At 34.0% G+C, this 279,925-nt stretch overlaps 32 protein-coding genes, 1 long non-coding RNA gene, 3 other non-coding genes and 1 pseudogene across 63 annotated transcripts; 19 read left to right on the top strand and 18 right to left on the bottom strand.

Annotated features, from left to right (window-relative positions):
* Window positions 1-16,754: 16,754 nt before the first annotated feature.
* LOC118054533 (probable pectate lyase 8) lies at window positions 16,755-21,659 on the top strand. Its single transcript, XM_035066170.2, has 7 exons — window positions 16,755-16,967; window positions 17,501-17,554; window positions 18,126-18,203; window positions 19,509-20,151; window positions 20,242-20,345; window positions 20,568-20,706; window positions 20,816-21,659. Exons 1-7 carry the CDS (start codon window positions 16,849-16,851, stop codon window positions 21,035-21,037), a joined length of 1,359 nt encoding a protein of 452 aa, XP_034922061.1. The 5' UTR covers window positions 16,755-16,848; the 3' UTR covers window positions 21,038-21,659.
* A 1,982-nt stretch (window positions 21,660-23,641) lies between these two features.
* On the bottom strand, window positions 23,642-27,123 carry LOC118054532 (inosine triphosphate pyrophosphatase). The gene is made up of 9 exons (XM_035066168.2): window positions 26,914-27,123; window positions 26,758-26,822; window positions 26,604-26,667; window positions 26,497-26,506; window positions 25,417-25,448; window positions 25,207-25,319; window positions 24,221-24,297; window positions 24,003-24,124; window positions 23,642-23,912 (listed from the first exon to the last, which is right to left on the bottom strand). Exons 1-9 carry the CDS (start codon window positions 27,053-27,055, stop codon window positions 23,893-23,895), a joined length of 645 nt encoding a protein of 214 aa, XP_034922059.1. The 5' UTR covers window positions 27,056-27,123; the 3' UTR covers window positions 23,642-23,892.
* Window positions 27,124-33,302: 6,179 nt separating this feature from the next.
* LOC118054531 (uncharacterized) lies at window positions 33,303-37,432 on the top strand. The gene is made up of 2 exons (XM_035066167.2): window positions 33,303-36,596; window positions 36,681-37,432. Exons 1-2 carry the CDS (start codon window positions 33,596-33,598, stop codon window positions 37,199-37,201), a joined length of 3,522 nt encoding a protein of 1,173 aa, XP_034922058.1. The 5' UTR covers window positions 33,303-33,595; the 3' UTR covers window positions 37,202-37,432.
* A 12,708-nt stretch (window positions 37,433-50,140) lies between these two features.
* LOC118054755 (U2 spliceosomal RNA) lies at window positions 50,141-50,336 on the top strand. The gene has a single exon (XR_004688546.1). It is a non-coding gene; the product is annotated as a U2 spliceosomal RNA (small nuclear RNA).
* Window positions 50,337-52,073: 1,737 nt separating this feature from the next.
* LOC118054529 (uncharacterized) lies at window positions 52,074-60,038 on the top strand. 3 transcript variants are annotated; one of them, XM_073407893.1, is made up of 8 exons: window positions 52,074-52,210; window positions 52,379-52,804; window positions 52,909-52,995; window positions 53,967-54,116; window positions 54,671-56,265; window positions 56,681-57,561; window positions 57,650-57,694; window positions 59,900-60,038. In XM_073407893.1, exons 2-7 carry the CDS (start codon window positions 52,592-52,594, stop codon window positions 57,688-57,690), a joined length of 2,967 nt encoding a protein of 988 aa, XP_073263994.1. In that variant the 5' UTR covers window positions 52,074-52,210; window positions 52,379-52,591; the 3' UTR covers window positions 57,691-57,694; window positions 59,900-60,038. The 3 variants fall into 3 exon arrangements, with proteins under 3 accessions (XP_073263994.1, XP_073263993.1, XP_073263992.1); XM_073407892.1 differs by having other exon boundaries at window positions 56,681-57,567; XM_073407891.1 differs by lacking the exon at window positions 59,900-60,038 and having other exon boundaries at window positions 56,681-57,567; window positions 57,650-58,649.
* LOC118054530 (S-protein homolog 21-like) lies at window positions 59,295-60,529 on the top strand. Its single transcript, XM_035066166.2, has one exon. The coding sequence runs from the start codon at window positions 59,869-59,871 to the stop codon at window positions 60,292-60,294; it is 426 nt and encodes a 141-aa protein (XP_034922057.1). The 5' UTR covers window positions 59,295-59,868; the 3' UTR covers window positions 60,295-60,529.
* A 7,581-nt stretch (window positions 60,530-68,110) lies between these two features.
* LOC140955443 (uncharacterized) lies at window positions 68,111-68,512 on the top strand. Its single transcript, XM_073408372.1, has one exon. The coding sequence runs from the start codon at window positions 68,111-68,113 to the stop codon at window positions 68,510-68,512; it is 402 nt and encodes a 133-aa protein (XP_073264473.1).
* A 918-nt stretch (window positions 68,513-69,430) lies between these two features.
* Window positions 69,431-74,676, bottom strand: LOC118054528 (uncharacterized). The gene is made up of 3 exons (XM_035066160.2): window positions 74,033-74,676; window positions 70,458-73,446; window positions 69,431-70,152 (listed from the first exon to the last, which is right to left on the bottom strand). Exons 2-3 carry the CDS (start codon window positions 73,390-73,392, stop codon window positions 69,767-69,769), a joined length of 3,321 nt encoding a protein of 1,106 aa, XP_034922051.1. The 5' UTR covers window positions 73,393-73,446; window positions 74,033-74,676; the 3' UTR covers window positions 69,431-69,766.
* Window positions 74,677-87,210: 12,534 nt separating this feature from the next.
* LOC118054527 (GATA transcription factor 1) lies at window positions 87,211-89,027 on the bottom strand. The gene is made up of 2 exons (XM_035066158.2): window positions 88,653-89,027; window positions 87,211-88,020 (listed from the first exon to the last, which is right to left on the bottom strand). Exons 1-2 carry the CDS (start codon window positions 88,842-88,844, stop codon window positions 87,436-87,438), a joined length of 777 nt encoding a protein of 258 aa, XP_034922049.1. The 5' UTR covers window positions 88,845-89,027; the 3' UTR covers window positions 87,211-87,435.
* Window positions 89,028-93,601: 4,574 nt separating this feature from the next.
* On the top strand, window positions 93,602-100,108 carry LOC118054525 (protein PAM71-homolog, chloroplastic). The gene is made up of 10 exons (XM_035066157.2): window positions 93,602-93,900; window positions 95,391-95,544; window positions 96,211-96,394; window positions 97,919-97,966; window positions 98,724-98,820; window positions 98,926-99,083; window positions 99,277-99,342; window positions 99,410-99,460; window positions 99,562-99,666; window positions 99,757-100,108. The coding sequence occupies exons 1-10, from the start codon at window positions 93,777-93,779 to the stop codon at window positions 99,820-99,822; spliced, it is 1,053 nt and encodes a 350-aa protein (XP_034922048.1). The 5' UTR covers window positions 93,602-93,776; the 3' UTR covers window positions 99,823-100,108.
* Window positions 100,109-104,257: 4,149 nt separating this feature from the next.
* LOC118054524 (hydroxyethylthiazole kinase) lies at window positions 104,258-106,070 on the top strand. Of its 2 annotated transcripts, none has more exons than XM_073408256.1 (3): window positions 104,258-104,915; window positions 105,115-105,531; window positions 105,688-106,070. In XM_073408256.1, the coding sequence occupies exons 1-2, from the start codon at window positions 104,463-104,465 to the stop codon at window positions 105,502-105,504; spliced, it is 843 nt and encodes a 280-aa protein (XP_073264357.1). In that variant the 5' UTR covers window positions 104,258-104,462; the 3' UTR covers window positions 105,505-105,531; window positions 105,688-106,070. The 2 variants fall into 2 exon arrangements, with proteins under 2 accessions (XP_073264357.1, XP_034922047.1); XM_035066156.2 differs by having other exon boundaries at window positions 104,259-104,915; window positions 105,651-106,070.
* A 162-nt stretch (window positions 106,071-106,232) lies between these two features.
* LOC118054523 (dirigent protein 16) lies at window positions 106,233-107,793 on the bottom strand. The gene has a single exon (XM_035066155.2). It carries the CDS (start codon window positions 107,072-107,074, stop codon window positions 106,316-106,318), a length of 759 nt encoding a protein of 252 aa, XP_034922046.1. The 5' UTR covers window positions 107,075-107,793; the 3' UTR covers window positions 106,233-106,315.
* A 1,362-nt stretch (window positions 107,794-109,155) lies between these two features.
* Window positions 109,156-116,641, bottom strand: LOC118054522 (uncharacterized). Of its 11 annotated transcripts, none has more exons than XM_073408250.1 (15): window positions 116,355-116,641; window positions 116,139-116,253; window positions 115,764-116,041; window positions 114,844-115,079; window positions 114,059-114,135; window positions 113,535-113,694; window positions 113,242-113,266; window positions 112,748-112,837; window positions 112,191-112,362; window positions 111,274-111,347; window positions 111,001-111,067; window positions 110,193-110,264; window positions 109,775-109,908; window positions 109,612-109,685; window positions 109,156-109,415 (listed from the first exon to the last, which is right to left on the bottom strand). In XM_073408250.1, exons 4-15 carry the CDS (start codon window positions 115,076-115,078, stop codon window positions 109,321-109,323), a joined length of 1,275 nt encoding a protein of 424 aa, XP_073264351.1. In that variant the 5' UTR covers window position 115,079; window positions 115,764-116,041; window positions 116,139-116,253; window positions 116,355-116,641; the 3' UTR covers window positions 109,156-109,320. The 11 variants fall into 11 exon arrangements, with proteins under 11 accessions (XP_073264351.1, XP_073264352.1, XP_073264354.1 ...); XM_073408251.1 differs by having other exon boundaries at window positions 115,764-115,940; XM_073408253.1 differs by having other exon boundaries at window positions 115,764-115,855.
* A 937-nt stretch (window positions 116,642-117,578) lies between these two features.
* Window positions 117,579-117,650, bottom strand: TRNAT-UGU (transfer RNA threonine (anticodon UGU)). The gene has a single exon. It is a non-coding gene; the product is annotated as a tRNA-Thr (tRNA).
* A 3,602-nt stretch (window positions 117,651-121,252) lies between these two features.
* On the top strand, window positions 121,253-125,522 carry LOC118054521 (PHD finger protein ING1). The gene is made up of 7 exons (XM_035066148.2): window positions 121,253-121,411; window positions 121,537-121,608; window positions 122,254-122,441; window positions 123,618-123,681; window positions 123,835-123,937; window positions 124,949-125,120; window positions 125,203-125,522. The coding sequence occupies exons 1-7, from the start codon at window positions 121,381-121,383 to the stop codon at window positions 125,311-125,313; spliced, it is 741 nt and encodes a 246-aa protein (XP_034922039.1). The 5' UTR covers window positions 121,253-121,380; the 3' UTR covers window positions 125,314-125,522.
* A 2,074-nt stretch (window positions 125,523-127,596) lies between these two features.
* On the bottom strand, window positions 127,597-132,389 carry LOC118054520 (chaperonin CPN60-2, mitochondrial). Its single transcript, XM_035066147.2, has 16 exons — window positions 132,129-132,389; window positions 131,843-131,867; window positions 131,582-131,713; window positions 131,042-131,201; window positions 130,553-130,824; window positions 130,255-130,359; window positions 130,026-130,112; window positions 129,759-129,929; window positions 129,605-129,673; window positions 129,315-129,392; window positions 129,136-129,231; window positions 128,870-128,969; window positions 128,684-128,787; window positions 128,375-128,480; window positions 128,194-128,272; window positions 127,597-128,059 (listed from the first exon to the last, which is right to left on the bottom strand). The coding sequence occupies exons 1-16, from the start codon at window positions 132,164-132,166 to the stop codon at window positions 127,957-127,959; spliced, it is 1,725 nt and encodes a 574-aa protein (XP_034922038.1). The 5' UTR covers window positions 132,167-132,389; the 3' UTR covers window positions 127,597-127,956.
* A 1,086-nt stretch (window positions 132,390-133,475) lies between these two features.
* Window positions 133,476-136,603, top strand: LOC118054519 (NADH dehydrogenase [ubiquinone] 1 alpha subcomplex subunit 13-A). The gene is made up of 3 exons (XM_035066146.2): window positions 133,476-133,792; window positions 136,016-136,087; window positions 136,187-136,603. The coding sequence occupies exons 1-3, from the start codon at window positions 133,578-133,580 to the stop codon at window positions 136,329-136,331; spliced, it is 432 nt and encodes a 143-aa protein (XP_034922037.1). The 5' UTR covers window positions 133,476-133,577; the 3' UTR covers window positions 136,332-136,603.
* Window positions 136,604-138,666: 2,063 nt separating this feature from the next.
* LOC118054516 (uncharacterized) lies at window positions 138,667-144,469 on the bottom strand. 5 transcript variants are annotated; one of them, XM_035066144.2, is made up of 8 exons: window positions 144,086-144,469; window positions 142,831-143,084; window positions 141,870-141,988; window positions 141,529-141,625; window positions 141,206-141,405; window positions 140,881-141,103; window positions 139,827-140,164; window positions 138,667-139,250 (listed from the first exon to the last, which is right to left on the bottom strand). In XM_035066144.2, the coding sequence occupies exons 2-8, from the start codon at window positions 142,985-142,987 to the stop codon at window positions 139,032-139,034; spliced, it is 1,353 nt and encodes a 450-aa protein (XP_034922035.1). In that variant the 5' UTR covers window positions 142,988-143,084; window positions 144,086-144,469; the 3' UTR covers window positions 138,667-139,031. The 5 variants fall into 5 exon arrangements, with proteins under 5 accessions (XP_034922035.1, XP_073264370.1, XP_034922034.1 ...); XM_073408269.1 differs by having other exon boundaries at window positions 140,881-141,405; window positions 142,834-143,084; XM_035066143.2 differs by having other exon boundaries at window positions 140,881-141,405; window positions 144,086-144,467.
* A 5,655-nt stretch (window positions 144,470-150,124) lies between these two features.
* LOC118054515 (cytochrome P450 78A4) lies at window positions 150,125-153,187 on the bottom strand. The gene is made up of 2 exons (XM_035066142.2): window positions 151,971-153,187; window positions 150,125-150,980 (listed from the first exon to the last, which is right to left on the bottom strand). Exons 1-2 carry the CDS (start codon window positions 152,919-152,921, stop codon window positions 150,369-150,371), a joined length of 1,563 nt encoding a protein of 520 aa, XP_034922033.1. The 5' UTR covers window positions 152,922-153,187; the 3' UTR covers window positions 150,125-150,368.
* Window positions 153,188-163,803: 10,616 nt separating this feature from the next.
* LOC118054514 (mitochondrial import receptor subunit TOM20) lies at window positions 163,804-167,321 on the bottom strand. Its single transcript, XM_035066141.2, has 6 exons — window positions 167,101-167,321; window positions 166,694-166,772; window positions 166,436-166,602; window positions 166,274-166,321; window positions 165,268-165,354; window positions 163,804-164,123 (listed from the first exon to the last, which is right to left on the bottom strand). Exons 1-6 carry the CDS (start codon window positions 167,197-167,199, stop codon window positions 164,001-164,003), a joined length of 603 nt encoding a protein of 200 aa, XP_034922032.1. The 5' UTR covers window positions 167,200-167,321; the 3' UTR covers window positions 163,804-164,000.
* A 4,246-nt stretch (window positions 167,322-171,567) lies between these two features.
* On the bottom strand, window positions 171,568-175,762 carry LOC118054513 (65-kDa microtubule-associated protein 8). Its single transcript, XM_035066140.2, has 11 exons — window positions 175,622-175,762; window positions 175,070-175,273; window positions 174,485-174,742; window positions 174,178-174,390; window positions 173,662-173,817; window positions 173,430-173,589; window positions 173,186-173,337; window positions 173,009-173,096; window positions 172,569-172,642; window positions 172,303-172,377; window positions 171,568-172,127 (listed from the first exon to the last, which is right to left on the bottom strand). The coding sequence occupies exons 1-11, from the start codon at window positions 175,697-175,699 to the stop codon at window positions 171,807-171,809; spliced, it is 1,779 nt and encodes a 592-aa protein (XP_034922031.1). The 5' UTR covers window positions 175,700-175,762; the 3' UTR covers window positions 171,568-171,806.
* A 1,349-nt stretch (window positions 175,763-177,111) lies between these two features.
* Window positions 177,112-177,214, top strand: LOC118054760 (U6 spliceosomal RNA). The gene has a single exon (XR_004688551.1). It is a non-coding gene; the product is annotated as a U6 spliceosomal RNA (small nuclear RNA).
* Window positions 177,215-180,192: 2,978 nt separating this feature from the next.
* Window positions 180,193-186,186, top strand: LOC118054512 (meiosis-specific protein ASY1). The gene is made up of 22 exons (XM_035066138.2): window positions 180,193-180,297; window positions 180,438-180,494; window positions 180,973-181,069; window positions 181,173-181,241; window positions 181,348-181,440; window positions 181,608-181,734; window positions 181,836-181,905; window positions 182,055-182,096; window positions 182,478-182,606; window positions 182,703-182,816; window positions 182,967-183,009; window positions 183,116-183,157; window positions 183,835-183,959; window positions 184,090-184,102; window positions 184,214-184,290; window positions 184,378-184,461; window positions 184,759-184,909; window positions 185,001-185,077; window positions 185,156-185,216; window positions 185,320-185,486; window positions 185,590-185,727; window positions 185,844-186,186. The coding sequence occupies exons 1-22, from the start codon at window positions 180,295-180,297 to the stop codon at window positions 185,895-185,897; spliced, it is 1,833 nt and encodes a 610-aa protein (XP_034922029.1). The 5' UTR covers window positions 180,193-180,294; the 3' UTR covers window positions 185,898-186,186.
* A 5,249-nt stretch (window positions 186,187-191,435) lies between these two features.
* On the top strand, window positions 191,436-192,506 carry LOC118054509 (REF/SRPP-like protein At1g67360). Its single transcript, XM_035066133.2, has 2 exons — window positions 191,436-191,755; window positions 191,838-192,506. The coding sequence occupies exons 1-2, from the start codon at window positions 191,510-191,512 to the stop codon at window positions 192,288-192,290; spliced, it is 699 nt and encodes a 232-aa protein (XP_034922024.1). The 5' UTR covers window positions 191,436-191,509; the 3' UTR covers window positions 192,291-192,506.
* A 693-nt stretch (window positions 192,507-193,199) lies between these two features.
* On the bottom strand, window positions 193,200-195,234 carry LOC118054511 (uncharacterized). Of its 3 annotated transcripts, none has more exons than XM_035066134.2 (3): window positions 195,119-195,234; window positions 194,590-194,902; window positions 193,200-193,420 (listed from the first exon to the last, which is right to left on the bottom strand). In XM_035066134.2, the coding sequence occupies exon 2, from the start codon at window positions 194,878-194,880 to the stop codon at window positions 194,605-194,607; it is 276 nt and encodes a 91-aa protein (XP_034922025.1). In that variant the 5' UTR covers window positions 194,881-194,902; window positions 195,119-195,234; the 3' UTR covers window positions 193,200-193,420; window positions 194,590-194,604. The 3 variants fall into 3 exon arrangements, with proteins under 3 accessions (XP_034922025.1, XP_034922026.1, XP_073264327.1); XM_035066135.2 differs by having other exon boundaries at window positions 194,590-194,898; window positions 195,119-195,227; XM_073408226.1 differs by having other exon boundaries at window positions 194,590-195,017; window positions 195,119-195,206.
* Window positions 195,235-201,885: 6,651 nt separating this feature from the next.
* LOC140955387 (two-component response regulator ARR22-like) lies at window positions 201,886-202,637 on the bottom strand. The gene is made up of 2 exons (XM_073408052.1): window positions 202,459-202,637; window positions 201,886-202,113 (listed from the first exon to the last, which is right to left on the bottom strand). The coding sequence occupies exons 1-2, from the start codon at window positions 202,600-202,602 to the stop codon at window positions 201,985-201,987; spliced, it is 273 nt and encodes a 90-aa protein (XP_073264153.1). The 5' UTR covers window positions 202,603-202,637; the 3' UTR covers window positions 201,886-201,984.
* Window positions 202,638-208,291: 5,654 nt separating this feature from the next.
* LOC118054567 (4-coumarate--CoA ligase-like 1) lies at window positions 208,292-209,945 on the top strand (annotated as a pseudogene).
* A 3,646-nt stretch (window positions 209,946-213,591) lies between these two features.
* LOC118054508 (squamosa promoter-binding-like protein 2) lies at window positions 213,592-220,578 on the top strand. 3 transcript variants are annotated; one of them, XM_035066129.2, is made up of 7 exons: window positions 213,592-213,812; window positions 215,131-215,262; window positions 215,439-216,195; window positions 216,401-216,540; window positions 217,278-217,532; window positions 219,418-219,804; window positions 220,226-220,578. In XM_035066129.2, exons 3-6 carry the CDS (start codon window positions 215,498-215,500, stop codon window positions 219,780-219,782), a joined length of 1,458 nt encoding a protein of 485 aa, XP_034922020.1. In that variant the 5' UTR covers window positions 213,592-213,812; window positions 215,131-215,262; window positions 215,439-215,497; the 3' UTR covers window positions 219,783-219,804; window positions 220,226-220,578. The 3 variants fall into 3 exon arrangements, with proteins under 3 accessions (XP_034922020.1, XP_073264075.1, XP_034922022.1); XM_073407974.1 differs by having other exon boundaries at window positions 214,982-215,262; XM_035066131.2 differs by lacking the exon at window positions 213,592-213,812 and having other exon boundaries at window positions 213,891-215,262; window positions 216,401-216,534.
* Window positions 220,579-221,412: 834 nt separating this feature from the next.
* LOC118054507 (ranBP2-type zinc finger protein At1g67325) lies at window positions 221,413-226,258 on the bottom strand. Of its 3 annotated transcripts, none has more exons than XM_035066127.2 (10): window positions 226,126-226,256; window positions 225,820-225,865; window positions 225,546-225,661; window positions 224,962-225,232; window positions 224,522-224,592; window positions 224,052-224,103; window positions 223,853-223,962; window positions 223,547-223,571; window positions 223,320-223,471; window positions 221,413-222,134 (listed from the first exon to the last, which is right to left on the bottom strand). In XM_035066127.2, the coding sequence occupies exons 1-10, from the start codon at window positions 226,132-226,134 to the stop codon at window positions 222,081-222,083; spliced, it is 906 nt and encodes a 301-aa protein (XP_034922018.1). In that variant the 5' UTR covers window positions 226,135-226,256; the 3' UTR covers window positions 221,413-222,080. The 3 variants fall into 3 exon arrangements, with proteins under 3 accessions (XP_034922018.1, XP_034922019.1, XP_073264076.1); XM_035066128.2 differs by lacking the exon at window positions 221,413-222,134 and adding an exon at window positions 222,728-223,077 and having other exon boundaries at window positions 226,126-226,254; XM_073407975.1 differs by lacking the exon at window positions 221,413-222,134 and having other exon boundaries at window positions 223,084-223,471; window positions 226,126-226,258.
* Window positions 226,259-229,321: 3,063 nt separating this feature from the next.
* Window positions 229,322-231,769, bottom strand: LOC118054506 (non-specific lipid transfer protein GPI-anchored 1). The gene is made up of 2 exons (XM_035066126.2): window positions 231,353-231,769; window positions 229,322-229,926 (listed from the first exon to the last, which is right to left on the bottom strand). Exons 1-2 carry the CDS (start codon window positions 231,699-231,701, stop codon window positions 229,697-229,699), a joined length of 579 nt encoding a protein of 192 aa, XP_034922017.1. The 5' UTR covers window positions 231,702-231,769; the 3' UTR covers window positions 229,322-229,696.
* A 6,526-nt stretch (window positions 231,770-238,295) lies between these two features.
* On the top strand, window positions 238,296-239,341 carry LOC118054505 (arabinogalactan O-methyltransferase 1). The gene has a single exon (XM_035066125.2). It carries the CDS (start codon window positions 238,514-238,516, stop codon window positions 239,339-239,341), a length of 828 nt encoding a protein of 275 aa, XP_034922016.1. The 5' UTR covers window positions 238,296-238,513.
* Window positions 239,342-249,993: 10,652 nt separating this feature from the next.
* On the bottom strand, window positions 249,994-253,587 carry LOC118054503 (uncharacterized). 4 transcript variants are annotated; one of them, XM_073407818.1, is made up of 6 exons: window positions 253,532-253,587; window positions 252,944-253,007; window positions 252,779-252,819; window positions 251,390-251,457; window positions 251,181-251,273; window positions 249,994-251,071 (listed from the first exon to the last, which is right to left on the bottom strand). In XM_073407818.1, the coding sequence occupies exons 2-6, from the start codon at window positions 252,967-252,969 to the stop codon at window positions 250,130-250,132; spliced, it is 1,170 nt and encodes a 389-aa protein (XP_073263919.1). In that variant the 5' UTR covers window positions 252,970-253,007; window positions 253,532-253,587; the 3' UTR covers window positions 249,994-250,129. The 4 variants fall into 4 exon arrangements, with proteins under 4 accessions (XP_073263919.1, XP_034922013.1, XP_073263920.1 ...); XM_035066122.2 differs by lacking the exon at window positions 253,532-253,587 and adding an exon at window positions 253,096-253,236; XM_073407819.1 differs by lacking the exon at window positions 253,532-253,587 and having other exon boundaries at window positions 251,181-251,263; window positions 252,944-252,959.
* LOC118054504 (uncharacterized) lies at window positions 253,236-257,101 on the bottom strand. Its single transcript, XM_035066123.2, has 5 exons — window positions 256,643-257,101; window positions 256,281-256,384; window positions 255,941-256,054; window positions 253,788-253,871; window positions 253,236-253,587 (listed from the first exon to the last, which is right to left on the bottom strand). Exons 1-5 carry the CDS (start codon window positions 256,917-256,919, stop codon window positions 253,531-253,533), a joined length of 636 nt encoding a protein of 211 aa, XP_034922014.1. The 5' UTR covers window positions 256,920-257,101; the 3' UTR covers window positions 253,236-253,530.
* A 183-nt stretch (window positions 257,102-257,284) lies between these two features.
* LOC118054502 (DNA N(6)-methyladenine demethylase ALKBH1A) lies at window positions 257,285-260,752 on the top strand. Its single transcript, XM_035066121.2, has 7 exons — window positions 257,285-257,494; window positions 257,586-257,737; window positions 257,917-258,275; window positions 259,087-259,225; window positions 259,558-259,624; window positions 259,718-259,839; window positions 260,247-260,752. Exons 1-7 carry the CDS (start codon window positions 257,394-257,396, stop codon window positions 260,378-260,380), a joined length of 1,074 nt encoding a protein of 357 aa, XP_034922012.1. The 5' UTR covers window positions 257,285-257,393; the 3' UTR covers window positions 260,381-260,752.
* Window positions 260,753-264,947: 4,195 nt separating this feature from the next.
* Window positions 264,948-265,649, top strand: LOC118054500 (uncharacterized). The gene has a single exon (XM_035066120.2). The coding sequence runs from the start codon at window positions 265,074-265,076 to the stop codon at window positions 265,362-265,364; it is 291 nt and encodes a 96-aa protein (XP_034922011.1). The 5' UTR covers window positions 264,948-265,073; the 3' UTR covers window positions 265,365-265,649.
* Window positions 265,650-267,176: 1,527 nt separating this feature from the next.
* Window positions 267,177-268,278, top strand: LOC140955430 (uncharacterized). Its single transcript, XR_012169472.1, has 2 exons — window positions 267,177-267,358; window positions 267,627-268,278. It is a non-coding gene; the product is annotated as an uncharacterized lncRNA (long non-coding RNA).
* A 2,234-nt stretch (window positions 268,279-270,512) lies between these two features.
* LOC118054499 (chlorophyll a-b binding protein 7, chloroplastic) lies at window positions 270,513-272,201 on the bottom strand. Of its 2 annotated transcripts, none has more exons than XM_073408340.1 (5): window positions 272,056-272,201; window positions 271,615-271,804; window positions 271,466-271,503; window positions 270,860-271,374; window positions 270,513-270,754 (listed from the first exon to the last, which is right to left on the bottom strand). In XM_073408340.1, exons 1-5 carry the CDS (start codon window positions 272,102-272,104, stop codon window positions 270,737-270,739), a joined length of 810 nt encoding a protein of 269 aa, XP_073264441.1. In that variant the 5' UTR covers window positions 272,105-272,201; the 3' UTR covers window positions 270,513-270,736. The 2 variants fall into 2 exon arrangements, with proteins under 2 accessions (XP_073264441.1, XP_034922010.1); XM_035066119.2 differs by having other exon boundaries at window positions 271,615-271,797; window positions 272,049-272,200.
* Between the last annotated feature and the right edge of the window lie 7,724 nt (window positions 272,202-279,925).

Raw genomic sequence — 279,925 nt, 5'->3', positions numbered from 1 at the left:
TTCTCTTTCTTGTACAAATTAATTAACCTCAACAAAAATCAATCAAATTTTTTAAGGTGATCCAATGGTAAAAAAAATACGATTGAAGATTCAATGGCCAAGAACAAAAAAGGAGATAAGGTGATGTAGCATAATAGAAAAATAAGAGAAGAAAAAAATAAAAGAAAGAATGGGTCATCAGGAAGACACCAAGACTCTATTTTTAACACCCCTAATACTATTAGAAAGATTTTGATGAAATGATTATAGCTACACTTTGAAAAAAACACAAAAGGAAGTCATAATTAACCCTAAATTAATTTCCAACAAACCCTTAACAAATTATTATCATGGTTGGTGTTTTTTTAGGGCTTGGTTAAAATCGTTTTATTGAGATTTTTTTAACGGTACTAGACATGTAAAAAATGAAGCTCCAGTTATTTTCTAATGACCCATTAATTTTTGGTAATTGGGACTTAAAATCTCATTTCTTGATCATTGGATATTCATAAAATTTTGAATTGATTCTTATGCATGTTAATTGAATTGAAAAAGACATAAAAAACTGTTATTTTAATAGTTGTGTTCAAATCATATTATTTTTTTAATATTTTTCTACGTATATTACTTTTCCAAAAATTTTACTTATCTGTGTTAGAATTCTAGAATACCCCTGGAATTGCTACTTTGAAACGAGTAAAATTATTCCTGCATAAAATGAAAAAGTGGACAAGTAATGGATTTATTACCTTGAAAGGTGAAAGGATAGGTTAGGCTTTACTAACCTCTCACCAAATTCATCATAAACATCATAGTTTTAAAATATATATAGACTCAGCGATTCAAATATTTGAGGTTTATATTAGATTGAAGAAAAAAAAAAACTGATAGGATTAAATACTGTATTGATTCACAATCCAACCCGAGCAAAATTTAGTTTATTAATTATTATTTTTATCAAAAACAACATCAATTTTATCATTTAAAAAAATTTCTTTGAAATTAACCCAAATTAATTTACGGTTAACCAAGAACCTAACCTTATCTGATCTGGATTAGATTTTAAAAAATATATATATATATATAAAAGAGGACGGCCCAGTGAAAAATTATCACGGTTTTGACATTTTGAATTTATATATATGTGAAGGGAGAGTATTTTAAAATGGATATCATCACAAAAGGAGCAATGAGTAGGCTGATCTTTAGCATAATGGCTGCTGAGACAAAATCAGTGATTAGATGTGAAGAATGTGTATGTAATCATAATCAATTATCTGTGTTATCAGAATTTCCAAGATTTAGGAAAAAAGGCAGATCAACACGAATTCCCTTCTTGTACACTAAAGATCACCAGGAATCAAGGTGGAGACAAAGGATGATTAACCCATGTGGCTGTGGGGTTAACCGAGAGGCAGTGTGGTTTGCTTTTACTGCCTTGGCTAGGCACGATCCCTTGTAAGGTAGGCAAATGACATCACACTCATGATCAGTTGGACACTAGCTAGATGAACAGCAGATTAATTCCATTTGAATCAGGGGAGCTTGTTTTGATTTTGACACTGCCTGGGAAAGCAAGAGCCCGTGAAGGATGTGAGGTTTGCAGAAAGAAAAAAAAAAAAAAAAAAAACACATTTGTTTTGTTTCAATAATTTGTCTTGATGGGAGATTACCTTAAAAAATCAACTTTGCATTTCAATAATTTAATTTAGGATCCAGTAATCTGTTGTGCATAATTAAAGACATTAACTGAATTCTTGCAGCGAATTGCGCCATATCCTTTCAAGCCCTTTCGAATTTACAAGCAAAATTACACAAAGTGTTGGATCTAATTTTCTATAAAAATATGTGTTTGATATTGTAATGGAGTGTATTTTTAAAAAATATTTTTTTACTCGAAAATATATAAGAATAGTTTTTTATATATTTTTTATATAGTACATTAAAATCTTCAAAAAATATTTAAAATAATTTTTATATATTTTTTTATACAAGATTGTCATAACTTTCATCGCATTGACTAGTCATTTCAATTAGATCCATAGAATCAGAATGCGTGAGCTGGACTTTATACTAAAATCCTCGCGAAACAGAGGGGCGTACCAAAAGCAATTGGAATTCATTTTATGGTGGGGATATTGAAGTTAATTGTAAGGGTGAAACCAACCATATATCAATTATTAAGGCTTAATTGAGTAGGTTACACACCTAACACTCCATGTATATAAACAACCACACATTTGTTTTCTTTTTTGTTATTCTTTTGAAAAAACTAAAGATAACAATATGCATAGAAAGGTTGTTAAGAATATTATTTTAACATAACATAAAAAATATAATATAAACTCAAATCATAAAATTATAAAATCTAAAATAAGATTTTTTGACAAATTATATAGATAATTTCAGCCAAGTATAAATAACAATATAACATAATTAAAAAAAATATTCAAACACCTTAAAATAAATAGTTTAAATAAAAGTTCATACATGGTTTAGCTTAACAAACCCCTAACAATACAATTATTTACATAGAAATTTATTAACTGACAATTATGAAATCTTCATATACTATAACTTTTACTTTTCATCGTTAGAATTAATTGTAAATCAAAGACACAACAAGACCAGTGTCTTATCTTTCCTATTAAGTGTTAAATTGATGGCTATATATATATATATATATAGACACACACACTACAATGAAGTTAAGAAATTATACACTATTAGACTTTAATGAATATTATCCAATATCATTTGTTATTTATCAACACGAAAACATTAATATGAAAAAAAAAGGACACAAAGGAAAGGAAAGCAACACGATAAGAAACAAGAATAATTAATTAGAATTATTATGAATTATCAGTGAATTTTAAAAAAACACATGATAACTGGCACTATATATGTATATAATGAAATTAGTAAGCATATAGATGTTTTCAAATAAGTCAATTATCAAATCATAAAGTGGCTAATTATAATAGAGAAAAACAAATTAGGTGCATAATTATTTGTATAATGTACTCTCTTTTTTTCCACTTCGTTGAGCTGGTTAGGAGAGGGTGGATTGCAGTGAGCGGGGAAAGGATAATCATCAGTGGTTAAGAGTTGGGTTTAGTTGTGATGTTGTGGTTGTTGATTTATTTGGCAATGCGATTTAACAACTTTTCCAAGAAACAAGAAATAAAAAAGAGAAAAAAAGGAGACCAAGAAAAAAAGAAGAAGAAGGTATTTTGAGAGAGATATATGAAAGTATCGGTAAAATCATGATTTTTTACGAGTTTATTAATTTTACATGAGTTGAGTCCAATCTTGTTATTTTTCAAGTTTTTAACCTAATTTTGCATGTTAGATAAATTTTGAATCATAAAATATTATATGATTTTAAAAGTTAACTCGTAATTTTAACAACTATATAAAGAAACTCACCTAATTCTGTTGAAGAATATTGAAAATCATAGTTATCAGACTTAGTTTGGGGTTTAACCTAAATAAGGACGTAAGTCTTTAGATAAGTGGATTAAATCTAAACAGATATTTTTTAATTAAAAATATAATATTATTTTGGATAAAATTTTAAAAAATAAAATAGTATTGTGTTGGATAAAAATATTTCAAAAAATCATTGTGGTTGACCTTCTGGTTTAGTCTCATCAGAATTTGGATAGGTGAATCGAAATATACTGACTAATTCAAATTCAAATCATCAATATCAAGATTAATCAAAAATTAAACCCGACTTGAACCAGTTTCTAGGTTAATAAGCTAATGGATCAATTCATAAAAGTCGGGAGGAGTTTAGTGGGGGGGGGGGGTGTTGTACTGAAAAGAAGAAGAAAGAAGAGGAAGAGGACGAGAAGAAAAGCACAGAAAATGAAGACAACCTCAAACACGCGCACCAGTAAAGTGTTCAAACGTGCGTACATTACTTGACAGGGAAATTTTGGGGACCAAGGAAATGGAGGCAGTGATCTAGAAGGCCAGAAACACCTCTTTTTTTATGCGATGCTGCTACATTTCCTGTAGGAGGTGGGGACTTTTACACCTTTTTGTTCTTGTAAATCACACAAATAAAGACTTTACCACCTTCATAATTACAATTTGGAATCCCCCTCTTTCTTATTCTATATATATCCCCACCTAACGGAAAATTAGTTGCAAGAAAGGAAGCCATTGCCCTTTTTTCCCCTGTCAACCACCCAACTCAAAAAGAAAAAAAGAAGAAGAAGAAGAAGAAGGGGAGAGAGGGAGAGAGAGAGAAGAAGAAGAGAGAGAAGAAGGAGAGAGAGAGAGAGAGTTTCTCTCCCTAGGTATGGATAAGACGTTTAGACAGCCATTGTTGTTCTAGAGAGAAGATTCCTCCGTTAGTATTGTTGCACCAAGGCCACCAACCAAACAGACCGGACACCAACGTGGCCGCCTCTGTCACATGCTCTTTATTATTACTTCAAGATTCTAAGTTAAAATAAAGAAACATGATGAAGGGTTCTGACGTGGCATAAAAAAACCCCGCAAATCACTCCGCAAGCAAAGATTAGAGACCCTCTCCTCCTTCTATAAAGTATAAGTATTAAATTTGGTACAATCTAACAAATTGACGCGAGGGTCAAATCTCAATTTAAAATTTTAAAAAAATATTTTTTAGATGAAGCACGAGTTGATATTATTTTTCTATAGAAAGATAAATAATGTTATTCTAATAAAAAAATGATTGGTTGAACATGATAATTTAATATAAGGAATAAAAAACGAAGAAATCTCTTTGCTGGATAGAAAGAACTGAGGAATAAAAGTTGAAAGTTGTCATCCAATCAAGAGGGAGGGGGGAGGATGTAATTGGATTGCGTTGGAGTATTGATTTGATTTTTGGGTACTGAGTTGAGTGGTGAGTGGGGCACGCGAGGGAGACATTTGCAATCCTGCATGCATGTGTGGTCGGTGATTGTGGTCGTTGCTTCATCATTTGTGTAAAAAATTATGGGTCCCTTTCACTTTCCTGGACTGCCTGGCTTCAATGCTTAAGAGTTGGGTGAATGAACTGAGTTATTCGGAATGTTTGTAAGAAAATGAGTTGGTGTTAATTAAATCGAACGGTTTTTTAAATTTGTTCAATAATATTGGTTAGCAAATAGAAAAACATCCGGTTGAGTTTGATTTTATTTTATTTTTATATTTTAAGAACAAAAACATTTATTTAAATCTAACTAGAATGAAAAAACTATACCGAATAAAAATAATTTATTACAAATTGAAAATTTATTAAATCAAAACCTATAAAAAATAGCTAGCACAAAAATTTATCAATTTAACAAATATAAAATTAAATTGAATCGATGAAATTTAATTTATTTTATTTAGTTTAGTTTAAAAAATTTAAAATGAAAAATGATTTAATTAAAATTTATTATTCAACCTTGATGTTGGTTTTTTTGTAAATATTATCACTTGCTGGCCATATTTCTACAACAATAAGTTTAGGGAAATGGGGAACAATACTTTAAGTTTGCTCAAATTTAAATGAAACCTTACCCAAATCACAATATATATGGATGAAATTAAAGAGGGAATGACTCATAAGAAATACAAATTAAAAATATTCATTGTTAATCTATGAGAACATTCTTTATTTTTTTATTACCCCAGATGATGGGCTGGAAAAAAAGAAAGAATTGGAGATTGAATGCACCAAGCCTCTGCTCGTCCATAATATTCAAACCGTGGTATGTTGCATGTACACATAGGTAAGGTGCACTTGTATATGTACGGATCATAATTGGCATTGGCCATGTATTTTATTCGTAGTGCTATATATATATATATATATATATATATATATATGGCTAATTTTGTGCTTTGCGTTAGTGCGTGGGTCGAACTGCGCTAAATGATCAATGATTTCTTGCTAGCTATATTAGCCATGGAGATTCCATAGATAACGTGTCTGCATGTTGCACTAAATTAAGAGCATGAATCTGCTTTTTAATAATGGTAAACGCAGCAATTATAATCACAAGTATATACAATGAAGAATTCAATTAAGATTTTTTATATATATAAAAAAACAATCTTACTCTTTGAGCAATTTGATCATTAACTAACGGTGAATATAAAAACGAATTCCCCTTCTAATTAATTCCCATGAATACTCGACCGATGTTTCTAATAATTGTTCATATTGATTAATTATAATTCAGTTGACAAAATTAGACAAAATTATTTGATTAAATACCTATATCTTATTCTAAATTCTTGAATCGAACCAGAAGTTGAATGAGTTTACTTGTTTAGAAAGATCAACTATATATATATAAGAATAAATACCTAAATATGAATAGATTTTTTCCCTTCATGTTTAATCAAATCAAATTATTATTTACAGGGACATTTTCCACTGATATTCAATTATCTGTCAATGTGCGAAAACTCCTGGAACGAATATTCTCATATTGGTCTAGCTGTGATGCGTTGCCGTATTCCATCCACGCTTGACATCCATGTAATATATATATATATATATATATCGATGTGAATTGTGAAAAGATTAAATGAAACTATGCAAATTAAATGCAAGCACCAAGAAAAACTCTACGATCAATTCATGTCCATGTCATGGCTTATAAATCCTCATAGGAAGAGTTTAATTAGTGACGATGACACATTGACAATTTGCGTGTGGAAAGCCAGTTTCAAGATACTTTTCCTTTGACTGAAGTTTCACCTTTTCAATGTCCATATTGTATTTGACACGAGTGCATTTATTTCACACCATCCTCCCTAGTCCCCAGCACTCCTTTGGAAAAATAATAATAATAATTCTTAGTCAAGCTGTGGACTAGCTAGTTATATGCATCCTTAAATTCTTTTTTTTTTTTTTTTATCTTATTGCAAAGAAAAGCCACGAATAGAGAAAATCTAGAAGGGAGATCACAAATCAAGGTTGAAGCGGCCTTTAGTAATGATTTTGGGAGCATTCTCGTCAAGAATTGTGGATGGTAAAATCCTCGACGATGACATCTTTTTATAAAGGTTTTTTCCATGGTCTTGAGATAATAAATTCAGACTTACTATTTAATTAATTAGTATATGGTTGTCTTTTATTAGATAAACTTGTTATGTCAATTTAACGCTAGTAGTTTATATAATTCATGCTTGAAAACAATTAATTAATGAACATTTTGAATGGCTGATTTAATACTTTTTTATCAGTGAAAAAGATTTAATTTATTAATCTAATGATAGATAATTTTTCTGTTTCGATTTAAAAACTTTATGATTTTTTAAGATAGATTCTGAATTTCTTAAACCAAAACTATAAAACCACCTTTTTTCTTACTGAAACGAAAAGGAAAAGGCAAGCGATGGAGTTCTAGGTTAAGTTATGGAAAAGCTAGGAATTATGACGTTGTTAATAAATTTCTAAATTTTAGGGAACCATGGATATTGAAATAAACGTATTCTTCTTTGTTTAAGCTTATAAATACTTACTTTTGTGCAAGCAAAGTTGTAAAAGAATAACTAAAAATTAACCAAATTGTAACAAAATCCCCCATGAACTTGAGAAAAAACAATACCTTAAAAAAAAATTATTTTTTCGTCTTAGTTTGTAATGTAAGGTGTTTTTTAATATTTTTAAAAAAAATTCATCAAAAATATTATAAATATTAAGATAATATAAGAATAAAAAAAATTATTAATTTAATATTTTTCAAATAAAATATATTTTTAAAATACATTAAAAAAACAAAAGGTATTGTCACTTGCAAACTACAAACAATTTTAGAATGCAGTGCTACTACTGTCGTTGGTCAAAGATTCAAAATGGGATTTCCTTAAGAAATTAACGTAAGAACATCTGATTTTGAATATATACTGTGTTTAAATATAATAATTATAGTATGAAAACAAAAATATATATTTTTAAAATATTTCTACCCAAATATCATCATAACAACAGCCCATATCAAATTCAATCAACTCCAGCAATAGGATGAACAAATCCATTCAACCGACACAACAATGGAACAATCAGAACTTTGACGGGTCAAAATTATCAATCTCATCTCAAACCACCACCACTGTCAAACTACTAATTGAAATTTGAAACAACCACTTCACCATTGCCACCACCAATGCAAACAACTAACGCCACAGTGACACTTGAGGGTCTAGCTCAAGCGGTTAACTGCAAGGCATGTCTTGTGACTGTCCCGAGTTCGATCCTCAAGAGTACCAGCCTGTCATCCCTGCGGTGCCTTACCTGCCCACTGGGCTTGCAGGATGTTCAGTGGGTCCAGGAATTAGTCGTGGTGCGCGTAAACTGGTCCGGACACCCCGGATTACCAAAAAAAAAAAAAACTAATGCCACAGTGACACAAACAACCACCACCATCGCTTTACCTTTTTCTGTGAACTATTCCCTAGATCATGACCTGTTCTATTCTCATGTCATAGGATGATAAGTTTTACTAGTCAATTTGGTTTGGCTTAATTTTTTTAATAGGATCATTTTTATTGGCAAAAAAATCAACAATATATATATATATATATGTTCCTTAATTGTTGATTTTTCTTCCTTTTTAATATGAGCTTGTGGTCCTGAAAATAATTTTTAATGCAAAATAAATAATCTGGCCCCGCATCTCCCTTAATGAGCTATATTATTGTTCTTTTTAATGTTAAGTTACTATCATAAATTGTTTTGTAGTTGGTATTATTAAATATCATTGAAGGTGTGTGTATATATATATATATATATATATGTATGATGGAGTTGATAATTTTTTTAAAAAATATCAACTCCATCATATGATTCATCTAATTCCATCCGAGAAAATTGTTCATAATAAATGGTGTTAACTGTCTGACTCTATCAAAGAAAATTTCTGGCTACGCCATCGATCGACAACAACATTCCTTAATAATTCAAGTTTTTGTTTTATTGTGATAAATAACATCTCAGTAACTTTATCAAGCGATCTCTTCTACTACAAGTTATTTCCCCCTTCTCATGCGTTCAAAAAAACTTAAACGGATGATCAATCCTCGAATCCAGTGAGATTAAGACCCCAACTTTATGAATCAAAATATATATTTTAGCTTCGACGAGGGCCAATGCATGCAGATTTGGAAAATCTTGGACCGTCAAAGGGACCATGACCCGTGCTGGCTCCTCTAAACCCGTCCCTGCATTAGCCTACAAGGAATAATTCGGTCTGTCCACCATGAAATTTGACCATATGATAGAGATACCGAACAAGTTCACTTCACGGATAAGCAAACTATCTGCAGACATGTTTAATATTTTCGACGAGACTTGGACCAAGCTATGAACACCTGACAAGCGGAATTGAAGCCTAAAACCTTTTTTTTTTTTTATGAACGGACGTCAAGACTTGGTGCCCGTGAGGATCCAAGATTGCCACCGGTGACCGACCACTTCACCCAGCTTATAATGATGCAATCACTCTCTGGCTCGCATCCGGGATTCTTGCTCAATCATAAGTTGTTGCTTTCCATTACAAAAACATTAATTGTAGCACATTTTGAGGTCTGGTCAAGAGACTCCCGGGTCTCTGCTGCGCCTCGCTTTGGACACAGATGCAAAGATAAAATCCATGTTTTTGCCTTGAATCCTTGGCCTACGAAATCTATAGCTTTTCCTTTTCATTATGTAAAAGATGCCATGGAGCAAAAAGTGATATATCCACCACATACGATGTCTTTCTTGCGTGTAAATCTACGTATGAAATTGGATTTAGCTCTGATGGGTATTGCGGGCTTTAATTATATATCTTTGATCAATTAAACCAATTAGGCAAGAAGGGACGGTGATTAAAGCAATAGGCTTGAAAATTCTAGGCATTGGTTAGGTGAAATTTCGTCTTAAATCTAGAGATTTGATAAAGCCTTTTGTCCAAATCCAACTAATAAATTCAACTATATAGTATGATAGTTGTTAGACTTTTGTGTCATTAAGTTAATCATTGTTATTAAAACGAAATCATTTCACTCTCTTCTTTTATATGTATATATAACACTCTTGATATTAACTCTAAATCAATCAAATTTATTCAAGTTAATATAATTTTTTACGACTTAAATTAAGACTTGATTCGAGTTAGGTGTTTTATCGCAAGTGACCCAGTATGTCATTGCATGTATGAATTACTAAGCTATGTTTTTCATAACTAATTTGCTTTGATAAAAAAATATAATAATAATCAGTGCTTGGAGATTAAAATGCTTTATAACAAGCTTGTCATAATAATTAACTTGAATTTTCGTTCGCTACCCAGACAATCCCCTCACTCAACAGTTGACGACAACCGTTTGATTGGGGGACAGATGGGTCCATGCAATGATTAAAGATTAGTTACGAGTTGATTATGGAATTTAACTTCAAGAACTCAAAAGTCAAAACAAATAATAACCCCGTTTTAACTCGTGGTAGATTGGTCCACATAATCGATGGTCCACATTCTGCTAAGTAGATCATAATGTTGTGTGTACCTTTTTGTACATGATGATCGATGGTCGAGCTGTAATAAAATCTTGTACAAGCGTGAGAGATAGCCATGATGGGAACCACTCGGATTGATGCATGACAACATGATCTTGCCCCCGTAAAGGTAATAGTGAAGGTCTCGAAAAAATTAAATGGAAAAACTGGCCTCAAGCATGTACGGAGTGCTAGAATATATAATTAAATTGCTGTAAAAAAAATTAAATAATTTCGGTGCCTCCTTGGATTTCTGGGCACGGATAATTTATTTTAATAAATCATCATCAATTAAGAGGAAAACTTGTTTAAATTCTTGTTTGAGTTACCCGCGCGCCTCAATATTACTTTTTAGATTATGCTTGGTTTATATTTTAAAATACAAGAAATTTATATATAAAGAATACAAATATATTTGGTTAAAATGATAAAAATAAATTTATTTTTTAAATTATTGCTTGATGAATTTTTATCATTTCTAAATAAAAAAACAGAAAAAAATATATTTATTTTATATCAATTATCTTTTTTTTTATTATTATTATTATTATTATTTGAAGTTAATGACTATATAAGTTTTTAGTGGCCTGAATCTTATGGCACCAAACTAGTAAGAGTGAAAAACAATTTTTAAACTTAATCAATTTAACTATATCTCTCGAAAATAGTAATTGAACTGGTAATTGAAAATTTTGTTAATATCTTGAAGTGTTAAAAATACAGCTATCCAACCATTTAAGTGGTAAAAGCTTGGGATCAAAGAGTTTTTTTCTTCTATGATCTTAGATTCGAGTCTTGTAGTTGCTAATATAATGATCACCGGAGACTTATATAGTCGTTAACTTCAAGGCTTATAGGATTAATCAAGGTACACGCAAGCTCACCGAACACTTAAATTAATTTAAAAAAGAAAGTAGCTATCCTGGGGAGTCCATTAGGCACTGGGCACTTCCTGAATTTAACATGGCTAGTTGATAGGATCATCAGTCCCTTCTGTCTCAATCCGCTTTTTTCTTTTTTTCCATCTTAAATATAAAGTAGCCAATCACTATCTATCAATTACAATATAAAATGTTAATATGAATCTAAACCATTTTTTTTAAAAAAAAAATTCAGAACCTGAGCCGAGAGAAGTAACTCTCAAAAAAGGCTACAGTCAAAAGCTGCCTACGTAATGACTATTGAGAGTCCAGACCAAATCTCTTGATTTATCAATTTTACTCTAAAAAGATTAGGTTATTCGTTTCATTTTTAATCTCCTTATATTATTGTAGATGTGATGTTTGTAAAATTTTATGTTTTTTTAATTTGATTCTTAAATTTTTTTTTTCTCGTGATTTAATTACAATTAAAAACTAATTCATCTTGATTTGTTATGAAAATATGGGATTAAAAGATTTTTTTTTTCTATTTTTAAAAAATTAAAGATTTTTTTATGGTTTTTTTATCTATTTTTTAATTTATATTTAAACTAGTATTTTTTTCTATCTTTCATTTTGTTCAAAAAGTCTCTTTTAAATGGAGATTATTTTTTTAGTTACGTATTTAAATTTTAAGTGTTTTTATATTCATCTATATATTTTTATTTTTTTTATAGATGAATTTTATTTCAAAAAAAAATATTTTCGAATAATATTTATAATATGTGCAGCCTTACATGATTTTTTTTTTATTATTCGATCAATTTAATTTATGTCTTTATTTCTATTATTGTTTGCTTAAATAAAAAAAAATTAATAAATAAATTTAGTAAACACAAGCAAGTGACATCATCTCTTTCGAATAAAAATATCTAACTTATGGCAAAGCAAGAATTATGTAACATGTAATTCTAAATGATATAGTTAAACTGATTAGATCCTGAGTTTGTTTCTCAGAAGTTATCAGTTTGAATGCTTCAAATCTTAAAGCAATTAAAAACTAATATGTTCGTTAATTTTAAAGTATCGGAAAATTACTTAAAGTACGCATAAGTTAGCTTAGATAGCCACAATAAAACAAAAAAACAAAATAAAACAAAAATCACATAACATGTCTAGTTTTGACTAAATTACATGATCACTTATAAATAAAAATCCATTTTCGTAAACCACGGACAGTACTTGAGGTCAACACGCATGATCTCTACATTCATCTTTATTCCTTCACCTTAATTTGAAAACAGAGGTCTACACGAAATGCGCAACATGGCATCGTCAGGGTCTCCGTCAAAGGTTGTAAAACTCACATGCACCCAAAATTAATATACCCAATTAATAATTAGATGTGACGCAATGGATTCGTATTCCAAGATTTCTCAATTTATCGAGATTTTGATTCAATTTGGAATTTTTTAAAATATTTTTTTATTAGAAAATATATTTCAATAATTTTTTTATTTTAAAAAAATATATTTGATATCAACACATTAAAAAAAAATTAAAAAACCAATAAATAAAAATAAATCTTCAATTTCTTTTTGAAAACCACCCTAAAAACAATAAGAACAAATAAAAAACGTGGAGACCCCTCCGGAGACTGGCTTTTGCTCTTCTAGTTTTGAAGCGGGTGATGAATTCGGTTGGTCAATGGAATGGGCTTTAAATGCCGCGATTGGCGCCTGAGAAAACATAATAGAGAGGAAAGGGAAATAAATAAATAAAGACACATTTTCTCGGAATATTTTATTTGTAAACACGCAATTGACTTTGCTTTTATCCAACCACCGCAAAATCAGCAGGAAACCGTGACAATCTCCCCGTTCTGTACGGACACCGTTGATGCCCTTGCTGATGTGGCATCTCCACGGTTAAATCGTCATCGTTATGACTTCCCACGGCAGGTAACTAAATATGGAGATGGAGAGAAAGGGGGATGGGAGCTTGGAAGAGAATTTCAAAATGCCTTTGGAAGCTATTCTAATGGTGTAAAATGGAGATTAGAGACACTGTAGGATAATTTTGTTTAGCTCTTGAAAGTGCTTTTTATATTATTTTGGTAGAAAATATTTTGCAAATTATATTCCAATTCCATCTGTTTTTTCTTTGTTTAGAGTATAGACAGTGTGGTCAAATTTGTTGATTTTGCAATTATAATATATGATATCCTGTGTGGACTTGCCTATGATATGCCAATATTAAGTTTGTATTTGGTATTTTATTTTTAATAATTATTTTTCAATTAAAAATATATTAAAATAATATTTTTTATGTATTTTTTATTTTTTATATTAGAGTATTAAAATTATTTAAAAATTATTAATTTAGTTTTTTAAAATTAAAAATACTTTGAAGAGCAATTCAATAATAAAACAAATATTAAATAAATATACTTCTTAGATTAGATAGAGAGAGAAGAAAAAAACAATTCTCATTCACGGGACAATATCTCATATTCTAACGAGAATTCATTGAATTTGAATCCATGTTATAAATGCTAATCGACATGAGATATCAATTTAATCCCCAGACTACAATGATTATTCTTGTTTTTGTTGTTGTTTTTATCTTTGCTAGATCTTTAATTATAAATTCTTAATTCACCTTTAGTGACAAAGCTGTTTAGTAGTCGTATGAAATTCATATTATTTTTCTTTCTGTTTTCCTTTTTTTTTAAAAAAAAAAACCAATGAATTCTTTAAAATATTTGTTTTGAATAATATGAAACTCATGAGATATACCAAACTATATATAAAAAAAATTCAAAACTCTTACCTTACTTTCTACTAGCTATTTGACTCATGCTTTGTCATGGGTTAGATAATTGTTTTCCTCAGGACGACAATATTTTTTACATGTTTTTTAATATAAATTTTTTTTTAATCACAAATAAAAAAGTTCAGGTGTGCATTTAATTAAATAAATTTATAACTATTCATACAACCAAAAATTCATAAAATTCAATTTCTAATCAGTCTTAACTTGATCAATTAAACTCATTTCCCAAGTTATAGACTTAATTGGGCTAAAGATTTTTTTTTTTCAATAATTTTTCTTTATAAAAAATAGACACATATAAAATTGAGAACCAGTCAAATACCAAGACAACTAGATAAAAATATTAAATCAAAACAAATCACATTGCTCAATTAATAATCAACAAGATATCACAATCAACCCAAAACCAAAATTATTTGTGTGTTTGGATCTTTCATATAAGACAAGTTCAAGGGAAAAAACCATATATGATAAACTTTCATCATAAAAAAAAATTCAGTAACATTAAATTAAACCTTTTTCATGGTGTTGATCGATGTAAATGATGATTGTTTTTTTTCATTGCTGGAATTCAATCACTTTCCCTATCTTCTCTCAAATAAGGGACCGAAAAGAAAGGAAAATAAAGTTTGGGACCCAGATTCACCTTGTTCTTAATCTTTGAAAATTGATGGGACCATATATTATAACTGGGAAAGCTTTGGGATTAAAATGTACATTTCTCACAAACTTTGTTAAAGCCGTTTATTTCCCTTGTGTTTTTCACCTTGATCCCCTCTCTTTTAATCTCACAACTTTTTAAGAAATTAACTCAAATTTGCCTCTAATTTGACAATTTAATGGTAAAAATTTTAAAAAAGTTTTAGAACAAAAAAATAATAATTGTGAAGCTATATAGTGAATTGCGATTGAAACTACAACGCGTGAAGGAACAATAATCCCCCTCGCACAGAGCAATAATCTGTTGTATCATGTGATGTAAAAGATTCTAGTAATTAATTGATTTTTAATGAGATAAAAAAAAATATCACATGGTTTTCACATGAATACCTAACTACTGTATTAACTTAAAGCAGCAAATGAATCCAATTAAGAATCCGTTGATACATTGGGAATATAATCAGGAAAAAAAAGAGGTCAGGGACTTATTTGAAATTATCTTCATAGATGGGGACTTTCTCAATGTTTGCACTTTGTTTTTATTAAGTCCAAGAAATAATTCCTATTTAATGCTTCACCCATTCAATCGATTTAAATTAACCATCCAGTATGTAGCCCAATAATAAAAACTCAAGATTAAAATATTTTTTTTTTATGATTTTATATTCAAATTCTATAGTTGTTAATATGATAGTTATTGAAGATTTATATGATCATTAATTTCAGGATCTATAAAATTAGTTGAGATATGTGCAAATTAACCTGAATATTTACATTAATAAATAAAAAATTACTTTAAAAAATACATATAAATTCAGCAACTATCATGTGTACTAGCACTTGATAACTTACGTAAATAATTTTTATTTACTATTAAGCATTGAGTTACTACCTTCCTGGAAATTTATGATAGTTTCTCTTATTAAAGAGGTTGTTGACATGACCCCAATAAATTCCAAGATGCCGAGAGTTAGTTTTTGAGCATGAAAAACCCATAAATACCCCTATACCTGTAAATATCAAAACAACTAAAATTGGAAGGTTAAAACATTGTGGTTTGAAGACTCAGTTTATTACACGTCGTTATAATGTAATGATTTTTTTTTTTTTAAAAAAAAACTTGTCTTTAAGGGTAATATAATATCTGCGCATTGTTCATTGGTCATTGTGAAATTAACCGGGGGCAACTAAGATTGTTTGTATGTTTGCATTGTTAAATTACACAAATACCCTTAGAAAGTAAAAAATAATCAATTATCATCCAAGGTCATTTATGTCTTTTTATTTGCATAGTAAAAAGACATGTATACCCTTAAAAGCACAAAATAATAAGCTATCACAGGGAACTATTTATGTCATTTATGGTCATTGTGAAATACTAACGCATATGAAGGTTAAATTTGTCAAGTTTCTAATATATTTGTCAAGTTTTTAATCATTATTTTAAACATTTTTATTATATTTAAAAAAATAAAAAAAATTTACATTTTTTATTTCAAATATTTTATAACATGTAAAAAAAAATAACAACACTTACATTTTTTTTTTTTGAAGTAGTCATTTGATTTTGATATGACTCGTAGCTGAAACAAATATAAACGTAAAAAAGAAGACAAATTCTCGTGTATGTGTGTGAGTGGCACGTGGGAGAATGGTTACCTGGTTAGAGGTTAAGAGGAAGAGCAGGGTGTTGTGTTGGGTTGGGTTAGGTTAAATGGAACCTAACAGCTAACCAATAACCAGCGGGCAATGTCAATCGTCAAAGCTCAAAAAGAAAAAGGAAAAAGGAAAACGTTATATGGGTTATATTAGCTAGTTAACGGCGTTAAATGTACTGTCTAGAGACTTTTATGTTGTAAGGTACTGTTGTTACTGCATGGGTGGGTCTATAAGAAGGCCGTTATGTTGGAGCTCTAAACTCCGACTCTATACTTTAGGTTCTTTTTTCTCTCCCTGCCCTTTACGTTTTCTTTTATTTCTCTCCATTCTCAAATCTTTCCACGCAGAGAGAGAATGACAATGGCGGTGCCTCAGAAATGGGTTTGTGTGTTTTCTGCTGTGATTGTATTGTTGTTCGTTGGTGTCGTGGCTACTTCAAGACCCGATGTTGTTGGGATCTCTGCTCTTACCAGGTAAACATGTAAACGCACAAAATGTATTTGTTTACGCATATGCGTCTCTCTCTTGTCAAGACACAGAATTAGCTGCTCAACTTCTCTGTCTCTGTGCTTGCTTTGTGTGCGTTTTGGGTTAACAGAAACAGAGCTTTCTCTGATTTGCATTTTTATTTTTTGTTCTCCCAGCTTCTGCCAATATTGAAATTATGTTCTGTTATGCAATGAGCTTCTTTTGAGGTTGTAATTGAAATATTTTTGACATCCTTGATTTTTTATTTTGGGTTGAAAATCTCATGATTGTTAGAAAACAAAGCTACAATCTATGGCGTTTTAATGAAAATCTGTAAAACCAAGATTTCGGGTCTCTGCTTGTTGATACAACTCCATTAATGCCCATTTTCACAAAACTAAGGGGAGTTGCATTCTCTTCATCAATGGAGCACACAAACTTAACAGAGAGATTGAAGGAGAAAAAAACAGAGAGAGACCGTACAATTCCACTATCTTTCCTAAAATGTTTACATTTTGGGTGTTTGTTGTATTCTCAGGAACGTAGAAGCAGAGAAGGAACAGAGCTCAAGCAACTCAACTATGGCGGCCAGGTATAACGTTAATTTTAACGGTTAATCTGAGCCGTTGTTTATATGTACTGTCTTTTTTTGGTCAGGTAGATGTCTCTTATTTATCCAAAGTAACCGTATGAATCTTGGCCGTTGAGATCATTAGATCTGGATCGTTTATTCTGTTATTTGCTGCTACTACTACCAACTTAGGATTCCTCGGTTAAGATTAACGAGAAACCCCAAGAGTTCTGCTTTCCAATACTACCCTCACACTTTTTCCCGAATTCCACGTTTGTTTTCACTGCTTACTCGAGGACAAAATAAGGGTAGTTTAGTCATAATAATATGTTCTCGCCCTCGAGTCGCCTCGACCCTGTGGTTTTACTTTACTGGAGAAACGCGTTTTAACGGTGTCACTTAGCAGTCAGTGACCGACGCCTTGAGCAATGCACACACTCCACTCTCCTCTCTGTACATATTACTTTCGTTGTGTGTCCCACATGTTGTCCACTCCCTTCCCGGGATTCACACCTTTCCACTACTCCTTAATTGGGTTTGGTTTATTTAACGTAATACTCGAAGGTTGTTGATTTTTGGGTGGTTGTTTTAGGTCTCAAGAAGAGGCTGATGCATTTAACGAGAAAGCAGTTGCTGCTGATCCTGAAGAAGTGGTTTCAATGGTTGAGATGTATGTCACTTTCTCTACCCTCTCGTTAATGTTTTAGGAGCGATTAATTAATAATTTTGCTATTGCCCTTTAATTACATTTCGACTTAGCTCTTGAAATCCATCTGAATCCACTACTAGAGCGAGGATTTGGTGCTTATGGTAGGTGTTTAGAAAATGCTACTCTCGTAATTACTTACTACCACTAGACCAGTTAATGTTTTTTAAAAAATAATAATAAAAAAAGAAATTTCCCATGATGCCTTATCTTTCTTGTGGGATTTGCACTTTAATAAAAGGGACAATGGGAATAGGTGGAATCAGCCTCCTTGCACGTTCCTCTCCTAAATCTGATATGCTGTTCATATTTTGACCTTTTTCACGTTGTTTCTCTCCACTACCTGCCAGCAACTGTAGTTGTTGTAGCAGTAGGGGCAGTGAATGAGTGAGATCTGTGTTTCAAGAATATCATTCTTTTGTATATTTTCTTTATTCATGTAAATTAAATTATACTTATACTTGAGAGGTACAGATTTTGATTTCTTAAGAACACAATGTATACTTAATATCTCTATCGGTCACTGTATTTTACTTAACATGGGACTGATTTAGAAACCTCCTTTTCACATAATTTAACCATTGATTTAGCCAATGGAATGATGTCTTAGTCGGATGCTTTTTTGTAGCTGTGATTTAATTGACCGTGACCTCCCAGTATGGATTTTATAAAATTATATATAAAAAAAGTATGGCTTTTATAAAGGGAGAGACCCGATTTTCTACTTTTTGTCATTTTTCCATTTTTTGTTGATAGGCCTTTTAAAATCTCAGCTGCAGATCAATTTATTTAATTGGGTTTTTTCCAAGTAGCTGAAGAAGGGTTTGTGAAATTTCGTGGAGTTGATTGCAGAGAGCATGTGGGTTCTTAATTCGCATTGTCTATCTGAGGTGACAGCTTCATTCATGTATGAAGCTGGACAAACACAACGTACATGTCATGTACACCAAGCCAAGATAATTCTATCCGTTAAAACTGAAAAGACCTGATGGTCCTCACAATATGACAAATTGTTTGTTTCCTGGTGCCATTAATCATATATGTCCGAGTGAGCTGTGGCCTTTTTTCCACCGACACAAAAGGCAGCAGATTTTAGTGTTGAAATGAAATCGGTAATAATTATCCGATGCAAAATAGTAATTAAAATGTTAATGATTAAAATTAGAAAATTATTTTGTGTAGCATTTTGGAAATGGGATTGAATTTTATGGTTGAGTAGCCTTGATGATATTAAAGTTGATACTGATAGCATTGAATTTGAGATTGCAGGAACATCCGCAACAGTACTGAAAGGAGGAGGTTGGGCTACTTCTCTTGTGGAACAGGCAATCCTATTGATGATTGCTGGCGGTGTGACCCCAACTGGCACAAGAACCGCAAGCGCCTTGCTGACTGTGGCATTGGTTTTGGCAGAAACGCCATTGGTGGCAGGGATGGTCGCTTCTATGTTGTTACTGATTCTAGCGACCATGACCCTGTGAACCCAAGGCCTGGAACTTTGCGCCATGCCGTGATCCAGGACGCTCCTCTATGGATCGTGTTCAAAAGGGACATGGTGATTCAATTGAAGCAGGAACTTATCATGAACAGCTTTAAGACCATAGATGGCCGTGGTGTCAACGTTCACATTGCTAATGGTGGGTGCATCACTATCCAATTTGTTACCAATGTGATCATTCATGGTCTCCACATTCATGACTGCAAGCCCACTGGCAACGCTATGGTGCGTAGCTCACCATCTCATTACGGATGGAGGACAATGGCTGATGGCGATGCCATCTCTATTTTTGGATCAAGTCATATCTGGGTGGATCACAATTCCCTCTCTAACTGCGCTGATGGCCTGGTTGATGCTGTAATGGGTTCTACTGCCATCACCGTCTCCAACAATCACTTCACCCACCATAATGAGGTCAGCTTGCTGATCCTTTTGGTGCTCTCAATGTTACTTATTTTTCTTGTTGATGGAAGCTAATATTGTTTTGCATTCCATTTAATACAGGTAATGCTCCTGGGCCACAGTGACTCTTATACCAGAGACAAGCAAATGCAAGTGACCATTGCTTACAACCATTTTGGAGAGGGACTGATCCAGAGAATGCCAAGGTAACATTTAATTATATCTTTCTTATTGAAAGGACTTTGGCTTCCATAAATTACCTCTTATTACTATAAACTTGCCCTGTAAAATTAACATGACGGGAATTAGACCCCAATAATTGACCAATAGTGATTATATAGAAATAGTTTCTTTAACTTGACCAAGGGAGAAAATTGCCCAATTCATGAAATTAAACCATCTTTTGCTTGAATTCATGAATTATGCAGGTGTAGACATGGGTACTTCCATGTAGTAAACAATGACTACACTCACTGGGAAATGTATGCCATCGGTGGCAGTGCAGAACCCACCATCAACAGCCAGGGCAACAGATATAATGCTCCAGCCAACCCTTTTGCAAAGGAGGTATTATACGACTACTTAACTCTTCTCATTCTCTGCCTCCTTGCTTTTATCTTTGCGGTGAAATGCACCTTGCATAGGCTGGTTATTGATGATTCATTGCTTTGACCAGGTGACAAAGAGGGTGGATACAGCTCCAGGCAATTGGAAAAACTGGAATTGGAGGTCAGAAGGAGACCTGTTGGCTAATGGAGCTTACTTCACTCCATCCGGGGCTGGAGCTTCAGCTAGCTATGCTCGCGCTTCAAGCTTGGGTGCCAAGTCTTCTTCCATGGTCGGAGCAATGACTGCTAATTCCGGTGTTCTTGGCTGCCGCAGGGGCCATCAGTGCTAGTCTTTTCAGTCAAATTTAAGTGGTCAAAAAGAGGCCACTCGGTTTTCTCTCTTTTTTTTCCTTTAATTTTTTCTTACAACTATATAGTCCTGCTACTTCTGCCTGTCACTCGTGTCTCAGCCATTGTTTCTGTCATATCTATCTGCATTCATCACATATATTGGCAAGTGTACAATTTTTACACATGTCATACCTATACCATCTCCATTCCAGTTTGTCTCTGTTATTTCTCAACCTCGGCCTGCTTTAGATGAAAACCAATACCTTATACCATTATCCAGAAGAGTAGGCGCAGAAGCGTTGTTCATTTTATTTCTTTCACCTCTTTCCTTCCATTTCTTTTGCCCTATCCAGTTTCACATCTCCTTTACTTCTAGCTACCAGTCATGCATCTATATCTACAGAGTCAGTCTTGGTCGATCTCCACATACTGTCTAGGCTTTTGAGTCTATAGGATTTGAATGATTTGTGATCTTTCTTTCTTTCTTTCCCTTTCCTTTTCTTATTTAATTTTATCTGTCTAGTGATACAAGCAAGAAGTACCATGGATTTCAAATCTGAGTCGATGGAAAAACTTTGTTACAGAGTGCAAAGAAATAGCAATGAAGTTCTTTACCTCTTACCTTTTTTTCTGCTTTTTCTTTGGCAATGGAAGCTTTGCGTATCTTTACTTTTTCTTGTGCAATTTACAAATGATCCCCTGTTTGTTCTTTCTATGGTAGAAATGATTTTATCATGTGAGCACCAGCTGCCTACACATGATATAAAGCTATTAACCAACTAATAACTAACATCATCGCCTGTCCAGTGGAATCCCTTGTGATTCATCGCTGGCCAGGGCCTCGAGGAGCGAGGACTTCTTACTTCAGTAAATATACCTTGAATCTAAATCAACAGAGCATCTATGATAATAAGATCACTCACGAGCTTGAAACCGTAATGTAAATGCTATAAATTTCCCTACTTCCAAATGGTAGATTGAATAAGCAAAACTTTAAGGTTGAACCACCACCAGAACGGCACATTCTGCCTTGCTGCTTTGGGTAGAATTTCAGAGCATATAGATTTTCTCAATAAAGCTAATTAAACCCCTTATAAATCATTTCAAGAAACAGTGACTGGTGATTTGACGCCTCCACTCACAATGGCGTAGTGAACTGTCCCCTTCCATGTCGTTCACAAGCATCACCACCACCATGGTTTTTGGGCAATAATGGAACTGTTGATTTATGCACAAGTCCCTCAACATGTGATGCTTCTTAGCCGATGGCTACAGAAGGAAGAGGATAACCTGAAGGAGAGATGGTTAACAGGTATGATTCACATGGAAAGATGATAAAAACGCATGGATTTGCTGTGAGTCAGGGTCCCATATGGCATGTGAGAAGTTCTGTACCTGTAAGAAATGGGGCCAAATTAATTTTTTAGCCAAGTCGTACATGTAACAACAATACATGGTTTTCATGTGAACGTTGGCTAGCGCTGTCATCTCAGACCCTTCTCCAGAGTTAGCCATTTACATTTAGCATCGTTCGTTGCTCTGCTTCATTAATTCCCCGTATGGCTTTATTTTTTTCACACTAAAATGTACAGATTCCACATTCCTTTCAAAATACAATGAAATGTTATGGACAAACTGGAAAATGACAAATTGTTGGAAACACAAACTAGTCCTTATAGGAAGTTTTCTAGGTGTCGAATGGATTCTACCAGAGAAATCATGAACAGAATTGTATGGGGGCATCTTTCTGCTTGTTCATTATTCTTGGGAATCCTAAGATTCTCGTAAGTTCAGAATCTTATGACAACAAATCTAGGAGATGAATACCAGAAAGGATAACAAGTTGTCCGTTTATGATTGTGGGGAAGACTATCTTTGTCAATTGTCATGATCGTCACCACAAAATCTAAAAGAAATCCCAAGAGTTAAGGCAGGCGAACTTCTCTATTATGAAAAAGATGATTGATGGCTACAACTTGGACGAGTAGGGTAAGAATAGTAGGATTGAATGCTGCTTGTCGCAGAGAAGCGCCCAGCAATTGAACCAAAACTGTTTCACAATTTTCTTAGACATAAACATAGACTTATAATCGCTACTACAACATTATAATAGACTACTTCTATTTATGATGGAACAATCACATGAAGTAGCGAAATGTGTGCAATGGATAAGTTGTTTGTGCCCTTTGTTTTTTGAAGCACACATAGAAGGATCCCAAACTCTGGATTTCACCTACATATGGTGCCTGACTTGTCTGGGCAGAAAAAGGTGGCATATGGTTCAAGGAATGGAAAATTTATCACCTGTTTTTGCAACATCTGGTACAAGCCGCTAGGCTGGTGATATCTGCTCACATAGAGAATCTCTGCTTAAAGAGGTGAAAGCTAAAGAGTTCAAACGCTAGCGCTCACAATTCAATGTCAAAGCTGAACTCGTCCAGGGTCTTAAAACACTGGTACAACAAACAAGATATTAACCTGGTAAGATCCAATTAACCAGACCAGGTTTCTAGTGCCTCGGTTGATCTGACCAGCCTTATCAAAAACATTGATCATAATTAAAAGGTAACAAACATGCAATAACATAATCAGCACACTTGCAATGAGAAATCAAAAGATTCATATTAACTATTAACCAGAGCATCCTTTCCTGGTAAAACAGATGATCATCCAAGAGAGTCAGAGGTCAAATTTCGCTTTTCAATTAAGGTTTTAACATTTGCTTTTCCACCTCAGTTCAGAGGGAAATCATTCATATATGTTAAAAAGATACTTTGACTTTTTCTACGCAGCAGAATAGGAGTACAGTTGTCTGAAATTCTTCTTCTTGACCCCCCTCTAAAAGAACCCTTCTCTATTCCTCGTCCTTTTTTCCTGACATAAGACAATCATGGAAATAAGCAAGTGTGGATCCTGCAGCACAAGTAAATCTTTTTTAACTGCCAAAAATCTACTATAGCTCACTCTTTTTAGAGTCATTTGTCTCGAAAATGTATCCAGCTTCAGCAAAGTGGGATTTGACCAAATCAAGAGCCCTGGAACGGTGAGAAATCTTGTTCTTTTCATCCTTTGGCATCTCTGCATAACTTTAAAAGAAGAAAATTAATATAATCTAGCTACCTCTTGGTTCAATTATTAAGCAAGACTGGGCCAAAACAGCAGGAATCAAAGCGGAAAATTACGTTTGCTCGTAGCCATCAGGTTGAAAGATTGGATCCCATCCAAAATCATTAGGTCCCCTCGCTGCAACTATCTTCCCCTAAAATATAAAGCCACGGATTGTATGTTATTAATTTTAAACTTTCAACTAGTCTTTGTCAGTTTTCCTGAGAAATAGTTGTATCTGAAATTATATATTTTTGGTTCATTAAAATAATTATGATTTCTCAACCTAAGCATACAGCAGAAAATCATTTTCCTGATTTGAGTTTAATAATCTTGACAGGAAAGGACAAAGCAATTAGTCAATGACTCCTAAATCCTATTTTATGGAATTTTCCTTAGTCATCTATTTGTCTGGATTGTAAATAAAAAGCATTATGCAGCTTCTTCCATGATTTTTTTATTCTTATGATAGACTATTGCATTATTCAACCAAGAACTTCAGCAAGATTATCATCCATCCAGAAGTATTCAGATGACTAAGAATGGGATGTAGGCCTTGACCAAGTGAGAAAAAAATGAAAAGAAAAGGGATAAAAAACTCAGGTAATTGGAGTAAATATAAGTAATCTAGATACATGTTCCCAATGCAATTAATCCTTCAACTCTTCGTAACATTTTTCAAGTGTTATGGAAAAGGTGGAGCCAGAAGTATCTGTTTTGATATTTGAAAATTTTGATTAACCGACCAGGAAATTATATGAAACAAGAGGGTCAAGGCAGCATGTGTGTGCTCTTTTTCTTGAAATAGCCACCAACAAAGTTATCTTATTCATTTTTAATAGACAGTTAAGTTACTGCTAAGAGAAAGATCGTAGTCAAAGTTCGGTCATAATTCCGTTCAAATTAAAATGGCACAGTGGCTTCCTAAATAACAAAGGCTAGAAATTATTTTGCATAAAAGATTCAGGAACAGTTATTTGCATTATAGATGCATTAAATCTTAAAAGAAAAGAGACTCAGGGTAGGAATATTTGTTACATTCTTGTAAGTTTTGACAATGTACCAGAGTTTTTCCAAGAAATGTAATCGGTTCAGCATCAGGCCCAAGAGCAAAAGAAAATGCACATAAAGCATAGGCTGATTTGTCCTCATATGCCATCAGCAAGTTGTTCAGACCTAGGAAAGGAGAAAAGACATAAGGTGTTTTGTACAAGAAACCAACAAAAATGACAACATAAAAACGATAGGAACAAAAGACTATGAAAAGAAAAACCTTCATGACCAATCTTTTGCAGAAACCACTTGCTGCGTGAATTGATAATCTTGTTAGATGATGGCAGAGAAAAACCACAAAACAAGATCATTACAGCTAAATTCTTGAAAATAATACCAAAAAACTACTAGATGAACGCATTATTGTCTGATGATACTGAACTGTCAACTCTTTTAAAAGTCGAGGTTGAGCTTGATAAAATTAATAATTTTTAATTTTCAAAGAAATAGAGGAGATAGGAACCTTGCCAATATCATTGCAAAGAAATACAAACAAAAATGGTAGACCTCATTAATCTTCCTTTGAAAAGAAGAAGAAAAAAGAAGGGAAGAGGTAGAATCATGCAAGATCTTCTAAGTCATCAGGCAAAAAAGGATTAAAAAAACGAAAGATGAGGTGCAAAAAGCATAAGGCAAGATGAGCATCAAACACCTTTATCTCCCTTGTCATTTAGATATTCTGGAGGAGTTAATGTGGCAAGGGCAATGCAGTATTAGGAAACAACGACCCCCTTCAGTTCTTTCTATTCTACCTCAATGAACAGAACAAGGTTAGAATTGCATATAAAATGACAAGATGGAACCTTTGTGTTCATGAACATTCTAAGCAGGTGAGGAGATGAGTTATATCTGTTGACAGAGTCGATTGTCATGTCAACACTGTTACCTCGGCCTATTTGCATGTTATTATGATGGATAAATCGTACTACTTTAGAAAAAGATTAAACAACTTAACAGAACATCTTTTGAGAAGAAAAGGTAACCGGGAGCTTAATCCAGGCGCTTGAGAAGATCCAAGAAATCTTAATCCTGAACTGTTAACCAGTGAAATATTCCTCGCGACTGTATTTTCTTTTCAAAATCACATTCCTTCTAATATTTTAAAGATGGGATGGTTCATGGCTCTGGTGAAGTGTTCTGAATACAGTCATGGTGATAATCATTCTAAAACTCATCTGATCGAGATTTATGAAAGTAGACAAAAAAGAAATGCAATCCGATATGTATTCCATAATTAGAAGGCCTGTCAAAAGAACGAAACTTCACCTTGATAATAGAAGAAAAAAATATCACAACTTACATGTATGGCCCTGCAAACAAATGCACAAAAAATCATAAACTGGAAAAAAAATCATACAGAAATAAATAAATACGAACAAGTTATCAAACAAACAAGATCATTAGTACCTGGAAGACCCTTTAAGGCATTGAAGCAAAGACAAGTATCCTCCACCAAAACAGGCCCTTTCATCTTCAATTTCCAATATAAATACAAACATTATATATTTATTTACACATAACAAAAAATAAATTGCACACACAGAGATAGTACATGTAGTACCTCTACGGCAGCTAAACGAGCTTTCTCTTTAGAGATTTCTTCAGGTTCTCCTTGCAGCTCGGGTACTGTAAACGCCAACAAAAAATCAACCCCAGAAGCATAAATTTTATATTTTCCACAGAGAGACAGGGATATGTATATAGAGAGAGATTGTACGGTCAAGTTTGAGAGATTGGAAAGGAACGGTCTGGCCCAAGATTGCACGGACTTCTTCAAGCTTCTTTGCGTTTCCGGTCACGAATGTCACCGGCCGTGACACCACCACCCCAGACGCTGCTTTTGCCGCCGCCAGTTCCATTGCTTTTCCGCAGTAAGAAACGACAGGGAGAAATGGATTCGTTAATTGAACAGAGAGGGAAACAAATAGGCCCAATAATCGAGTCCAAAGATGCTTAATGGACTAAGAACATAGCAAAAGGATCCACGAAGTTGCAGCGGTGCCGTAGCATGTATTACTGTAAAAAATAAAAAAAGAGGAGGAGGAGGAGGTCACAGAAATCAAGGTTCTAATCTATTCCAATAGGCCCAAGAGGCCTTCACAAACCCAAAAATAATAAACCAGGTCATTAAGTCAATTACGACACATTGACCCAGCCCAGGCCCACATGTAATATAAGGCCTTGGTGATACGCCGGACCTCGTCAAGTGTATTAACCAGAGAGAGTGAGTGTGACTGCGTGGGTGCTCTCTTTTGTCGCATCACCAGAAAATAGAAAACAAGAGAAAAATAAAATAAAAACCTAATCCAACGGTGACGTCTCAGACCAGATATAGAATGGTTTTAAGACCCGGCAGGTCAATCTATGAACCGGCCAATTTAGAGCCAAAACCAAATCAAGTTTAAGAAAAAATAGAGAAAGATAAAAACTCGAGTTGACCTGGTCAAAAACCCGTTCACAACCCATTAATTATTTAATTTTTTAACAAAAATAATATTATTTTATTTTATAAAAAAAATTGGAGGTCGACCTAGGATGACCTGGGCCTTGAGCCAGGCCAACCACCAGCATGAGTGCTCTCTTTGTAGCATGTTTTCTAGTTAGGCGTGATTATTTTTTGTTCGGTTTGATTTTTATTTATAAAAACAACTAAATTGAAATTTTGTAAAATACAAAAAATAAAACCTAAACCGGTTCAAACCTATCAAATTTGGTTTAGTTTTGGTGCGATTCGGTTTCAATTTCGGTTCGGTTATTTTTTATTAAAAACCAAAAACTATATTATTTTTTGTTTTTTTTTTAAATTTTCTAATGGACTTGATTTCAGTTTGGTTTGGTTTTTTTGGTTTATTTTTTATTTAATTTTTATTTTTTTTGGTTTGGTTAGGTTTTTTGGTTTCAGTTTTATAAAACCGAACCAAACCCAATATATTTTTTAATATTCTAATTATTTTTTTTTCGTGGTTCAGTTTTTTTTTTTTCTTCAGTTTTTTCAATTTAATTAATTTTTTAATTTTCTTACTCACCCTTGTTTCCAGCTATATTATTTATACCCATATCCAACCATTTTCCAAAGTTAACACTGGCCATCTGTGTCGGGCTAACTTGTGAGGTTTGTGACAGAAACAAAAACGTGTATAGATTCCCATTGGGGGATTTCCCGAGGCCACGACCCTTGAAACAGGGGGCTTGAAGCAGCGCCGTTTAGCTTTATTTTTTTGGCCCTTTATGGTCCTAAATAAAGTAAAGTAAACAATCCGAGGGGGCATCAAGGCTTACATGGAACAAAATAATTTGCTTTATCTATTTAATAACAATATACTATAATTCTACAGTATAGTTTATATCATATAATAATATAAGATTGTGAAACTGGATTTGGTTTTGGTCAGGCAATTAGTGGGCTACAGAATTTGGATTCCCTTCCTCACGTGATATGGCCTCAAAATCAGGGATGTGCTGATGTTAAAGCTAAAATCCCCAATCGACTCCCGTGCTCCAAGTTCATATCATGATTTTAAATTATTTTACTCACAAATAAGGTTGCCTTCTTCTTCTTCTTCCTCCTTTTTGTTTCCTTCCCCTTTCCCCTTCTTTTGATGATTGTGGGGTGTAAGATTGACCCACTTGTCGCTTGTTGGAGCTCCCTGGCCTCATGATGGCTAGCCCTTGCCTTGTTCTTGTGATCACAGTCAACATTTACATGGATCATGAACTTTTGGCTAAAAATTTTCAAATGTTTTTATTTTTATTTTTATTTTTATTAATATGAATATTCGGGTTAGTTTACATGTATTTTAATTAATTTTATAAGCTTTGAAGTTAACGGCCATTTAATTTTTCAGTGATCCTGAAATTTATAAAACTCGAACAGGTAATTTTTAAATAATAAATTTAAAACTTGATCAATTAAATTAAATTTATTATTCTCTTAATCCCCTACATCCATGTTTTTTTACGAGCTTAATCACTGAGATTAGTTCACTAAACAAGTCCCTCCTTGTTTATAAAACACGGACACGTCATGATTCATCTGTGTTATACGTACAAATCTGAACTCCCCACCCTCAAATTAACTATGAAAATTGTTTACAAATAGCCAATTAAACTACACATATAAAGTGGGTTCGTACACAACTTTTTTTTTTTTAAAAAAAAAAGAGGGTATCAAGTGGCTATATAGAGGATTGTTCTGACCATCAATTAAAATCATGTCTGTTGGTAGACTCTTGTGCTTGGAGCATCTTAAGGGGAAATGATATCTAGAAGACGTAAATTAATCAGTAATATGGTTTTTTAAATAGTATAAATATTATTTTTTATTTATTTGCACTTTAATAGGAAAAAAATATTTAAAAAAGTCAATTATATTTTAACATATTTGATATATGATTATTTTAGTAATTTAATATGACTTGGTTGACTTTGTAGTTATAAAAACAATTAGAACAATTCTCAATCAATTTAATATTAGAAGATAAAATTAAAAAAAAAAAATTAAAATAATAATAAAAAATTTAGTTAATCCGAATGAACTCTTCAAACATGAAACCATAATAATATTATAAAAAAAATAAACTAAAAAAGTATAAATTAAAAAAACTAGTGAAAAAAACACTAATACAATTAATATGTTTTATAAGATTTTAATTTTTTTTATAAGAAAAATGGTATTTTAACATTTTATTTAGTATTTCTCCTGAAATATGTGAATTAAGGACTGAAAAATTAATTTAATATTTTTTTGGCTTTTTATTTAGCGCATCCCTACCCTTAATTAAATTAACTATGAAAATTGTTTAAATGTAGCCGTTTAAGCTACGCATATATTAGGGGGTAGGTACACCAAAAAGAAAAAAAAAAGGAAAAAGGGTATCAAGTGGCAATAAATAAAAGAGGATTGTCTTGACTATCAATCAAAGTTGACTACACTGATTAGTTAAATATTTTTCAAGTCCCTCATTAAATTGAATATATTACTTTATTGGTGACTCGCAGTACTGAAGATGTCAGTGCAGCAGATTTTGATTTTTTTTATCAAGTATTTTTTATTTTAAAATAGTATTTTTTTTATTTTTTTAAAAAATATTATTAATATGAGACATAAAACAATTTAAAAATTAATTAAAAATTTAAAAGTTTCCAAAACAAATTTAAAACATAAAAATAAACTATTTCTCCTAGAAGTCTTTATTCTTGGTATGAACTCAATTTGGTTATTCCTTCTGGTTAGTGTTTGGAAATGATGTTATGCATGTGTTTTTAAATAAATTAATTTTTTGTTTTGTTAAAAATTAATATTTTTTTTTGTATGTTTTGTATTGTTTTGATACGATGATTTTAAAAATATTTTTTTAAAAAATAAAAAAAATATAATTTTAATATATTTCAACACAAAAAATATTTTAAAAAACAACTGGTATTATACTCCTAATCAAACTTAATTAGAATGAACCGTGAGTTTTTTTACAAGTACTCTAATAGATGAATATTTTGAATGAGGAAAATATAAAATAAGAAAAGTATATGGTAGTATATTAAAATTTCAAAACACAGAAATTAATAACATTGGATCTGATTGTGATCTCTACCTAATCTCTTTGTTCGAAGGATGCTCCTGCATATTAAATATATGTTTGTCAGGTCATTTATTTTTTTAAGCAAAAATATTGCAAACTATGTAGCTTCTCAATTAGAGCGTGACTGGAACAGTAAAATGCACATAAATCAAACTTAAAATAAGGTTAATATTTGTAAAATTGCTTAATTAATGTAGATTCCTTACTTACCCACGCTTACTGCGCATGATCTTACACTATTCAAGCTTGTAGAACAAGTGATCATCGTGCCACACTTTGTTACTTTCAGCACAAGTTAAAGATGACTGTTTGCATGTCCAAGGAAGCCATGAGATGTTATTTTAACAAGTTTTTATTTATTTATTTAATTTTTTTTTTATATTTTTAGATTGTTTTGATGCGCTAACATCAAAAATAAAATTTAAAAAATAAATAAAAATATTATTTGATGTGTTTTCAAGTAAAAAATACTTTGAAAAACAACCGTTACCGAAAGTGTGTTGAATATTAATTTTCAAAATGATTTTCATTTGAAAATACATCAGAATAATATATATTTTTTATTTTTTAAAATTTATTTTTGATATTGATATATTAAAATGATTTAAAAATATTATAAAAATACTAGAAAGAACCAAAACAAGAATGAAGGAAAAAGACAAGTGTTCTCATGTCTATCACAAGAGGATGCTAGGAAGAAAGTTTTCTCATCCTTCCCTACGTTGTTCTACACATTTCATGGCGCGCATAAACTTCCAATAAGCAGCACAAATTGATGGAGCTTCCATTAATTGCCATTAATAAAGAACTAAATGCACTTATTTTTTTTTTTTTGTCATCAAAACCAACACAGGAGCCGTGAGCTGGTTGCAATACTGTTAATTAATTTTATTTTTGTCAACTTAAGCTTGTTTGATAATATTATTATAGTCGCTTTTCAAATAATTTTTCATGTTAAAATATAAATGATATTTTTTTATTTTTTAAAAATTATTTTTAATATCATCATATCAAAATGATTTAAAAACACTAAAAATATATTAATTTAAAATTAATAAAAAAATAAAAAAAATTCAATTTTTTTTTAAAATATAAACAAACAGGCAAAGAATCGGATTATTTATATGTATATTTACTAGCCATCCATTATCAAGAATGCTGGAACGACACTATAATTGCTCCCTTTTCTTATTCTGCTGTATTCTATAGGGATTTAGTTGATGATTTAAGATGCCGATAGCCCCAGTTTATACGTGTTAGAGCGATCAGACGCAACTAGAAATATAATGCCACTTCCGGATATATAATATATATATATATATATATATAAAACCCACACGATTGCTCGAATGGCCATGTCCACGGTTCCAAGGTCACTTTCCATGTTTCAGGAAAGTGGATTGATGAGACATCCTCAGTAGCAAAGTATTTCTCACTGGGAGGACAGGTTTCTTTGTAACACCCTGTACTAAGCTTTATGTCTTGACGAGAATTCGAAATCAAAATATGTATTTAGCACACTCTCTATCCTCGAAGAAATTCTTGGCACTAGAGAACTAACTAATGTTAAGTGGTCCATAATGCATTATATATCTTATAATCTTGGTGGTGACAGAACTAAATACTTTATCAAGCCCCCCTGTTCAGCTGGTCGGGAACTTTTTGACAAACACTTGTTAGGTCAGAGGTGCTTTGGTAATTACCTTTCAATTAAGATATTCTAGCATGGATTGATCGATTTTATCTGGTAATTACCGTTCTTTAAGTATGTTTTCCGTTCAGACGAGAGGAGGTTCTTCAATCTCCATCGCTTCTAATCCCCCCGATCAAGAGGTGGTTAATTTTAAGTATTGAAAATCCGAGATTGATCCTTACTATTCAGAAGTTTTCTGTTCTGCCTGAAGCTTTCTTAACAGTTTTGATGTTGACCGTCCACCACCTTGAAACCGTTTGAAAACTCACATGATATTCAAAAATAGAGTTGGTCTGAAACCATCGGGAAAGTCCCAAGCTAAGAGACGTTGAAAGTTCTTGAACTCTGAAACTAAATTGAAAGCGTCTCTAGCAGTTGGTTTTCTTGGTGGTCATGAACTTGATATGTGAACTTGATATCAGACAATACGAAAAAAACAGGATTTTCTTGTTGAAAAGAATGCTAACTATTGCATCTTAATTTTACACATACGCAATGCATACACAATATGTGTGTATGTATACATTGTATTGTATATTTTCCTTTTATGACACTTCCAAGCGTGGCACCACACAACCTAACTACGTGTGTTATAGCAAGCCCATTGTCTGTTTCTCTTTTAAAGATCCCTAAAGAGATGGTGCTAACATGCACACACTTTCATTTCTTTACTACAGTTTCTAGGTGTTTATACTTAAGTGTAATGGAGTCTAAGAAACTAAACTAGAATAAAGCCAAACCTGTTTTTCTGCTGAACAATACAAATTAAACAATTCTCAGCAAATAAACAAAGAAAGATATTAAAAGTCATGTGCCCATGTGGTGCCTCTCTTCTCTGGGCGTGAGCTGTCCTAGCAAAATGCTTATTTATTTTTTTGTATGTCAGAAAGAGGGTGAGACATCAGTGGGATCCTACAGGTGAGGGTGTGTGGTGGAGGTGGAGGTGGCGCAGCAGTTTGTTGATCTCTAGGCATTGGTTTTTCACTTTGTTCAATGATATCTTAGAGGGTTGTTTTTTCTTTTGTTTACGGTTTTGTTTGTGCTTTGGTTTTGCATCACTAGGCAAAGGTGCTAAACACTATAGTACTTGTTTTGAGTTTGAGTTCGAAGCAAGAGAAAGAAAGATAATGTTTCAGAGAGAGAGAGAAGTAGAAGTAGCAAAACCCAATGATGCAAACCCGAGGAGAAAGTTTTGGAAATTGAGGCAAATGTCGATACCCAGCTCGAGGCAAAACCTCCTCTTCTCCTCTCCTCCTCCTCCTCCTACTTCATTATCTTTCTTTATCCTTAACACTATTCTCTCAGCTCTTCTTTTCGCTTCTGCTGCTGCAATACCAAATCATGAAGCCTCTATTCTCTTTTCTTGGCTACATTCCTCTCCTTCAATACCTTCTTCTTTATCTAATTGGAACAATCTTGATTCCACACCCTGCAAGTGGACCTCCATAACTTGCTCTCCACACGGTTTTGTCACTGAGATAAACATTCAGTCAGTTCCTCTTCAGATTCCTTTCTCATTGAACCTCTCTTCATTTCACTTTCTTAGTAAACTTGTCATTTCTTATGCTAATATCACTGGAACTATCCCAGTTGATATTGGTGACTGTCTCTCACTCAAGTTTATTGACCTTAGCTCTAATAGTCTTGTTGGAACCATACCTGCTAGTATTGGCAAGCTTCAAAATCTTGAGAACTTGACTTTGAACTCAAATCAGCTAACTGGAAAAATCCCAGTTGAGCTATGCAGCTGCTTTCGACTCAAGAATCTGCTTCTTTTCGATAATCGTCTTGCTGGATATATTCCACCTGAGCTAGGCAAGCTGTCCAGTCTTGAAGTCCTTAGAGCTGGAGGCAACAAAGACATCATCGGAAAAGTTCCTGATGAGCTTGCAGATTGCAGCAAATTGACTGTTTTGGGACTGGCTGATACAAGAATTTCAGGTTCTTTGCCTGTTTCATTGGGAAAGCTAAGCAAGCTGCAAACACTGTCCATTTATACGACAATGCTTTCTGGTGAGATTCCTCCTGATTTAGGTAACTGCACTGAGCTTGTAAACTTGTTTCTTTACGAAAATCATCTCTCTGGATCCATTCCTCCGGAGATTGGTAAACTTCATAAGCTTGAACAACTGTTGTTGTGGCAAAATAGTCTTATTGGAGCTATCCCCGAAGAGATTGGTAACTGTACTAGCTTGAAAATGATTGATCTTTCTTTGAATTCTCTTTCCGGGACTATACCTATTTCCATAGGAGGCCTTTTTCAGCTTGAAGAGTTTATGATTAGTGATAACAACGTGTCTGGTTCAATACCATCCGATCTTTCAAATGCTACCAACCTTTTGCAACTGCAACTTGACACAAATCAGATCTCAGGTTTGATCCCACCTGAACTTGGAATGTTGTCGAAGCTCACCGTGTTCTTTGCCTGGCAAAACCAGCTTGAAGGAAGCATTCCTTCAAGTTTGGCTAGCTGCAGTAGCCTCCAAGCACTAGACTTGTCCCACAATTCACTCACCGGTAGCATTCCTCCTGGCCTGTTTCAGCTTCAAAACCTCACAAAACTTCTCATGATATCCAATGACATTTCTGGTGCTTTACCACCAGAAATTGGTAGCTGTAGCTCTCTAGTGCGTTTAAGGCTTGGTAACAACAGGATTGCTGGTACCATTCCTAAAGAAATCGGAGGTCTTGGGATCTTGAACTTTCTTGATCTCTCCAGCAATCGCCTTTCTGGGCCAGTGCCTGATGAGATTGGAAGCTGCACAGAACTGCAAATGATAGACCTTAGCAACAACATCTTACAGGGTCCTCTGCCCATTTCATTGTCTTCTCTAACCGGCCTCCAGGTCCTGGATGTTTCAGCTAATCAATTTACTGGTCAGATACCAGCAAGTTTTGGTCGTCTCACATCACTGAACAAGCTCATGTTGAGTAGGAACTCATTCTCTGGATCAATACCTTTGTCTCTTGGCCTATCATCTAGTCTTCAATTGCTTGATCTCAGCAGCAATGGGCTCACTGGCGGCATCCCAATGGAACTGGGTCAAATTGAAACTCTTGAAATTGCCCTCAATCTCAGCTGCAATCGACTTACAGGACCAATCCCACCTCAGATATCTTCACTGACTATGCTCTCAATATTGGACCTTTCGCATAATAAGCTTGAGGGACATTTAAGTCCACTTGCAGAGCTTGACAACCTTGTTTCTCTCAACATATCTTACAATGCCTTCACCGGTTATCTCCCTGATAATAAGCTGTTTAGACAGTTATCTCCGACAGACTTGGTAGGTAACCAAGGATTATGTTCTTCAATCCGGGACTCGTGTTTCTTGAAGGATGCTGACAGGACAGGGCTACCAAGAAATGAGAATGACATAAGGCGATCACGAAAGCTTAAGCTAGCTCTTGCTTTGTTGATCACATTGACTGTAGCAATGGTGATTATGGGAGCAATTGCAATTATGCGGGCACGAAGAACAATCAGAGATGATGATGATTCTGAGCTGGGCGATTCATGGCCCTGGCAATTCACTCCATTCCAGAAATTGAATTTCTCGGTCGATCAAGTACTGAGATGCCTGGTGGATACCAACGTAATTGGGAAAGGATGTTCCGGGGTTGTTTATCGTGCTGATATGGACAACGGTGAAGTAATTGCAGTGAAGAAACTTTGGCCAAATACAATGGCTGCATCCAACGGATGCAATGATGAAAAATGTAGTGTCCGTGATTCCTTCTCGACAGAGGTGAAAACACTTGGTTCCATCAGGCACAAGAACATTGTTAGGTTCTTGGGTTGTTGTTGGAATCGAAATACACGATTGCTTATGTATGATTATATGCCTAATGGAAGCTTGGGTAGTCTCCTCCATGAAAAAACAGGAAATGCATTGGAATGGGAACTTAGATACCAAATTTTGCTGGGAGCAGCTCAAGGTCTTGCTTATTTGCATCATGATTGTGTCCCTCCAATTGTTCATAGGGATATCAAGGCTAACAACATCCTCGTTGGCCTTGAATTTGAGCCTTACATTGCTGATTTTGGCCTTGCCAAGCTTGTTGATGATGGTGACTTTGCCCGGTCATCCAATACAGTTGCTGGATCTTACGGATACATTGCTCCTGGTAAGTCCTCTTGCTACAGTTCAGTTCTCATATGTCCTTTTTGATATATACAATCCTGCACTAATATTTCTCGGTTGTACGCAGAGTATGGATACATGATGAAGATCACAGAAAAGAGTGATGTTTATAGCTATGGCGTGGTGGTATTAGAAGTCTTGACAGGAAAGCAACCGATTGATCCAACAATACCAGATGGACTCCATGTGGTGGATTGGGTGAGACAGAAGAGGGGAGGAATTGAAGTGTTAGATCCAAGCCTACTCTCTCGACCGGCGTCAGAAACTGAAGAAATGATGCAAGCATTAGGCATCGCCTTGCTGTGTGTAAATTCATCCCCTGATGAAAGGCCAAATATGAAAGACGTGGCTGCAATGCTTAAGGAGATCAAACATGAAAGAGAGGAGTATGCAAAGGTTGACGTGCTCCTTAAGGGATCACCGGCAACTGATAATCAAGAAAATAAGAAATCGAGTGGAGTCGTTCCAGCAACATCATCATCAAAGCCAGTAACGCAAAGTCTGTACCCAAAGAGCAAAAACTCAAGTTTCTCTGTTTCCTCGTTACTATACTCATCGTCTTCTAACTCCAAAACAGGTTTCAAGTGAGAAATTTGAATGGTCACAAAACTATGTAGAGGAGAAGCTTGTTTCTTATATGTTTCGTCAGTTTGAAACTCTTTGTTCTTTATAATGTAAAGATGGAAACGTCAATAGCATTCGTTATTACTACATGAAGTACAACGAATAGAGCCAATATAATAGCAGGCTTTAGCTTTTGGTACTGTAATGCTCCACAAGGGTCAGGTTGACACTGAATAACTTCTGCTTTCTTACAAATCTTAAGTCCCAATTTATAGATAGCATAGACAGTGATAGAATAAAGATCAATACAATTACAGGATAAGTGATCAGCTTCTTGGAAAACCAGATGGATAAACATTACATCATATCATTGGTGGGTTTAAGGCCATGTCTATTGGACCCCAGCACCAAGCTAGCATCTCTTCTTAGTTGCTCAGGTTTCTCCCAGGGGCCCTGCTGCTGGCTGAGCACAGAGTCGGGACTGCTTTCTGGTTCACTGGAGAGAGTATAGAAAGCTGAGTAGTGAGAAGAGAATTCAAATTAAGACATTTCTAGGATGGATAGAAAGGAATTATCAAGTGGAAATCTCACAAAAGATTGACTGACTCAAACATCAAGTCATTGGATTGACCATTAAACTCTAATGGGTTGGGTCTCTGATTCCCTTCATGACTAGGCACCCTGTCCGGGCATAAACGGGGTCTGGGTTTAATCTTTTTCTCATTTCCTAGTTGGGCAATTAACATCGAAGAATTAGATTCCAAATTCGCACACAGTCCATTTGTACCTTTCCAAAGATCTTAGACTGCTGAGCTACTTTAGCAAAGGCACAACTTTACGCCTGGAAAGGACTGCACTATCATCAGCAGAGAAGACTGTAGTTTGTGTCTTGCACTATCATATGCAACCACGTGGCCCAATGCATGGCCTCATAATTTCATCTTATGCACTATCATCAGCAGTGAAGACTCAGAAAAGGACGATGTACGCGCAAGGAACTGAAAGTACTCCTCTTCATCCTTATCCACCTCTGTTCTTCATTTGCTGCTCTTGCCTTAACCATACACGACCAAGCATAACTACATGTGACTGTGAAAGTTGATACTTGTGGTAAAGAGGGGCGCACAGGGCTGTAACACGTTTTTTAAGTTGTTGAACAAGCTTGACTCATCACGAAAGTGGCTCGAACCTTGTTTCTTGGTATTCTAGGTTGTGTGGCTCTTCATATTTTCTTGGTCTTCAGCAGGTTTCAAAAAATAGTTTCAAGTTCAAGCCCTTTTAAGATCTCTGACAGGAGCCCCATCGTAGCATGGCAGTAATCCCACTAAAAGTTTTTCTTTTCCTCCTGATCATGACCTTATATATGAAATTTAAGATGGTAGTACCATAACAGCGTGTCGTTTGACATGGACCCTGGCGAAGATCATGGAAATCAGATGCATTTCTGGCATAATTTTCTACAAGATGGTTAAAATCATCACTACACTCATCAAATATTAGTGTGACCGAGTCGCCGTCTTTTTAACGAGTTTCAGGCTTGCTGGAATTGGAAGGAAATGCCAAGTTTCCGGCCAAGGGAAGAAGTGCTCGAGAGTGACAGAAAGTGTAATGCTTAAGGGCTGGAATGACATATTGATGAAAATGATCCTCAGAAATGGGGGATTCAAAAAAGAAGAGTTGTTGGATAGGAAAAATATGCAAATACATAAGATCAAAAAAGGTTGAAGGTATTGACTTCTCAGAGACGGTGAGAGGCAGTGGGGAGACTTAGCAATGCTGAAGCGCGCGCGCCATCTTGTATATTGCCACATAATGTAACTCGTCTGTTCTATATATTGCAGGGTTACTTTGTCTTTCTATGGTGTTTCTAATGACAGATGGTAATAGCTCTCAACTCAATCACTTAATTGGGCATGGACGTCAGGTTAGACGATGCAGTGTCTGCCCGTTCACAGAATTCCTACCTAGGATCACTTAATTAGCCATGTCCTGGTGCCTCTAAACGTTGCCGGCCCATGCATGTTTATTGCAGCAACTTCAGTTCTAGGTATAATATGACATTGTTGATGATACAGCCATAGCTCACCTGGCCCTAATACATTTTGAAGCAGAAGCAGAGCATCTAAACCCAAGATCATGCACGGACGTCCCAAGAGGCGTTGCATCTAGCTTAAGGTCTTTAGTTTATTATAATGTCTACGTTAGTATTGCAGAGAAAATTAAATTAAGAAGGTAAAAAACAGAGAAAATCGAACATTTATCAACTTGCGAAAAGGCAAGTTACAAAAAGTTGAAGGAATTAAGAAACCAATAGAAATGAAAATATTAGTCTCTTCGTGTTCTTGATCATGACTGCAAGCATCAAGCTACTTGCCAACTAGTTTTTCCTTGATAATTGAAGCAGTCTTGTCTGTGATGACTTCCGCAGTTTCAGATACTTTTTTTGTCACCTCCTTGCTCATATTTGTCACCTGATCATCTCGCACAAAACAATAACAGATTTATTAATATTCTATAATTTATGCACAATTAATACGTTCTTTTGATTGAAGTTTATCTATCTATCTATCTATCTATCTATATATATATATATATATCCACATTTCTGTACAGAATGATGTTCATTAATACTGCTCTTACAGTTTCAGCAGCATTCTTCACTGATCTTGCACCATCTTTAACTGATTCTGCTGCCTCTGTTACACTCTGACATGCCTCTGCTGTCAGTTTATCCTTTTTGTCCTGTAGATCTTGTTAAGTTTTTTGGAGAAAAAAAGCGCTATATGCTCCGAATCTTTCATACAAGAGTTATAAAAATGAATGATCGATCAGATGTATTTTAACTAGTTAATCAAAAGCCTGGCCTGTTTGTTTAATTAGTAATTTTCAGTGAAAAAAGTGGATGGATTTCAGGATTTGAATTGGTTAGAGACCACACACATTGTCTTCTCTACGGGTTTAGTGGAACACGCCATTGTTGTACCAACGTATCGTAATCCAAGAATGTTATTGAATTGAAGAAAATTTGTACGGGAAAACTAATCTCTTTCTTACATGTTTTTAAGGTATAAAATATGAATGACCGTGAACAAAAAACTGAACAAAATTGTCCAGACACACAGGTACACACAAACATGTTTATATATGCCAGAAATTACAGGCAACTCACTTGCAGTGGTCTAGGAGTGGCAGTGACAAAAACACGATGGCTCGGGCTCCCAATGCTTGTCGTTTTCCCTCTGGCAGTAAGGAATTTGGAAAGCATCGAAGTAATATTCAGGGTTGACATCTTCTTGGTATGCTAAGTATGCTAAGCTAGTTTTTGATTGTTGTTCTCCTTTTCAAGTGAAAACCAGCAAGGTTAAATTACTTCACAGGTCCTAATGAACCACTTCCACTTGTCAGTCTCTGGATTGCTTCTCTGCCCTCTGGTCGGTTACCTCCATTGTGGGTTGTGGCGATCCATCTTTCGCGGGTCATTCTTTGTTTAATTTCCGGGAGAATTGGATCACATTCTGTGCACCTTTTTCTCCATGCTTCCCATAGCTTATCAATTCATCCTTAGAGGCTTAACCTGCATAGTAAGTGAGCTGAGGAGTGCCAGGTCAAATTGTTTGGACATCTCTCCTCCATGGCTCGGTCCATACCTTCTCATCATAACTTCGTTTGTGGGGGACTTGATGACAAGGGTTCAAAAAGAAAGATAAGAAAAAATATATAATGAGTAGTTGTAGTTAGGTAAGTGGGCTCTGTTTGACTATGGTCAAATTAAGCCCAATATTAAAGTTTGATTTGATCCAATTAAAACGAATTTTAATTGAATTTTTTCTAGTCAAAACTAGTTTAATATAAAATTTAGTTTAACCCAATCAAATCAAACCCAATTAAACCCACCTTGGGCTTGGTTGCACTCCTTTTGGATTGAGTGTGACCGAATGTAGCGTAATATGGGTTTGGCTAGATTATTTTGGAGTTTGGTTTCACCTAGTTTAATATGGGGTTAAGTTTGATTTAGTCAAACTTAACCTAATCAAGCTTATTTTTAACTCAATTAATTTTTTTTTTTTGGTTTGGTTTGACCATAATTAAATTGAGCCCGTAGACACGTTAATAGTGCTTAATTATTATTTTTTATGTTAAAAAATATTTTATTCCAGTCTACGTCATAGCAGTGGACACCAATATAGTAATTTTTCTAAGCCTCTTTATATTTTCTTACCTTTTTTATTTATATTTAGGAATAAAACACAGCAAAGGTTAGCAAGGTGAAAAAAATATAAGAGACGAATAATGAATTTTATTCCTTGAGAATGGCATTATAACCATCCTGTTTTATTCCTTGAGAATGGCATTACAGCAACTCTGTCTTGCCACTTGTAATAAAAGAGAAATCCATCACCGATTGCAACAACATTGTATGTAAACTGGTGGAAGACATTGGCCTCCTCTGTAACCAAGACGATTGCAGAAGGCATTACAGTCAGGATGGACTCCACATCTTTCTACGCAAACCGGCGCAGCCTCTCCTGCAAGTAAAGCATCAGTTAATCCTATCTATCTAAACTAAGAAGTGAATAAAAACATATATAACAACCCGGAAAATCATTGTTCCAGTGCACGCAGCCAACGAGGTTTTGCTCGAGTCTTGCAAAAGAGATTAAGTGTTTCGAAAGCTGTCTGTTTGATAGATTTATTTATTATAATTATATGTAATCTCTTGACCAATTACTGTTTGTGTGATCTAGAAAAGGATGTTAGTTCACTGTGTGAAGTTGTAAGAGGATTAATTACGAGACAGAAACAAAATCTTACAGGAACATATCACAGATAAGTAAACATAAGCAACAGCTTCAGTTTCTATATATATTTATGTGTGTGTGTGTGTGTGTACCTATTGCAAAGAGGAGAGCGATGACCATGATTGCGATGATCGATGTCTTGACAGAGGAATGTCTTACAGCCATCTTTGTTCACCTCTATGATTTTCTGCGATGGTAGTGTAGGTGAGTTTTTTTTATCAGTACACAGTACACCTTTTATATTTCTTGAGAGGTTCAGCAGGGTTTCCATATATTTATATCCCCTGCATTTATTACATTGGCATATTCACTGTTTCCAAATATAGCTTAATTTCTATATTATATGATTTAATTAGTCATACAATAGCAATCCTAGAAAAATTTCTACATTATATGACTGGTTCACATGTTAACACAACTGTTGACTATTACAAAAGAAAATATATATATATATATATATATATATATATATATATATATAATTAGTTATAAAATAGGAATTATAGAAGAATCTCTATTCCTAAAATATATATTTCCATTATTACGAATTATTATTTTTGAAAAAAAAAAAACTAATCGGCAGTATAATCCCATAATGTACTTTCTTTTTTATTCAACATCATGAAATTTTTTTCATTAATCACAAAATGGAAATTCTACAAAAGTCTCTATTCCGATAATATAGATTTCCATGGTTAGGAGATAGTATTTTTTGAAGGAAAAAAAACCTAATCGACAAATATATATATAATCTATAATTCAGATTTTTATCTATATAGTACTTATCTTTATACGATCCATTTAAATATATATATATATATATATATATATATATATATATATATGAAGGATAATCATTTCAGAATCTGTTAATCCGTACTCTGTCCCAGAGGACAAAAATATATGTATTTGGCACTGTTTAATGAGGCTCAACACCACAGACAAACCTGGCAATTCACTTGGATGACATGACACATGACTTTCTTAAATTTCACTACTTTTGATTCACCTAACTCTCTGGTTCTAATTTCAAAGAATTTCCCTTTTCGAGATTACGAGAGCTATGTCTCATTGTCATTTACTATAATCCCTTTATTATCCTCAACCGTTACCCACCCTTCAAATCCTTATAAAATCCACATCCATGCAACAACACTAGCTCAAGAATTGCTTCAGAAGTATATCAGAGAGAGAGAGAGAGAGAGAGGGCGATGGCTAGCTGGGCTGTGATTTTTGTGCTTGTTTTAGCATTTGTGCATGCAACTGCTGCACGTAATGTTCCAAGTGATGCTGATCTTGATAGCAATAATGTTGTCCCTAATGAAGAGCAAGTATTGCATGCTAGTGCACCAACTTCCGATTCACCTAGCAGCACCGGCCTTAAAGACAAAAAGAATTTCATCTATGGTGGTGTTGGTGGCTTTGCCGGAATGGGAGGTTACGCTGGTATCATTGGTGGTCTGCCAGTTATTGGTGGCCTTGGTGGAATTGGCAAATATGGAGGGGTTGGTGGAATAGGAGGTGTTGCTGGCCTTGGCACTGGTGGTCTTGGTGGTGTAGGAGGTGCAGCTGGTGGTGCTGGTGGTTCGACTCTACCATCCCCTTAAGTCAATAATTAGCTTAATGTTTTTGCTTGGTGTGGTGTTTTAGTGAACTATCTGAGACAGGTCGTTGTGTTGAGGGCGAGTTATTATCCTTGTCAAATAGTTGTTTCCTTGGACACATCTGATGTTGTATGTGTTGTTATCTTTATGTTTCAATGATAATTGCAGTTGTTGCCTTCGTGTTTTAGCAAGACCTCGTGTTTTAGCAGACATGATCATGTTTTCCTTATTTCAATTTTATTCTATTCCCAAACTAGTTCAAGAATATCCAAATACCCAAATCAAATATACTGTAAACAATGTATTGCCTTAAAATTTTCCTTATAAATTCATCATTTATTTGTGCAAGTAAGGGCATACACATAAAACAAAAACATTCAACTTCTCTATTGAATTTCCCTTTCATCTCTCCTATAACCAACCATCAAAAACATTCAAAAGCACTCTTAAATCACCTATAAAATACTAAAACACCCTTCCATTTCCCGACCTGGAACCACCATCACATCACATGTCCTTAAACAACTACTTGAATCGCCAACCCTAACCCCACAAACTGCCACCAAAACCCTAAACCTTCATTCGCTAGATCTATCAACGAGCATCTAAAATCTAACAACAACTATTAAAGAAATTATTTATGATGAAAACAAATACAAAGTTGGTTTACAAACATGAAAATATTATTTTTAATGTGTTTATTTGTTTCACATAAAGACAATACCTCCAAGATATAATTAAATCTAAATTAATGGGAAGAGAAGATAGAAGAAAAGAAAATATGTTTTTATATATATATATATATTCTTTGTGTAATAATTGGTTTTATTAGATTTGAAAAAAATTATAATGAAATATTATGTTTTTTAATATTATAACGGTTAATAAAATTATATGACTACTAATAAAATAATAATATTTTAAATTAAAGTTATTTAGTTTTATCTCAACTGTCACAAATATCAAAATTAATTATTAAAATTAAAAAAATAAATTAAAAAATAAATTAATCTGGTATATTATCCATATATAACAATCCTAGAAACCCACTAAAAAACCTATCTAAATAAATATTTTTACCTAGTAACAAACCAGCTCGACACGCCATCCAAATCATGTCATTTCCATACCCACGACTTAACAGCCACCACTGACATAACCGTTGTGAAAAAAGAGACGAGAAGATATATAAGAACACCACCACCTCCATTAACGAATAGATATATAAGATCTCCCTCGTTGGTTGACAGCGAACACCACCACCTCCGGTGGTGTCCATTGACGAATAGATATATAAGATCAAGCCACTCCCAATTTGTCCCAGCCAACTCCTTTCAATCCACCACCACCAACACATCGTCTACTTTCCAACTGATTTTTCAACAGCTTGCAAGGTGCGCCCCCCCCCCCCTCCCCTCTCTGTTATCATGTTTTCGTCCATTTATTGAATACGTTTATAACATTTGTATGTGTTTGAAGTGAATTTATCATGCTCGATTCATAATATCGCAGGAGTTAGTGACTGTCAAGGACTTTTACAGAGAAATAAAAGGGTGATTGATGCCTTGCAATAAGGCTGGGAGGTGGAATGCGTGCCATATTGTATTATCCAAGAGATGTAATATGGTTGGTATTGGTATATGAACTTGATCGCGGATTTATGTCTTATGCTTCGCTTGTTTGTTTATAATAACTTGTTCAATTCTTGCGTGCATGTGTTTTTTTGGATAATGATAGAGGATTTAGTTAAACGAACGCTGACCACAAAACAAAAAAAATATAAATTAAAGGAAAAGATAAGATAAAAGTACAACAACAAAAAAGTAAAGGATCCTTTCACTCCTATTACAAACACAAAAATATATAAAAGAAATTCTCATGACTCATAAAATGATGCAACAACAACCCCCAAAAAATCTTCACCTCCGTAATCAAGTATCAAAAAATTAATAATCTTAATAGATAAGTTAATTGGTTAAATTTTAAATTTATTTTTTAATTATCATAAGTTTGATAACTCTTAACACCATTAAAAACTTATACTGTTGTTAATTTTAAAATTTATAGAATTAATTGAGATACACATAAACTAATCCAAACATATATTAATCTAAAAAAAACCAAAAAATTAATGAATCAAAGCTACAAGATCCTCACTCTTTCATTGTTAGTACAAAGTAAAATACTCTTAGCCAGGGACGGAGCAAGAATGATATAATTATAGAGAAAGCCAAAACTCAAGATATATTTTATTATTAGAAATTTTATCTATTTAAATTAAAATATATTATATTATATTATATTTAAACATTAAAAATATAAAAATTTAAAATATTTTGTAGGGGCCCGAGCCCCTACCCGCCTCCTCCTAGTTCTGCCCCTGCTCTTAGCATTACAAACTAAATGTATGCATTGTTTGTTATTTATATATTTTGTTTTTTTAAGATATTATATTATTTGTTAATTAAATTTTAAATCAAAAACTTAGAATCGAAGGATAGATAAGGAAATAATTGATTTTAATTTTGGTGTAAAATATATAAAATTGAAGAATATAATTAAACATGTTCAAAATTCTAACACTAAAATGTAAGATCTTCAACGTAGTTTCGCGAATTGATGAAACACAGTTTAAAATCATATATAAGAGAGCCGAATCATACGTTCTCTCTCTAAAAGGATAAAATTTGCATGCAGTGTCAGCTTCTATTATTTACGTGTCAGATAAAATCAGAACTTGAATTTTGCATGTAAACCACCTGTACAGGCAGTGTCATGCAGCAGCTCAGATCAGTCTAATGTGCATTTATTGACAATAAATCCCGGACAGAAGAAGTATATATACATTAACTCCAAATTAAAGAAAAGCAAAAGTCAAAATGGTGGAGACAGGCATTGCCTTTGTCGCTGTCACTGGCCTGACTGTGTCTAGCTAGCTAGTCAAATGCTATGAAAGCAACTAATACAACCCTTTGAAAGCAGAATTCAGACAGTGTAAGATAATTAAGTCAGTAGCAATCATATATATAATTATTGTGTATTTATTCAAGGCACTGTCATCTACTACAAGATAAACATTACGAGAATTAATGTAGCTAGCATTGGCCACCACCAGCATCTCCTCCTCCTCCTCCTCCATAACTGCCATGCACCTCCAAAACCAAAACCACTGCCAAATCCACCCGACCCTCCTCCACCCTCCCATTTGGCCGCCACCTGCACATTGATCTTTTCAAAGTCCCCGCCATTATCATCACAATTGCAACCACTCGCATCATTGCTTCATGACAGCCACCATAACCAGGATCACAACCATCAACCCTACAATATAAAATGTACAGCACAGAGAGGACGATAAACAAATAATAGAATTGCTTCATATTTAATTTAGTTCTGATATAAAATATTTTTTGGTTATGCTTGAAATTCAAGTTCATTATATAGAAAGCAAGCCAAAGAGAAGGCGCATCAATCCTTTACGTGGCACATGTGTATCTCTGAAAAGTAATGTTACATGAATCCATCCCCGTGAGAACAACTTGTGAAAGACTTCGGTCCTTGTTACTGTTTTTACCTCAGGTCATCAGGGACATAAAATCCAAGGTAAATTTGCCCATACATTACCTTCCTGCAGTTTTCTACCAATTATATGCAGGCATCAGTAGGGGCATAATGAACATGCATACATACTCCCACGATGCCCTAACTTCTGCTTTCCAATCTGAAGCGAATTCGAGGAAAAACATTGCAATTGTCATACATGTAAATATAGAATCCACTAGCAAGAAGGACTCCAATACATGTGCAAACTGATGACTGTCAATGCATAACAGAGGGAAAAGGTAATATCATGATCATGTACTGCATAATGCAGGATTATGTCCTCTAAATCAACGGGAACTTTGCCAATAAAAAACCAGCTCATCACTTTTTTCAGACTGAGAGTTCCTATCCATGAACTTGCTAGCTAGTTTTCAAAAGGAAAACCAACTAGCCAGTACATGGATCAGAACTTGAGTCTAAAAAACTCTCTAAGAATAACTCTCTGCATCTCTGTGTAAAATCTCTCTCTACGATGGTCATGGCACTTGAGTGGTGAAAGCATGTGCGTTTTCCAGGAATGATGGCACAATGACCATGTAAGCACGTGGAATAACAAAGATCCTGGAGCTTCCACAAACTCAACAGCTTGGAGTAGAGGTACACTCCCTGATCTAATTTTGGTTTCCCTGCATGACTGAAAGTTGTGTTAGAATTTTTAAATAATGTAAGAAGCTGAAATGAGCGTTTAGGAAAACTTTGACGATTTTGACAGTTCAGAATTCTAATTAGCTGCGTATTTACGTAAAATGATAATTCTTTAATATAACCATCTCTGCCCCGATTGCATTTCATTGTTGCAATGGACAGGTACACCTCTGCCCTCATTAGCTGACCTTCGAGTTCCCAAACCTGAGTCCCTGGCACCAGCCATCTACCATCATAACTAAAAGAACACTAAAGCAATTGAAGATTGTTCTCGCATATATGGAAAGCGATAAAAATAAAACAGGACTAAAAATAAATGAAAACAAAATCAAGGACAAAAATGATGTGCTACAAGCAGCAAGTCATCGTTCAGTATCTTACTCAAAATTTCCACTACCTCTCTGGCTTTTCTCATGATTTTCCAGTGGCTCCAAGGCAATTTTCCCTTTGGGATCTATCCTCTTCTTTGCTAAAACTAGCACTCAGCAGACATATGCTCCTCGCTCCAAGTAAATGCAATTCTATTTAGTTATAGCGCAGCCACTTTCAAACATTTTGGCAAGGAAGACTGGACAGTCAGATGATCACCTTCAAACAAAAGGATTGTTGTACAAAAAGAAATGAAACGATGTCAATTTTTATTTACAAAACAACATATGAAATCAAAATGGCAATCAAAATTGTTTAGCTTTTCTCCCTAATAAAAGCAGCAAATGAAAAAAAGATTTGTGATGGATAGATCGAGGTTTGTACATGGCCAATTGCTCTTCTATTGTATCTGATACAGAAAACACATGATTCTAGATTGAAACCATCATCGTCCACATATGGCACTTCTTAGGCCTTTGTTTCATTTTGCAGTAAGTTTTCAGTACTGTACCGAAACCATTTTCATCTACTGGAAGTTCCTAAATCCAATGCCCACGGAATTTGTTAATATCTCAAGTTAAACTTGGCAAAATGGGGAAGATGAAACGTCACAATAAAAACTCATCTGCTGGATTGGAAACAGCTGCTAGTTTAATTTGATCCCATTACTCAAAATCACATCCTCATGACTCCAAAATGCAAAGAAGGAACTAAAACTCACACAGGAAAGCTAACTGTAAGAAAAGCATATTAGACTAACTTGTGCAAGCATTTATTCAACCTGCAAAAGCTTAACTTTGCTTGTCCAGCACTCCTGACACCAAGATAACTACCGGCATGATGACCGATTAGAAGGGGAAAAAAGGTTCATTTTAATGTAAAAAAGTATGAACAAAATCCCACAAAAAGAAAGGCTATTACGATAAACAATCATTAAGTAAAGTTTTAATACCATCAGAAGATTCAGAACTGCCCACTTTTATGTATCCATCAGGCAAGAACATTTACTAGAGATTTTCGTACCGTTGGTTTTGTATAATTGTCTCTGTGGCTCTTGTCATCCCATCATGTGCCCTAATATTTCAGAACTCACACCTTGGCGTGCAGTTTTATTTCCCTAAAATTCCTTTCAGATACAAACATTGCAAGTCTTCACAATTATCAATTCTTCTTAACTGGAATATTATCAAATAAGCTGTGTACTTGCTTCTGCTTGATTTGCTTCTTTTAGCTACTTCGGCTGATTTGTTATTGTGCATGCCCATATCTAATTCAAATGTGTCCTTGATCAATAGCATTGCATCCAACTTTAAAACAATTCCTTGGTAGTCACAATAACTTCAATAGTTCTTATCAGCAAGAGGGACCAAAATTTTTGTTTGAAGATTTATGCTTGCAGTTTTCTCATTCTACTGAAATGATAAATTCAACTTAACACTCCCATCCCATCACATCACTTTCTCAGCAATCAAGTATTCTATGACAAACTATCCAATTTAACGGCATGCGTTACCATAACACCAATTAGCTGTTTAATTACTGAGAAATCAAAGGAAAGTTAACTAGGAGGTACCTTCTCTTGATTATATGAGCATGACAATCGCAATTCAAACGTTTTCCTATAGCAGCTTTATTAGCTTAAACAAGACAGTCGTTTAACAGCTTTAGCCCATACATGACCAACATGGTCTTGATCTTGACAGCAATATCGCCACCTTCTAGCCAAAAACCAGTGATTCTGCTTCTTTTATCTGGAAGGCATCCAAAAGAGTGAAATTCTCTTTTTATTTGTGCAATTTGCAAGTGAGAAAAACTACCGGTTCTTGGTTTTCCTTACAAGTTACAAGCCATTTAATGCGTTTCGATAGTCCCACATCGGCTAAAGAGACTATGTAAGCGAGACGAGTCGTGTATATAAACGAAAGCTGAACCCTGAACAAATCATACCTTTCTCGGCCTTTTGGCTAAGATCAAGTGTAGTATCTGTTCTTATCAGTTTAATATCTGATACGTGGGCCATAGGTCCACACGATATTAAATTAATTTTTTTAGGGGGAGGGTCCATCACGGTAGCTTGCTACCGGGGCTCTCAGGCGTCGCTCTAGCGTTGCACTACTGCAGGAGCCTGGCGCGCCCCACCAAGTCCAGTTTAAATGTTGTCACTTGTTCTTGACAGGTCAGCGGTCAGACCACGCCGGTCGATCTTAAAGCCAATAGATAGAGGTTGGACAGCTACGTCAGATATATTACGCCTTGTTTCCTGTCCTTGTAATTCTCTTCGACAACGAGAAAATCGAACTCCTAACAGAGACCCAACATGTTCCTGGTCGGAAGACAAATAAACCACATTTTACTTCATGAGAACTCTGCGCACTGAATTCAATCTCCGGGTTTTGTAACCCGAGCTTGTGACCCAAGTGAGGGCTTCATGTTGATTGGACATTGTCTCTACTTGCGAGGTCGGTTCTGATAAGAGAAACATAAAAAAATAATGAAAATGTAATTTAAGAGAGAGACAAAATCTATTGTGGGTTGCGGTAGTTTTCTACGATGTATTTTGTTCTCTCTTCTTTTTTTTTTTGTCATTTTATTTTATTTTATTTTTGTCATTTTAACCCTCTAGTATTAACTTGGCATGAGATTTTGTGTTTTGTTTTGAATATATATATATATATATATATATATATATATATATATATAAAATATATATATATATTTTATGTTGAGTTGATACTTAATTTTAAAAAATAAAATTTAAATTTATTGATTTAAACCAAATAAAATTTTAAGAGTCTAGATTAAAATCAAAACAAAAATTCAACCTCTCTTTTTTTTTTTCTAAGAAATAACATATTTACCTCAACTTTTTACCTAGTCTTTGGTTGGACTCAACATATTTATTATTACTTATTAACATATATAATTTTCAATTTATTTTATTAAATATATATAACTTTTTAATTTGTAGTTGAAAAATTTCTTGGTGATTAACAACAATAAAACACCACAATTTGTTTTGTGTTGAGAAAAAATATACTCTATCCCATAGCCTAAAACAAGGAATCATATTAGTAAGATGAAAACAATAAAATAAGATCTTGTTTATTTTATGAAAAGTAATTTTCTGAAAATTACTTTAAAAATTTTATATGTTGGTTTGTCATTATAAAAATTAATTAACAAAAAAAACTTTTCAGTTAAAGAAAAATTTAACTTCCTGAATTTAAATAGAAAAGAAATTGTAAGATATTTAGAAATATTATATTATTTGCTGATTATATCAAATTTGATCCTCAAGCTTTTGATTACTATATATTTTATCTTGAATCTTTTTTTAAAAAAATTTTATCCCTTAAAATTTGATTTAATTTTATTTTTATATTAACCTTGTTTCTTATTTTTATGATTGTTATTTGCTTTTCTCTTATCATTTTTTAATTGAAAATTTTTATCTATCAAATTTGATCATTTTTTTTTATATTTACTTATTTTATTTAAAATAATTTATGAAATTATAATTATCATTATTTTAATTTCATCATCTTTAAATTATTTTATTTGTTAGATTTGATTTTTATTGTTTTAATTATTATTTATTTTATTTGAGATAATTTATGAAATATATATTTTTTAATTTCATTCTCGTTTAATTTTTTTTAAGATTTTTTTTATTATTTTAATAAACTTGAAAAAAATAAGTTATTTTCCAACTTATTTTTATAATATAAAAAAATGTTAGAAAATACTAATAGCTTGTATAGGGGGGGGGGGGGTGTTAACAATAAGATAAATAGCGCCAAAAAAACTGAAAAAAGGACCCAATTGTAAATTCAACTTCGACAAGCCCTTTTCCACTTCGATTTTTATCGAAGGCGGGGAAGCAAAAACAAAATAGCATCATTCCCACCCAAAAAAACCAAACTCAAACAGGGAAACAAAGAAAGCGAAAAATGGAGAGAAAAAGCTCCAGCAAAGAGTTGCAGAATCTTCTGCAAGCCATCAAATCTTCAGATGTAAGCTAGCTCCTTCACTTTCTTCATTTCTTGCCTTCTTATTGTTTTTTGTTGTTTGGTTACCAAAATCGAAATTAGATCTCTCAAAAACAGCAACGAAATGATTCGTCTCATTTATGATTTTGTGTATTTTGATAATCTGAGAGGTTTCGAATGCTAATAATACAGGTTGTTGAGAGCCGGATTGAACTAGTTAACAAGCTTCGGGATCTTGATTTCCTGGAGATATTCGATTTGACTTCTCTTCTTGAATTCTTCACAGTATCCCCCATTTTACTTATTTATATTTTGTTTACTTTTTATTTATTCGGAAAATGTATGTCACTGATGTAAAATAAAAAATTAGGGTTTGGAGATTAGTTTGGATTCCTATGATTTTGGATGCTTACGATAGATGTGCTGAATATCTTCGTTGTTAGATGTATTTTTTATTATTATTTTGCCTTAACAAGAAGCTGGACATTTTGGGAAGACTTTACTTGCTTGGATATATCTCAATGCATGTTAAACAAGACTATTTTGAGCGTGGCTGCGAAATATGTAGATTCAGATGTGTCTGGATGTTTAGTACAGTTTCTTGCTTTTGGGACGAAGGTAGAGTTTCACTTTAGCTTAATTCATTTTGTTGGTATTCTTGTTAGACATTCTGTTGAGTGGTATGTCTGTTCTTGACCTTATTGAGACCGTGTGTGCATTAGGCAAGTGGGTGGTGTGGAAAACATCTGAAGATGACTGCTATGTCAACTGAAGAATCTCAAGAAGAACATTCAAATTTATTCTTTCAGGTATGTACTAATCTCTGCAGCGCCATTGGGTGTAGATTGTTCTGTTTAGGATAGTATTCTTAGGTTTTTCTCGATGACTAGCATGTGGTTTCCCACTCTTGATCTGTGTTTTTCTTAGCAAAGAGGCTTCCTGGAACGAGCTGGATAGCTGACATGACCTTGATGGTCTTTGTTTATAGTTATAGAAACTAAAATAACACTGGCAGTCTTTAATTGTATGTTTTCTGAACTTTTAGAAACCAGTAGTGTGTTATTACTTAGTAAGGACAACTTTTGCAGAATACAATAATATTTGAATGCACTCAATCAGTTGCAGGTCTATGTAAATTTGTGAAACAATTTTAGTTTTCTCAAGGCTTAACTATGCTATATCATTAGCTATACATGGAATGACAATCTTGCATATTAAGTTGTGCATATCCCCAATGGGAATTTGTAAAGAGGAAAGTGAGTTGTTCGCTATAATGCCTGTCTCCTTGATAAAAGCTTTGGGCAAATTATTTAACTTGCATCAACCAACATCTTTTGAACTACTGGTTACCAAAATGAAAAAGGTCATGAACTTATGTTGGAGTTGCTGCAGAGCGGACAGCCATAGAAGTGCATATTTAGTATGTGAGAAAATTACTTATGCTGATCTGATGTGTCTAATAAGAAACTGGTCATAACTACTTCTTGAGTAATTCATATAGATTTTAGGTGCTTAATTTGTGTTGTATTAGTTAACTTTCCTTTTGTGCAATATATTTACAAGTTCTCCAATGATGAACATCCTCTCTTCTTGAAAATAATATTGGGCATCTATCTTGCCATGAACAGAAATGGAGTTTATGCTTTTGTAAATTATGGACCTTTTGAGCTGAAATGTGAATTTTTTATTAAGACCCCCGTGATTATTATCATATATTTTCTGAATAACATGTGGTAGCTTTTGCTTTTGTTTTTTGACTTCCTAAAGTTATCTTTTGCAGCTTCTTTTGGATTTATTTAGTCTCTCTGCTGCCAGTATGGTTGCTTTGAAAAGACACCCTGTTTTTGTTGACAATGCATCAGCAGCTGTTGTTGAGAGATTCATTTTGGAACAGCTAAATTTGATAAAAGACGTAGTATCAGAGATTAAGGTACCAGGTCTTTTATTTTCTTTTGTGCTTTTACATCATCGAATAGCTTGTGACCTTCATCAGGATGCTTGCTTGAAATACCTGTTGCCCATAACCTCATTAACAATTTTTACATGCAACAATTGTACTCGCAGTGAAAGTCAATGGTAGATTATCTGTTTTCAGGCTTACAGGAAATCATAATATTTAACATCTTCAATGATTCTGTCTTTTAGTGAAGATCTTTAGGGAAATCCTAAAACCGTGATCCATATCAGAGAGTCCTTTTCATCTCCTTCCCACTCTAATTTTTGCTTCTGAGTAAATTCCATCAGCATGGCCTTTGTGACATCCATAGCTGTCTACAACCATGAAACATAATTGTACTCTGAACCTTCGAGGCATTTAATTACATCTTTACAACCATAACGATCATACCACGGCTATCATCAGGTGGTCCATTTGAATTGCATTTTAGTTGAAATTTCGTTATCCTGTTTATGATATTAATTCATTGCTTAGAGGATTTAGTTAGTATCTCTTTCTAAGAATGTCCTGTTACCATTCTCAAGCAGAAGATCAACTCATTTGGCTCAGAAGCATTAAAGGCTGCACAGACTGTGATTGATACTGTAGTGAAACTATGCAAAGGATATTTTGATGCTGTGAATTGGGATCTTTGTGATGCAAGACCTGAGAAGGATGAAAACAATACAGATTCAGAGAGAGCCAATATAATGAATCATGTTACGAACATAACAAAATGCACAACAGAGAAATTGTGTGAACTGGGGATCCTTGCAGCAAATGATGGTGGAAGTCTAGTAACCATTCTCAATGTGTCATGGAAAGGTGTGATTACCTTGCTTCAGCAAGGCAAGAGGGTGTTAAGAGAGATCTTAAGCGTGCAGGATATTATTCTAACCCTAATTTCACTGGTGAATGAACCTCTCAGGTGTGCAGCCAGGGCTTGGTCTTCTTTATTGAAGGAAACCATTTCTTTAACTGAAGCCAGAAGGACATTTCTTCCATCTAAGTTTTACCTTACCAATGCAATGAAAATTTCTTCCCTCTATCCATGCCAAGCATATTTGGTGTACAAGGAGGTGACCCTCTGTGTCATAATGATCGCATCCTTTAGAATTTTACTGAGCTATGAAAAACATTTGAACACAGCTAGTGAAGTGTTGTCAGAACTTTTGGAGAAGACTTCAATAGATTTGCTGAATTCTTTACTCAATTCAGCTGAAGTGAAACAAGAGCTCAAGTTTGAACTTCTGGACTGGTTGTTCAGTGATGATTTCTGCTCAAATTCTATGCATGGAGATTCAAGTAGTTCTTATCACATGACTTCAATGGTTGAAATCTTTTCTGTGAGCTGTGAAGCTATGTCTGAAGCAAGATTATTGTTGCTTGGCAGGATTGCATTGTTTCATAATTTACTAAGATATTCTATGGATCTTGAAGATGACATAAAGATCAAGATCACTGGAAAACTCCGATGGTTTCTGGATATGTTAGTTGTTGAAGATGTATACTCCTTTGTTCTTGATTTGCAGATTCCTGTGCCATATGGTTCAGGGAAAACACTGGAATTGATTTGGCAACCTATGTTTTCAGCTCTTTTGCATGCACTAAAAACCTTCATGATTGTGGTGTCTTCAAGTTTTGCCTGGGCAGAATTTGAGGCTTTCCTGCTTGAAAATCTTTTCCATCCACATTTTCTTTGCTGGGAGATTGTAATGGAACTTTGGTGCTTCTTAGTGCGTTATGCTGAAATGGACGTGGTGAATGGCATCATTGATAAACTTTGCTCATTAATGAAGCTACTGGAATCTCCAGAATCAGTTCTTATTCCAGGTTCTCCTCTGAGGAAAGTGGCAAGGATAATCTGCTTGCTTGCTAAAAGTACACCTATGGCAGACCATGTTTACAGCTCTGTTGTTGGTGATGGAAGATCTCAATTGTCATCAGTTCTGTATGCAGCCTTGCTCTTGGAAGGGTTCCCTCTAAATTCACTATCAGATAACATCAGAAGTACTGCAAAACAGAAGATCATTACTGACTACTTTGGCTTCATAGGGAGTTTTGATGACAAAGTGTTGACTACTTGTAGTTCTGGTGCATTTGGGATTCCAGTTCATGCTCTATCTGCTTCCTTGCAGGCACAGTGAGTAACCATTTTCTTTTATTTACATACAACATATAAGCTGTTCTGATAAAATGGAAAGGAACTCTTTCATTTACATTTTGCAATCCTGACCAAACTATGAAGCTTATACATTGCCTCAAACATTTATAGCTCTCAAGTAGTTTTTCATAAATAGGATCAAAATCAGAGCTTCACCATCCCCTTTTTGCTGTTGCAGCGCTTCTCTCACTCTTATGTGATGATTGATTCCTTCTTTTATTTTCAAACCATTTTATCTTATTCTTAACATAGTCTTGCCAATGGTATCACCAAACTTTTCTGAATGATCCTCTAGTTTAAAATCATAAATGTGTGAGAGAAACCCTAAACAGATTAATCCTTATCCCCCTTTTTTTAATTAGTTAAAATAATGATGAAACTTTATGTTTTCTAGGCAGGTTAGCATATCTGATGTTGATGTGAAGACCCTGAAGTTTTTAGTTGCTATAATTCGTAACTTCAGAAACCCTGTCGAGAAAATAATGAAGGAACACTGTCATAAGCTTTTAAGTGAAATGTTGGGAATTGTTTCAAATATGAAGCATCTATACAAATCTGATGAGATGGAGGGAGTCCTATTGGAGCTTCAAAACCTGTTTGTCTCAGGGCCAGCAGCATCAAATACCCAATTGTATCAATGCAAACCATATCTTGCTCTTTTTATGGGAGGGCTTGGAGACATGGAGATGAGAGAGAGTGATAATTGTGCAAAAAGCTCTGCTGTGTGGGAGTTGTATCACATGCTATTCAGGGAGCAGCATTGGGCACTTGTCCATCTTGCAATTGCAGCATTTGGATATTTTGCTGCTCGTACTACTTGCAATCAGCTATGGAGATTTGTGCCACAAAATGCATCGCTTTCTTATGATCTGATGTCAGGGAATGAAGCAAGCGAGGAGAGGTTTATGTCTGAGTTGAAGGCATTTCTGGATAAGGAAGCATCTCTTCTTACCACTACACCTAGCATTGAGCAGTTTGAGTTGCTTGTGAAGGAAGGTATGATGCTGAAAGAAATGGTTCAGAAGATTTCAGGTATAGATGCTATGGAATGTCAAAGTATGGAGATTGATGTTGACAACGTATCAAACAAGAGAAGGAGACTCCCTGATGGAATCAGCAAGGGATTGGAATTACTCAAGAATGGTCTGAAGGTTATTGGTGATAGTATTTCTCAGTGGCAGGAAAATCACTGTGAATCCGCCGAACTTCATGACAAGTTTTCGAGCCACCTTTCTCGCCTTGAAGATGTCGTTGCTCACTTGACAGGCTTGGCTGGTAACGGTTAAGTTCCATTTTCTAGCTCTCTAGTGGAAAATTGTCTACAGAGGACGAAGGACCAAATTACTGACTTCTAATTGTACAGGTACTGCAGGAATGAATGTAAATAAAAGAATTAAGTACTGAGCAGGTATGTTTATTTGCCTCCTCTTCTGATTTGTTTTAGTACAAATTTTAAATTTAACGTGCTGTGAAAATGGCATCACTTCTCCCTCTCCAGTATAGCGTTTGAAAGAATTAACCCATGTAGCGGACCCATAATCACAGTAATTAGAAACTCCAAGTGCTATAAATTTAACAGAAACGAGTATTAATTCTTAATTATAGATTTGTCATTGCAATCATGTTTACTTGAGGAAACCTGATGGACAAGAAATGAAGACTTCTCTATGTAGTTTTTTTTTTTTCCCTAGAACTGGATTTTTTAGGTTTCACTTATTATTTAGTTATTCCTTGATTAATTACTGGAGTTTTTTTTACATGCAATAAATATGTTGGCAGCTTATGCTTTCCCATATGCTTGGAATATAGGCTGTCAGTAAATGCAGTGTTTAATCTGGCTCACTAAACCTGTTCAACAAAGATCTTATGGTTATAATGCTCAATCCTTTAGCGAGTGGAAGTAAATTACATTTGGTTACTAAAGGATTAAAAGAACAGTTTATCTTTATCTTTATCATTCTATATATATATATATATAGTAATAAAATGGGCCGTTAGCCCATTGTTTTTCATATTCTTGTAAAATCAAAGAGAATCAATTTTGTCCTTAGCTAGTGGCCTAGCTCATCCTACAACACTAGGCATGCTTTCCTAGGTCAGTGGGCTTGGCTTAGCTTTTCCTTGTTTCAGCACTGGGTTTCTGTGTGTCAATCTAATGGATATTTATAGCGCATCAGCTTTTGCGAAGCCATGGGTTAATCTAGGGGCAGTGGCCAAGCCGGTTTATTTATTTGGATGAAAGGAGGCAAATCTGTTTTAACTTTTAAGGGAAAAAAGAACCCGAAAAAGCTTCCTCTCTCGCGCAAACACAAATCACAAATATGTTATTAATTTTTGACTTGTTATTTCCATTACAAGTCATATTTTATTCAAACAAAAAAAATATTTTCTATACTGATTCTATTTCCAATTATACTTTTCAATTCAGTATAATGATTATTTTTTAAAAACTTAATTAACACCCTTTCCTTTATTTTTTTTATTTTTCTTTTTTCTTTTCATTATTTTTTATTTAAGTTTTAATTAATATCCCTTATTTAGTTTAGTTTTTTTAAAATAATATTTATTTATAATTGCACGATGCATCAAAGCTATTGTTGTAATTTATCTTTAGATTTTTCCTACTTGTACTTTATATAAATAAATTATATTTGCGTGATATATTTTTCTAAAAATTATTTATTTTTAGCAACCAAAATTAACTTTTAAGAATAAATAAAAATGTATAAAATAAAAAGACAATCAAGGTAAAATATTTGAAATTATTTACTCTTTGCTTCTACTAAAAAAGAATATCTTTCAACTTTAGTATGTAATTAATGTTAAGAATTTTTTTATTGGTTTATATATATTTTTAATTTATTTTATTGAGCATAAATAATATCTTTTTGTTTCTTAATTAAAAAAAATCATGATGTCCACAAAATGCATCCACAATAACAACACTTTAAAAAAAAAAGATTAATTTGAAATCCTATCTATAACACAGCACAAATTTTAGAAGTAAATTAGGAAGTCCACAAGGCAAATTACATTTCATGTTAAGAATAGAGAAGAGCTAAACGACCGAGCTTTTGAAATTATTTAAACCGATACAAAATTAAAGCTCAGCTCGGAACCTTGACTCTGTATTTGCTGTGCTTAGGGCGGTGCAGCCTAGATTATCCATATGCATATTTTATATGTAAAGGAATAAAAAGTACTAGGCCAAGGAACATATAGACATGTCCCAACAAATAAATAAATGTCATTTAACCTTAAAACCAATCATTATCATGGATTGGAAATGCATACTTTTTTAAATTATAGAAAAGTCTATAGATACCAAAAAAATATGTATTAGAAAAGGTAAACAAATCTCTATTCTGATACGAAGAGATTTCATCGACAATTAATCAGGCTTTCCAAATACAGCTCATATATGCTTTAAAACTATACCAAAGGTTTTCAACTTTAAATAGTAATCTCTTGAATCAGGAGGGAGGAGGATTGGAGTCAAGTCCTACCCTTATAATCGATCTAACAAATCTATCTGCCAGCCTATATTCAGTCTTCCAGATTTTCATCTCACAAGTCACAAAAATGAAGGCTCTCACTAACATTTTTCTTGTAGTTAGCCTGGCCATAGGCATCATTTTCATGTCAGTATATCAACCGGAATATTTCTATGGACTAGATTACGATGTTCGTGTCATCAACGGGTTCAAGAACAACTCATCGCTGCCGCTGGTCATATGGTGCTCATCAAACAATGACGATCTCGGCGGACGTGCCCTCCAGGAAGGTGATGATTTCAGTTGGAGCCTGAAGACCAACTTCTGGGGCACTACTCATTTCCTGTGCACCATGAAGTGGGATGCAATGAGGAGGAGATTTGATGCCTTTAAGGTTCCGAGGGATCTTCAGCGTTGCAGCCTTTTCAGGAAGTGCTCCTGGTCGGTGAGAGAGGATGGGTTCTATTTCAGCAATGATGAAGTGAACTGGAAGAAAGACTTCTCATGGTTATGATTATATGTTTTCGTTTTCTGGGCACCATGGCTTCTTTGCTGTTGCTAAAATCATTAATCATGTACTTTCGAGGATTTTCAAATCTAATGATGCAGTAGTTATCAGCATTTGGCAATATATATGCTAGCAATATTGCAGCAGTCCCCCCCCCCCTGTATTTTGTTACAAGTTCGGATATCCAAGAGATCGTCCCAGCTTGTAGTCATGTTTGCTGCAGGAGAGTATTATTAATTAATTAATTAATTAATAGAAGTTCTCAACTTTGTTTTTCAATAATTAAATTAGTGTTTGCCTGAGTAACAAGTTTTTCTTCGATCACTTGCAGTCTTGCACCCACGAGTTTATCTTCTGTATGCAACACTTAGATTTTGTTTGGAACGTGTTTGAAATGTACTTTTAAAAAGTTTTTTTTTTTTTTTATGTTTTTAGATTGTTATAAATTGTTAAATGTTAAAAATAATTTTTTTAAAAAAATATTATTTTAATATATTTTTAAAATAAAAAATATTTTAAAAAGTAACTATTACTATATTTCCAAACATCTTTTTAATGTTTGTTTAAATAATTTTTTTATTTCTAATATTATTACATTAGAATTATCATAAAACATTAAAAAATATCAATTTATTTTTTTAAAAAAAAACACATATAAAGATAATACTCTCGTACATATTAGAATGTTGTACCATTTTTTAAATTTAACTTGTTGAGATTGTGATGGAGATTGCGGTTCAAAATGCTTTTCGCTTAGAAATGTATCAAAATAATATATATTTTTTTTATTTTTTAAAATCAGCACATTAAAATAATTTAAAAATATTAAAAAATAATTTTTATAAAAATAAATAAAAATTTTAAAAAACATAATTTTAACCCATTTCTCAAATCCAAGCTCCTCCGTCCAAAGACAAGACAAAAGCACTTCTACTGCAAAAGACGGTAACTGGACTAAATTGATATTTGATTTTATTAATAACCGCTATACTTATAAATAAATATAAAGGATACCGGTAATGGAGTTTTTTTTTTTTCTTCTCTCTGTCTCCTTTCACGGTACATAAAAGGAATTGCAATAGAAGGATACCGTTTTTCATTCAACAACCTGTAAAGAGCACACTGTGTTGAGAATAATGATATAAATAAAAGAATCTAATTTCAATTCGGATAAGTTCTTGTTATTTTAATTTTTAGAGAATTGAATGAAAAATAATAACTAGGAAATATTTAATTATGTTAATGGTAAAAAAAAATTGAGCTTAAAACGAAACAATTTAAAGATTATTAACTATATTGGTTGAATTACTAGAATCAAGATTATAGAATGCATTCCAAACATGAACTAAACATGTTTAACATAAACATAAATTTGCATAATAATTATATAGTAAAAAAATCAAACTGAAGCTTTTTAAAAAAACATATACCTGAACAAATTATAAAAATAATATCCAAATTAGTTTGTTAAGAAAACTTGTTTATTGAAGCACTTGAAATTTAAATTAGATGAAAATTTATTGTTAATAATTAATTTTTTATCCTTAAAACTTTATTTCTTGTTTCTTAGTGCAAACGAAAAACTGATATCATGATTTCAACATAACTTTAATGATATGCATACTTAAACAAGATCCACAAATTCTATGAAATATCTATCAAATTCTCTCAACAATATAACTAAACCTAAACCTTATTTAAATCAAAATTATTCAAGTTAAGGAAGAAAATTGTTCATACTATTTATTCATGAACTAGATAATTAAAAAATGGGTTGAAAAATAATAATTCTATATGAGTTTAAAAATTATTTTATATTATAAAACATGTAATAAACACTTTTAAAATCAAATTAAATGTGAGGTCCACTCATATTAATTTTATAATTCAATATGAGTACTTTAACATATAATATCAACATGATTTGTCAAATCAACTAAAGGTGAATGATAACTTGTTCTCATAGAATCTTTGGATAATAAAAATTTCAAACTCAAAATAGTTTTGTGCACTGTACGGTGGCTTAAGTTTAATTAATGAAAAATATTTTTTTTTATTAAGTTTATATTTGATTAGTAATTTTTAGTCCTGAAATGTCTTGGTACATGAATAAATACATTAATTATGATAACATAAAAATGAATATATTTATAAAATTTTATTAATTATGAATATTCATGAATCATGAGTAATTAATATTTTGATTCTCAAACCAGCCAGTAAATAGAAATCTTCGGATGTCAGGAAAGACATTCCGAAATTTCTTGGTGGACTTTGTATATAAAGAAATGTGGAAATTTCAATTACTAAAGAAAGAAAATAAGAGAAAATTAATGCGGGACTTGATAACTTTCTATAGTTGAAAGTTTTTCGATATTATATATGCTCTCTCTACGCACAGAAGATATCGACTGCATGTATTTTGATAAATAATATCTTCACCCTGTCGAAAGAAATTTGCTCTCTCTTAATACATCATGGCCGCTGACTGGATCCACTTTCTTCTCTTCTTCAACTTTGCACTCTGTGTTTTGAGTGCGAGACCAGTTGAAGACGAGGCCGAGCAGATTCTACCAACCGTTCAGATCATCAATTCTTTGCCACCGCACTCACCACCGCTGAGTGTCAGCTGTTCTTCCAAGAACATCAAACTGGGTGCGCGCTCATTTTCTGTGGGTGAAACCTACGAATTTAAAGTAAAGGGAAAGGATGATGTATATTCCTGCGCAGCTCAATGGCAACGATACTTTGAATCGTGGCAAGGTTTTGAACGACCTAGAGATGAGAATCATGGAGCTGTGTATTCAAGGGCGGAGCTAGGAATTTTTTCTATCCTGGGCTATAATATAAATATACATAAATTATTTTTTTAAAATCAATTATTAACTTGTATATATAAATTTATCAAATTAATAATAAAGTTTCAATCCAAATACATAATACAAAATATAAATAAAATAAAGTCTAAAGTATATAAAATTGAAAATAAAAATAAAATACAATATCAAAGTTGCATCCTTCGATGTTTTGTAAAATTCATCTATGATCGAATCCGAATCAATATCTTCAACAAGCTCTCGTTCAAAGTAAATCATTATAGAATATGTTAAAAACTATTCTTTTATTTTATTGCGAAGCACAATTTTAACATGTTTTATAGCTAAAAATGCTCGCTCTGTAGTGGCAGTGCAGGCAAAGTCAAAACAAGACGAATCAACTTGTCAATCAAATGATAGTGTTGTGACTTATTTGTTTCAGCTAATCCTCGACATAATTAAGAAATGATAGACATTAGGGGTAAGCAAAAAAACCAAAAAACCGATTAAATCAAGAAAATATAAAAAAAAAATAACTGAAAAAACCGAACAATAAAAAAACTGATTAAACCGATTAAAATTTTGAAAAAATTGACTGGTTCGGTTTCGATTTTATAAGCTTAAAACCGAAAAAACTGAGCAAAACCGAAAAAATCGAGCCTACCGATTTGAATCGGTTTTTGTTCTAAAAAACCAAATCGAACCAAAATTGTTCGATTTAAACAAGTTTTGGTTCGGTTTAGGTTTTTTTCAAAAAAAGATTTTTTTGGTTTGGTTACTTTTTTTATAAAAACCGAACCAAACCGAAAATGATCACTCCTAGTAGATATATTCTGAAAGCTCTTATGAGGAATCACATCAATCTGATAATGCTCTAGCTAAAATCTTAAATAATACATTTCTTGTTCATTGAAATTTTCAGGATAAAATTTCTCAGCAAGCTTGGAAATAACATCAGCTTTAAATGATTTAAAGTTGTCCTTAAGTTCTAAAGTATAGCTAGGTATAATTTATATTTTTTTATTTGAATTATTTTATAGAATTGAAATTTTTTTTCAATTTCATATCCTTTTAATTTTTAAATTTATTAGATTTGATTCTTATTCTTTTAATTACTATTTATTTTATTTGAATTTTGTTTTTTGCGATTTTATCCTCCATTTTATATTGTTATGTTTTTAAACCTCGGCAAGTTTTAAAATTGATATATATATATATATATATTATTTCTTACTTTAACATGATCTGGGCTTCTTGGTTGAACCTGATTTTAGAATTTAACAAGTTGAGAATTTGGGACATTAACTTAAGTTTAGGTGATTTGTCTGAGTTTATTTTTTTAAGTTCATGTCTTTTTATTCTAGTTTCATCCTTCAACATTTAATTTTTTTTTTTTTTTTCAAGTGTGGGAAAAAACTCAAAAATTAAGTTGTTTTTTTTTTAAAAAGTTTACTGTGCAAGATAATTGAAATTTTTGTTAAAAATAATTTAGTGATCGGAAAAAAAAAATGATAGAACTCCATTTGCTTTTTGGTCTGTTAAAACCAAACTTGATGGATATTTTATTTCCTAGCTTTTGTTCTTGAAAATATGCTTCTTTATTAACTGTGGAATTTATTTTTTTTCCTACCTGGGCTACAGCCCTCCTCAGCCCTGTAAGTACCTCCGCCCCTGTGTGTATTGGTTGGTGAAGAAAGATGGGTTCTATCGTAGCTGGGATAAAGCCAGTTGGGTGCTGGAAGATCCATGGGAAACTGAGTGATTTCTTATGTTCGTGTTTGCTGTATTGTCGGAGCAAGTGCATTCATCTAGCACATTCAATTCTATCTAATAATAATAATAATAATAATAATAATAATAATAATATCAAGTAAAATGGTTGGTTCACCGAATCCGAAATATTATTTATATATTTATATAATTATAGACAATAAAAAATAGTTTAAATTATTAAATGATTAGGCTTTAGTTTATATTTTAATTTAACCTATATGAACTTTTAGTTAATATTTATTAATTAAGTTTTATTTATTGAGTTATTACTAGTTATTTTATAATAAATTTATTGCTATTGCTACTTGTATTATTTGATGTAACCGCACTGCACTGTGCATAGTATTTCGAATTGATTTTGAGTTGCAAGATAGGAAAGCACTGTCATTATGGATTTGGTTTTTTAATATCGTGAATTTTTTTAACTAAGAAATGGAAAGATATGTTTGTGTTTAATATAATAAATTTAAAAATTGTATTACTTGATAAATTAATTTTGAATGATAAATACATATTATTTTCGTTCTTATAAATGCATAATACAAATATAACTCCTCAATTTTAAATTTAGCAGGAAAAGAAATTATGTATAAATTACAATAAAATAAACTTTTGGAGGTACTACCCGAAAAATTTATTGCTATTTAAAAAAATAGTTAAACTAAATAATCTAAAAAATTAGAGAGAGGATATTAATTAAAAATCAAATTAAAAAACAAAAGTAAAAAAATCAAGGGTTGTTGGGCCTATAAGATGCCTTGATGTTTTTTTTTTCAGTATATCCAAAGATCAGAACCATGAGCAATCACTTTCATTGAACTACTATATCCAATAAAAATCAATTAGCGCTAAAATCAAGCTTTTTAATATTAAGGTCATTATATTATAAGACAACACTACAATTTCGGCGATAATATTATATGATTTACAGTATAAGATCTTGGGTACCCAAAAAACTTGGTATCATGATTCATTAGAATCTGCCATATCTACCGATTTAATGTTAAGTATGTAAAACAAATTACATAACCTGTATATCTGGAAAATAAATTAATAAGAATCTACTCAATCTAGACATTAATCTCTCTTACTTTTTTTATATTTATTTTTAAATAAAAAATTATATTTTAATTTTTTTTACTTTTGAGGTTTTAGTAAAATAGAAAAAACATAGTAAATATAGTTATTTTAGTCTCTACATTAAATAAATAAGGAGTGAATATTGAAAGGTTGGATAGATGTTTAAGAAGATATGCTTCCTCTTTTTTTTTTTTTTTCTTTAGTTCAAACCTTGAGATTAGTATCTAGAGAAATTCTCTGAATATAATAGACTGAAATGGGAATTTGCCTTTGAAATTATTAGGGAAAAGACTTAGGGCTTATTTGTTTGACTAAAAGTGGTTTATTGAAAACTAATTTCTATAGTTTTGAAACCCGGTCCGGCCTGGCGGGGCGACCCAGCCGACCCATGGCTGGAATCGGGCCGGGTTGAAGAAAAAATAGGGTAAGAAAAAACCTGGTCGACTCGGCAAGACTCGGTAAAAGACCCGGTTGTGACCCGATGACTTGTTTTTTTAACTAAAACGACATCGTTTTGATTTAAAAAAAAAATTGAATTTCATCCTCTAGAATTTGATTTTTATATTAACTTTGGTTCTTATTTTTATGATTGTTATTTGCTTTTATCTTATCGTTTTTTAATTGAAATTTTTTATTTATCAAATTTGGTCCTCATTCTTTTGATTGTTACTTATTTTATTTGAAATAATTTATGAAATTATAATTATTACTGTTATTTTAATTTCATCATCTTTTAATTTTTTTATTTGTTAAATTTGATCTCTATTATTTTGATTATTATTTATTTTATTTGAGATAATTTATGAAATTATATTTTTTTTCAATTTCATTCTCATTCAACTTTTTAATTTATAATATTTGTTCCTCATTATTTTAATAAACTTGAAAAAAATAAAACATTAATAAGTTATTTTCCAGCTTATTTTTCATGACATAACTAAACATTAAAAAGTATTTTTCAATTTATTTTCCATGACACTACCAAACATCGAAAAATAATTCACTTTCTTGGAATTCACTTTTCAAAATAAAACTATTTTCCAGCAAACAAATGGGATTTTAATAAACTTCCGAGAATATTCCTTCCTGCATAATAAAAAAGAAGTAATAAAAAGATGATGATAATAAAAAAAAAAATCAACCTTTCTTTTTATTTAAAAAAAAAAAAGTTTCAAGAGTAGCCCAAGTAACCAGAGAAAACTAACTATATCCTATTTTAAATGCATGCTTGTAACTATATTAGAGATTGTGATTTGTACATGAAAAAAATAAAAAATAAATATAACAAGAAAAGCTATTTTTTATGGGTGAAGTTTATGCACACTTAAGTTATACTTAACCTCAACCCTAACTCTGACTGCATTTCCATACACGCAATATAGCTGAGGCACAAAAACCCGCCCAGAGCAAACTCCACAACGCAGGACCTGGATCATAATTGCATATGCCTACCTTAAGAGATAATTGGTGTCTTTGCAACCCACCTCCCCAACAATCCCTGGATATTTAATTGGTGTTTCTTCGTCCCATAAGAGATTGCTCCACTTCTTCTTCGTTGGTGTTAGCCCGTTAGGTATAACTCTTTAGACTGTCATCATGGAATCATGGTTACGGTCCCTTTATCCATGAACACTTGAGTGATTCGAACCGCATGCCGGGAAAGTTTTGTCTGGGAGAATTAATATTTAATTATATAGGAATTATGATTTCAAAACGGTACTTATCCTTTAATCAACAACATACAGAGCCGCATAAAAAGAAAAGGAAATGTCTCTTTCCTTCCTTGATTCCCTTCTCATGTTGGGTGTGTTATAAAAAGAAATGGCGGAACTCAGTCTTTGTATTCTCTTGGCTCACTTCAACAATGCAGAGTCAATTGATATTGCTTTTGGTTAATGTAATTGAAAAAAAGAAAGATACACAAGATATAGAAATATGTTTGATTAGAAAGACAAGAAATGGAAATAAAATAAATATATTTTATGATGATATTTGAATGGATTTCTACTTTTTTAAAAAGAAATAAAAGATACGAAAGAAACATATCTTCTTTATTTATATTTGTCTATCTCGATTTAATAACTAAATCTTTAGTTCAAAGTTCTTATAAAAAGGATAGCAGACTAATCAGGCAGAGCACCACTCCTAACAAAATGACTTCTTGGATCAACTTTCTTCTCTTCCTTGTTCTCCAACTGTGCTTTTTGAGTGCTGCAACAACAAATGAGCATGATGACCATCCTTTACCCACTGTTCACGTTATCAATGCCTTGCCTAAAAGCTCAAAAGCAATGAATGTCAGCTGCTCATCCAACAATATTGATATCGGAGAGCAGTCACTTGTTAATGGTGAAGTCTACAAATGGAGGGTGTCACAGAGGAAGCTACACTACTGTGTAGCTATCTGGGAAAGATTTTTTGCATCCTGGCATGCATTTCAACCTCGTAGAGATGGGAATCATGAAACTCTGTTTTGGATGGTGGAAGAAGATGGGTTCTTTATTAGCTGGGATAAAGCCAAGTGGGTGAGAAAATACAGATGGGAAACTGAGTGATTTTTAGTTTCTATTCTCGTACCGAATGCATTTATATCCATAGATTACTTATGTTATTGTCGTTGAATTTGTTTGGAAAAGAAGCATGTACGTACAATATTATGAATATAATATTTGTATCACAGAGTTTTGCTTGTCAATGAGATAGCAGTTTGATAACAAATGGTTGTGTAGTTTTTAATTTCTTTTCTATTGATTAATAATTAATATCCATCGATTTAATGACTTGCCTGGTGACCCGGCAAACAATTGATGGTTCACTGCAAGGACAAAGGCAAGGACCTCGGAGTCCAATATCTGTCTCAGAAACGACAGTTCCACCTTAAAAGAGACGAGAACAGATGCAGCTGAAAGCATTTCATGTGGCCTGTCAGGGAGGATGGGTTCTATTCTAGCAACGGGAACAGCAATTGGAATCGGGCGTATCAGTGGTAATGGAAGTTTTCCAATTCAAGAAACAATCATAAATAACAAGGAAGACATTATTGCAATAATATTGCTTGCTTGGTTGATTGTTATTTTCTTTTTCTTTCATGGTTGCCCATTTTTGCTGTGTTATTTTCCATCTTTTCCTGTAAATCTACAGAGAAACCAAGTGATAATGATTGAATTCATAATCTCTTAATACCTATCAAGTAGCCATTACTATTTAAACTAAAAGTCCATTCAAATTACCCATTTCTCCATTGAACTTGGTTTACCAAGTCCACCTCTTCAATCTGGCTACAGGCATGCCCATATAAGAAATTTGGAAAGCAATGTCTAAAGAATCGCTTCTCGCATCCATATATGAAGGGACATTTAGTAAGATTTCACCATAGTAACCAACACCATCAGAAAGTTATGTTAACCTCGTAAATTATAATCAGAGGAGATAGAGAGTAACAGTAGCTACAATTCAGACTTTACAGCTATACATAGCTTAAAAAATTAAAATTAATGACAGAAGAAATAACAGGAACTGTATCCAGTGAGTACTCATGAAACTTTATCACATCAAGATCTGTAAAATACATGTATGGGGGGGGGGGTTGGTACTTCTATCTGTACAAAAGGTCGAGCCTATACTGATTGCAAGACAAAATACAGATTTTGAGAGTAACATCAATTACCCTCATGAGCCATAACGGAAAAGGTAAGGATCTTTTCTTATAAAAAAATGTACATGATGTAATCACTTGCTGTTGCAAATCATATCAGGAAGAATCAGCACCAAAAAACCATCTCAGTTAATAAAATCTGGGAAATGGTCACCTATTTTCGTGAAATATCATCTTTCCATGGAAAATCATAAGTCGAAGACAGAGTCAAATTACCTTCTCTCTCGTTAGACTCAATAAGCATCAACACAACTTCCCGCATCGATGGCCGATCAAAAGGTGACATACTCGTGCAAAGTAGAGCAATTTTCAATGCACTAATCATGTGAGCAACAGTGCTTTGGTCTTCAAGGTCCAATCGATCATCTAGTATCCCGGATGTCAATGAATGGTCCCGAACATAATGTCTCGCCCATGTCACAAGATCACCTCCTTGATCTAGTGGCTGTACAGGAGTTTTTCCAGTTAGCAACTCCAATAGAACAACTCCATAGCTATAAATGTCACATTTTTCAGTAACTTTCATTGTGTACGCATATTCTGCAGTGAATAAGAGGCAAGCCACGAATAAGTTAGAAGCTTATAATCTCTTCTCTAACATCCATTGAGTTTGACTATGCTAAGCAGATGGTGTGTGAATGTTAAGAACATATTATAACAGAAATGAAAGTTTTCTTCTCTTATAAACAAAGTTGACATCTACTACCTTTTTCATTTAGTTAAACTATATCAGCAGCAGAGAAATATCAAGAAAATAAATAACTTATACAACCTTAAGAAGAAATAAAACCATCATTAACAAAAGAAAGATAATTTTATTAAATCTGAATTGAGGAAGGGCTCACCAGGTGCAATATACCCATATGATCCTGCAACTGCTGACATGGATTTGGACTGGGGCATGTCAATCACTTTTGCCAAACCAAAATCACCAACATGGGCTTCAAAGTTATCATCTAGTAGAATATTATTTGACTTTATGTCACGGTGAATAATAATTGGTTTGCAGTCATGATGTAAATAAGCAAGACCTTCAGCAGCTCCAAGAGCAACCATGAATCGAGTTGACCATCCCAAGCTACAAGAGGGCCCATGAAGCAGTTCGCCCAAGCTCCCCCTAGCCAAGTACTCATAAAGAAGCAGATTGGAACCTTCGTGATAGCAGAAGCCATAAAGTTTCACAATATTTCGGTGCCTAATCTTTCCGAGAGTCAGAATCTCAGCCTGAAAACTGTTCTCAATGCTACTCCCCTCCCTATCAGAAGCAAGCTTTTTCACAGCAATGGTTTTCCCAGAACGCATAACTGCCTTGTAGACTGTTCCACAAGCTCCCCTTCCAACAGCATAACTGTCATGAAAATTGTTGGTGGCCTGAACCAGATCTTGGAAAGTGATTCCATCCTTTAGAGGGAAGTAGATATTTGATTCTGGAGATGGATTCTCCTTATCATGTACCGAAGAGGCTGTCGTAGTGGGATGTCTCATGAAATATAGTATCACTATAATCAGAATGAGAGAAACACCACCAACAACGGCGGCAACAATTGTGATGATCCTACCTCGAGGAGCATCCATATTTTTCTGTGGAACAGAACCAGAAGATGCATCTCCACTGCAGTAGCCAAGAGGCCCACCACAAAGCCCTTTGTTTCCAAGAAAGCTGCTGATGGCCATGTTCTGAAATAGTGATACGGAAGGCAAAGGCCCAGTGAGCTCATTGTACGAAAAGTTGCATCCCAGTAAACTCGACAGATTTTCAAATGTTTTGGGAATCTCGCCGGTCAAATGATTGTTATTGAGCAGGAGAAATTCCAGTAAATAAAGATTGCCAAGCTCTGGTGGTATGCTGCCAGTAAGGCTATTATAACTGAGATTCATTGCAATCTGCAAGCTTGAAAGCAAGCCCAATGAGGGAGGAATTTGACCAGAAAATGAGTTGCCACCCATCTGCAATTCAGTCAAATGGGAGAGATTTCCTAATGCCAGGGGTATATTCCCAGAAAATTTATTTTCTGAAAGCCTAAGAAGCTCCAATTGAAGAAGAGTTCCAAGCTCATCTGGTAAAGCATCAGAAAAACTGTTGTGGCTGAGATCAAGTCGTTGAAGCATCTTGCAGTTAACAACTTCGGGTGGAATCTTTCCAGTGAGCAAATTTGATGATGCATTAAAAGTCACAAGTTGAGACAGATTACCTAATTCCTTTGGCAACTCTGAAGTAAAGTAATTGTTTGCAATATGAAGTCTTTGCAACCTTTGGCAGTTCCCAATCTCTGGTGGAAGTGGACCAGTAAACATATTCTGGTTCAGTTCAATAGCAGAAAGGTTCACCAATTTGCACAACTCTGAAGGAAAGCCACCTGTAAACTTATTTCCAACAAGACGAAGTTGCACCAATGTTTGGCAGTTCAGGACCCCAGTCGGGATATTTCCATAAAGCCTGTTAGAATCCAGATTCAGCAAAATCAGATTAGAATGACGGCAAAGATGAGGAGGTATTCTTCCAGTCAGATCATTATCTGAAAAATCAACCACCCAGAGTTGGCTATAAAGTCCAAGCCCCTGAGGAATGCCACCACTCAGAGAGTTGTTAAAAAGCTGTAACTGAAGCATTTCAGTCAAATATTGAAACCCAAAAGGAATAGGACCAGTGAGGTGATTAATTGAGAGGTCAAGCTTAGTCAGGTTCCTCAAGATACTAAGCTCATTTGGTATGACACCAGTAAGTTGGTTCTGGAAGAGGTACAAAAGTCGTAGACCCTTTATCTTACTGAACTCAGTTGGGATCTTGCCAGTCAAAAAATTCTCTGAGAGATCGATTTCTGTTGCCATTGAAAGATTCCCAATTTCTCTTGGAATAGTTCCATTCAATTCATTCCAATAGAGGTACAGCTTCTTCAGAAACTTCAGGTTCCCAATTTCTATTGGTATTGGTCCAGCAAGGGCATTTGCATATAGAGCAAGTGTCTCAAGGTTTGTACAGTTCCCAAGCTCTTTTGGTAGTAACCCCGAGATCTGGTTCTCCCATAAAATCAACTCGGTTAAGTTCCCAAGCATCCCAAGCTCCTTTGGCAGCTCCCCTCCAATTTTATTTTGGGCAAGACCAAGCAATTTCAAGCTTTGACAACCACTTATTTCAGCAGGAATACTACCAGAAATTTGATTCTGCCCTGCCCGGATTGTTTTCAAATTCTTAAGATTCCTTATTGAACGAGGCAACGGGCCAGTCAACTTGTTGGTATAAGCCACAAGCTCAACCAATGAAGACAATCTGCCAAACTCCTCTGGAAGTGAACCAGATATCTGGTTGTTGCATATATTCAAACGTTCAAGAAAAGACAATCTACCCAGTTCAGCAGGAATTTCCCCACTCAACTGGTTGTTATTTAAATAAAAGTATTGCAACAGGGAACAATTTCCGATCGCTTTAGGTATATCTCCGGTGATTTCATTGTAAGAAAGATCAAAATATCTTAGGTTGACCAAACCACCAATACCGGGGCTCAGTGTCCCAGAAAGATTCATTGAGCTCAAATCAAGAGACCGGACCACAGGCTCATAATCTGAAGTGCAACTCACGCCAGTCCAGCTGCATGGTGTCTGATCAGTGGACTTCCAATTCTGCAGATGATTGAACTCGTCATGGAGGGTATTCTTCAGCTCTAGGAGGTGATGCCCATCAGAATTCAACCCCTCTGTGGTAAATATCAATAGGAAGGTAACAAGCAAAATTCCAGCAAGCCCCAATTCAAATACTCCACTTAATCTGAAATATGCTGACATATTGGTATCCCTCCACCTTATTGAAATTTCAGAATAATACCATCATTTAAACACCTGCCCATCAGGGGATACTTTAGAAATTTGGATCACAATTGTGAATTGTCAAAGAACCAAATCTATGACAAACATCAACCAAATAGTGGAACATTTAACAACTGGAAGAAGAATGGGAACTCTAAAACGATTGTGGTATTTTTTTTTTTTTTATAATGAGAAATTGTTTAACAAACCATTCTCCTGTTAAAAGGAACTCAACTGTAAGTATGATAGAGAAAAGTAATTACTACTAGAAAGAACACCAATCGTTTCAGTATTCAAAGAATTCAAGAGCTATGATACGTCACAAACTAAATATGAATTTGGTTTGTTGAATCTCTTAATGTGGAATTTTAGCTTGTAGGAATTTTTTGAGCCTGGAAATTCAATCACATACAATTCATAGAAATCCTAATCCCGGGACAAACATAGAAGCAACAGTACTCATTTAGAAGAAACAAGGCAACGACTCTAAATATAAGAAGCCAAATTACCAAAGAGAAAATTTCTGCAGGAATTCACATATCAGACAACCAGAGACGCCAATTTAAGCAAGCAAATCAACACACAGAATAAGCTAACAATTGAAGAACGAGAGATATACCTGTTAAAGCCAGATAACCAATCACTCGTCAGAGAAGAGATAGTAAGGCAACAACTGCACCAGTTCCCCGTAACTCCTTGAGACCATAAGGCTAAAAAAACCATGGAATACATGAATCAATAGAGAAAACCGCAGCCAACCCAGTTCAGCTTTCAGCATAAATGGTGGGGATCTTAGGATCAAAAGGCCTAGGATTTTGTAGCAAGAAAGATAAGTTTTTTTCTTCCTTCTCCCACTCTCTTTCTTATTTGCTTTTCAAAAAAAATAAACAAGCAAAAGGAAAAGGGAGAGATCTTTTATGGTTTTCTAATGAGATATTGAAACAAAAACAGTGAAAATTGTGTAGTCTTTATGTGAATTAAAAATGGTCGGGCCCGAGCTACGAATTGAAGCTCTAATGGCTGACAAGGCAAGCCTTCATTTCATCTCTCTCTCTCTCTCTCTCTAACCTATACATGGATGCAAAGGTTGTGCCTTTCACACTCACTCTCTCTCTCTGTCAGTATATGTAAGTAATGGGTGAGTCTGCTTGGCGTTATCGTTAGCTTCTCTCTCTGGGGAAGGGGGTGGAGGTGGAGGTGGAGGTGGAGGTGGGCTTTGCTGGCTAGCTTCTCTCTCTTTTTTAGTGCCTTCAACTGTTACTGACTTTTTGTTAGGCAACAAAAGTTCAAAGTTTTCGTGTCCAAATCCAACAAAAAAGTGGACTTTTTCTTGACCAGGAGGGTAGATTGGTGCTGCAGTCTCCAAATTCCACATTCTAATTCGTAAGAACTGAAAGGGAAATTGTGAAAACCCTGATTAGTAACCATTTTCGTAATACGATGGAAGATGTTTTCAAAATTAATCCGTAACTAAAAATATATTAAAATGATTTTTTTTCACATTTAATACTAGCATATTAAAATTATTAAAAAAATCTAAACATGTTAATTTAAGTTTTTTTATAAACAAAAACAGTTTGGAAAATATTTTAAAAAACAGGTTTTTCCACAATTTTTTATAATTCGATCTAAACTTGAGAAGCAACAATCTTCTAAACGAGTAGTAGAAAGGATGGCAACTGAAAGCAACTTTGTCCATCCAACAATTCCAAATTAAAGCTTGGTAAAGAATTTTTTGCGCTTGAATGAATATTGGAGCTTGATAGAACAAGGGATCTCCACAGTAGCAGCAGGAGCAAAACTCAGAGAAGGACAAAGGAAGGTTATTGAAGACGCCAAACCAGAGGACTTGAAAGCTCAGAATTTTAGAGATGGTGCATTGTCATACGCAGGAGCAAGTTGCTGATATAATGACTAAACCTTTAAAGCTTGATATGTTCCTGAAAATATGCCATTTATTGGGTGATTGTTTGGATTCTGGAGTTAACCGACTATCAAAGCATTCAGTTTAATAAAGGATGTTAAAGTATTGGTTAATTTGTTACCAATTTGTTTTTTTTTTTTTTTTTTTATAACTTAAAGTGTGCGGGTTACTTTATGCATACTACAACTAATTCTCGTGTCCACTAAATTCCCTGTAAACCTAATGAACAAGTAAAGTATCGTGAAGATAATAGGCATGTATAAAAAGAATTAAACTCGGGTACAGAGGAAGGGAACAAGTTCCTTACCCTATTAAGCCACGATCTGATATGCTATTTGCATTTATTATTGATAAGAAAGGTGATGTTTAGCTTGATCTATTCTCTAGTTATAAACCTTAGGATTGTTAAATATCAATCATTTTTAATTTTGTTTTACACAGATTTATTAACACCCTTGAATTTATTTTGATGATAAGGAAAAAAATTATTTCATTTTGGATGGAAACTTCATAAATGAAGGGATAAAAAGATATTTTAAGAAATTAATCTTGAAAATGATAAATTAATCTTGAAAGCTATATTCCACTCATTTTACCAGACAAAAAGATAAAGAGATGACGGGTCATGAAAGACTTTAATAAATCTAATGGTGTTGACGAAGTGTAAATTTGTTTAATTAAATCTATTTGTTGAGAAGTAAACCCTTTGAGATTTTATATAAAAATCTATTGAATTGATGATGTTAAATTCAAGTATTATGCTCAAATTTGTGGGTGTAGCAAATCTAGCATGCCTAGTGACAAAAATCTTTGAGCTCGATACTTTCAGGAAACATACATGAGGCCCATCTCATTGACCTAATAGCATATCATGCCTAATTATTAGGCTTGGCAACACCGGTTAGACCTATGTGGTGTCTTGCGTCATCTGTCAAACCCAACAATATATGGAACTAGCGTTGGAAACACCCAGTAACCTTTAGTTCTAAACAGTACTAGACCTAAACAACCTTTGGGTTTAGTAATTATTGGACTCAATATGTTTAGGACTTGACACATTACCAAACCTAGTCATATTTGAGTTTGATTATCATGAGTCGTAGCATGTCTTCACTAGAACATGTTATGCTCGATAAATTTTTTATCACCTAATCTGTCTCACTCCTTATCATTTTTGTCTGTTTTTCTTGATTAGGTATTTATTTGGAAAAACTTATAAAGGTGTACCTATAAAATCTTGGCCCATATTAGGTAATATACGTTTGATAACTCTTATCCATAAAAATCCTCCAAGCAATTCTTCTTTAAAAAAAAATCAACATGGCTGGTTTATAAATTATATTTTACAGTCAATAATCATGTCATAAAAAAAGAGAGAAAAAAAAAAACACTCCAGATATGCTTGTGAAAACTAAGATCATGCTCGTACATTAACTGGATTAAGATAGAGCACGTCATGAATGATGAGACTTGCGGGGCCCTCCAGAAGTATACAAATGTCCCACCAAACGCTTGGTAAGGAGTGGGGACCCACAAAATGGCCGAGACAGCTTCTGTAGCTGTCCATCCATCATGCCGTACATCCATATCAGACGATCCATCTTTGTGGCTTCTTGTCTGACAAGTAATCATGCAATCTTGAGAGGATAATCTGTGGGTCCTGAAATAACTCTATAAAAACACTGAATTGAAGCACATGCGAGGCCATCCATCACTTTGGATTTGCTTGTTGACTCCCATGGATTTTTCATTTTGTGTTCGGTTCTTCTCCACTGGCATAAACCCTAATCTGTTCCGGTAGGTTAACGACCTCTTGAGCGTTAGGAAGACAAGGAAAAAATGGCAGTCGTGGTTGTGGTGCAAAAATTCTACATAATCCGGCAGGATGAGCCTTCTTTCTTTGATTTTGCACGCTGATTAATCACTAGAAGTCGGTGTTGACCCGTGTTTTGAAGATATTCAGATATGATTCATTTATTTCTAAAGGTCTTATAACGTAATCCGTGAGACTAAAATATTTGATGATGTTTCGAATTTTATTATATGAAATATAAAGTAAGAAAGGTGTCATCTATTAGCAGAAATTGAATTAGTGGATGCTTAATCAGTATTAATTTTTTATTTTGTCTTTTTGGTAGATAATTATTTCTTCTCTGTCCAAACAATATTGGTTGCTTTTGCTTTTGAATTCATTTTAAAAAGGTGTTTATTTCAAGAAAAAAATCCAGTTAATAATTTTTTAAAATGTTTTATGATAATTTGAATTTGTTGGTGTTTTATTTTATTTTTTAAATATTTTTTTATATATATTTTAAAATTATTTTGATGTGCTAATATAAAAATATATATTTTAAAAAATATATATTTTAAACCATCACTATTATCACAATCTCAAATACATATATTTCCTACTAAAACTGCTTCTAGGCTTGTAATTGGCGTGAGAGTCTTTTAATATTTCCGAATTAATTTCCATGTTGATCTAGTTATGAGGATCTCAGATATAATAAATATAAAAAGCACTTGACTAATATATATTTTTGTTCTTACTGTTCATATATCCAAATTAAATTAATTTTCAATAAAACTAGATCTCTCACTAGTAATAATGTAACCTGTTAATTATCGAAACGGCTTTGCTAAGGAGGTCCAGTGTTCTTTACGGATGTTTAATTATCAATAATTAACGCACAATATTCTACTAATAAAATTATCCTACTGTGTGCAAAATTGAGAAATTGCGCATGCCACCATAATTGATCTCATGACCTTGCCCTAGTTAAATTATTGCAGTGTAGATTGTAAATTATTTATGCCCTTTCCAGGATTTCACATCCCTAATATGGGTCATGGTCCTTTTTAGGCTGCAAATATTTTAGGGCTACGTATGTATGATGCGATGGAGATTATTTTTTAAATTTTTTTTATTTAAAAATATGTTAAAATAATTTTTTTAATTTTTTTTTAAATTTTTATAACAAATAATTAACTCAAGATGGGTCCGGGTTAATGGTTTGCTTTACCCAAAAGCTTCCTCTCGGGTTTTATACAGAGGAAAAAAGAAGAGGATTCCTTTACGTCTTTTGAATTCATTGATTGTCTCTACACAAATAAATAATCATTTTCTATCTTTTCATTACACGTAATTAACTCACTCCCTTTTAATCTTTTTATTTATTTATTTTAAATGCGCCGGACGTGGTTTAATTTGTCCATTAAAAAACAACTTTGAGTGATTTCAATACTTTGAATTATTTCTTCTTAGTTAAAAGAAGCTTCTGTCATGGATGGAGTAGGTATTCTTTGTTTTTAAGTCTTTTTTTAAAATATATTTCCCATCCAATAAAATAATATTTTTTTTATGATTTTAATATGTTGATATTAAAAATAAAAAAAATCATTTTAATATATTTTTAAGTAAAAAATACTTTTAAAAATTATCTTATAATAAAATATCAAATACACACTATATCTATAAATGTATATTTCTTTTACTTTATTGTAAAATATAGTATTTGCAAACCAAATTTTTCATAAAAATACATATTTTTTTTAGTATGGAATGAATCAGACTAAGTCTCTCTTTAAAAACATAGAAATCCGCATTCCCAAATAAATAAATAAATAAATAAAACATTATCAAAATATTGATGTATTTCTTTTATGTAGATTGGAGTGAAGCAATATGCATATATGATGACAGTTGTATTTTAAAATATATATTTTTAAATATTAAAATAATTTTTTTAATTTTTTTTTAACTTCAGCACATTAAAATGATAAAAAATTATAAAAATAAATTAAAACAAAAAACAAATAAAAATTTTAAAAACACTTTTTAAATATAAAAAGAAACACAATCACAGTTATTTTAATTGACTCACGTTTTTTTGTTTACTTGGGTGCCTGTTAGATCTGCATAACAAGCGACTTGACTCCACCGTCAACACGCGCAAGCAAAACTTCAGCAACTTCTGTCTTCGTCTTCTTTTCTTAATTGTTTTCTCTCTTTATCACCAAATCCTAGTTGGCATCACGATCCCTCCCGTGAACCTTGATCCATGGAGAGGGATAAATACCATGAACCATGTTCTTAATAAATGGGTCTCTTACTTTTTTTTTATTTTGGAGCATCGGTCTCTCGCGTCCTTATGTTATAGAAAACTTTCAACTTGTGGCATGCTGTAGTAGTCTTTTAGCTAGGGTGGCAGTTGACCGAGTTGAGCTAGCTGGATCAATTGATTGCTACAGCCTACAGTTCAATTGGATCTTCTTTTTTTATAAATAAAAAAAAAATAATGCAATTTGACCCGTTTAATCAATTCAATTCCTTAAGCTTGATTACAATCAAATTAGCAGTGATAATTCCGACATGTCAATTTTCAAGAATTATACACCAGTTAACACACACACACACGCATGTATACGAACTCGATGACGATGACGATGACTCGTGGGTGCTCCACTCACCAGCATACGCATATTGCTCCTTTTTTTCAATTACAGATCAAGTATATCAAGACCGGCTCCCTTTCGACGTCTACATTTATCAGGCCATAAAATTCTGCAGAACACCGGCGCCGGCCCAGGTGTTTATCATAATGAGGGAGAGTTTTTCCATATGGTCATCAACATCGAATTCATTCGTAACGTCGAGTCTAAGTCTGGATACAGTTAGGTCGATATACTCATGTTTTCGTTTTGGATCTATCAGAGGAAAGTTTTCAGAAGGAAGCTGATGCTGCTTGCTTGTTTAATATGAGCCAAAAATGGATTTAATCTAACATTAATTCAAAGCTAATCCAAAGATACTATAATCATTTTAAAAAAACACCAATATTGTGCATGGATGCATTACACTGATGTCTCCTTCTAATTAACAACAGGGATGGTATTAGTTCGATAATTAAAACTCATAATACTCTAGGAATATCTCTATTTAGCACTGCAATACCTGCTTAAATTAATTAATTATATAAATAAACTGACAGTCACATATGATTTTACTGATTTGAGAAAATTAATGAAAACATATAAAAATCATTTCATATACATGTCAGTTTGTCAATGCATCTCAATTTAATTAGCTGATACGTTAAAAGATGGATTCTACCAGAAGGACAGAATATATCTTTCAAGCCAGATTTCCATTCGAACTGATAAGTTTACAAGGATGTTTTTTGCTCGTAGTTTTTGTCTGAATTCAAACAGTAAATAATAATGTAAACACAACTAGTTACTATGTAGAAACATCTTGAATATATTTTCTTAAGATTTAGGATTCTCCCTTCTATTCCAACTCTTCGTGGGGTCTAGACTCGCATATCTCAATTAATTCTACTTATTTTAAAATTAACGATCATGTAAGTTTTTAGTGATCCTGAAGTTTGTGAACATATAAGCTTCCAATGATCCTAAAGTTCGTGGAACTCGAAATAATAACCTTTAAAAAATAAATTTAGAATCTAATTAATTGAGCTATACCCCTTAATATTACATATTAAACATATTTGATTTGAAAGGTGGAGATATAGATTAAAAAAAAAATTCACATTAAAGACAGTTTTTAAATTATTCTCTGTCATTTAAAAAAAAGACGTTTTTTTTTTTCTGTCTTTCCTATATTAAAATAATAACTAAACGTAACTTTAATATAAAATTCAATTTTACTTGTAATTTTATCAATCAGTCTGCATGAAGTCCACTACATGCACGTGATGGTTGTTGGCACCGAGAACTCTAGGACGAACAAGAAGAAGAGCCAGCGCATATAATTAAGATTTACTCTTTATTATTTTATTACAAATCATCCTAAATCACCTAAGATCATACGCTTTGATTCTTGAACATTAAATCTAAACTAAACTTGTTCTCCCTCGCATGCTTAGATTTAACACTACACAACAATATTTCTTTTCTTACTTTAAATAATTTCATTGTTAATTGACGACGTCTGTATTCTCATTCACACAAATTTTCTATCAAAAATCACATCTTGTCTTTCTGCAAAATCATCTTTTAATTTATATCCTGGAATTTCCAACGAGCATTATACACTATATATCTACACAACAATCCCTTGAAGAAGGGGCCAAACAAGAGAAACAGTGGGCAGGAGAAATGAAGGCTTGGGCTCAAGAGAAAAAATTGGTATTTCTCATATTTGTATTAATTTATATAAAATTTATTCATCAATACAACACACAAAAGACCCATGTCTAAGTTCCTTGTTAAAAAAAATATTCAAATCCCAAATAAAAACCACTTCTCTTAATAAAAAGAAATTTATAAACTATCTAGCAGGTAGCCCAATAATAAAAGTTTGGAATAAAAAGATTTGTTCCTTTTATGATTTCATGTTCGAGCTATGTAGTTGCTAATATGATGGTTATTAGAGACTTGCATAATCGTTAATTTTAGAGCCCGTAAAATTAGTCGATATACATGCAAATTAACCCAAATACCCACTTTAATAATAATAATAATTTATATCAAGACACCTAAATATCATATTCCCCTGCACTTTTATTGGCCACAACAAGATCGTGACTTCAAATTGGGTCCTTAACTTGTGGTCTGTGGGACCTTTGCAACACACGTGAATTAGAAGAGGCCATATGGATTAGGCCTAACTTATTGAAAATAAAGCCCGTAGTGCATTTAATAAATAAAGATAGTTTTTTCTTGAATTTTGACACTTGACCAAAAACAAAATTAATAATAATAATATCTTTCCTTAGTATTTTTTACTAATAAAATATTATTAATTACTCCATATATATATCATAAAATTTCTTGTCTCGTAAAATAAACTGGGAGTCACTACTTTCATACAAAGTTAGGAAAAACATATTAGGTATGGACCGTGGTACTATCGTTAGGTATGGTGTGACAGCTTTCAATTAATTATTCTTAATTTGTTAGGTCTTTGTTAGGTTAATTATAGTTTTCTCAATTAATTCTTGGTTAGAAAGTCCTCGAGATATATTTCTCCCAGTTCTTTCTTTCTCGACCATTATTTTACGTTGCAACTTTGTATTTCTGCTCCAACTGTGAAGGTTCACAAGCCTTTCCTTATTGGTTGAAGTTTTGAGTTATTTTTTCTTGCCTTCTCGGTGGAATGTTTTTATTGTCCGTATGGAAACGTGGTTTTTAAAAAGATTTTGAATTTTTTTATTAAAATTAATTATTTTTTAAGTTTTTAAATAGTTTTGATATGCTAATATAAAAAATAATTTTAAAAAAATAAAAAAATTATTATTTCAATATATTTCTAAACGAAAAACACTTTGAATTAAAGTTTTGAGACTCGGGCCTGGGACTAGTCCGGGTCTAAGTAAAAACCCGCCTAGAAGTTGGCCTGGTGAAACCCGGTCAACCGGGGCAAACCCAGCCGAGACCCGACCTTTTTTATATATATAGCCATGAACGCTACAGGATTGTAGACAAATAGAACCTAATTTAAAAAAAAAAAAAAAAAGACAATTCCAATCCATAGCTTTTGTGCCCATAATACATCTCCACCCCAAACACGACATCCCCTTCAAGTCATCGAGCCTGGACAACCCCTACCTCAACACAACATATCAGATGTTAGTTTGATAGTTTGATGAGAAATGAAGTTGTTATGCATGTTTCTTTCACATTTACTACTCTTTTAAAGGCTTGTGATGCTAAAATGGATGTGGGTTTGGGGCGATAAATTTATGGGCAAACGATTTTGGTTGGGGGGTTTGGTGAGGATTTGCATGTTGGGAATTCTATGATTGATATGTATATAAAATGTGGGTCTATGAAATAAGGGTGAAAAGTGTTCGATGAAATGCCCAATAAAAATATGATTTATTGGACAGAGTTGATTTTTGTTTATGCAAAGAATGAGAACATGAAGAGTGCAAGAAAATTATTTGATAGGTTATTTGATTTTTAATTTTTTTTTTGTTGACTCGGGTCAACTTATCTAACCCGTGATCCAATTATTAAACCGAATTGATTATCAGATCGAGTTTTAAAACTATACTTTAAATTATAATTGCTTTGATAATCCCAACAGGTGATATATATATATATATAGGTGTTTAACTAATGGCTAGAAAGTGGGAACAAGAGGCGGTTTGGATTTGACACGAGAGTGTTATAAAAGGGATAGACTCTGGATTGCTATATATGAACAGTCATTCTTAATAGTTAAACCATGGGGGAAAAAAAAACTTGTAAACTCGAGGTCCGCTGGCAATTATACACTTGTTTATGTCTATAGGTTGGAGTATATAGTTATTCATATAAAATCACCGATGGCTCTTGCTCAAAACACGCTTAACTTCAAAGTTATAAAAAAGATTCTATAGATATATCTATAGCCAACTTTGATTTTTCATTTGAAGTTGTCAATTATTCTCATCGCATCTAGATTTAAATTTAATATTTATCAAATTATCCAACTATAGAAGTTGCTTGTAAATTAAAGATAGGGTTAGATTAGTTGAATTTATTTGACTTTTTAACCGTGTATTAAGGATATTTCATTTATATTATGGTTATGCACAGGAGAGTATAGACTGCAAAATTGAATGCATTAGCACTTCCAAAGTGGAAAACTATCATAGTCATGTGTGGTGTCCATCACAATACGCAAATTAATATATATAACTTTGAATAAACATATTAACTATTTTATTTTTAATTGTATGATAAATAATAAATACTACTATAGATATCCAAAACCCATTTGATAATTTAAAAATATCCAAAATTTTATATAATAAATAATAAATAGAATATAAATATTAAAAAATCCTACCCGCGAATACCCATTTCAATCCCTGCCTCCAAACCTGCCTTTCTTTGCAATTGTGTCCACAAGAATTGGTACTCTCTCACTTCCTCTCCTTATTATGGTCGTAGCTTTAAAACCCTCCATCTCAATCATCAATCATCAGTGCAAGCACAACCCATTTGCATTTTTCATCAATTATTGTGCTGAATCCAATGGTCAAATCTTGTGGATTTGAACTCATCTATCTCCATGAGAGAAATGGGTCGGTTATTGTTTTAGCCACCTTCGATGTCATGCTGTTGCAGATAAAGTTTCAAATTTGAAAACTCAGAGAGCCAAGAGAAGAGAAGACGAGAGTAAAAGAAAAGAGAGAGAAAAGAGAGGAAAAGGCAAAAAACTAGAAAGGTTTTTATCTTTTACAATTGACTCCGTCTGGTCTGAATTGAATCTAATCATATCACTCAAAAGATTTAAAATCTAAACAGATTGAATAAGAACTCAAATTAAAATTTTCATCAGTTCAACCAGAAACTCGATTCAATCTCCAAGTTTTGAATTTTCCGGATCTTGCCTTGCAGGGATAGATCATGTCACGTTACAACTTGTGATGGGAATCGACACTAGAGATTGGACAGGAGCACAACACTATAGGTGAATAGCGAACCCAACAAGAGTTCCTTGCTAACTTTGTTGAAAATTCATGGCGAAAGACCAGCATAAATAAATGGATGACAAGCACAGCGAAGGACAGGCCAACAAGTCTCCCATTTGTGGCAAATCATCCAATATTTGCTTTGTGAATTGCGACAGTTGTCTCCAATCAAATCAAAACTACTCCCAACTTCTACAGGCAGCAGCATCCTCCCACGTTGAGGAAAAAGGGGAACACTTTATACTGACGTTGGTGTGTGTCGAAGGCAAACCCCATCTGAAAAGGACCTGGCTTTCCTAGTTGGAAGGAAAGGAGCCCGAGTCACCTCACAAGGCCTGCGTTCATGGCAGGAAGCTTTGTGAATGGAAAAGATTCCTTTGATCACTTCATGCAAAAGAGAAGGGGCTGTGTCTACGAGGCATACGTGCCTGGTCTAAACTACAAGACGCGGAACTTCTTTCTTCCTTTTGATGTGTATATTACTCAACAAAACAAAGGATTAACGAATAAATAACAAACCTTGTAGTGCTTTTTTCCCCTTCTTACAGGTTACCAGAGAAAGGTCCTGTTGATTTCCCTCTGACACCTTAGCTCTCACTGTGAATTTGTCAATGAAACTGATATCTGCAGAGCATGATGCTAACAAGATACCCTGTAATATACAGGGATGAACTGATTGTTAAACCAAATGCAGTTATCTTCATCAGTCTGATGAGTGGAGTTTTGGGGACGAGCACATCTCATTATCAAACTCAATCCAACCTCTTCGGAATGGTTTGGTTGGAAATCCTCGGTGTCTTGGATTGGTTTTGGTCCAAAATTTTAGAATTGTCATTGATAGATAGATTCTAATTTCCAAGTAATAGTGTCATCAAAACCTTGCTCTTATGTTTTGTATTTCAGATGGAGTTTTCGACAAAAGTTTCTTTACCTCTGCGGTTTTCTGCGGTGGCTAGCTAGTGTCCATCATCAATCATTGTGTTAACCTTTTAGCACCAATTATTTTAGTCCTTTCTCACGATCACTACCCAAAACCAGCGCATTCATACAGTGCCCCCCATGTGGCATCGTCAATCCAACTACATGCCAAAGGTTCATTGTCCCCTCGTTAAATTATAGGTGCAGTCCCTCCCTTACCACACATGACGACATAAGTTAAGGAAGATTGGTGCTTAAGTCAAGTTCATTAATTAAACATTGACACTTAACTAGTCACCTTTGAGAGCAATTTGTTCGCTTAGCACTCTAAATCCAATATATTTTCAGCGACAAAATTGATGTACTCAATGCCATAACTACCGCAAACGTCTTAAACCAATCAAACCCATGTGAACATGCCCATTTGAATTATTGCCTTGCTAAAATCATTGAATCGGTGATTTTTATAACATTCCAAGTTGCCCTCATCTTTCACAAATTGTTAATCAAACAGGGATGGCAGATTTGATTGAACAATTGCCTTCATCACTTGTCAGAGGTTGGCCCAGACCACCCTTGCTTCTGCTCTCAAAAGAGACCATGGACCATCATCTGGCATTGCACATGCCATATCAAATATACTATTTATATAGATTTGAATCATCTTAATCAGGGAGGAAAAACAAGATTAGAGTCGTTTTCATTTTTATTTTGTTTTAATACTAAATCTAAATCTCATTCAATTATTCATCCTTGTCAGGTTGGAAGCATATCCCAACCCAGTTTATATGCAATCATAACAAGAAGAAGAAAAAAAAGGCATCCGTCAGTCTGCAAAGTTCTTGTATCCTGCTGTTAAGCCCTCGTATGATGTGTCCAAGTCTTTCAATAGACTAACGCCTAACATTTCCAGCCTTAAATGGCCATCAGAGCCATTTACTTGCAAACAAAAACTCCAAAGCAACGGCTTTTTATCAGACCAGCCATGAGCTTACAACGCATAGAATGCTTTCCATAACCTAGAAATCATAATATAAAACCCCATGAAGGAGACACGAACTAAAGCAGGGATCTGTTATTGCTTCTCCTCAACTGAAATCTGAAACTATGATAGATTCAGGGATCTCCAACCGCCTGAAAAGCACATTCTGTGGAGCTACTTCTTATTTAACAGTTATCTTAAACTGAAAATTTGCATACATGTGGCGATCTAAGTTAAGGAAACAATTAAAAACATCTGAACAAGAATTTCACAAGGAAGAACAAGACAACAAAATTTGCCATGTTGACAAACAAAACTTACAATACACCTGTCTGTGTTTAGGAAATCCATGGAGGGTTTTCTCTAAGCAGCCAATTTGGATTGTGTAACAGCTCATAAAATTGCCCTCATCCACCAGAAATTAGTTAGTTCAAAGTGATCAAGCACAACCTCAACCAAAAATTATAACCAAAACCAACCGAGCACACCGAATTAACCCCAAGCCTCGTCATCTCCTATCCAAGCAATGGAACAAAGAATTAAGATACGAGAAAAACCAAATATAGCACTACCTTGCTTTCTATTTCTAAAACACAACCAAGCACACTAAAAGTCAAAATTCCCCTAGTAAATTTCCTTCAAAACAAAGCATCATCACTAATCACCTATGCCCATTACATCAAATCCCCTACTCCCTAACTATGCTAGTAGTAAAATGACTCCAAAAAAGAAAAGGAAAAAAGAAAAAAAAAGTACTAATAACCACCACCCTACCCTTTATCCATTGGCTTCACAACAAGTGACCCCATCATCTGCTTCTGCCTCCTCATCTCCACAACCTTCCGATGTGAATTCGAGTGCAATTTGCTGGAGAATGTCGGACTATTCGCAGGCCGATACTCAGGCACCAACCTGCCAGACTTGTATCGCACCCCGCAAGCATTACACAACGTTTTAGGCCCATCTGGACCTGCCCGCCATTGCGGGGTCTTTTCAACACCACAATGCTGACATTTTCTCCCCATTTTTGCTACTGACACAGCTGGTTTTCTCCTTGTAGAATTTTCCCGGCTCCACCAGCGCTCTTGCTCACGGATTTCTCGAGGGCGCCTGTTGCGACGCTTGCTGCGAGCCTTGACAGGAACGCGAAGGCTACAGTAACTCATAATAATGCTACTATTACTGCTATTCCCACTGATGCTAGTGCTGCTAGTGGTACTGTTATCAAGAACGGAGACTGGGCTGTGGTGCTTGGGAATGCTGCCAGGCTCCTCGGAGAGAATGCCGAAGCAGGTTTCCACTGTTGGGAAAGCATCTTTATTTGATAACCATTCCAGTTCTTCCTCTGCAAATTCCTGAGATAACAAAAAAGGGAACAATTGCTCAGCAACTCAAAAGTCAAAACCTTCAATTTTTTTCTCAATGAGTCTGAGCTAACTCGAGGGTCAACACTCGAGAACTCAGAATAATGTTTGGACATAGTAGGGTAATTTAAAGGATGTCGGGGGCAGTATTGTCTTTTTAACATGAGCATGAAATCAAATCCTGGAAGCGACAAGGACAATTTATTGGGTCCAACTACACCCTCGTGAAAGACAGCTCACGACGATAAAGACTATACGTTCTTTGTATTAAATGTCCAAAACACCCCCCTTGAAACCGTCGTCCTCTTCGGAGGGGTTGTGACCATGTGGTCAAAATTGTCCTTTGCAAAAATTAAAAAATTCAATTTGTACCGTTATTCAAGGCCATCCAATTTGACTCAGCTGAGTCACCATCATGCCGAGTCAGTTAAACTCGGCCGCTAACCCCGGACAGAGTCCCCGAGTCGGCGAACAACACACTTAACCAGGCCGGGTCAGGCACAAAAAGGCCAAAAAAACACAGAGCCAAACCGAGTCAGGCCTGAAAGAGAGCAAATACCACCAAAGGCAGCGACTTCCGGACTTAAAAACCCATAAAAGGAACACCCAGATAAGAGACTTACATGTAACACACCATTTTCCAAAACGTTGAAAGAAGCCGAGGCAAGGGCATTAGGGTTAGGGGAAGGAAGTCCCTTTCTGGGTTTTTTGTTGTTGTTCTGGTGTTCTTCGTCATCATCTTCCTCTCCTACATCAGAACCGAAGTCCAAAAGGTCATCAACCATGAAACCAGCAGCCGTGTCTAGAGACTCCATTTCTTTGAAGAAGAAGAAGAAACCCACAAGGGTTGTTTATTTGTTGGTTTATTTTCTAGAGAGAGAGAGAGAGGTTTTGGTGTTTTGAAGGTAAGAGAGAGCATTTCACCTTTTTCTTTCGGCTATATTATCTCACGATGGACTCGAGGGTTTTTCCTCTTTCTTTCTTTTTTCTTTCTTTTTTTAGTGGGAACGAGGGGGTGTGGATTTTTTTGGTATTTACTATTTCCATTATTAATATAAATTTAGTTGATTTTATAACGTCTAGTGGGTAGGGCAGGTATCCCATGTAATACTGTTCATTCATGGGTGATAGATAAATTCTCCACGCCCGTTTTCTTCAACGGACCCTTTAAAAAGGAGCACTCCACTCCACCACTTCGCATAAAACGGCATGCTCCACTTTTTGTCTCGTGGATTTGTAGGTGTGATTGAGCTAATTTATACTCCCTAAATCAAACATCATGATTGGTGATTGGCATGATCTTTTCCTGGGTTTTCTTTTTATATGAATAGTAATTGAGAAAGATTTTAATCTTTAAACTTTCAAGGTGTTCTTGGGAATGTTTTCTTAATAGAGTGGATTTATGTTTTGATTTATTGATTTTTTTTAAATTAATGTGAGTATTTAAGCTACTTTGCATGTATCTTAATTAATCTCATAGACTCTAAAATTAACGATTATATAGATTTTCAATAATTTTGGTTTACAGATTTTTATTTTTTATGTAGATGAATTTTATATGATGTAAAAATGGAAAATTATCTATTCAAGGTATATCTAAATTCAATAATCATTATATTTACAGCAAAGGAAAACAAAAATAATGTCAACCGTGGTCTAATGTCCCTTACAATTTATATTCTCTCTATGCTTAGTTGTAAAGTAACTATTTTTGTATATTTAGTTTGATTGATAAATAAATTTTCTCCTTGTATTGTCATTTAGTATCTGAATTTTTTTTAAAATCATAAAAAGAAAATTTACTTCGATGGTGTCATTTTTTAACATGCACGATTTACTTAAGAAATAATAAGAGAGAATCGATATGCAAAAATTCCTCTGCAAACACTTTCACCAAGGAAAGAGTCATGGTTAATTTCTTAAGAAAAATATATTAATAGAATTAGTCCGTATATATATATATATGATTTAATGTCCATTAATAAAATAAATAGATAAAATATGCAATTATTTTAATGTCCATTGATAGTCAAAATAAAGGACCAGGCACACAAGTGAACAATTCATAGATCATTTGTTGTCATCACGATGATAAAGTTGGAAAGTACTATAATCTCCCTTAGGCCAGCATGACAACATTATTACCATCATCCTCCCTGTATTCTCCAGAATTTTAATTCTTTCCATGTTCGATTTTCAACGCGGTCATGAGCGCAAATAAGGTAAAGCAAGAGGGCGTTATGGTAATAAAAGATACGTTACGAAGAGATAAAATAGATACGATTTGTATTCAGTGGTAGTAGAAGAAAAATAAGGGGCGGGCCGCTTACGCAACGGGCAGCCCTAAAAACGGAACGGTCAACACAATGCGTGAAATGCATCCCTCCCAATAAGGTCCACCACCCACGTCACTAGACCAATAACATACTGACACGTAGATACGGGGAAATCCCCCAAGCTTTTGACCTCCCTGACACCGCACGTGGTGGCGATGATCTTGTGAGACCCGCACCAATCACCGGTATTTTAACCAGGTACCAGTAGTTGAATGGGGTGACTGGTCTAATTATAAAATAGCGTAGAAATTAAAAAAAAAAAAAAAAGTATTTCAGATTAAGTGTAATTGGTCCAATTTTGTGCCCTTTGATTGATTTATTTTTTCGGGGACCCTTCTGCATGTGCATAGAGGGGGTCCACCAACTGCACGTTACCCCTCTGGGATGATGGCTGGTGGGCAAGGGAGTAGTAGGGGGTGCTGGGTGCGTTGTCTTCTTCTTTCATGAACGTGAGAGTCACGTGCTATTGATGAGAATTATTGTAAAGCGATACCAAAAAGATTCAATGAATTGCCTTTGCCTCTCTCTCTCTCTCTTGTGTGTTTGTGTGTTTAGAATAAGAAAACTGAGATTATTAAAACCCATTGTGGCTTTAGTCTTATGATCCTTGCATGGTTAGGTTAGGTATTCTACGAACGTAGATCATCAGCTAGCATAGAATTATTAAAAGAATAATATAAATTATGTTTGGGGTGTATTTAATAAATTAAAATTTTAAACTCTAAATTTCTAGATTTTCTTTACCTCTTTTTTTTTTTAAAAAAAATAAAACAATATTAGAGTCTTATTTGTTAAACAGTGATGAATTTTAAATTTTATCATTTTTTTATCTAATAAAATTAAACATGAAATAATACGAGTCTATACTGATTTTAATCTCTAATAACTTTTACTTAAAATGACATGTTAAAAATAATATTGTTTTTAAATTTCACTTAACAACTTAAATTTTTAAATTAAAATGATTTCACAAATTTTATAAAAAATAAATTTCATGATTAAATATAATGTATCTGGTTTGATATTATAAATTATTATGTGAGTCTAATTCAATTGTATGAAATTATAGACCAAATTAATTAAGGTCTAACATTTCATTAAATTTGTTTTCTTTAATTTGACGATTAACATGTTATTAATTATTTTATTTCGTGACTATGATTGAGCTATAAAACGTTAAAAGATTCATATTTTAATATACAATCTATTAAATTGATAACCTATATAAACTTGATTATTTGTGATAACCTTACTAGTTGGTCATAATCTTAGATATAGAACTAGATTTATCCAGTAATTTTTGTATATATATCACCTGTTTTGAAGTGTAATTGCGATTATATTTTAAAATGTTTTTTATTTAAAAATATATTAAAATACTGTATTTTTTATTTTTTAATAATTATTTTTAATATCAGCGCATCAAAATAATTTAAAAAAATATAAAAAAATTATTTTAAAATAAAAAAATTATTTTTTTAATATTTTTAAAATATAAAAATAAACCGCACTATAATCAATAACAAGCACAAAAAGATCCCGTCAATGATCATGATTTCTTTTAAAAAAACGTTTTGCCACCAAATGACACTTGTTTGTTGACTATTGTTTTTAATTTAAAGAAAAGAAATATCTCGTGTATAGCTCGATATTAAAATCTCTATTCCAGCAATTTTAATAATATATATATTCTCCACTCCAACACAGCGCATCGAGAAAAACAACAAATATCTTTGAATGTTAGGCGTAAAATCTAAATCTAAAAAATCAAGGAATTAGGCAAGCTTTACTAATCACTGTCACCGAGACTAATCTCGTTAACTTTCATGCCTCGAAACCAAGATCATCCTGTAAGAAGGCATTAGATTGATAGCTGAAAAAACAAGCAGAAATCAAGATGGTAGGTCCATCTCGGCCTACCTTCATAACTGCTAGCATACAGCCAAATGGACCTGGACACCACACACAAGGCAAAAGATCTATAATTGTCGAGGCCCAGGCACCGTTTTCCTAAATTCCTCCTCCTCCTTCACATTGTAACGACACCGTACTATGCTGCAAGTTAAAATAAATAATACATGTTTTTTTTAAATATAGGAAGTAATTGCAAAAAATATCCAAAAAAAATATATTTATTTAATATCCTTATCTCTATCTCCATAGCTAAATAATTTTTTTTAATCTTTATTACTTCCTTTAGGAGCGGGTTGAATTTATATTTTTTTAAATTTTAAATTTTATTTTTAGATTGTTTTGATGTATTGATTTTAAAAAATAAAAATATAATTATCCTAATATATTTTTAAATAAAAAAATATTTTAAACCATAACCATTATAAAAATCTCAAACAGATCCTATATCGATCTTTCATGTTCTAAAACAGTAAATGTTATCGAAATGAATTGATTGAATTTCTCAACTATAGGTTATTGATCGAGTCTCTTGACTCTTGATGTTATCCTTTGGATCTTCACCTGTCTTCCTCTCCCCCAATCGGATCCCTGTGTTAAAATAATTGAAGAGAACATTACACAGTGCACGTGTTACTCACATGTTTCCTGGCGAACTCTAATTTCTCCGAGCCTATCGTGATAAAATATGCTATAGATCCATAATAGACGAAGCCCAGTCACGTGTGACTTGATTTATGCCTTTTCGTGCTAAGAAATTAATTAGTAATATATTATTAATTATTTATTGGAACTCACTTAAAAAAATATATTTAAAAAAGATAAATTTTAAGTAAAAATATTTTAAACATCATTAGATTTTCCTGTCTTCGTCATCCCGTATTCAAATTCAATTTTTTATCTTTGAGTTTGAGTATTATATCAAACCAGTTAAAATAATTTATTTTTTGAAAACACAACCACTTTAATGTAAAAAAATGAGCTTTTAAGATTATTTTTAAAAAATATTTTGATCCAAATTCATATACGAACAGGAGGGAAAAAATCACATTATACTTGATCTAACTGTCCACAATTTAAATTCATTATAGTCAACATATTTTATACAAATTAAAATTAATCAAAATTAAATTAGAGAATGGGCCTTCCTCCAGAAAAGACTGGACAAGAAGGCCCATGACTTTTAAACTCCTCAACAATTCTCCTTTCAAGAAAAAGAACAGAGAAGGGTCAAGGGAGAAAAAGCCCGGATATAGAACGTCGTCGTTCCTGAAAATAGTACCTTTTTATCTTATTGTACACGTGGCAGCCAGCAGCAACTCCACAGAGAAACGAAATAAGCAGACCACACTGATTGCACCGATAGAAGGAAAGGAAGTTGTTTCCCATTTGTAAATCAACCAGTCTTCATTCAAGAAGCAGTGAGTAGTTCATTCGTTCAAGACTATAGGAGCTGAAATGAATTTGTGAAATGGTTTTTTGAAGAGAAAGGCGTACAAGATGAAGGGGCTGACTCTTCCAAAAACACCGCTAACTTCAAGTAGCAGCAGCAGCGCAAGGCCTCCATTACTGCCTCTGGTTCCATGTTTTGCTGGGATTTCTAGAAAAGTCATTTCATCTTCATGTAAGTTCTTTTGTTTTGTTCACTTTGATTTCCTTTTGTGTTAAAAAAAATTATTCTTTGTCCAGAGGAAATGATAAAGCTACTTACTGACTGGTATTTCATTTCATTTTCATCTGTATGTTGAATTTCGTCTGCTGGCTGTGCTAAATGGTTAAGTTAGTATAGGTGGGAGACCGACCTCAGAGTGAAATTTGAGTTGAGCTTATCTGGGTTCAGAAACAAAAACTAGCTTAGTTCGAGTCAAGTTTTTGTTAGGATGAGGTGGAGAATTTGAGCTTATTTTGAGGATACTGGTTTATTCTGTTGTTATTATTGTTGGTTGTTTTTTTCTTCTTGCTGGGATTAAAAGGTGGAAGTATATATGGTGGAGCATAAAGGGTGTGGAGTTGCAATTGCCATCGATTATGATTTGACGTTTCTGTTCAAGTGAATGGATGAAAAAAATGTAATGAGTCCAAATATAGTGAGTGGCATTTTTGTGTTGTCAGAATATGGTACTCGTTCTAGTACAACACCAGCAGTAATCGCTTTTACAATCAATGTTTGAAAATCATTCCTGGGATTCTAGTAGGATTTCTTCTTGGTTAAAGTTTAGATATACACCATGCACTATAAACCTTAAATTTCCATGGCTGATTGATTGGATGGTGGGTGTCTTTTTAGGGATCACAGACGGGATTTCTTTTACTATTGTATGCTGTTTAGTTAGTTTAGACGAGTGTTCGTTGTATTCTAGCACTCCAGATAAAGTAAATAGGTTTTGGGTGAATGGAAAACTAATAAATTTTGGATGCTAAAATGATGAAATAGAAAAAACGAACAACACTTAAACTATTGCGTGGCATTTGGATGGTTTGTCTTTGGAGAGTAGTTACCATGCCGGGTAGCTGTACTGATCAGTTTGGGTATTGTTTAGGGATGTATTTGTAAATTTATTGAACTAGGATATCTGCTGGAAATTCATTATGAGCCCAACAATTTAGTGGCTTAAATCTATACACTTCCCTTTTCTTTCCATCTTAATTAAGCATTATGGAGACTAGAGAGGGCCTGAGCACAGAGGTATACCTAGTAACTTGGCCTGATGTGATCCTTAATTCTTTATTAAACCCTATTATAACATGAATGCGCTGCAATGTTTTGTCTCCTGTGCATGGTGTGCTATCAAGTAAGACTCTCCAACTTCAGCAGTCGGGCTGAAATAAAATTCAGGTATAATTATGGAGGCTATTGAGTGTCATCCCTTTGGGTTCTAAAGTAGTTCATGGATAGACTTTCTTTGTTGATATTTGTACTACTAAAAAATGACATGCATCTAGCAAATATATTTTTATATTTGTTGGTGTTTAACGAAGACATAAAGAAAAGGGAAGTACATAGATTTAATAATAAGATGCCTATAGTAAATATATTTATGTTCTGTGTATTTACATCATGTCTATTGTCAGTGGTCATGGTGTTCAATTAGTGGGTAACATGTTCTTTAATAGTAAGATGCAGAGAGATCTCAAAGTTGAACAGATTCGACACATTTAGAGCACAAGCATCCAATGTTACTATAGGATCTGGGGGCTATGAAGAGGAGGAACAGGACAACAAGAAAAGTTTTAGCGGTGGTCCACCTGGTGACAACTTACCTGAAATGTAAGTGATATGAAATACTGACTCTTATAAAACTACAATGTGGTAAACATTTGTGTCGTTTAAGCCTTTATGATGCACTATAATTCCTCTCTTTGATTCATCAAGTTCTATGGCACTGTGAGCTTCAAATAGACATGTATGGTGTGCGATTTCATATTTAGCAACATTTGTATGCATAATTGGAAGAAAAATCCTCATGTGTTTTTATTACTTTGTTACTCGTTCAGAAAGTGGAGCTGGCAGCCCTTTTCAGTTGAAGAATTTATCTAAATCTTATTTAAGTAGCTTTTCTTTCTGTACTGTATGATTCCAACCCCTCTTTCCCATTCGTTGGGAGCTAGAAGCAGCCTTTCACTGTCAGAATTATGAAAAAAAGATTTCTGCACCTCCTCTATTATCCTTTATGAAAATTACATGATGTGGACATCAATAAGGAATTATATCTTTTTGGGGAAGACTCCTTCGCTGTTTTGAGTATTCATTTGATTTCAAACCCAAACTTGTTTTTGGTCCAATAACCCTCAACATTGAAAAGAATTTTTCTAAATTTGTTTAACATTGATGATCTTAAACATCTAATCAGTACACCTGAACTCTAAATTGCCTGAGGCCTAGGATGGACAACGTTCAAGTCAGATGTCACTCATATTTGTTTCGTATTTGCAGTATAAAACCACCCAGCAAAATTCCTTATCCTCTATCTATAGCTATTGTGCTACTTGGATGTGCTTTGGTATTTTCACTTGTTGCTTTTGTGAGAGGTGGACCTTCATCAATTTTAGCAGCAATCGCAAAGTCAGGATTAGCTGCTGCATTCACATTAATATTTGTTTCTGAAATCGGGGACAAGGTAACCAGTTTACAGTTTTAACTTTTTTCTTGAATTTCCATCTACTTCTATGTCCTTGAAACTTTGTATGATATTGTTCTTTGATTTACTCAGTTCAGTTCTTATCTCTTTTATTGAAGTTCTGCATGCAACGCCTAGACAGCTTGACATTTTTCAATGTATCCATCTAACCTTTTGCTCTTAGCAGAAGTTTGTCAAAGAAGGTTCTTTCTTATTCAAATCTTTCTCTAAAGGAAGTAAGGAGAAGAAATACAAGAAAAAAAAATCTAGAGAACATGGAGGGTATAACAACTTCCCTGGGAAATGAAAACATGAAGTATGACCTAAAGCATACAATTCAATTGCTCAAATTTCTTGTCAACTGAAGAAAATTAATTACATTATTTTTTTTTTAATATACTGATGGCTTCAGTTGCTCACTTGTTCATGATTTTTGCTGACCAAATAACAACCACTACTATCTCAAGACTTTTTCCTCCATTATCTGCTCTTCTAACATTTGAGGAAAACATCTTACTACTGTTTATAATTCATTTGAGAATAAGTCAGCTATTTTGTGATTTTCACCACAAAATTAAAGTAACCAAACTTTTGGAGCTTCCCAAACTATAGATAGAGGAAATAATTTTTTATCATATCAGTTTTCCAAAATTAAGGGCAAAGGAAAGCCAACCGCAATTTGGTTGCAACTGCAGGCAAACTTGAACAAATGATAAATAAAGCGTACATGCTGGATGCTTTTTGGCAGTCAGGGCTGCTTTTAAAATTATGTAACAAATCTGTGCAACAATTACATTTGAATTCTCAAAAAAAAAAAAAAAAAATTGAAACTGATTGCCCAAAAATAAAAGAAGATACTTCACCCTTTGTTGAAATAATTGATGTTTAACCTTGCGCTTTTTCATGTTTGTGGCACTCCAAGCTTCCATGCCCTTTTGCATTTTCTGCGTTCCAGCAGCCAGGCTTGATAACTGTTATTCATGATGACCTCATTGGCTCCTGCTGGTGAGATAGATTTATTGGACTTGATCTTCTAGTCTCCTTGAGTAATGAGTATAACAGAAATATCCAGATACTGACAGGAAGTGTGAATATGTTGCTCTTAACTTGTTCTTTCTTTGCTCTCAGTGTTTTTTTATGGCTTCACACATAACAAATGAATGGTGGAAATCTTATTCTAAGGGAACCTTTTGTTTTTCTAATTTAATTGAGGGCATCATTCAAACATAAGCAGAATGGTGATCGGGAATAGCACAACCTGATGAGAAAGATTCATTTAGCTAATGTGTGAAAAATAAAGGCAGTACAGCCTAGGGTTGGGTCCGATTGGGATATGTTTTATGCATTTGAGGATTTCGTTTCTTACATGTGAACCCATTTGCTTGCTGCAGTCGAGTATTAGTTGCAAACAGAATGAAATTGTTGAAAGATCAATAGTCATCACTCAGTATGGTTACCACATTCTATCTTACTTGTACCTCCAAATTTCTGGAGCCTGAAATTAACTTTCTCTTGTATTGACAGACATTTTTTATTGCTGCACTCTTGGCCATGCAATATGAGAAAGGACTGGTATGTTTCTCACAAGCTTTCACCCCATTCTTACTTCAGCATTGCTTACTATTGAGTTATTAAACTTATTGATTATGTCATGTTCTTCAATGTTTGTTCTGATTCAATTTTCTTAAAGGAGGTCATAAATATGACAGTTTTATTCCCTAGCCCCGAATAAAAATCTGAAAACCCTGAGAAGTTGTCAACTTACTCCCAAAAAAAGAAGACAAATGTGATAGTAATAAGTGGCACTGATTGTCATTGCCATTCATTTCTAATCAGAAAATACTAGTGGTCACCCCTCCTTGAATTGCAGAAAGGTGACTGAAGAACTCATTTATTATAGATTTGACTTGGTACGTCACTGTTGTCACCAGAAAGCTTCTCATGGATGTGTTTTTGTGAGGCAGGGTGCCAAGGGACCGATTAAAAGCAATGAAATAGATCAATCCTAAACATATCTGAAACAATCACATTATAGTTTTCTTATTCAATCTAGTTATCTTTCAGTATCTTTTGGATTGGAGATCAGAGTCTTGTTGTTTATCTGTTGCCTTAATTTTGCTATGAATAAACACCATAATATTGAGTGTATTTCTATACAATTTCAACATGAAACGATGAATCTGAAGCACTTAGCAACCATCATTAAGTTAAGATTGGTGGTTGTTTGTTGCAGATGTGTATTATAGTATCTAGATATGATGATCTCATATCAATTAACGCTTACTTTTTTGGCTAAATTTTTCTTTCAATGCCTTGAATCATTTACCAGGTTCTTCTGGGGTCAATGGGTGCTCTTTCACTTATGACAATCTTGTCAGTTGTAATTGGACGAATCTTTCATTCAGTACCTGCTCAGTTCCAAACAAGTAAGCTGTAGTCTTGGTAACTGTCAACTAACTGACTTGCTTGTGTTCTTTATTAATGACTTTAGTGAAATAGAAACATCTCTTATCTTGTTAGCTTGTGAACAGCCCTGCCAATTGGAGAATATGCAGCAGTAACACTTCTCATGTTCTTCGGGCTAAAATCAATAAAAGATGCATGGGATCTTCCAACAAATGATGTTAAGAGTGGCAACGAAAGCAGTCCAGAACTTGATGAATACTCGGAAGCTGAGAAGCTTGTGAAGGTAATCTTGTAACCTGGAAGCCTGAGCTTTTGGGGAATATATTCAGTTCATTCTTTCTGAGCGAGTTGCAAAAGGAAAATGAATGGCGTATATTTGTCTGATGATTTTAGGAGACTTTGTTTTGTGTTGGAATTTGTTTCATTGGGTGTTTCCCAAAAATTCATGGCAGCAGATACTTTCTTAACGTCTACAGGTCTCAAAACTGCTCACAAATCCATTTGAGATTGTGTGGAAGTCATTCAGCCTTGTATTCTTTGCGGTAAGCATCCATACTTCCATCTTATGAAACAAAGTGTCCAATTTCACCATATCCTAACTGGTTCCAGGAATGGGGAGATCGCTCGATGCTCGCAACAATTGCTCTTGGAGCTGCGCAGGTGCAATTTCATGAACTGTTGATCATATGATGTAGTCTCTTCACAATCGAGAATCAATCACAGCATTTGCTTCTCCCCTTTCCCCTTTCCCCTTTCTGCAGTCTCCATGGGGCGTGGCAACAGGAGCCATTGCTGGACACCTGGTTGCAACATCCATTGCGATTCTAGGAGGAGCCTTTCTTGCAAACTACATTTCAGAAAAGCTGGTAAGAGCCACAACATGCATTTATAGGTTATCATAAAACATTTCTTCTGGTATTCTGTATTCTACGCAATTCACTCTGTCTTCAAACCAGGTTGGCTACTTGGGTGGAGTGCTGTTTCTTGTTTTTGCTGTTGCCACTTTTTTTGGCTTCTTCTAATGAGTTCATTGGAATCAAGAGAAACAGTTTTCAGGCAGTCATACTGCCTGTGGATGTTGGACAGCATTAGTTATTAGGGAAAATATAGCTGACGAAAAGGAGCAAAACATGTGCCACGCAGCTCTATGACAGAGATTCATACCAAGACCCCAACTTGGGTCAAGTGTAATTCATGTTGTAATACTTGAGAATTCAGTTGAAACTTGGAAGGGCGAATCTGTGTATTTTTCACTGGATGCAGAATTAAATCCTCACTCGTGAGTAAGAAACTGACACTTTCGCTATTGTTTTGTGACTCAAATTTACATGAAACGGTAGTATGCTCTATTTTGCTGGTTGGTCTTCACAAGCTAGTCCCACGATTCAAAAGTATCCGTACGTACCTCGTTACTGTTCCTCTTAGCATCTTACAACAAATGAACAAACGCCTCAAGTCATAGCATGTAAAGGAGAAAAGGCCAGCAGATTATTGCAAAACTATGCTCATGGATTCTGACTGTAGATGCGGCGTGGCTAGTTGTCATTTTTTTTTTTGGGATAAAAGATGATATAACTTCATTAAGATCTCTCATAGCCAGTAAGAAAATGGCTATACAGGGAGAGAGAGAAAAGGGTACTTTACAAACTAAATAGTAATCCTTGTCTGCTACAATTGCTCATAAAGAACTTATCATGTTCATGGAGAACATACTACTTCTTAGTGTGAAATCTGGCATATTACCATTACTCTTTTCTAAGGCGTTCATTCAGTAAAGAAATTTCCCTTTTTATTTTTGTCATCTCAAACACGAGCTTGGTGTTTCAGAAAAGCTTGAATTTTGTAAGCTTTTTCTTTAGATTTGTACCTCTAGTTACCGGGTCGGACTCAGATCGATGTCTCTGTTGAACACAGACTAAAGTGCGTCATTACTGTTGGTTTATGCTCTTGTTTACTTTCTCTTTCCTTTTTTACAATTTGTTTGGCTTTTCTGGTGATATACGGATTTGAAGTTTGAAATCTTTTATATTCATAGGGAAAATCAACAATATTTTCATATTCAACATTTCAGTTGCATTGTCTGATACATCTGACAGTATGAGAGTCTATTCAGAGAAACCACAAACCAACATTCAATCCAATTAACTTGTATTCTTAGTATTTCAAATGAACTGCGATCCTCAGTAATGTTTCTGCACCATCCGTGACTGCTTGACCTGATGGGATAAGTCCTCGTACTTCAGCAAACCCGATAGCGTTCTTAAACTTGCCCGTTCCTCCAGTCACCGAGGGGGTTTTAGTACTTTTTGCAACAACCACGAAAATTGCATCTTACGAGGCAAATGAGCGATCTTAAAGAAACAAGAAATCAGGAAACAATCAGATCTGATTTCTCCATATATTACAATTTATTAAAAACCAAGAAATCAGGAAACAATCAGATTGCACAGTCAACATTCGTGTAAAGAAAAAATAAAGAATCAAAACCCTAATTTACAATTCGAGCCCCTCGCACAAATAAAAAACCTAAATTTACAGTTTTCAAGAAGACATATATTGCATGAAAAACACGTACAAAGAGGGATACACACACAAATACATTAAAACCTAACAGGCCATCTTCGGTGTATAGATGATTGGTACTGTGCCATAACAAGCAACTGAACGATCAAAACAGCCACAAACCACGGTGACATTCTCTCGAAGGACAAGTAGGGTTTGGTCATCATTTGCTTCCCAAACAAGCCTTTGAATGAAGATAAACATTGTATGATAAACAGCATGGTTATAGGCGTGGCAGGAAGCACCCATTGGAACGTCATCCGATATTCTGGACCTTCAGCCTCAAAGGAATGCATAGATGTCACAAGAAGAAAGATCATGGCAAAGAGAAAGAGAAGAGCTTTGTATGGAAGAGGGTCTAGAGAAAGCATCTCCAGGGCACAAGAGAGCTTGCTCCTTCTATTTCTATATTGCATCGCTAGCTAGCTATTCGATCAATCAATGACTTTTGCTCGATCTTTTTCTTGTCTTGAAAGGATCAACCAAACTGAGCACTGGGCTGGTTATCTTTTTATGACGTTGAGAGAGATTAAAGATTTGCAAATGTGTCGGCAATTTACAGGGAAGTGAAGATTTGAGATTTCCCGGTTAGTATATCGGAGTAAATATTTGTATGAAACCCTATAATATCTCAGATTCCCTGAAGAATAACGGGTTTTAAATATCCGTGTCGTCTTTACGCTGCTCTTGATTTGAAAAATAACTGGGAGAAAGTGGGATTTTTCCCTATTAATCTGGATGGATTAACCAAAATAAAGCGGTTAGAGAGATCAATCGGTTTTGATTGAGAAGAGGAATTCTCTCTCTGATTTTCAGTTACACGATCAGAAGAGAAAATCTCTCTAACAAAAGCCAAGAGTTTAAATTATTCCCCCAAGAGAAGTGAAAAAAAGAAACAAAGAAAAAAGAGGCTCGATTAATATTTACATTTAAATTCACGTAATTTTAAACAAAACAATATTTTTCAAGTTTTTTGTTTTTTCCATGAATCTACAAGCCTCTAGCTATTTTCGGCCAAGATTTTTTATTTGTGATACTTGATCTTAATTGGATTTCTTTTGGAGAATGATAATTCTGGTGTGTAAATTCATTTATTTTTTATTTGAGTGTATAGATTTTTATTTTTTATTAAATTTAAATGTATAATTTTTTATTTTATTTTTTCTCTTTCTAATCAAGTGTTTCTATTAGATTTTATAAAATATATATTCATGCAGCCATTAAATTACCACGTTAGCATGTTAAAATGTCAACTGCATCTGCATAAATATTTCACTTTATTTCAAAAGGACTGTACATGATTATTATTATTATTATTATTATTATTATTATTATTTTGTTTGAGTGTGTATTTATTTATGTGAATTGTATTTTATTATGAATAATGATTATTAATTGGTTTTTAATGTATGTATATAGATTAATTATTTGGTTTGAGAAGCTCGAAAAGCAGCAATGATTATCTATAAAGACGTCGATGAGATGAGATATATTGTAGCCAACATCACGCTTAATTTATATCATGGCTGACTTCAAGAGATTGGGAGATTTAGTGTCTTAAAGCAGCATTAGCAGAAAATATAATTGTTTATTGTAGGAATGTTGGTAATGTTATCCCGTCCAAGAGCATCTCAACCTCGTCCACAAGTATCCTAAGTCTAACCACGAGTTATGATGATATTGATCATTCTTAAACCTACATGGATATTACAAACTTGATCTCGAGTTGGATGAGTTAAGGAAATTATTATATATAATCACATATTATTATATGTTATGATTATAAATAGATATATAATTAATTTAATTTTTAATAAAATATTATATAATTTTAATTGTCAATGCATATTTTTTATTTGTGATTGAATATATTATATGTTGCTTATGTAAATTGTATTTTAATAATAGAGAACTTGTTATTTGTGATTGATGACAAAATAGATTACTGTTGGACACCTCCATTAAAAGAATTGTATCTACTATATGTGAAAAATGTGTCAGGGATAGCATTTGCGACTCTATCAATTGTGTTGATTCCTAGGTAGAATAATCTGAAGTGAATCATCTGAATTCTTAACGTGATCCATTTCTTCTTGCTGTTTTTTTATTTTATTTCTCTTGTACATGCCCTTCAAGTTTAATGTTAAAAATTCAGAATTGTATTTGGAAAAAGAAAACGCCAAGCATCAGAATCATCACTTATCTAAACAAGATGTAACCATGAAAGAATCTCTTTTCTACTTCTCATAGAATCGGTAGTATAAGATATCAATTTGTTCGGTGTGTTTATCAAGTAGATTAATAGTGTCTGTAGGGAATTAGAGGAAAGACATGATCTTGTCACTCAGAAGCGGCTTATGAACACACAGTTATTTAGCATTTCCGTGGCACGTACCCTTTGGCGTGAAGAGAATATATATCAATTAGACTCGAACTTGAAAATCTTCTTTCCGCCTTAATCCGTCGACTGCCTGGTTGAATTTGAATCCACGACAGAAAAAGAACGAGGAATAACATGTTGACTGTTCTGATCACTCTTCAATAAATCGAAGACAGCTATATGTTGCTCTTCACGTTAAGAAATAGATGTCTAAAAGTTCGTATTGTAATAAAAGTTCAAGTTAACAAGGCTTGATCGATGATGGTAGAAATAACTAGAGAAAAATGAAGGAAAATTTGGAATCTTTGCCAACTTCATCTGGGCTACAAACATGCATGAACATTTATAGCTGAGAGGGGTCAAATTGAGGATTAGAAGTTGAGGGATCCAATGTCACATGACTTAAAATTCAAGGGGAGGTCGCACTTTTTTAGCCTGGGGCTGATTTGCAGAACATGTTATTCTTTGAGTATGATCTGTACTTTCTCCTACAAAAAGTGGATCCCACCCAATCTTTGGTACATATGCAAGACTGCAACAGCAGGCCACTGGTTACCTGAACCCTAACTCTGCCACCTGCAACTCCCTTCCTGTCTCCTCGGCCATCCAGGAAAAACCATAATCAGCAGAAGCAGCGACACCCCCAAAACAAATAATAATCCACATAGAAATATACAGCCTTTTTTGACGCACAGAGAGAAAGAAGCATAAAAGAAATCCATGGAGCCCAGCAACCTCAACGAAGAACAAGACCAGAACTCGTGGGCCCTTAATGCCTGGACCCTTCTCTCCAAACTCCGTGACCAATCTCCACTCATACAGTGCATCACCAATTTTGTTTCAATGGACCTGATGGCCAACACTCTCTTATCTGCTGGTGCATCACCAGCCATGATCCACTCAATAGAAGAAATTCAAGACTTCACTCCCCATATCCACGCGCTTTGTATTAACGTGGGCACGCTCTCTCCTGCCTGGTTACCGGCCATGAGGGAAGCTGCTCTGGTAGCTAATAAAGCAGGGAAGCCTTGGATTCTTGACCCTGTTGCTGCCGGAGCTTCTCGTTTCCGGTTGAAGGCTTGTTTGGAGCTTGTGGGGTTGAATCCCAGTGTTATTAGAGGAAATGGGTCCGAGATTATTGCTCTTTCTAAGGCTTCTTTAGGAGCCACTAAGGTATTGGATATTTCCTTACAGGTGAATTTATAAAAGACCAATTCAATTCAGCACCATTGTGAAAATTGCAAAACTTGAATTGCCTTGCTTGAAATTGTTTTTCCTTGGATGAATACAACATGGGAGTCTTCAATTTTGTGTCAATTTCTTTTGCGTTTTTATGTTAATTTCAACTTCATGATTGAGTTTCATTTTCAAGGGTGTAGATAGCTCTCATGAGTCAATGGATGCAATGGAAGCAGCAAAGTCCTTGGCTCAGTCAAGTGGGGCCATAGTTGCTGTCTCAGGTGCTGTTGATATCATTACAGATGGCCACCGGGTTGTTGGTGCTCATAATGGAGTCTCCATGATGCAAAAGATCACAGCAACAGGATGTGCTGTCACTGCCCTTATTGCTGCATTCATTGCTGTCGATCCAATGCATGCTTTGGAAGCCACAGCTTCAGCATTGTCCATATTTGGCATTGCTGGGGAGATGGGAATGGACATGGCCAAAGGTCCTGCTTCATTGAGAATGCACCTGATCGATTCCCTGTATAATCTTGATCAAGCTGCTGTATCTTCTCGCTTAAAGGTTACCAGTCTATGATGACACTGGTGGAGCGCTATAAAGATGGTATGTCAAAGAATAAAACAATCTATTTGAGATTTTGAGCTGTATTAGTGCTCATAGATTAGTGATACAATAACTGACCGACCTTTACAACTTTAACCGCAATAAATGTTTTCTATCAGGCAATGATCTGGTAACTGATCATTCACAGTTTTTTAGAAAAATGAGCTGCTGTCATCTTGTGTGGATTCTGAATTGCTGCCTGGGATGGTTTGTCCTCCTTCCATCCCTCGTGGGAAAGGGATGCTGTCATCCTTGTCTGCTACAATTGTTCATAAAGAACTTATCAAATTCATGGAGAACATACGCTGATTTGGTACTTCTTAGTGTGAAATCTGGCATATTACCATTACTCTTTTCTAAGGCGTTCATTCAGTAAAGAAATTTCCCTTTTTATTGTTGTCATCTCAAACACGAGCTTGGTGTTTCAGAAAAGCTTGAATTTTGTAAGCTTTTTCTTTAGATTTGTACCTCTAGTTACCGGGTCGGACTCAGATGTCTCTGTTGAGCACATACTAAAGTGCGTCATTACTGTTGGTTTATGTTCTTGTTTACTTTCTCTTTCCTTTTTTGCAATTTGTTTGGCTTTTCTGGTGATATACGGATTTGAAGTATGAAATCTTTTATATTCATAGGGAAAATCAACAATATTTTCATATTCAACATTTCAGTTGCATTGTCTAATACATCTGACAGTATGAGTGTATTAACCAAGAGAAACCACAAACCATGACCACATAAATTTTCACGCCAACAAACCAACATTTAATCCAATTAACTTGTATTCTTAGTATTTCAAATGGACAGCGATCCTCAGTAATGTTTCTGCACCATCCGTGACTGCTTGACCTGATGGGATAAGTCCTCGTACTTCAGCAAACCCAATAGCATTCTTAAACTTGCCCGTTCCTCCAGTCACCGACAAACGTGACATTGCGCTACCAATCCTGTATATGCCATAAAAGTTTAGGCTATCACCAAATTCTCCCCCTTCAAACATGGCTGTAAATGCCATCATCTGTGTGCTCCCATCTGCAGAACTAGCCACATAAACTCCTTGAGCTTTTCCCAGTTGTTGTGACCCTAACTCGGGGCTGTTGGTCAAAGTGTCATCGATGACAGTGATCGTTCCAAAGCCTAGTCCCAATCCGTCTGGTCCAATTTGGGTTTGGATCTGGCCATTTGTGTTCTGACCATTAGGATGTCCTGCAAAAGTCGTACCAGCCAAGCCAGTTCCTAGTGGAATGCCATTGAGACCATTAACTGTTGGAAGGGCACCATTGGAATTGGGGATGGCTACTGCACCTTTTGGAGGAACGAATCCTACTGGCCTTGCAAAGGGTACTTGGCCACTATATATGTTCCCTAGCAAACCAGTGATTGGCCTTGCTGTAGGGTTACTGCCCCCTAGAATGTCATGCATGTACAGCTCAAGAACAGGCTCTCCTCCAGCTGGTACTGGTTCGATGGCAGCCACATATATTGCTGTGTGTAGGGCAGCAATTAGCACTGCAATGAAAAAATATGGAGATGATATCTTGAACATCTTGTGATTTTTGTATATGAGATTCCTGGAAGTCTGTCAGATGTGGTAGATGGAGGACCTTGAAGGAGTATGCAACTGGTTTGTAGTTCTTGATGTTTAAATAGAAGGTTATGAAAAAACTGAGATAATAGCTGTGAGGCTTCAGAGATGTTGAAGTAGTTGGAGTGTGTTAGTTGTGGCCTTATGGGAAGTGGAAGTCATTCTGTTTTGGGTATATCTTCATTTTCTTTAGAAATATATCTAATACTCAGAAGTGGAGTCCGTACACAATAAGTTCTTCAACATTATGGATCACCAACAAAATCAACCGGTCAAATTACACCCATTTGAAATCATTAGTCTTTTCCCCTGGACTGATTTAGTTATAGGTAGATAAAGGTGACAAGTAGTTGGTGTTTTGCGAGTTTGTCCTAACTCTGAACTCTCTCCCTTTCAAGGCTCTCATTTAAGGGAAACCATACTGGCTGGCCTTCTATGCTAGTTTGGACCGTGTTTTTGCCAAAGATGAAAAAATTTGCTGCCCTGTTCCCAGATAACATCATGATATTTTAGTGTTTGTTTATATTGTCTGCAACTCTTGGCATTCATTTCAACTGCAACTGTATAGTGCTCTGTGAATTCTTTTCTGCATTGATCAAAATATTTTGCGAATTATGAGATTACCGAATCCTGTCGATAGGAAAGCTAAACTGTAAATTTGCAACCTATCTCTCTGAAAAATTCCATGCCCATGTTCGACTGTAAAATAGAATCTTCCCACACAATCTACGGTCCGCATTCAAAACTCTATGAGCCATTATCAGGTATTGTCTAACATGTTTGCATAAGATACAATCTTTGGAATTATGAGGTGCTGCCTTTTTAGAGTTTTCTGTCATGCTTCACTGTTTACATTGTGGAGTCGGTGCAAATAGGTGATAATTGTTCTGTTGATCCCTACTAAGATTAGATCTGGAGCGGGTGGTTGTTGAGAAATTTGCTCAAAACACGAGAGAAAAATATTATTATCTTGCAATTGTTATAGCTAACATTCCATTTCAGTGCTGTAATCTGTTTGTTTTAAAGCTCTTTTTCCTCCTGGGGCAATGTTGTAGAGTGATAAAAGGTATGAAAATAAGAGTTGATGAACCTTAGAATATTTGAATGGCTTGTCTCCAATTTTAACTGGCATGTTGGAAGGGAAGTTGATGAGCCTTAAAATTCTTGATCCAAATATAAAAATCTTATGGCATATGTTCTTTTTTATTTGGATTGTGCTGTGAATATTTGTTTTAGCTTTTCTCTTCCTTCAAAATTCATTTGGCAGAAATTCTTTATTAGTTGGATCGCACAAGAACATTTTTTTTTTCAGCTTTATTTTTTCTTTAAAATTCTTCCGGCACAGGTTTCCTCGTTAGCTGGATGTTTCATGAATATTCTTTAAATACAAATGGCATTCAGGGAGTAGTTGAAAAGCACTGTTATATGGGGATCCACCGGAGATCACATAATCAGAACCTTTCCAGATTGTGATGTTCTCCATTACCACTCCATCTCTATATGCTCACCAGCTAACTGACTGCTCAATAATCTGTCATGTTACTTCGAGCATGTGGCAAAAGCTGACAAAACCAAGACCTTTGGGGGCTTAGCTTGGATAGCGAGTGAGCATGCTCTTCCACTTTCAAATATTATCATCCAGAATTCGAATCTTAGAAATGGCTGCAAAGAATTTTATTTTATTTTATTTTATTTTTTGTGAAAGTATCAATTAGATGTGGGTAATAGGATAGGTTGCTTAAAACCCAATTTTTCAATGGAAGTGGAGCTTAATCTCACTGTTGGGGAAGAAAAAAAGGTCATTTGTTAGTATAATTAGAAGGTCAAATGTGAAATGGTCCAGGCAATTGACAATTTTAGCTGTCTCTACACAGTTCATCCTTAATCAACAAACATGAAGCCTGCATACGCTGACTCGGATTTCTTGCAGATTTCCATGCATACAATATTCAATGCCCGATTTGACTTTTGAGTCCTTGAGTTCCCAAAGACACGCACGAGATGAGGGAATGCTTATTGCGGGAAAGGAAATCAGGGTTAACTAGATGCAAAAAATGGTACATGATCCATTGATTTTGTGGTTTTTCGCGTTCTTTGGGTTTTGAGCTTAGGGCGCCATGAATCTGCCTATAAATAAATGATGAGAGAATAACAAGATAAACCTAAGTGCAAGGGAGATATGCTACAGTTTCAACTGCTGAACGAGATCACGGCAAGGCTACATTAACAACAGTCTGTCTAACTGAATCTTCATGATCCATGACTTTGGTCTGTCTTACAGTTGGGGAAATCAACTTCCATACTGCACAAGACAGAAAAAAGAACCAGGAAAAACAGAGATTATTCGGGGGGGAAATTATGATTCAAGACCTCTAAAGTTATGGTTCCATTCATGTGGGAACTTGGAAAATTTTAGAGTAGGACTCGACCGAGGGAATGATAAATTTCCATCACATAATCAATCTGAAGGAAAAACACCGGTGGATAGATTCACTTACTGTATATTGTTGCTGCAAACCACTCATTCACGATTTTCACCCATGTACTTGCCCAGCCAACATCAATGCTCCACCTTGAACGGTTAAAGTGATTTAGGTAAGAAATTCAGTTCATAAAAAATAATGTGATGACTGGAGGAGTTCAGAAATCTAGTTCCCTTACTTTCTTGCTGAGTTGTTGAGGTTCCAACTGATGAATAACATTCCGAAGTACATGGCCCCGAAAGCAAATACAAGGTGGAAAAACCCATAGTCATAAGAGATATCATCATCCTCTTGAACATTATCATTGCGGAACTGAAGAACATGTGAAGAGCAAACTATCTCTTGTCAAAATGACAGACACCAGAAGTAATTGTCAACCCCTTGCAGTCATAGCGCAGCATTATTTCATGTTATAGTTTTGCTCATGTACTGGTAAATTGCTAAGAAACTAACGAGGATAGGAATTGGTAAATGTTTTTTGATCCATCTCAACCAAATCAATTACTTTTACAGTGTGATTGGGGATTCACTGACTTGAAATGGAATTGAATGATCTAACTTTGCAGTGCTAACTTCAACAGAGGAAAGCAATTCACCTGAAATGATTGTGAATCAATTCCTGTGGAAAATGTGGCCATAACAATGGCACCAATTGCGAACAGGAAACTCTGGAAGAAAACAAAATAACACAAACATAAGTGGATCGAAAAATGGATACAAATAGCTAGGAGGACACAGGATCTTGAGATGCTGATGCAACAAATCAAAGATATGCAGTACAACACCAACAAAGATAGTAGTGCAAGTTATACATGCATGGTGCGTCTATATCTCTTAAAGAATAGATAAAGAATCAGTTATGAGTTTTCAAAGAATGATAATTGTCATACTCCAATCTAATTTAATTCAGGCCGGTGGTGCAATGTCTGCCCCGTCGTATTTTATGCATGCAAATGCAAATTTAAATGGTCTTGTTTACAGTTTGCACGTGAGCTTTTGTCTTCTGATAGAATTGACTGCAAGAGAACTTTGATTTTGAGGGAGGAGGCTGTATCACTATGATTATAGTGATGCTGAAAATGCCCAGACCAACATGTAAAGTTTCTACCACTATGCTATGGAGCGAAGAGGCCAAGACCCTCCTTTTACATATCTCCCTTTTTAGTGATACTAAATGACAAGGAGGTTATATTTAGTTGCCATGCTTAACAAATGATGCCTCAGTGGTGTCCATGATTATCAAGTTAATAGTTGGAGTTGGAACTATTATTTGCAAGTCCACAAAAACAGAGCTGCAGAATCAAGCAACATCAAGTAAAAGCCAAAACATGATTTAGCACAACTGTTCTGGAAACACCGAACAAGAGATATTGAAGAGAAAGCAGAGATATTGTTTGGTCTTACAAGTATGGTGGTCCAGTCACTATTTCCATTTACTTTTTGTTTGTTGCAATAGTCACTGGCGGGTTCACTGTAAAGCCAACGAGGTAATTGCAGAAATTAGTATCATGTTGCTGGAGAAAATCTTCAAGTTTTGAGTCAGTTAAAAACGTCAGAATTTCGAGTGTGAAAAGAAAAGCAACTAATTAAGATTTTTGAAGGCAAGATGTTTTGAGATTTAAAGGTAAGAACTTCAATCCGTTCCTTTATGGAACAACATTGGTGCCAATATCCTACCTTCTTATGGCAGACCAACAGAGGAAGACAAGGTATGAAGCCATAATCCCAGAAGACAAAAGGCCTCTATTGACCTGTACAAAATGAATCAGCAGATTTTCATATGTAAAACCTGAGCAGAAGACAACTTCTTGACCAGATTCCTGGTACAACACCAAGTCAAATAAAAAGAGAAGCTTATGTATCACAAAAAAAATTGCAGATTAGTAATTCTATAGCTATGATAGAAAACATTCCAAAGCACACGTATTCCAAATCTGAAGTATGTACTCCTTGATGTGAGTTCATTTGTAAAAGTGAGGATTGTTAAACAGATTAAACTAGCTGCCCCTCAATTATCTTTAACAAAGAATAAGAGTCGCAGCTTCTGGTGTCAGAAACGCTGCAGGAATGGAACATTTTATCCCGCAATACCTGGGGGAACTTGTCCGTACTTAGCAATGTAGATTTCTAATGTGCTTGCACCCATTAAATTTCTTAGCTTGGCCAATCCCAAGTGATGGATAAAGGAGATATCAGATTTTTTTTCTTTTTTTTTTCCTGATCGGACAAATTTGAACATCAATTGACTGTCCCTTTGACCATAACGAGGTTTTTGCACCTCAATCAGTTTTATCTCATATAACAGTTTGGAAAGTTTAAGATGTTGAGTAGTTTACACTGACACTCTTAATCAATGGGTGGACCTCGGTCAAACTTTATCTCATACAACAGTTTGGAAAATTTAAGAAGTTGGGTAGTTTACACTGGCACTCCTAATCAATGGGTGGTTTCTCATATCATCCATCTCTTAGTGGCAGACATGTTAGATTAATTCAAAGAACAGATAAGGTTACTTGATCATGGAAACTCGTATCTTTAAAATGATTACCCTGTGTCCAACGCATATAAATGTGCAGTCAGATAAAAGGACATACCTTTGAGTGTAAGGACATAGCCATCATCACTATAAGAAGAATGGCAGTCCATGAAATGAAGAATATGTTTAGGGAACATTCAACTTTCCGTCCATAGAAAGCGTACATCACCACAATTCCACAAACAGAAGCAAGATAGAAAATTGTTGACATGAACAATCCAAGGGAGCAACTGCCAAAAGACATTATCACAGAATTCTCATTTGCTTACATAAAAATGGGAACAAAGTTTCACGGTACCATGAAACATGAGAAAAAAATTCAAGTTCTGCATTACACATGCTTTAGGTCATAAGAAACTGAGAATCAGAAAACTGGGATTCGTTCAACTTATCCAGCCCATTAGCCATTGTTCAACTTTCAGGGTGTAAATCCAACACCCCACCTCCCTGTCTTTTAGATTCTTTTGCTCTGATACCATAAATCCCAATCGGGATTGGGGCATCCAGCAGCATTCCAATTCTAGATTCATGCTGTAGTCAAAATCCTTAAAAGGTCGATTGTAGATTTTTGTTTCCAAACCATAAAGGCATTTGTAGTGAATGAGAAACATATACCTTTGCTTCTCTTGTTCATCAGGCATCCAGTAATTATTCCACCAGGTGATGAACTCAATTACGCTTACAAGTTGAAGAACAAGAAAAATTCTGCAGCACAACAACAAAACACCAATTATTACTTGTAATGCGCATTCCAGGTAACAAATTAAAAGTAGTTTTAGCAATCCCAGTGGTAATTTAAATATAGAACCGGATGGCTCATCGGTTTGAAATAAAATATTCCCCTTACAGAAATCAAGACCTCGTATGTCCACAACAAGAAAATCAGCAAGTTCTTGTTAGCCGGCCACAAATTCAGATTTTTACTTTTGTTATTAGCAGGGAAAGGATGGATTGTTCTAGAGACAAGACAAACTAAAAGAAGCGGTACTTGTCTGTCTTAAATGGTACCACATTGTTTATTGTTAGTGAATGATGTGTAAAACTGGAAATTGTCATAGGATGAAATTCTATTTCTTGAGATTAGATTGAAGAAAAGATCAGAAGATTACCCAGCACCAACTCTAGCAAATTCTCCTGTAAGAAATAGCAATGAGCTTGTTAAACAATATTACATTTCCTGATGCTAAGCAAGTTGACAATATACGGAGGCAGTTCAAAATTTGTAAAGGAAGAGACAAAAATTCAGCTGCAGCACTATCCCAGCTGACAGAGATTAAAGGGGAAACTTCTTATAAGCAAGTTAGCTTTATTATCAATCATCTGATACAGTTTTAAACGTAAAATTTGCACAGAGTGGGCCTAAAATTTCAAGACTCAGAGAACTTTCTCTAGTTAGACATACCATATATTTGAATGTATTTTGAATGGAGGAAGAATGGTACTGCCATTGATACAATCAATAGAACAAGCTTCACTGCCCACCATCCTGAATGCCAACTACTGCGAGCTTCGTATAATTTTCTTGTTTTTATAGTGGTGAAAAACATAACAGAGAAAAATATCTGAGTTTGATGTCAAGGATGCTACATGAAAAATATAGAAACACCAGAATAGATATCAAAAATAGAAGACGGACTGTTTCTGTCTTTGTAGCTACCTGCATGTCCATTCCCATAAACATTGCATAAGAGATCTAAGAAGCAACATAAAGATTAAACTGTGCAAGGAAGGGTAAGGAAAGAAAGGCAAAATCTTCCTCCTAAATGAGGAGAAATAAAAAAAAATCTAAGTTTAGCCAACATTTCTGCATTATAGAACCAAGTAGCAATATTCTGGCAATTAAGCAATGATATATAATGATGTAAGGCATCGAACATGTGAGAATTCAGAACAATTAAAGTCATTGTTCTGTTAAAACAAAGATACAAAGCATCCTAAACTCACACGAAGAACGCCCAATGTATGACAGCAATCTTGTCCGTCAATTCCACAAGCTTTTATATCTGCAAAAGATATTAACAAGTAAAATAAAGATTCAAGTAATATTTCTTTCATTTCAGCACAGGTTCTGCAACAAATTCACATCTGCGGCAGAAGCCCAAAAACAAATTTATAGAAAAATACATGAAAATACCTTTAACTTGGACTTAATTTTGAGTAATAATGAAGTTAAACTAAGAATCAAAGAGCTAAAAGCTGCAATAGGTAATATAAAATATGGAGCACGGTGACAGCAGAATGCAGTATCTTATAAATGGCAGTAATCACTGGATATAATTCATGAAAGCATTGCTTTCATATATGCTAATTTTCTCTTTACATTAACTGATCCAGGGATGCATACTACATTCCTAAAGCTAACATGTGATAATTTTTGTTATCACGTAATCCTCCGAATATTCAAGTAAACTGAGAATGCAGCCTCAAAGTAACTAGTACCAAAAGAGAAACGGCAACCATAGGCCTTCGCCAGAAATCTTAACGGGGGAAACTATACAATGCTACTAGTCATTTGAAAGACATTATCAAAAGATTCAAGCTAGTGTGGACACTGACATAATATTATAGATACCAATTGAAGTGATAATATCAATGAATAAATGATGTATCGCAACTTTTGCATGATTTATGGCAATCTCAGGGACCAAAAATGATTCATTTAGAAGTAAAAGAATGCTACAAGTCATGGAAAGGGAAGATGATTGACTCACTATAGAAATGAGATAGAACCCTTTGCCCATAATCGCGAAAAAACCAAGCTTTAAGATTTATGATCAAGAAGATGATGCCGTATATATAACGAGCTTGCAGGGTCTTTTTCTTTTCTCTTGAATAATCAATCCTCTTTTGCTCTAATGGACTATTCACTCCCCCCTGGGGAACCCCGGAATTGCTTGGTCTTATATTCACTGCCCCTGCTTCAGCTGGTCTAGCATACGGGTCCATTCTGCAATTTCAAGTAATACAGTGTACAAGTTGATTAATTAATTCATCACGGGTGACTTTCAACACTTTCGATGCTAACATTGTTATGTTGCATCCAGATGAAACTAAAAACAAAGAGGAAATCCCAAGTTTCATTTTAAAAAAAAAAATAAACAAAATCAAGATTTCTTTGCGAATTCGACAAATTTCCTGCTTAAAAGACCTGGTATTCCACTAATATTGCACAAACAACCCAGAATGGCAGCTGAAGGTTTTAAAGATCCCTTGAAAAAAATGCAATTAAACTGGTACTAGAGAAGTACTGAAATGTATTACTTTGGAGCACTCAAACTCAAAGCTAGGACCTTGCTCCAACAGTGAGCCATATCAAAGCGACGCTATATATTCTATAGTAATACAATTAAATTTTGAATTGTGGATGGGAAATGGCTGATAACTTGATGTATTGATTGTGTTTTCTAGCTGACAACTAACTTATGCACAGAACCATGGAAACCAAAATGCAGGTACATAACACTGGAAAGTAATGAACTCGAAGAAAATTGAGATTCGGAAAACTTAGCAGATATACAGAAGTTGGCTTGTGAGCAACCCAGTAAATGATTAAGCAATGCTGGCCAGTAATAATGTGAGGAAAGAGAGCACAAACTAAGTGAGAATTCTGACATTCTGAAAAAAATCTAACCTTCCTTGGCACGGAGAATGCAGTTTGGGGTTCGTTGTTCATCGGCAGAACAAAAGTCACTGAAGCAGTTCCTCCTTCACTTCTTATACAAACTTACAAAAGGGAAAAAGGAAAAAAAGAAACATCTCCATAAGTCACTACTCTTCAGAAAAGTCCGTGTATTGGTTCACTTTTTATCTGCAAGAAAACCCAAAATTAACAGGTTTCTTGGGCTCATAGCCGTTGGATATTTGAACAGTTTGCCTGTGTCCATTTTCACGATGATGTCATGAGAGCCCCTAATCAAACATTATAGAAAGAATATTTATTTAATCACATGCATAGCATTGCACATTTGTTACATGGATTTCTCTTCAATATTTAAGGATAATTTACTCTATGTGATCATCTTTTTCCTTCTTGTCCTTTTTTGACTTTTCGAGGTTTGAAGAATCTTCAATGTCACTTTAACCTCAAGTAGTGTCCATACAGCTAAGAAGCGAGAAGAAACCTTGAAGAAACAAGGGCATGCATGTTAGGAAAATTGGAAAGAAACAACTAAGAAGGAGGGGCGACCTTTTTTTAATGATTTGGATGAAACTGAAAACTTACTTTTCACAGGGATTAATTCCTTGAAGAAAGGAGGTCACTGCTCGACAGACGTTACGTATAAGAAAGTCTCATAGTACCCAACGTAACAGAGACTTTCACCGGTTAATTGCAAGCTCACGTTAACGGGTGGCGTCCGGTTTCTTTTACCATCCCTACAAGTAAATCTCTCCTGTTATTATGATATTAGCCGATGTATTATGGAGGGTTAACTCAAGAAAATACCGGATTCCGTTCAAATTGGAAATAAGACGTAGATAATACGAAACCGACTACACAGGAACAAGACATTCGAGATTGTTTGAAAGAAACTTGAGGTCATTGACAAACAAGACATGGCCAAGGAAACTATGGCCCATCTCTGACAAAAAAATTTAAACGTCCCTCTCAGTCTAGCTAGCTCCAGCCGCGTGCCTTCTGGAGGGTCAGGGGAGGGGGCATTTAATACGCGCTTGTACGACTTCCGCGTACCGTTAAGGCTGGTGACACGGTGCTCGAAGCTATAAATGTTTCTTCAGCAGTGTTCGGCGTCGTAAGTATTAATCGTTTTTCAAATTATTTTTTATTTATAAATAATTTAAAAATCAGGTTTCTTCAAAATCACAATGTAACCACAAAAACATTGCCAAAAACACAAAAGAGGTGCTTTTAACCCACGAGAAAACTCCTTCTTGGGTGCGAGGAAATGAGATATAAATAATAACAGTGAAAGAAAGAAATTATAGACTTGCAGGGTTTCGTCAAGAGGAAGGTAGCTAGGTGAAAGATGACAAACCTCCTCAGATTCTTTAGCTTAGTGCTTGATTTGTTGTAGTCATGATCACAGATCGATCAGTGGACTCAAAAATAATTATTTGATTCTCTCTTTCTTTTTTTGCCCTACACTAGTTACTATTAAAATAACATGAAATTTCTCATTGTGATCATGTTCTTAAGTTTCATTTTTCTCTGCATCTCAACTCCCCCAGTGAATTTTATATATATATATATTGGTTTCGTACAAAGAAAGGTGGAGCCTATAATCGTTGAATGTCCTATTTTCCAGGTGATTATATATTATAATTTAGTATGACTTGGTAAAACTTGTAGAGGATGGAATGTGGGGAGATGTGGTTCGGAATAGATTGGCAAGAAGAGAGGAGAATGCTCTGATTAGCTTCTATTCTATCGAGTGGGTGAGAAGAACCTTCGCTCAAAAACAGAAACATGGGCTCCTGTTAGCAAAAATGCCCCCACGCAGGATCGAACTACGGACCTTCAGTTTACAAGACTGACGCTCTACCACTGAGCTATAGGGGCAATTCGAAATCCTTCTGGAGAAAAATAAATAAATAATATTTAACAACGAAGTTTCCTCCTTGCTTTAATAGGAACACCTTCTGTAGAGGAATGCACGAACAGCGGGAGCAGATGGGAAAAGGCCTTTGATTTTTCTATTTTTATACTTTTTTTTTTGTAGGAAAAGAAAGAAAAACTGCATTTGTAGAACACCGCTTGATATTTCTATTTTTATATGGAAAAATGATATTTGAAAAAATAATTAACGGATTCACGTTAATTAGAGGATCGAAGTCATTAAAGGACTCACTAATCTGACATCTTCGTCGTCGCTATTTTTATAGGTCTGGTGCTGCTTCAATGCTCAACATCTACTCCCGTTTAATCTGTATTTCTCCCCTAATCATCATGATTTGGTTCTATAAGAAGTTTCCTTATAAAAAAAATATTGAAAATGTCCTGGAAGTTCCGAGAAGAAGGGGGGGAAAAAACCTGCTGGGAACAGTGAAACCTGCACCATTTTTAGTTGGATTCGAATAGAGTCCTCTTGTGTTCCTTAAAACATGGCCTGTTAAGTGTGTCGGATCTTGGACTTTGAATTGGAATCAATAGCAAGGATTTTCATGTCATTTTCTTCATTTTAAAATTGAACTTACGTCGTTTTAGTTATTTATTTATTTAATGAATCTCAAACTAGATTGAAAAATATAGAAGATCCAGACTTATTTTCATTGCTTACTATGAGTCCGTTTGGCTAAGAGTTTGTGGCTGCGTTTAGCATGCAACAGTGACAACATAGTGTTTAGTTAAAAAATGAGCCGTGATTTTTATACGTGAGCCCTACCATTATCTGCATTAAAAACACGATTTTGCTGAAGCAGAATTTACATGCTTTTTGTCGCGTTTTTCCTCTCTGCACCATGCTTTTGCACATCACGCAATTTAATTGGCATGAACAGTGCAGCATGCTGCACTGTTGAAGCTAATTAATTTACATGGAGAGTGCAGCATGATGCATTGTTCGGGTTAATAGTGTAGCGTGCTGTATTATTTTGGTCGAATCGGTTTCGGTCCAAAACTTAAAATATATTAAAACAGGTTCGATCCAGTAAAATAAAAATTATTTTTTATTATTTTAATTGTATTTTATTCGAAAAATTAGTATTTAATATTATTCAATAAAACTACATAAATTAGACAAAGATCGCTTGATGACGTAGCATTTGCAGAATTGTAGATATTTTAATGGAATAATAAAAAATATTTTATATAAAATATTATTTATTTTATGATGTAATATCAATAATTAAATCTACAATATTTAAATTAAAAACTATCAATATTAATATATATATTTTTAAATTATTTTATAACCTCAATTTCAAAAGCATTCTTAACCAAACACATTAAACTATTTTTTGTTTAACCTCAATTTCAACCACAGTTTTAACCAAACACTTATTTTTTCAAATCAACCTCAACTAAAAGTACTTTTTATAAAACAACTTTTTTCAAACCACAACCACAACAGCTACCGTAATACCAAACACACTCTATAACAATCCCAGCTACTCGATGTACCATAGTTTTTTTATAAAACCCGTTAATCATTATTAATTTGAAAAGCAAATAACTCATTTTATATATGGTGAAATAACTAAAATACTATTAAAATTTTAAAAAAAAAAGAGTTAAAAGGTAATTACATGTTTTTTATAAGGGTTTTTGTATAATTATTAAGTCAAATGAGAGGAAATTTTGTATTCAACTAAGCATGGAAAATAATAAAAAAAAGCAAAACACATAGTGAAACCATCAATTTTTTTTTAATTTTATTATTCAATTCTAGTTTTTCATGTGTTTTTTTTTCATTTCTCATTCTTTTTAATTTTCATTTTCTTTCTTAATTTTTTTTACTGGTTTTCAATTTCATTCCTCAATTTAAATTTATGATATATTATGTTTTTCAATTCGGTCCTCGATTTTTTTATTTTTTATTTTTATTAAAGTTATTTTTATTTTTTGGTGTCACCCTTTAATTTAATTTAATTTTTATTTCAATTTTTACTCTTATTATTCTAATTGTTATGTTTTTGTTTTGAATCTTTTCGTGTAATATATTTCTTTCCGATCACATCATTTAATATTTGATTTATTGGGGATGTAGTTTCATGATTTTTTTCATGTATGTTGCTTCCATTATGATGATTCAAGTTATGAATTTGAAAGTTAATGCGAGTCAACATTCGATTTCATTGTTTGTTTTTTTTTTCAATTTCTTCGTTTGACATTAGATTTTTTTATAATTAGCATCGTGGTTTTATTTTATTTGTTTTCTATCAGGTTGTCATGTTCTAACAACTTGGGCTACAGATTTTTGTGGATTAACTCGGGTTGAATCGCCTTTTATTATCCAAGTTACATGTCTATCATGATATTTCAGGTTGACTCTGGCTATTTTTTATCATTTTTTAAATCTAATTTTGTACCTCTAATGAGATTTTTTTCGTGTTATGTTTTTTCTAAAGAAAATTTGGTCCATTTAATATCACTGCATTATTAAAATAAAACCAACTTATTAGGTTCAAATGAGTCTCTAACTCGAGTTGTTGTTTTTTCTTTTTTTTTTTTTTTCTTGAAAAAACCTAAGCCTATGACACCTAAACATCATTTTTCATGAAAGAGAAAAAATATAGATTCACGGCGCAACATGGGCCCATGTCTAAGTAACATATTATGTACCTTTTCCTCGTATCTTGAAAATGTAAAATGAATGCCTTATGAAACTCATGCTCTAACTCATAGTTATTAAACCTAACTCGGCTTAGTAAGTTTGATCTATTGACCTACTGATTTGAAACTTGACTTGGACTGGGTTTTTTTAAACCAAACAAGGAGCCAAACCAATCAAACTTTAATGATTTAACATATCAAAATGTGACGCAATTCACTTAGCTAGTCCATGACTTGCCAATTCAAAACCTGACTCGAGCAAGTTTTTTTTAAAACTAGGTAAATAATTAATTAGTCAAATTTAAATGACTCAACATACACACTTGAAATGATATTGATCTAGCTAAACCTGAGCAAGACCTGTTCATATAAACTTCAAGGATTTTATTTTCTAAATTTTCATATAAAACACCATTGTTTTAGTGTTTTTTTCTTAATATCTAAAAGACATCATTTCATTAAAAAATATACATACACATAACAATTTAGTTTTAACCTTGTTTTACTTTATTTTTTTGTATTAAAATGACATATTGAAAAAAAAAACATGTAATAAGAATAAAAATATCATTACAGATAGATCCAGATTAACTTGACTTAATAATTGACTCGTCTAACCTACAATTTAAGCCTTAGATACTGTTTGGCCGTGTATTTGATAACAAATTAATTTTTTTTATTTAAAATTATTAATTTTTATGTTTTTAAATTATTTTAATGTGTTACTTTTTTTAATAAAATAAAAATTAAAAATTAAAAACTAAAAAAATATTTAAATATATTTTTAATCGAAACACACTAAAAATAACCGGAAACACCATAACAAACAATACCGTAAACCAGGTCGGGCCTGATATCATAACCACGCGCCAACATACACGCGTCAACCGCAAATCCAGCCGCTTTGTAATTGGATGCTAAAATCCGAAATCTGTCTTAAAATTTCAATTTGTATTTAAAATCCAGGGCTTAAAGGCGGGATCCTTGAAAAATCAAAATCCCAGATACAAACCCTAAAATGTCCTCCTTCGTCGATGAATTTCAAGCCAGTAATCCCTTTCTCTCTCTCTATCTCTCTGAATTTAAGGTTATTGTTTCAGTTTCATAACTGTGATGCTTGATTGTTTTTTTTTTGAAGTTATGGCAGTAAACCCTAAAATGATTTGTTGTGCAGATCTGGAAGCGCTTCCCAATATTCTGCAAAAGAAGTACTCATTGTTGCGTGATCTGGACAAAAGTTTGCAGGGTATGCTTCGCGCTAAAAACAACCGTGCTTTGTTGTTTATTAAATCGCTGTTTCTGTCATATCTTCCATCGCTTGGTTTAAGTGTCGATTTAAGATTTGATAAGATACCCTAGATTGATTGAATTAATGAGAACTGCAATATCTATTTGGGGGTTTTGACTGCTTAGGGGGAGATTAGACTCGTAATTGAGGGAATTTACTCTCATGCTCGTTCTTTTCGTATGGCATTTTGAATCTGTAGGTTAAGGAAACCATAACTTGTAGAGAACTCTAATTATTTTGTTAATTTTACCTCCTAAAGGAAAAATATGTCGGATTTCGTTTTGTACTTAATCATAATAGGACTTGAGTGCCAGAAACTCCAAGATAATGGAAAATTCCCCAAAGATCAAAAGGTCACTAGCTTGGAAAAGCTGGCACCAGCTCAAACCAATATAACATGGGTGGCTGTATGGTTCCTTCTTGTTTAGCTGTGCTCTGTGATACTCTCTGTGTTTTCCCTTTTGCCATCTGTTCCCGCTGCCTCCCTTTCTTGGTTGCATGTTCAAACAGAAAAGTTAATCGATATTCTCTGTCTATAGTTAAACAATCCTTGTCTCCTTTAAAGCACACTTCTGAAGGGACAGTTTTAATGCACGTGAACAGAGATTCAACGCCAAAATGAACAACGATGTGAACAAGAAATAGAGGACATTAAGCGAGGAGTTAAGGCTGGAAACATTACACCAAATACTTCACTTATCAGATTCTCAGATGAGGCACTTGATGAGCAAAAGCATAGCATTAGGATTGCAGATGAAAAGATGGCATTGGCTGTCCAAGCATATGATTTGGTATGTTGAATCTCGTAACTCAGCTTTATATATCATCAATCCTTTCAGGGCATGTGTTTCATCATACCTGATTTATGTGATCAATTCTTGCTCTTTTTCTCATCTTATATTCGTAGTTGTTCATTCTCTTTACCATCTTCTGTTGGTGCAATGACCTTTTCTTGTTTCTGGGAATTACCTTACCACTCCATTTTTTTTCCAATTCCAATTAGAAAAGAAGAAGATATGTGCAGAGAACACAACATGCAGACAAATTGACTAGCCTTTAAATGTTCATGCAAAGCTTTCTGTATCTTTTGGTTGGAAAAACCTAGCATCCCAACATTCATAACCATCAGTTTCCCTAGCTTAGCTGCACTCAACAGTGGTAATACAAGTTCTTATTAGTTGACTATTTGTACCAAATAGTGAATAGATGTTATGAGATTTTTTTGAGTTTCAACTTAGTTTGCTGGAAGGGAAAATTGGAGATTAATGGTTCAGGGGTCAAAGCTCAATTGCAAGATTTGCTTGTAATAGAAGTATTTTCATTTGTCAAGTGTGGACACATTTTCTGCTTTCTGCCATCAGTGGTCCTCCATTTAGGATGACGAGCTTTCAACTTCAAAAGTCACAGGTTTAAATCTATTAACTACATAAACAGATCCAGTATCCTTACCCTCTAACTAAATATTAAGCCTTCTTTTATTTGGTTAAAGATTGAGTGAAGTGTTTTGTGTGAATGATACGTGATTACTGGACCAATGACAAATTTTCTGCCTTGAATAACTGTTCATGTCTTTTTGGAGAGGAATTCCTCTTAGATATAAAGAAAAGCCATGTAGTCCATTGATATGGTTGTGGAAATTGATTCAACTTACTTTGTTTTAATGAATAGATGTTATTTTGGATATAGTTGGTTTCCTTTTCCTGCCCTCCCATTGCTGTTGGAATGGGTATTTTAGCATTTATGCTGAAAAATGGTCCTATTGGTGTAATCATTAATGATTTGGATTATCTTCATGACACTCCCACCCCACTATGTGCTTGCGTGTAGTGCTTTTAGATAAAGCGTCACTGCCATCTGCGCTATTATAATCATACACCGTGATGCTTCTTGTACCCTTCTGTTTGTATGCAGTACTTCTAGACATAAAATTACCTTATTGACTGCATATTTTATAATTGTTGCCTCAGGTAGATGCACACATTCAACAACTTGATCAGTTTCTGAAGTTATGTGACGAAGACAATCGGCGTGGTAATTTTCACACATTTTCAGTCCCCAGGGTTTGTTTTATTCATACTTGATGATGAAAGGATCTACTGAAAGGTTTTGTTTTGTATTTCACAACCATTTTAGTATCTCCATCTTTACTAAATTTTTGTGATCATATGATATAATCTTTGATAGAAAGAGATACTGCTGCTGCTGCTCCAGCATTGCTTGCTTCAAGTCTTGATGGCGGTACAAAGTCTGGAAGGGGTAGTGAGAGTGGCAGAGGAGGGCGTAAAAAGTATCTCTCTTCTAATTATACTTGTTCATCGTTTCCTTATTTATCACTTTAAGCACATTAGTTGGTTTAGCTTCTCAACTTCATTTTAATTTCTCTTTGGAAGCTCTGTGTTGAAAACTGAAATGTCTTTGTTTTCAAGGATAGTGAGAGAAATCTTTATACTGAAAATCATGAGTCCCAGGATTAGGACTTCTTGCCTTGAAAATAGAAGACACTGATATATAAATAAATGTGAGATCAATGATTAGTTGATCTAATAGTAGTTGGTTTAGCTTCTCAACTTCATTTTACTTTCTCTTTGGAAGCGCTGTGTTGAAAACTGAAATGTCTTTGTTTTCAAGGATAGTGAGAGAAATCTTTATACTGAAAATCACGAGTCCCAGGATTAGGACTTCTTGCCTTGAAAATAGAAGACACTGATATATAAATAAATATGAGATCAATGATTAGGATATTTTGCCCCAAAAGTAGAAATCTTGCTTTGAAAATGAAATTGCTGACAAAGATGCAATTCCTTTCTGTTATGATGATGGGAAACATATTGGGAGCATCAACCCCATGTCAGCCAAGTGACAGGTTGTCTTGCAGGATACAGGTCTCTGTCAAAGAGCTTAAGAGAGCTCCGTCTGTGAGAAACTGCCTAAAGCTAGTATCACTAAACATGAATATAAAAAGGATAGGAATGATGTAAATTTGTTTAAATTCATGGCCTGGACTGAGATTCCATGGTTTATAATGACAATTTGGCATATCCAAAACAACAGTGATATATTTCATTTGTCATATATATCCATTCCAAAGCCTAAACTGTTATCACTGGTGCTGCTAGGAATTTGTTTTCTTTGTACTATAAAACAAATCACGAAACATTAAGAAACTTTTTTGGCTAAATCAGATTTCATAGTTTCTTAATTATCCCTTGTTAACTGCACATTTGTGAAATAGTTTGGCATTGATGTCGCTTGTGGAGGAAACAACATTTACAATTATTAAATCAAACTTTATATGCAGAACACGCCTTGTTGCCACAGAAGAAGCAACAGAGACAGAGGTGGCAGTGGCGACAACATTTGCAAATACTACAGGCATGCAACTAGATTTGCCAGTGGATCCGAATGAACCGACTTACTGTTTCTGCAATCAAGTCAGCTATGGGGACATGATTGCATGTGACAACCCTGATGTATGTAACCAGATTATTATTTATTTGCTTTTTTCGAGTCTTATCCCCAAAAATACCTAATCCTCCTTTTTTGAACATGCAGTGCAAGATAGAATGGTTCCATTTTGGCTGTGTTGGTTTGAAAGAAAAAGTAAAAGGAAAATGGTATTGCTCTGATTGTGCCCCTTTGAAAAATCGTCGCCGAGGTAGATAATGTGATGTGAGGTTCATGTATGTGTACATCCGTGGCATGAAATTTGAGATTTTATGGGCTGCCTATTACCTAAATTCTGCTTAGTACTTGTTTTATGAATCGTTTTGCTTTATGCATATGTACAACCATAACATGCAATTTGAGATTTTATAGCAATCTGTATTGTAAATAAATCCATCCGTGTATTAATTTTTTGAGATTGTTATGTTCTTGGATTTGCAATAAATTTTGTTATGTTACAAAAAGCATGCTAATTGGATCCTCGTTTAAATATATTATTATTATTATTATTATTGCTGGTGATAATTCTGATAGAACGGAAGAAAACTTTGGTGACTGATATCTCTCCTTACATAACATTAAGTCCAAATTAGCTTCTAATTTGTTAAATGGCAGTAAGCTCCAGAATATCAATACGGAGCATCGGTGGTCATAGTGGTCGAGATGAGGTTGAGATGGGTGTATTCCATTTGACTTGGGCTTGGGCTTGGGCTTCTGTTTGATGGAGGTTAAAGTAATAAAGATTTACCATGTACTTAACGTGAAGAAAACTGAATCACTCCTCTTTGTCTCACTCTTTTGGCTGTGATCGGATAAGGACTCGAGTCCTGGGTCCCCTGACTATCATGTTAGCTCTTCAGGTATACGAGTTTTAAAATTTGTTTTGTCTTGTTTTGTTTTAATGAAGTAAAAATTTAGCATTTTAAGAGTGAAAAAGAAAATTAATAGGCAAAAAATGAAATCCATAAAATTCTGTTTTATATATATGTTATTTAATTTCAATTTTAAATAAGATTCTATTTTTCTTAATTTTTATCTTTAAAAAAAAAAAAATTCCAAATGAATTAACTTCTTTCTTGTGTTTGTTTTTCCGGTAAAACCATGCTGGTAAAAAAGAATACTTAACACTTAGATGAATTTCTTTCTTTCAAAATGCCATCTGAAAATTAGCTGGTAAGAAGGGTAAGATTCATGTCATGTTTCCTGAACAACGTGAACTCACTCAACCGCGAGCTCGCGGCCACAAAATTGTTACCGGCAGCCTTTCGATTTGAACGAGAAGACACAAACATGACTTCTTTTTTTATATAGTTCTTGTTTTCTTATATTTCAGCTTTATTCTCCTCTAACCTCTCTTTCCCCAGATTAACTCCTTGCTCGCTTAAGTCATTGCTCCTCTTCTCTTTCCTTTTGCCTTGTTTACTTTTTCTTCATTTTCTTGCTCCATTTGAGACTTTGTTCTTGTTTCTTTTCTTGCTTTAATTTCTCTTGAAAAAACACGCATCAACGCCTGACAAAGATCAAACTCAAGTTGATCTTGAAATTGGGAAATCACTTGCACAAATGTGTCATTGTGGTGCAAACTTGGTTGATAAAGTTAGAGGGTGTTTAGGAGTGTGGTAGCGGTTGCTTTTCAATTAATTTTTCATGCCGAAAAGCATGCCAATAATGTTTTTTCATTTTTTAAAAATCATTTTTGACATCAGCACATCAAAACGATCTAAAAAGTACAAACCATACTCAATTTTAGCAAAAAAAAAAAAAATTGAATTTTTTCGAAAAGCCGGTTTGGCCGCAATGCCTAGAAATCGTGGCTACAAAAATTTACCAGGCAGTAATTGAACCGCTGAAGGGTTTAAAGATGGATATTCAGCAGTATGCTCCTACATGAACCTATCTTTATCACGAAACGAAGACAAAGATTGACCGTGTGAACGACTGGCTGAGTATGAAGATAACTGATCTTGAAATACAGTCTCTATTTCCAGTACAGCTGAGTCAATATATTGAAAACGGTGATGGAAAGAGGGGCTTCAATGAGTGAATTATGCAATTTTGAGAGAGAGAAACATACTGATCTTATTCAATTCAATCATATTTATATGTTGTACATAATGTTTACAATAACAGAAAGAGTAAAATAAGGGGTACGCACATGTAAATCATGTAAAAGCAAATCAATATTCATATATAAAATGCTGTACATAATGTTTATCATATAGTTTACCTCCGTTTTTATTTTTTGATTATTGAATTAAATCTCATATCTTGATCATTGAATTCTCATAAAATTTTATGTTGATTTTCTGTACATATTAATTAATGTATATTTTGATTTCTTGAGTAAACAATTGTTAATAACATTTACCATAGAACTAATATTCAAAATCACAGTTGTGTATAAAATTACGGTGATATTGAAACTATATTATTTTTCAAATACTTTTATTACCTGTGTAACTTTTACTATACTACGTTAAAATAGTAAAATAGCAAATCAGATTCAATTAGAAACCCTAATCAAATTGCAGATTATTCTAGGGTTCACGGAGAAGGAACAAATGCCTAGAACATGTAGAACAAATACTTCCTACATGCCGGGAAGGAACAAACAGGGCTATAATGACCAAGCTCTTGGTTGCCAAAGATAAGGACGTGCCAGCGGGGAAAAAGGGCCTTACATGCAAGTTTTCCCAAACAATAATCCATTATCCAATTATCAAAAACACTACCTACATGCCGAGACTCACTCACTATGATTAGATGATGCCTTTTGATCTTCGGAACAATGAATTGATAAATTGGGTACAAAGGGTCATATATTTATGTCAGGCAGGTCGGATCAGTCTCTAAAAATCAACCTCAGTAATCCATGCCCATGCCTGGACCCATTGCCGGAGCATCACTTTCATCCTTTGGAAGCTCAGTTATAACAGCCTCAGTTGTTGTCATCAACGAGGAGACACTGAAAGCGCAAAAAGAGGGTTAATAAGTGCTACATGGTAAGAAGATGCACAAGGTAATAATGAACCCAGCCCCTAAACCCTAAAAACAAGTTATGATTCGAAGAGGGCTATTCCGTGAAAAATGCCTTTTTACCTGGCGGCATCGACCAAAGCAGTTCTAATTACTTTCAGCGGGTCAATAATGCCAGCTTTCACCATATCAACATATTCATCTGGTAATACATGAACATACCGAAAAAATTAGTTAAAAAATCAGTTCCTTCAGTGGATAAAGTAAGCAAGCTTCATGATAACAACAATGATAAATCACTGACCTTTGGCAGCATCATACCCTAGATCAGGGTTGTCCTGCTCCAATAGCTTACCAACAACAACAGCTCCCTCGACTCCCGCATTAGTAGCAATTGTATGCACAGGGGTCTGACATTGATAGTTCAATTTTGGGATTCAGTGATAACATTATAAAAAGGACACCAAATTCACATGAATGTTGGATATTTGAAGCTTGGCTATGCACAAAATTATAAAGTGCATGAATCTTCAAACTTGCACCCAGATTCGAGCTTAAAGATTGAATATTCAGGCATGCTCATACACATGGACACACATGATGAAGGACAAACCTTCAGGGCGTTTTGAATAATTTGAACACCGATCTTCTGGTCAAAGTTGGCAGTTTGCAGCTTATCCAACTCTTTTGATGCATAAAGAAGTGCAGCACCACCTCCTGCCAAAGGAAGTAGCTTGAAGAGGTTGGTGATTTTAATTCAACCATGTACAACATGAGGGAAGATGGATGGAAATGTTACCTGGCACAATACCCTCTTCCACAGCAGCCTTTGTGGCATTTAGGGCATCTGTAACTCTATCTTTCTTCTCACCAACTTCAGCTTCACTAGCTCCTCCAATCTGCAATGACGGCAATATTTTCACTTAAGTGACCCCAATTTACAACTTTTAAGTATAGATATTTCTCCAATTGGAAGATGGGGGACTCAGCTAGAATAAATACCCATATTTGTATTTACAAGTCAATAGAAGAAAATATGCAAAGTGTGCAAGACAGTTCACAGACCTTCAGCACAGCAACACCACCAGAAAGCTTTGCCAGTCTTTCATGCAACTTCTCTTTGTCGTAGTCAGAAGTACTCGACTCTACTGCAGATCGGATCTGTAATTCCAGCAGTAGACAATAATCATGTTATTCATTCACATTGGAGAATAAACATAGTCCAGCAATGAAGCAAAACTGACCTGTTCACATCTTTCTTCAATGGACTTCTTGTCACCAGCACCATCAAGAATAACAGTGTCATCCTTTGATACCGTAACCTATAAGACAAAACCCAGCTCGTCAATCATCTAAATACAAAACTTTTTACAGGCACCCACCCTTGACCCATTCTAATTCTTTGAAGTCATGCCTTCACTACTGCCCCTAAGATCTAAATTGAAATCCACCAAACCCAATCTAGCCCACCCAGCACCCCCATGCACTGCTTGTGCCCAGTAAACTAACACCAGAGTCAACAATTTGAGCTCACCTTTTTGCAACTGCCAAGCATATCCAAATCCACCTTTTCAAGATTGAGGCCAAGCTCTTCAGTTATAACCTGCAAAACAGAAGAAAAGAACTTGTTCAATGAGACCGGAGAATAAGAAACAGAGAATTAAATGTATGTGCAGAGGCAAACTCACTTCGCCTCCTGTGAGGACAGCAAGATCCTGTAATGTAGCCTTCCTGTTCTCTCCAAAACCAGGGGCCTTAATGGCACAAACCTTGATTCCAGCACGAAGCTTATTTAAAATAAGTGTTGCCAGTGCCTCACTCTCCACATCTTCAGCAACAATCAGCAAGGGCCTTTGTCTCTGAACAAATACAGGAAAATCTAGTTAAGGAAATGAACAGCATTGTAGTTGTGCTCCAGCTTCCAATAAAAAGTGATTGGTAAACAGAATCTATACCTTTAAAGCCAACTCTAGTACTTTCACCACAGCATGCAAATTTGAGACTTTCTTGTCATGGATCAGAATGAGAGGGTCATCCAATTCCTGTTTGTGCACAGGTATAGAAAAGAAACAGGAAACTCAATGGCTGTAGAAGCTGTTATTTCATATTTTGTACTATGCATTCATGTGGACACAACCTAGGTCTCAAGACATGTCATGATTGGAATCAGAAGTGAAGGCTTACACATTTTTGGGTTTTCTGGTCCGTGATGAAATAAGGGGATATATAGCCCCTGTCAAGCTTCAATCCCTCAACAACTTCCAACTCATTAGATAATGTTTTCCCATCCTGAAACCAGAATAAGACCAAAACAATATTTTGGGGAAAAAAATTAAAACATGGGAGAATGACTAATTGAATTAGAAAAGAATGAGAAAAGTAGCAATCAGTATCCAGCTGCATGTGTCAAGAAAAACAGTACTCAATACACTTGACATCCTTTATAACAGGGGATGTATCACCAATCTAATGCACAACTTACTTGAATTGTTATAACTCCCTCTTTCCCAACCTTCTCCATGGCCTTTGCAATCAACTCACCAATTTCTCTCTCCCCATTTGCTGATATTGTACCAACTTGTGCAATTTCTTCGGATGTGCTGATCATTCTTGTTCTGCTTTTCAAATTGGTAACAACTGATTCCACAGCCATGCTGATACCACGTCTTAGGTCCATTGCATTCATTCCTGCTGCAACTGACTTGCACCCTTCAGCAAATATTGCTCGAGTGAGGACCGTTGCACAAGTGGTCCCTGCAAAGACATTGGAAAAGCTCTCATTGCCCAGTGAGACAGAAACATCAAAGAAGCAAAGCTGGGTGGTACCATATCGAGAAAAAAAAAAACATCAACACTGGATTTAGAGCCTGTAACATAAAATCCTAACCTAATGATCAGATGCTACTACAGCATCAAAATTCCAGTGGTTCAAAATATTTAGATAACAGCTCTCGAGGGGATGAAACCTTACCATCGCCTGCAGCATCATTCGTGGCATTTGCAACCTGCTTCACGAGGCTAGCACCAACATTCTTGACTTTATCCTTGAACTCAATGCTCTTTGCGACAGTCACACCATCCTTAGTCACTTTGGGGGCACCATAGCTTTGTTCAATAACCACATTGCGACCCTGCAAATAAAAAATCATCAGGGATAATATCATTAATTTACCGATTAACCCAGCAATTCCTTCAAAGAAAAGGTTAAGCAAAAAAAAACCAAGTTTCACCAAATGATGTCAAATGCATTAAGATCCATCATACTCAATCAGATGCTGCTACAGAGAAAAAAAACCCACACTTATCTAGGATATCATAGAGACAAGCCTTACTGTTGATGCAATATTCAAATTTCGAACACAATATGGTTTCAATTGATAACATGAATCTAATGAGACCATATTCAGCTACAGGAAATATTCAAATTTGACTTCTTTTCTTTATTGGAGATTTCATCCACGGGCATCAAACATGAATATAACATGATCAAACAGGCAATCAGTCACAATACCTTAGGGCCCATGGTGACTTTGACAGCATCAGCTAGCTCTTCAACACCCTTAAGCATCACAGCACGAGCCTCCACACCGAATCTTATGTCCTTGGCAGCATAGTTTCTGCTCCAACTCAACCTACTTCCAATCTGATATAAACACAGAAAATTCACTTCTTAGAGAGAGTCATTATAATTGCGCAGCAGCACAGACAGGATAAGATCGAGTAAAACGATGTAAAAACTTGAAACCAAACCAATAGAACCACCAGCACTCACTTGTTTTGTGGTGCTCCTGGCAATCCTGTAAAACCCACAAAAGGCAAAACACATCAATGCAAAGCCATAGAAATCACAAAATCACAAGGAAATCCAAATCCAGCTTTAAACAAAGTTTTTGATGGATTAGTTTTAGTCAATAAACTGCTACTGTGATCAATAACCAACACGTTCTATTTTTTCTCCTTTTGGGTTTTGACATTTTCTCGCCAACGAAACGTAAAGCGAGGAAGATAATGAAAATCCAGATGAGAATAAAGGAAATGAAGAAGAGGGAGGAAAGTACCGAGCCTTGGAAGCGAGGCTAGAAGTGAAGCGGTGCATAGTATCGCGAAGAAGAATTACGAGAGAAGAAACAGAGATAATTTGTGGGATTGTAGAGAAAGTTTGACGAAGTGGTAGAGACAGAGAGATCACGAATGGAGGCCGAGGAAGTGGAGAGCGAGTGCTTTTGTAGAGAAAGAGAAGGCTCTAGAAGCAGCTTCTGGTCATTGGCAGGGTTTAGGGTTTTGTGTTCATTTCACTGTTAAACGAGGTTTACCGTTGGGTTGGATCCGGCCTGCTTTTGGCAAAATGTTTGTCCCGTTTTCACCCTCTAGTCCGTTGCCAAATTACAAATGCTACCTTATCTTGTTCATACATCGAAAAGATTGGGTTTCCAGGGTGTGACCAAGCCCAGGTATTCCACCGGGATCCGCCCGATAGAGATTCGAATATAAGTTCTCTTCCCATAGGGGCCGGGCGAGGAACATGCAAGGGCAGAAGTGAAAACAAATGAAGGAAATTTGGCCACGAGTGTAATAAATAAACCTCTCACGAGGGCCTAATTGAAAGTATCTTAGAAATAAGAATGAAGATTGATTTTATAAATTTTGGGAAGGTCATTGCCCATTAAGTATTGTTTGTTTTTGCGTTTTAAAAGCGTTTTTTTAAAAAATTAATTTTTATTTTATTTTTTTCTTTGTTTCAAGTTATTATTTTTTGTGTGTTTTTAGATCATTTTGATGCGTTGATATAAAAAATAAATTTTAAAAAATAAAAAATTTACTTTGATATATTTTCAAATAAAAAATATTTTAAAAAGTAATCACAACTACAGTCTCATATTTATTAAACTCTTAATTTCAAGCCTTCCCATGTGCACTTAGTTATAAGATCCTAGCATGTTCATGTATACATTTATCATAAGAAAAATAGATAAATATTGAATTTAAATCTTGTTTATGTTATTTAAATAAAAATAAAAATCAAGATAACATTACAAAAAGCTATACCAAAAAATCACAAGAGTATTTTAATATAAACTCAAAAATTATTTTCATGATTCTATCTCTCCTTTTCAATTTTCCTCGTAGAATAATTATTAGTATTTATTCCTTAATCAATATAAAATTTATTTCATCCCCACGAAAACTATATTTCATACCACAAATATTTTTGCAATTATAGAATATGTAAATTACAATTCCTTATCATCAAAATAATTATTACTCCATTTATTAGCAAAAGAATTGGCAAAAAGAGCACTTGATAACCTAACCCGAGAAAGTGAAATTAGTCACAACTAATGGCCACGTGTCTATCCCTGACCGGATCCCCTAACATTCTCACACTACACCCGCGCGCACATAACAGCATTTCCCCCCAGCCTCTCCAGTCTCCACAATTCATCACGTCTTCCCCTTCCTAAAAATCACAAACAGAGAGAGAAGAAGAAGAGCAACAACAAGAGAAAATGACGGAGGCAGTGATAAGGAACAAGCCAGGAATGGCTAGCGTGAAGGATATGCCGATACTTCAAGACGGCCCTCCTCCTGGTGGCTTCGCTCCTGTCCGATTCGCTCGTAGGATCCCTAACAAGGGTCCTAGTGCTATGGCCATCTTTCTCGCTGCTTTTGGCGCCTTTTCTTATGGAATGTACCAAGTCGGCCAGGGCAACAAGGTCCGCAGGTGAAAAGGGTTCTTTTTATCTTTGAAGATTTTCGATTGTTTTATGGTCTTGGCATCTGTGTTTTTTTTTAATTAGAGTTAGAAATTCGAAGGAAATGGATTTTTTTCATGTCAATTGGATTGGATTTTTAAATTGAAGATGTTTAGGAACACTTAATATGGCTCTTTAAATTATCAAAATTTATGTTCATGTCTGTGATAATTTTTGGCAGCAGGACTTGTTTGGATTGTGAAATTAACACTAAAATGTGGCTGGTTATTGTGGTTCGTCAGAGTATTAATATTATGAGATTAAAATTTTGCTAGAGTTTTCCTATATTGATTGCGGTGTTGACTGGTCGCCACTGGGCTTTTGTTGTTTTTAAGGGTGAAAGGTAGAAATTGTGAAGTCTTGTGAGTGGACATAGTTTTTTGTAGCTAAATTTTGTATATTTCTGAAATGGACATTAGAAATGTTGAGATTTTAGGAGGGTTTCAAATGCGTGCTGCTGACTGGTAGAGAAGAGAGGTCCATTATTATAAGCACCAAGAGGTACCAAGGAACTGCCTAATTCATTGACTGCACTTCATATTTAAATTTAATAACCTTCGCTAGCAAAATGCTCTCCAGTATGCTACAAATGTATAGCTTTTACTTTTAACTAAAAAAATCCTTAGAAGAGTTGAGAGTAGATTATCCCCCCTGAAATACTCCTTTACAAAGTCTGCACCACAAGCATAGATATGTATGCATTTGCAAGTATAAAAGCCGCAACCTTTCCGGTCAATTATATATTGTTCAATATAGTTACTAGAGGAGACTTGAAGATCAATGAATGTGTTTTTTTAATGAAAAAGTGGGTTGCTGTAGTGAAGCTGGATTTGGTTTATTCAAATACAGGGTGCAGGAGAGGGGTTATCTTTGATTTTCAAGAAAGTGAACTTGGTTAGTAATTTAAATTTATTGGTGATTTGCTGGTCTTACTTGCTAATGTTTTTCATGAAATAAGCAATTTTGCATATCTGATATAACATGATGGAGATGTCTGTTATTTGAATCGGGAAAGAGCATGTTTGGGATTGGTTGAGTCAGCAGAAGGCAGGTTTTGTAGATGTTATGTTACCTTTTCAGAAACCATGGTTTTGAATTCTCAAGGCACTTACTCTTGGGGCAAACCATAATTTTGAAAACATTGAGGTTTGTGAATGACAGTGTAACAAAAATCTTTCAGTTTTGATGAGGAGATGCTGGTTTGTCATATTTTGAGTAAGTTGTTTGGTGTCATTGTCTTTTAGTATTAGTGAAAAAGTGAAGGATTGTTCCTGCGAAAGAGCTAGTGTGTTGTGTAGGCAGTCAGAGCTGTTAAAAGGTTACTGAAGATTCTTTGACATAGGCTTATAGTAAGTGTTTTCATTGTTATATTTACTATCCTTTTGAAGAATTGGCTGTTTGTATTCAGAATGGGGCTGCAGTGGAGACATTACCTGCAGATTATATTTTGTTCTTTGATGAGAATCAACCTAGGCAGACTATAAATTTGGAGGAAAGCATTTTTTGAATGGAGTGATTTTAGATTTCAAATTTTATGCGGTTTATCTCCCCGTGCTCTCCTTATTAAGGTGTAGAAAGGACTCCCTTTTTTGGGAAACCACACCTGGGTGATTTGATTGCCCATGAAATTCCTTGGAAGCTGTCATTTTTGCTGGTGTATATCCGAGGTGTCAGTGTCAGTGTTTATTTATCTGTTGAACTACATGTATGAATTACAAGGAAATAGTTTCACAGGAGAAGAAGGATGTTGAGGCCTCTTGAGTGCCAAATATAGAAAGTAAGCATCATTTTGATTCAACATATACTCCCTGCTTCTAGTTCCAAAGTAAAAGTACAATCACAGTTCATGTTATGCATATTGCCAATATACAAGCTTAAATCTTAATTTGAGCTGAGGATATGTGAGATATTGGCCATTGAGAAACTGGATTCTTGTACACTTGACCTTGAAGGTGTTTATATGTCTGTGCACCTCATATAAGAAACCTAGATTATTGTATGCTGTATGAGAGAAGTTTTTAAAATATCGCAAGTTTATACTGATACTGTACTTTTTTAGTGGTTCATGCAACTGTCTGCTTTATAGCCTTGTATGTAGTAATTGATGATATAGCTATACTGCCAAAGCAAGTTCCCTTATCAGGGTATGTCATCAACTGTAGATTTGTTCTTAAATCATTTGCATTCTGCAGAGCACTTAAGGAAGAGAAGTATGCTGCACGCAGGGCAATCCTGCCTCTGCTTCAAGCTGAAGAAGATGAAAGGTAGCAAACAGCTCTCTTCCTCCATCACTAGCTAATGTGTTTCCATCTCTTATTGTAAAATATTCAAGTTTTTTTTCCTCCCTGCTTGCTTTTATTTAGATTTGTCAAGGAGTGGAATAAGTATCTTGAATACGAGGCAGAAGTAATGAAGGATGTTCCTGGTTGGAAAGTTGGTCAAAGTGTCTATAATTCTGGAAAATGGATGCCCCCAGCAACTGGTGAGCTTCGTCCAGAGGTCTGGTGACACCGCTCTGTATCTTGTTATGGTGCATGTCTAGCTGTCAAGTGTCTTCCTGTTTTTTCTTCATCTAAGTGTCCTCTGTCACTTGGTGTTCATGGAATAAAAATTTAGCTTTCAATCTCCTGAGAGATGCACTGCAAATACTGCCTACAGTAATTATGTTTTCTTTCCTTTTCATTGTATCCTAATTACCTGAAAATTGGGAACATAAAGATTGAAGACCTTTAGCGCTGTTTTCCCATTCAATTTTATGGTAAATTCCAATCTATTGTTAATGGTGTGGAAGTGTAAGGGCACCGGAATCGGGGATACCGGGGTGATGATTCGTCAATCCGTTGATTGGTTTCTGTTTGATGTTGTTCTGTTTTGTGGTCTTTCAGGCTTTGTAAATAATAATGCTCTCTTTTTTTGTCTCACTAAATTGTGGAGAGGATTAACTAGGGTTGTTAGCAGTGTGGAACAATTTTAGCCTCTTATCGTTTTACTAATTTGAGTTACTTTGGATTCTAAAAAAAAACTGAGTTACTTAACTATTGCTATTAATCTCTTTGGCTAGTTGTCATAACCAACGAGGTATAATGCAGAAACAACAATTCGATGTTTGCTGCTGTATCTTGAAAAGACAAAAGGGATATACTTAAAAGGGTTTGACTCAGTGAGTTGAGATCACATGACTGAGGACCAGCTTCTCTGTTAGCTGCATCCTGGAAAATGGATCTCCTTTTGTTTTGGTGTCTCTTGCTGAATTTGAATCCAATCCTCGCTATTGCGTCGGGGATGCAAACTGCGCTTCTTTGGTCTTTTCTATTTTGGAGCTTTAATTTGTTGCAGGTTTATATTTCTGCTTGCCTAATCAGACCATATTGACAATGTTTGTAAGATAGTCTGAACTTCAATACTTGATTCATCAAGATAATGGGGAGGTTCCCATCAAGAAGTCATCTTTCAGTGTTAGATGTGTGGCATGAAGCACACAGGTCATGGATGAATGGTAGGGAGGGAGACCTCGCCTGAAGCAAATTTATCTCAACTAAACATAGTAACATGCTAACACGGGAATATAAAATCCCCACAAGCTTTGAAATGTCGAAGATGAAGTGTGATCGATTGGCCACTAATTTATGTGTCACGATAAATCTGTTAGTTGGAACATTTTATGTTTGCACCGCCGTTTATTAGAGCGTGGATTGGATATTTTTATTTTTTTATAAAAAAAAATATGTATTCAAGTTTTTTCAATATATTTTCATAATTTAAAAAAAAAAATATAAAAATAAATAAATAAATAAATCATTAATAATACCTAAAAAACTTGAAAAATTAAAAGATAGGTGTAAGTTAAGATATTTAATTTTGAAAGATCGGACATTCACCTTAAATTTATTTATTAAAATATTTTTTTATTTAAATAAAAGATAATAAATAAAAAACATATTAAATTGATTGAATAAAAAATAAAAAAATAATAATATTATACAAGGCTACACATATTAGAAATGTTATTTTTTTTTTAAAAAAAAAAATAAAGTTCGTCAATACAAAAAAAAATCACAAAAACTCTTCAAATTTAAATACATAGCTAAACAAATAATTATTATTTTAAAAAAATTCTAAATAAAATAAAAGAAAAAATATACTAATTTAAATATAAATTAACAACATTTAGACAAAAAAAATTAAAACAAATTATTATTTTATAAAAAATAAAATAAAAATCAAGTACCTACTAGGTCTAGTAGGTCTAGTAAGCCAGGCCAACTTACTAGTCCACTTTATCAAGACCCAGATGAGAGTCTGCCCTGACAAGTTTGCACATTTGGACCTATAAGATTATTTTTTTTTGCAACATGGGTTTTTTTTATTTGCGAGTTGGGGTGGACTAGTCACCTCAAATCATTTTTTTATAAACATATTTTTAACTTAAACTTATTTCAACTTATTTTTATCACAAGTTATTTATAAAAAATAATTTTGAATTATGACTCCAAATCAAAATTTACTTTTGATGCATCCTCTCAGTGGACAATTTAACATTTGATTGTAATCTCATTTGAAAAATATTTACTTTAATACTAAGTGAATGTTTAAGAAAAAAACAATTATAATTCAAAATGTTTTTTTCTTAAAAATATTTTAAAATAATATATATATATATATATATATATTTAAAATTATTTTTAAACACATCAAAACAATCTAAAAACATAAAAAAATAATTTTAAACAAATAAAAATATTTTTTTATAAAACAGTGTCCCGAACACCATCTAATATTATATAAGCTTGTAGGTTTTTCACACGCTTCTAGTTCCTCTAATAATCAAATGGGAATAACCACAGGAGATTATAGCTCTCAACTTATAATAAACTTGAAGGAACAAATTCCATCACCTTCAAAACTGATAAATGGGTGGACAAACTGTCTATGAAGTTTCTTATTTCCAAGTATTGCCTATGGTGCACTGGTCATGCTACTGGTTCCTTCTATGAAAAGTTTCTTACTCGTACACATGATTTACATCCATAAACAATTTCCTCCCGCTTTATGGTTAGGATCGCACTTCAATTTTAAATCTCACTGTCTTGCCAAGACATTCTCAACAAAAGAGAATGTGGTTTTCTTGACATTTTAATTCTGTAATAAATAAGACAAGGCGGAATTGTTTATACGTCCCATCTCGAATACCTCAAATTCACTTTGAAGCTACCTTTCAAAAGGATCTCCTCTATTTGAATTCAACGGAGGGTAAACAGCTGCAGCAATTTTCTGCCGAAGATTGTATTTCTTTGCAATTAGAGGCCTCACATCTTCAACCCCAACCAAGCTCTCCAAAAATGGAAGTAGTGAGAGCAATTCTTTATCTGAACGATCTTCAAACCAGCTCTCAATTGGTATACCATTGTCTACTTGGAAGCCAAATGCCTGAAATGAAAACCATCGGGCCTTGTCAGTAATTTAAGCTCCAACAATTTAAAAAAACCTGACCCCTCCTACAAGCCTCAGGTCATTCCGCCCTTTTTCCTTGCCTCAACTCTCTTCCTTACCTTCTGTCCTTCATCCTCTAAGCTAAAGTATTGCTTTTATCTTGAAAGATATACATGGGTTCTAAAGACAGCGGACACCCACATTCAATGGTTAGTTGTGTACAGTCCTCAGAGAGAATTTCAAGGTTTCAGACTGTAACTCAAATAGCGTTATTGATCAAACTATTGCATGAATTTTAATTTCAATGGCATCCCCAAAAAAATGCAAGTGTTTAGGCAAATTAACTACAAATTAGAAATGGTTTTCATACAGAGTAGATATCTTTAATCAATTTTGTGCCATGGATAGAATATAACGCCCGATGCCCCAAACAACCCCACCCCACAACCCCAAAATATTATTGAAAAAGGCAAAGACCAAGAAAACAGATGAAGTAACTGTATCACCAATTAAATTAGGACAAGTGCCAGGTAAATTAGAAAGCACCAAAAGATAAGAATTCTGCAACAGTACCTGGGGAGAGTTGTCAATTATAATAACACGGGCCAAATCACGACCAAGAACTGACAAATCCTTGAGGTAGTTACCGTCCACAAAAACACAGGATTCACGGAAAACACGATGTCGAAATATCCTCCTCTTTGGATCAAGCACATTTAGAAGCTGTTCTGCGTAGATACTTTGACTAGCTGTAAATATTATGATCTCAAAAAGACTAGAAACTCTCTCCATGAAATCTCTGAGGTAAGGACGGCACCGGACAAAGACTGTGTGCTCCTGGAGGTTGAAGTTGACAGGAAATGTGAAGTCCGCATCATTACAAGGTTCAAGGGCAGAGTGCACCAGAGTCTCTGAAATTAAAAAAGCAATCAACACTTTCAAAAACAGAAACAGATCGAATGCAGGTAGCTCAATCGCCAAATATGCATGTTGCAAAATATTAAATGCAAAACTGCCACTTCATGGAACTAGGCAGCATCAATTCCAATTTTTCTTCTGATTAAACAATCCTACCTTCCACCAATAAGTCAATATGAAAAAGACCAATGTTCACTTCATTATCACAATCAAAATTACACATAGCAAATGACCAGGTACATAGAAATCAAAAAATTACATTTCATTAGTCACTAGAAAGCTATAATAATAATAATAATAATTAAAAAAAAAACCTCAATTTTTTTCACACCACAATTAATGCAACCTGCAAATTAGAATTGCAAATGAAATAGTGCAGGGCATTCTTTTTTTAGAAACAAATAATAACATCAAGAAGCTGCAAAAAAGTTTCCAAGAAAAAACAAAAAAAATAAATGAAAGGTCTCTGCAAAATCCCCTCCATGGATGCAACAAAAAACAAAAGATTAAGAGACAAATTGCCCTGACATGATAAAATGGGTAGAATAACAACAAGCTTTTTGTGAAACAAATCATTCATTAATAAATACACATAAATCAAAAGAATAGAAAATCCAACACTAAAGTTGGAGACCACATACGACAGACATGTTTGATGGCAAAATCATGCACAAAATTAGCATAAAAAAACGTGTCTAAAATTGTGTACCATCCAGGTCCAAAACAAGGGTTGTAGGAGGACAACTCCGAGTCTGTTTAGGTAGCAACATAGGCCGAAAAGTGGGGACTACTGATGACAGCTCTGGCAGGTTCTTTATAAATAGATAAGGGTCAAAGTCATCAAAATCCTCATAATCCTCCTCCTCCTCCAAGCAAACATCAGTTGACATAGAATCTTGACCATGCTCATCAACACATTCCAGTTTTGAGTTCTTCAATGCAAGATATATAGTTGAAACATCAGAGGCAAGACCAACTCCATTTGAAGCTGCAATACTATAAGAATTCACAGTAGTTACATCAGTAGAGAGCACCTGATCACCACAGCGATCCCCATATGAGTTTTTGGCTGATATATTTTTCTCCAATTCCATGTCACTATGACATGTGTTGAGTGAAGTTAATGTGCTCTCATTGTGTTCTTCAAAAGAGGATTTAAAAGTTTCTTGTGTAACATGACCATCCAGCATATCAACCCGAGAGTCTCCAGTCCGAAACAGTTTTATGAAGTCGACTAAACAGGAGATTGCCAAAAAATAAAAGAGCATCACATGAGAGGGAAAAAATAATGGAACATCAATGAATATACATACACATATAATACCTTTAAAACAAAAATATCAATTTTGTCACCCACCTCCACCAGAAATTTCTCCTCCAGCAATTTTAGATATGTGAAAAGAAGGAGAAAATATAGTTTGCAACACACATTGAGCAGATCCTTCATCACAACCCTGCAATCCAAAATAGCAAATCATATAACAGAACCTTAATACTTTATCTATTGATTCTTTTTTGTTATTTTTTCACTCTTTTGATATACGCTTCAGAGAGCTATTATGTTAAACATGACTAATACAATTTGATGAGAAAATAATAGGAGCATGCCAAATTTTACACATTCATTGCCAGACTCATAAAATAATCTAAAGCAGATTGGTCAGAGTGGAGCATAGCACACAAAGTTGGTGCGGTTACCTTAGGATCCACCACATCACACTGGGTAGAAGCATTGGAAGCCTTTTGATGCACATTGTTGTATCTAGTATTCGAATTTGTTGCCGATATAGGCTCCTCATTTTTCTTTGGAAGAGTGCCTGATAAGAGTGTTGGGGATTGAATGCAAACAAAATTAACAAGCTTTAATGGTTCTTGCAATGGCAATAAACAAGAAATTCATTTCTTAATAACACAATGTGTGGTGCTGAGTTCTGTTATATTAGAATTCCCTCCTCGGAGCCTGACATTGAAGCAGCAACAGTAAGGATGAAACTTGATCCTATCAGGAACAGAATCAAGTACATTTAAAAAAAGTAAAGAAAAGAGCACTATTACATTTTCTTAAACAAATCACATCCTTTATCACAAAATTCAATATCCTTGAACCAGTAGAGGTCATTAGTTGAAGCAACAGGAAGTTGAAATGCTAAATTATGACAACAATACAAGCAACTAAGGAATTAAGCTTAATTCAGGTACCTAAATTCATGCAGGAATCTGCTAATATTGTGGTAAATCACATTTTGCTTCAACAGATCGAATTGCTTGACACTGGTTAGTACTGCACAGGTTTGATGTCAGGCACCAAGAACAGTGTTTTGTGTTGATTTTGAGTGTTAAGTTCAAAACAGGATTCAACATTTCTCCTTCTTTTAGATGAATGGTTTGCATCGGAGGACATCCTTCAGCAGTATACTTGGGTTCCTAGCTCTTCTCGATTTTTCTTTTAAACTAGACGAAGAAAATAAACATTTATACTGAAGGTTTCAAAGACAAAAACAAAATTGTACAATACTTGCTCCACTGAGCACTGACCCCCCAGAAAAAAATAAAAAAAATCCAACACTCAATTACAATCTACCCAAAAATAAGTTGACAGTGTATTCTGTGCAAGCATGCATGAACTGAAAATATATATATAAAAACAGTAACAACATACCACATTTCTGCTTTCTGGCTGAAGATGTAATTAACTCTGAAACTTTCTTTTCAGCAACTTGCAAATTTTCCAACAATTTCTTCTGAGCTCTTGAAATCCTGGGACTTGCAGGCTCTCTTGGAGCATTTCTTCCAGAAATTCTTTTCTTAGTTTGCATTTCCACAGGAAGATTATCGCAATCTTGAGTCTATTTCACCCTATGCAGCTCCGGCAGAAAATCCAGAAATTGGAGATACAGTTCTGATTGGAGCACCCTATACTCAGATCAATTGAATACTGTTTAGTTTTTCACATTGAAGTCAACCAGCTCTAACTTGCACAGTATGGTGAAAAAAGAAAACAGCGAAAAGAAAGATCAAAATGGATTTCCTTAAACATGAAAGAGTTGGTTTTTAACACCATATAAATGTCCTCCAATACAAGTCACAGACCACGTTATTGATGGTAAACTGGAAGACTCCCACCACACGAGAAAGAAAACAGTGCAGGCTTCTACACAAGGCATGGACTTTGTAATATATTGGCCGCAAAAACACATTGGCAACATATTGAAGCAAACATTCGAAATTAGAAAGACTGGTTAAAAGCATAATAGAAAGCCAACATATCCAAACATAGGTCACAGATTAAAGCAAAAACCCATAAAAGATACATTTTCCTAAGCTTCAGATTGCTTAGCAGCAATCAATAGGTACTAGCTCGACTACAACACCTGAAACCAATTGGGTTGGCTACAAAAGATTTAAAAGGACACGTGAACAAATCTTAAATGATTAGCTAATCTAAGAACTCCAAACCTTAGTTTGAAGTCAAAATTGGAACCTTAGAATCCCAGACTCTGAAAAAACAGCTAAAGATCACATTCATTATGCACTAAATCTTACACAGACAAGTTAGCATTTTGAAATAACCCCTAGAAATTACTGGAAACCTTAGTTTTCAATCAAATTAAAACAAATACAGAAAAAAAATTCCCTAAAACCCATTTCAAAAAACCGCTCCAAATTGAAATCAAATTCATGCAACTACATAAGCACAAAACCCTAGACGTACCCCTTCACTTCAAAATCACTAAAACTGAATTCCAGCATGCAAGACTTCATAAACCCATCGCTAAACAAACTAAACCCGTCAAAAAAAAACCCAGCCAATCACGACATCAAATTCATGGAAATCTTAGCTAACAATTCACAGCTAGAACTAAAAAAAGAAGAAATCGAGAGCAGAAAATCAACATTAACAAGAAAAGGATTACCTGGTAAGTTAAAATCGAGTATGAGCAGATCACAAGTGTTGAACTGACACTAATTTTTTATGCTGGAAATCAAAGAATTGAAGGACCCACGGTGAAGTAAATTACCAGTAGGGTGTAAAACCCTAGAGATACACAACAGAGAGTTAAAGGTGAGAGGAGAGGAATTTGAGTTTGTTTTTAATTTAATTTTTGAAGAAGTTGTTGTTTCCCTCCGACTATGTCAAAAGAGAGGGAAACCATGAGACATTGAAATAACATTTTTTTGTCTGAAATGAAACCCAGCTACGATAATTTCTCGCTGTTTGTGCGTATATTCATTAGGTACTTAATTTTTTTAAAAAAAGAAAAACAAAATCGAGAGAGAGAGACAGTGAAAAGGAATTTAAACATTGTAATTTGAAGTTTGTGAGAGATTCCTTACTCGCGAGTGCTGATGTAATGGCGGTGAAAAGGAGACCCGGGCAAGAGCTTGAGACTTGTGCAATTGGAACAGCGCGTGCATTGTGTTTTCTAATCTGAGATTAGGAAAGACTTTCTCTTTCTTTTCTGGTTAGACTTTGTTGGAGTTATGACTGCGTCGTTGGGGAGATTGATATGGTTGGAAAGGAATTTTAAATTTATTTATGAGTGAGAAAATGAGTAAAAAAAGAGGAGGGCAAATTTTTATTATTATATTTAGAGGGTGTTTGGCATTGCGGCCAAACCGGCTTTTCGAAAAAATTCAAAAGTTTTTTTTTTTTTTTTTTTTTACTAAAATTAAGTGCGGTTTGTACTTTTTGGATCATTTTGATGTGCTGATGTCAAAAATGATTTTTAAAAAATGAAAAAACATTATTGGCATGCTTTTCGGCACGAAAAGCTATTTGAAAAGCAACCGCTACCACACTCTCAAACACCCTCTTAGTTTTATTGGATTCTGTTTCTCTGCCGTGATGCACTGTAAAGTTGTATAAAAATATATTGTACGTATAATAGGAATTATTTTTAAAAATATTTTTATTCAAGAAACTTTAAAGAATTGTAGTTTATACGGTAGTGGCCCCTAATTTAATTACAACAAGATCGAGGGGCTGCCTTGCAAACACATTAACGTTCTGAAAGTTTTAGTGTAATTATTGCATTGCCTCGTGTGAAGAATCTTTTGTGAAATTTTGAAACTGAAGTTGATGCCTTTTTTGAGCTCCACGCTCCACCAAAAGAAGCTCAATCAGTCCACCTATCAGTTTGAACTTTGAATCGCTGACTCACACGTGTCGGATGGATCGCAATGCCTCGCATGATGCTGGTTCTTCGTCTCCGCAATGGGCTCGTCGAGAAGACATTCAGGCCTCGCCTGCTATTTGATTTGTGTGATTAGAATTGTGATAGTAGTTTGTAATTTAAAGTATTTTTTTAATTAAAAATATATTAAAATAAAATTATTTTTGATATTAATATATTAAAATGATGTAAAAATATATAAAAAAATTATTATAAATAAAAAAAATTAAAAATTTAAAAAAATATAATTTACATCATATTCTCACATTCCCTTAACATGAGCTAAAAGTTAACAACCTCCACTGAGTTTTCACCGAGTCCACAAGTTTGAGAACCAGTGGCATAATGGCGTTGCAGGATGATAATTTCACTCTGTACGTTGTCTACTTCATGTAATTCCATGAATTAGATTTTTGTTGAATTTGGCTGGTTAAAATTTTGTTTAGTTTTATATTTTAAAAATATTTTTTAAGAAAAATAAATTTAACTAGATTTACTTATCAATCAGCCAAGTCCCCGTTCAGTTTTTTAATATCTCCTTTTGAATTGTAATTTTATTTTCAGTACAATTTATGAGTTTTTATCCTATTATTTGTGAAGGTTTTATATAGTTTTATGTATTTAGACTTTATTTTATGTTTTTATGATTCAAGAACATGGTTCTATAGAGAAGAGTCCAATTCTCATCCCGGTGTTCGGAATAAACCTAGTATTGTATATCGACCATATGTAAAAACAAGCACAAAATCATCAGTTGGACGAGGCCTCGACATCAATATGATCCTTGTTTGGAAGGCAGAGCTTACAAGATAGTGATCGAATATGCTGAATGCTGTGAAGTCAAACACACCCATATCGGAGCCTCCCGGTATTTTTTCACGGTGAGAAGTATAAAAGCTGTCCGAGAAGTGTATTATTCCTCTTCAATTCAGGAAATTCTAGAGATGATCTTGACTCCGAAGCATTAAATCTTACGAACAATATATCATCTCCGATATCTGTAACTCTACACCACTGTGAACAAGTAATGTCGAGCTTCAAAACATTAAATTACATTGTTTCGTGTACAAATTTCCCTTCGTGCTTAATACTTTTTTAAATGTTTACTTTTCGTTGAACCAACAAAAGCTGGTTAGAAGATTCTACTGTTCGGAGTATGGAATCCGAGGGCCGAGGTTCTCTGGCATTAGGATATGGCGAAGCTTTGCTTTCAGCCTGTGGATGCTGGCGAATGTCAGTAACCCTCATCGATCCATCATAAACCAAGGTTTATTTCTTCTAATTAATCATGAATTTATAAGAGTTTTAAGCAATTTATATCGTCCATTTATAATTTAAAATTTTAGTTGAAATTCATAGCATGTTCGAAGGGAACAAGTGTTTCTCAGCATAAATGCAAACTCAACTCGTCATCGTGTTTCTCAGCATGGTTCGGACTTCGTAATGTCAAAGAACCATTTTAATTAAATAGCTTAAATTATTAGATAAGATTTCAAGATATGATTTATATTATTCTCAAACGCGTCTTCTCAAGTGAAAACTTTTTGAGTTTGAAACTTGTATAAACTCATATTATCTTGTGCTTAATTTTTACCAAATAAATAGAGATTGTAAGATTCGAAAACGTGACTCATCTCAACCCAATAACTTAAACTATTAAATAAAATTTCAAGATATGATTTATATTATTTCTATGAATTTATCCAGCCAGCCAACTTGCCCAAGCACAAATTGCTGTTCATGCATTATAATTCACGTGCATGGAAGAGAGGGGGGCGTTTTTCTTCCTTTTTATTCATAAAAACAATATAATTCGAAGTGCAAAAAGATTTTCAAACTGTGGATACTACGCTGACCAGAATCTTGCTTTGATCCAAAAACAGGAATAAACTTTTGTTCGTTTTATCACCATTGATACTGGAAAGGAAACAAAACTGAATTCAGAGCCCCAAGCGCAGCCCAGCAAGAAAATACCAACACCCCACTAATTGCTAAACCAGTTTTCTCTAATCTAAATCATCACTTTGTGATTGTGATGGTTACTGAAACTATATTACAATTAGGACTCAAAACTTACGTTGTTGCTTTAAAAACACGTACTGTAGTGTTTCTTCTGTGATGAGAAATAAAGTTTTGTTTATCAAAATTAAGCCAATCATGCACCAGGGCTTCCTTAGTTGATGGGATTGCCTACTGGAAAGGGCTATTCAAGGCTACTAGAGGCTAAGAAGATGGTAATGTTGAGCTATATATCAGCCATAAAACTTACAAAACAAGTTCTCTTTTTAGGTGGGGGGGGGGGGGGCGTCTCGTGAACTTGAGAATGTGAGTTTGGTCATGGAGAATATCAAGGTTGAAAGAGGTAGGAAGAAGAAAGAGATTATTTTTACCCGGCAGAAGATGACTTATCTTGAGATTCAAGATTGTTGATTTAGCCTAGAAGGCTAGAACTCACATGGGTGTGTGTACGAGCATGATGATCATTGTACTTACTACTTATTATTATTTTGAACTACTTGTGATAAAGAGCAACGGGCTATAATAACAATGGACCACTGCAAAATTGCTATAGGTTTTTTTCTTATTATTATTAACACTGTTTTAGATGAGTTTGTGTATATCTCGATTAATTTTACGAGTTCTGAAATTAATAATTATATAAGTCTCTAATGATTATAAGAAGACTTGAACTTGTGATTATTAGTGAGCAAATCAAAATCTAATTATTTGAGCTATCTCTCATGATTAAGATTGCTATAGTTTTTTTTATTAATATGGGTATTCTGACCAGCTTACATGCATATCGACTAATCTTATAGGTCATGAAATTAACAATCATGTAAGCTTCAAATAGTCTTGAGGTTTTTAAAGTTCGAACTAGTGACTTATAAAAAACAACCACATGACCTAAATACTTAAGCTACACCCCTCATGATTGATTGCTATAAATTTTCGTTTCATGGGTTGTGTGATTTTGTTGGTTCCATGATTGCGTTGTGTATATTACTGATGATGATCATTGTACCAATCATCGTAGTGTTATATAATTAGTTCTTATGTTTGCAATTTTTTTTTTTTAATTTTTTTTTTTTGTGTTTTTAAATTGTTTTAATGTGTTAATATCAAAAATTATTTTTTAAAAATCAAAATATCAACAGTTCAGCATCATACTTTAAAAATATCATTGATGATTATTTGTAATGTTATGTGATTTGTTTTTGTGATTTAAAAGTATTTTTTTAAAAAAATTAAATTAAATTTTATTTTACTTTTAATTTTTTTTTGTGGTTTTAAATATTTTAATATATTAATATAAAAAATATATTTTTAAAAAATAATAAAAATATTATTTTAATATATTTTTTAAAAATAACTAGTACCCTCCTTTTAAATATATCTAAGAGGTGTGCTTGTATTTAATGGATGTATATTTTGTTCCCCTCGATTGGTGGGCCTTGTTTGACCAGAGGTTGTGCCATGAGGTGAGCATGTATCGTCTTCGAAAGAGGAACTTCAACACTTAATAACCTGTTGGCACCAAGACATCCCCGAGCCCAAACAGCACGGTGGCACGCCGGGATGCGTTGGGCTAGTGAAGCACACTCGAGCCCGTAGACTGTGTTGAGGCTAGCTGGGCCAATTTGAGCTTGTGATGGCAGGGTCTAAAACTGTTTTCTCACATACGGGTGTGTGTTTGAAAGTGTATAGTGTTTTTTATTTTAAAATATATTAAAATAATATATATTTTTTTATTTTTTAAAAATTATTTTTCTTATTAGTACATTAAAATAATTCAAATACATCAAAAATATATTAATTTTTTAAAAAAATTAAAATTTTTAAAAACACAAGTTGAACCACGAATTTTCAAATTATTGGGAAACTGGAAAAACAAAAAAACAAAAGCTTGGCCCATGACCATGATCAGAAGGCACCAAATCCAAGGATTTTAAGGCTTAAACATAGTATTGTGCGTGTAATTGTTATTTTTTAAAATATTTTTTAATTAAAATAATATATTTTTATTATTTAAAAATTATTTTTAATATTATTAAAATGATACGAAAACATAAAAAAAATAATTAATTTAAATAATTTTATTTTTATTAATTTATGTTCAAGCTGCAATCTCAAATTGAATCTAAATAGACACTTAACGTGAACGATATGTTAACATACCGTTTTATAATCTTGAAATTCTATTTTAAGAGTTCTCTTGAGTAGTTCAATGAATCTTCCCTCTAGAAAACGAGTTGAACATTGCTGTGGTTGCATTTTCAGAGGCAGTCTGTGGTTGCATTAGACAGAAGAAATACCATAAGCACGAGAGAATTTAAAGGTGGGCAAGTTTGCTAGCATTGGCTGAAAAATAGACTACCAACTACACCTCCAGGAAGCAACATTTCGAGAGAGTAAACATATTTTTGCACTTGAGGTTTTGCCTCAGCGGTTGAAGGGACTTGTTTTCTTTCTTTTCATTATGGGTTCAAACCTCACTGTGCATGCCTGTCATCCTCGTGGTGCCTTACATGTTTACTGGGTTTGTAGGATGTTCAGTGAGCCGTGGGATTAGTCGTGGTACGCGCAAACTAGCCCGGACACCCATGCAAATTAAAAAAAAAAACATAATTTTTCATGAGTCTCCTGGTTTTATTATAAATTATAATAAACTATTTTCTGATATCTTATTTAACAGTTAAGTTTTTATAATATTTTTTTTTTGCAAGAATTTGCTGACATGATCGAGGAGATCATGACTAGGTTTCAACCATTCTCGAAAGTCGAAACTTAAGAACCGTTTATTAATGCGACGCATCGCTTAAACAAAACAAAAGCATTCTTATTACACATTCTAGGCGTGTTTAGTAGCGTGATGCTTCACGTACCAAACACACCCCTTGACATCAACAACCACTTTACACAATCTAGAAGAGAGATACATTCTTATTTTACAATTAAACACACCACACGGTTCGCCTGAAAAGGTCCTGCGAAGTTTAATTTCCGATCGAAAACAGTAGCTTCATTGCGTGACTTTGCTCCGTCGTTGAACCACATGACATTCCAGTGGCCTTTTCATTTCGAGAGAGAGCCTTAAACACTCAGAAAGATCCACGGGTTTTGCGGGTAACCATCTGTACTCGTGTAAAAGCCTTGCGAGCCATAGGTGCACCGTGGCTAGCCCAAGTGCCTTGCCTGGACACACCCTGCGCCCTGCTCCAAATGGTGCGAGCCTTAGATCCGAGCCCATAATCAGCACATCCTCTTCAATGAACCGGTCAGGATTGAAGACCCATGGATCCCTCCAAATGGAAGGGTCATGTGTTATGGCCCACATGTTAACCATCACTGTTGTGCCGGCAGGGATGAACGTTTTGTCCACGTGCACATCATGGATGGCTAGGCGGGCCCACGAGAGTAGTGGGCCAGGTGGGTGCAATCTCAGGACTTCCTTGACTACTGCTCGGAGGTAGGGGAGATTAGGGATATCAGAGTCTTGCACCTCCCTGTGGCTGCCAATGCACGTGTCAAGCTCCTCCTGGGCCTTTGCCTGGATTTCTGGGTGCACCACCATCCGAGCCATTATCCACTCGAGAAGCAAAGCAACCGTGTCTGTTCCTCGGAATATCATCTCCTGTGTTACATTTTCCCACAACAAAATCATCCCGGTGAGATCCTCTTGGCACATAGAATTAAAAATCTTCTCCATTTGGTCCTTTGTACAGTTAGGATTGCAGGTAAGAACAATAAAAAACGTGGAAACCAGCAACCACATGTCAATTGGTATCAAGTGTGGAAAAACGTGGGTAAAATGAGATGATATTTGCCATACATTTGGATACAGTATAATCTAACAAGTATCTAAATAACTTTTATGAAGCTTGGAGTTGAGCACTAAGATGATATGATGGTTCCTTTCCTTTCGAATCTTGAAAAATAGTAGCAAAAAGACAAGAAACCTTTTAAAATCCTTAGCCTTTTCAAATATCAATAGAAACTCATCGTCCTAGAACGAAACAAAACACCTACAAGATATGTATCCAGCAACAATATCTTCGTTAAGAAACTGTCAAAAGAGAAGACTGAAAAGGATCTCGTGCAACGAATGACCTTAGCTAGTGGTAATAATTGAGGAATAAAAGAGGTTGCTGATTATAAAAAATTATGAAAAGATATTTCAGATTGGAAAAAGAAATTCACCAATAATATATCATTATTGAGAGTAGTGTCTCAACATTTAATATATTTACGTAATTTCCGTTGAGTATTTTTATAATTCATAAAATAAAAATAAAATCGTCTTCGATAAGAATATTCAAAGAAAATTAAGAGCATAGTTTCTTTCAGATTTAATTACAAAACTAAGATAAATTGTTCTTTTATAATCTTCCTCAGATTTTAGATGAGAAATCATCCTTCTCCCCAGCTTTCAAAGCTTAAACAATAATTTATTTATTTTACATAACACAACTTTATAATTCCCTTTTGCAATTTGCACTGTAAAATACATACATACATATATATATATATATATATATATTTATTTATTTATTTATTTATTTTGTCAGATATTAGTTTAATTTACTTTTTAAGATTTAGCCAAGAGAAAGGGAGAGTCTCTTACCCATAAAAGAGCCACCATATCTGATTCCTTCAACTGGTCTTCCTCCGGCAAAGATAGCAAAGCACTAAGAAAGCTGTCACTTCCACTCCTTGAGTCTCCAGCTCCTTTTCTTTCCTTCACAATTTGACCCACAACACTATTAACCTTGCCAGCCAACTTACAACACCTTCTCTTCACTCCATTAAAGTCCAAAAACCTCAGTGGAAAATAGTCATCCAAATTAAATTTTGCAATCAAGTCAAATCCTTCTTTAACCATGAACCCTAACTCCTCCCTCTCTACAGAGACATCACTACCAAAAACACTCTCTAATACATTACTTAATGAACCTTTCTGCAATATGTCTCTTAACACAACAACCCGTCTCTCCTTCATCTCCTCCCTCACTTCTGCCACCATTTCATTAGCTAAACGTTGCCTAAGTGGCTCTAGAGCAGAGATTTTCCTCGGGGAAAACATGTAATTTGCCGCAATTCTACGCAAGTGTCGCCAATAGTCTCCGGAAGGAGCAAAGCCAATGGCACGCTCAAACATTAACAAACGAGCTGATTCCTTAATAGGACGGTCAGCGAAAGAGCACCCACATAGGATTTCCCTGGCTGTGTCTGGATGGCTACTAATTATCACACGAGTTGAGCCTAAACTGAAGGCCATGAGCTTAGTTGCCCCTAACGAGGCAGCCATGCTAGCTAGTTTTCGATGAGCAAGTGAACCCATTTGGGGTAAAGTGCCCACTATAGGCCACCCAACTGGACCCCGAAATCTTGAAGGTTTTTGATTGTCGTGATGGTTTCTCCATGCAAAACCTCCAGGGACTAGCCAATAGTTTAGAGAGAAAGCAAAGAAAGAGGATAATGAGAATAAAAGGAGAGCAACTGGCCATGGAGTTTGGTGGATGATGACAGCTAAGCAAAATAGTATGGAAGAAAGGTTTGCTGGTATGGACTTCATATCAGAAACTGTTATCTGGGAAGTGATGGTTGGCAAAAAGGATCTTTCTTTGAAGAGAAGCAATCAGAATTGTCCCCAGATGGACTTTTGTCATGGATTGGATCTCATGTGGGTCTATATATAGCATGTGGAAAGTTTTTTCTGGTAAAATTATATATGTGGCCACCTACTTTGCTGACCTTGTTTGGTGATCAAGCAAGACTCATCGGTGGTAATTTCATTTTCTTCGAAGATTTTATCGGGAGAAAAACAAGTTAAAGAATCACTGGTAAGATTTTCCTAACCTTAATTTTTTATTCATATTTCATGAGAGTTTCCGTCAAAAATATTTTTTCTCTGACAAAATATCTTAAGAAATAAAAACTTCTCGTCAAGAAAAAACATATATTCAAAAATATTTTTTCATCTGAGACTCCATCATAAATTTATATATCATCTATCCTAAAATTTTATTTTATCGCTAATTTTTTTCCCACACTGCATGCATTAGAATATTATAATATGTACCACACCAGTCCATATTCACAACCATTTTTAATGTGCCACGTCACTTCAATCAAAACAAATATACAAAATATTCAATCAAAGAATTTAAAATTAAACTATATCCCAAACACATATAAAATATACTTAAAACATATATTTAACAAGGTAGTTACATCCTAATTAAATATTTGACAGGGCTGAAAAACATTTTTGCTCCTTGCACTCCTAGAATTGCACCAAATTAATTAGATCTCATATATAATACAATTTGATCACATAAAACGTGGAGGAGCTGTAGAGTATGAGGGATATGGAGAAAAGCTTACTATAGCTTTAATGGAAGTTCTCATTTGTTCCACTCGTTGTCGCATAACAGAAAACTCATGGCGGCCAATAATTCATCACTTTTCCTTTTTATCTGATCAACCAGTTCCCTTAAAATCCCAACCAATCCTAAATTCATAATAAATTAGTTTTCCTAAACCTAAAATTACCATTCATCTTTCAATTCAAAATACAATTAAGCTTATAATCTCAAGTAATTATTGAAATAACACATACTAAACTCAACCCCCCCCAGATCCAAACCAACCCCTGGCTTTTCAAATAGGTATCAACAAATCAAAATTCTAACCACATCCTAGCTTGTCTAATAACAATAATTAATAATTAATATGCACACAACACTTATAAGTGTTGGAATTTGTTTTAATAAAATATAATAATTAATGCTCACATTTAAAGTCAAATTTATAGTGAAGTTCATTTATTTTTAGGGTTAAAACTTTATTGAAAATAGTTATCCAATAAAAATTTATTAAGATGGAACATTAACATGATTGAAAAAATTATGGATGGATGATAAATTAATATAAAAAAATCTTTGGTAAGTATGATTTTGTAAAACTCAAGATTCATTTTAAAAACAAATGATTAATCATTAATAACAACAAACTACTATTATCTTAAACTTACGGTGTGTTCATTTTTAATTATTTTTTGGCTTTACACATGTGATAACATACTTCTTAGGATCTTCTATGCTTAAACTATAATCTTATATTGTCTATCTAAGTTTAGTATGCAGGCTACGTCGCTTTGATCTATTTACTAGTTTAACTTGATAACATAAGATTCCATACGATACACCAAAATTAGGGTGACATCTAGTCTAATTTATAGCATAGAAACAACATTAATTTACAAATTAAAATCATAAACACCTAATTATATAAGCCTAACATTGTTTGATCAATTAACCAACAAAAACAAAGGGAAAGCAGGGAGTTTTTGTTGCTGTTGTTGTTGCTGTTGTTGTCGCTGCTGCCTGACGCCGAGAAGATAAGGAGGGAGACGAATGGGGTAGGATTAAGCTGCTGTCTGTCTCGGTTTGGTGAAGGAAGGGATAAGATAAATGAAGGTTATTGGATGCGTGGGGGTTTGCTGATTTAACATAACCTCAGAAAATTTAAGTCATAGATTTCAAAAGTTTTGTCAATAACTCCATTGGCGATGAACAATTTTCTGATAGTGAATGAATTACGTAAATACTACAAATTTTGTAGGTAAATTAATGTTATTTTTTATTCTGACAAGCTCAAAAAAACCCCTTTGACATGTTGAAAACCAGGAAACACGAGTAATAACTGATACGGACATGGCCCCTAGTTAAACTGCTCTTGCTCTTTCTGTTATTAATTATTATTTTTTAGTTTAATTTCAAAGATTTTCGATCTCACCACGATCTTATTAAATTGCTAAATGAATCTGGTGGCAAACCCCTTCTTAAAGCTTTTCAGACTGTTTGGTACTTTTAATTATCAGATATCATCACATGTTTACAAGTTCAAGAGGATAGAGATGGAAACAAGAAAAAATAAAAGGACGAAGAAACTTAATTGTAATATTTCACAGTTAGTGCACCAAGTTTTGAGCTTTTTTCAATCAAGTCCCCTGAATTTTATTTTATGCAATGCATCACACTGAATCGAATCGATAAAGTGTTTGGGTACTTGTCGAACGATGCCCCATTTGCCAAGACGTGGCAGCCAGAATGCCATGAGTTTAACTTGATCTATCTCTACTTGGTTTTTGAGGTTCAACTCATGATGCAGGTCAAGGCCAGAATATTTTACGTGGAGAATATATATAAGTAACTATATAGGACGCATACCTAACTTATTTAACTTTGATCTGTGGTCCTTACGAGACTAATTAATGAATCTAGACTTTTCCTTGGACACGATAAAATTTTGGGTTACAGGGTTTAAGAGAAAATAGTAGATTGGTCAGCACTCTATATATACTAGTCTTTTTAAAAAAAAAAATGTAAGAATATAATGTCAAGGTTGAAATTATTTTTTTGGCAATGTAATTATATTCTGTTAAATAGGTTATTTTTTAAATCTCTCAGCCCAATTCTTTATAACTTGGCATGAATTTTAAATTAAATCGTATGAGAGTTATCTTGACATAAATCAATTAACTTTACAAGTCCAAAGATCACTTGTATGACCTATAAAAACATTGTTTAGCTTTCAAAAAAATTTCAACTGACAAGTTTTTTTAACTATTAAGATATTAGATCGATCCCGGTCAACTTACGTCATGAGGCGTAAACTCTATTAGTTTTAATAACTTTGTTTTTTTAAAAAATATTTTTATTTAATTATATGATAAAAAATATATATGTTCGCAAAATTAAGCACTAACATAGTGTCAAGATATTTGTTCGAGACCATGATAACACTACAATAAACAAACCATAATAAATCATAAATTCTATTTTTTAATAATCAAATATTGAAGAATGAACTGAATTGTACCATGGATTCCACTAAGATTAATAACTTATTTTTTTTTTTATATCAAAGCTATTCTTTATTTATCCATTCGATAACAAAAATAAACGATTACAAAATTGAACATCAACCCATACCGGGATATTTGTTCAAGAAACTTATAACCCCTCAGAATACAAATGAAACAAATTATGAAGCTCAAAACCACTCTCAATGTTGAAGAATGATATATAAAATAAAAAATAATTTTAAAAAAAATTAACATGTCAAACCAACAAATTGAGATAACCTAAGTTACATTGCCAAACCTACAAAACGATTCATGGACTCCATGGAGGTTGATAACATGGTTTCCAAAATTATTTTTTTAACTGTATGATTAAAAAAACAAATCACAAAATTAATTTCAATTAAAAAAAAGATTACCCTATTAAACCCGTAAACCAAGTCAAACCTGGTTACCTCATCAAATTTGCAAATCAGGTCATGGTCTCCATGAAGTTTAATAGTATGATTTTTTATGAAAGTATTTTGTATTTAACTATATGTTAAAAACAAAATAAATGCTCATAAAATCAACCATAAACCCAAAGTTTAGATGTTTATTTGAAATTACAATAATTTTATAAAAAATAAAATAAAATATGAAATTTAATTATCGCTCAATCAAATATTGAATAATAAATAAATAAATATAAATCAAGGACTAAATAAATAAAATTAAAAATTAAGGAACTAAAACAAAAGGAGAGAAAATTACTCTACATGTGTGAAACAAACACAACAAGGTATGAGAAAGGCTTGTAATATTTGGATGGTGCGTGAGCATTCCTCAAAGTTCTTATAGATGTTATTTTTTAAAAAAAATTTAAAAATAGAAAGGTTAAAATTTAAATAAATATATATATAATAAAAATCTAATTTATTAGAGAAAAAATTGAAAAAATAAATAAATATACAGGCCTGCTCCTATTAGCCCCCTGATCAATTGTCTTGTTAAGAGTTTGTTTAGAAATATGATTATGGTTTATTTTCAAAGTATTTTTTATTCAGAAAAGTATTAAAATAATATTTGTTATTTTTTTAAAAATTAATTGTGATATTAATTGATGAAAATGATATAAAAATATTAAAAAATATTAATTTAAAATAAAAAAAAATAAAATTATTTTATAAACATAAAAACAAACGGCCCGTAAAAATGACGAGGGAATTGAACTTTTAGAGGCACTGATAAAGTTTACATAATTAAGAACTCTCGATGGTGTACGGAAACCTATATTTTATCTCATGTATTGGACTGGAACGACCGTGGGGAGTGCTAATTCGCAGACAAGATATGATTGCGTGCCTGAAACCACCTTTCCTTGAAGATATCTTCAAAGTTCAAAGTTCAAAGTTCAAAGTTCAAAGGCGGGCAGTGTTACTGTACGCGCTCGCTCATGTTCCTAGAAATTCATGCCAAAAACGTTCATCATTCTAAGAACCTGATAGTTGCATCCAACTTTAAGCAAAATCCAAGGTACGAGAAAAAGGTATGCATGCACAATATAAAAAATAAAAACTTATTTCATCCCAGGGAGCAGAATCCAATTATTAAATAAATTTCAAGATTCGTGATGTATAACTTGAAATATTGACGAAAATCATCGATAAAATCACCATTTATAAACCCATCAGTAAAAAATATTATGCTGATGAACTAAATACACAACTGCTAATGAAATATTTCATCTGCAAATTAAAAAATTATACATATATGAAAAAATATATAATGATCCTTGCTTGATATATACGTAATGGTGTATATCTTTTACATGATTTTATCTATGAATCTCATGTTTATTGACTTTGTTTACAGATAATATGATAAATCATGTCTATCTAGCTAGGTTTTTATATATATATATATATATATATATAGAGAGAGAGAGAGAGAAGATATTTACTCCATCTAATCCCTTTAAATATTAGAAAAATATTAATCCTTGACATTTTTTGCATGTAACGGTAAAAGATGATCATTTTGTCCATTAATGTCTTTTCTCCTTAGTTCATTCTTATTTCAATGAACAAATTGGTCTTTATTGCAACATTTTCTAGCATGCCAACAACACCTTCTCATGCTCTAATTTTACCAAAAAAAAAAATTGTTTCATGACGTAGAGTGGTGACTCCTAGACTCACCTAAGAGTCTCTTCTAACCATATTTGTTCATTATTCGATTTCCATATACACGACCTTTCCTTTGAACGAACGTCCCGTTCGTTGCCGACAGGAGCAGAGAAGATCATGTGAAGACAAGAAATGTCCTCTGTAAAAGATCAGTAGATATTTTCTGAATCCATCTTGAAAAGAAAAATAAATAAATAATTAAAGAGAGAATCATGGAGGGGTAGGGATTCCAGTTTGTCATTTTTCAGTAATGGTACCACCACCATCCTTCTTAAAAGTAATCCTTTACACTGCGACCGACATCCTGTTTAACATTGCAGATTAATCGTATTTTTAAAATTTTAAAAATTTTTAGTTTGGAATGATTTTTCATATTTTTAAGGTATTAATGTAAAAATAAAAATATATCATTTTATTAATAGGCTTTTATATGCATATTATTCGTAACATATCTCTTTCAAAAAGCCATTCAATAGATAAAAGATTATATGATTCGTGATTCGTAATTATTTGTTTTTGAAATCGTAAACTCATTTTAGCTCGGTAGACAAGTTAACTCGATATCTTGTAATGAACCAATCATCAACATCCACATCATTTTATTAATTCAAAACTCCACTCAGATTTTATGCTAAACTAGTTGAAACTTGACTTAAACAACCCGGTAAATCAACTCATAACCAAAGCAAAACTTGAATGCAATTTCGTTTTGATTTAAAAAAAGAATTCAATACAAGGTGATTTTAGTTTTTAAAAAACATAATCTTGAAAAAACAATAACAATATTTTAGATTTACCCGCAACCATGCCTTTTTTCCCCTTCATTTGGCCATTAACTTCTCTGAAAGAGGATTGGGATTACTGGTAAAAAAATGTCGGCCAAAATTACTCCATATATACACCGCTATAAATCATCTGCACAGCTCAGAGCTATAATTCACAGATCAAGCTAACCAGACCAACTAGTCATGTACACGAGTAACATACATAAAGGATCCCGAGAACCAACCAAAAGCCAACCCATGCAGATGCTGTCTGAATTATTAACTGCATGTCCCTCCTGCTTCTGGAATAAGACAACGATCTGCTGGAGTTGACCTATGAAGAAATTATCGAATTAAATAGTAACCTATGGATGTCCTACCACCAACAAAGATCGGATAAAATAGTCGGTGAGAAAAGGACCAAAGGACGGAGCAGTCCAGAAGAATCCAATGTCTCGCAGATTTGGCCAAACAAAACTGAGAGAAAGCTCTGTATGGTTTGGTCGTCCCAGCTAGTTTTAAAACCTAACGGGAGATGAATTGCAGGCACAATACAAGCAAGAATATCCAATGATCAAGTAAATTATTGATAAATAAATAAATGCAAAAGTTGATCTGATACAAAAATCTTCAACAGTCCTGCTTAATTAAGGAATATCATCTCCACCTAACTCCTCGTCACTCTTCTAGTCCATAAATCAGTAATCTTCAGCATGCATACAAACACTCTCTCCCGTTATTTTCTTGACAAACCACGATCATGGAGGAGGGATAAACTTCTGCCAATAGAAGCATTTCAGAGTGCAAACATCTACTAGCTTCTACGCTTCTCTTCACAAAAAGCATTCATATAACTGCATGTTCTATCCTTCAGAACAAAGCAATGGTATATAGAATATAGTTGGATAATGAGTGCTCAGCTTTATTAAAGCAAAGAAGAAGGTAATAAGAAACACCCCCACTAAGTCCTGTATTTCTTCTCCATCACCTACTGGATGGAAGAACCACAAACAGGCCAGTTAGGTGTTGCAGAATAAAAAAAATAAGGCAAAAGCTACCATTACATTTTTCACCAATAAAGCTATAAAAGAGGGTGGAGTCAACAACTCCACAAAAGTAAGGTGTCTTTGCAGCAGAAAATGTCTCTCTCACACCTTCTGGGAGCATCCCTTAAAAGATATCCAAAAATGTTTCTCTCACGCCTTCTGGGAGCATCCCTAAAAAGAATCCAATACAGCTAATCAAAGTGGAATGCTTAGTTAACTTCTGATTAATCTAGCATTATCATAGCACTCACTAGCTACCTCGTGAACATAAAAGGCACAAACCCTGATTCTTTCATAGTGAGTTTTCTTTCCACTAATAGAAAGGTGTCCAACATGAATCTGCCAGCTTATCCCCACTGCATTCCAATAAGAGAGTGGTGGACCTCAAGCAGCAAGATAATCCTGATTCCACCAAGGAATCATAAAATTAACATCAAATCCTTAACTATCCTGTACAATAGTACCCCAAGGAGATAGAAAGAGGATCCTATTGCTAGCCAAGCAGTCAAAAGTGATCATCACTATATATGATACAAGTAATTGCAACAGCAGCATGCTAAGCTAAACAATAACTAACTGGACCTGCAAGACACAAACCAAAACATGTATTTTATGGACTTAAATAAAAATTCAATAACTCGGGTTTTTAATGGACTACAATAAAGAAACGAGGAGCCAAATTATAAGCACTTGATGAAACACCAAGCAGAGGATCAGCCAATAAAATCTGATAAATAATCAGTGAACATAATTTCAATGGTCATTTAAATACTCTAACTTATAAATTAAATGAGCATTGCTTTACTGAAAGAAGAAAGAAGCCATTGCTTACACAATTGGATCCCACTGAGAGCAACGGTGGAAGGCTGACGGGGAAAGATTGGAATAAAATAAGCTATAATTAAATGGCCACGGTTACAACTCTCTCTTCTTTTGGTGGATCATGGAGAGCTTCTCAACCAAAAGATGTATTCATAATGAATATAGAGCTAGATACTTAGCCACGTAAAAATTAAAATGGTAGTGGTCCAGAGAAAGGGAGAAGTTGAAAGGAAACAAGATTAGACACCATTTTTTATTACATAGAAATTGTTGACGAACATCTCATAATTGTCTACATCCGTACACCAATCACCAGGGCAATTGCATGGTACTGCACAGGATATGCATGGTTCAAGCTTTTAATCAAGGGAATAAAAAGAGCAAAGATATAACATTGGGTAATCAAAAAGGAAAATGAAACAACCAAAAGCACAGAATAAAACATGACAAAACAAAACCATTGAAGAATTCTATAACTTATCAGAATCTATCAGATTCAGATTATGTCGCAATGACTGCCAACAGAACACTTCAAGAAATTTAACAGTATCTAGTAAACAGAGGCTGCTACAAGAATCAGAAAAACTTCATCACATGCTATTTATTTTATTATGTGGATGTCCAACTGAAGGTCAAGATAAGCTTTGGTGTGAGGGGAGCAAGGAGCAAGGAGCAAGGAGGGAGTACCTGTACCTGTATTCATATATGCATGTGTATCGGCACTATGATGGCCAATTTTATTTTTTTTGTATAAGAGAATATTTCCTCATAGCCATTGGGCTTCCTGATTTTGCACTGTCATTCTGTGTATCCATGCCTCTTACCACAGTCAAAAATCCATTTGTCAAGCCCCAGTAGTGTTTACATAAGAATTAAAAGATAAAGAATTAAATCTCTCCTCTTAAACTCTCTGTGATGTGGGAGCGGTTTCCCCCCACCTATAACATTGAATTTTATTTTCATTGAAGAAAAATGGAACCACTGAATTCTAAATCCGTAAGAGTTCAGGTCTAAGTAATACATGGTTGGAATACACGCATCATGACACCAGACTTAAGTCTCCAAACTCAAGAGTACTGACACAATGGAATGAATTTCAAAGACCTTTCTGGCGTGGGAAATTTCAACCACATTCTTTATATAATAATAATAATAATAATAATAATAATGTTTGTCGTGTTATTTTATTAATGGTTAAAATTTTTAAGTTTTGAAGAGTTTTAAAAAGATGCAAGATGCAAGATGCAATTTGGTAAATGAAGCATAATTTTTAATTCAATTGTTAAATTGAGTTGAAATTTTTATAAAAAATTCTAAAAGCTCTACTTATTGGGTTAAAATTTCATGATAATCGTAGATTAATAAAGATTTCAAATAAGGTTTGGAAGTTACTGTGCGGGTTATCTTTATTTACCTTATTGTATTTAGATTCCTTTTACTATCTAGCTTAAATTTTTTAATTTAATTAGTATTTTACTATTTATAAATTTTAATGCTAGATGGATTTTATTAATTAAGCAAGTTTAATTAGAAATCCTGTCCTATAAAAGATTTTATTACTAATATAAATATAAATGAGAATGACTAGTTTATTTTAAGAGAACAACTATTATTCAAGCTTTTAATAAAATATTAGAGGATTTTCTCTAAATTTCTCTATAGTTTAGGTTTATAATCTTAGGATTTAAGAATCATAACTTTTAACTATGTTATATCTCGCATTAATTGGTGTCAAAGCAAGTTAGCCTCTTTGATAGACGGAGACAATAGCAACTCACTCCGTGATGCGTGAGAGGAGGCTATCTAGGACGCTATGTGAGCTCATGAGCATAAATTAGACTATTTGGAGCAATCCATAGTAGATTTAACACGACTAATGTTTATTGCAAAAAAAGATTATAAAGAGAAAAGGAACTTGCCTGGAAATTTGATGAAACTTTATTCTATGATGGGAGGTCTTTGAAGAAAAAATTTATAAAGTGGTAGTCGGAGTTGAAAGCTTACCATTATTTCAACAAGTTTCTTATCATAAAAAAGCAGAACTTATCATACATGGTGCTAGAGAAGAGTGGTTTGAATTTCTAGACTTTAGAACTCATATTAATATTTCTTTAATTTTATCTTAGCAAAATTTAAGGCAATCATTAATTTTAGAGTTTATACAAGATTATGAATAGATTTTATTTTGGGTAGATAAAGAAAATAGATTATTATTATTTTATTAATGGTTAAGATTTTTAGGTTTTGAAAAATTTAAAAAGAATTCAAAATACAATTTAATAAATCAAACATAACTTTTAATCCGACCGTTAGTATAAGCTAATTTTTTTATAAAAGATTTTGGAAGCACTATTTTTTATTGGATTAAAATTTCATGGAAGATTGAAAAGGTTTTTAAATAAGACTTGAAAATTACCATGCAAGATTGTATTTATTTATCTTATTTTATTTGGATTCTTTTTCTTATTTAGGTTAGAATTTTTAATTTAATTAGTATTTTATTATTTAAAAATTTTAATGCTAGATGGATTCTCTTAATTAGTTAAGTTTTCATTAGAAATTCTTTCCTCCAAAGAATTTTAGTATCAATATAAATATAAATAGTAATGTCTAGTTTATTTTAAGAAAAAGACTATTATTTAGATTTTTAATAAAATATTATAAAATTTTCTCTAAATTTCTCTATAGCTTAGGTCTAGGTAACCTTGAAACTTGAAAACGCCTCATGATGGTTTCATGACATCAAAAAACCAGAGCAAATGGACGTAAGAGGGAAAAGAAGAAAAGCTTGAAAGACTGTCAACAGATGTATATAACTAAAATTTGCACGAAATGATAATTCTAACCGAATAAGTAATAAAGATCAAGATCAACATGCGGATAGGATACCACATGTATATCTGGAATATACATGCCTTCCAGTAGGAATATTGTGATCACTATTTGAACATTCTTGAAAAGATATTGGCATCTTCACTTTATGCTTTATATTGGAGGAGGAGGAACATGGGATTTTGCAATCCCCATCCATGCAACGATTCCAACTGCAAGGATAATCCATCCAAATACATCATACTTCAGATCACTGTTTGCCTTCTTCTTGGAGCCCTGAAACAGGATTGACAAAGAAGTGTCTGATGATGCTTTAAAAAATATATAGCAATCGTGTGAGATGGTATTTAATGTAGTGACCTGTGGGAAATTATTCAGCGTTAACTCCATATTAACTCATGCCCAACCATCACTTCCAGAACCAAACAATTACAAAAATATCATACTTAAGCTGCATTACAAACTATGGATTTGATGTGCTTCTGTAAATTTTTAGGGAATTGGCATGTCAAGAACCTCATGTCACATCAAACTAGTGGCATCCATCACAACAAGAAACCACATGGAGCTTTAACTAGAATAAAGAGAATAGTTTCGGCTCAAATTTTTTACTATTTTGTGAAGTTAGGCATTAGGAAATGCTAACATCAGGTTTTACTTATCCCAAGGACTTAAATAAACTTGATTGACCAACCTAGAATTGGATAAGTGAAATCACATACATTCCACCATAAGCATAAGTTAAGCGTGCAAGGAAAGAACACATGAGCTACAACTATATGCATGAATAGCATGTACATAACAGCATGCATGCTGTAGAGCTAATTTGGAGTCCGTGCATTAGAGTCGATTCATTAAAATTGTTTCAACAATCCATATGTACAATGGCAGAAGTTGTACATGTCACCAGTGAAACATCTTCATGCAGTCAGGGCGACAATCTACATCGCACCATTCCATTGAGGGCAAGCAGGGCAAAATTGTTGTAAACCATAAAGTAGTGGATATGGTGTGCATATCAACATCTTGTGTTACATTCCAGATCACGTGATTTGAAAGAATAAGAGAAAACCAAGAGAATATGAAGGAAAACACACCGGCTGAAACTAGAGGACTCTTTATCATCTACTTTAAATTAATTTGCAAGAAAAATGCTGACTGAACTCAGATTACAGCACATTGGAGACTTCAATTCAAATGTGGTAACTTGCAAATAACAAAACAGGGTTAAAAACTAACAATGCCTCATGACGAAATTTTAAGCTGCAATAAAAAAAAATCCTTTAACTGTTTTCCTTTTTTTTTCAAAAAAGGAGAGAGAGGAAGGAGGAAAACACATTTTTTTTTCAAGAACAGGAAGAAGCAAGCAACCATTTACTTGGGTGAACTTCGAAAAAAATGAGCTGCCTAAATTCCTCACCTTTGCATTTGAAGAAGGAGAAGATTCACCACCCATGGTCTGTTGACTGCTTGAATGCTTATGGATCTCCATATGCAATTCTGGAGCCTGAGAAGATATCGTCAACAACATCTTTAGTCGGAAAACTGGAAGATCACATATATCACTTAAAAAATTGTACCGACACATGATCAAAAGTGGAGCTCATTTGATCGGGATAGACAGAAATAGTTTCAAAAAAGCTAAAGCTTGATTTGCAATGTTCATTCAGAACATCAAGCACAGAATAACAAGGAAAATATTGAAGATTTGGAGAATCTGTGGTGATGATAATCAGTATAATATCTTTGTAGTTTGATTATTTGATTATTCCATTGGAACAAACACCTCAAATTGAAAAATGTGTGAACATAAGATGCATGTTATGCTTTTCAACAATAGAAAAATGAGTGATTTCTTCCTTGGTAGTAGATAGAGGACTATATCAGCATAATTAGTAAAACTCATACCAGAAATCTAACAGGGTGGGCTCAAAACCACCAAATACGCTTAAAGAAACAACAGTTTACACTCAACATTTTTTCATGACAAGGAAGGTGCAAAGTATACCTTAGCACAAACTTCCAAAGACTATCACTATTTTCATGTAAAAACCAAGTGATTTCTACCCTATAGTAGATAGAGGGCTATATCAGCATAATTAGTAAAACTCAAAGCAGAAATCTAACAGGGTGGGCTCAAAACCACCAAATACACTTAAAGAAACAACAGTTTACAGTCAACATTTTTTTATGAGAAGGAAAGAAGGTGCAAATTATACCTTAGCACAAACTTCCAAAGACTGACACTAGTTTCATGTAAAAACCAAGTGATTTCTACTTTATTAGTGGATAGAGGGCTATATCAGCATAATTAGTAAAATTCATACCAGAAATCTAACAGGGTAGGCCCAAGACCACCAAATACGCTGAAAGAAACAACAGTTCACACTCAATTTTTTTTATGAGAAGGAAGGTGCAATGTATACCTTCGCACAAACTTCCAAAGACTTGTGGTAAAGCTCGTTAGTCGAGTCCTGTATTGAAAATCAAAATTGAAAAGTTATAACTTACATCTTAGTGAAGACTACTAGAAACTAATATGCTTAAACATATCCTGTGAATCAAAGCCCAAAAAACTCCAAAATTACCTCATCAACCGCTTGTTGGAAGTAATCAGCTGCCTTGTCAAAATAATTTTTTGCCTCGGAAAGATCGGGAGTCAGAAATGCATAAGAAGTGTTGGCATTTCCTATTGACCACATGGCATTGGCTGTTGGATTTAACATCATTGCCTCTTCCAACTTCGAAATAGCCTCTGTAAAATTACAACACCGCCCCAATAACATAAAGCCCAGAAAAATTGCTAAATTGTGAATTGGTGATTATAACAACAGAAACTACAGAACCATTTATCATCTTCTTTGCCTCTGCCACGGTTTGAAATTGTGATAGTTCGAGCAATGCCTCGCCCCACTTAGTCAAGTTCTGCAAAGCATACCCTCCTTTTTTAATGCTAACAAATCACTAGTCATAATGATAATACATCAATGGTGAGCAAAAAGACAATTAAAGTGATAACCAGCATATAATTTTTTTTACTTCAAAAACTAAGCAACATGTTTGTATATATGTATGTAGGACAAGATGGGAGATTTGTATTTGATCTAACGCACATACACAAGTAATAATCAAGTGAAAGATAATTCCTCTTAACCAAAAACAAAAAAAGCAGGATTGACGATGGGAAAAAAAACAGGAACTGACAGGAGATTAAACGAAACAACACGTCGTGCAACGAATATATAGTACTCACGTCGGCATCAAGAGGGTCTTTAGCGTAGGTAGATTCGGCAGATTTACGAGCGTGCTCGAACCTTAATAGACGATCAAAGTCATCTTGAGAGAACTCCATTGTTGCTGACTTGCTGTCCGTTTCCTAATTCTGTCGAGATCTGAGAGAGGTGTAGCTAGGGTTTAATCAGAAAATGAAGGAGAGGGTTTAAGAGCCTGTTACCAAGACTTTTTGTCTGGCACGTGGTAAATACGTCGTCGTCGCATGTTGAGACACCGAATCCTACGAAAGTAATGTGCCGTTTGTATAATTTGTTAAAAATTACGAAGAAGAAATTTGGATTAAATTGAAACTGACTAACAAGTGAAAAACTTAGATTGAATCTACCTTTTTTGTGGTTGTGTCCTTGGCTGATAGAGTGATTTACACGAGTTTTCTTGCAAAAACTGTTGGACATAACATTAGTATTTAGGTGAATTTCTCAAAGCTGTATTCATTAATTCAGCATTCTTACACAAACTCTTATAATTTTCAATGCATTGTTAAGGAGAATTTTAACTATCTACCCAGGAATCTAACTATCAATTTAAATAAGAATTGTAATGAAAAAAAATTTGCACAATTTTTTTTAATTTAACTTTTTTTATTATTATATTAATATTTTCAAACACTTAGTTTAATAACACAAGTAATGTATTATTTAAAAATAAAAAAAAATAAAAAAAAAAACCTAGGTCATGCTATGTTGAGCCTGGTAAGTCAGGCCCAACATAATAAAGTAACGGCCCATGCATGAAACTGCAAAGCCAAGTGTAGACCTTTATTTAATAAAAAAAAGTTTAATAGGATGAACAACGCGTCATCCATCCTAATTATTTAAAAAAAATATATATGTCGCCTCTAATAGCAGATGATGCATCACATGAGAAACCTAAAATCCAACCATTATGGTGGTTGGAAAAATAAAGTTTTTTGTTTTTTCCATTTAAAATCTCATTTTTAATTTATTGTCTACCCAAAACATCTAGAAAAACCCATAAAGACCTTGTTAAACCAATTCATGACCATCAAAAATTCAATAACACCACCTCAAAACCCAAAATTCTTTTGGAAAAAAACTTCTTTTTAAGCTCAAATTTGTTATATTATGTGTCTAAAAGATTAAAAAAAAAACCCCTAGACATAACCCCTTTATCACATGAAATTTTTTGACATAAAAATTAATCATTATAATAGTTAAAATCTTTCCCAACAACCATTTTTTCTCTCTAAATTAGAATTTGACGACTCACACTTTTTTCTTCTAACATAAAAGGACTTAAGAAAATAAAGTTAGATATCAAAATATATTGTCTTTAAATTGAAGGGATTGATCACCTAATATTTAAAAAACTCGAGGATAAAATTTATTATTTTAATGAAATTTTCAACATGATCTAAAATTTTCACTTTGTTTCCTTAACTTTCAATCCAACCCTCCATCCTAAAAAAAATATACAAATAGAGGCTAATTTGAGTTTAAATTAGTTAGATCAAGTAAAGTAAAATTTTAAAAAATACTCTGCTCTAATGTGTATATTAATTCCAGCACAGTTAAAAACAGACGCGTGCCTCTCCCGGCTGGTACGATTTTGATCTTTCTATTATTTATACAAAATCAATTATTTAATTACATTGTTGTAATTTTTATATATTTGTCTGTATTGTTCTTATTGTGTTCGAACGTTAACAGTGACAGACCTGTATCCATGAAAAATGCTTAAGCCAAAATTGAAAAAATTTTGTAGCATTTTATTTATTTTCCAAACAAGCACTAATGTTTAATTTTATATCGATTAAAACTGAATTTAGAAATTTTATAGCTTGAAAATAAAATCAAAGGGTAATATTTTTTAAAAAAATATAAAATATATTGAAACTAAATTATTAATTACTCTCGATTTTTGAAAAAAAAAATAGTATTATTGGTCATTATAAAAAAAAACACTTTGAATTTTTATTACACGTCAGGGTATTAATGGCCATGCCTTAAATACATCGACACATAAACAACTCACATACATAGTATTAAGGGTCATGCTTTAAATACATTGACACGTGAACATGTCAGGGAATCTTAACCATGAAACGCATTTACAGGCATCTAGAGATATCAAAGACTCTAGAGTGAAATTCTTCAATTAACAGAAACTAAAAAAAAAGTATAACGTGGCAGTAAATCTTTTGTCCATCTTTTTTTTAATTTTCAAACTTTTTTTTAATTATATTATCTTCCAGTTTAATTACTTGAAATTAAAATACAAATAGAATTTATGGTTCATCATAAATTTATGACAAATTTTATTTTAATCTAAAAGTTTATTTTATTATTTTTCAGTATTGGAGTTAGAAAAAGCAAGCAAAAAGTTGCCAAAAAAATAGCAAAAGGAAAAAAAAATGATTATTGCAATAAGAACAACAAAAAAAATAGTAAAAATTTGGTATCAATTGGGTTTATTCGACGAGCAGATTTGAATGGCGGTAGCTTTTTTAAGACTCTGATACAACTATTCAGGCCTAGGCACTTAATCTTGTCTTGTTTTATAAAAAAAAACTTTCAGAGGTTTTGATAAAATTTTTATTTTTTATTTTTTTAATTTTATCACTAAATATTTAATAAATTTAAAATTATTCTTTGTTTTTTTATTATATAGTTAAAAAAAATATTAAAGCCCTTTAAATTTACAAATTAAAATATAAATTTAATAAATTAATCTGAGTTGTTTGAAATCAATTAAACACATCATAATGCTACAAAATATGTCAGTCTTATTTTTAAAAAAACTCAAATTATTTTTTAGCAGTTGTTTAAATTACCTTTAAATTTATGCATCCTGTAACACCTTGTATTTTTTACGTATAATGTAGATAAAATATCACACACCATACATGAAAATGGGACCATGTTTTTTTAATAACCTTATTTACATCAACAGGTGATAATCTGTGTATTGCAATAAACTTTCAAATTTATTTCCACGCCCACTGTTATTTCCTTTCCTTGTCGCCATTTGTTATTTAACTTATTTTAAAACTTTTCTTTCAGCAATCTAGACTTAATTGGTATTACTTTCAACATAGTTTTACGAGGGGGTTGCTTTACTTATTGCATCCACAATGCTACTATATTTTTTATTATATAATTTATTGTAATGGGTAACATTCATGTCATGTTTTATGTTATTTTTAAATCAGACTAATTTTATGGTTTAACAAATTTAATAAAAGTTTTACAGAATCTTCTCTATATAAAACTCTGTCCAAATTTTATCTTATCATGTCCCGTGTAAATTAAATACATTATAAAAATGATCACATTGATGCATCGAACATACCTCCAATTTCATTTATTAATTGTATTTATATAACACTTTCATTCATCAATTCATTACAATAAAACACACATATCATGTACATATATAGTTAATAATTAATATATAACTAACGAAAGCTATGTAATGATAGAAATTTTATTCTGATCTATTTATAAATTTGTTATTAATAAGTCTATATATTATTTTATATATTTTTTCCTGCTACAGATAATTTCATGCAACATCTCAAAACTTCAATGAACTTTAAATTTTAATTTTAATTCAAAATAGAACAATACATTGAAAAACTACTTGAAAAATTTATGCTCAATCAAAAATTTAAGTTAAGAATTGTGCTTGATAAATAAAACTGGATAATATAAAATATTTCAACGCAAGAACCCAATTTTTTGTACATTTTATGCTTGATATATGTACATACATACATATATGCATGTATGTACGTATGTATGGAGTATCGTCTCTCTCACGTTCAAGCGCGTGCAGTGTTTCCCGCCAACGGGAATGGAGCTTTAGGAAAACCCCCAAATTCCCGTCAATCAAAACCCTATCAATACCCCCCCCCTCTTTCCACTTCTTTCAATTCCCCGATCAAACATTCAAACCCTACAATCCACACGCTTCCAATTCCCATCTCCCAATAGAATTCACCTTCTCAGAACAACACAGAAGCAACAACAACAACCAGACCCGAAGGTCGGATCAAGAGAATCTCGACAAAGACATCAACAAGGTCAACCCAGATGTTCTTTTCATTGTCTCCAGCACCACCGAGTTGTTTCTCAGAGAAATCAGCTGAAAATGCAATCGAGAACAGCTGAAGCTAAAGACTGTGAAACTCGACCACGTTCGAGTCGCTGTTAAAAGGCACCACCCTCTTAGAATCTCTTCCTCTGCCAATTCAATCAATGGAGAAGTCTGCGAGTGACAACACTAGTGCTCGTACCTTGGCAGATAAACCAACCCCGGCTGGCACTCGCCGGATCGATCATCTCGTCACCAAGGCGGCAAATATTCAAGTTTATAAAGTAAGTGATTTTGTTAATTTATTTTAGAATTTCACTGGAATTTATTACGTTTCAAATTACTTCCAGTAGAATAGGAGAATCAAAGCTTCTTGAATTCAAAACATAACTGTACATACTTTTAAATATCAACTTATTCGATACAGTAAACAATAACTTAAATGTGCAACGGAAGGACATAGATAGATACATAAGGGTACTTTCTGACGCAAATAGGTAAATTATTGTTCTGCAGAAGAAGAAAAATGTTATTATGTTTAGTTTAATATCTTGTGATATGTGGGGTTTTTGTGGTTATGTGTGAAGATTTGAATATCTGAATGGGAATTTAGGGAGATAACGGCCCAGAAAAGGTTGAGACGACGGAAGCTGCTTCATCTCGAAGATGAGAAGTGAGGTCAGGTCGAGGAAAAATCCTCTGTCCTTGCATCTTCCTTCCTTCCTTTATGTAAGATATTCCTTGATTTGCAGAATTGATGCTGTTGGTTCCCAACTGTTGGATACAAAGTGAAAGCCTTCTGTTTAATGGGGTTGCATTGATCAAGCTTCCATTTAAGCTCCTGTTTGAAAGACGTCGACTGCTGGTGTCAGGCCTTGACCCAACCCCATTTTCTTGCCCAGCTACTGCATGGCTTGGGACCTTCTTTTCCTGTGATGCAAAGGCCAGCTCACCACACATTAGGTAACGAAAATAAAGTCATTCTTGAACGTGGGATTTATTTTATGCTAACAAAAAGATTAGCATTGCAGAAAATAGAAGGGAAACATTATTAACGTATAGATAATATCAAAATCTTTGCCTGTATAGTGTTGGATGAACTAACCCTTTGTCTTTGCTTCTCCTCTTCCCTCTCCTGCCTTGACATGTTATATTCTTCTAGCATTTCCAGCAGAGGTACCTAGATAATAATGCATGCAAATGTTTATTTGATTTGCAAGGAAACTCACAATTTATCGAGAAATGCCGCAATGCCCAACAAGAAATTCTTCTTTTACATTTGATGAATACAATATGTGTAGGTTCATACATGCTGATAAAATTAATATTTTACCAATATGTAGTCACAACCGAAGCAAATAAATTACTTACCCCATCATACAGGAATATTTTATTTCTTTCCTCTTCCCAACTCTTAGTCTTTGCTACAAGCAATGCCACTAGAACTGCGCAACCAGTTTCACACTATACATAAATATCACTGGCATGTATTAAAGCTATAAGATTTTCAAAACACAAGGTCAGCTGTCTACATGGCTGGAAGATGGAATCAGGCTTTTCATCCTGCAATCACTTTTTTACTATAGGTCTCTTCACCAGCCACTCCTTGACTCAATTACTAGTTAGTATCTCATTTTATTGACTAATGCGAAGTGAACTATTTTGGCTCAGGGATCTTAGTCTTAATGGTGATGGTCAGGGTTCATTTTCTGGTTAGTTTGTGGTTGCAGAGGCTTTGATCTGGCATGTTAGCATGCCTCTTGCTGTTTCAGGATTCTTTGCAAACCAACCAACCAACTTCCTAATCTTACCTGGGATTTTGTTGACTATTATTCGGGCGCGTTCTGCACGTCTCAGATTCTTGTGAGCACCTCTGCGAACTGAATATCGATTGTCATCCTGATAACATGCATGAAAATATGAATCATCATGCAAAAACAAAAAGGCCAGGAGCCAACAAATCATGCAGATCAATGGGTGATATTAACCATGCTATATTCTTCTAACCAACGCTCTTCATCATGTGCTAGCATCCACCTTTCAACCTTTTCCATTATAGCCTTCCTGCTAGTGGCTTCTTCTTTTGCTGCTGATATCTGCTCATCCAAACTCATGAGGAGATCGGCATGGTCAATCTCCCCTTTTTTAGTTTTCAGTCAGTGTGGCTGATACTATTTCAAACATGAATTAGATCAGGAAACTGATATGGAAGACAAATTCAGTCAATCTTACCTGAATTTATAAGATTAATTATATTTTCCATCCCTGGCTGTGAAGGAATCTCCATGTGTGATTTATTGCATATTTGATCTAACTCACTTTGTTTCTTGAAGAAAAGCTCTTTCATCTTGCTTGCTTTTAGCTGATCCAGTCTCTTGACTTCAGCTTCAGCCTTGAAACATTTCAAATAACTATTATGTCTGAGTTGTTTCTGATAATTTCTCACTGTTAATCATATACTAACCTGCTGGATTATATTTAGAGTAAGGCTTCCATGATCGGATACTTCAGCTGATGTGAGAGATAATAAGGCTGTGACATTGGAGAATGAGTGACGATCTTTATAGGGTGTGTCCATTAGATTCCACAAGTTTGTTAGTGCTTTTCCAAGCTGATGAAGCTGCCAGATTCAGAAAAGTTATACAGTGCCAGTTCTTTATTGTTAGTACTGTTTCTTAAATCAATGGAAATAAAATGGTGGAAGCAGGAACAAGTTTGATAACCCGTATTGTTTTATTTATATGTGATTTAGAGCACTTGAACTGTTTAATATATGTAGGATTGAATCAAACTAATCGGTTAACTTTCATCATTCATTTCCCTGGTTACTGCCATCTGTTGTATCTCCAACTTATATCCACATGACACTAAGATGCCATTTCAAATGTGTATTTTTTCTGTAGACAAGATGCTAGATTCCGTTACTGAGGTTTGCATGGTAGGAGCCAGAAGTTACCACAACATTGATAGTAATATTTACCTTCTCAAGCTGTGTTTGTTTTTCTGCCTTGAGAGATTCCACAGTGCTGTTGAGTTTTGCCAGAATACTGTCACTTATATTTTTTGATATTCCACACAATTCATTCAAAGTTGGATGCACCTTTGTTATGATCATGGAGGATTCCATTCCTAATGTTGAGGACAAATCATGAATTGTGTCGATGTATGTGTCCACTAGCTGGAGCCTGTCATTCTTCAATTCAGTGAAAGAGAAAGATAAGTGAGGTCCCCTTTCCACATGAGAGTATAAATTTCCATGAGATGATTTGTGAAATTGGTACTTTTACCTTCTCATCGCACAGTCTTTGTAGCTCAATCTGATATTCCTCAAGTTTCTTTAATGAAAGATCATTCTCATTCACAATGACATTTGTTATTGAGTCATCGTATACCGACTGACCTGCGATTTCAGCAGAAATTTTTTGAATTTGGCCTTGCACGGATCTAAATTGATTCATTCTCTGTTCTTTTCTCAGACGCATCTCCCGGAGAGCTGGGGTGATTGCATCTAGCTGCTCCTTCAGCGTTCCTGACATTTTTTCTGGCTGTAGAGACAACAAGATAATCAGCGCATAAAATTCAATGAGAACATCATGCGCATCCAACAATGCTATCATCAATATGGAATTTGCTCAATAAACAAAAGTAGATATCCCTGGCCGGTTCATCGTCATGTAGAGTGGCAATGAGTCAAGTAATCAATCAAGTGATTTATGCTAAATGTGTGTTGCTAATTACTGAATGGTTTCAAATTCTCAGTTTGTATCCTTACTATGCACTGGTGTTCTATATTATACTGTACTCTTAGCTCATAAACATGCAATTTGAAATGCTCAAATAAGTGAATTGGATGCGGATGGATGAAAAAGTACCCGTCCTGGAAGTGATCGTTCACCAAGGGACAAAAGAAGATGGGTGAATTCAGCTTCGGATTCTGCCAGCTCTTGATGCAGGCGAGCTCTTGATATGTTTGCATTGTCAACTTTTCTCCGATAAACCTCTAAACATTCTTGTTCTAAGTCATGCAGAACCTTCTCTCTTTCAAACTGATCTTTCCCAACTTCATCCCAGATCATCTGTTTCACATCATTGTTTATTTAAACTGGAAATGTGACTTGTTTATTATAAAACAAGACATCAAGACATTAGGAACATAATATAATTATATATTTTTTTTATTAACTTCCATATTAAATAAATGCGAAATAAAAAAAATATACGATAAAAGATAGTAAATGAAAATGTTTTAGGAGTTAGATTAAGGTTTTTAAGAAAACGGGTTAATGATAAAATGCCTTCAAATGTAAAAGAACATGGAGTTTAAAAAACAATATCTTGCATGCTAACTAAATAAGGGTATTTTTTGAACAAAAAATGAATTCTGTACTCTTTTATATAACTTCCAAGAGGTAAGTCAGTCTTGCCTGCAATTCCTGAAGCAGATACCCGCATGATGTTTCTAGTAACGCAGAGCTTCGCATTCCAATTTGGAACGAGCCCATCTGACGGTCTCTAAGATATTGCCTTGCCGCAACTCAGAAATATTTGGATTGCTAAAATGTGGAAGTGCTGTGGGAGGTTCTTGGACTACTGAACTCTGGTAGCATTCTGTTTTGAGTTGAAAATCAACCAAGTACTGAGAGGGAATGGAAAAGATAGAGAATGATGGCTGGGAACTTTGGTGCGTGTATTTGCTTAAAAGGTAAGACTGCAGAAGTAGGTGACGCTGAAGCTTTGGGTTATATCTCTCTTGCACTCTTATTTAATTTTAAGGTGGTACAAATTTCTCATAATTAAGACATAAAGTTGGAGTTTCTTGTTCAGGGACACACATGACTTCTATTTAGCAGCAGTTAACCGAACCTTTCCCTTTTATCTCTCTGTTTTTGTTTTGTTGGTGAGCTTGGTTCATAAGCAACCTGTGCCAAATGAAAACAACAACAGCTTCTGTCCTTTGTTAAGTTCTGCAACAAGCAAGTCTTCCAGAGAAAACCGCGATCAAGATCATAATCTGCTAACCTGTCAGCTCATTTTCAGCTTCTATCTTCTGGTAAATTTGGCCACACAGAATTTAATTCCCGCATATTATGATTAGGTGGCCATTTACAATCGCTGTTGTATTTCTTCGGGTATTTTTTAAGCCTAGTTTTTTTTTTTTTGTATTTTTAATTAATTACTTTTATATTTCTAAACATTTCCGGCTTTGGATGCTGATGGATTATCATTAAATTTCATTACAGTACAGATGATGCAATAATGCTTTTGAGTTGTAATAGCACTTGACATCTTAATCATCCCATCCATGATGGGTACTGAATCATTGTCAACGCAACACTCCACCTAGTTCACCTTTTTTGACACATTTTTTTTTTCTTTTGAAGTTGTGTTCGAAAAAGAAAAACATGGTGAGCAGTCTTTTTCTAGTCACAAACCCGATGAACAATTTTTTTTTAAAAAAAACTTGTGTGGTGGGAGTGAGAGAAGAGAGGGATCATAGGAAGATAAGATAACAAAATTTGGAGAGAAAAAACCACAAACAAGGAACAGGAACTTGGTTTTGATTATTATCCATTACATTATAGTTTCAAAGGGGCAGTGCATGTGAAAGAAAAAGAAAGGGCAAAGAAGAGAGCGTGGGCGACAGAAGAGAGACTTGCAACTTAAGAATATTTATTAGACTTCACTCCTGACTTCATGGCCCCAAGTACTGAGATACCGACTTCAGTTGATTAAATTTGGGCTCCAGGAGTCGGGCTGTTATCATGACCCGCACTTACAAAGCCCATCTGTGTATAAGACTGCTGACGTGCAAAACTAAACGCGTGACGTTGATAGTTGGAATGGAACTAAACCCACATCGCATGGTTGCAAAGAAAAGCCGTTGTATAAATAAAACGCAAGCGAACCAGCTGTTGTCTCTTCGGAGACATCTGATAAAATTGGAACGATACAGAGAAGATTAGCATGGCCCCTGCGCAAGGATGACACGCACAAATCGAGAAATGGTCCAAATTTTTTTTTTCTTCTGGTGCTTCCTTCATCATCTTCTTGTTTCTCTTTTGACGTAGGGGATTTACCGCTTTGAACAGCAGGTCAGTTTCACTCTCGCTGTGTTTTTCGTTGAGCAGACGGAGACATGACATTGCCAGCTTCGTTAGTTTCTGAATTTCGCTTCTTAAAATACATGCATATAGTTTGAAAGCAGCAGCCTAACTTGTGACATGCATGCATGTTCCTATTATTTCTGTGATTCCTTAAAACACAATCAAGTTTTTTAGGCTTGACTTAAAATGGTCAGTTCCAACAGATGCCAAAAAAAATCTCTTAGAGTCAATTCGTCGAACACCTTAATTGTGCATTCAATGAGACCAGCCTTGACGTCGTCAGATTAATATCGATGTTGATTCTAAATGAATTTGTCAATTAACCTTTTTTTTTTAACACAAGTCAATTATAAATACAAGCAGGATGCTATTTTTTATCTTTTATTTCTCCTTTTTATAATAATAATTGAATGATTATTATGATTGATTTACTTTTAAAAAATGATATTTATGTTTATATAATTAATTTATATAAAAAATAAATTTGATATGAAGAAATAATCACTGTACAATAATGAAAGAAAAACTTACAATCAAGCTCAAATAATTACTGAATCTTCTCATTTTGATAATGCATTAAATAAAAAAGGTAATGTGCCCAAATAAGATCATAAAGGAATTCAAAAAATAATTAATTATGTCTAACTTTATATCTAATACAACTATTATTACAGGAAATTAAATCAAATAATTTCTTTTCTAAAAATCCAAATTAATATAATTAATTTTTTTATAATGATTAACATTACTAGTTTTAAATTAATCTGTCAATTAACCTGTTTTTTTTTATTATTATTTTCAATGCAAGTTTCAAACCCATGGTTCATCCAACTTGTTTTATGTTGAGATACTGCTTCCTTAAAATTGATTCATTTCAAAACAAGTAAGAAATTAGCAATATAACTAGGAGATGAATTTGTTTTTCATTTTTTTTTCTCATTTCTATAGTAATAATTGGGTGATCATGCATGATGATTAATATACTTTTTAAAAATAATAGTTATAGTTATACAATTAAGCTATGAGAAAATAAAATAAGTTTGATATGAAGAAAAAGTCATGGAAAAAAATTATAATCGAACTCAAAATCTCTTTTGGTCCACTATTTCCACACCTCAAAAGGTTTATTTTAATCTTCTCGTGTTGATAATGCATTAAACATTAAATAACTAAGGCAATATGCCAAAATAAAGTTAGTAATGACTTCATAAGGCATCTAACAACAATTACATTAATTTGGTTATTTAGGAAATCAATTGTTTCCATTTAATTATTTCACAACAGGATAGATGATATTTTAGATTTACTAATATGGATGGATAACATGACATATTATTTTAGATTTACTTTTAGGATGCCACTAGTTATAAATTGAGCACTATAAAACCTTTTCCATATTTTTGAATTTCATGCTCACTTTATTTTAAAATTAATAATTTTTATTAGGTAAAACAGATAAAAAAAATGAATTAAATTGTTGCATTTTATCACGCTCAAAATCATATCCATTTAATTTAAATTCAATGATTTAGTTTTGATCTTCAATTGTTTTGGTTGAATTTTTGGTAACTTTTGGATTTTAAGCTATCGTACGCAAGAGAGAAAGTGAGTTATGGTTTTTTTTAAAATTTTAAATTAATTTTTTAGTATTTTTTTAATCATTTCTAATATTAAAAATAAAAAAAATATATTATTTTAATTTATTTTCAAATAAAAACACTTTAAAAAACATCCTATCCTATACACCCCACTACACCACACTACCGAGGTCCAGATTTTGTAAATCCTTTTCCATGTTTAATTAATTTACAGTGAAACATTTTATGGGAATGAAGTTCAAGAAGAAGCTAGACAATGGAGATACTTGGGCCTATGCCCAATTTGTTGGGTTTCGAACATCCACGTCCCTTTTTTTAATATATATTTTTTAATTTTAAAATGTTAATATTATAAATAAAAATTTTGTTTAATATATTTTCAATTAAAAAATATATTTGTAAAAACATATCACAACACAGCAAACAAACATGTAATTTAAACCCATGCTCGGAAAAATCCCAATAGTTCCTCCATGCCACATTTTAGCAATGCTTTTCAACTAGATGGATGATGTCAAGTTTGATTGTATACTAATTCATTAAAGTACATGTATTGTTCATCACTAGTAGCAATGACAACGATCGTATATAAAACAGATACACGTGCAACACAGTCTAATAAATATCCTGATAAATATACCAAATGCATGGTGATTAAGAAATGCAACAGACTTATCTGGGTACAATTAAATTTATTAAATTTTATTAAGTAATCAAGTTAAACAAATTTCGTGGATTGTTAAATGAGTGAGCACTAAATGGATTTTACATGGGACTTTACTTATTCGATAACGAGTCAATTTTATACACACGATAGTCTATTGAAGCTTTTTAAATTTAGATGGTGGTAAATATTATTTTTTAATTATAAATAAATTTAAATTTATTAACGAATAAGAAAAATTCAAAAATTTATAAAACGGCGGTTAGATGCATGGCACTGTACACATTTGCAATCCTTGTAAAATTGCTCGAACCTCTAGGCTCCGGCGTAAAACGCAAGATGCGCTCGCGGTTACAAATGGGGTCCACTTTAGCTTTTCCGTTTCATTTCTTGTTACCACTCTTCTTGCATAGCCAGTCTTATGAAGCTACGTGGCATACCATCTCATCAGATTACCCCTACATTTTCAACAAATTAACAAAAAATGTCCCTCCTTTCACGTAGTTCGCATGCCTGATGCCACCAAGTTAACCACAGGTTGTATCTACCCCCAACCACGGTTAAATTTCATGCCGTTCTTCTTTTTAAAACGGCAAGGGGTACCCCTTAAAATAAAATCTCTCCCTGGCGCCACAATCTACCATTTCCTTCACTTAGTTTCAAATTTCAAAAACCAACCGCCTTAAGCCCCCTCTCTAGCTCTCTCAGTTTTCTCCAGAAACTCAACAACAATGGTGATCATTGAAGAAAAAAAATCTTAAAACCCTGTTTCAATTCTTTCATTTCGAGAGTTCTTGTTTCTCTAATTCACTTTATCGTTCGTTTTGTTCTTAAATGCGAGAATGATTAATATTTCCGTTTCGTGTTCGATCAGGTTGTTGCACAGAAAGTGAAAGAAGCGGAGATCACCGAGCAAGATTCTCTTCTCCTGGTACACATATCTCAACGATTTCACAATGCGAGTTTCACCTTTTGAGCTGTTGTTTCCTTATCAAATTTTCAGTGGAGTGTACTTGTTTGTGGTTTATTCTTCTAAATTCATGATTGATTAGTGTGATTAGCCGGCCTAAAGAAAGTTTTGTGAAGATTTTTTGTTCGTACTTGAAGCTGCTGTTTGGATAAAAATTGAAAAATCTCTTTTCCGATTTATTTCATACAAATTTTCTGCTTGATCAGGTTAGAAAAACCTTTATGTTTCTCAAATATGAGTCGTAGATGAAACTCTGAGCTTGATTTTTTCTTAACACAGCAAATCATCACGAGATCTCACAATTATTTGATAACGCGTTGAGTAATTGATGATCATTAGCCGCGAAATCACTTATGTACCATATGCTAATTGTTTTTGTTAACGAAAAGTCGATCTAATGTTATTTGATGGTTTAGTTTCTTTATTTGTTGTGGAATAGACAAGGAACCTGCTCCGTATTGCTATATTCAATATCAGTTACATTAGAGGTTTGTTTCCAGAGAAGTATTTCAATGACAAGTCTGTCCCTGCTTTAGGTAATCTCCTTCTCCTGCTCAGATCCTTTTCTTTTCTAATTTTGCTTTTAAATATGAAATATGATATGGTGAATTTCTTTGAAATTATGAAATCACTAAGCAGAGATGAAGATTAAGAAGTTGATGCCCATGGATGCTGAGTCTCGTAGACTGATTGATTGGATGGAGAAAGGCATGTTGTTTTTTATCTTTAAATTATTCGCTGTTTTTTTTATTGATTTGTTTCTTTATCTTGTAAAATCTTTGACTATATTGCTCGTTTTCTTTTTGTTTTTTAGGTGTCTATGATGCATTACAGAAAAAATACCTAAAGACACTTCTATTCTGTGTGTGCGAGGCTATAGAGGGCCCGATGATCGAGGAGTACACATGTAAGTGAGGTTTTTTTATTCATGATACTGTACATGTGGAAAGTCTTGAATGGGAGTGAAGTATGCAATAACTGATTGTTGATGCTCTTCAATTGACTGTATTTTCTTTTCTTTTTATACTTGGAACGTAGTGTTGGGGGATTTCAACGGTGTCTCTTTTTCTGCAGTTTCCTTCAGTTATTCTGATTCTGAGAGTCAAGAGGTTTCAATGAATATCAATCGCACTGGAAACAAGAAACAAGGAGGAACATTCAAGTATAACTCCACAAATGAAATTACTCCCAATCAGATGAGGTGATTGAAGTGAAATCTCTTCTTAATTCTGAATCTCTTTCGGTCAATGTGTGAAAACTTAGGAGTTCTTAAGAAAATGACGAGACATTTATAAAATGCAGAAGTTCTGCTTGTAAAATGGTCCGAACACTGGTTCAGTTGATGAGAACTCTGGATAAGATGCCTGAAGAGGTAAAATCCTTCAGCAACCATATATAAGTATTTGTTTTTTATGAGTTGTAGCAAGCTGGTCACCTTTTTCAATGTGCAAGTGCCTAGAAGATGACTGGCTACAGTAGTAGTGTATTAACTGCAAGATGATTATCTGTTTTCTGTTTCAGCGGGCTATATTGATGAAGCTCGTCTACTATGATGATGTGACGGTATGCCTTTACCTGCATTCTTAGATTTGGTTTTAATCAGTTAACACGCTTGAGCCAGGATTGTGCCTTCACGACGTGTTCATCTAATTTCTTAGTTTACTAAATGGGGAATTGGAGATGTATGAGATTGTGGTTTCTCTTCCACATATTGAAGTTTGTTTGTTTCAGACTGCTGCTTTGGTGATTAGATACGTTTGTGGAAACAGCTTTAGCATCTATGAGTTTTACAATGCGTGTGAATTCGTATTAATAAATTGTCAAATGGCATTTAATATTTGATGAAGGACTTGTAGAGAGCTTTGCAGAATATTTTTCACCTCCCAAATTATGAATGTGCACACAAGGAAAGAGTGTTTTAATACAAATTGTATGACTTTGCAGCCAGCAGATTATGAGCCTCCATTCTTCAGGGGCTGCACAGAAGAAGAAGCCCATAATGCATGGACTAAGCATCCTTTGCAAATGGAGGTTGGCAATGTCAACAGCAAGCATTTTGTATTAGCACTCAAGGTAAGGGACCAAACTTACGTGTTTTCCTGTGACCAGAAATTCCAAGCCATGGTTCATATTTGATGCCGTCTTTTGTTTGAATGGTAACATGTACAGGTGAAGAGTGTGCTTGATCCATGCGAGGATGAAAATGATGATATGGAGGATGATGAAGTGAGCTTAGGTGCTGATTCTGTAGAAAGGGATGTTTATTCTGAATCTGGCACTGAGGTAAATTTACAAAACTCTTTAATTTTATGTTTTAATTGCCACTCTATGGTTCCAGTGAGCTTAATTGACGGAAATGATAGCTATTTACGATAAGTGACCTTAAATGACTGACTATCTACACAACTGTTACAAACTTGTTATAAATTCCAGGTTAACCAATCACAAGAAGACCAATACATAGTTGCACCAGTAGGTAATTACATGAACTCCTTTTGGCCATCGTTTCATTTCCATCCATTCTATTACCAGTTGTCTTTGGTGATTTTGATGCTATAAATAATCAATGCTTATCTTGACAGACAAGCAACGTCCAGAGGAAGACAGTGGCCTGGTTGATGAAGGTAAAAGTTTCAATTTAAGTATAAGATGGCTGAACTTCTTAAGATATTTGGATCGACTGCCTTAATACAATTCACCATTGTCATCTGCTTGGCTCTTTACATTAGATTTAGCAATAAAGATATCTCAAAATATACCATCTTATTCCCACTCAAAGCTGTGGTTTAATATAAGCAGGCCGTGCTAGTTTTTTCACAATATCATCATCAATGTTACAGTCCTTACCATTTGATATGTCGGATTTTACGATGATTAATATATGTAATGAATTAAGATTTCCAAGCATATTGTCTCACTTGAGTGCGAGTTTGTCGATTAGCAACTCTACTCTGAGATGGCAAATGCTTCATTTGACTCAATGGAGTCCAAGGTGGGTATAGTCATATTGAAGCAACGTCTAGAGGAAGATAGTGGCCTGGTTGATGACGGTAAAAGTTTCAATTTAAATATAAGACCTTAGAACTGTCTTCACCTTGTAATGGGACTTGAGAAACAAATACGAAATTTTCAAGGTCAAAAAATGAAAAATTGGGCAAATGATATTTAAGTTAGCTTTTTAACATTTTTACTTCTTTTCCTTCTCTCCTTTTCAGAAGTAATTTATGGGTTTACATGGCCATTGGAGTCATCACTGGGTTAGGGCTGCCTTTTACTAATGTGCTGTTGCATGTTTGTGTAGATGATACACAGGACCAAGTGGAAGATGAGCAACAATTGGCCAGGGTGAAAGACTGGATTATAAGTCACCATCTTGATACCATTGAACTTACTGACGTTCTCTCTAATTTTCCAGATATCTCAGTGGTAAGGGCTGCTTCTTTCTTTTTCCCCTTCAAATTTCTCAATTTGAACAAAGCAGGAAAAAGATTTAAGTGCAACTGGCAAACGAATTCAATTTTTAGATCCGACAGTTTGTTTTCTTTTGCTAATGCAGGTTTTGATTGAAGGTAACTCGACTTTCTAATTAAAGTTGAAAGAGGAAAGGGTATTACTGCGTCTTTTGGTTTTCTTCAATCAAGTTTTTAGTCTGTTTTGATTCTTCTTTAATTGGATTTCAGAAATTATGGGCAAACTCATTAAGGAAGATGTTTTATCGAAAATTGGAACCGATACTTACAGCAAAATCAAGCAGAAGGTTCTATTTTTCTTGCTAGTTAAAATTCTGTTACTTGGCTACCTATTAATTTTGACTCATGCTTCTTATCTTTTTGTGACATGTCAGGCAATCGAGTATGAGTTCACTGCGGTGAAAGAGGAAATTGATGGAGACAAAGCTTCTCAGGCTGAAGATCGCATGTACATGAAGGTGAGCTTTCTTCTGTATCAGATTCTTTGGATCTATTAAGACCCTCCATTGATTGGTATTTACCATATCAAAGCAATTCCTGTATTGATTGACTTTAAATGTTGTCTTGAGCAATTCGTGTGCTGTTTGACTAAAATGTTGTCTTGAGCAATTCCTGTATTGATTGACTTTAAATGCTGTCTTGAGAATTTGTGTGCATGAGAAAACTGAGATGATTTGGCTCCACTCTATTTTTATTGCTTGTGTATGAACAGCGAAGAGTATTTATATGTCCTCATTTGACTTCTCCGATTTCAGGCTTTGTATCACGTGCTTCCAATGGAATATGTGACAATTTCAAAGCTCCAGAACAAGCTAGCCGGAGAAGCCAATCAGAGTACTGCGCGCAAGTTACTTGAAAAAATGATCCGAGACGGGTATATTGAAGCCAAAGGAAACCGAGGGCTAGGTGCGTGTTTTCAAACAAAAGCTATTTCTGTTTATAGTTTGAGGACCAAATTATTGCTGATGTACTTGCCATTCATCCTGTGTTGTTATAGGCAAGCGTGTCATTCATTCCAGCCTAACTGAAACGAAGCTTATGGAAGTCAGGAGAGCCTTGGGCCATGATGCTATGGTGATTTGTTGTGATCATTATTTAACCGCTGCCTCTGATTTAGATATAAAGTTCTTTTCTTAACTCGTTTGTGTTCAGCAGGACATTGATAGTAATCAACCACATAAAAAATCAAACCATCCAGAATCCCAGAAAATGGGTACCTCTTCAAACTTCTCCGAGAATCTTAGTTTTGTTTCTTTTATTTATACTCCGTCTGAATACTAGGAACTGCTACCATATAATGTTTCTTTAACTATCAGGGAATGACTACAAGGACGGCTCAACATGTGGCGTTCTCCACTCCATCGGTTCAGATCTTACACGCATGGTGATCAGATCAGAAATGAATCAAAATGGATCAGCTAGGTGCGAGCAGACTATCTCAAAGACAGGGGACCATGGAAACACTCCTACAAGCAGGGCTGAGGTTAGTTGAGATGTGGAGTTTCTCTTCTGTGCGTATCAACAAATCCCAGCAGTAGTTCCGTTCCAGAGCTGACTAACGATGACTCATTTATGTAATTGTGCAGCCCGTTGCTTCAAGAGAGAGTTTTTTTCCAGGAAAGGAGAATGTCAGAGCAAATGGAAACACAAATTACCTTGACGAGGCAGATGCAGTTATCTGCAGCAGATCCTCTCAAGATAAGCGCTCCAGAAAGACGAGCACGGTATGCTTCAACTTCCTCACCACGAGCTGGCTGTAGCTCTTACCTACATGGAACAATCCTATTGAAACCACCGAACTTGTTTTACCGATACAATGGGACTTGTTTGTTTTTTGCAGGTCAAGGAGCCTATTATTCAGTACACGAAGCGCCAGAAATCTCAAGTTGTCTGAAAGGCTTCGAGAGTTTGAAGTCACCAAATTTACTCTCCACTCCTTCAGAATAGTAGTAACTTTTTCTCAAGGCCACAGTACAAATGATGAAAACAACAATTTACAGTTTACATATATCTCTATAATGTTTAATATGATAACGGTGGATGCTTTTGCCCGTTACATTTGTATTTTACGGGCTTATAAAATAATGAATGAGCAATATACTTCCTGGTGGATGCTTTTGCCCACACACCTCGTGAGCTCTTGTGCTGCTTTTTTTTATTCTTCGCAGCATAACCACAGCTGACAGCTCTGATCATCTTGTCAACTGCCCAAAGAGCTTCGGTAGTTCACGTGTAATGTAGGGGCGGTCAATTGTTTTGCCCATGCATTTTGCTGCACTTTTCCTAGTGTTGGAGTGTGTTTCGTTGCTCATACAGGGTTCCTGTAAGTATGGTAAACCGAGCTAATTAGGGAAGTCAATTTACTCTACAATGCAAATTTTGTACAATTGGGTCTATGAAGTATAAAATTCTCTTCAAAATAAATATAATAATATATGGTCACTTTTGTTATTTGTCTACTAATTAATGGAGCAGTGCTGCGGATAAAAAATGCAAGAGTTAAAAGGAGTTAAAATGTCAACGTCATGTCGGCCAAATTCATACCTTTTGCAACAAGAAGATATGGGGGATGGCTGTCCTCCAACGACAACATTGATGATGACCATGGCGTTTGCAATATTTTGGCCTATTAGGAAGATTCTAGTCGTGCTATGAATTGCCTGGTAAGACTCGCAAATGGTTGCATGAACTTCAACGCTATTTTTGCGGAAAGTGTTTGGGTGTTGATAGGGTTGGATTTAGGTCCCAAAGTCCCGTCAATGAGACGGAGTCCTGGCCCAAGCACGTAACCACCAGCTCTAACTTGGGCGCAGCACCTTAACCCTTAACCGGTGGTATATCCTCCCCTTTGTGAAAGAAAACAGGCTTAAGGAGATGCCCACTGGCACCCCGACTGGTCCATGTTAGCTGACGGTAGTTTCAGTACACACATTGAATATAGATACAGTCCTCAAATACATGTCATCCTAAGAATGGATTCAATATTGGCCCTCAATTAAGTTTAACCTACGCCACCCGTAACAATAATACCTTTTGGAGTGGTTGGTTGATGTTATTAATACTCTATCCTCCTCGAGTAGTTTAAAATTGTGGGTGGCAAATATATCATTCATTTTGGCCACTCATACGAGATCAAAACTATGTAAACATCATTAAATCGAAAAATACGATCATTTTTTTCTCTTTCAAACCCTAAATACTATTATATAACTAAACACACACACACACACACACGTCCTCGCAAGATATTTTTCTTTAATCTAAACTGAGGTAAGCATGAGGGGATCTCCGAACCAATAAAGAAACTTGTTTTAAGAGTAGTAGCTACACTAACTCAACTTTACCACCCTTTCAACCCTCTACATCATTGAAAGACCTTTTATGACAGAAACTTTCAATATTCTTATAATTAGTGACGTTGTGAGTGAGGTATCTTTGAGCAAAAAACCAGTTTTTCTCTCTCAGTTTTAGACATCTTTGGTTTCTTCTGAGACTGATAACTAGGAAAATCTTGGGTAAAACAAGTGGTTTCTCTGTTTGCCTTACCTCCCCTACCTTCTAATCAAAGGCAAATTTTCAACTTTTTGACTATTAAATAAATATACAATTTTTTTTTAAAAATAATTATTAATTTATGTACATGAATTTTTTAAGTTAACAGCAAAATTTTAATTTAAATATACTATCTAAAATATTAAAAAAATAAATTTAAAAGTATATAAAATTAAAGTAAAAGTAAAATTAAACTCATTATTGAAGTTACATCTTTAGATGTTTTGTGGAATATAATTCATCAATAATCAAATCTGAATCAATATTATAACAACTTCTCAACCGAAATAAAATAACAATCTCATGTCAACTAGAAAACAAAATAATTAAATTTTTTTTCCCTTTCTCAATTTCTCTTTCTTTCACTTGATTCTTCCTTAGATTAGTATTTTATAAGTTAGACTTTGTAAGTTTACAAGATTATTCTCTTATTTTTTTTTTAATTTTTTTCCTTGGATTTTTTTAATGTTTTTCCCTTACTTTTCTCCTTTTCTCTTGCCTATTATGCTTTTTCCTAGGCAGTAACATATAAAAGGAAGGAAAAACTGATTTTTTATTTTTATTTTTAATGGCAAATAATCAATTTACTCTTAATGAGTCGTTTTACTTTTATTTGACGGTCTTTTTTTTTGTTAACACTACCAAGCTCTGTTCATCCCAAAATTTTAAAAAGATTTTATTCAATATATTTTAAGATCCATAGTAAAATTTTAGCTCAATTTGTTAGTCGGATTGAAAATTATGCTCACTAACATAAAACTGGTCAAATTGTGTTTTTTTATTAAATTTTTGAATTTATCCAAAAATTTTAAAATTTTAACTCAAGCTAAAGCATCATATTAGAAGGCTCCACATAAATTTTTAAAATTTTTAATTACTTAATCAAGAATTATAAATTTATTTTACGTAAAACTAGTTAAAAAATATTGATAAAATCTTGACTTGGCCTATCCAAGCCTTTACCATATCTCCTCCCTTGCTTACAAGTCTTTTTTAGAATAAGGAAGGGTAAAATAATGCATTAAAAGTAGGAGAGAGAGTCACCACTTTAGGGTGCTGTATATTGGGTAGAATAAGGGTGTATTTGTTTTAGAGGTTGAGGTTGAGTTTGGGTGTGAGACCCACTGAAAAAGTTATAAAAAGCAAGAAAAAATAGCTTTTGTGGTTGAGTTTTGTGCATAATTGGATTGTACCCAACCACAACCTCAACCACAAAAGCTAAAACAAACAAAGAGGTTTCAGAAACCTAAGTTGAATGGGGTCGAGCTTGGAATTGGAAGATTAAGGGATAGTTTGGCAACACAGTTTAATTCGTACTTTTAAAATTTTAATTTTTTTTTTGTTTAAAATTAAATTATTTTTAGTGTTTTTGGATAATTTTAATATTTTAATATCAAAAATATTTTTTAAAAAAATAAAAAAAAATATTTCAATATATTTTTAAAAATAATCATAGATACATTTCCCGACACACTTAGAAGGTATCTATAAACTGTTTTGTGACCTTTTTCTTCACATGTTAAGGTTTGAAAGAACCCAATTCACCTATACAGCTAGACTCAGTTTAATTCCCACTTACATATCAATATAAAGAGTTAAAAGATAATAAATAAATAAATCCAAAAGGAGATAGAATTATAAAGAAAATGACATTACCACCTGAACTTACTTCCAGGCTGCACTCCTCGATGAGAGAGATGATCCTATAGATCTCAGGCATCCTCCAAAGCCAATTATGAGTCTTTGCTCTTAATTAGTTCAAAATTGTATGCTCTTTTCTTCAAGTAGTCCACAATTATGCTTATAGCAACCCATTGTCATTATTGAACTTTTTTCCCCAGGTAATGCTAAATCATGAGAGGCAAGTGCATCATACACTCGTTTGAGTTTAAGGATATATAAACAGCCTGCTTGAATTCTCAAAGGTATGATCTTCTTCTTATTATTATTAAAATCTTAAACACTACTTTATAACTAAACACACGCTCACAAGATCTTTTTTTTTTCCTTTCCAATCTCCACCGACTTGGATATTAGAGGGTCCCCAACCTATAAAAAAACTTGTTTTTGTAGATTCTGTAATTGCTCTCATCCAACTTTACCACCCTTTTAATACTCATTTATAGCCGTGGAAGACCTTTCATGACCTAGGTTTTTAGTAATCTCATTAATTAGGTGTATACTTAGTTTGATAACAAGGATAAAGACCTAATTAAAGAAATGAGGCGTTCCCCCAACCATAGTTTTAAAACCCGGCTTGACAAGTCGACTCGGGATCTGACAGACCTATGGATGAAATCAGGTTAGATTAAAAAAAATAAAGAGGGAATGAAAAACCCAGTGTGACCTAGTTAATCCTGTAAGACTCGGTTTCAAACCCGTTGATTTTTTTTTTTTTTTTTTTACTAAAATAACATCGTTTTGATTTTTTTTAAAAAAAATTGACTCGGCTGACCCGGTGATTAGGTCAAAACCCAAGCCTTAATTAGACTGGATCTTAAAACTATGCCTCCAACCCCTTCTCACTTATAATTTTGAATTCTTCTAGTTTAAAAAGATTGACCACTACCATTTTTTTTATATACATATATATAATCTTTGTAATTTTTAATTTAGATGATCATTTGTTCTTATACTTCCCATTTCTTTTATCTAAACAACTAGATGGATAGTAAGTTATCCATCCTTTGTTTTTTATCACTTCTTTTTACTCAATCCATCCTCCTTGATAAACATAGGTTAAACGCTACTACTGGTCATGAGCATCAAACAATTATTGATATAGATTAGATTAGATTATTGGGTCAGTAAGTTTCCCCTATATATATAAGAAGAAGCCTATTATTTAAAAAGTTTTGAAAATTCTGAACCTATTCAAGTCAAGGTTTTTGAAAATATTCAGAGAATAAGAACTTCCGGAATTCTCTAAAATAATTTTAAAGAAAATAGGGTGAGAGTTCAAGAAAATCCAAATTACTCGAAATAAAAAATATATTTTTTTTTCAATTCATAAATATATAAGTAATTTTTCACTAAGATCGGAGCCAAAAAGAGATTCACTCGAATTTTTCAAAATATAATCCAAAGAATAAAATAATAATTCGGGTTAGAAAATTTGAAAACAAAAATCGGAAAATTCAAAAAAAGCTAAGAATTGATAATATTTTTTAATCTTACAATTTTAAAATAAAAAATAAATTTAAAATTTGATGAATTAAATTATACATCGAATTCCTTTAAAACTTTTCTGGCTGATCAATGATGAGGCATTATCTCCTGACTATTTATCCTCTAACCACCATATGTCGACGATTCTTTATTAACTTAACGCTGTACTCAATTCTAATAGATTTTAGTTCAACAAATTTTATATTGTGAGAAAGGAGAGGGTCACCTCTTGGGAGGAGGGATCTATATATTTTATTTCCGTAGATATTCTATGGACCCCTTGAATGTCCAAGAAAAAAAAAGAAAAATAATTTGAAACAAATTTTATTCTTCTTAAAATACTTACTAAATTTGTCGGTCATGGGAAGTACAAATCCCCTTTGTCCAAAACAATGTTCCACAGCAGCCAACCAAAAAAGGACAGCTAAAGGCGCATTTTATTGCAGCCAAAGCACGAAATTTTATTGCAGCTTCCCAGATATTTCCGCCCTCCACCGCTCCAACCATAACCACGTGTCCTTCACGAAGCCTCCTCCTAGACCCCACCACATGACCCCACACATCCTCATCAAATCTGGATTCCAAACAAGGGGACACGTTATGATACCGTCCATCTAGATCTCATTTCAACCGTCAGATCACCCTCACGAATCAGATTCACTCACACACGAATCACACTCCCTTCCTTTCTATATAGATAAACGCAAAACCTGACTCTAAACTCCTATACACTCCAAAATCTGAAGAACCGCAAAGAATCAGAAACAAATAAGTAGACAAATCTTGATGCGGATGATGGAGGTAGACAGCAGTAAGAAAGATTTAGAGCTGAAGCACTTAGGGTTTGTGAGGATAGCTACGATTCAGATTTTGGTTTCCGTTTCCAATCTTTATGATTATGCGAAACGTAACTCCGGGCCTTTGAGATCACCCGTTGGAGCTGTTGAGGGTACTGTTAATGCTGTGGTGAGTCCTGTTTATGATAAACTCAAGGGCGTCCCTGATCATCTTCTTGTCTTTCTTGATCACAAGGTAATCTTTTCATCCCATTTTGTTTCATCGTCATCTTTTTTTCTCATTTGATTCTTGAGGTTTTTTCTTTCTATGTCTGCAGGTAGATGGAGCAACAGCCAAGTTTGATAAGCATGCTCCTCCTGTTGCGAAGCAAGTTGTGAGCCAAACACACTATTTGATTGAGAAAGCTTCAGAAAAGGCGAAAGTACTTGCGAACGAGTTTCAAGCAGGAGGACCGCGCGCTGCTTTGCACTATGTAGCTACAGAGTCTAAGCATTTGTTCCTCACTGAATCTGTGAAGGTGTGGGTTAAACTCGACCAGTTTTCCTTTTTCCACAAAGTTGCAGGGGTGGCTGTTCCAGCAGCTGCGCATTGGTCAGATAAGTACAACCATTTCGTCAAGGAGATGAACCAGAAGGGCTATACAGTGTTTGGTTACCTGCCAGTGGTTCCGATTGAGGAGATCTCCAAGGCATTCAAGCAAGATGAAGCAGCAGAGAAGAAAGAAGATGCAACTGCACGTAAAGATTCGAGTTCATCAGACTCTGATTAAAAAAAATGCATTTCGTGCAAGGGCATCCTTAGCCTAGTAGCATGGCTGGTGAAAATCTGATAGGGTTTGTGGGTGTGGGTTGAAACATGAACTGCGTGCTAATATGTAAATCTGATAGGGTTTGAGGGTGTTGGTTGAAACATGAACTGCGTGCTAATATGTAAATTAATTCAGTTGATCCTTTTTCTCATATCAATGGATGTGAGTTTTTTGTAATTCTACCTCGTATCTATGTCGTAGATTACAGCACTGTATTAGATTATGTCGTTAGGATATGCTACCTGTTATCTAGATCCTCTGGCCTGATGGGTTGGCTTGTTGGACCCTCTTTCGTTTCGCCATTGTCTAGTTTAAAGCAGTGGTTGCTTGCCTTCCGCCAGATATGGTTCTCGTGAGGGAAAAGAGCCTTAAATTCGATGCTGCTTCATGGGTGGTTTGCTTTTTCAGTACATCTTACTTTGCGTTATATAATAAGGATAAAGATCCTGTGTGCTTCAGGGTTTCAAGTTTACTTCGCTTCTATTTTCATTAGAGAACGCGTAGGTTCCTCCTGCTTCAGTTCTCAAAATATTCTGTTACATCGTGAAGAGATGGCATAGAGCAGGTTTTACAGCATGATGAACAGGCCGCTAATAAACATCTCAGAAATCGTCTTCATGGTTTGAAATCTGAACATTATTATAAAGAATCACTAGGTGCAGTTGCATCTGTTATTCTTGATTATCTTGCAGTACAAATTCTAACCAGTTACTCTGTCGATGCCATCCCCCACGAAGGAAGGGGAGCAAGACGGCAGGAATATCTAGGACCAATGCCGATGTGTAAGAAGAATAAAAAAAACTTTCCCTGACCAAGTTAAAGAACACCGGAGGGAATTTATTTGTGAGGAAAGAGTAGGAAGAATAGGAGTAGTCATGAACATTCAATTCCATTGACAAGTTATATGGGCAATTATTCAAACTCATGAACAAGTCTCGGACATCCAGGGTATTACGAAATCAGCTGACATCCGTACAGTCCACAGAATACATGACTCCGAGACAAGAAAAAGAAAAGAGCTTAAACATCAATCTCCACACCCGTTTCTCCAAGAAAGCTTCTTGTCAGTCTGCTAATGGAAACTGAACTTTCTGCATCAATGGGACAAAATTAATGAGTACTGATGGCATGATCAAACAAGTCAGTTACGGTCACAGGACATACTTGGAAGGTTTAAAAGAATAAAGAGTTCTCCACGAGACTCAAATATAATACGCTTCCACATATATCTTGATATGATGATAAACTAGGTTTCACTTTAACAAAGTCTATGCAATAACCCAGAAGATGAAGCTTTGGATGAGGACGGCACCATACATAATTAGAAGTACAGAAAAAACAACTTTTATTTGCTATGGAAAATACCAAAAATTGAATAACTTCAAACACTGTGCACCTTTCCAATCAACCACTAAATCAGTTTCATGGTTCCAACACATAATCTATGCTGCTTCATCCCAAATCTGGTGAAATGCAATAAATCTCATAGAAATATTCAAACTATATAAAAACCTAAGAATAAGAAATGTATTATAGACTGGTATTCCACACAAACAAACTCCACTACGAGCAAGCAGTATGGTTACTTTCAACTAAAAGTATGAAGAACATCAGTTATATTTGAATTGTTGGTTACAATTCTCAAAAGGCAAAGAAGCAATTAAAAAAAAAAGAAGAGTAAAACAACTCATTGCCATGTTAGAATAGACATGAAGCTTATCCCTTCTAACAAACAGAGATAAAAAGTGCATGCATGCAAATAGTGAAATCAAATGAAGGAAAATATAGTCTTACGCCATCAAATCCATCATGAGATCAAAATATTACTGCATTTTCTTACATTTTCAATAGCTAAGCCATCATTGCCCCTCCAAGCAATCTCATATTCTCATTGTCAAAGCAATTGACATGTTTATCAAGAGTTACAAAAGTCATTCATTCTAGAGCAAAAAGCTTCTTTGATTGAGTTTAGGTGACAATTTATCTCAAATTGCAGATCTTCTAAGATAAGAGTAAACTGAAAATCACCTTAGTTTCCATGCCCCCGAATCGTTGCAGGATCATATACTTTGCAACAACCATGTCATTCAATAAAACAATTGACACCACATGAATGCAAGAAAACATTGGAGCACAAAACCAACAAAACGAAAATCCAACAACACCCTCAATCAATAATTCAGCATAACATAATCCTCACCCCACAAATATCAACATAAAACCAATCTAATTTAAACTCAATAGAACTGGAAAAACAAACCTTGAGTGAATTCATTCACTTGGGGAAGCCATAACTATCTTGAAGGAGGTCATCATAGGGGTCCCTCCGACCAGGAACCTGGCTAATCTTAGCATCCCAAGCAAGCTGCGCATTGTGGCGCTCAAATGTCCAAAACCCATAAGGGCGAAGAGGATAGCTCCACATTTCCTTGGTCTTTTGGCATCGATCCTTAACTGCATATACACGCTCCCTGAACTTCCGGTCCCTCTCCTTTGGATCCTCCATTAACCTCAGAATCAAATTCTCAGCAAATTCCATGATAAACCCCATCTTCTCTTCCTAAAAAACCTAACTTTCAAATCAAACACGCACAGAATTAAAAAACGCAGTTCATGAATTCCCTCAAAGCAGACCCAAATCAAGTATTCTGGCCAAATTTGGACTTGATAGGTATACAATTTAAGAACCTAGAACATCCAAAATTAACAATCAATTTATAATAATGAAAGCGATATAATAGAACCAAATTAATAATCAACTTATAAAAAGTATTGATGGCAGAGATTACCTGTTCAGCAGGCAGAGATTAGACCTCGCGAAGTAACCAACAACGTCTTTGGATTGACTGTTGAGGATATGAGAGCTAGGGAGAAACCAGTTAATGATACCACTAGCTGGAAGATAAAGTTGGGCCAGGGCCCTTTGAGTCATACGTTGTTAAAGCCCATGAAAAGATGATGACATGAGCCCAGGAGAAACAAGGCTGCAAAGGTCACCACGCAAATTTTAGGCCAGTCCGTACAAACCCCTGAGCTATTACCATTTACCCCCTTTAGTTTTTATTTACACTTGCTGAGCTTTTTCTCTCTCTAATTTCAATAGTCGAATTATTGTTATTTTTTAAGATTTTAGTAGTTGAACTATTACTTATTCAAATTCACATCCTTTCTATTAGACTCGTTAAAAAACACATGAAAATCACTTGCACACAAAAAAAATCAAAATAATCGATAAATAAAAAAACATCGTAAGTTTTTTTTAGTAATGTCTGGGATCTCGTCGCCTATCATTTCTGTGCTGTTGAGGAGGCCAGACCTTTCCTAATGAATACAAAAGCTATGAAGGATTCGAGGTTCTCATAAGGTTATGATCATCAGTATCATTTTCAACAAATGGATAGAAGAAACTCAGATGCCACATTCTCCCATGTTTCCTTCTTTAAATCCCATGGTGAAATTCAAAACTGGAACCGTGCCAATAATTAGGTGGAGACAAAGCACAATAGCTAAAACAGCCACCTCTCCTAGTTTACTGATTAGCCAAATCTGTAGTAGAAGCTTATCGATCTGTAGCTACTATTGTCTTTATTCTCCCCTGACTGTTTTATTTGGATCAACAATTCATTTATCGTCCTACATCTACAAGAAAGTAGCATGGACTATTACATACACCCAAAACTCAAATCATAAAGCTCATGGATAGAGCAGTCCTTTGTCTTCCTGCTGTGGGTAAGTTATTGCCTTCGGGGATAGGAATGAGAGAGTCAATCTTTTCATCAGTCAGTGGCTTTCCAATACAGCCATTTAGGTGGCCTGCTCGAATGAACTCATTTATTTCCTCAGACTCTGGCGTATAGGTGAGGCCAACAATGTTGCTCTCCACACCAAACAAGCTTCGCAGCTGTGTTGTTGCCTATCAGGACATTATGATTGAAGAAGTAGATGCGAATAAGTAAAAAGAACATGCGTGTTCATAGCATAGAAATGAGAAAAAAACTGACAACTTCCATGAAATAATTCTTAAGAGTTAGAATATTAGCAAGCAGGTCGATGTATACATCTTTGAATGTAACCTAAAGAAGCATGAAGAGCAACAACATCTTCTTCGTCAAGCTCTCTAATCTGAGTGAATGCAGATAAGTTTCTGCAGCTTTCACAATGACACTCACATACCTACAGTTTCTGCCCTTTTCATAAGCTGTATCGTATTGTTGTGGTTTATTCTTTAAGAGATTGCCTTAAGCTACGAAAATATATTCTCTTAAGTTGAAGGTCAAAAAACTATACCTTATATCCACTCGTTACATGAGCAGGCATATCCATATCCATAAGAATGAGGTCAAAAGAAGCTCCTTGACTATGAAGATGAATAGCTTTTTCTCCACTTTTGGCCACTTTAACTTCCATCCCAAGATTATTTTCCCTTCCAAACTCGATTATCTGCGTGTTGTTGAATAAGCGATCAGAAGATTCATATTCCACAAGAAGCACAGAGAACTTGTCGCTAGCGGTTGAACTTGAACCCTGTGAGCTGCTCTTGACCTCTTCATGCCCCGGTTTCTTCTCTTTTCGGCTTCTGTGAACATGAAAATGGATATCAATTATTAGAATTAATTTTAAACGATCTGAAACTTTAAAGTAAGCCATATCTGAAGAGAGCCCATGATATGATCCAAGACTAAAACTATAGTAGCAATATTGGAATTTAATGCAGTTTTCTGGGATCAAAAGAGAACCAGAGTTAATTAAGATGCATGCAAGTTCTACCTTCTACAGTCCAAACTAAGCAAAGGCATGATAAAAACTACAACACCTACCCCTCTGCGTCTTCTTCATTACCATTCCCCAAACCAAGCACATCTTGCTCCCTTCCAGGAGCAGTAGTTTGGTCAAATCCAGTTGCACTATGTTCCTCTTTCATGGTTTCATCAATAACAACGGTCCTTTCTTTCAGCCATCGATTCACATAAGCAATCTTTTTGCGTTCTTCAAGAAGGCTTATTCCACGACCAATGCCCCTCATATTGATCACTAAATCACTGAATAACTTTAAGGATTCTTCTCGGTTTTTCTTCAGTTCTTCGATGCCTTCCGTGAACACATTGGCAGATGCCATCATCTTTCGACCAGTTTCAGTAATGTAATCATTCAGTTCTGCAACGGTACTCTCAAGGTTATAATAAACTTGAGAGGTTTCGTCAGTCATTAACATATGGGTTGAGCTTTCTTGGGAGGTTTTTCTAGCTCCTTCCCTTATTATTTGGATAACTTCTCTGCGAGCCTTGGGAGATTCATTCATCCTTTGACTGAAGTTTCCAAGACAAAAACTCAGCTGTTCAAGTATGTGAGAGATTTCATGATCAATGAGAGTGTGAGATGTGCCATCCATTGATGTATGTTTCTTGATTTTCTTGCTTTTGGGAGAGGGGCCGAAATTGGTGAGTTTCCAGAGAGCGCCAAATGAAGAGCAGTTATTTCTGTTGAGGAGAAATGGTTCTTTCACAATATGCGGGAGAGGTGTTGGTTGCTAACTTGCTATTATATGAAAGAGTATATATTACAATTACAATTAAATTAAAATTGAGATGGTAATATACGAAGCCGAGCCGTGCTTTGCAGCTTACTTGCAAAATCTTCGATTCAAATAATGGATTTAACTAGATTTTGAAACTTTTTTTTAAGAAAAAAATATTTTTTACTTACTAATACAATAATAAAAATAGATAGTCTTAGAATGAAGCAACAACCAAGCCGAGATGTTTATTCAAAACTATAATAATCTAAAAAAAATGATATTAATTAAAAAAAAATCAATTGAAAGAAGATAAAAAGAAATTTTAGCATGAGAAAGAAAAAGATTATGACAACTAATTTTTTAAAAAATAAAACATTAAAAGATAAAATTAAAAGAAAAGAATTTGAAAGGTGAAAGTTAAAAATAAAAAGATAAAGAGAATAAAATTTTGAGAAATAAAACAAAATTAAGGTGTTTGTTTGCAACTAATTTAAAATTTATAAAATATTAAAGGATTTTAAAAAAATAAAATATTAAGCCATTTAGTTGGCCTGCTTGAATGAACTCATTTATTTCCTCAGACTCTGTCGTATAGGTGAGAGTGAGACCAACAATGTTACTCTCCACACCAAATAAGCTTCGCAGCTGTGTTGTTGCCTATCAGGAAATTATGATTGAAGAAGTAGATGTGAATAAGTAAAGAGAACATGCATGTTCATAGCATAGAAATGAGAAAAAAACTGACAACTTCCATGAAATAATTCTTAAGAGTTAGAATATTAGCAAGCAGGTCGATGTATACATCTTTGAATGTAACCTAAAGAAGCATGAAGAGCAACATCATCTTCTTCGTCAAGCTCTCTAATCTGAGTGAATACAGATAAGTTTCTGCAGCTTTCACAAGGACACTCACGTACCTACAGTTGCTGCCCTTTTAACAAGCTGTATCGTATTGTTGTGGTATATTCTTTAAGAGATCGCCTTAAAGCTAAATTATTGGAACTCATAATTAGTAAATTCATCTGACCACAATATTAATAGCAAACCAGATAAACCAGAACTGGGAGTCGTCCTTGTAAGGTGCCTGTGGAGTGCTGATCAACATACCCATCATACATTCTGTCATAGTAGGTGATGCTTTTGTTGACATGATTGTTTGAGATGCCTTGTATAATGTCCCCTCTGTGCATTTGAATTAGTTGCAGTTTTTTCGTAACTCTAATTTTCAAAAAAATTAGAGCATTACCTGTTTCTTTATAACTCATTAATCTTTGATATTTTGATAGTTTGCTGCCTCATTTTACTGAATGACCTCTCGTGGAGAATTGTGCTGGCCGGTGCCTTGCTGACCTTTTCTCAAGGGGGCAAAGACATCTAAAATAAAATTGGTAAAAAGAACAATTATTTATGTGTTATCAAGTATGCTAACGCTTCGCAAAACGAGGTGTGTAGAAACGTGAAGGCGAACGTGTTAGCAGCCTTTTTATGCTTAAGCTATTGCAAGCAACACTTCCTTGTTCAAATTGAAGCGCATATATTATTCGTTTTTACAACTTTATCCGTAGAGTTCAACTCTACATCAAAGGACCATGAAAAAAAGACCCAACACAGACCGAGGAGACCTAGAAACTCTCAAGCTTGTGATCTATCAGTCCTTCTTCGCTTGCTGGAATGCAGTGATCTATGCAAGACTCCGTGGCTTTCGAATGCAGGTGTTGAGGCCAGCGTCGATGAAAGCTTGGTGGCCGGACTCAGAAGTGACGCCTCCAATCCGACTCTTAACACCCATCTTACGTAACAGCTGTATGATCAGGAGCAGATGTAATATCATATAAAATGTATATCACGACATTAATTGCCAGTTGAAGTTTTTATACAGGAAACGAAATTTACAATTTTATGCTTCAAGACTAAACCAAAATGGCCTCAGAATCATGATGGATCAACGTTCCCTTTGTATTTCATCAAGATTTTGCAGACTGACAGTTGTTTCCTTTTCACTATACCAAGTTAGTGGTTCATAAAAACTGTCATTATATTATGATCATAATGTGTATGGGGTTTTTAAAAACATTAATAAGTTGAAGCTGATCAAAAAATATATACCTGAATTCCAGTCATGATGGGCATTTGATCGTCCATAATAATGAGATCAAAAGAAGCCCCGGCAAGATGAAGATAAACAGCTTCTTTCCCATTCTTCGCCTCTTGAAATTCCATTGCACGATACTTTCCTGTCCCTACTGGCATCGTGTATCTCTGAATGGTGTCTCGAGCATTACGATCATCATCGACAATAAGCACAGAGTAATTATTGCTAGAAACATAGAAAAGCCAGAAAATATTATGATTTTTAATATAATTCAATGAAAACATTTATTAATTCAATGAAACATCTAATTCAGCAGACACGCCAAGAACTGTATTCATCAGTTGCTCAAAGCATCCTAGAAGACAAGACATATAGTGGTCTGCAGCCATTGCTTCAGGATCAGAAAGAAATTCAGCGCTTCTCCTCTGGCTACTCGAGAGCTGCTTCTTGTTAGATTGGAATCGCTTGAAATCGGCATTGAGACAATGAGCCCTTTTTTCTCTTGACTATCTTCTTCTGTCTTGAATTCATCCATCTTCTGACTCAGCCATTGCCTTGCTTTATCAATCTTTGCCCTTACTTCTTGATCAAGAATTTTTCTCGCAATAACTGATGCTTCAATTTCTACCTTAAAGGACTTGGCAGCGACGATTTCTTTGAAGCCGTCATCACTCTTTTCTTGTGATTTTGCAATGAAATGATCCAATTCTGAAAATAGCATCGTACTTTCAAGATCAATTTGAGTGTTATCTTTGTGAGCCATTGTTCTTGCTTTGGGAGTGAGAGAGAGGGCTGAATGAGTATTATATGAGAGAGAAGCGCCAAATTTGTGGCTTACAAAAGCGGCTATTTCTGTTAAGAAGTTGTAGATTATGGACATATATTCTCCTTATGGTTGTACGTGGATAAACATTTTATATTGGATGCAGGAAAAATGCTTCAATCTTGTGGACAACAGATCATCAATGAAGCTGAAGAACATAAATAAGCATTTTATGTGAAGAGGCAACTCAATTGTGAAACCAACAAAGCTCATAGCAGACAAACAGAGAAGGTAAAATTTCTAAAAGCTTCATTTCCCTATGTCCTCTCACCACACTCTTTCTTATAAACACCACTTTCTGATTCTCCATATTCCTCTCAGTTTTATTATGAAAGTGGAATGGATGTGTTTCTGCATCTATACTATGAAACCAAGAAAAATTCCATAAAGGAGCTGGCAATCATCACTGAGAGCCATTGCGGAAGCAATTCCTCAAGAGGTACAAAATATTGAATGAAGACTTCTCTTGAGAAAAATGCTGAAAAGGAGCTGTATATTTGGGTCAGCGTCGAAATCCTCGGAAACCCGCTGATCTTTTGAGGATCGGAAGACTTCGCTTGAAGTCAAATCACAACATTCCACCTCGCATGCTGGTGATGCTCGGTAGAAAACGTTATATAAAACAGGGTGGACTGTGTAACTTAGGTACTGTTATGTTTTTACAGTTGAAATCACGTTTTGTGATTTGTAAATTTTGTTTTTTTCTTGTCTAATGAGGAATGAACTCAGTTAGCTCTCTTCTTCGGCTACATATAAACACCATGGACTCACAAGTCAATAATGTCATTTTTTCCAAAACCAAACCCCAAGGAGGAAGAATAGAGAAGTAACTGGTTAGTTGTAAGCATGCAATGAACAGTTAAGAAGCTGAAGGATCACAATGCCTAAATCTAAGCATGCAATGACCAGTTACGAAGCTGAATGATCAACATCAGAACAAAAACGTGAAAACAAGTTCTAACAATTTCTACCATTCCATTCCATTTACTATGCTTTTTTGCAAGCAACACTTCCATATTCATCTTGAAGCACAGCGATTATTAGTTCTTACAACTATTTTCTCTTTTAGAATCACAAGGTAGTCAGAAACTTTATTCATCTCTACATCAAAGGACAAAGGAAAAAAAAAAAAAAAAAACCAACACGGACCAAGGAGACTCAGATACTCTCAAGCTTGTGATGCATCAACCCTTCTTTGCTTGTTGGAATTAGGGAATGCAGTGATCTATTCACTATCCAGTGGCATTTTGAGGCATTCGTCGGCGCCAGCGTCGATAAAAGCTTGTTGGACAGACTCAGAAGCGAAACCTATAATCTGACTCTTAACACCCATCTTACGTAGCAGCTGTGTTGCCTGACATATATGATCAGGAACAGATGTAAATATCATATAAAATGTATATCATGACATTTATTGGCAGTTGAAGATTTTATACAGGGAACGAAATTTACAATTTTATGCTTCAAGACTGGACCAAAATGGCCTCAGAATGATGATGGATCAACTGTCGATTTCATTGAGTTCCTATGTATTTCATCAAGATCAAGATCAGATTTTGCAGACTTACAGTTGTTTACTTTCCACTCTACCAAGTTAATGGTTCTTGAAAATTATATGTCACTATATCATGAGTTATCAAGAAAATTTCTTCATTCCAATTTTATCAAAAGCCTACAATATTGGTCAAAAGACACATACCTGAATTCCAGTCATGATGGGCATTTGATCGTCCATAATAATGAGATCAAAAGAAGCCCCAGCAAGATGAAGATAAACAGCTTCTTTCCCATTCTTCGCCTCTTGAAATTCCAATGTAAACTGCTTTTCTGTCCCAACTACCATCACGTATCTCCAAATGGTGTCTCGAGCATCACGATCATCATGAACAATAAGCACAGAGTAAATATTGCTGGAAACATAGAAAAGACTGAAAATATTATGATCTTTAATATAATTCTAGGTAAACAATCATTGTTTAAGAGCAAACACACATACCCCTGATCATGGTCTCCACTAGTGTCACCACTGATCAGTGCCTTCTGATTCAGCCATTGCTTCACATTAGCAACCTTCCGGCTTCCAGCTTCAATTTTGCTGCTCGTAGCACCAGATTCGTGAAGAAGATTCAACCTTAGTTTCCTGGTTTCATTTTGATCTTTCTTGAGTGCTTCGATTTCTGACTCAATTGCATTCTCTAAAACCTGCCTCTTTTGATCAATCTTTGCAATGCACTCATCTAGTTTCTTAACTAGATTCTGGATTTCTGGATCAATCTGAGTGTAATCTTCGTCAGCCATATCAGTTGTCTTTGATGGTAAACTTTTTGATAAAAACTTATCCAAATCGGACAAGGCTTCTTTATAAACGAATGAACGTTCCCTGTTTTTTTTTTTAATGCAAATTAATTATTGCTCTAGTAAAAATATACAAGATTTTTACAAGATTCAAGAAATACAAGGAACTACCTGGCCTTGTCCAAGCCTTCACGTACAGAAGCCTTGACCCGCTCAATTTCCTCAGGTAAGGGATTCCAAGAACCAGGCAATGTATCCTCCGAAATGCCAAGAGCAGAACTCATCAGTTGCTCAGTGCCTCCTTGAAGACTAGACTTACGGTGGTCTGCAGCCATTGCTTCCGGATCAGAAGGCAAGCACGGAAAGAAATTCAACTTGGAGTTGCTTGAAATCGGCGATGCAGCAATCAGCCCTGTATCCTCATGACTACCTTCTTTTGTCTTGAATTCATCCACCTTCTGATTCAGCCATTGCCTTGCTTTATCAATCTTGGCCCTTACTTCTTGATCAAGATTGTTTCTTGTGATAACCCATGCTTCAATTTCTATCTTGAAGGACTTGGCAGCAATGATTTCTTTGAAGCAGCGATCACTCTTTTCTTGTGATTTTGCAAGGAAATGATCCAATTCTGAAAATAGCATCTTACTTTCAAGCTCAATTTGAGTGTTATCTCTGTCAGCCATTGATGCACTGTTCTTGCTTTAGGGGAGAGAGAGAGCGAGGGAAGGAGAGGGTATTCTATGAGAGAGAAGCGCCAAATTTGTGGTTTGCAAGAGCGGTTATTTCTGTTAAGAAGTTGTGATTTGTCACATGCGAGTGATACTGGTAGATAGCCTTTATATAGAACAGGGTGGACTGAATAACCGAGTAGAATTCTTGAGGCAATTCTAAAAATTTTATTTATTTCTGGTAGATAGCACTTGAAATACTAGAAAGTTTTAAGTGCTGTGAGAATATATATTCTTATGCAATATTATGAAAATTTGATTGCATAAATATGAGTACAAGTAATTATGGATGATTGTGAAGTTATTTTGTTTTTAAAATAGCTTATATAAAATATATGATATATGTTTGGATTTTTTTATAAGATTTACAATTTAGCAAGCGAGAAATATATATTAATTAGTGTTTATAGTTGTTATAATTTTATTGGTGGCTAAAATAGTTAATATGTTCAAATTGATCAAGCTAATCATTTAATTGATTTCTATATAATTTCTAGATGTTCATCATAAATAAACAAGCAGCCAACCAATTAATTTGGTATACTCAAATAATTAATCAGTCCATACAGAATTCGGATTTATCAGTTTTAATTTTGAGTGAATTTTTAAAATTATTTTATTAATTATTTTAAAATATATATATATAAATTAAAGTGTATGCATTCATTTTAATTAATGCTATCAAGTAGGATATAAAGATTTACATTTAACACTAAAAAATATATTTAAACTAAGTTTTTATTTTGCTTCTTTTTTTAACTTTTATCATGCTTGCTATATATTCTTTGTATAAAACTTGTATAAAATTTATTCTCAAGGATAATAATTTAAGGCAATATTTAAGATTTTAATAATAAATAAGATATATTTATTAATAATATTTTATAAAATAAAGATTGTTCTCACTTACTAAATGAAATGTATCCACGACTCCACTTATAAATATAAAAAATATATATTTCTTAAATATTTGAAAATACTTAATTTATAATTAATAATTTTGTTTAGATTTTCAGTTTGAGTGCCAATTTATTGTCACAGTAAAATTTTCAACAATATTATTTAATCAAGTTAAACGTGGTAGATAGCATAGTGATTTGACAACTCGGCTTTTGTCGAATTTAAAGAAAAACTAGGTGCAAGTTAAATAAGTTTGGCCCGGCCACCTTTATTAACACCACGAATTAGCCAGGGAAAAGAAAAGATGCAAGAACCAGATATTGGTTAAGTTCATCTCTACATCAAAGGACAAAGGAAAAAAAAACGAACACAGACGAAGGAGACCCAGATACTCTCAAGCTTGTGATGCATCAGCCCTTCTTTGCTTGTTGGAATTAGGAAGGAATGCAGTGATCTATGCAGTATCCGGTGGCATTTTAAGGCATTCGTCGGCGCCAGCGTCGATGAAAGCTTGGTGGTCAGACTCAGACGTGACACCTATAATCGGACTCTTAACACCCATCTTACGTAGCAGCTGTGTTGCCTGACATATATGTATATGATCAGGAACAGATGTAAATATCATATAAAATGTATATCACGACATTAATTGCCAGTTGAAGATTTTATACAGTGAACGAAATTTACAATTTTATGCTTCAAGACTGGACCAAAATGGCCTCAGAATCATGATGGGTCAACTTTCAATTTCAGATTTTGCAGACTGAAAGTTATTTCACCAAGTTGGTGATTCTTAAAAACTATCACTATATCATATGATTTATCAAGAAAACAAAGAAGAAGCTTTCTTTATTCCAATTTTATCCAAAAAACTGCAATGAGATCAAAAGAAGCCCTAGAATATGAACAATGTCCATGATAATAATAATAATAAGTTGAAGCTGGTCAAAAAATAAATACCTGAATTCCAGTCATGACGGGCATTTGATTGTCCATTATAATGAGATCAAAAGAAGCCCCGGCAAGATGAAGATAAACAGCTTCTTTCCCATTCTTCGCCTCTTGAAATTCCATTGCACGATGCTTTTCTGTCCCAACTGGCATCGTGTATCTCTGAATGGTGTCTCGAGCATTACGATCATCATCAACAATAAGCACAGAGTAACTATTGCTGGAAACATAGAAAAGACTGAAAATATTATGATTTTTAATATAATTCACTGTAAACAATTATTATTTAAGAGCAAATACACTTGCCCCTGGTCATGGTCTCCACTAGTGTCACCACTGATCAGTGCCTTCTGATTCAGCCATTGCTTCACATTAGCAATCTTCCGGCTTCCGGCTTCAATGTTGCTGCTCGTAGCACCATAATCTTGAAGAAGATTCAACCTTAGTTCCCTGGTTTCATTTTGATCTTTCTTGAGTGCTTCGGTTTCTGACTCAATTGCGTTCTGTAAAACCTGCCTCTTTTGATCAAACTTTGCAATGCACTCATCTAGTTTCTTAACAAGATTCTGAATTTCTGGATCAATTTGAGCATTATCTTCGCCAGCCATTGATGAACGAATTAATCTCTTCGTGACTCTGAGAGAAAGAGAGATTGGGTGAGAAAGACATTTCTACTCTAGCCAAAAAATAAGATAAACATTTCTAAAGTTCGTGTATAGAGTGCAAAATTTACAAGAAGAATATGTGGAACATGGTTTCATCTGGATCAAAGTAAAAAAGTTGGTGCATTTCTAGAAAAAAGAAAAAAAAATACTAACAAAAGAAGCTCAAATATGACCCTGAACTAAACAAGAAAACAAAATAAAAATTCTGAGGTACATGTATGGAGCTACCTGGCCTTGTCCAAGCATTCACATACAGCAGCCTTGACCGGCTCAATTTCCTCAGGTAAGGGATTCCAAGAACCAGGCAATGTATCCTCCGAAATGCCAAGAGCAGAACTCATCAGTTGCTCAGTGCCTCCTTGAAGACTAGACTTACGGTGGTCTGCAGCCATTGCTTCCGGATCAGAAGGCAAGCACTGAAAGAAATTCAGCTTGGAGTTGCTTGAAATCGGCGATGCAGCAATCAGCCCTATATCCTCATGACTACCTTCTTTTGTCTTGAATTCATCCATCTTCTGATTCAGCCATTGCCTTGCTTTATCAATCTTGGCCCTTACTTCTTGATCAAGATTGTTTCTTGCAATAACTGATGCTTCAACTTCTATCTTGAAGAACTTGGCAGCAATGATTTCTTTGGAGCTGCGATCACTCTTTTCTTGTGATTTTGCAATGAAATGATCCAATTCTGAAAATAGCATCTTACATTCAAGCTCAATTTGAGTGTTATCTCTGGCAGCCATTGATGTACTACCGTTCTTGCTTTGGGAGTGAGAGAGAGCTGAATGAGTATTCTATGAGAGAGAAGCGCCAAATTTGTGGTTTGCAAGAGCGGTTATTTCTGTTAAGAAGTTGTGATTGGTCAACTGCGGGTGATACTGGTAGGAAGCCTTTACATAAAAGAGGGTGGACTGAATAACCGAGTAGAATTCTTGAGGCAAATCTAAAATTTTATTTATTTATTTATTTCTACCTGGCCACGAGGAAAGGAAAAACTGGGCTTAAACTGATCTGTAAGGTGAAGTTGATCCAGAGATGTTTGCTTTGCATGCAAAAACAAACATAATTATGCTCGAACACTCTAATCACTGGGTTTAGTGTTGTAAATTTTAGAACCTAAAATACCTTATCCGCGTTATAGATTGCATCAAATTTGGGGTTAGGGTGCGGGTGCGTTTCTTTTCTGAAAAAGTTATTTTTGGAAATAATATTTTAAATTTTTTTATATTTGTTTACTATTAAAAAAATTAATAAAAAAAATACTTTTTAATCAACAAAAATATTTTCCGGTGATCTGTTACAGATGTTTGCTATGTTTTAGAGACGGAGGGATGGCTTTCGGTAGATTTTTTTCTAGTCATTGCGATTACACTGACCCGTTTCGCTTGGCTTGAGGTCACAAAACTGACCCGTTTCGCTTGATAGATTCGTGAAAGAATTGCTTAGTATTGATAAAGGCTTAAGTTGGTCGCGATGTAGTGCGCAATGTTAAGCAAGTGGAACGAGGCGTATCGGAAGAATTTTGATTTTATCCTTGCAATTTCCTTTTCTTTTTTTCTTTTTTTTCATTTCATTTTTCTCTCAATCTTGTCTTTAATTTTTTTAATGAAAATATTTTTTATTCTATCAATTTCTTACTATTTATAAGAAGCAAAAATCAATGTAGCTTTACTTGTCTAAATTGATAGAACACACACTTTTTGATTCAATCTCATGTTTTATTCTGTTAAATACAGGAATCAGATTCTTGAAAATCTGTTTGAATAAGGACAAAGTTTTGAGTTCAAATAATACAGAATCCTATAATGTTCCTTCGTAAAAAATCGGTGCATACTGAAAGGCTATTGATTGCATATACTGTGATCCTGTCATGACCCAACAAACACTTGCCAACCTAAGCCCATGTCAGTCTCCCACCCTCACCTGTCTCTTAATTACTCTCTGATTCCATGCACAAAACATGACCACACAAATTTTTGTACGATTTCACCTTCCTTTGAAGCACAACTTGATTTTTCCCTCCTCCCCTGTCTCCTGTCCACCATGGAAACTCCCATTCCATGCTCAGCAGAAGAGGAACATGTTTTCCGAAGCCAGCATCCAGCAGTCCCGGTGGTGCCGGACATCACACTCCCTGATTTTGTACTCCAAGATGCTGAATTGTAATTTGACAACGTAGCTTTTGTGGAGGCTGTGACAGGAAAGACATGCATATGCAGTGGTTGTTAGAGACACTAGGAGGTTTGCCAGGGCCTTAACGTCTCTTGGCCTGAGAAAAGGACATGTGGTGATTGTAGCTCTCCCAAACGTTGCTGAATATGGCATTGTAGCTCTAGGAATAATGGCTTCCGGTGGTGTGTTTTCCGGTGCTAATCAACATTATTTGTTGAGATGTGGACATATAAAAAAGTAAAGGGTATCTACCTTGAAGGAAACAAAAAAAAAAATAGAGGAGTCAGGTTTCGTCATGTCATCCGAGTTCTAGGTTAGCTCGATGAATTAAATGATTTTTTCCAGATCAATTACAAACATAGATTTTTTTTTATTCAGATCTGATCAAGGTTTCAGATCACCCGGATTCTAGATCAATCCTCCGGGTGTACTGATAGCTATACTTATAATCAGTAATGTCACGAATTTAGTTCAATTTTTAATGGTGTCTTGGGAATACTGGTGAAGGGTCTAGGGCTACCTATAATTGTACTGGGTGAGATGTGCATTAGCACTGCCATGAATTGGAATGAACTGCTTGACGCAGCTGACCGTTCTGGCGATATACTTGCTCGTGAGGAAGTCCACCAGAGTGTTCTATGTGCACTTCCATTCTCGTCAGGCACCACCGGGATGTCAAAGGGTGTGATGTTAACCCATCGGAATCTGGTGGCTAATTTGTGCTCCAGTCTCTTCAGTGTAGACCCAGAAACGGTGGGTCATGTTGCCCCACTGGGCCTAATTCCTTTCTTTCACACATATGGTATCACTGGAATATGTTGTGCCACCGTAAGGAACAAGGGGAAAGTAGTGGTGATGGGGAGGTTTGAACTCAGGACATTTCTAAATACGTTGATCACACAGGAGGTCAATTTTGCACCAATTGTGCCACCAACTGGCAGCAGCTCCACTGGCCCCGGAGCTGCTCGCTGCCTTTGAAAACAAGTTCCCTGGCGTCCAAGTCCAAGAAATGCTCCATTGTTGTGAATTAGACATGATTGTTGAATGATTTATTTCCAAGAAATGCTACTAGTCTTGTTTTTGGTCAGGCATATGGACTGACAGAGCACAGCTGCATCACACTCACTCATGGGGATCCTAGTAAAGGCCATGGCATTGCAAAGAAAAACTCAGTAGGGTTCCTCCTTCCCCATTTGGAACTCAAGCTCATCGATCCTGAAACTGGTCGGTCACCGGTGAAATTTGTGTAAGAAGTCAAAGCGTTCCGCAAGGTACAAAGATACTAATTATTTATCGATAAAACTCGTAGGAACTTAGAGCTAACGTAACTTCACTGTTAGGGATGACTTTTACTAACTTCAGTAAGGAGGAGACGACCATTGACACTGATGGATGGCTGCGCACTGGACAATGATGGAGATATCTTTATAGTGGATCGTATAAAAGAACCAATCAAGTACACAAGGGCTTTCAAGTAAAGATCAAATAGCTTGACTTTTCTCCTTTTGACAAACTGTTACGCAAGAATCATAGAGCGATTCCCACCATGGGGAAATAATGCGAGGGCTTCTTAGAGAGAAGATGGAGACTTGAGCGTATTTGAAAGTAGCAATTGTTTTTCAAATAGTTTTTCGTGTTAAAAAACATGTTAGTGATATTTTTTTATTTTTTAAAAATTATTTTTAATATTAGTACATCAAAACAATTTAAAAAATACAAATCACACTTAATTTTAATAAAAAAAAATAATCAAAATTTGATGAAACACAGGTACAAACGTAATGTCAAACGGTGTCTAACTCGAAAGCTAGCCAATGAAACATAGTCCAGGTGGCACGGCCTTGCTGTCTCTTTTCTTTGATTGACTATGTGGGGATTAATGACTCCGATAAATGATAAGAATATGCGCGGAGGTTTGAATTTTGACTGTTTGGATTTTATTAGTATAATGAAGCCCGCCATATGTGTGAATATGTTTGTGGGATTTGTGTCCTTTGTTACACTTCAAATTATTATTATTATTATTATTTCTTTTAGGTAAATGAATTTAAAATTTAGGGCATTCTATTCCCTCCTGTTGCGAAAAAAAACTAGATTAAGTTAACTAGAGTTAATTTTATTAATTTAAATTAACTCGAGTTAAATTATAAAGTCAATCAAAACGCGAGTCAAGAGTTAAATTAAGTTGAATTAGCAATACTGTATCTTTTTCACAAAATCTATTATTTATTGTTTTGATGAACTATGTGGAATAATTTATAAGCAACTCTATTTGTAGCTTTTTTTTTTAAGAGCACGTCAATAAAAAAACAAGCATAGCTGCTCTCAAAGTCTTGGATTGAGAACTGTGGGTGTTTTTTTTTCACTTTATAACGTTGGTTCGAGTTCCAGGAGAGGTTAAAAAATAAATATTTTTTGGTGAATAATTGACTCAACAAGAAGCCAAAGCATCAATTATTATTCAGAGTAGGAGAAAAAACGTGAAAACGAAAGGAGTGGTGTCAATTGTGATTTCTAAAAGCTTTGGTTTCCTCAAATATTTAATTCAATAACCTTGGAATTTTAAGTGACACATGCTGCCGTTCACATGCATGTGTTCATGTGGGTGTGTGTGGCAAGTCTGCCAAGAAAATTTGAAATGCAAATTATCTGTTGACAATTTTTTATTAAAATCAAATATACAGGGGAGGATTCTCGAGGGTGTGGCAACAGTAACGATAATTTTTTAAAATATTTTTTATTTTAAAAACACATGAAAATAATATTTTTATTATTATTTTTAAAAATCTATTCCAACAATAGCCCTTTCAAATGATATAAAAATATTAATAAAAAATTAATTTAAAATTAAAAAAAAAAAATCAAAATCTCGTGAAATTCCGGTTACACCTGACACAAACAGCCCTGAAATATCCTCCGAACATCTTTATCGGCTGAGCATGGTCAAGGAGCCACGTTCTGTTTTAAAAAAAAAAAATGAATCAGTAAAAGAGGAAGTAAAAACTAGAAGACATAACCTAGTGACCTCACGTGGATCTCCTGAACCAATCATATGGACGAGATCTTGCATCTTTTAAATACCACACTTTTTTCCTGTGGCCGGTTAAAAATATTTAAATAGTCCCTTGACCAAAAAGGCCATCTTACTTATTCAAATTTACCGTCTTCAATTTAAAAATTTACTAGATTAAAAATAAATTGAAAAGGAATATGGAATTGATAGAGGGATTGATCTATAAATAGATCGAGAGATCAGGACTCAAATATTGATTTCTAAAAAACATAAGGATTAATTGGTTGGTTGGTTAAACTACGAGGACTAGGTTATAATTAACTTTATTTTTTAATTAACAGTTCTACGCTTTTATATTATTAATCTAGTAAGGTGCGTCCTTTTGTTTTTAAATAAGAAAATGAAAGGTGCCAACCATAATCAACAAGTTGCGTCCACAAAAGATTTTATATTTTAATATCAACAAGTCGATTGTAAAATTAATAAGTTTATCATTTTTTATTGTAAAAAAAGCATTGCCAGCTCCAATGGACCGACTTTATTTCTTGAAACTTCGATCACATCTTAGGTTGGTTTTAATTATCGAACCAAGCCACTTGTTCTTAGTATCATATTGTCAACTAGTCCAACTTGTTTACAATAATGCCGCCTCCTATTATTTATTTATTTGACCATCATTTCGGCTGTACTCGAGGAGCAGTAAATTCTTTTTACATGAAGATGAACAGGCAAACCTTACCGGGAAAGGAGCTACCAAGCAAAGGGAGAAATGTTTGCAGTAGTGAACGTCTAAACTAGCTAAACTTAAACTCGTGAAGAAACTCATTTACACCCGGTTCAGACCCATCCTAATTTAATATTTTTAAAAAATATCTTTTCAAAACCATATTATTTTAATTTTTTAAAATAAATCAAATCAATTCAAATTAACATATAAGTTAATCATATCACACGTCAAGCTGCATTTAATAGCTTTACATTCATGACATGAAAAGCTGCTGAAAACAAACAATTCAAATCTTCTTCTTCTTCTTCTTTTTCTTCTTCTTTTTTCATTTTTGTGTTTTCTGGTTGAATGGTTTTATGACATGAAATTAGATTTGAAAATATCAAATTCTTGATAATTTTTTATTTTGATTCAAATTTTTTTTATTTATTTTTTAGTTCCTTGATTCAAAAGAAAAAAGAGAAATTCTTCTGAAAAATAGCAAAGAGAGATAAAGTCATAAATTTAGCCACTTTTCAACAACAAAACTTGTTATTTTTAATATCAATGAATTTTATTTAACAATAAAAATTTAATAATATTTTTTTAAAAAATGTATATGAAAAAAAGGAAATCAGATTCTATCTAGATGTTTTTAATTTGATTATTTTTTATATTTTTTCAGTGATTTTCATATATTTTGGAGTTATTAGATGGTTTGTAAATGGTAAAATGATGTTTTTAGATGAAAAATACTTGAAATTTTGAATTTTAAACTAAAAAACCATCATTTAATTTTTCAGTTGCTAGTGGCTGAAATCTGAAATAATGCTTTGTTAATATAAAATTAAATTTTATATAATTTTTATATAAAAAAAGTTATTTACCCCTTTAAAATAATAATAATAAAAAGATAAATAGTTTAGGCACATGAATCTGTTTTTTATTTTTAATTTCATCTATTATTATTGATTTTTCATTTATTTTTTCATAACCATTATTAGTAGCTTAAGTTAACTTGTGCTATCCCAAGTTTTTTTATATATTATTTTAAAAATCTACTAATTTAATAAAATTATATAAAATTAACTTTCATATAATTTAATTCATTTATCTCCAGAACTTTTAAGCTTGTTTTACTTAAATTTAATAACAATACGTCGAGATTTTATGTAATTAATATTTTACTGAAAAAATTAATCCAACGCACATGGCAAACGAAGTGCAGAAAATAACCTTGTTTTTTCTTTATTTTCCAAAAAACAGGACTGAAAAAGCAAAAGAAAAGAGTCCATAGAGAGGGCGTGTCTGTGCAAACTAGTACGTCCCATTTCCACGTGTCGATTATCAACCCCTCCACAAAAATAACATAACAAGAATCCACCACCCAAAAAAACCAAAAAAACAAAGAAAAAGGAAAGGAAAGACTCACTGTAATTGCTGCATTTATTCCCTCACACAGTAACAAGAAGAAGTCAAGTGGTGTAATGAAAGCAAGGAAGCAAGCTCCTCATTTTCTGCCCCTCACCTCCTCATCTTCTCTCATTAATCACAAACAGCATTAAAAATAAAGTTCTCAGGCAGCTCTTTGACAGAGATCCCTTCTGTTTCTCCCTCCCCTGAAGGGTAAGTAGTAGTACCAGTAGTTTTTCTTCCTTTCTTTTTTCTTTTTTTCCACTCTTTCAAGTTTCAAATTGAGAAAAAAAAGGAATGAAAATCTGTAGCATTATTTCCTCTGTGATGCTTCGGGATATCACAATAATAGAAGAGAGACAAAAGGGTTTTTACGGCGATAGCTTCTTCGTAGCTTCATGTCACGTGTCTTCCCTTTATTTATGTAAATGGAAATTTAAAGTTTGTGGCTTCATGTAGACTAAAGAGCTGTGGAATTTCTAAAAACGAGGAATCCCATTTTTTCAGTAGTTAAGAGTGGGGACTTTTCATTCAAAGAAAGTTTTTTTTTTTTTTTAAATAAATTTTACAGAGTGCCTTTTCTTTTGTTTCTACCATTCTTTTATGTCGGCTGTAGCAGTGGTGGTGCATTTTTTTTGGTCGAGTTCTTGGGAGAGTAAGCTACGAGACGATGTGTCGTTTCGCCAAAAATAGGATTGATTGAGAGTGGGGGGCCTTTACTTTTTTTTGTTTTGTTTTGCAAGGTACGAAGTCTAGTTTGTTTTGTTCTGTGTTTTTATTCTGAGTGAATTAGTGGATGTGTTGGGGTGGGGGGGTAAGATTCTCTTAAACACGTTAGGTGACGAGTCGGTATGGTTCGTATTCAGGGGCCTACTTACTGTGATTAGCCCAAACAACTTCAATGTGAATTATTGCTTGCTTTTTGTTGATGGCGAAAAGGTGAAACCAGGTCCATTCAATAAAAGTTAGATATAAAGAGAGAACTGAGATATATATACATACATATATATATATATATAGAGAGAGAGAGAGAGAGAGGGAGAGAGAGAAGGAGTGAAAGAGGGTTTTTTATGATGAGTGGTAATTTCCTAGAGGAATTTGACCACAAAGTCTTGTAGGATTTTAAGGAGCAATTATTAGGTGTGCTTGGATAAGATGTGATTTTGAGAGAGACAACTTTGTTAGTTAACACTCTGAGAGTTCATGGTTGGGTCTAGGAGAGGTAAATATGGATAAAAGTAGAGGGATTGGATTGTTTTTTGTGTTCAGTTTCCTTGATTTGAAGGGAGGGGAGATTATTGTGTCAGCATCTCGAGGTTAAGAGGTTTTAAGTTTCTGTGCTTGAGATCTGTGAACTGATTGGTGGATGTTTGTGTTTGTAGATTTGGAGATTGATTGATTTCTGCAAGGGAATATACTGGGTTAAAAAGTGACCTTTATTTTAGTGGATACTGCTTTTACTTGGTTTAGTTAAAGTGCTATCTGGTGCTTTGTTCGAATTCTCTGAGCTTGAGATTCAGTGCATTTGTAGGCATCAAGAGGGACTATTTTGCAATATTGGGAAGAAGCAGATCGGATATTGTTCTCGTAAAGGGAATAAAGATTGGCTTTCCTATTTACATAAACAGAGATGGCTAGCACTTAGATACATCAAGATTTAAAGGTCAGCTGTGTTCTTCACTTTTTCGGGGTCATGTGCTTTTTATATTATCAATTTTTGCAGAACCCTTTCCAATTCTGTTCTATATTAGTATCCTTTGAGTTTTGCATGTTTAAATTTGCAATTTGATTCCTTATTTTCCATAAGTTATAGAAACGTTGATATCATGATGATTGCAGGATCTGGTTTCTAATCGCTTGTGGATTACATGAAGAAGTACTCTTTGTGAAGTGATTCTATGAGTTCTGTCTCACTGATGGAGTGGAATGGCAAACCCCACTTGCAGTGGGATTGGGAAAACCTGATAATGTTCAATGCAATAACAAATGAAAATTCAAAGCAGTTAGGCCTAACAGATTTGGAAACTGATGGAGAAAAAGGAAATGATTCTGGGTTTTTCTATTCATCTGCAAGTGTAAGCAGAAGCCGTGGATCTATCTCTGACTTGGAACTTGCTTCTTTCTCAAAGAGCTCGAAGTCAGCTTCCACCAATTCTTCATCAGCTGGGGAAGTTAAAACATCCAAATTCACTTTGGAGGCCTCTAAAACGAATCCATCAGATTACAATAAGGAAGAACTTGTGAAGGCTAAGGCAACTGATACTTCTCCCATGCTTGAAGCTTCAGTTGGTTCAGGTGACCAGCTGCTTGGTTTGAAGCTTGGTAAACGAACATACTTTGAAGACGCTTGTGCTGGGAGCAATGCTCAGTCTTCATCAATTTCTCCTATTCCTGTGCCTTCTTTTACTCCAGCAAAGAAATTGAAGTCCAATAATCATAGTCAGCGTGCACCACGCTGTCAAGTAGAAGGCTGTAACCTTGACCTCTCATCAGCTAAAGATTACCATCGCAAACATAGAGTTTGTGAAAGCCATTCAAAGTGCCCAAAGGTCACTGTAGCTGGTTTGGAACGCAGGTTTTGCCAGCAGTGTAGCAGGTAAAGCTTCTAATGAAATGAATGGTTGTTTTTTGGAAGATGATAGTGCATGAGAATGGGTCATCTTCTACTCGTTTTGTTGCTAATTGTTGTTATCTAGGGTGATATATTGATGATGCCTATTTTCCTTAATTAGTAATTATAGTAATGATAATTCCCAGCGCATATGATTGGTGTGACAATGTCTGCATTTTGAATGTCAAAGGTTCCATGGTCTGTCAGAGTTTGATGAAAAGAAGAAAAGCTGCCGCAGGCGACTTTCTGATCACAATGCAAGACGCCGCAAACAGCCAGGATCTGTCCATTTGAATCCTTCAAGACTTTCTTCATCATTATATGGTATTGGTATTGAACTGAGTCTTTGATTATTCTCTTGAAGCTGATTTATAGAATATGTTACTGTCATTCATCTTTGTTTTAGTTGTTTCTCAATCTTCCCATGTACTCTGAAATGAAGCTATATAGATTATGCTATAAATTTCCCTTTGCCTTAATGAGGCTAAACCAAATGGAGGAAAGAGACCCCTTTGGTGAGTTTTGTATGAACTTCACGTCTCAAATTAATTTAACGATCTTTCCCAAATAGAAATTTCCTCTAATCGAGCATTCAAAAGGAAAAGAAGAAGAAGAAGATTTCTTTCTGATTGTAACCTGACACTGGCAAGTTAATGTCCTAATTTATTTGGTTTTGAAATCACTAACAAATAAGCATAGTGTGGTGTTATAGTTTCAAAGATTTCTCCTAGCATGTCTAACCTGCTTTTATCATTGGAACCTTCTGTGTGAGTTATGGATATTACTGGATCTTGTGACCCTGTGATATGCTGTATGTGACAGAATCCATTGTGTCCATTGATTGTTTAATTTTTCTTCATCAATCCCCCAAAAGGCTTTCCCTTAATGAATTCCTGGCTAGCTTTATTTAACAAAATAAACCTGTGGTAGCTCTACATCTCATATGTCCCCTTTACATGTGGGACTAAATATTGTTTCAACCCGGGATACTTAAGTTCATGCAAGTAAATTGGTATTGCATGATAACCATTCATGCAACTAAACATGATCTTTGTTTACCTATGCAGATGAGAGGCAACAGATGAGTCATGTTTGGGACAAGGCGCCACTTGTTCATTCCAGGCCCAGTGCAAATTTGACATGGGAAAGCACATCCACCTCCAAGTTCACAATAACAAAAGAGTATGTAGCAAAGCCTGCAGAAATAGGTGGTAGTGATAGGAGGCTCCACTTGCCTGGCATTGATCTGACAAATAGCATTGCTATTCAGCACCATCATAAGTCTAATGGCTTCTTACCATCCAAGGCCAAGGGCACTGCAGGTGAGGTTCTCAACCAAGGTTTTTTTTGTCTTCATTTTGAGAAACAAGCCTCACAATTATTGCATTGAGTTTCTAAATGTTGATGATTTGGTTAGTGCCATATAAAATTTTTACTTGGATTTCTTAGCAAGGTTTCCTTGATATGTCTAACAAGTAACTATGTGCTCTGGTAGCCAATAATAGAACAAAAAATAATGTAACATTTAACCAAAGATCCAACAAGAGCTTGTTTCATATGAAAAAGACACGAAGAGGAATAAACATCACAGCATGTCTTTGTGAGATTCACCAGGTGAGTCCATTTTTAGTGTTGTAAATGGTGGATAATTTGGAAACTTACTGTTTTCTTCATGAAATTCACAACATCCAGTTTCACCTGTCTGTAACCCTAAAATCAACGCCTTAAAAATTTCTTAATTTTTCAATTTATTCAGTGAGAGTTCAATATCTATACATCTTTGGCATTTGTCATGGACCTGGAATGTGCTCTTAACCAATGAGATAAGCCATAAGTTGTTGGCTTGTGACTGCAGATTAGAACTAAAAGTAAGGTTGTTAATGCTTCAATCATTGGATATGAAACAAGGCTTTCTTATTGACTGATGAATATATCAAGATCCAAAAAATGTGTCCCTCTGAAATTTCTTCTGAATCAAGTATCAACCTATCAACATCAGCATTTAAAAAGTGATGGAAAATTCGTAGTAAAATTATGAAAATTTTGCTTGAAGGACTTTGGAATATATTAATTGATTCACTTTTGCTTCTTCTTCTTTTTTTTTTGACACACGTGCAAGTAAGATATTCAACTGATGGATTCTAGGCACGATGGGCCTTAATTGTAACTGCTGTAAAATAAATAAGTGAATATTAACCTTGCATAACAAAATTAACATGCAATAAACTTGATTAAACGTTGTACAACATATTCTGTTATTCAGGTTGCACTATGCTATTTGATTTGAAATGAATATGATTTTTTTATTATATTAATTGATACAATTTGTTACTTTTAACCTCAATGCTGCTAGATTGTATATGATAGCTTTCCCAACACTTGTGTCTCTGTCTCACTGAAGTTTAGGATTTGTCCACTGTCTGTGTCCACTTGGTCATGAGGCTCATTTGCTCTTTGTTTTCCTGCTACATTTCTTGTATTATGGTACTCTTACATAGATCCAAAGCTACATACATCCATGTACATGCAACAAGGATGTACAAGATTGCAGCATAAGCAAAGACTATTGGTTGCTCTGGTGGCTTAATTTAATCCTAATGTGACACATGGTTGGAGCCTCGTTCAAGAGTCAAAGTACAGTGATATTTCTGGAAGTATCAGAAAGTTTTGAAGATACATGGATGATAGTTAGATACACATGATATATCTAATTCAGCAGTGCAATCCATGGGGTGCCAAATCTGATATTTGACAGATATATCACTGATTTTGGCTATTATGAATACAAGTAAATGTGGCAAAGCCTGTGGGGTCTTGTAAAAAGGAAGAATTAAATTTTCCTGGTGGTTTACAAAATTACGAGTTTATTTAAGCATGCCTCTGCTTAATTTTGTAAATTAGAGATGTACAATGCGTGGCTGAGTGCAAAGTGAACATATTTATGTGTTTTTTGCTGATTGGTGCAAGTCAGAGGATCTTAATGACTATAGAAGAATCTTAAGAATATGTAGATGGTTAACTGTGACTGTTTCTAAAGTCATATGGATGAAATATGATTTTGGAAACGTTGCACTTTATGAAGACAGTTAATAGTGCAAATCTTCATGGATAGAGATAAGAACTATTATGCTAGGCCTTTCTTTTTTGTCTGGAATGATTCTCTTCTTAAAATCAATGCTTAAATTTAACAGGATGTAAACTTTTCAGGTTTGGACTACTCCCTCATTCCTTCCAAAGCAGAAGCAACACCAGAATTTCATCGTGCAACACCAGAATTTCACCGTGCTCTCTCTCTTCTGTCAACCGATTCATGGGGTTCATGTGAGCCACAATCCATTTCATTTGAACAGCCCATGCATGCAAATCACACCAGCATGCCTCAGTCTGTGCTACACGCTGTACCCCAAAGCTCACCACTTGCTTCATCAGAGTACTGGAGGACTGAGCAACAGTCAAATGACCCTCAAGTGCATACCTTGAGTTCACGCACTGATGGTAGCAATTACCTTCAAGAGTTTCAGCTGTTAAGAACGTCAAACGGGAATGACTTCTATTCCAGTCACATGAACTGACTGCTAAGGGTTTTAAGTGAAGGTCAGTATCTGGTTTGACATTTAGCGTTGGTAAATAATGCTTTCATGTGCTCATTGTAAAAATTTACAGTAATTATGTGGTAGGCAGTCTTCCTTAAAACCCTTAGCACTTGTGGATATGGAAGTTATATTATAGTATCCTGATTTGGTGGAAATTATTTGAAATCATTCAATGTGGTAGTAAAGTCCAGGTGCTGTCCTGCATGTTGCAAGCACATGCTGTAATGACGGGAGGGCTCACGCTCTCTCAAATGAGAGAGTGCCCAAGTACTTGAAATTTGCCTGCCCTTAAAACTATTAGTGGATTATGACCGTGGAGAACCGGAGGTCATATGACTCACAGTTATGGTGAAGTTTTCATATCGCTGCAAAACTTCTTCAGTGCCTGTAGTAATCTGACTAGTGTTTTCCATTTTCTTCAGGAACTTGACCATCCTGGATCATGCTGTAAGGATTCAGATCATGGTGGTTGCGAAGTTCTATGACATTTCACCTGAAGTTTACATGTGGCGCGGTGAAGGATAGAACACTGATTTGAAGATCATCGTGATCCAAGTTAATAAAGTTTCTAGGAACCTAAAACTTAAATTGCAACCTGCGATTGCCTTGAAGCATCTTTTAAAAATCCCTCGGGATCTAAACTACTGTTTTTCTTCCATTAATGGACATGGCAAGGCGCCAGTGAGTTTATCTCTTGAGCTGTATAATGCTGGAAATTGCAAGTACTGAACTTCTGGTATGAATTATCTTTCAGCCTTGCATGGCTCTGATGTTTTTTGGGGGGCTGTTGGTAACCTGTCATCATAGCCTTTGACCTTTGGGTTGTTCTACCTTTTTGTTCGCATGAGAGGTTGTTTGGAAGTGTGGTTGCGGTTGTTTTTGAAATAGCTTTTCGTGCTGAAAAGCATGTTAATAATGTTTTTTTATTTTTTAAAAATTATTTTTGATATCAGCACATCAAAACGATACAGAAAGTATAAACTGTATTTAATTTTAGCAAAAAAAAAAAATTTGAAATTTTGTAAAAAGTTGGTTGGACCGCAATGCCAAACAATCTTGAAATCTAGGGTGGAAAAAAATCTTTAAGGTTTGAAAAAAAAACGTTTAATGTTAATGACAATTTTTTTAAAAAAATAGGATATCTTTAATATTTATTCTTAATAAATTTTAATAAATTATATTATAAGTAATATCTTTTATATTTATTCTTGAAGGTTTAGTTTGGATTAATCAATTTTAATTTTTTTAAATCAATACCGAACTGGAAAATGAAGAATAAAAATTTTAGAAATTGTTTCCACAACAGCTGCACGAAATATCTTTTATAAAAAAAACGTTATTCTAAATTTTTTATAGAAAAATAATTTTAGAATAGAAATGAAAAATTTTAGAAATTATTTCCACGACAGCTGCAGGAATATGGTGAAGTGAATTCTTTCACGTGATCATTTCATCTTTTTAAGTTCGTGTTCGGTAGAGAGCAGAAGGATTAAAGCTTAAAGTTTTATATTACCATTTGTAATGATTTTTTTTATGATGATTTTTTTTAAAAAAAAATACCATTTGTATTTTATTGTATATTTTTCTAGATAACATGATTTTAAAAAAGTACACAAAAATGATATATTTCATTGTATTGATATTACAATAACAACAGAAAAAACAAGAAATTCAACAAAGTAAATCATTAAAAAAAAACAATAACATGAATGGAGAAATTAAGGATCTTGGGCCTTGGGCCTCGACTTGCTTGGGCTCGAGTATAGGCCCATTTGATTCCTCACAAGATAAAACACGACGTCATTTGTCATCCATGCCTCATCTCTCCTTCGTTACTTGCTGGATTTTAGGCAATCACATCAAATTTTGACGAGCTACGAGGCACATTGAATAGAGCTTCGTCCTGTCGGGCCCCGACATCTCACATTAACTGAGATTTCTCCTTTGTTAGATTAGCTTTCTGCTCTCACGCAAAATGCTTCATCAGGTGAACTCCATCGTTTTATCACCTCTTTCCATTTTATAGGATTTTTCCACCTCTTTCCATTTTAATGTTAAAAGTAATAGCTACCCGTTGGTGGAAACTCAATTTGTGCAAAGCAGGCAACTGCACCGCGTAGAATGGAAAGCGAAAAACAGGTGAAACAGTCAGGTCACTGAGGTTCGGACCGATGGTGAGGGGTTTGGGAGCCAACAACCACAGGCTGGAGCGCCAATATCCCTCTCCTCAGAAGCAACGTTGAACAACCTTTCTTTTCAGGTCTGACCTCGAATTCATCATGAACAGTGGGCGTGGAAGATCAAGGAACCACGGGAGCTTAGGAAACAATCCTGCAGGGGAACCACATTCCAGAATTCCAGCCATTCTAAAATGAGAGTAATCCACTGAACAATAATGACACCGAAAACAGGATGGAATCATAATTCCACTAAAAGATGGAATGTGCATCCATCCACACTAAAATGAGATTTACCCACTAAATAGTAATGGCATTAAAATAAGGGAAAACAATCCCGCTAAGGTGGTTCAACCCCATGCCAATTCTAAAAACAATCTGTCTCCTAGGACAGAACAAAAGGAGATAAGAATGTCACCACGCACTTCTGAACGAAGAAATTGCAGGCTAAAGGGGGCCAAACAAAGTTATGCACCTACTGCTAGTGCAAACATACCTTCCATCCACAAAACCACAACCAGCTCTAAATTTTTTTGCCAGTCAAACAATGGGTGTTAAATAAATTAAAAAAAGAAAAAGCTACCCAAAACCTTCCCACAGGTTCAAACATGCCAGTCCTGACAGTCCCTACTCTAATTTTACAAATCAAGAGTCCAAACTCCAGACCGAGTCACACACAACTAGAAGGGAAAGGAACCTAATTAAGTTGTCAATTAATTTCAATGGCATAGACACAATTTCATCAAATGAGAAAGAAATATGAAGACTGCAGTATTCTAAATTCATGGTATCATCCCATTGGAATAGATGAATGATTCCAAAAGTACAAATGCCTAACTGATAGAAACCATAACCAACCTGTATTATCTCAACCAGATTAATCTGGCAGACACATAATGCATCAAATGATCCATAAAGACCAGTAGACCACAATACCATCGCTGGTAATACAACATGACAGACATCATGAGAAGGTATGGTTACTCGACAACCGCTGCAACATGAGGACGACAAGACTGACTTTCAGACACCCATATTGAGCAATGCTGGACGACAACTCTGGACCTTCTCAAACCCCAAACATGTCCTAGAACTCACTGGAACAGTAGACAATTGTAAATCATTGGTTTCCATGAGAGAGATAATTGACAATTAGTGAAGTGCATTTCAAGAAGATAACAGATGAGAGGGAGAGCAGGGAGAAAGAAGGGAGACGGGCCAGCCAAACATCCTTCTCACTAATAGTCATTGAATTTGTGAAGAGTACATATGTGATTAATGAAAATAACAGTTCCATACAAGAAATGGAAATACAATCTAGATGAATCACATGACAAACCTGTTCAACCTCATCTGGTTCTGGAGAAGGGGATTTTGTCGACTCAGAATGTTTCTCAGCCCCGCAATTCTGTCTATTGCACTTAGTCCGGAATGGGTAGTTTATATTGTTGCATTTTTCACACTTCCAGCTTCCCTCCGGCATTTTTTGTTCTAAAAAAGCATGAAACTCGTCAGTATTATTTCAGAACATGAAGCTCACCATGTGCAGGATTAAAGATGACTTACTGGAGTTTTTGTCAGACTTAGCAGCCTGTAATGACAAGAAAATATTGAAAATTAGACAACTTACTAGTATTAAACAAAAGTGGAAACTACAAATTAGGCAGATTACCATTACTGTAAAAAGGTACAAGCTAAACCGATATAGATTCTTGTACAAAAGATATGACTTGAACTTCCAAATAATCATCTAAGCTTATCCAAGTTTGGAGTCCCAAATGGTAAATAGATAAGGGCCGATTACATGACAGAAAAATGCCTACGAAAAAAATAGAGTGGTTCTTCTATCTTTAAGAAGAAAGTAGCACAAACCTGGGATCCTGGCTTTGGTGTATTGCACTTTCTCATGTTGCAAAAAGTTCTAAACGAGAAGTTGATGTTCCCACATTTTGGGCATGTCCAGTCATTATCACGCGTCGGATCTAAAGGAGCATTATAAGAAGTAAAGATCAAGGTTAGAGGGTAAATAAGTTTCAAGCTGTTTCCCATACACATCGTATTGATGACAAACCTGAACCCTGCTTCTGAGATTTATCGTCTGGGAAAAAACCTGGCCTCGGCCCCTGGAAGATATAGAATACATTTATGAAATCAATTTCATATCCACAAGGGAATATTTCTAGAATCTAAAAACATAATGAACCATGTATTTAATGTGTATTTATTTTCTTTACTAAAAACAGATAGCTCCATGCATAAACACAAAATGCTCACCAATTGGCAGATAAATAAAGTGACTGTTGTATACTTAAACATGAACTATCAAGTTATATAAAAACATAAAAGCAAACTACGAGAAGCCCTTAAAAATACAAAGAAGAGCACATATACAGGAGCACTTTTTGCATTTATGCAAACAGATAGGAACATGAAGCAAGGACCAATTAAGCATAACGTGAAAGTCACGATTTTAAAGCCCTGGACCTGTCTCATAAATTCCATGACCTATCGGACTAACAGTGAGAATAATTACTAACATACCATAGCCGCAGGGCCCATTGGCATACCCAATCCATACCGGTCCATTAGGGGGGGCATTGCATACATCGCACCTGCAGAAAATTTAAAGAAAAAAGGTCATTACCTCATAAATGCAACCTTAACCATTCAAAGGACAGACATACATACATAACCTACAATAGAGAGCATCTGGAGAGACCGTTGGTAATAAAGAAACAATAATTAGAAATAAAAGACACCACAAGTTCAATTTATCAAATATAACAACAGAAGACAATACAGTAGAATACATTAAAAACCAGGAAGAAAAGCAAGGGAACATGAACGAAAAGTTGGTAACAAATGGTAAAAACCAAAAATACTAGTATTAAATAGGGAAAGCAGAAGAAACAAAAATACAATCCTGGAACATGATGAGTATTTTTAAGGAAACAAATAAGAGAAAAGACACAAGAACATACCATTTCCCATCATAGATCCACCAGAGTAAGGAGGTGGTCCTGACATATGCAACGGTCTATATGGACTGCCACCAGAAAGGCGGCTACCATAGTTGTAATGATAAGCTGAGCCCCCAGTGAATGGAACATCATACGGAGGAATAGAGGATCCATTGAAGAGGGAGGGCCCATATGGTGGCACACCCATATACATTGAAGAAGGTGCACCAGAACCTAAATACGGAGCTGATGAGTAACCCTGTGGTGCTTGCAGGGGCTTGGCAGCAGATTTCTGGTGTCCGGGGGGAGCAAATATATTGATTAGAATCCAAAACAAACAGCAGGAAAAGTCAAATAACATAAAAAAATGAGAGTATAAAGAGGAAAAGTGAATAACGTAATCCTAAATCAACCCTCTTTCAACTAAGTGACTAATGGCCTTGACACTAGCTGCTAGATGCAGACAATCTTCTCTCAGTTTATAAGGTTTGGTTCTTGGAATTACAAGATCCACTTAAATCCAATTTCAGAAGAACTGAACATACATCAAACACACCAACATCATTTTAAAACAAGGAAAGCAGGTCAGTACAGTAACAACTAACCGAATTATGATCAGCTGGCCTGGGTTGGGTACAATTGCGCATATTACAAGTTGTCCTGAATGAAAAGTTGACATTGCCGCAGCTTGGACAAGTCCAGTCATCCTCCCTGCGACTACCTACACGAGAACGCACACAACTTATTTCCAACTTCAAGACCAAAAGCAGAACCTATTGAAAATGCATGCAGTATGGCCAATTGAGTATGTATAAGTTCTCAAATCTTTAAAAGAAAAACGCTTATTAGAAAAATAAAGATATAAAAAGAAATGCATACCGTCAGTTCTTGCACGCTTCGCTGCTGATGAATTTCTGCTATCCACCTGAAGAATAAATAAACCGATAATAACAGTAAGAAATCCACTTACAGTCTCAAATTAAAAAAATTCAATTCAGCAATTCGTAATATGAACGAAACCCGACTCTTAGCATCCAAAAACTATTAATTCAATTTCGCAATAATAACCAAAAAAACCCGATCCGTTAGGGTTCAATCCAGAAAGAAAAAAAATGGAGAAGAGAGAGAGGGAGCAAGGTTTACAGTTAATGCGTAAATAATTGAAAGAATGAAAAGAAAAGGAACCTGAGACATAGCGTGGTTATCGGGTCTTTAGGTTTTTTTCGGATTGGGGAGGTTAAGAGAGACTGCTTTATTATTTCGCCCAAATACAGAAAGCAGTGGCTTGGGGATTCTTCTTTTTGTATCTTGTATTTTGTATTATAATGAACACTTTGGTGCCTCTACTTGAGCAAATCTTGAGTCTGGTTCCACTACTTTGATTTTTTTCTATTTAAGTGCCTGTATTGGTGTGTTCTGTTTTTCCTACCTTTTCAATTAAGTGTTTTTACTTTTTTTTCTATTTAAATGCATGCTTACATAGTTATTAAACTCGATCTAGCCCATAAACATTGTTAGAACTAATTGCATACAAGCTAAATAATGAAGCTTGTTCTCGATGGAGAAAGGTTTGAGATGTTCCATGTTGTGTGCTGGTTCCACATTAGATAATTATAAGGGATATATTTATCTCTTTAGAAGAGGTCATGTGGTGTTTTCAAGTCCGGGAAAGAAAAGGTAACTCATGGACATTTATTTTATATCAATCCTCTCATTAGAATGCTTAATATAGATGAGGATTCTTATCAAATTGACAAAATAGAAGTCACGTGATCTTGCTAAAGCTGAGAAGAATATTAAAAAAAAAAACTTGAGATAATTCACTTGCAAATTAAGAAATCAAGAAGAAAGTACTCTCGAATTTTATTTCTTCTATAGACTAGAAGTTAAAAAAGAAATGTCAACAAGTGGGATGTTTTTTTCTGGAAAGCAAAGATTTTGAAAGAGTTGACATGGATTACCTTCCAAATTTAACGATAAAAATAAACTTGATGAAACAAGCTATGATCTTGTGTTTGCATCTTGTGTTTACTGCATGTTTTATAGAAGCAAAAGATCCCTTAGGTCCTCTGATTCTTCCATGCTAGATGATTTTCGTTTTTGTGAAATCAAAATAATTTAAATATTCTCGTTTTTGTGAAGAGAGGCAGAAAGAAGTGCAGGTGAGCAGATCGGGGCCGCATGTAAGCGTGTTTCTACTCCAGTGGTTGGAATTAGTGAACAAAATCTTGTTCCCTTGTGTAATGACTTGACAAAGAAAATGTCAAAGAGCTTTGCTGTAGCTGTTTTGCCAAAGGAGCTTTGGGAAGTTTTCAACTTGACGATACACCACCCTTCATTGTCCTTCTATTTTATAGATTTTTTAAATGATTTGGATTGTTTCACAAGATTGATGACGTTGATACGTCGCAGCAGCTCTATCAATATGACTCACATCGTGTTCTGAGCTGCTAGTTCTGATAGCTATGTGTGTGTGTATTATTAATATGTATAGACCTGTTTTAGCATATTTTAACCAATTTTACTGGTTTATATTAATAATCATGTAAATTTTTGATAACTATTATATTAATAATTACATGATTTAAATTTAAAAATATATAAAAAATAAACTTTTTAATTTTAAATTTTTACTATTAAACCACCATCATCGTAATAGCTATATTTTCTTTGGCTTTGTGGCGGTATGATATTTATTTCACACAATTCACAGGCTTACAAGCTGACATGATAATCGGAAGCAATCGAGGGGTCTTAGACACCGTTTGACATTGTGTTTGTACTTACGTTTCATTAAATTTTGAAAATTTTTTGTTTTTGCTAAAATTGAGTGTGGTTTGTACTTTTTGGATCGTTTTGATGTGCTGATGTCAAAATTAATTTTTAAAAAATAAAAAAACATCATTTACATGTATTTCGGCACAAAAAGCTATTTGAAAAGCAACCGCTACCACACTGCCAAGCACACTCTTAATTAAGACAATTCTAATTAAGAGAGCATGGAAATCGAGGGGCCTGGGGCCTTAAAGTGTGTGTTTTATATGTATAATTTTTTTAAAAATAACTTTTTAAAAAAAATATATTAAAATAATTTCTTTTTAATTTTTAACATTAATAAATTAAAATTATCATATAACGCTAAAACAAAATTATAACAACCGGTAGAATACAGGTGATCCTGATTACCTCCCACTTTATGATTTTTGGTTACTGTCGCCTGCCCCTGTTTTTAACTCTCATTAAAGGCGTTGGTCTTGCATTAATTGGATTTTAGACCAGCAAGCTGCGCAGATGAGCGTGGGGGTTCTGCGCTTTCTTTTTCCATTGATGTTTGATTTGAAGGGGTCTTTTCTTATTGATACATGTGTCAGCGTATATTCTCAATAATTAATCGGTTGGATGTATATATCATTAATTTTATTTAAGTGTATATATATATAATTTATTAATATAAAATTATTTATCTTTAATATTTATTAAATGTTTTATTAAAAAATATTAGCAAAGATAATTATAAAATTACTGTAATTATGAAATTTTTATTTCATCATAGTATTAATTTTCAAATATTTCTAATTAATGTTATATTAAAACTGAATATTAATTAATTATAGTTTTTAAAATTTACACATATTATGTTCTTTTCTTGATAAAATGAAACATTTTTTTTATTACAAGTTGAGATACAAAAGATATCTACAACTAAAATGTATACTAAACTGGCCCATGTGAAAATCTCATATGGCGAGATCACATGTATTTATAGAAAGGTCTATATGATAATTGTGTAAATGATTATTAGACTTGAAATCACTATGTTATTTTATATAAGAAGTGTTATTTTTTTTATTATACTACACGTTATCATAATCAAAGATAACAAATTAACAGATATTGAGTATGACATGAATTAAATAAAGGTATTTAAATAATTAAGAAAGGTTTCTTCACTCTAAATGAACTAGATAAAAAATATTTTTTATGTTCTCAAATAGTATTAATTATAAATCCTTAAGCAATGTGAAATAAGATTTGAAAAAAAATTAGAGTATAGTATATATTTAAGTAGAGTATAATATATGTAATATTATTTAAGGGACAAATTAATATTTTATGATTTTCAGGTTTTTCTATAAATAAAAAGTTGTTTTTTATTTTTTGTAAATAGAGTATAGTAAAGAAATATATAAAACACCAAAAAACAAAAAACTAGCATTCAATTATATATCATTTTCTCTCCTAATAGAGTTTAAAAAATTTCTCATTAATGATTAATATAAATTATAATTATTATTAAAGTCTTAAAATTTGAAAGACATATAATTTACGTCAACTCAACTTTAAATTAATTATTAATATATAAACCTTAAATAACCATAAATTTATCCAATAAGATGCTTATATAAACCTGACACGACCATAAATCTATCCAACAAGATACTTGGAACTACTTTACGGTTTCCGTATTGTATACATGCGAAATCCAACAGTTTGAATTGAAAGGATTTGGTGGGCATTCGCTTTAGACCTGACCAGATGAGTTCACTGTACGGTGAACATGCGAGGGACGCCAGCTCATGCACACAGTTAGATGGCGAAGCAATAGAGTCAGCATCCTGATATTAGAACATTCGAGCTCGGAGATAACAGCCTGATAAGCGAATGCTAGCTTAAGTGCAGGAGACAAGATTACACAACTTGCAAAGAGAGTTGGATTAAATCCTGAAAATTCAAAAGAACAAGTACAAAAGGAACCCTAAAACTGGAACATGGAGGCCGACGACCCAGCGGGGGAAGCAAATACGAAGATGGCAGCAACAACCATGAAAAGACCTGCAAGGTGAGGTCTAAGCTGGAATCCACCGGAGTCACCTGCTTTCTCTGATTGTGAAGTTCCTGTTGATGTTGATGCAGCAGGAGTTGCTGTTGTTGAAGCATTTGTGAAGATGGCAGCGTCTGGAGAGCTAGGAGATATGCCTAGAAGCTCTGTTCATTGACAGGGACGATATGAAGTTAGCAACTCCCTAGAGACTGTGCACTAGCTACTAAAAATGCTACTCCACAATAGGCAAGGATCAACGGCCTTTTATCTTATATCAGATATATTGAAATTTTGAAGTCATGTTTGTACAATTTCGCAAATCCAATCTAGAAATAAATAAGGATATCACTGGTTATTCAAACATGAAAATGTGATAGTTGGATCCTCTAATGCGATTCAAAATTGTATCTATTTATAGTTGAAGTATAGAGCCTAGCTGATGGACTCACCCATCATCATAACTTTTGGTGGACCACCAAGAAGCATAGGATATAGTATTCCTTTTGTGCTTAGAAGTATAATAAAAATAATGTTTTTAAAATAATTTTTATTTAGAAATATATTAAAATAATATATTTTTTATTTTTAAAAAAATTATTTTTAATATTAATATATTAAAATGATATTAATACAAAAAATTGAAACAAAATTTTTTAAAAAAACAAATACTTTTAAAATACAAAAATAAACAATCTTGTAGCAGATAAAAAAAATATCAAAAAATATTTAGGCTGATTGATGTACAACTCCCTCTTTGCATGCGATGCCCATTGGACCAAGAAATTAATAGCATCTTGAACGACCAACTGTGGATCACGAAACAAAATATTAAATTGCACGAGGGAGTGTTTAAATAACCATTATTTTTCATTAAAATACATTAAAATAATATTTTTTTATTTTAAAAAATCATTCACATCAAAACAATAAAATAAAAAATAATAATTTTAAACAAAAACAAATATTATTTCCTCCTATAAATTTTTAGGAAACAAAGTTTAAACGCTTTTGTTCTTAAACGGGCCCTGAATATGTAAACACGTTAGCATTAAATATCTCTGTTGAGGACACATGTTAGCCGACCCTTAGCAAATTAAGCCAAAATTTAGTTATCGATCAATAATGGTCAACCATGGATCGTGACCAAATTAGCAGTGAAAGGCATTTCTACAAGGCTAAGTTAGTGATTCACCAAAATCTCTGATGCCACACGTTGCATCATATTGCGTTTTTTTTTCTTTCTTTTTAACTTTTGTTTTCTAGAGCTAACTTTCATGCTATCTAATTTTCTTGACGAGTTTTTGCTCATTTATATATATATGGACAAAATCTGAAGGATATTTTATGGGGTGTTAATCTGTTTTTGCATGCATCTTGGCCTAAAGCAGAACGTTTCTCCGGCCACAAATACAGCAAGATAAATGATTAACATATATGATAGTATCTTTGTACAAAATTATACAGTAAATTGGAAATAAAATTATGGGAACTAAAGCTAAATCACCTCTAAAAAACAAAACTTAAAAAAACGACAATAATAAAGAGCATGAAATCAATGGCTGGGACAGAGAGAGAGAGAGAGGTGCTCACTAGGGCAGAAAGTAAGACTAGCATTCTGCAACTGGCAAGCAGTAGGGAGCTGAAGCAACTTAGCCTCCTGGATACCCAAGCTCTTGATCGGTGCACTGCCATTGTTTGTTTGTTGCATGATGAAACACAAGCATTTAGGGTCACTTTCTTTAATATTCTGCACTGAAAGGCAACAATCTTTTGTGGGCGAGTTCGCTTTCCCGGTAGCATAGCTCAGGCAACCCGATAGTTTTTGGAAGTCACTGCTACACTCCTCCGTCACACCTTCCCCGTTAACAGCCCTAAAAAGTGAAGCACTGGAAGCAAAGAACAACAAAGCACCCGAGATAAAAAGGGACTGGCTTCTCATCTTTGATAGCTTGGTAAAAACGTAAATTCTTTTGGGCTATGGAGTGATAAAAAGCTAAGCCTGCCAAGGCTTTGGTATATAACAATAAGACCAAGATAGGGGGGCATCGTGACATTTATCAATGGTACTTGTATTATTTAATGTGGCGACATGATTTGTTGGATCTGGGCCGCTGAAATTCGAGTGGGTCCACAATTGGTTTGAAATTGACGGTGCAGATGGGACTTGCCCATTATGGTAGTTGAGGGGCAATTAAGTTCCTGGATCGGGGCTCGGGGTTGTTGTCATTTTTGCAGGCGGGGACTCCCTTTGCCTTTAGTGAGGTTGAGCTGTAGACACCGACACGTGTCATGCAACTACTGTCGTGGCACAGTTGCAACTATTCCATTGCCGCTACTACCCCCACGACCACGAGTCAGAGCAGAAATAAAATTTCAAGCGCGATAACAAAAATGATAACGTGTTTTAAAAAAATAAATAGATTTTAATTATGAATTAAATGGTATTTAATATGATACTATGATAAAAAAAAATATTTGATGGTAGTTTGAAAATATGGTATTGGTTGTGGTTTAAAGTATTTTTCATTTGAAAATGTAACAAAATAATATTATTTATTTTTTAAAAATTATTTTTGATATAATCACAATAACGATTTGAAAACCTAAAAAAAAACTAAACAAAAAAATTAATTTTTTTTGGGAATCACGGTTTCAACCGCGATCCCAAACATTGCCTTAATTTATTTTGGTTAACTTGGGTTGATTTGCGAAACTCACGGAGATAACCTTGAAAAAAAATAAATTAAAAATCTCAATCCCAAATAACTTGGTATTGAAGGCAAAATTAATAAAAAAAACAGCATTTGATTAAAAAGACAAAGTTAATTTAAGTCAACAATCTAAATTCATGTTGCAAGTCATGCATGTCATCAAATTTAATATTTTTTTTTATCCTGTATTATTTTTCATTTAATTGTGTGGCAATAAGGCACAAGATATTATTTTTAATATGAAACGATAAATTTTTTTAAAAGTAAAACAAATAGCGATAGGCACATAGATATGAGATAGAAAATGTAGATTATTGACAACAAATAATAAAGTAGATTCTTCTAGATTTGAGTTAAACCCATGGGCTAGAGCAAAATGAATTTAAAACATAAAAAAATATTAATGTATTGGTGATGAGTCTTCTAAAAAAATAGATTTTAACCATAAGTTGAGAGATATTTTGATCTAATATCAGGATGGAAAAAATTTAACCCACGTGGATTAATTTGGGCTAATATGTGAAACTCGTAGGGATAATCTTGAAAAAAATAAAATAAAGATCTCAATTCCAAATTAACTCAAAGTTGAAGGGAAAAATCAGTAAAAAAAAAACCAACATTGGATTAAAAAAATAAAATGAACTCGAGTAAACCAAGCATACTCGCAACACAAGTTTTGCACGTTATCGAATCCAGTAACTTTTTTGTCCCAAATATTATTTTCATTTAATTATATGACTATAAAATGCATGATAGTATTTTGTATGAAACTATATATATATATATATATATATATATATAGGCACGTGGAGTTAAGACAACAAAGGTAGATTACTGATAACAAATTGTTAAATTGCAATCCTTTAGGTTTGAGTAAAAATTTTAAAAGTAGATTACTGGTATTGACAACATAGTGTTAAATCGCATTTTTTTTTAAGTTGAAACTAAAAAAAAAAAAAATATACACCAAGTGATAAAAAAAAATGGTGAAATTGTATTTAAAAAAAAACAAATAATAGCATGAATGTTATGGATTAACCTTATTACCTGAATAAATGATTCAACTGGGTTCAATGGTGTGTGTTTTTTTAAAAATTTAAACTGAAAAAAAAAAAAAAAAAACATAGTCACAACCTATGCATTAGAAAAAACAACCCAAATATGCGGGCCTTCTGGCTTATCCCACACATTTGGACCTGTTTAATTTTTTTAGTATTTAAAAGGTTGTGTCATTTTTTTTTTTAAAAAAAGAAAATATTAGACTATACGTCGTCTGCTTTATGCATATTGCTGGGGGTTCAATTTTCTTCATCTAAAAACTCATTGCTCAACCCATTTCAAACTGAAAACACCATATACAACTCAATAAATCTATCCATTGCTGTCAACAAATTCCAAAAAATAGCTCAAAAGACCAAAATCAACTCAAATCCAAGATTATTGTCGCTGCCATATCTACCTCATTGGGCACGAAGAAGGGGAAAAAAACATGTATGTCAAACTTCTCTCACGAAACCTATCAACTAAAAAATCAATTATTTTTATAGTTGAAATCATCAAATTAAAGGCTTAATTGATATACCTGTAAATGTGTTGTATTTCTTATTTTCTAATTTCTAAATTGCATCAAAATAAAATAAATATTTTCATAAAAACGAGCGGTTTAAAACTCAACCAAAGATAAATTTATAAATTTATCATTTTTCTTAAACGTAATTTTCATAAGAAGAGCAAGGATTTGAAGTCACCTAATTTTCTTGGATTTGCATAGTTGCAATCGCTTTAGTCTTTAGACGGAAGCTTGTCATGAAGATTTCGATTTCATGTCAGCTAATTTTGTTAGCCACAATCGACTCAATTTAAGAAATTAATTGGCTTTGCCGGCGCATTGAAATGAAAATAAAATTGGATGGGGTTGGCGGAGGATTAATTGGACGGGGTGGTGGCGTCAAGATGCCACCAACTCAGCTATTTGGGCTTTGTTCTTCGAAGAGATGACGAAATTTTGACACAGAATGCAACTCGTGGCATCGAAAGAGGCTCGCTAAATTGAAGGAGTTTTGACGGATTTATGACACGCTTTAGAAATATCGTTATTTCTAAAAACGATAAGATTCTAATGTTACTGAAGGCCCGTCTGGGCCCAGTATGTTAAGCATATGAGACAAGAAACCGAGATCTGGTGGATATAATCTATCTTTGGAAGAATTATGAGAAAAAAGGTTTCGGGAAGCAGCTTGTAAATTATTCATAAAAATTGTACCACTTTCATGAACTTTAGCAAGTCTATTGGTGTTTTATATTTAATTTAATATAAATTATTTTAAATAGAATATAATTCAAAATATCATAATGACAAAATTATATTTTAACCTATTTTATTTTAAAAATACAAAACTCGTGGATTATAATTATACCATAAATCTTTCATTGAATGGGTTGTATAGACACCATAATATTTTTCTTTTCATGGTTAAAATAGGTGTTAACCAAGATTTTTTCTCTCTTCTACAAGTATCCAAACACATTCTCTCTTTTTCACTTATATCAGATAATAAAAAATAAAGAAAATGAGGATTTGGACCAAAAATTAATTTTGGGATATCTTGAAGGACCAAAAGTTGATCATTTGTAAAGTAAAGGGATCAAAGTGAATGATTTTGTACAAATTTTAAAACAACCACCTATTTTTTTTATTTTGGTCATCTTTCTTTTAATCTTGTTATTGCTTAAAAAATCAAAATTATTAGACATTAATTTAGCCATAAAAGAGTTAAATCATCCAAAATAAAAATATACTGACTGTAATTTTTTTTTAACACAGTGAGTCTGTGGGGGGGGATGGGAGATGAAGAACAATGTTTTGGTCTATAATGTTTTTTCTACGAGATTTAGATTTTTCTACTAGTTATGAAATTTGTGCTTTACTGCAAGTTGAATAATTGTTTTTTCAAAAAAAAAATATAAAAGCTTTCTCACTTATTTTTTGATATAAAAAAATCATAATAATAAATAAAAAAGTTATTCATTAATTTTATTAAATAAATTAAGAATAATTTGTTCTAATAAATACAAAAAATATCAATAAAAATTAAAAATTAAATTAAAAAATTAATATATTTAATTTTGCAATACGAGCCAAGAATATATTCTGTTAACCAATTTTTTTTATTTGAATCAGTTTTAAATTTAAGAATGATTTTGTTAAGATGGATATATCATAACACAATAATGAATAAAAAAACAATAACTAAAATGAACACATACGTCAAAAAAGATCGTGACAAGATGAGGCGATGTGTCCAGCGTAAGGCAGCAGAGGTAGAAGGTTCAGAGAAGTGACATATTGGTGGTTGCAAGATGGGAAAGATCGTGGGAAAAAAAAAGGACTTTTTTGATTATTTTTAAAGTTATCTTTTACTAAATATATTAAAATAATATATTTTACAAGACTCTTTAATTATTAAAAAAATTAACTCTCAAATTATATATAAGATTTGTTTTTAATTTTTTAAGCAAGATAAAATGACCCTCCAATTCAAAGTTTTTAAAACTAGCACACAAGAATATCAGTGCCTTTTTTTTATTTTTTTAAATGCATTAAATAAAATTTTTACTCTTTAAATAAAAAAAGAAAAAAAATAATACCCTGGAGTTGGTCTACGAAAGAAACACATGAAAAGAAAATACATTGGAAAGAATAATTATAAGGACAGTATATATATTTTGTGGTGGGCATTTGAAACGTAGTAGTTGCCGTGCAAATTCTTAAGCATTAGTGGATTTAATAAGAATATTGAATAATTGATTAGTCCAACATGCAGTATAATTATAATTATTTTTTTAAAATATTTTTTTATTTTAAAATATATTAAAATAATATTTTTTATTTTAAAAATTATTTTTTATATCAACGTATTAAAATAATCTAAAATAATAATAAAAATATTAATTTAAACAACAATTCTTTTTAAAATATAAAAATAAACAGATAATTAGGTGAAAGGCACCATGTTGTGATATAACATAGAATATGATAAGTCATTGTTCCAATAAATAATAAACAGTAATTTAAAATAACGATGGGTCTCGAATGGAATTCTGCACAAGAAGTCTAATATCAAGAACAACTGCTGTCAATAGATGGTGCTTGCTATAACTTTAAACATATTCAAAGAATTACAATCCTCAGGTCAGGGAAAAAAAAAAATCTTAAAATAACAAATAAATAATACATTTGTTAGAATTTAAGAAAATCTGATAATTAAAAAACCAGTGAATTCATAAAATTAAGAAAAACATGTTTTTATTAAATAATAAATAGATACCAGTTTCTTTATTATAAAGTTTAATACTCCCTAAATTAGACATTTAAAGTCACAATTTGTAATTGTATTATTACTCCTAAATAGATACCAATAATAAATAGATAATTGATTGTGTTTCAAGCATATATGTCTAATTTAAATTAATCTCAAAGAAAATTATCACAAAAAGCAAATAAAAGCCCGGTAACATCTAACAATAAATTTTATAATTCAATAAAAAAAAATTGTTTTTTTACTCGTCATATTTATCTTCTTAAAGATGTCACAGAACTACAAAATCTCAAGGATGATGTTTTGTAATCTTAGTCCAATTTGATATTGTGGCCCAACTATGTTTTTTATTTTTTAATATTTTTAGTTTTTTTAGCTTTAAAATAATTTTTTTGTTTTTTTTTGTTTTGATATGTTTTGATATTAAAAAAATATATAAATATTATTCTAATAAAAACACATAACTTTTGTGATTATAAATATTATTAAAGTTATAATGTAAATCAACAAATTGTTCTCTGTGCCTTTATATTACTATAATTTATTTGATGGTTGCATCATGTTAATTTTACATATGCAAATATTATTGTAATTTTGAATAGCTCTTTTTTTTTTTAAAAGCTACTAGCACCAATTATCATAGTTACTAGACACTTTATTACATAGTATGGACATTTGAAGAGACATTATAAGATAAACTGATTAAAAATAATTCATAACTAAATTCTTAATGTAGTCCATGCAATTTAGTTTATATATTTTATTTTTAAAAAGTTTTTGAGACGCTAGTTCCAGGGTAACAAGTTTTTTTTTTTTCTTTTTAATATATATATATATATATAGTTACCATAAAAAAAAGTTATTTTTAAGTTTCTTTAGAAAAGGGAAAATTGCATGCTTATCAAGCCAATAGGTGTACATGGAAAATCTTATTGAATCCAATAATATTTCAGCAAAAATTGGAAAAAAAAACCAATCAGTAATTTGTTAGAAGCAACACCACAAAACACCCAAAGAGATGATACAATTTAGAGCATGTATGGTGCTGCGTTTGCACCTGAGTTTTGCCCAAATTAAATTTTTTTTTTAAAATTGAGTTTGATTTGTATCTTTTGTATCGTTTTGATGTGCTGATGTTAAAAATATTTCAGCAAAAATCTTATTGAATCAATAAATATTTCAGCAAAAATTAGAAAAAAAAACCAATCAGTAATTTGTAGAAGCAACACCACAAAACATCAAAGAGATGATATAATTTAGAGCATGTATGGTGTTGTGTTTGCACTGCATTTTGCTCAAATTTGATTTTTTTTTTTTTAAAATTGAGTTTGATTTGTATCTTTTGTATCGTTTTGATGTGCTGATATTAAAAATGATTTTTTAAAAATAAAAAAACATTATTAGCATGCTTTTCGGCATGAAAAGCTATTTAAAAAACAATCGTTACCACACTGCCAAACACGCTTTTACAGATAACATGTGCACAACTCCCCAGTCATAATATTATATGGGTATTTATGTCCAAAAACAAAACCTTCACTCATTAGCTATTTATGCTCTCTTCCACTCTTCCACTCATTTCCTATCTCTCTATATAACAAACAACAATCTTGCCAGACACAGCTCCTAAACCCAAGCCAAAGACCAAGCAAGATCCTCTCCTCCTTTCTTTCCCTTTTCCCAAGAAACCAATCAGAAATTCTATCAAGAGAGAAAAAGAAATGAAGAGACCCCAATTTACTCCGGAAAAATCCTGTCTCCTCGCGGTGGCTTTATCCGGTCTGATCATCGGTGCGTTTCTCTTGTCAAACTTAATCCGTTCGGTTGATAACATCTCTTCCTTCGGCCTCTGCTCCTTGGCTTCGGCCAAAGCCCGCGCCGCCGCGGATTACGACGCTACACCAGCTCAACTCCAATCTATCCTTCACTATGCAACGTCAAAGATCGTCCCACAACAATCTTTGGCCGAAATCTCAGTCACTTTCGATGTCCTCAAAACGCGTTCTCCTTGTAACTTCCTTGTATTTGGTCTCGGTTTTGATTCTCTCATGTGGACATCATTAAATCCACATGGAACCACTTTATTTCTCGAAGAAGATCCCAAATGGGTTCAGACAATCGTCAAAAAAGCCCCAACGTTAAATGCGCATACGGTTCAGTACCGGACGCAACTGCAAGAAGCCAACAGCCTCCTGAAAACGTACCGGTCTGAACCGTTGTGTTCGCCAAGTAAAGCATACTTGCGGGGCAATTACAAGTGCAAGCTAGCGTTGACTGGATTGCCCGACGAAGTTTATGATAAGGAATGGGATTTGATAATGATTGATGCGCCAAGAGGGTACTTCCCGGAAGCACCAGGGAGGATGGCGGCGATATTTTCAGCGGTGGTGATGGCCAGGGGGAGGAAAGGATCAGGAGTGACGCATGTGTTTTTGCATGATGTGGATCGGAGAGTGGAGAAAATGTTTGCGGAGGAGTTTTTGTGCAGGAAGAATTTGGTTATAGGCTGTTGGGAGGCTACTGGCAATTTTGAGAGATACAGCTGCTAATGGAGCCTATAGTGTGGCTGGTTTTGCTAAAATACGCTTTTGTTTATTCGTCACTTGTAATCTAATGGAAATTTTTTAAATCTGTATTCTGATAGATATAATAAGCACCGAAGATGAGAACATATATAATTTATTCTTATTTTTGTTTGAAATCTGTGTTGCTATAAGAAAGATATCTTCTAAGGGAAAAAGGGAGGGGGTGGGTTGATGGGGGGACTAGGACGATGGTTGATGATAAATTTGCATCTATCTTTGATGGATTGATGGGTTGAAATTTTGAAATTTAAGTGGAAGCCGAAGTTAATTTGACCACGATGGTTTTTTCCTCATTTCTGCTTTTCTATTTCAAGTGGACCTGGACCTAAAGGGGTTGTGGTAATAATTGAATTAGTTAGAAAGAATATTAAAATAATATTTATTTATTTTTTAAGATTTTTTTTACATATTAGTATATTTAAATAATTTAAACATAAAAATAATGGATTTAATTTTTTTTTAAATTATTCTTGGGCACTGTAAATGATAAATAAACAGTGTCTTAAAATAGTTATTGGGGTGAGTTTTTGGGTGTGATTGGCCGGTGTTTTTGCTAGTGTATTGTTTTTGAGGTAAGTTTTTAAAGTTTATGGTTTAAAAAATATAGGTTAGATACTGGTTAGTTAGATTTATAATACATGTTTGTTAAAAATTATGGTTAAAATTTAATATATAGTAAAAAATTGTATATAATGTTTTGGTTGTAGTTCTTTTTAAAAATGTTTTTTTTACTTTGAAATACATCAAAATATATATTTTTTATTTTAAAACATTATTTTGAATTCGACTCATTTAAACAATCTTGAAAATTTCAACAATAATTGAAAAAAAATAATAAAAATTTAAATTTGAAATGTGTTTTTAAAATACAAAAACAAATAGAGTTTCACAAAAATTCGATTAAAAAACATGTAAAAATTGCTTTTACAAAAATTATATTTCAAACTTAAATTTTTAGTGGACCTTGCAATATAAAATATAATTTGGTGTATTATAAAATATTTATTGTGTTGTTTTTATTTTTTTTGTAAAAAATATATTTACAAAAATTACACCATATAATCAACTTTTACACTCCCCAGTAATATTACATTTATGGCATGAATAAGCGCGTCAACGTGGAACAACGAGCGCATGAGGGAAAAAATGAAATCAACTTTTTGATATATTAAATTTACAATAAGTCTTTTTTCGAAAGAAACAGAATAAATGTTTCAACGGCAAGCTGGCTCCTACAACAAAGAGTTCAGGCATTTCATGCATTTTGGTTCATGTTCTGACTTGGATCACATTTGTTATTGTGAAAGTGATAACTGTGTTTTTATTTTTTTAATATATTAAAATAATATTTTTTTTATTTTAATATTAGTAGATTAAAATAATTTGAAAAATATAAAAAATCTAAATAAAAGAATTTATTTTTAAAATATAAAAACAAAACAAGCGCTTGAAAATTAAGCCAAACTCATAAAACTCCAATCCTTTTGTGAGCGCGGTTTTGGAGGCCAGGGTCCATGGTCAATTGGGTTTTCGAACGGATGAAATATTTAATATGTGAATTTTCAATTTTTCCTATTCGAATATTTAATTTTTTAAGTATATAAATATTTAATTCTGTTATATATTAACGTGACAATTAAATTGAAATCTACATGACAATATCAACGTCTCACGACATCCTAACTTGTGTGAAGGTATGCGTTTATCATTTTAATTTTTTTATATGTTGGAGTGTTTTTTATCACAATGTTTTAAACTTAGCTCTGCAGATAAATTTTGAACTTAGTCTATCCAGGACAATTAAAAAAATCAGATAAAAATTAACCTTTCAAAATCTTGTTGAAATTATTTTATTTTAAAAAAAATTAAAAAATATTGTTTTGATTGAACCTGGTTAATCTGTCTTTGATGAACCATGACAAGTTTAATAATTTGGTTTGTATATTTGTTTTTTTTTTTAACTGTATGAGCATCTGTATTTTTATTTTTAATATACAAGTATTTATTCTTTTATTTTTTTCTATTTAAGTATTATTAACAAAATGAAAAGAATGTCAAAATTTCACTGTATACTATTAAGTAAATACCGTGGAATAACACAATGTATTTACTTTTTACCCTTCTTTACAAATAACAATTGCCTTGCTAGCTGGGTTAAGTTATCTTTTTTGAGGAATCTAAAAGTAATTTTTAAATTGATTGGATATAATTTTGTGGATTTTTTTTCTGCACAGTAAAACTACATTGCTGCTCTTGCAAGCAAGAACAAAGGCTTTTTGTCGGGGGCTATTTTATCTTTTTCATTTTATTTACACAATAAATGACACTAATACCCCTTGAGAGTTCACAAATATTGACCTAGACGAAAGGGTTTTTTTAGTTATTTTCATGTTTTATGTGCAATAAAATGACAAAATAAAAAACTCCGAGTCAAGTTTGAGAGGGCGTTTCCACTTTCCATCACTGCAATATGGTTTTTTTTTTCCTTTAAATATGCAGATGATATTAGAGGCTATTTAGTAATTTAAAGTATTAAAATATCAAATAATATTTGATTTATTTTTTAAATTTTTTAAAAAAATTTAACCTGATTAACAAGAAGACAGATAAATAATAATATAGTATACTGTCTAAATCAGCTAACAAGGCTATGCCTGTGTCAAACGTGGATGTGGTGAACATATATTGCGTCATGGGAGGAGCTTGTACAGGCTCCCATTCCTTTGTACAGACATCTACAATTTTTCCGACAGTGATCTTTGCCTAGCCAGTCCCACGTAGAGACGCAATCCCTTGCTTTTGCCTTTAGCACCATTTTCTCATATGTATAAAATAAAACTCCAAACATATAAATTCGTGTGTGTAATATATATGTACGTATGTATTTCTGTATGTATATGTGTGTAAAAGCATTCATCATCATATCATATCATTTTCTATATAATAAATACTATTTTTTCTTATATATGTGGATAAAAATATAATAATGTTACTTAAAAAAAAAAAAAAAACCAACTAATTGATATGATGGATCCTAATGGCGTGTTCTGCCAAAGATCAAACCATCACACCATTAGGTGGATGTGGCTAGGAGCCTAGGATTTCCGGGCATAACTTATTTAAGTTTTTTCGAGATATATAGCATTATTCTAGTTCTATTTAAAGATGGTAAAATAGCTATCCTTTATCAAAATCTTGGGATTATATTTGATAAAAAGAATTAAATCGTGCCCAATCACGCAAGTTATTCAAATGACTTTGCCTGAAAAAAGAAGATTAAAAAACTTGTAAAATTGACTTAATTTAGTATAAAAAACAAATCGGAGAATTATATATAAAAAAGATTAAGCTATTATTCATGACGATTAAAACAGTTAGTGGCAGGCCACTCCTCTCTTGAGGCTCATCAACCATTCTGTAACTGGAGATTAGAATTCTCTTCTCAGTAAGTCCCGATTAAAAACATTATTCCCTTCTCAGTAATCAAGCTCCACCCAAAATGAGATATCATGTTAAATTTATAATTTAGATTATAAAATTGAAATAACTTAATAAAAATTAAAAAAATATTATAAATTTTTTTATTTTTTTTTAAAAAACTTATATTGATTTTTAAAATTCGTGACCGAATTATTAAACTCGGAATAATTTATCTAGAAAAATCATGAACTTCAATTCTCAATTAATTACGTAATGAAATATGAAATTGAAAAAAAAATAAATTATATATATTTTTTTTTAAAAAATAAAAAATAAAATTTTATTTTATATTTAATTGAAAAGTGAAATTAAAAAAATAAATAAATTTAGTAAAATGATCTAAAAAAAATTAAAATAACGAGAATTAAAAGGAACATAAAAATCAAAAATTGTTTTTGACCTATATACATTGTGCAGTGTATATTCTACAAGTTAATGTACTGCACAAGGTGGTACGGCGGGTGGCTGATCCAAGCTCCGTACTGACCAGTAATGGGAGATGGAGGGTTTAATTTTGGGATGCTTTTAATACTGTGATCTCACAAATATAAATTTCAAGTCACCTAACCTCGTTTGCATTAGGTTAGGTGAGGTTAAGCGGTCAAAACCAAATGCCTCCTCTGTGTGAATTAGCTTTTCTGCAGTTGTGATGCGATTGGATTTTCCCCAGCCTAAGTGCTTTCTTCAATCTCACCATCACAGCTCCCAAGCCCACTTGCAATTGCCTTGCGCACCAGTAAATGGATGCCATTTTCCTTACACACACTCTTTATTTTTCAACTTCTAATTACAGCAGATGTATCGCTTGCATATGCACCACCTAATATCCTTGAGTTTTTGAATCTTTTGGCTGTAGGATAGGAGTGGGGTATCAGAACCTCACTCTTCACCTGTATTTGACTAAATTCTTATTATGAGGGGAATTCAATAATGTTTTGACTTTTGAAATTATAATACATGCTAATATCTTCTCTCTTTTTTTTGTTATAAACTTTAATTACGAGAGTTTCCTCCTCTGAGGATTCGAATCATTAAAGAAAATATGAAGTTTATGTTTTTATCATTCAAAAAATAAAAAAGTCGTTTTCGTCAGGTCGAGAGGAACATACAAGTTCTTATGTCTTTTTAACATGTCTGCTGATATGAAAGTTTATTGGTTTGATGAATGAAATAGAACGAACCGTCCCTTTACTACACAATGAAATTAATTAATTTGTGATGTCCAAATTAAATTTTTAACTCATTTGATAAAAATGCCACACAAGTCCATTTTTTTTCTTGTTATATTTAGTTAGATATCAAATTATTCCTAAACTTACTTAATAATAATAATAAAAAAAAATCTTTACAAACGAGTCTAGAATTTCTCGTTGATGATATTGTTTGGTGTGCAGTTATGGGTACTTTGTAGAACGCGAGAGTGGTACCATAGATGAAAAGGTCGGTCGTCAGTGGTTGTGGTAATTATTATGCATTGAGGGCAGAAAACCAATGGTGAACAAGTGCCGGTAGAAAATAACGGGGTAAGGTCGACAGTGGTTGTGGTAATTATTATGGCATTGTGGGCAGAAAACCATTGGTGAACAAGTGCCGGTAGAAAATAATGTGGTAATATAGATTATCAGTCTTATAAATTTTATGGTAAGTAAAGATTTATATGATTATTAAATGTCAAGCTAAAAATAAGTTGATTCGAACATTCAAATTAATTAAAAAAAATAAAAATGAAGAAACATACATCAATGAATGACACAGATCACTCTTAGATTGATCTTAAAATCAATGGCCTACCTGAACAACCGAGTCTTTGTCTTGAAAATATCAGTCGAAGTATCCATGAATCTCCCGGGGCACGCGCGCAGTGAAGCAATTAATGACGGGAGCAGCCAGCAAAACCTCCCAAGAAAGATCAACCCATATGTCAATGGCTGACGAAACCACTCAAGCTTGTCATAACCTTCATAATACCGTTGCAGAACTAAAAGATTACATTTCTGAACCGATCAAAAGATTATTGCATCTGCCATGGTGTTCACGGAAAGAATCGAAGAACTAAAGAAAAAGCGAGAAGAATCCAAAACGCTATTCAACGAGTTAATGATCAATATAAGGGATGTTTGTCAAGAAAGAAACCTTCTTGAAGTCCGCAGAAAGATTGATTATGTGAATCAATGGCTGAAAGAAAGGACCGTTGTTGTTGATGAAACCATGAAAGAAGAACATAATGCAACTGGATTTGATCAATCTGCTGCTCCTCGAAAGGAGTAAGATCTGCTTGGTTTGTGGAATGGTAGTGAAGAAGACAGGATTCCTTATCTATGGAGGCTGATTTGTTTCTGATCTGCATCCAGCTATAGTTTCCATGTATGGTGGGTTACCATCCTGAAGTGCAGTAGCCGTTGGACTCTCTGAAGCACCCATTGGAGTGTTTTTCCTATAATCTTGGATGTTGGCGTGATAGGTGTTGATAGATTGATCAAGGTTGCTGAAGGGGATGAAGGATGTGATGTTGCTGCTGAGGTTTTGTTTGGTGCTATGGAGCTGCACGGGGATGAAGAAGATGTGATGTTGCTGCTTGCTGCTGCTGTCTCCTGCTGTATTGCTGCTGCTGCTGCTGCTGCTGCTGTATAGTTAATTTATTTAAAACATACTAAAAATTTCCTGCTGAAAAGCTTCAGCTGTCGGGGGCGCCCGGGCGCCCGCAAGAAGTTGTTGCAGGTAAGTTTCAACGCCAGTTATATATGACTCCTTAATATGCTCGGTTGCTGTCATAATCAATCATCTTTTATTATCCATTAAAACAAAAATATGTTTTAGTATGTTTTAAGAGATTAGACATTAACGAGATTTTAAGGTGTTTATCTCTGGTCATTTGTTCATGAAATTAGAAAAAAAAAATCACTCGATTATGAGTCATGAGATTTTACAATAGGAATTCTTATTTAACGGATGGAGCCGTGCATGGAGCTCCAGTACCATTAAGAATGCTTGGACCAAAGAAATGGGGACGAACAACATAGCCGAAAAAGCAAACAATCAAGGCAAGCCCAGTGCAAATGGGGCTTTGCCCATACAAAAAAATAGCACAAGAGCATTTGGCATCCATTTTATATCCATCTTTCATTGTTTTATTCACAATTTTTTCTTAAATTGTTTTGGCTATTTCCATAGTTAGAAAATCTTCTTATAGATGATGGAATAATTATTAATATTTATTCTTGGAATCATATAATTTTTTTTTTCTCAAAAGTGGTTTTTATAATGTTCTTGAACAATACCAGACCAATTTCCTAAATTCATTTCCTACATTTTTCAAACCAGAATTTCGTATGTTACAACCATTAATTGTCACCATGACGTTTAAGAAAATCCCGAGTCGCAATGCTAAAGCATGGCCGTAGGAAGCTTGGCGAAGATATCCACCGAGAGCTGCAACTTTGATCACAGAATCTTCTGCCACTGTCGCCATTTTTTCCTGCTCAAAATCTGTTTCTTTCTTTGTTAACTTGCCAGTAATGAGAACGAATTAAGAATGTAAACGTGCATGGTTTTTGTAGCACGCTTTGCCACTTCTTGGTATGGTTATGGATTGCCTCTTCGGTCAATAAATAGTTCAATTACCTATATGATTCCCTAAAAAAAAAAAAAAAAAAACACTAAATTTAGCCTGCAAAATAAAAGGTTAGAATTTCAAAACTTGAACTAATTTAGCCGCTGCATTTAGCTATATTAAGGTAATAAACTTGGCACAATCACTATTCAACTCTAGTAAAAGCTCTACATAAAAATTAGAAAAAGATTAGCTTGAGGCCTAGAGTATTAAAATATCAATTTTATCACTAGTTAAAGCGTCAATAAATTCAATTTTATGACTATCGCACCCCCGAATTACATAAATTTCATATTTTAGTCCTGACCTTTTGAAAAAAGTTTAATTATATCCTTTAAATTAAGACGGAACATTTTATAGGAAACACATATATATTTCGCACTCCCATAAATTACGTTAATTTCAAATTCTAATTATATTATTTTTTTATGTTAATTTATTTAAAATTTATGTTCGTTTTTCTTCTGTTATTCTATATATTTTTATGTGTACAAATACAGTTTGCATTAACCCTAAATCTATAAGGTAATAGAAATACACGACTCAACTTCTATATATTAAGGTGATAGCACTCATTACTCGGAGACTAGGGGCACAACTAGGAGTTCTACTCCCTTTCTTTTGCTTAGAGAAAGGATTAATCTTCCTTGGGGGAAAACAGCACGAAGAAATGGGGCTTGAGGATGGCAAAAGGAATATTGCATCCTATTAATTTTGATTTATTGTGGCACGAACACTTGTAGAGAAATAAAATAAACGTTCCCTTCTTAAATATACTAAGATTAAAATATCAATATAGTTTTTGCCTTCGTCACGTAAATTCCAAGAAAATCAGTCAACTCAGAATCCCAAAAGGAAAATCAAGCATATCTAGAGAGGATTGAAGAATATTTAGGCATGCTGGTTGACTCAGGTTATAGTCATGAAACTATAATAATTCTAATAAAAAATAAATCAAAATAAATTTCTATGTCTCGTGGCATCGTTAGATCGGTCGAAGGATCGATGAATCTCCCGAGGCACGCAGTGAAGTGATCCGGGCAATGAGGGAAGCAGCCAGCAAAACCTCCCAACAAAGTTCAACCCGCATGTCAATGGCCGAGGAAAACGCTCGAGTTTATCATAAGCTTGAGAAGACCGTTGCAGAACTGAATGGTTACATTTCTGAAAATGATCGAAAGATGATTGCATCTGCCAATGTGTTCGTAGAAGGAATCGAAGAACTGAAGAAAAACCGAGAAGCATCCACAATTCTATTCAATGAGTTAATGATCCATATGAGGGACATTGGTCAAGAAAGAAACCTTCTTGAAGCACGCATAAAGATTGCTGATGTGAATCGATGGCTGAAAGAAAGGGCCATTGTTATTGATGAAACCATGAAAGAGGAACATAGTGGAACAGGATTTGATCTATCTGCTGCTCCTGGAAGGGAGCAAGATGTGCTTGGTTTGGGGAATGGTAGTGAAGAAGACACAGAGGGGTAGGTGTTGTGATCTTATCATGCTTTTTCTAGTTTGGACTGTAGAAGGTAGAACTTGCATCTTATTTGACTCTGTTCTCTTTTGATCCAAGAAACCTGCATTAAATCCCAATATTGCTAATATAGTTTTAGTCTTGGATCATATCGTCGGCTCTCTTCAGATATAGCTTATTTTAAAGTTCCAAGATCGTGTAAAATTAATTCTAAGAATTGATATCCATTTTCATGTTCACAGAAGCCGAAAAGGGAACAAACCGGGGCATGAAGAAGTCAAGAGCAGCCCGGGGGGTTCAAGTTCACCCGCTAGCGACAAGTTCTCTGTGCTTCTTGTGGAATATGACACTTGTGATCGCCTATTCAACAAGACGCAGATAATCGATTTTGGAAAGGAATATAATATTGGGATGGAAGTTAGAGTGGCCAAAAGTAGACAAAAAGCTATTCATCTTCATAGTCAAGGGGCTTCTTTTGACCTCATTCTTATGGATGTGGGTATGAGGTAGAGTTTTTTGACCTTCAACTTAAGAGAATACATTTTCGTAGCTTAAGGCAATCTCTTACAGAATAAACCACAACAATACGATACAGCTTATGAAAAGGGCAGCAACTGTAGGTATGTGAGTGTCATTGTGAAAGCTGCAGAAACTTATCTGTATTCATTCAGATTAGAGAGCTTAACGAAGAAGATACTGTTGCTCTTCATGCTTCTTTAGGTTACATTCAAAGATGTATACATCGACCTGCTTGCTAATATTCTAACTCTTTAAGAATTATTTCATGGAAGTTGTCAGTTTTTTCTCATTTATATGCTATGAACATGCAGGTTCTTTTTACTTATTCACATCATAATTTCCTGATAGGCAACAACACAGCTGCGAAGCTTATCTGGCGAGGAGAGTAACATTGTTGGCCTCACCTATACGACAGAGTCTGAGGAAATAAATGAGTTCATTCAAGCAGGCCACCTAAATGGCTGTATTGGAAAGCCACTGACAGATGAAAAGATTGACTCTCTCATTTATTCCAAAAGGCAGTAACTGACCCACAGCAGGAAGACAAAGGACTGCTCGATCCATGAGCTTTATGATTTGAGTTTTGGGTGCATGTAATAGTCCATGCTGCTTTCGTGTAGATGTAGGAGGATAAATGAATAGTTTAACCAAGTAAAAGAGTCAGGGGAGAATAAAGACAATAGTAGCTACAGATCGGTAAGCTTCTACTACAGATTTGGCTAATCAGAAATCTAGCAGAGTTTGGCTACCTGACTCGAATCAATCACACGTGTAGACATTTAAAGACAGTGGAGCGATTAACATGCTAACTCATGTACAACAGCACATGTCAATTATTTTTTAAAATACTAAAATGACACAAACCCAACTCATTAATTATAATTTACAAAAGACCAGCTACACAATGACAAAAATACCCTCTGGCCGGAGGGTTAAAAATTTTATCTTCACGGAAAACTCGGTCTTTTTGCTATGCTTTTCAAATTAAAAATACGGAAAGGCCCCATTGTTTTTTTATATTCCAAGAATAAATAAGCTATTTTACCAAGCACTTTTTATATGAAAAATACATAATTAACCCTCAATTGAAACTTAAAAGTAGTTTTTTTAAGCTTTGAACTGTGTTATTATTATTATTTTTTAATGTGTTAGCTTTGAAAAAAAAAACACTAGTGAAAAGTTTAAGTCACAGATGAATTTAAGCAAAATAAATTTGGGTTTAACCTATATGCTTGGCTCGAGAATAGGTACAGGCATAGGACCCTAGCCCCAAGTGTCAGGTTTAAGGTAAATCGCTTACTTGGATCTAAGACATTCATTAACAGACAGGTGGCAGTTACAGTAACTTGCTATATGATTCACAACAATTTTCCTTGCCTGCATTCATGAATGATGAGCATTCTCTTCTGTCAACTGTCTGACTGCTAAAACTTTGGCATTGTTTTGTTTTGTTTTTTCGGAGAATTTCCCAATTTCTTAGTCAGAGAGCATAGAATGTAACCCAGCAAGTGGAGAAATCAAAAGGTTAGGATACAGATAAGGGCGTGGACTGCAAATTTATATTTTTTTTCTTTTGAGAAAGAGAAAATACAGGAGTGAGGATCATATACCACAAAAAAGGCCCCTTATTTACATCATCATATTAATTGTTGACAATCGTGAAGAACCTAGTCCAAGGATGCAGAAGTATCAAATGATAATTTTCTAACCAAGAGGCAGGTGATTTTTGATGGCTGGGCATGTGTATTATCAAGTGTACATAGCACGAAGTCTGGCCGGTGGAGTGCAAGGGCCAATCTGTCCTCACCGGAAACCAAGCCTGTGGCGTCAAGGAGAACATGCCATGAATTTCTGTGGGCCTCGGATATCCAATGCATAGAATACCTGGTGGTCTCATTGACAATGGCAGGATAAGAGAAAAGGCCCTTTGGGATGTGCTTGCATTTCCTCCTAAAGTATTGGCTAAGTTGTGATCCTTTAATCCTTAGGTCCAACCAGGTTTCTGGCATTGGAATAACCTTTGATTCCTTACTAGTAGCAAATTCACGTATCATGTCATTTTCTTCCTCGATTATTGTCATATAGTAATTACCTCTGAAGAAAGGGTAGCCCTCTCCAATTATCACCATAGCATCCCTGTAGTTGGGCATGAAAATGACCAAGTAATCAGCTTCACTTAGGCCACAGTGTTTCAGGGCTCTATTTTGCACTTGAATTTCTGGGATCGAGATGAAGTTGCCTGGAAAAGAAGTTTTCTTGTTAAGAATATCTACTAGTCTTGAAGCCTCCAGTTGTGTTTTGTCAAGATCAGATAGGCTGCGAGTGAGTTTAGGAGTGGACTCTCTAGCGCCAAAACTCCGGGGGAGACCGCGCTTGCTGTCTGGTGTGGTTCTTGACGATTCCTCATCGATGCAGAGACTGGTAAGATTAAAAGTGCTATCTCCATCTGCCACAATACCATTGCAATATTGAGGATACTTTGCAAGAACATACTGCCTCACATATTGCATTTCACTGAGTGTTATTGGTCCGGACCATCTCAGGTCAAGGCCACCGATCGTTGATATGGCTTCGGCTACCAAATGAGCTGGAATTATGGTGTGTGCCTTCTGTTTATGTTGAAAATTACATCAGATCATACACATTTAGCTAGAAACTAATATCAACCATGCTATTTATTTAAGAGAAAAATATAAACAAAAGATCACTAGGACTTGCCTTTACAACCATGCTGGTTGGTCTGCTATTCTGTGTCGGTGGATTGGAAACAGAAGCTGAGGGTGAATCTTCAAGTTTTCTTTCTAGCACATCCTAGACAGTCACAAATAATCAGAAACCTCACAACAGGATTGCAAGCAAACATTTAAATGGGCTAAGAGAAAAAATATAAATCTTGAACATGAACAGGAAAATATAGCAGTCAGTACCCTGGAATCTACATTTAGCACCGGCTGTTCTGCATCAGTCAACATGATTCCTACTGCCTTCCTACAAACTAAGATGGCTGAAGAAAATTAGTGGGCTCTAAATTCAGCAAAGAAGAAAGGAGAAAGAACAAAGTTACAAATCTAGATGTGAAGACCAGACACTACCATATAAACATATTTTGAAAAAGAAATGGGTCAAATTGGTCGAAAAAAGAAATTAGAAAGCATTAGGACACATGGAGAAAGGTCCACAAGTTACGACAGCAGTTTCACACAGGATGGAGCTATGGAACAGTTACTCGGTAGGTGCAGTAACGAAGTATCCACCCAATAATTGAGGGGCTGTGACTTGTTTAATTTCCCCCACTTTTGCCTATCCTACTAGTGGCAGAAAAAGACGACGAACAATGTGACACCATCTACGTCCATATCATTATCAAATTGCTGATGCTAAATTGCTAATCACCACCATTAATATTTAATCATAAAGGGATGGCGACTGCTTGATCATTTAAAGACGTTAATTATAAATAATCAAGTGTATTTGTGCATTATGGATACGCAATAGAGATAGAAAAGTGTGGGAATCTTTTTGGAGTGAGAGGGACTGGTCATAGAGTCAATCCAAGACTAATTTGAAAAATGGTGTATTGGGTGGGAGATGCTTCTTTGATTACATCCTGTAGATACCACAACGTTGCGTCTTTGAGAATTAAATCATTAAAATATTGATTAGTTCAAATTGTACAACGGGATAATTGGACTAGGAGATTCTTGTAATGGAACCATTACAATTTTGAAATTGGATTACAGCAGCGCAAGCCCTCAACCCTCTCTTCCCTACTTGCACATGTACGTATGTGCGGATGTAATTGTCTCCATTGTTGCATCTATCATTGTTCAAACTAGTATCTAAATGAGAGTGGGTGGGCTATTCTAAACCAATACACATAATTTACTAATGATTAAGAGTAGATAGATTGCCTTTTAATTTTTGAACAGCATGTTGGAGAGAATACCTGCCATCTACATGAAATGAGATAAGATCATATACTAGTCTAGAGGAACTTTATTTAATTAGGTTTAGCCTCTTCTCTGAAGTGCTAGACTGCCTAAACTTGAAAACAACCAGCCGCATGGCAGCACTTAGGTGACTGTAACTGATCCGTAAGACCAGTCAATACTAAGTTAATGGAAGCTACAGACAACCAGCAATGCTGGCTCCCCAAGGTTATGTATTTGGAATTTTATTAAAACAGCATCTCCGAGAGTGTTTTGCGAGGACTCGTCTCTAGTCAACATCAAATTATGACCCCTTAAATACAAAATCACATCTCCTACTAGTATATGATATCAAACTATGATTGAATCTGATGTCATACTGCATACCTTGACTTGACCACTGTAGTGGAAGCAGTCCCCTGCAAGGCCTGATAAATGGTAGAAACTGTCGTTAGCTTGCCTGTAAGAACACTTCTTACTAACAGAGTTGTTCCACTACCACTGGAGATTAAGAGACCATACAAACCAACAAGGTCTAAACTGTATAAGCACCTGATATCAGATTGGGACCCGTCCATGGAAGTTACAAGCAGGTGCAAAATGGAACATGCCAGTCCTACATTTAGAAGTGGGAATGATCAATATTGCTGCTTTTGTAATGGCAGATCCTTTGGAACGTGAGACAAAAGCATAGATAAAATTACCTGGTATTAGGAGGCAGAATTAATATAAGGCCACATTCTCTAGACTTCAAAAAACTTAATGAAACATACAGACCCCAATTTCAACATGCTCAAAACAGTATGCCCTCCCTTTTAAGTACTTTGAAACCACAAAAATTAAATGAAGGAAGAAATTCATAACATGCTCAATTAATTATTATACATAGCCAATCTATCTATCGTAGATCAAGCATGAAATTACAAAAAGTGTTTGCTGCCTATTTTATGACTATCAAATCATTATAATGTACATCTCACAGAAATAATGAGGAGATCATATTGAATCATGATTTCTTAACTAATAACAGCTGCACTTTTGAGAGAACATAATTGGGAGATGAAGACTGGAAATCTAAAGAGAGTCAAACGTTCAGCCTCACATATCAGCATTCTACAAAAAATAAAAGGAGTTTCATACTACAAAAAGTACTTCATGCGATCATCTTTTCTCATGGCATTGTATACAGCTTGAACCTGGCAGAAAAGAAGTTTCAAGTCAACAAATAATAACCAGGTTTTATTAACATCATGTGCAAAATAATCAACATATCATTTAATAAGTGTAAATAAATTTAGATATATCAGCCTTTTTTTCCCTTTCCTTTTGCTTTCCAGTAAAAAGCAACAGATGATATTTCATCAATATCTTCTATGTGCTTGAGAGAAAGGAAGACCTGCTCGCTAGATACAACTTGAACAGGACCAATGTTGACTGACACATATTTGCCCCTCGAAGATACTTTCTGCCTCACTTGACCCTGGGAAAATAAGTAGGTTAGTGCAATTAGATACTTGTTCATAGTACAAGCCCTAGGTGGATGATTTCAATTTGTTATGCAGATTCAGCAGCAAAGAAAAGATTGCCCAAAAATATTCATCACAACCGCAGTTATATTTATTTATAAAAGGCAACAAGTCTTTCAAGAACAGGAAAGCATTTTGAAACAATCAGCATCAGTTTGATAGGTCAAGTCTCTTAATTTCTTCACACCGCAATCAGTGAGAGTAAGACACCATTAGGGAGTGCAGTTGGATTGCACATTTCTAAATTTTTAATTTATTTTTTAAAAGCTTCAAATTAATATTTTTTTAGGTTTTTTTTTATAATATTGATGTGTTGATGTCAAAAATGAAAAAAAAATAATGAAAAAAATATTATTTTGATGCATTTTCAAGTGAAAAACACTTTAAAATACAACCTTAACCACACTCTCAAATAGGCTCTAAAATAATTTCACCATGTAACAATCAATTGACAGCAATTTCATTCTTTTTCCTGGACAAAACCGGTTAGATAAATGTGACCTTGAATATAACATCTTGCCATGGAAGAGACCAAGAACCAAAGCATGACAAAAAGATTGAAAGATCCATAATAGTAATCTTATTGAGAGATTAAGCTCTTTTCAACCAAGGTTCCTGTTGTTCTCTAAAAGTTTAAAGGTGAAGTCAACCATCAGGGTTGCAAGATCGAAGAAGACAAAAATTGTTTTATAGCCATATTTCAAGGCATAATAATGATGACAGATGAAACATGTGGCATCTAATTCACATTGCAATGTCAGAAAAAGTTACAAACTCTTATATTTGCCAGAAGCTTCCAACACCAGCCCTTACAAAATCTTTGACCACTATTCTCTAGCCCCAAATGTGCACAACAACCAGCGCCAATTTGTGTCCAATGGACAGTTTCTCAATCAGGCCTTCCTCATTACCACTTGTTACAATTAACCAACATGTTAATATGGTCTGCATATTCTATTCCCCATCATCCTAGGCTTTTATCAATGTGCTTCAAATCCTAGACCCACTCATGCTATTTGACGAGAAATGGCCTGATAATGCACCACCTGCGGAAAAACACAGCTGATGCCAGAACTCTCTTCCATAATCTCAAATTATTTGATGGGCCAATTCACTACTCACATGCTATCATGAAGGTTGCCATTACAGCAAGGATTAGCAGTCATCCCCTCAAAACTGGACTTGGAAAAATAAAGGCAATGACATCATTTACTTACCCATTCTGAAACCTAAAACCATGTTTTCCCTAATCTATTATATCAATTCTTGAAAAACTAAACAAGATAACTTAAGTTGGTATAGATCAAGCAGTTTCAGCTTTAAGGTTTCTGCAGAAATTTCCTGTAGAAAACCATAACAATTAAGTTAACCAATCACTTTCTTTAAATACCTTCCCCTTCTGTCTTACATCAACAAACAATATAAATAAGCAATGCAGTCTACAAACATTTATACTAATCTCTAATTTCTGGACAAAGATGTCATGGCCAGAGATTCTCCACCTAAAATTTTCTTCATCAATCACTAGACCTTGAACTAATTGTGCTGGTTGCAGAAGTCAACCATTAATTTCAATCACACAGGAGAAGTTCACAAAATACAGAATGCTGGACCATCTACTCTGGCATGCACATCATGCAGCTCAAAAAAGTTCTCCTCATTATTGGCAGATAATAAGCACCTCTGTTCAGTAGCTGTTTTCTAAGAGCATCCATTCCATTTCATTTCAAATGTTTACAAAATTCTGATGTAGGTTACATATTGGATGAGATCATTCAAAGTATCTTATGGAAGAAAACTTATTGCGAGGAAGGTTAAATGAATAGCCTGGAAAACCTTAAACAGTAACACTTCAAAAAAGGTTGCAATAAAAAACCCTGTAGGTGATTCTAAAAACAAAGGCATTCAACATCAACATGAAAGGAATAACACGTCTCCTCACAGTTGAATTCTTTTAATGCACCACTATCTTAAACATCTTTTCTATTACTGAATTGCAGCAGCGCTAAGAAAGGACATATACCTCAGGGATTGGTTGTTGAATTACAGATTCAACAGCAATAACCATAGCTTGCACAAAATCATCACCTCCTGTACCAATTGCAGTAAATCCTCTAACTGTTGGATACGAGTTTACCTGACAGGTAAGTGATACTACTTCTCAGATGCAAGATTTATAAGGGTTTGATGAACACATAACGAAAGTGATTGCAAGATTACAACTTCATAGATTATGCGTAAAATAATAATCCGCATTTAGAATATGAAGACAATAAGGAGTCTATTGCGTCACTAAAAAAAAATCAATAAGCTAAATAATAATGAAAGGGGAGTAGAAATGGAGAGAGGCAAAGTAATTGTACCTTCTTATCCAAAGCAAGCCATTCATCAGTGGAATCATCTACTACCGTACCGCCAATAACAACATTTGTGGTTTGTCCAACCCTCGCTTGTGTCTTTGACACCTCTGCATTCAACATCATCGGCTAAAGCATCTATCATCAATGTATGACGACTGACCACGCTTCTAACAAATCATAACAAAGGAACAAATGGAAGATAGAGAGATACAACAAGAACCAGCCCACGATAAACTCAATTCAAAAACATAACCAACTCAATTAGATTCGAACTCATTAACTAATTGTCAGACTAATTCTAATTACCACTTGAATTGGTTAACTAAATTAAACTAAGAAAATGGTAAAGAAAAAGTAGTACAAACCAGAAATAACTTTAAGCACAGCTTCTTGAGGGGGTTCTTGATCCTGGTCACCTTCATTGCTATAAGAGCAGAAACAATTAACAAGAGCTGGTTTTGTTCTTCCAAAGTGATGAGATTCTAGAGCCCTAATGCTTGTTGTTTTACTGCTTGAAAATCCAACGGTTCTTGCTGGTGAGAAAGAATAGATGATGGCTCGGTTTGGATGGAGAGGTGGTATCATCATCATCCATGCTTCTGTTTTCAAAACGGAACGCAACACACTCCTCCTGCACACCATTTTTTTTTCTTCTTTTTTTAAGATTACGGAGAACTATTTTTTTTGTGTTAGGGAGTATTTATATACCTGTGTTGGGTTGGGTTTTAAGGCTTTTTAACTGTCCATTCAATGAATCAGATTTCTCCCTCTCCACGTGCTGCTCTGGATGGAGCAAGGGCTGCGAACGCGGTGCTACCCTGGAAGTCCTGAACCAGAGGTCAAGATTAATATTTTGTAACTATTTTCTAAACAGTGTATTATTAAATTTTATTTTTTTAATGTTTTAATATTAAAAATAATTTTTAAAAAATAAAAAATATTTTAAAAATACAGTCCAGTCAATTTTTTTTAAAAATTTAAATTCTTTAATTTTCTTTTAAAAAATATATATGCTATTGAAAGAAAAGGACTGTAGACAGCGACTCAAAACCTCTGCGCCTAATTCAAAAACCCTAAAAATCATTGAATAATCAAATCACTCCTCTCCTCGTCGAAATGTACGGCTCCAATAAAGCCGTTACCGACGACACAGATCGAACGGAATTCAGAAAAACAGAGAAGAAGTACAAACTTTACTACGATCAAAATTCCAAAAGGTATGTCCTTATCTTTCCTCTTCTCAAGTAAACGTGCCGTCGTTTGTATTTGTATCGGTTTAATTAATTAAACATTCTGATTTTTCAACAGGAAAAAGCAACCAAAACAAGTCGACTTATCAGAGGTTTTAGATTTCAAGTCATTTTTGGATTCTTATCATCAAAACGGTGAACTTCCTCCTGAAATTGTGGTTGTTGATTGCCGTTTTGATCGGCCCGTCTTCGGCTTGGAAAGTCGGCCTGGTATCATTTTTGTCTTTTAATTACTTTATGCTCTTTTGTTTAACGAAAACCTAAATGGCGTGATTATCACTTGATGGAAGTAGTTGCCTGTTTTATTTTTTATTTAGTTTTCTGTATAATTCAAATAAAGATTTATTGAGTTTTAGAGAAGTTTTTATGGAGAAAGATGAATTTTGCAGGTTTTTATTTCATTCCGGGGGCATTGAGTGTTGATGAACAATGCCGATGGACAAGGGAGAGCTTAATGAGTTTCCCTCAGCCTCCTAATAGAACAAATCACAATGCAATCTATGGGCCTATAAGTGACCTGTTTATTGCTGCGAAAGAGAGGAAAGTGTTGGTTGAGGATGAAAATATGCCTGCTAGTTCGGACTCTGCGTCAAATGGTTGTGTTGGCAATGGAGATACTTGTAGATGGAGTTTTTGCGAGGAAGATAGTGTTCTGTTAAGAGGGAAGTCTTGTAAGCCCGTTTCAGCTTCCATCTTATTGCGGAAGTTGCGGTGGAGTACCCTTGGACTGCAATTTGATTGGTCTAAGGTGATTGCAGCTTCAGTGTTTTTCGTTTTTGCAATTCCTGTCTACTAGTTTTGTGTTCTTCCATATTAACCTTTCAATTTCATGATACAGTAGGGAAGTACACATGCTCAAATTTAAGTTTCACTTATTAGTTGTTAGAGCTTGTCCCTTAGGGCCATGCTGATTGACAGCAAGCATAGATCCTTTAACCATTATAAAGCATAGACTTTTCTTTCTCATGTAGCCTTCTTTCAGTTATGCAAGGTTGGCATTGTGACCCTTGGGTTTAGTTATTGTATACCACACCCAATCTATCTGCATTACGAATGCCATGGGATTTGATCACAGAATATACAATCTGGTATGATACAATCTTTCAATGTACTAACATTGTTATACCTTGGTTTTCTACATAATGTATAGACACAAGTATGATTGTCAGCAGTGACGATTTAATTTGTTTTTACTCTGAATTTTAGAAGGTTGTGCTTGAAGTTAGCAGTTCAGTTTAACTAGTTTGACTTGAAACAATTGTCTACTCTTTTTGTGCAAAAAAAAGTTTTATCAACTTGCTGCTGTTTCAGAACATGGTGCATTTAAGAATATACATCTTCAACCACTTAAATCTTGCTCTGCTCAAATCTGTATCAAGTCATTTTATGTGACTTGAGTATCAAGATGCCAGCTAGCCCTTCTCTTAGTTTATTTGTCTTCATCAACATTTTGGGCGTGTTGATTATTATATATGCAAACTCTCAATCCAACACTTCTTTTAGAAGTTTCTCTTCTTTATGAATTGGATTGAATTTAAGTCTTTTTGTTTGTGGTGTAGCGTAACTACAATGTATCTCTTCCACATAACAAGATCCCTGATGGACTCTGTCAGTTGGCTAAAAAATTGGCTGCTCCTGCGATGCCTGTGGGAGAAGAATTCCACCCAGAAGCTGCAATAGTAAACTATTTTGCATCAGGTAATTATTAATGGAAAGCTTGTTTATATCTTCCTTTGGTTTATTTCTTGTTTAATATTTATTGGCTTATGAGACCAAGTGCTATTGTAAGGTCGTGCGTTTGTTACTAGAAGTTAGCATGTTGAAACTGCAAGACAGCCTCCCTGCAGAAATAGGTGGAAAGCTGTGACACCTGACCTTTCCTAGACCCTAGCCATATGAAGAACCTCATGCATCGGGACACCCTTTTTCTTGGAAGTGTAATTAATGCGCACAATATTAGGTTGTTAACGTCAGTTCAATTTCTTGGAAGTGTAATTAATGTGCACGATATATTTCATGTCACTGATCAGGAGATACACTTGGGGGCCACTTGGATGACATGGAAGCTGACTGGAGTAAACCTATTGTAAGCATGAGGTATCTTTGGAATTCTTTTTCTATCATATCTCCATGGTTTTCAATCCAAAGAAGAGGTTTTGATTGCTGACTATATCCTTCTTTCCCCCTCAGTTTGGGTTGCAAGGCTATTTTCCTTTTGGGAGGAAAATCTAGAGAAGATCCACCTTTAGCAATGTTTCTCCGAAGTGGTGATGTGGTTCTCATGGCTGGAGAAGCACGAGAATGCTTTCATGGTAATTGAACTATAAGCCTCTGGAATATCTTGAAATAAAGATCTGGATTATCCAAAGAATAAAGTATTCATCTTCGTAAAACATCTCGACAGTTTTAACTTAACTGATGATGGGGAAAATTCATTGCAAAGGAAACGTTATTTTTTTATTTTCAATACATAGCTGAAAGTGTAGCTCAATCAATAGAACTTCGATACAAGAAATTCATTTTTCTTGTGAACTGAAAAGTAGCTATTCATAACAGATGTAGAATTTTGTTACTATAGTGTTTGCAGCCAAAATTGGCACAGTTTAACTTCCAAATTCCTGTGCTTAGCCTTTTCCTTTGGTGACTTGTGAATTCCTGCAAATTTGTATTTTTTGCATCTTAATACTTTTCTTTGACTTCTGATTTCTGATTATTGCAGGTGTGCCTCGGATCTTCACTGACAAAGAAAATGCTGAAATCACAGCCCTTGAATTGCATTTCTGTGATGAGAATGATATCTTAGAATACATCAGAACCTCGAGAATCAACATTAACATCAGACAAGTGTTTTGAGAGTAATAAATTTTCTCCCATAGATGTGAAACTTAATTTGAAGATTCAATTGGGAATGCTTTCATAGGAGAGATTAAAGGTGACAAGAGGACAGCATGATAGAAGACGTTGAAGATTTTTGTAGAATCATTTCTTTTGGTTCTTTTGATGACAGGGGTGGGTCTCGAACAGCTCACTCTCTCTCATTTAAAGAGGTTTTTGTGGAATCATGATAACGATTTGTAAGGAATCAGTTGAATGTCCAGATGGGATAAGAGAATATGTTATTGAGAGAAGATACAAAAGAATAGGCTCTGACTATACAAGTAAAATGCTATTGAGTTGAGAGGAATGTAGCATTCAATTTATACTATTAGCAGATTGCTTCAAGAACACGACGATCGTGCTGCATCTTTGTAGTTGCTCGTTTTTTTGGGTTCTTGCTAAATTACCCAAAATTGTCAAGTTAAATTTAATCCCTGAACTTTTTTGTCCCATCCTGTCAGCATGGGGAGTCCAGTGGTTTAGCACCGCAGATTTGACAATGGCCCCGAAACTCCTCATGTGGTAGCAATCAGGTCCTTGATTGTAAGGTGGTGCTCGATAAGTTTGATCGGTCCTTTTTCTGTTTTACTAACTGCTAACCACTACTCTCTTGACTGTCCCTAGTACTGTTTCTACGGGCTGGAAGATCTATCTTGACAAAAAAAGAAAAAAAGAGAGGATGATACGACTTAATATTCACAAAACACTAAAAGATTTCCCGACATCACTACCCCTACAAAACATATAAACATAATTTATCAGAATAGTATTTTATGTTTTTTATTTTTATTTTTTTTATTTTATCTTTTAATATTAAATTATTTTATAAATTATACTTTGTAATTTTTTTTATCTATTGGGTTTATACCAATCTTATTAATTTACTTTTTTTTTTTAACAAAGCAATAAAAGACATGACTTTTCTCTTTAACAAAACACTAAAGGGTATGGTTAAATTACTGTAACAACATCTATGAAACATTATTTATTTGAATAATGGTGTATTTTTTTAATTTTATTATTTAATAATCTAATTTTTTATTTTTTTTTTTATCTTTCGATGTTATGTTATTTTAGAAATTGAGCTTTGTATTTTTTTTTATTTTGGGACATATATATATTTTTCTCATGAATTTAGTTTTTTCTTTTCTTGATTTCAACCTTCAATATTATACCGGTTGAAAATAGGGCTTTATATATATATTTTTCTATGAATTTATCATCATGCATCTCATGCATGGGTCACAACTTTATTAAATTGACTTGAGTTGTTTTTCTTTGTTGTTTTTTTTTAATTAATTTTCTTTTCCATTTCATCATCCATTATTAGGGTGGTTGAGAATTGAACAAAGTTATTTTTTAAAAAAAAATTATGAGGTTATCCCAATCTTATAACTCATGTCACAGGTTTAACAAATTAACCCAGGTTAACTTTGTTAATTTGTTTTCAATTTCACCCTCCAACAACTCAATCTATATATATATATATATATATATATATATATATATATATATATATATATATATATATATTTCAATCTCATCATTTAATATTACATTGTTTGGGAATTGAGTTTCATGATTTTTTTTAACTTGTTCTATGCAGAGTTACCTCGTTCTCATAGATTTGAGTTTTTTTTTTTTTTTTTTTTTTCAATTTTAACCTTTAACATTGAATGTATTGAAAATGAGGCTTTATAATTTTTTTTATTTTTTTATGAAGTTATCTTAGTATAATGATTAAGTTCATGGGTTTAACAAGTTAACTTGAGTTGTTTTTTTAATTTTTATTTTATTTTATCCTTTAACATTATGTTAGTTTAAAGTTAAGTTTTATAATTTTTTTTTTATTTGTTTTATATGAGACTATCATGTTTTGGCTACAGGTTTGACAAGTTAAATCAACTAGACTTGAGTAGGTTTTTTTTTTTAATCTTTTTTAAATTTAATTTTTTTTTATTTCTTCTTTTAATATCAAGTTGATTAGAAATTTACTTTTATGATTTATTTTATTGTTATATATATAAAGTTATCATGATTTTATAATCTAAGTTGTAAAATTAAAAAATTAATTCAAATCAATTCAATACATAGTGATTTCAATATTTTAAAAATAAATACCAATCTCAATCTATATGTATTATGTTTTGAGCTCATAGTAATTTTTTTATATTAAAAAAACACGTTAAAAACGCTTTATCATGTTTTTACATAAAAAAAATATAATAATAATCCAGCACACCACACAAAACAGGTAAATGACAAGCTTACATACCAAATCATGCGAGGATGCTCATTCCCAAGTACCAAATCAGCTAACATACGAGGGTTCTTATATTCTCCGTACTGCTCCTCGCGGATCAAATATATATACTGTTTTTGCCTGTAAGGTTCATGCATAATAAAGCAAGTGGTGGTACATTGGAATATTGGACTCGTTCCAAGTCAACAGGAAATTAAAGCGTTCAATCAGAAGGAAAACATTCAGCCAAGAGGTATGAAAGTTATTGACTCGCATGCTGCTCTATTCAGTGCAGAGAACTTTTACCAGCCTCCTAGTCTCTGTCTAGATGGTTGGTTTGTTTTTGACTGGACAAAAAAAGTTAACCCAATCAATGTTCAAGATATATAGCTGGTGTGAGAGCAAGCATGATTTTTTTCTTTCTTTTTTATGATGAAAAAAACCCTATCCACTCCATATGGTGTTTCAGGATTTCAGCAATCCAGATACAAGAAATACAGAATCCTGAGTTTTAATTTCTTTTGTCTGTTTGGGTGAAGGACAGGACAGTTCTATGATAGGACCATAAAACTGGATATTTGGATAAAAGGAATGGCATTAGCATAGTTGTTGAACCAACATTAGAGACTTTTGTTTTTTTTCATGTTGAAAAAGTAATGAGAATGAGAGGTGTTAATATTTTTATCATCTTGATACCAAGTTATTATTGTTACGATCTTCTTTATAATATCTTCAGTGTAATGAAGTTTAACAATCAAATTCAAGATAATTACTGTGATTCCTTTACATCTAGAACACCATAATATCAAACATGGATGAAAAAAGTATAAGAGAAAAGTATACCGGCTAGTAATTATGAGTTCTAAAGCTTGAGTTATAAATTTATTTAGGTTAATTTAAGTTAATAAAAAATAACTCTTTTAAAAAATAAAAAGATTTGCGACGTCATATAAAAAAAATTGAGTTTTGATAAGGTTAATAATAAAATTATATATATTTTTTACACCCAACTGGCTAGAGGCAAGTTGGCCATGTGACAAATTGAGGTTAATGGTGTGAATTCACAGACACTCCCGCCCAATGATGGAGCCATGTTAAAGGCCTGGGTGGGCTATAATAAGTTAAGATTTTATTAATATTTTTTAACTAGTTTTATATATAAAAAAATTATAAATTTTGATTGAGTTATCAGAAAATTCTGAAAAATTATGTAAAGCCTTCTAATATGATGCTTTAGCTTGGGTAAAAATTTTAGAATTTTTGAAGAAATTCAAAAATTTGATGAAAAATCATAATTTGACCAGTTTTATGTTATTTGGGCGTAATTTTCAATCCGACTATCAGATTGAGCTGAAATTTTACGAGGGATCTTAAAATATATTGAATAAAATCTGGTTAAAATTTTAGAATGAACAGAGCTTGGTAGTGCTAACAAAAAAAAAAGACCATTAAACAAAAGCAAAAAGACTTATTAAGGGTAAAATGGTTATTTACCATTAAAAAATAAAACAAATCAACTCTTTCTTTCTTTTATATGTTGCCGAATGGGCAGAAGTAGAATCGGAAAAGAAAAAAAGAAAAGGCAAGAGAGAAAAGTAAGGGGAAAATATAAAAAAAAATACAAGGAAAAAGAAAAGAAAGAATAACCTTGTAAACTTACAAAGTTCAACTTATACAACATTAATTCAAGAAAGAATCAAGTGAAGAAAGAAAAAATTGAAAGAGAAAAAAAAAATTAATTACTTTGTTTTTCGGTTGACATGAGATTGTTATTTTATCCCGGTTGAGAAGGGAATGATACAATATCAATTCAGATTCGATTATAGATGAATTATATTTCACAAAACATCGAAGGATGTAACTTTAATAATGAGTTTATTTTTACTTTCATTTTAATTTTATGTATTTTCAGATTTATCTTTTAATATTTTGTATAATGTATTTTAACTAAAATTTTACTGTTAATTTAAAAAATTCTTAATAATTAATCTTAAAAAAATTATACATTTATTTAATAATTCAGGACAAGAAAAATTACGAGCTCCGTCCTTGCTATGCCCTCCCTCATCCCCAAACAAAGGAGCAACTAGACCATCCGGAGAAGTCAGCCGACTGGCACAGGGAGATTAAAAAAAAAAAAAAACAATATCTACCGACGCCGACCAAAACATAAAAAATAAAACATCTTCATTACCCTCCAAAATAAATAACTCAAAGCCACGACCAAACACTCACGCGTCTACGTGTACATTTCTACTACCACTCTATTTCCTTGTCTTAAAATCACAATAAAACACACCAAAATTTACCCTCCAGAAAACACATATCATAGGAAATCAGCCTCGCTTTCTCTCCTCTCTTACTTACAGTCTTACACGGCTCATCTCTCTCTCTCTCTGTCTTATCGTTTTTGTTCTCTAAAGAATAATGGGACCAATCGTTCTGACCCAGTTGGCTACGGGTCTTAGTGTGCTAGCCGGGGCTGTTCTGGTCAAATCGGTTATGGACCAGAAGCCCATGGCCGGGCCGTTGTGCCCATCTTGCAACGGGACGGGTCGGGTCGCTTGTCTTTGTTCCCGTTGGTCCGATGGAGATGCTGGTTGCCGGGCTTGTTCCGGTTCGGGTCGCATGGCGTGTAGTAGCTGCGGAGGGACTGGTACCGGTCGGCCTATTCCGGTTCAAATCTCTATGCGGTCACCGAACCGTCCTCCATCTTGACCTGCTCGAGTATTTATTTCGGGTCTGTTATTGTAGCTAGTATTAATTAATTGTCTCTCTTCTTATATTTTTATGTAAACTTCTTTTCCTTTTTGAATCTTTTCCAGTTTGGAAAATTTTTAATTTGTAATATAATATAAGTTGAAGGGACACTTGAATGGAGGAAGGGAGATCAGATGGAACTTGGAAGGTGAGTAGTTTGTAACTTGTAATGACAATATTTAATATATTGAGTACTGAGATTCTTATAAAAAAATGAGAATGGATAAGTTTATACTCGTTGAATTCTTCTGCTTATGATGTTAATTTTAGCTGGTTTCTGTTGTTAATGTTAATTAAATTATTGATAAAGATAATAATAATAATAATAATGGTGGTAGTTATAGTGATAATAATTATAATAATAACTGGCAGGGATGAAAATAATAATAATAGTTTGTTAATAATAATAATAATAATAATGTTAATTATGAAAATAGTAATAGCAGCAGTATTAATAATAATAATAATAATGATGATGATGATAATTAAACACTTGTTATATTATATTTATTTAACTCTAATTAGTGTTGTTATATATTTATTATGATTATTTTTTTATTATTTTTTAATTGTTTTTCTTGGATAAATGAATATTATTTTCTATATAAAAAAAGTACAATCTGTCGCGAATAGCGAGAAATAATGATCTCTAGAGTACGACCCAGTAAACTTTGTGGGAAGTGTATGAACTGGGTGCTTGTCAAGTGATGCGCTTTGTCACAAGTTCAGGAGTTCCGAAGGTACAGTATGCTCGGAGGTACGGGATATGGCGGTGGTAATTGAATTGCATGCCCCGACATGTACCGAGCAGATACCTAGCCATCCACCCTATACTTCGTCGTTTCTTGGACTAGAAATCAACCATTCCATTTTCAGATCAACTGGTAGTTCAATTAGTGTTTTATATATTCTTCTCGAGTTTGAGCCTGTGAAATCCCTCCTTTCCTGATGTGAATCATCCAAGATTCCATTTCTTTCATCGTCTCTTTATCCAAAAGCTAGCTGGATGGAGTATCTTTTCCCTGTTAAAATACAAAAAGAAAAAAAAATTAAACAAAGAGCTTCTTAATTATAGAACAATTTTAAAAATTCTGTAGCGTGACGAGCGTATCCTCTTGATTATATGCAGCAATCATATTGGCTGAACAAATTTTACAGTGAAAGTAAATTTAATTATAGTATTTTATTTGAATTTAATTGATTAATAAATTAAATTTATATATTTAAATTGGTTTTATTCAAAATTTAGGTTTCTAACTGCCTGAGAAAAACTGGTTGACTTTTAGGCTAACTCGAAATCTGGATGACCCGATAAAACCTGATAGAGACTTGTTTTTTGTTTCCAAATGTGTATTTTATTCTAGCTAGCAATTTATCTTTTTATATATATTTTTTATTTGATTAATAATCTATTTTAAAGTTCACTATATAAATATTAGAAGAATGTTTTATTCTTAACATTTCAGTATTTATACTCTATATCCACAAAAGAAAAATTATATTTTTTGAATGAGAAATAAAAAAATATTTTTGGTTTAAATACTTCAATTTAAAAGAATAAAATGATATATTTTCAATATAAAATAAAAAATATTTTGAAATAATTTTTTAAATTTTGTTATTTACAATATGTATAATTTATGTCTGTGATTTATTTTTTTAATTTTTTTATATAAAATATTAAAATTTCAAATGTTTTTTTAAATTTTTTCTTGATTAACCTGATTTGCCTCGCATAAGCCATCCCTTAACCGGATTAACCTATGGGTTAGGTATGATATCTCTGAGTTTAATTTATATGAAATTACCAATAACTCCAAAGAAACAAACTGAAACCTACCCAACAATCTTTTGTCCCTATAAAAGGATATGATTAGCGCAGCAAGCAGCCGGCCGTGACCTCCAGAGTTCTCAAACCCTCTTCCATCTACCCCTTCAACGATAACTTACGGGTACGGTGCTATCTACTTTATATTCAACTACTAGATCTGAGGGGGGAAATGTTTTTGTGCTGGTTTATTCCTCAATCTAATTACATATAATTTGTGAGAATGAAACATTACGAATATTTGGTTTCTTTGTGCAATCAAATGGAATATAGTATTGGGTAAGAATGTTCAAAGATTTTAATTCTTTGATATATGAATATAATTTGTAAATAGATGGATATTCAAAGAAATTAATGAAAAGAAGTTTTGTAATGAAACATATACAATTAAGCTTTATGATTAAGCTAGTAATCCTTCTTTGCAAAATCATTAATTATTTTAGCTCTAATTACTATAATTAATGGCTTTACAAAGATAGATCTACTAGCTAAATCTTAAAAGCTTCTGGAGCTAGGATGAATACTGAGATTTTTCCAGCAAAATCTACAGATCTAAGCGAAACCAGGGGAGCTTTTTTTTTTTTTTTGTACTGTGGTTTTTGTATTGGATTTGTATTGTTTTATGTATTTGACAAATTTTAATTCAAAGTATTTTTGATATTGATGTTGTAATACTAATATATATGCTACCAGTTAGGTTATATGGTGCAGAAACACTTGGATCAGTTATTGTAATATTGGACTCTCAACCTTTTTTCCTTCTAATTTAATCTTCCATTCAATTTGGTGCTTCAATCTTGGTGCGGTGAAAATGCACAACTCTCCTAATAGAATAAATACTGAACATCCTGCATTTCTACCCTTTTTCTTCTTGAATCAACTTGTAATTAGAAGATCCCAATCATCTTCTCCGAAAGAGAGAGAATAGCGTGAATGCCTTGTGTGATTCTGTATAGGCTAGAGTTAATGCAGCAGCAGATATGTTTAATCCTTTGGGATGAACTGGATGGGTTGTTTAATGGAACTAATTCTCAATTTCCTTGATGTTTTCCCTATGGTCTCGTTAGTTGAAGTCAATGCTTGCGTGGTAGGAAATTATGTATTTTAATGTGCTTGAAGTGCTTGTGTCCTTTGTGGCGTCTGAACTGGATGCTTGTCAAGTGGTGCGCTTTGTCGGAAGTCGAGAAGTTCCCGAGGGTATAACATGCCTGTAGGTATGAGATACCAGTGGTGATAATTGAATTGCATGCTCCAGCATTTACCAAGCAAATGCCTGTAGGTATGTGTTTTAATCCAAACTAAGATTACCATTTGAAATTTATTGGTGGTTCAATTAGTGTTTATATTTTCAGTAATTTTCCTGATGTGAATCATCTAAGATTCCTTTTCTTAAGAGATGTAGTCTCCAAGAAGCTGGCTGCAGATGTTCTCGCTATCAGAACACAACAAAATAGTAATTAAAAAAAACTACCATGTCCCAGTTGAAACAAAGCTTCTTGGAGAACAATTTTTGAAGTTTTGTAGCGTGATGGGCGTATCTTCTTTGATAAAATGCTGGTGTGCAGAAGCTGGCATCCAAAACGGATGCTAGAAGAATTACTTTCCCGTTGAAAACAGCCGAAATGATAAAGAAAAACCATTAATTAATAATAACTAAAGAAAATTTGAAGTGGAAGAGTTCGATTCTCCCTTCCCGTCCATCGATGGTCACAAATCATTATGATATTATTGAGAATTAAAGCTCCATATGCTTGAAGCACTGTAACTTCCGCCTGTGAAATTGACAAAGACAGTATAATATGATACTCGATCAAGAAGAAGAAATTTATCACTTACAATAATTTTTAGATAGTTAATTGATAAACGAGAAGATAATAGCTAAAATGACAGTTATTTGGGTTCGTCTTTCCTTCGCCATTGCCTTCGAGATGCTCTTAGGCCTGCTTTCTTTCACCAAGTGGCACGGATACCCGGTGTGTGCTACAGTCCGTGGTAGAGCTTGTTCTTTGGGTCTTAGGCCCAACGTTTGGGTCTCTAGGCTAGGACCCAGTCTTATTGATGGTCCTTTGGACCAAAACCCATCCCTATCAATCTGTTTGACGCTTCTTCTGCCTAAAATCTTTTGTAGCAAAGCACTAAACATTTGAAGAAGGTGTTCTGAAGATGAGAAGGGGGGAATTTATAGGATTACTGTGTTTTTTTTCTTCTTAAATTGATGAGCCGATATACTGTTTGTTAGGAGTGAAGAACAATGGGGTGCAATACCCATTTTGGAACGAGAGTAATATGTACACGACAACAAAAATGAAGGATTAATTTAATCATCTCCTACATGAAATGTGAAAAACTTCATCTCCAAACGAATCCTAAAAACTAGATCTACGACTGTAAAAGTCAAGAGATTGCTAACGATGAGCCAAAAACTCGATGGTTTTTTGCAGGAAGGGTTGGGTGAGGCAGGCTACTTTGCCTCTTATACTGATGGAGACACATTGCCCGCTTGCTAAACAAGATGTAAAATTTAAGAAATTAAACAAGAAGAAAGGAAAATGAAATCAAGAAGAACATGAAAACGTGTAGCCTAGAGTGCTAGTTATATACATGAAAGATGAATATTATAACCTGCCAATAACTTTGTCATGGATTCAGGAATTCTCCACGTCATCGAGAAATGAACTTTACTGCGATTTCACAGTCTACGCTCTTAAAATAACAAAAAAATTGGTCTTCATTTAACAAAGATGTTCTATGCTAAGTGATCAATTGATTCCTCCCAAAACGTGCATGAATCTCTCCCCTTTATTTTTATGGGTCACCGGTCAGGTCTATGGGTCCCGTCTCAACTGGCAATCCTGTTCGCAATTTATCAGATCTACAACCGAAGGGTTTATTCTACGTGATTCACTCGAAAGAAAGGAGATCAGACTCGGATTTGAATGTAGACATGGCTTTTTCAAAATGGTTTTTAGAAACAAATGATTTAAATCTACCTCAAGTACATAGCCCTCCATTTATTTTCTCAGTTTAATGTTTTGTTCTGCTTTGACAGCCAAGTGTCGCCTTACTTTTCTGCAGTATTGGCATCTGTTCTGTATTCAATAATTGATTTGAGCTATTGTTAATTTGCATATTCTTAAAATGGATCCCTTACGCTAATTGTTGTTCTACTTTACTCGTATCAATTGGTTCGGTGGCGTATGGATAAAATGGCATGCCACCGCTCGCTGGTTCAAAAATTGATAAATGGGCAGTTAGATACTTGGAGATGAGTTCTGAAGTTTCATGTGGTTCGTAACTGTTGCTTTTCCGGGCAACTTTTGTTACTAGCTCAAATATATCGGTGACATCTAAGTTCAAGGGGTGGTTTTTGTACATTGCAACAGCACTCTATGAGAAATCGTAGTTGTCAGACATTACATGTTCTAATAATGATACAAAGGTTCTATCGACAAATACATTTCCTTAAGCTCCTTCCTTAGGGAAGCATGCTCGCCGGCGTTTCTCACTTGGGGGTAAAAGCCTGAAACACACCATTTAAAATAGTTAGCTTAATTAAAAACAACTTGTTCTCGCTGCATTATTTACAAATTACTGTTATTGTTTGAAGTTTTAGGGGTGCACTCACAGCAAAAACGGTGGCATGACCAGGATCTGCTAGGTGAGCAAAGAGGTTGTCAATAGGACCGGTGCCGGTGTAAATATGTTGGAACCAAGCACCCATCACAGCCAACATAGCCAATCTTCCATTCTTGATCTCCTTCGTCCTCAATTCCTTGACCTTCTCAGGAGAGCCACTGCCCCATCCAAGCGGGTCAAACCACAGCCCACCTGGGTAACCAACATCTGTACCAGTGAGTTTGTTGTTAGGGAAGATAGGATCCGTGTTAACGCACCCTGGCTTGAGAATATCAGCCCATCTTCTTCCCTCGGCCCAGCCAATAAAGAATAACTCAACGATGAAGAGTGTGGTGGTGTCAGTGAAGTATTCAACTTCTCCGGCACTGTACCATGACGGGGTGTTTAGGATGCCAATCTTCGTTAGGAATTCTGGGATGAAAATACCAGCAGCACCTAACATTGCCCATCTACAGTGAACAAGCTCTGCTTGCACATTCCATCTTAGAGTTTCAGGATCAGATCCTGTTTCAAACAAATCACAACTTGCATAAGTACTTCATGATTGGTTATATTGTGCAAGTGACTAACACCTGACGATTTAGCTCTCACTCACCAAGACCTAGAGGATCAAAGCCAAAGTCTCCAGGGAGGCTGCAGTTGAGACATTCAAGCAAGACTTTAGAACGCTTAGCACAGTAATTGAGTCCTTACATCAATGAAAAGAAAGAGGCTTTGGTGCTAAAGAACAGGTCTTCAACTGACCTGCCATCAAGCCATGGAGGAGGGGTGCTGCCTGGGAACCAGAGGGGTCTATCAGGGTCAGCTGCAACACAAACCGTAACTGATCGAGCTGCGGTTGGTGATGTGTACTTCTTCAGTCTCAATTTCTCCCCCCTAAGAAAAGAAGCCTTTGCTGACCCGACAAGGGATCCAGTCTTCTGGGTACTGCAATGTTTTATTTACATGACTCACTTCACTTTAAAAAAAAAACATAACTCATGTTATTTTTCTAAGTCTTTGTTGTTTCATTATAAGCCTTGATTATACAAGTCACTAACATGTAATTAAGAATTAATCTAGAATGAAGCAGCATGATCAACTTAACTAATATTGAAAAGTTCAAGTATATGCCACACAGACAACAGTTGTTAATAGCATGATAACATGTAGTCGTTATGGGATTTGAGAGAACTTGCCTGGAAGAAGAGATGGAAACGGCTGCAATGGCAGAAGAAGCACAAACAGCAGCCATTTTTATTTATTTTTTTGCTAAAAGACTCTTCCAATCAGTTTGTGCTGTGTTTGAATGGCTTATGGAGGTGGGTTGCAAATCTGTTAATGCATGACGGGGCTTATCTTAAAGGATAGGAGAAATAATGTCTAACTGGCTACTTGATTGCCAGGTGGCATGCAGAATCTGAAATGAAGCGCCTCTACCTCCACATCTTTTGCTTACTTTGATGAATCATAAATTGGTGGCTAACATTCTATATATCTGAAAAATCAGTCGCAATTCGGGCCCATGGAATGGGACTGGCAAATAATTTAGATTGAGCTATAGCTCTCATGAATGGGCCATAGCAGCATCAATGGTCCGACGAGGAACATTGATTTAGCGGCCTAAGGCCTCAGCCTACCGTAAATAATCCCATTTGTGATCCCCAAATCTGTCTCTTTGGGCCTTGAGATTGCTTCTAGTAGAACTCAACATAGATTGAAGGAGATCACAAGGTGAATAGGCTGTTTTGTAAAGCTAGAAGTGCCCCCAGAATCGAGAATCAACCATCAAGAGCTCCAAAGTTAAAGAAGAATGATTGCCACAGGCATTGGATGGAACTTGTTTGGAAAAGGCCCGTGTAGTAATTGCTATAATAATAAAAGTATGTTTGAGAATGTAATAATTGTTGTTTTTAAAAGTATTTTTTATATTTTTTTAAAATTAATTTTAATATCAGTACGTCAAAATGATATGAAAATATCAAAAAATATTAATTTTAAAAAATAAATTTTTTTTATTTTTTTCAATAATATTTTAAACTATACGATTAGTTTTTAAATGGTTATTAAACCAGGAGAGGAAATGTCCCCTCGAGAGCCCAGACTTTCTCACATTAGTTTGGATCGTTTTGGGCCCAAGCAGCTCATTCTAAGGATGGAAAAGCTTATCTTATTCTTATCAGAAAATAAAATAAAAGAACAGAGAGAGGCACGCAAGAAATCAAAGTACGAATCTCCTTGATCTTAACCTCACAAAAAAACTACATTTGGTGGTTGGTGGAGAAAGTTACATGATGCCACACAGCTTGGTTCCTAGAAAATCATAGCTCATTTGGTATCATAACAATGAAGAAAATAAAAGTCGGGTCCACAACCACACTCGTAGACGCAGTCTTATCCTTTTCTTCCAACTTGTCCTTCAAAGTCTAAAGTAGAAAAATCAAACAATCTGTACTTGTAGCCGTAGAAAAATCAACCAATTTGAAGAAAAACTATAAAGTGAAAATTTCATGAGTAAATCCAGATTCCTGTGTAAATCAGATCAATATTTTTTAAAAAAAAAAATTACCTGCAAAAGCAAGCCATACCTGTTAACCTTTACCTAATCTTAATTAGGGATAGAGTGATTTTTAATGAATTTACCTGCAAGGGTTCATGTAACTCTTACAAGGGTGATAATTAGGTTTTCCTGTGATGTTAAAGATGAGGAATATTGGCATAATTACGGAGCTAATCATCTGTGAATTGCTCTGAAAAATAAAGCACCGACCGGGGGATCCGTTTGGTAGCCCTGTCATGCATTCATTCAACTTTAAAACCAGGTTTACACATGCTTGACCACCACCACCCACCACCCACCACAAAGTGAAATCTGGGCCTTTTAAGGAAGCAAATGGTGGTGGTTAAGAGTACAGATACGCTATCTAATTACAAATAAATGCTTGAGGTCGACCGGCATTATCAAAGCTTATTGGATAGGTGTTCAGCAAAATCACTTGGGAACACACCTTGGATTCCTTACTGTACTTTTCCATGCAGGCATGTGCTAGCTATTAGTACTGTAATTATGTCTTCCTAGAATTACAGCAAGAAAACAATCTGCTAATTATGTCTCATGAGAATTATTATAGCATTTAGCAGCCTTCAAAATTATAACACACAAAATCTCTCCATCCCTTTCTGGGTTTTTTTTTCTTTTTCCTTTTCTTTTCCTTACAGGACACATGAAAGTAGGCTCCATTAGCTTTCTATGATCATTCCATCTTTCAGGTCCCTTTCATGGTACCTTAGTAGCGGAGTCAACAAGCGAAGATGCAGCAGTCCTTGGCATGATTGACTTGTGAGGGAGAGAGAGAGAACAATGATCCCTGTAGTGAGTTATGTTCTGAAAGGTACTAAATAATGGGACATTTGGTTGCTATAATGACTATAACAACTTTGCCAAACCTCTAAAAAGTACGATTATTGTGTCGGAGTTTTTCCTTCTGTTTTGGCCCCAAAGAAATTATGATGAAATTTATCAGTTTATGCTCACTAGCGAGCTCATCATCACATCTTCACATGCTGGAGTTTCTTAGTGCTCACCAGATTAGAACTTCAAGGAGTAATTGTGGGTTCAATCAACTTCTATTACTGGCCAAGTCTCCCCATCTCTTTGCTGCTTTCAAGAAATCCTAAAATGGGATTGCTGAAATGCTAATCTTCTGTTTTTTTTTTTTGTTTTTTTTTGGGGGGGAGGGGGGGGGGGGAGCACTGATTGCCCTGACGAGAGAGCATATGCCATCACCTAATTGCTTGAATGCCTAGCCCAGCTTTTGTAGGGCACGCTATAATTTTGATAAGTTATTATAGCATCACATTTATACACGGTATTGCTTGCTCCTAATTTGCTTTTGGACCTGGATTTTCCTGGCTAATGGAGAGTTTGCTCGCAAGATTAGCAGATTAAGTGAACGGGGTTTCAGAATGGCAACCTACTTGAATCTTCTTTTGTGATCAATGATGCGAGCTTTTAATGATAGCCATGGAACAAATCAAGCATCCTGAAAAGCCTATTGCCATAATCACCAAACGATCATCAATGAGGACATAAGCATGTCAAAAGCTAAGCACATAATCACTGATAAGGAAAACAACATCAACGGGGGTCCATGCCCTTGGTGCCTCGTGATCTTTCTACTACCGTTGGATAGCCATCCCGAAGGACTTCAAATTTCGTTTAAACACTAATGGAACTACCATTTTTTCTCTCCTTAGGGCCTCATATTTCTCGCATTCAATAAATATATGAACTTGTTCTTACCAAAGTGAAGATGTATACATACGTACCCAGATATATGATCCGTCATGATGATGAGAATGGTGTCAAGGTCCTTAATGATGAACTGGAGTGTGTTTGCCATTATAATTATGTGAATATCACTGTCATCAAAAGAAACGTTATTTCCGGCCAGGAGAAAGAAAGACGACCATATTATTACTCACAATCAAGATCTTAATAATGCTGCACGGTATGGACATTACAGAGACTTGCAAAAAAGCAAACCAAACAATATCTTTTCTTGTAGTTTAAGCAGCCAGCCGCTCCAGATCTAGTTGAAACTTGAAAATCTAACATGTCCTATAAATTTTATATGGTTGACATTGATTATCTGGATAAACCCTATCTGAAAGATGTGGCGTAGACTTGAAATGTAAAATATAATCATTTTTCCGTTTGTAATCGTTTAATTGTTCATTTATTTTATTTATTTATTTTGCAAATTAATGTCCATAAGTAACTTAGCCCTGATCTTGCATTTTGCCTGAAATCATCACTTCTAAAGCCGGCTTCAGTAGCGTTCTCTTGTGCTCAATTATTATCATCCAGTCTTGATATCTACTTCATCCAACCCTTTAAATTTTATTGAAGCAGTCCCGCGAACATATTTATTAGAGTGATTAGCTGCACAGCGGCGGATTATCATCGATAATTATTTTACAATCCCCCAGAAGAGTAGCATTTTAATAAGAACTTGGAAGTCAAATCCTTTATCCACAACAGATAATTAACAAAAGCTAGAACACGAGAGATTTCTACAGAAGCATGTGACTGGAAACACCGTTTACTGGAATAGTCTTTTCAAGGTTTTGCTTTCCCACCCACAACAAAATTTAAAACTAGCTGTTAGAAGTATTAAAGTATTTTTATACAGTCAATAGTTATTACTAAATTGATTATGAATATTTTTTTTTTATATATTTCAATAGCACATTAAAAAGATTAAAGCATTCTTCAAAACGAAGAAATAAAAAAAAATGGGTTTTTTTATACTTTCATGATTATTTTTTTCATAATTATCAAGTTAGATGAGAGAATTTAATATTTGACAAGATAAAAAAAAAAAAAATAAACACACAAAAACCACCACATAAATTTAGAAACCAAATTATTAAAATTGATTTCTAGGTGCCTTTTAGTATTTTCATAATGATTTATTATTATTATTATTAGGTCAGTGAATGTGTAGTTAGGCATTTGAAAAGATAAAAAAAAAAAAAACCAAAAAAATTGGATGTGAATGACATGCACCCGCATCCTTTGAACAACACCTACAGTGCCTCCGTTAAGCTAAAATCTCCATTCATCGTGTCATTGAACGCACCGATATGTCCTCTTTCTATAGAGGTGATGCATGTTGGTGGTAGTTGGGTGATTTGTTTTTCTATAGTTTTTTTTTCTTTCCTCCCTCGAAAATGATAACTTGGTCCTCTTTATTGTTGGTATTTAAACTTTATTATTTATTGTTTTGATTTTTGTTTTTGATCTTTTTGTAAAATTTTTATTTGTTTTCAGTCTCATCCTTCAACCTCAATTTATCTTATATTATCTTTTTTAATTTGATCTTTATTTTTTTTAATTTTAATTTTTTTCTTAGCCCTTTGATAAAAGTTTTATCTGTTTCAAATTCATCATGCACTAAAAATTTATAGTATACTATTTTTACCAATTTGGTCTATATTCTTTTGAATTTGTTTTTTGTTACAGTTATTTTTCTTCTTAAATTTCGAACTTCAAACTTGTTTTTATTTTTTTTGTTGATTTTTATCCTTATTTTTTTTATTGTTTTTTTTGTCCTTTTAGTAAATTAATTTTTCTTTGCAATTTCACACTTCATTCAAATATAAAATTGATTTTGTATTTCAATGTTGATTCTCGTTCTCTTAATTGTTATTTTTTAGTTCTTTTATGCAATAATATTTTTTTAATTTTATCTTTCAATATTTGATTGATTGAGAATTGAACTTAATGGTTTTTCTGATAATTTGTTTTTAAACTCGTCTGATCACGAGTTTAACAACTTAATGTGGGTTGACATTTAAAAACAAAAATGATCTTTGTGATTTAATTTATTTTTTTTTATCTAGTTATTTTGATTTCATGATCTAGACCTTTGTGGTCTAGATCGGGTTGACTCGACCTTGATTACTAGGGTTACAAGTTTTTCATGGTGACTTAGATTAAACAAGGTCTTTTTTTAAGTTTTTTTTACCCCATTTCATTCTTATGTATTTAATGGGTTAAGAACTAAGCTACATCATTTGTTAATTTTTTCTTAGGTTATTGTGATCACTTTTTTTAAAAAAAATTGTTTATCTGTTGTTGTTGATTGTTTAAATGTAGTTATTGTCTATTTTTTATCGTCTAATTAAAATAAAACCAACTTATATGACCCATCAAGAATATATATGTTTGAATAGCAGATTTTGTCTTTTTTTACAAAAACATATATGGTACCTAAACATCATTTTTTTAAGCAAAAATCTAGCCCCATTGCATGGCGTTAGTCCGCACCTAGTGACTAGAAACAAAAAAAGTAAAGACAAATTGATATTAAAGGTACGTCGTGTTTTGGCTACTAATATATAATATATAATGAGTATGTTTGTTTTTGTATTTAAAAAGTATTTTTAAATTTTTTTAAATTTTTTTTGCTTTAAATTAAAAAAAATTTATTAAGATTTTGGATGGTTTTTGATTTGCTAATATCATAAATAAAATTTTAAAAATATATTATTCTAATATTTTTAAATAAAAAATACTTTAAAAAACAACCTTCTACTGCAATTTCAAAAAACCATCTCCAGCTCATCCTATTATTTTCAATAACGATAATTGTGGCAATCTCCACATTAGATACAGCATGATATCACACATGAGTGGAATTATGTACTTACCGTATTTAAAGAGTCCTATTTAGCAGGTTTTTAATATAATGACTTTGAGATATAAGTTGCACCTAACACTAAGTTTATTACGTTTCAACAAATACATCCCTTGTTAGAGTTTGCATCGACATATAATTAATGGGATTTTATCACATAGTGACCTCTTTAGTATCTTCTCGTGGTTGAGCTCGCAAAAGTTGAGACATCCTAATTATTTTAGTAATAGTTAATTAGCATATATATATATATATATATATATATATATATATATATATATTGGACCGTCGGTTTATTAATAATAATCCATTTGATAAGAAAGCAATCGAGCCTCGTTACACGTCTCCAATCTTTGAGACCTTGAACTTCCATCTAGGGCATGAAAAATCAATCAACGTGGTTTCTGGAGGCATGCAGGAGGGGATGGGGGCGTGGGGCTTAATTGCTTCTGAAGCATCTTCGGTTAAATATTTATTTCATCAAGTCGAAATGCCCAATCAATATTAACTAGGAACTTTTGTACCCATTTGCAAACAACTCTATACCGACAACATCCTCTCAAGAAATTCAATTAAATCTTGAAACCTAACAATGGAGGTGAATTATGGAAAGTGCTGAAAGGTCTGTCATGTTTCAAAGCATCGGATTCTCGACCTCCAAGCTCACAAGATGTGACATTTTATTTAGAAATTAAAGAGCATAGAATATGTTGGATGTGCCAAGTTATAAGAAAATATTCCCAAAAAGATTGGGAGTTGTAGATTAGATACCGACCAAACATCATGGTTTTGTTTTTTAATACGAGCAATAATACAACAATTGCTTGCTAAACCACCTAATCCAGACCCTTTCAATTTCCGAGCAGGAGTATAAACATGGCACCGGTTTTTGGACGAACATATTTTGTCACCATGTTTATGCATGTCCGGTCGCAGTCGAACTTAATTAATAAACCTTATTTTAAGTATTATTAGATGATTCAATCACAATTAGAATTACTATTTTTTAAGTTTCTCATCTCAATGTCAACTAAGAAAACGAAGCGATATTGAGTTAGATTAAATGGAGCTCTCAACGGTGACGTTTAAGTAGTTATTGTCAAGACGCATGCACATACAAGGAACAACACAAGCCGTAAAGACAGTCTCTTTAAACTTTACCTTCTTTCTTAGATAAAGAAGATCTGCCAGCATTGTTTATGCAATTTGACGAAGAATGTTAAGGCAACTTATTTTATTTCTTATGTTTTTTTCACTAGAGCTTAATTTTATGTTCAAAGTACCTGTCCTTGTTGTTGTGATTGACGTTGATTTATGGAACAAAAGCACAATTTATATTAGAAAGAATTACATCGAAGGTTTTTCTTTTTAAAAAATAAAATAAAATAAAGAGGGTGGCTATATTTAAGAGGTAAATATTCACTTCTGCAACCAGTTACATCAAAATGAAATTAAAAAATAGGAACAAAATTCAGATGTCGTGATTTGGCATGCCATGCACGCATTCTATGGGTGATTAAACATAATACAGTTCAAAATATTGATGTAACAATATCAATTTCATATGTTTATAATATGACTCTGTTAAAGCCCAGTTTTTGGACACATCACACAGCCCCGAAAAAAAGAGTACAAAGCTACAAGAAATCTTAGAGATAAGGGTGTGTGAGAATTCAGATAGCTACTAGATAGAAGTCACGCGCGACGTCGTTGTCCGTTCTAAATTTCTCTTATTAATAATAATAAAAAATGTCGAGGCAATGGCACTATTTTTAAAGAAGTTTAAAAAAAATACAAGAGGCAATGGTACTATTCTTCTCGAGACGGATTATATACCACAATAAAACACCGCACCATGACAACATTAAAAG

This window comes from Populus alba, chromosome 3 (assembly GCF_005239225.2).
Source record: "Populus alba chromosome 3, ASM523922v2, whole genome shotgun sequence".
Classification (NCBI taxonomy): domain Eukaryota; kingdom Viridiplantae; phylum Streptophyta; class Magnoliopsida; order Malpighiales; family Salicaceae; genus Populus; species Populus alba.
The sequence above is the reverse complement of the archived record's forward strand: the minus strand, read 5'-3'. Positions and strand labels throughout refer to the sequence as shown.

What these genes read in the sequence shown, in the direction of transcription:
- LOC118054511 (XM_035066134.2), bottom strand. Translation starts at nt 194,880, where the DNA reads ATGGGGTTTATCATGGAATTTGCTGAGAATTTGATTCTGAGGTTAATG.
- LOC118054525 (XM_035066157.2), top strand. Translation starts at nt 93,777, where the DNA reads ATGAAGGGGCTGACTCTTCCAAAAACACCGCTAACTTCAAGTAGCAGC. An exon ending in AAAAGTCATTTCATCTTCAT is followed by an intron (nt 93,901 to 95,390) that starts GTAAGTTCTTTT and finishes GTTCTTTAATAG; the next exon opens with TAAGATGCAGAGAGATCTCA. An exon ending in TTTCTGAAATCGGGGACAAG is followed by an intron (nt 96,395 to 97,918) that starts GTAACCAGTTTA and finishes TTGTATTGACAG; the next exon opens with ACATTTTTTATTGCTGCACT.
- LOC118054533 (XM_035066170.2), top strand. Translation starts at nt 16,849, where the DNA reads ATGACAATGGCGGTGCCTCAGAAATGGGTTTGTGTGTTTTCTGCTGTG. An exon ending in AACTCAACTATGGCGGCCAG is followed by an intron (nt 17,555 to 18,125) that starts GTATAACGTTAA and finishes TGGTTGTTTTAG; the next exon opens with GTCTCAAGAAGAGGCTGATG. An exon ending in GTGGTTTCAATGGTTGAGAT is followed by an intron (nt 18,204 to 19,508) that starts GTATGTCACTTT and finishes TTGAGATTGCAG; the next exon opens with GAACATCCGCAACAGTACTG.
- LOC118054515 (XM_035066142.2), bottom strand. Translation starts at nt 152,921, where the DNA reads ATGAAGTCCATACCAGCAAACCTTTCTTCCATACTATTTTGCTTAGCT. An exon ending in ATATGGTGGCTCTTTTATGG is followed by an intron (nt 150,981 to 151,970) that starts GTAAGAGACTCT and finishes AATGTAACACAG; the next exon opens with GAGATGATATTCCGAGGAAC.
- LOC118054506 (XM_035066126.2), bottom strand. Translation starts at nt 231,701, where the DNA reads ATGAGAAGCCAGTCCCTTTTTATCTCGGGTGCTTTGTTGTTCTTTGCT. An exon ending in TAGTCTTACTTTCTGCCCTA is followed by an intron (nt 229,927 to 231,352) that starts GTGAGCACCTCT and finishes GTCAATGAACAG; the next exon opens with AGCTTCTAGGCATATCTCCT.
- LOC118054507 (XM_073407975.1), bottom strand. An exon ending in ATCTCAGAAGCAGGGTTCAG is followed by an intron (nt 223,963 to 224,051) that starts GTTTGTCATCAA and finishes ATGCTCCTTTAG; the next exon opens with ATCCGACGCGTGATAATGAC. An exon ending in TAAGTCTGACAAAAACTCCA is followed by an intron (nt 223,472 to 223,546) that starts GTAAGTCATCTT and finishes ATGCTTTTTTAG; the next exon opens with AACAAAAAATGCCGGAGGGA.
- LOC118054524 (XM_073408256.1), top strand. Translation starts at nt 104,463, where the DNA reads ATGGAGCCCAGCAACCTCAACGAAGAACAAGACCAGAACTCGTGGGCC. An exon ending in CTTCTTTAGGAGCCACTAAG is followed by an intron (nt 104,916 to 105,114) that starts GTATTGGATATT and finishes TTCATTTTCAAG; the next exon opens with GGTGTAGATAGCTCTCATGA.
- LOC118054504 (XM_035066123.2), bottom strand. Translation starts at nt 256,919, where the DNA reads ATGGTGTGCAGGAGGAGTGTGTTGCGTTCCGTTTTGAAAACAGAAGCA. An exon ending in TGTGCTTAAAGTTATTTCTG is followed by an intron (nt 256,385 to 256,642) that starts GTTTGTACTACT and finishes TGTTGAATGCAG; the next exon opens with AGGTGTCAAAGACACAAGCG. An exon ending in GGCTTGCTTTGGATAAGAAG is followed by an intron (nt 256,055 to 256,280) that starts GTACAATTACTT and finishes CTTACCTGTCAG; the next exon opens with GTAAACTCGTATCCAACAGT.
- LOC118054521 (XM_035066148.2), top strand. Translation starts at nt 121,381, where the DNA reads ATGTCCTCCTTCGTCGATGAATTTCAAGCCA. An exon ending in CGTCGATGAATTTCAAGCCA is followed by an intron (nt 121,412 to 121,536) that starts GTAATCCCTTTC and finishes TTTGTTGTGCAG; the next exon opens with ATCTGGAAGCGCTTCCCAAT. An exon ending in TTGCATGTGACAACCCTGAT is followed by an intron (nt 125,121 to 125,202) that starts GTATGTAACCAG and finishes TTGAACATGCAG; the next exon opens with TGCAAGATAGAATGGTTCCA.
- LOC118054516 (XM_035066143.2), bottom strand. Translation starts at nt 142,987, where the DNA reads ATGCAAACTAAGAAAAGAATTTCTGGAAGAAATGCTCCAAGAGAGCCT. An exon ending in GTGATGTGGTGGATCCTAAG is followed by an intron (nt 141,626 to 141,869) that starts GTAACCGCACCA and finishes TTTGGATTGCAG; the next exon opens with GGTTGTGATGAAGGATCTGC. An exon ending in CCTTGTTTTGGACCTGGATG is followed by an intron (nt 140,165 to 140,880) that starts GTACACAATTTT and finishes TTTTAATTTCAG; the next exon opens with AGACTCTGGTGCACTCTGCC.
- LOC140955387 (XM_073408052.1), bottom strand. Translation starts at nt 202,602, where the DNA reads ATGGTAGTTGGGACAGAAAAGCAGTTTACATTGGAATTTCAAGAGGCG. An exon ending in CCATCATGACTGGAATTCAG is followed by an intron (nt 202,114 to 202,458) that starts GTATGTGTCTTT and finishes CATATATGTCAG; the next exon opens with GCAACACAGCTGCTACGTAA.
- LOC118054514 (XM_035066141.2), bottom strand. Translation starts at nt 167,199, where the DNA reads ATGGAGTTCTCTCAAGATGACTTTGATCGTCTATTAAGGTTCGAGCAC. An exon ending in TCCAACAAGCGGTTGATGAG is followed by an intron (nt 166,322 to 166,435) that starts GTAATTTTGGAG and finishes TTTTCAATACAG; the next exon opens with GACTCGACTAACGAGCTTTA. An exon ending in CTTTGGAAGTTTGTGCGAAG is followed by an intron (nt 165,355 to 166,273) that starts GTATACATTGCA and finishes ATATCTTCTCAG; the next exon opens with GCTCCAGAATTGCATATGGA.
- LOC118054522 (XM_035066150.2), bottom strand. Translation starts at nt 115,443, where the DNA reads ATGGCTCACTGTTGGAGCAAGGTCCTAGCTTTGAGTTTGAGTGCTCCA. An exon ending in GTGACTGGACCACCATACTT is followed by an intron (nt 110,265 to 111,000) that starts GTAAGACCAAAC and finishes GTTTTCTTCCAG; the next exon opens with AGTTTCCTGTTCGCAATTGG. An exon ending in CTCAACAACTCAGCAAGAAA is followed by an intron (nt 109,686 to 109,774) that starts GTAAGGGAACTA and finishes TAACCGTTCAAG; the next exon opens with GTGGAGCATTGATGTTGGCT.
- LOC118054508 (XM_035066129.2), top strand. Translation starts at nt 215,498, where the DNA reads ATGAGTTCTGTCTCACTGATGGAGTGGAATGGCAAACCCCACTTGCAG. An exon ending in TTCATCATTATATGGTATTG is followed by an intron (nt 216,541 to 217,277) that starts GTATTGAACTGA and finishes TTACCTATGCAG; the next exon opens with ATGAGAGGCAACAGATGAGT. An exon ending in CAAGGCCAAGGGCACTGCAG is followed by an intron (nt 217,533 to 219,417) that starts GTGAGGTTCTCA and finishes TAAACTTTTCAG; the next exon opens with GTTTGGACTACTCCCTCATT.
- LOC118054503 (XM_073407818.1), bottom strand. Translation starts at nt 252,969, where the DNA reads ATGGACGGGTCCCAATCTGATATCAG. An exon ending in ACTACAGTGGTCAAGTCAAG is followed by an intron (nt 251,458 to 252,778) that starts GTATGCAGTATG and finishes CAGCCATCTTAG; the next exon opens with TTTGTAGGAAGGCAGTAGGA. An exon ending in CAACCAGCATGGTTGTAAAG is followed by an intron (nt 251,072 to 251,180) that starts GCAAGTCCTAGT and finishes CAACATAAACAG; the next exon opens with AAGGCACACACCATAATTCC.
- LOC118054500 (XM_035066120.2), top strand. Translation starts at nt 265,074, where the DNA reads ATGGGACCAATCGTTCTGACCCAGTTGGCTACGGGTCTTAGTGTGCTA.
- LOC118054509 (XM_035066133.2), top strand. Translation starts at nt 191,510, where the DNA reads ATGCGGATGATGGAGGTAGACAGCAGTAAGAAAGATTTAGAGCTGAAG. An exon ending in TTGTCTTTCTTGATCACAAG is followed by an intron (nt 191,756 to 191,837) that starts GTAATCTTTTCA and finishes CTATGTCTGCAG; the next exon opens with GTAGATGGAGCAACAGCCAA.
- LOC118054512 (XM_035066138.2), top strand. An exon ending in AAGATCGCATGTACATGAAG is followed by an intron (nt 184,462 to 184,758) that starts GTGAGCTTTCTT and finishes CTCCGATTTCAG; the next exon opens with GCTTTGTATCACGTGCTTCC. An exon ending in CTCCTACAAGCAGGGCTGAG is followed by an intron (nt 185,487 to 185,589) that starts GTTAGTTGAGAT and finishes GTAATTGTGCAG; the next exon opens with CCCGTTGCTTCAAGAGAGAG.
- LOC140955443 (XM_073408372.1), top strand. Translation starts at nt 68,111, where the DNA reads ATGACTTCTTGGATCAACTTTCTTCTCTTCCTTGTTCTCCAACTGTGC.
- LOC118054532 (XM_035066168.2), bottom strand. Translation starts at nt 27,055, where the DNA reads ATGGAACTGGCGGCGGCAAAAGCAGCGTCTGGGGTGGTGGTGTCACGG. An exon ending in CTCGTTTAGCTGCCGTAGAG is followed by an intron (nt 26,668 to 26,757) that starts GTACTACATGTA and finishes TGGAAATTGAAG; the next exon opens with ATGAAAGGGCCTGTTTTGGT. An exon ending in CCTGATGGCTACGAGCAAAC is followed by an intron (nt 24,125 to 24,220) that starts GTAATTTTCCGC and finishes CTTCTTTTAAAG; the next exon opens with TTATGCAGAGATGCCAAAGG.
- LOC118054513 (XM_035066140.2), bottom strand. Translation starts at nt 175,699, where the DNA reads ATGGGCTCGTTCCAAATTGGAATGCGAAGCTCTGCGTTACTAGAAACA. An exon ending in AACAAACACAGCTTGAGAAG is followed by an intron (nt 173,818 to 174,177) that starts GTAAATATTACT and finishes TGAATCTGGCAG; the next exon opens with CTTCATCAGCTTGGAAAAGC. An exon ending in AAATATTCCTGTATGATGGG is followed by an intron (nt 172,378 to 172,568) that starts GTAAGTAATTTA and finishes ATTATTATCTAG; the next exon opens with GTACCTCTGCTGGAAATGCT.
- LOC118054499 (XM_073408340.1), bottom strand. Translation starts at nt 272,104, where the DNA reads ATGGCTGCTGTTTGTGCTTCTTCTGCCATTGCAGCCGTTTCCATCTCT. An exon ending in TGCAGCCGTTTCCATCTCTT is followed by an intron (nt 271,805 to 272,055) that starts CTTCCAGGCAAG and finishes TGTAAATAAAAC; the next exon opens with ATTGCAGTACCCAGAAGACT. An exon ending in CTTTGATCCTCTAGGTCTTG is followed by an intron (nt 271,375 to 271,465) that starts GTGAGTGAGAGC and finishes TGTTTGAAACAG; the next exon opens with GATCTGATCCTGAAACTCTA.
- LOC118054505 (XM_035066125.2), top strand. Translation starts at nt 238,514, where the DNA reads ATGAAGAGACCCCAATTTACTCCGGAAAAATCCTGTCTCCTCGCGGTG.
- LOC118054528 (XM_035066160.2), bottom strand. Translation starts at nt 73,392, where the DNA reads ATGTCAGCATATTTCAGATTAAGTGGAGTATTTGAATTGGGGCTTGCT. An exon ending in ATATGGGTATATTGCACCTG is followed by an intron (nt 70,153 to 70,457) that starts GTGAGCCCTTCC and finishes TATTCACTGCAG; the next exon opens with AATATGCGTACACAATGAAA.
- LOC118054519 (XM_035066146.2), top strand. Translation starts at nt 133,578, where the DNA reads ATGACGGAGGCAGTGATAAGGAACAAGCCAGGAATGGCTAGCGTGAAG. An exon ending in CAGGGCAACAAGGTCCGCAG is followed by an intron (nt 133,793 to 136,015) that starts GTGAAAAGGGTT and finishes TGCATTCTGCAG; the next exon opens with AGCACTTAAGGAAGAGAAGT. An exon ending in CAAGCTGAAGAAGATGAAAG is followed by an intron (nt 136,088 to 136,186) that starts GTAGCAAACAGC and finishes GCTTTTATTTAG; the next exon opens with ATTTGTCAAGGAGTGGAATA.
- LOC118054531 (XM_035066167.2), top strand. Translation starts at nt 33,596, where the DNA reads ATGTTTCAGAGAGAGAGAGAAGTAGAAGTAGCAAAACCCAATGATGCA. An exon ending in TTACGGATACATTGCTCCTG is followed by an intron (nt 36,597 to 36,680) that starts GTAAGTCCTCTT and finishes GGTTGTACGCAG; the next exon opens with AGTATGGATACATGATGAAG.
- LOC118054530 (XM_035066166.2), top strand. Translation starts at nt 59,869, where the DNA reads ATGAAGGCTCTCACTAACATTTTTCTTGTAGTTAGCCTGGCCATAGGC.
- LOC118054527 (XM_035066158.2), bottom strand. Translation starts at nt 88,844, where the DNA reads ATGGAGTCTCTAGACACGGCTGCTGGTTTCATGGTTGATGACCTTTTG. An exon ending in TGGAAAATGGTGTGTTACAT is followed by an intron (nt 88,021 to 88,652) that starts GTAAGTCTCTTA and finishes TTGTTATCTCAG; the next exon opens with GAATTTGCAGAGGAAGAACT.
- LOC118054502 (XM_035066121.2), top strand. Translation starts at nt 257,394, where the DNA reads ATGTACGGCTCCAATAAAGCCGTTACCGACGACACAGATCGAACGGAA. An exon ending in TGCAATTTGATTGGTCTAAG is followed by an intron (nt 258,276 to 259,086) that starts GTGATTGCAGCT and finishes TTTGTGGTGTAG; the next exon opens with CGTAACTACAATGTATCTCT. An exon ending in AGCACGAGAATGCTTTCATG is followed by an intron (nt 259,840 to 260,246) that starts GTAATTGAACTA and finishes TGATTATTGCAG; the next exon opens with GTGTGCCTCGGATCTTCACT.
- LOC118054529 (XM_073407892.1), top strand. Translation starts at nt 52,592, where the DNA reads ATGCTTACGATAGATGTGCTGAATATCTTCGTTGTTAGATGTATTTTT. An exon ending in TCTGCTTCCTTGCAGGCACA is followed by an intron (nt 56,266 to 56,680) that starts GTGAGTAACCAT and finishes TATGTTTTCTAG; the next exon opens with GCAGGTTAGCATATCTGATG. An exon ending in GACAGGCTTGGCTGGTAACG is followed by an intron (nt 57,568 to 57,649) that starts GTTAAGTTCCAT and finishes CTAATTGTACAG; the next exon opens with GTACTGCAGGAATGAATGTA.
- LOC118054520 (XM_035066147.2), bottom strand. Translation starts at nt 132,166, where the DNA reads ATGCACCGCTTCACTTCTAGCCTCGCTTCCAAGGCTCG. An exon ending in AGGGTATGATGCTGCCAAAG is followed by an intron (nt 128,273 to 128,374) that starts GTCAGTGATTTA and finishes ATGTATTACCAG; the next exon opens with ATGAATATGTTGATATGGTG. An exon ending in GCTTTGGTCGATGCCGCCAG is followed by an intron (nt 128,060 to 128,193) that starts GTAAAAAGGCAT and finishes TTGCGCTTTCAG; the next exon opens with TGTCTCCTCGTTGATGACAA.
- LOC118054523 (XM_035066155.2), bottom strand. Translation starts at nt 107,074, where the DNA reads ATGTTCAAGATATCATCTCCATATTTTTTCATTGCAGTGCTAATTGCT.